At 46.8% G+C, this 240739-nt stretch overlaps 26 protein-coding genes and 3 pseudogenes across 32 annotated transcripts in view; 13 read left to right on the top strand and 16 right to left on the bottom strand.

The window, feature by feature from the left end:
* The window catches only part of LOC101773728 (transmembrane emp24 domain-containing protein p24beta2), a 3067-nt gene extending 1321 nt beyond the window's left edge, over positions 1-1746 (top strand). For both annotated transcript variants that reach the window (XM_012843868.2, XM_004957238.3), the window contains exons 3-5: positions 548-734; positions 821-928; positions 1458-1746. In XM_012843868.2, coding sequence (XP_012699322.1) covers positions 548-734; positions 821-928; positions 1458-1591 — 429 coding nt within the window. In that variant the 3' untranslated portion in view covers positions 1592-1746. The remainder of the gene's footprint in view (positions 1-547; positions 735-820; positions 929-1457) is intronic.
* Positions 1747-2074: 328 nt separating this feature from the next.
* Positions 2075-4174, top strand: LOC101753469. The gene is made up of 4 exons (XM_012843371.2): positions 2075-2351; positions 3254-3315; positions 3444-3548; positions 3786-4174. The coding sequence occupies exons 1-4, from the start codon at positions 2159-2161 to the stop codon at positions 3924-3926; spliced, it is 501 nt and encodes a 166-aa protein (XP_012698825.1). The 5' UTR covers positions 2075-2158; the 3' UTR covers positions 3927-4174.
* LOC101773316 (acyl-[acyl-carrier-protein] desaturase 4, chloroplastic) lies at positions 4162-6077 on the bottom strand. Its single transcript, XM_004957237.4, has one exon. The coding sequence runs from the start codon at positions 5635-5637 to the stop codon at positions 4402-4404; it is 1236 nt and encodes a 411-aa protein (XP_004957294.1). The 5' UTR covers positions 5638-6077; the 3' UTR covers positions 4162-4401.
* A 118-nt stretch (positions 6078-6195) lies between these two features.
* On the bottom strand, positions 6196-15835 carry LOC101772901. 2 transcript variants are annotated; one of them, XM_004957236.4, is made up of 24 exons: positions 15438-15835; positions 11279-11505; positions 11057-11162; positions 10879-10980; positions 10730-10789; positions 10554-10632; positions 10303-10450; positions 10106-10229; positions 9844-10024; positions 9502-9530; positions 9212-9360; positions 9028-9130; positions 8850-8945; positions 8659-8714; positions 8427-8550; positions 8176-8238; positions 8023-8082; positions 7687-7848; positions 7520-7593; positions 7176-7269; positions 6954-7090; positions 6788-6868; positions 6588-6693; positions 6196-6495 (listed from the first exon to the last, which is right to left on the bottom strand). In XM_004957236.4, exons 1-24 carry the CDS (start codon positions 15630-15632, stop codon positions 6409-6411), a joined length of 2643 nt encoding a protein of 880 aa, XP_004957293.1. In that variant the 5' UTR covers positions 15633-15835; the 3' UTR covers positions 6196-6408. The 2 variants fall into 2 exon arrangements, with proteins under 2 accessions (XP_004957293.1, XP_022679561.1); XM_022823826.1 differs by lacking the exon at positions 15438-15835 and adding an exon at positions 12393-12804.
* Positions 15836-20658: 4823 nt separating this feature from the next.
* LOC101772496 (peroxidase 73) lies at positions 20659-22783 on the top strand. Its single transcript, XM_004957235.2, has 3 exons — positions 20659-20978; positions 21752-21943; positions 22028-22783. The coding sequence occupies exons 1-3, from the start codon at positions 20754-20756 to the stop codon at positions 22622-22624; spliced, it is 1014 nt and encodes a 337-aa protein (XP_004957292.1). The 5' UTR covers positions 20659-20753; the 3' UTR covers positions 22625-22783.
* Positions 22784-38070: 15287 nt separating this feature from the next.
* On the top strand, positions 38071-41004 carry LOC101772088 (nuclear transport factor 2). The gene is made up of 2 exons (XM_004957234.3): positions 38071-38539; positions 40656-41004. Exons 1-2 carry the CDS (start codon positions 38243-38245, stop codon positions 40728-40730), a joined length of 372 nt encoding a protein of 123 aa, XP_004957291.1. The 5' UTR covers positions 38071-38242; the 3' UTR covers positions 40731-41004.
* A 1050-nt stretch (positions 41005-42054) lies between these two features.
* Positions 42055-44115, bottom strand: LOC101771681. The gene is made up of 2 exons (XM_004957233.4): positions 43572-44115; positions 42055-42319 (listed from the first exon to the last, which is right to left on the bottom strand). The coding sequence occupies exons 1-2, from the start codon at positions 43942-43944 to the stop codon at positions 42282-42284; spliced, it is 411 nt and encodes a 136-aa protein (XP_004957290.1). The 5' UTR covers positions 43945-44115; the 3' UTR covers positions 42055-42281.
* A 5213-nt stretch (positions 44116-49328) lies between these two features.
* On the bottom strand, positions 49329-55359 carry LOC101771024 (MADS-box transcription factor 8). 2 transcript variants are annotated; one of them, XM_004957231.1, is made up of 8 exons: positions 54979-55359; positions 52481-52562; positions 51868-51938; positions 51030-51129; positions 50674-50715; positions 50506-50547; positions 49866-50023; positions 49329-49701 (listed from the first exon to the last, which is right to left on the bottom strand). In XM_004957231.1, the coding sequence occupies exons 1-8, from the start codon at positions 55161-55163 to the stop codon at positions 49653-49655; spliced, it is 729 nt and encodes a 242-aa protein (XP_004957288.1). In that variant the 5' UTR covers positions 55164-55359; the 3' UTR covers positions 49329-49652. The 2 variants fall into 2 exon arrangements, with proteins under 2 accessions (XP_004957288.1, XP_004957289.1); XM_004957232.1 differs by having other exon boundaries at positions 52481-52559; positions 54979-55351.
* A 5440-nt stretch (positions 55360-60799) lies between these two features.
* Positions 60800-66037, bottom strand: LOC101770361 (squamosa promoter-binding-like protein 18). 2 transcript variants are annotated; one of them, XM_004957230.4, is made up of 3 exons: positions 64690-66037; positions 62076-62206; positions 60800-61745 (listed from the first exon to the last, which is right to left on the bottom strand). In XM_004957230.4, the coding sequence occupies exons 1-3, from the start codon at positions 65166-65168 to the stop codon at positions 61021-61023; spliced, it is 1335 nt and encodes a 444-aa protein (XP_004957287.1). In that variant the 5' UTR covers positions 65169-66037; the 3' UTR covers positions 60800-61020. The 2 variants fall into 2 exon arrangements, with proteins under 2 accessions (XP_004957287.1, XP_004957286.1); XM_004957229.4 differs by having other exon boundaries at positions 60800-61763; positions 64690-66030.
* Positions 66038-79910: 13873 nt separating this feature from the next.
* On the bottom strand, positions 79911-97332 carry LOC101769547 (meiosis-specific protein PAIR2). Its single transcript, XM_004957227.2, has 30 exons — positions 97274-97332; positions 97131-97187; positions 95031-95127; positions 94866-94934; positions 94468-94560; positions 94254-94377; positions 93734-93803; positions 93611-93652; positions 93311-93439; positions 93119-93226; positions 92911-92953; positions 92799-92840; positions 92495-92619; positions 92324-92336; positions 92151-92221; positions 91970-92074; positions 91747-91897; positions 91082-91167; positions 90906-90960; positions 90630-90799; positions 90405-90524; positions 90229-90251; positions 84328-84519; positions 83930-84056; positions 83369-83747; positions 83210-83268; positions 82325-82361; positions 81798-82162; positions 81090-81189; positions 79911-80452 (listed from the first exon to the last, which is right to left on the bottom strand). Exons 1-29 carry the CDS (start codon positions 97274-97276, stop codon positions 81139-81141), a joined length of 3006 nt encoding a protein of 1001 aa, XP_004957284.2. The 5' UTR covers positions 97277-97332; the 3' UTR covers positions 79911-80452; positions 81090-81138.
* A 3466-nt stretch (positions 97333-100798) lies between these two features.
* Positions 100799-104614, bottom strand: LOC101752658 (probable inactive purple acid phosphatase 27). The gene is given in 11 exon segments (XM_014804711.1): positions 100799-101451; positions 101454-101494; positions 101601-101809; positions 101891-102023; positions 102115-102176; positions 102506-102525; positions 103341-103473; positions 103809-103928; positions 104032-104119; positions 104199-104290; positions 104399-104614. Coding segments are annotated over 11 exon segments (1767 nt in total).
* Positions 104615-104808: 194 nt separating this feature from the next.
* On the bottom strand, positions 104809-114985 carry LOC101786806 (annotated as a pseudogene).
* A 16372-nt stretch (positions 114986-131357) lies between these two features.
* On the top strand, positions 131358-134345 carry LOC101769139 (proteasome subunit beta type-1). The gene is made up of 7 exons (XM_004957226.3): positions 131358-131518; positions 131609-131716; positions 133028-133109; positions 133260-133389; positions 133474-133616; positions 133753-133839; positions 133930-134345. Exons 1-7 carry the CDS (start codon positions 131478-131480, stop codon positions 134002-134004), a joined length of 666 nt encoding a protein of 221 aa, XP_004957283.1. The 5' UTR covers positions 131358-131477; the 3' UTR covers positions 134005-134345.
* Positions 134346-134595: 250 nt separating this feature from the next.
* LOC101768734 (ribulose-phosphate 3-epimerase, cytoplasmic isoform) lies at positions 134596-138338 on the top strand. Its single transcript, XM_004957225.3, has 8 exons — positions 134596-134890; positions 135483-135487; positions 136530-136592; positions 136678-136784; positions 136858-136955; positions 137593-137685; positions 137788-137829; positions 137927-138338. Exons 1-8 carry the CDS (start codon positions 134777-134779, stop codon positions 138080-138082), a joined length of 678 nt encoding a protein of 225 aa, XP_004957282.1. The 5' UTR covers positions 134596-134776; the 3' UTR covers positions 138083-138338.
* An 837-nt stretch (positions 138339-139175) lies between these two features.
* LOC101768331 (uridine kinase-like protein 1, chloroplastic) lies at positions 139176-144082 on the top strand. Its single transcript, XM_004957224.4, has 14 exons — positions 139176-139720; positions 139831-139922; positions 140269-140338; positions 140444-140562; positions 140771-140867; positions 140980-141059; positions 141169-141363; positions 141457-141540; positions 141633-141693; positions 142254-142314; positions 142821-142914; positions 143009-143081; positions 143514-143596; positions 143686-144082. The coding sequence occupies exons 1-14, from the start codon at positions 139477-139479 to the stop codon at positions 143830-143832; spliced, it is 1500 nt and encodes a 499-aa protein (XP_004957281.2). The 5' UTR covers positions 139176-139476; the 3' UTR covers positions 143833-144082.
* A 528-nt stretch (positions 144083-144610) lies between these two features.
* LOC101786412 (serpin-Z6B) lies at positions 144611-145276 on the bottom strand. Its single transcript, XM_012843709.1, has one exon. It carries the CDS (start codon positions 145274-145276, stop codon positions 144611-144613), a length of 666 nt encoding a protein of 221 aa, XP_012699163.1.
* A 4080-nt stretch (positions 145277-149356) lies between these two features.
* Positions 149357-155300, bottom strand: LOC101786012 (annotated as a pseudogene).
* Positions 155301-155948: 648 nt separating this feature from the next.
* On the top strand, positions 155949-157821 carry LOC101767926 (annotated as a pseudogene).
* A 4401-nt stretch (positions 157822-162222) lies between these two features.
* On the bottom strand, positions 162223-163242 carry LOC101785611 (uncharacterized protein At4g15970). Its single transcript, XM_004959534.1, has one exon. It carries the CDS (start codon positions 163240-163242, stop codon positions 162223-162225), a length of 1020 nt encoding a protein of 339 aa, XP_004959591.1.
* A 2484-nt stretch (positions 163243-165726) lies between these two features.
* LOC101785205 (uncharacterized protein At4g15970) lies at positions 165727-167115 on the bottom strand. Its single transcript, XM_004959533.2, has one exon. It carries the CDS (start codon positions 166985-166987, stop codon positions 165932-165934), a length of 1056 nt encoding a protein of 351 aa, XP_004959590.1. The 5' UTR covers positions 166988-167115; the 3' UTR covers positions 165727-165931.
* Positions 167116-175768: 8653 nt separating this feature from the next.
* On the bottom strand, positions 175769-177166 carry LOC101784805 (uncharacterized protein At4g15970). The gene is made up of 2 exons (XM_012843893.2): positions 176877-177166; positions 175769-176756 (listed from the first exon to the last, which is right to left on the bottom strand). Exons 1-2 carry the CDS (start codon positions 177066-177068, stop codon positions 175893-175895), a joined length of 1056 nt encoding a protein of 351 aa, XP_012699347.1. The 5' UTR covers positions 177069-177166; the 3' UTR covers positions 175769-175892.
* Positions 177167-188127: 10961 nt separating this feature from the next.
* On the top strand, positions 188128-190730 carry LOC101767524 (probable auxin efflux carrier component 5b). Its single transcript, XM_004957223.2, has 5 exons — positions 188128-188914; positions 189778-189863; positions 189963-190120; positions 190235-190311; positions 190399-190730. Exons 1-5 carry the CDS (start codon positions 188220-188222, stop codon positions 190472-190474), a joined length of 1092 nt encoding a protein of 363 aa, XP_004957280.1. The 5' UTR covers positions 188128-188219; the 3' UTR covers positions 190475-190730.
* A 14312-nt stretch (positions 190731-205042) lies between these two features.
* On the top strand, positions 205043-208765 carry LOC101767125 (oleoyl-acyl carrier protein thioesterase 1, chloroplastic). Its single transcript, XM_004957222.2, has 7 exons — positions 205043-205485; positions 206696-206829; positions 206922-207035; positions 207434-207529; positions 207847-207934; positions 208021-208089; positions 208287-208765. The coding sequence occupies exons 1-7, from the start codon at positions 205150-205152 to the stop codon at positions 208539-208541; spliced, it is 1092 nt and encodes a 363-aa protein (XP_004957279.1). The 5' UTR covers positions 205043-205149; the 3' UTR covers positions 208542-208765.
* A 50-nt stretch (positions 208766-208815) lies between these two features.
* On the bottom strand, positions 208816-210981 carry LOC101784401 (FHA domain-containing protein FHA2). The gene is made up of 3 exons (XM_004959531.2): positions 210540-210981; positions 209892-210016; positions 208816-209225 (listed from the first exon to the last, which is right to left on the bottom strand). Exons 1-3 carry the CDS (start codon positions 210979-210981, stop codon positions 209004-209006), a joined length of 789 nt encoding a protein of 262 aa, XP_004959588.1. The 3' UTR covers positions 208816-209003.
* A 4784-nt stretch (positions 210982-215765) lies between these two features.
* LOC101766715 (ubiquitin carboxyl-terminal hydrolase 2) lies at positions 215766-221451 on the top strand. Its single transcript, XM_004957221.2, has 3 exons — positions 215766-216013; positions 216149-219227; positions 220687-221451. The coding sequence occupies exons 2-3, from the start codon at positions 216283-216285 to the stop codon at positions 220925-220927; spliced, it is 3186 nt and encodes a 1061-aa protein (XP_004957278.1). The 5' UTR covers positions 215766-216013; positions 216149-216282; the 3' UTR covers positions 220928-221451.
* Positions 221452-226423: 4972 nt separating this feature from the next.
* On the top strand, positions 226424-230227 carry LOC101765890. Its single transcript, XM_004957219.3, has 8 exons — positions 226424-226667; positions 226780-226892; positions 226993-227068; positions 227197-227225; positions 227386-227479; positions 227609-227698; positions 227861-228047; positions 229554-230227. The coding sequence occupies exons 1-8, from the start codon at positions 226497-226499 to the stop codon at positions 229940-229942; spliced, it is 1149 nt and encodes a 382-aa protein (XP_004957276.1). The 5' UTR covers positions 226424-226496; the 3' UTR covers positions 229943-230227.
* A 125-nt stretch (positions 230228-230352) lies between these two features.
* Positions 230353-232543, bottom strand: LOC101783993. Of its 2 annotated transcripts, none has more exons than XM_022823999.1 (4): positions 232298-232543; positions 232024-232194; positions 231452-231847; positions 230353-230725 (listed from the first exon to the last, which is right to left on the bottom strand). In XM_022823999.1, the coding sequence occupies exons 1-4, from the start codon at positions 232453-232455 to the stop codon at positions 230587-230589; spliced, it is 864 nt and encodes a 287-aa protein (XP_022679734.1). In that variant the 5' UTR covers positions 232456-232543; the 3' UTR covers positions 230353-230586. The 2 variants fall into 2 exon arrangements, with proteins under 2 accessions (XP_022679734.1, XP_004959587.1); XM_004959530.2 differs by having other exon boundaries at positions 232063-232194; positions 232298-232532.
* Positions 232544-232605: 62 nt separating this feature from the next.
* On the top strand, positions 232606-236148 carry LOC101765482 (E3 ubiquitin-protein ligase RNF4). Its single transcript, XM_004957218.3, has 6 exons — positions 232606-232897; positions 233195-233479; positions 233715-233784; positions 234931-234995; positions 235522-235732; positions 235810-236148. The coding sequence occupies exons 2-5, from the start codon at positions 233237-233239 to the stop codon at positions 235729-235731; spliced, it is 588 nt and encodes a 195-aa protein (XP_004957275.1). The 5' UTR covers positions 232606-232897; positions 233195-233236; the 3' UTR covers position 235732; positions 235810-236148.
* Positions 236149-236384: 236 nt separating this feature from the next.
* Positions 236385-240739, bottom strand: part of LOC101764802 (cyclin-C1-1) — a 5079-nt gene continuing 724 nt past the window's right edge. The window contains exons 3-9 of one of the 2 annotated variants that reach the window (XM_004957216.4): positions 239672-239711; positions 239161-239205; positions 238501-238622; positions 238302-238422; positions 238137-238181; positions 236847-236994; positions 236385-236763 (exon numbers count right to left, since the gene is read on the bottom strand). In XM_004957216.4, coding sequence (XP_004957273.1) covers positions 236644-236763; positions 236847-236994; positions 238137-238181; positions 238302-238422; positions 238501-238622; positions 239161-239205; positions 239672-239711 — 641 coding nt within the window. In that variant the 3' untranslated portion in view covers positions 236385-236643. The remainder of the gene's footprint in view (positions 236764-236846; positions 236995-238136; positions 238182-238301; positions 238423-238500; positions 238623-239160; positions 239206-239671; positions 239712-240739) is intronic. The other variant, XM_004957217.4, reaches the window with a different exon arrangement.

Here is a 240739-nt window from a genome sequence, read left to right as displayed (position 1 = left end):
AGCAACCAAAGTAACAGGGGAGCGCGGCTGCCCAACCCTCACTGCCGGTGACCGACATAAATCGCGAGCACGATGCCAGAATGCGATCTGCAGTCTGGTGCTTCTCGTGCTTATCTTATGTCAGCATGCAGGTAGCCCCCACGCATGAACTACGCACTATCCTATACGGCTATACTAGTTCAATGTATCCAATTATCCCAAACCCCGTTCTCTAATTTTTTTTATCAATCCAAAGATCTCTACAATCGTGTTATTCATGTATACCTAAACATTATTGTTAATAAGAAAAAAAAGAGACATAGATGCATCACTCTTTTTACAAGAAAACATTATTCTCAAAACCTTTATATGAAGCAATAGACTTAAAATTAGGAGACTTAATTGAGGTGCAAGTGATTTGATAGTTTAACGTGGTTTATGTTGCCAAGCATGGCAATATACTGTTGATGGCCAAGATCAAGCTCAGTATATAATATGAGGTGTACACTATGTTCCCTGAAAATTTTCTGGTTCCGCCACTGGCTGATTCAGTCTTGATTTATGGCAGGTTAAAGATCCTAGAGGTGATCAAATCCATGATTCTCGTGGCAAGACTAGCGATAAGTTCGAATTCGTAGTTCACAAGCGAGGTGTCCATCGCTTCTGCTTCACTAACAAGTCACCATACCATGAAACTGTTGACTTTGATGTGCACATCGGCCATTTTTCATATTTTGACCAGCATGCTAAAGATGGTACGATTGGGTTTCCATAGTCTCCTTGAAGTAGTCAAACAAGCAACATATTAGGGATTAATTCCTTTTCTTCTCCAAAAATGCAGAGCACTTTGGCCCTTTGTTTGAACAAATTGCGAAGTTGGATGAGGCCCTCTACAACATTCAGTTCGAACAGCACTGGTTAGAGGCCCAAACTGACCGCCAAGCAATATGTAAGTCCTTCCTATCATGCTCTTTTATCTGAATACCGATCCGTTGTAATATGTAAGGATTCCCTGTTATCTTCTCTTCCTTTTCTAAATATCGGTTCAGAGCTTTTAGTCAATACTTCGTAAAAAATGCAATTCCTCAAAAAGATAAAAGTTGCAACTAATACAGGACTGACTTTGTCTTGTTCTCAATCGTCCCTGAATTAAGAGGCTCAGCCTGCTATATGTAAGCATTAGGTGCCAACAGGACCATGTTCAGATAGAGTCACTACAACACAAGAAGTTGGGGAGGTCTTTCTGGCTTTCAATTTTGAGAACTCGTATGCTGTATGCACTCCACTAATAAGCAGCATGAGAATGCTGCCCAATCATACTTTGTGTAAACCTCATATTTGTTCTCATGATTGAGAATGCCGACCCCTAGCATTTTGCATCTACTATTTTCCATTATTTCTTCTGGCACAAATTTGATACCAGCTAAGCATCTATTGTTGCTAAAAGTGCAATGTTTTCGTTCCATGTCATGATGCAGTAAACGAGAACATGAGCAGGAGGGCAGTTCACAAGGCACTCTTTGAATCAGCTGGCCTAGTTGCAGCCAGCGTTGTGCAGGTCTACCTCATGCGCCGCCTCTTCGAGCGCAAGCTGGGGAGTTCTAGGGTCTAATAATTCTGTGGTAGTAGCATCAGCAAAACAGGATCTCCATACTGCATTGTATTGTATCTTTGCAAGATTTGGCACATCCTGTTCATGAATTTTTGTAATTAAGTTGACAAAGTGCACTGAAGCTTTAGAATTCCGCGTCCAGTTCCAAACCAAAATTTGTCCCTACCTTTCTACCTGCGCATTGTGCCTAGATGGTTCCAGGCGAGTGCAATTTTCAAATCCTTTTCAACCCATCAACGTCTAAGAGTACTGATATTAGTGTGACGCAAAAACCGGCGAATATAAGGACAATGCAAGAAAATACAAACATTTATTTTTAGACTAGTATTCGTTTGGTTTGACAAGCATTTAAACTACACTAATCCCATCTCAAATTTCCAATTCGTATGATTTAGCATGGCCTCATCGAAGGTCAAAGTCAAACTAGGCTGGGACGCTCGGTCGGCTCGAGAGTATGTGTCGAGCCGGCCCGTAAGACCATAGGCTCGTTGGAAGCCCATCCAGCCCTATCCCACTTCCACCGCTCGTCCAGCCTCTAGCCACGCTTCCTCTCCCCACGCCGTGGCCATGGCCGTGGCCGCCGCCTGGCTCCCCCCTACCGCCGCCCGCCGGAGCAGCTTATCCTCGCTGCGCTCTCCATTCGTAGCGCCTATCTCCATCCACGTGCCACGGCGGGCGCCGCCTCCTTGTCCCAGTCCCAATCCCATCCCTCGAAGGTCGCGCCTCGTCGTCGCATCCGCGCAGTTCGACTTCGCCAGAGGTACCGTACCTGAAGGCTAAAGTATCCTGCTTCTCTCTTCTCTCCCCTTATTGTTATGAAGAGAACTTGGGAGCCGTTAATTTCTTTCACGAGGTGGAGTATTCTTCGCCGTAACTGCAAAATCGGTATTGTATCGAACTATACTCTGAAACATTTATCCAGCCCACCAGCAATCACTTGCGTGTTGTTTGTCATTAAACATAACCATATTGTGGTCAAATCTACATAGGGAGCACTTACTGATCTAGCGAAGTCACGGTCAAGCATCGATGCATTGTCCGCTCATCACTGCTGATTTAAGGACAACGGGGCTCACCTGATGCATGTTGCCGGTGTCTGTGATTCCATTCCTTATCTCCTTGCACTAAGATGACTATGTTTCTGTAGGGTGACAGGCTAAGGGCCACTGGCAAACGAGATAGTCAACACCTCATGTTGCTGAAAAATTTCTTGGTTTGTTACTTGTTTAAAAAAAAAAGCTTTTCCAGCACAACAAACACACGTGAATCTGATTCTGCTACAATTCCGTCCATGCCCTCTATACCCCTTCTCAGGATGCATTGCAGCTCCTGCAATTGGGTTTCAGGGTTTAGGTCTTTAGGACAAAGCGTTGAATGTGAGCTGCAAACTGTACTGAATGCATATCTAAAATGAAACATTTGCCTGAACTAAATGCTGCTTGCCTGTTGACCACTCATTGGTTTTGTTCCCTGATGAAATTGTCTGCATATCTTTTTACCAACATCCCTGATGTTGGGTCACATGTATTTTTATGAATGCCTTTGTACTACCCTTCTAGTGCTAGGAGTAGCATATGCTGTCCAGTTTTTTTAATCGTACTGAAATATATTAAAAAAAGCTTATTTTGCTATTGTCTTAACACTCTGCATATATGATAGCAGCTGTTCAAACAGCATGGAGGGTTGGTACTGATGCTGTGGAGGCAGGGAGTAATTTTGTCCCAGTATGTATCCCTTCCTAGTTCATTATATTCTTAGCTCTCAAAAAAATATACGGACAACAAGAAACTATAGCTCTGCGATTTGTCAAGCTTTGAAATTGGACTGATTTTCTCTCTCTTACATGTGACAGGGTTCAGTTCCACGGCCAATCGCTAGGATAGGTGTTACTTTTGCTGCTGTGTCGGTTGCCCTTTTCCTTCTCAAATCCGTTGTCTCCACTGCATTATTTGTGCTGGTATGCAATCACAACATTTGTGCTTTGATTCTAGTGCCATTGGTCAGCAACATGCTGTGCACAATATTGAATGACATTTAGTCATGTAAGAACAACAGTCACTTAATTGACAACGCAAATGTGTCCTGCATTTTTAATAACAGACATATTTACTAGAGCTAAAGAATGTCCATTCCCTACTGTGTTTCAGTTTTGATGGTACCTGATACCACCAAATGATTTGTCTTGTGATCGCAGGCTATGATGGGGCTTATATATCTTGGCTTCCTGGCTATGAACCCAAAGGAGGCCTCTGGCTCTAGGATGGATGAAACAGGTGGCAACCCATCGGAAGATCCTGTTGAAGAGGCCCGGCGCATAATGGAGAAATACAAGTAATGAACCTGAGCAAGGGTGTATCCGCAGAGGTATGATTTGTCAGTAGAGTATCATCCTTGAGTGAGGTATGGGTGGGTGGATCATATTTTAGCACACTGCACTCAGTGATTTGATACATGTAAATATATAGTTGTACTGTTGGAATCAGTTCTTGGGCAATAGTGTTGAGAGTGGTTCATCAACTGTGAACTCATGAACTGCAGCAAATCTACGAATGCTAACAGCAATTTCATTATTTGTAGTACTAATTCTTCAAGCTTTATTCAGCACAGGAACTTGGTAGGCTCATATATAGTTGGCCTAACCTACATACTTTGTTTTCGAGAGGTGCACATTTATAGTTGTATGCTTCATATGCAGCCAGGCTTAATTACAATATATATAGGCACAATACAATACCAGGTACTCCAGGAAGGTTCAGTAGGTGGGCCTTTTCAGTTGAGGAGGGGTATGGGCCTCCAACTCAAACTAAGTTTCAGTGCAAACGGACGGGCCTGTCGAACAACCAGCTGAAGCTTACGGACTGGGTCTCCTTTTGGGCTGCGCGGTCGTGGGCCAGCTCCTCCATCCTGCGGATCTTGCGCGGCAGCCCGCAGACGTAGTCTTGCGCGCGCCGCCCCTCGCCGGACAGCCCCGCGAGCTCCGCCACTCCCCACCTGCGCACGAAGTGCTCCACCATGTCGCCGTAGTCCGCCGCCGTGTACACCCCCGCTCGCTGCGCCACCGCTGAGAAGTGTTGGAAGAGGTCGTCGTCGCGGCCGTCGGTCATGAACTGGCCGGGCATGGTGACCTTGGCGCGCATCACTGCCGCGAGCGCCCGCACCAGGGCGTCCGGGTCGGCCTCGAAGCACCTGGCGACGGCCCTCGTGTATGCGGCCTCGTGTCGCCTCTCGTCGGCGGCGACGACCCCGCAGAGCCTGGCGAGGCAGGCGTCGCCGTGGAGCGCGGCGCGCCTCGCGGTGCGGGCGTGGGAGACGAAGGTGGCGCGCTCCTGGAAGGCGCCGTAGATGAAGGCGTGGTAGGGGCAGGAGGGCTCGAGGATGCGCATGCCGCCGCGGAGGAGGTGGTGCACCGTGCGCTCCACCTGGCTCATGTCGACGCGGCCGCACAGGTAGAGGTAGCGGTTGAGGATATCGCCGTGGCGGTTCTCCTCGGCGGTCCAGCCGCGGAGCCAGCGTGCCCAGCCGTGGCCGTCGCAGCCGGTGGCGTCGCTGGCGGCGCCGCCCGTCCGGTTGCCCATGGTCATGTACGTGGGCAGCGCCTCCTCCGTGACCATGTTGCCGACGAGGCAGACCAGGAGCTCGTCGGGCACGCCGGCGGCCCGGGCCTGGAGCTCCGCGACCTGGCTCCGCTGCTCGTCGGCGGCGGCGGCGAAGGTGGGCAGGAGGTCGGCGGGCTGCCACGCCTCCGCCACCGGGGTGAGCAGCGACAGCATGTGCTCCTCCACCCACCTCTCCTTGTCCAGGCGAATCAGCAGCTCTTCTTTCTGCAGGCGCTGCTCGTCACAGGCGGCGGTCGCCGTTGCCGCCGCCGCTGCCAGGGCCCGGCCGCGGCCGAGGAGGTGTGCTGACGAAGAAGAGCGCTTCGTGACCAGCGGCATCGCGCTCGTCGTCGTCGTCTTGCCGCCGCCTCCGCTGCCGAAGCGAAGCTTCACTGACGAGGGTGATGACGATGCCCATGCCAATGCCATCATCGTCATGTGCCCCGGCATGTGTCTACGCGTCTAGCTCGCTCTCTGTTGCTCCTAGCTGACTGCAGATGGATACAAGTATGACTGTATGAGGTGGAGGTGCTGAGTTTATATGGACCGATCGATCGACACCGGGATCGGTGACCAGTGGCAGCCGCTGGCGGCTCAATGAATTTGCATGTGCACGTCGTTGCACTCCTTGTGGTGCACACGAAAGTACGAAACTACTGCACCACCAACTCCATTTACACTGATGCCACGCCCAACGCACGTAAGTTCTTGGGCTCGATCAGTACAGCACACGTCATGATGCATCCAGTGACACTGAATGCTCCCGTCCCCCGTGCCCGCCCCCCAGCCGGCCATGATGCCTGAATTGGATCGATGTTGGACGAACCGAAAGCGAAGGATCAGAGCTGTGGACAGGTTCACAGGACACTCATCCAAATGGGTCGAAGCAATGCGATGATCCCGCTACAGTACAGTCAGTTAGCGGCACACAGTCACGCAGTACTGCGTGATCAATTCGATCGCGAATACAGGGGCTCAAGTTGAGGTGTAGGCTCGGACCGATCCAGCTACCACACCACATATATGTATATATATATATATATAAATATAATTATATATATCCATGGAATCACTGCATTGAATTCGCATACATCCATGTGAGATTGGAATTGAAGAATTAACCGAATGAACAGTGGCGTGCTGCTGCTGAATCAATCGCACACGTACCCCTTCCAAAAAAAAAAAAATCGCGCAGGCATTGTACGTGCCACTGTAGACGATTCATGAGCTATCTTGATTGGCTGCCGGGAAGCTTGCGTAAGGGTCGTTGTCGCCCAGCTTGTCGTTGCCAGGGCGGGAAAACACAATCTGCAAACACATGTTCAGGTCGATGTTATACTCGACTTGTACGTATATGCTGTTAGTAAATCCATGGACTAACGTAGTTTTACTGCACGTACCTGGTAATTCCCAAGTGTCCGCGACTTGAAACCGGCGGCGCAGTATATGAAGTAATACTCCCAGATACGGATGAATTTATCATCAAAGCCCAGGGCCGAAATCGCACTGCAGAGGAACGGAGCAGCATACGCATCACTGGTTAATACAAGCCAATGGTCATGTATTGCATTGTGCAAGTTCGTTCTGTTTGTTCACTTACTCCTTGTTGGCCATGAAGTTGTCCCTCCAGCGTATCAGCGTCGGGTAGTAATGGTACCCGATGTTCTCAAGGTGCTCGATGCTGCGCTCCACCAGATGGGATCGTTATCATAGTTGACAAGCAAGGATTATATCGATCAATGATGACTAAGGACGATGCCGCTTACCAGAGCCTTGATGCTGCGGACATGGCAGACGTGATCCGGGCCAACGAAGGGAGGCAGCCCCCGGGGAAGATGTACTCTTTGATGAAGTCCGAGCTCCGCCTGTACTCCTCGTACCGTTCTTCTGGGATCGAGATGAACTGCATCCGTGCAATTTAGTCATGAATCATGCGGTTGACTCCACGGCAATGTATATAGAGTTCATTGATGTATATATGTTATTACCTGCAGGACAAACAGGCCGTCTTGAGCCAAAAGGGACTCGCAGCAGCCGAAGAAATCGTCCATGTACTCGTGCCCAACACCCTCGATCATTTCACTGATCCATCAGCAGATTTGATTACACGCATCCATCAGGTCCCTCGTTATATATTTCAGTCATGTATATCAGGAAAGTAAATCGAGCTGGTATGCTACTGATGGCTGAAGTCGTCACGTAGCAAGAAATCAACTAAGTCTCTCTCTCTCTCTCTCTCTCTCTCTCTCTCTCTCTCTCTCTCTCTCTCTCTCTCTCTCTCTCTCTCTCTCTCTCTCTCTCTACACACACACACACACACAGTAGTACTCACCAAGATATGATCCTGTCGTATTTGCGGCGAGTTGGTATTTGACGATAGTCACACAGCATGAAGCTTATGTGGTCCTGCAATGCATAATCAATGTCAATTTTTTAAAAAAAAATAAACTCAACTAAGACGGCTTAGCGGAATGAAGGAGAGTATTGATTCACACTAACCTCTAAGCCAGCTTCTTTCACTTTTTTCTGCGCATATTGTAGTTGCTCCACAGATAATGTGATCCCAGTGTATTTGCAGCCAGTTTGCTTCACCAATTGGATCGCTAAGCTGCCCCAGCCGCAACCAATCTCAAGAACATGGTGATCCCGCTCGACTTTAGCCTATGATCAATTAGCATATAATATATTGGTGATCCATCAGATCATAATATACATGCAATTATCACTATATTGGTTATCCAACAGATCATATAATATATATGTGTGCGTTCATATATATCCAATCATTCGCTATCAGACAATATTAACTGAATTGATAGTTTCAGTATGCAGTACCTTGTCTATTAGAAGGCCAATTTTACGTCGCTGGGCTGCCTCTAAGCTTTCATCCTCCGTCTACCAAACAAAAAGGCCACGACCATATCAAGGATCAGCGTGCACGAACAAGTTATTTAAGAGTGGCATTAGCTAGTTTATTGCAAGGCAAACCTTGAAGATGGCACAAGAGTAAGTCATCGATGGATCCAGAAAAAGTGAGAAGAATTCATTACTCTGCATGAGCATTAGAAGAAAAAGAATGAATGCAACAAGGGAGAAAACAAATGTCAGTGAACCTGAGAGAAAAAGCGGGTGAATATGCACTTGTTGTGGAAGGCGTAATGAATGAGGATATTATTTGATAGCTATTGTAAACATAGATGGGAACCTAAACCATAATGAGAAGCGCTAGCGCTACTGACCAAATCATAATGTTGAGAGATGTTTTGACGTGTTTGTGTGACAGAATTCTTCCTTGAAATGTGGCGGAGAAAGTATTTAGCAGAGGCGACCCCAGCTGTCAAAAGCAGGGGTGTCCACCAACCCCTGATGACCATAGAAATTACACATGTACATGATTACTTAGCAGTGACAGGTAGAATTTAGTGCCGTAGTTCATATATACTAAAAGGGAAAATTTGGAGAGACTGTAACCTTTTACTGGTCCCACTGCTAGTACTCTTGTTTGCATCCCTGTTTGCAATGAGAATCTGCAGAGAAATGGTTGAATGATGTAATCCAAATTAAACAGGAAACAACACTATATATATGTACAAGTATCTAGGAGTATAAATCTGCATGTGCCAATTTTTTACTTAAATAGCTAGATTATCAGGTTGACTTACCAGGAAAAGATTCAGAAGACCTTCTCTCTTGTCAACAAAAGAGAAATAACCGTTAATATAGGCATCTGCCAAGCCAAGGTCTGCTTCTGTTGCAACCTGAAGAATGTATTTCACTTGACACGAGGGATCTGAGCGAGGAAAGGTATTGGACCAGAATGGTGAGAAGAGAAAAGAGAACCTTCCAGTAAAACATGGGATCATGGACACGCAGGACAGATTTCGCATGGCATTTTTTGCCTGCTTCACCGAAACTGAACATAGTGCCTCCTTCTTCAAGCAAACTGCAAGCAGAATTGATTAGGTGACAGGAGTCACAATCAGACATTTCTGTGATAAATTTGTCAATCGGTGGAAGAACTCACACCAAGTTACCGACGGATATGTATTGGCCAAGAAATCTTGCTACCAGAAGACGTGCTCCAGCCTCAGTCCACGATGGGATCATCTGTTTTGGGTTCTCCAGAAGGCCCTTCTTATTACCGAGCAAATCTTGAGCTGCAGATTTCCCAGCCTGCACGCACGCATCAGTCTCTATGTTATATCGGAAGACGTATCACATATCCAACATAAATTGTACATGGAAACACAAAAGTAAAATATTTCGTCTGAAAATTTAAGTAGGCAGGTTGTGCTACGCAGGTAAGTACAGTACCTTGAGTCCATCTTCATGGAAACCATAACCTGTTAGTAAAGCAGAAAAGACATACATTTCAGACCTAACCACATTACTCTAATTGCTGATATCCTTAGAAATAGTTGGTAAATTTTGCAAGAGAACACTTCTACTTCGTGCCTTTCGCTGAAAGATGCCAAAAAAATTGATCTCTGTTTGTTGGACACTACAAAAGTGTGTATGTTTTCCGCAAGACACAATCTTCCAATGTCTTTCAGCAAAAGCCACAAGTCAGGATATCTCATGGAAAAATTTGTTAAAGTTATTTCTTCTGATGTGAGTACTGTATGTATTGCTAAATGAATTGATGGGGTAACTTACCTTGGTATGCACCGCAGAACCAAATTCCTCTGTTTCCTTGAATGTGATGAAGCTCAAGAGAAGCCTTTGCGGCAGCCACAGATGGGACAGGGTGGCTAGTGTACCATTTGAGCAAGACATGATCCGGGACATGAGGAGGGTTCAGTGTCACCAGAAAAGGCCTGTCTGTAGATTCTATGTTCTAAAAATATATACAAATATACATTAAGTTGCAACAGTAATTTTCTAGTTACTGCTATCCATGTTAAGGTAAGATACGTACCTGAAGCAGATTTAACCAGTAGGTTACACAAACCCCCTTGCTTGTCGTCCCCAGGAAGTTCCAGGAACTCCAAGCTGACGAACTCCGTGGCATCATACTTTTATCGCAATGGAGGTATATATCACTGCAGTGAAGATGGAGATGGAGATCAGATCCAACCAAACAAACCTAGACCTGTAGCGTATAGCTTGCATTACCTGTAGACATACTGAAAAGCACCTAGGATTCTCAATTCCTCGTGCGTTGCTTCAGCTCCTAGCAGCTTTAGAGCATCAGGCGCATGGACACCAAATATGACTCTGTCATACGTCTCCTCTGAACCATCAACTGTTGTCACCCTGAGACCTGCGCAAACAAGACAACATCGTCACATCGATCGTTTGTTTTGGATTAGTCACCAGATGATAATTAGAAGAAATTATGGATGGAGAGCTTGCATTGGCAATACCTCCATCGGAACTTGAAACAGACTTAATCTCGCAGCTGGTTTTAATTAGGCAACCCAAGCTTTCCAACTCCTCCCTTACCTGCTGATTATGTATTAGTTGCATTGATAAATCATTTTTTTTAATTTGTTCTTTTTTGGGGGAAAGGAGGGAGATAAAACGGACTACAGCACAGCACCTTCTGCACATAGGTATGCGAACGACCCTTGACAGTGAGCCACTGGGGGCGACCAAACAGCTGAATGCACAAATCCAAATGAAAGAAACAAAATTAGCATCCATATAGTCAGCAACTCAGCATTGCTAGTGAATTTGTTCTTTGTTCACCTGAAGAAGGTGGTGGTTGCGGCAGAATGAGAGCACAAAGAAAGCAGAGAATCCCAGAACCCCTTGAGATGGACATGACCATATACACGCACAGATCGGGATCTGCAACAAAGAAAATATGCCGTTTTAATTTGCCACAAACTCAAAACATACAGATAAATAGAGAATAGAGGAGTACGAGGTAAGCCTCTTGGAAGAACTGGGAATATCCATGAGACTGAATAAATTGCCCCAGAGTCTCATTCCGGTCCATGTCAGGGTTGTTTTCACGGTCCTCCAAGTACCTGCAACACATGTATCAGTTCTGGGTTATTATATACTGTTAGTAAGTAGACTACTAAGTATGCAGTGCACCAGCTAATGCTAGTTAGCACGGAATGAGATCAAGATGTATTATCACTTGAGAGCATCGTCCTTGAACTTGAGTATCTCACGGATCATGCACCAGAAACTAGGGCTGATTGCATTGCTTTTCTGCGCCAAGAGGCCTGAGATGCCATTTCGGCTACCCCACTCGCATCTGCTGCCGCCGGTCCCCAATTGTGTGCTCACTGAGAAGGACATGTCGGATATCTCCATCTCCACCCCGAGTCCTTCAAACCATTCGAGCATGTTCGGGTATGTTACCTGCCATTTGGTGCGTTTATGTGTCTCAAGTTCTACGACATAAGAAAACACAATGTTCACAGCAAGTAAATCCAAAATGGTTAAACAAAAACTCATGTCACAAGTGGTGCACCGCAAGTCAAAATTGTAAATCGTGGCGCGCATATCCACAAAACTTCTCACTTATTGGAAAATGTACTTTAAACCCATACTAAGTTATCATTTCACTTGTCTTAAACCAAGTTGATCAAGGGGCTCCATCCCACCACTTTTGATGGATTGTGAGAAGGTTTTCCAACATTTTAGTGCCACAGCAATTGCCACCTGAGCTGGACAAACTCTAATGTGAGGTTGGTTAGGGCTCACGTGGATTATAAACAGAGGCCATCTGAATAATGCGCTCACCTCATATCATGATGTGCATTGCCTTGCATAAGATTTGATCTGGAAACAGAACTACTATATGGTAGTTTCCAGATCAAATCTTATGCAAGCCAGTTGCTCTGACAGGTGGATACATACTTTACGCATGCAATTTCTCTTCTTATTCTAATTCTCTTTGCCAGTGGATGTGCAGTTTTGCAAAATTTTGTTGGCTCGCACTACAGAGGCAATTACTGTGTGTCGCTCATGTGCAGGTGTGGCCTGTCAGTTGCAGTCATGTCCATTGATCAGATTTTGTAGAGTGTGGTTTTGCATAGTAGCTTATCAACATGTAGCCTTTTGCTAAAGTTAACCCACTGAGAACGATACCAACCGTGCATGGTACAAATACGGACTAGGAGGGCAAAGCCAGAGTTTAAGGGACGACCTGAACCTGAATTGCTGGTCGTCAGGCAAACCTTATACCCTCGGTGCAGAAGTTGACACTATATGTGGTTGCGCAGCTCGTTGAGGATAGTACATACCTTGGTACCGTTCGCCAATCCTTGGCTGCGGCGACGTGTATGCGCTAGAGCGCACGGCCATCCACCTTGAGCCACATGGAGAGCACTTCCCGAATTCCTGGATGTCCATGGGGGACTTCCCCGTGAGCGACCTGACGGTTCACTACGCCGCACTTCGGTGATTTTTGTTGGACTTTCCAACCTGCTTATGCTTTTGCAAAAGCTAAAAGCTAACCAAAGGGTCTAAAAGCCATACGTGCTTTTGCCTAAAAGCTGCTTGTGCTCTAATACAAAACCAAAAGCACCTTCTCCCCTGCTTTTAAGTACTTTTGGGGCAAAAAATTACCCATATGCTACTGATTATAAAAGTACCGGTTCGTTTCTCCCTCGTTCTATTTCTCCCACACGCGCAATCCTCCGTCCACCTCCTCCCCCGTATAGTCCCTGTTCGCCTCCTCCCGACGCCCCCGGCAGCCCGCCACCCGGTCGCCCGCCCCACCCGCCACGACTGAACCATCGAAAAATTGAAGCTCCCCACCTGCCAGTTCCGTGCCGCCCCGAGCTCGACCTCGCCGTGGAGCTCTACCATCCCGGCCACCTCTTCTCCAAGGGACGACACAAACCGACTCAAGGTGATGCCCTGATGCTCCCGCGCTCGTTTCCCCGTGCTACCGCCGGCGTAGTCGCCGGAAATCCGGCCAAATGCCGCCGCCGCCCGTCGCCGGCTGTGCTCCGGTCGTCGTCCAGCCCTAACGACTAGGCTCGTGGATGCGCCTCGCCGTATTGGTCGCGTAGACATTGGCCTCCTTGCTAGAGACCTCACCGTCGGCAGGGAATCGCCGGTCACCGGCGACGCTCGGTTTGACCCGTCTAGGGTCAAGTAGACCTCGGGCCCATTTTGTTAGTGATGCGTCTAGGGAGTGGCTGGGGAGGAAGAAGAAGGGGACCCGCTCGTTAGTGAGAGAGGAAGAGAGTGGAGTGGGGTGGATTGTGGATGACATGTAGGGTCCACTTGACTGTTTATTCAAAAGTCACAGCTGCTCTAACCAAACAGTCTTCTACTTTACCACAGCTGCTTTTCTAGCTCACAGCTCATAACAGCTTTTCTAAAAACTACAGGTCAACCAAACAGCCTTAGCGCTATTGATCCCCGCAAAGAGAAAGTAGGCCTTCCCGTCGTATACCTGACGCGCACGGCCGTCGGGCGCGACGAAGTGGCAAACGAGCGCACGGCCGCAGGCCATTTCGCGTGGATCCACCGCATCCACCTGGTCAATTGCCACCTTGTCGTATAGCAACTGCTTGCTCTTTCGTGTAGCCGTGTGGCTTAGCCAAGCGGCTGCTCTGTCCTGACCTCATACAGGAGGAACCGACGAGGAGCTCTGTCCAACTCCTTAGCAGAAGCAGTAGCAGCTCTCGCCAGGCTGCTACACCGAAGCAGCAGGCAGCGGCGGCGGGCCGGCGGCTACGGCAGAGTCGCAATCTATGGTGCAGTGCAGTCGCTAGCGATGGCTTCTGTGTCGTGTGAATATACTGCATGTCAGCCGCTTGTAATCGTGGAAAGTTTTAGGGGTCGTTGTTCCTGCCTTCCTGGACGTAGTTGTAATTGTTCTTTGCGTTTGCAGCGTTCGGCCTACCTGATCCGCGCAAAAGTTTGGGAGGGCACTGGTACGCAAAACGCCGACCGAATTTTCGGGCGAATTTATTCTAAATGAAATTTAGAATTTTAAACTGAATTCTACCGGTACGAGCATTTGTCGGTGGTGATGATGACAGGTAGGACCGAAATTCTGAACCACGTTTCTTTGTCACTACTACTTTTTCCCCCCACCGTCTATGCTTTAAATCTAGATTAGTTTATTTGGATGAGTTCCGAGTCAATCTAATGACTCTTATCATCTTGTGTGCCACCATCGCCAAACTAGTGTACTCCCATGCCCTTCCCTCTAAACTGATAACAGTGATAGCTGTGGGACCGACAACACCACCGGCCCAAGCGTGGCAGGGGATCACAGCACAGTACATGCTTGTCCTTTTACAAGGAAAGGTCATGGTTGGGACCAACCAATGAATAGCATGCCTACAGAGGCCATGTTTAGTTACTCCCAACTTCCAACTTTGACACTATGCAAAAAGAAGATTCCCCATCACATCAAACTTGCGGTACATGCATGGAGTACTAAATGTAGATGAAATTAAAAAGTAATTGCACAGTTTTGTTGTACTTTGCGAGACGAATCTTTTGAGCCTAATTAGTCAATATTTGGACAATAATTCACAAATACAAACGAAACGCTACAGTGTGCTACAGTGCTGTAACAGTAATTTGGCACCTCCCAAATTCGCCAACTAAACAAGGCCAGAGATGCATAGTGTCACTGCATGTAGAAGTAGAACTGATTGTTACTACAATAATGCAGAATCAAGGAACCGAGTGGGGGCAGAGCTATGCGGAGGCTGCTGGGCAGGCCGGGGTACTAGCTGAGGCTGACAGCACGCCTAATGACGCTAGTCTTCTAGAGGCTAGAGCATTAGCCACTGGTCATCGCAAGCAAGGAAGGCGACTAGTCGTAGAATATAGTATGGCACAAATGGGGAACGTCGGATAAAGTTCTAGATAAAGGGAAGCAAAGCCGGGGAATCCATGGCATTTGCCTCTCATGTTTTGCTGGTGGCCACGTGAGTTTGTAAGGTCACCGCCGCCTCCACGTCGCCGCATTGCGCTTGCACTCACTGTCTCACGCCCTACCCCCCGGTTTCCCCTGTTTTTTTTTTCATAATTAATATGTCTATCATGATTCCAGATACCCATTTTATCTGCCATGAACAATAAGGCGAAAACGAAAAATGGACAGGAGGAAAACGGAAATGGAAATCATGTTAGCTAATTTGAAAACAAAGGATTATTGGTTGCTGAAGGGTACATAGCACAGAATGGACAGCTAGCTGCTGAAGCCAGCGGCACAGAATGCCCGTGTGGATACGCCGCGGAGCACGAGAAAGACTAGTGCATGGTGTAGCTACGGCCGTAATGGAATGGGCGAGTGGTTGAGCAATGGTGCGTACCCGGTTGAAGACCATGAAGCCGAGGTCGAGGTGGACGGTACCGGCGGCGGCGTCCTCGACGGCCACAGTACGGGCGTGCCCGCCGAGGCAGTCCTCCTTCTCGTACACCGTCACGCGCGCGCCGGCGCCGCTCCGCGCCAGCTCGTGCGCCGCCGCCAGGCCGCTCACGCCGGCGCCCACCACCGCTACTCTCATCCTGACGCCCTTGTAGTACCAACAACCTAATCTCTATGCCGGTCTCGGATTGGGTTCAATCCCTCGCGCGCCGGCCTTTCCCTCTAGCTTGTTGTGATGGGTTTTGTGGGGTTGTGGCTGGGCATTGGGCAAGCCGGCGTGCAGGACAGGCTTGTATGGCTCTGGCCTCTGGGATCGATGGGGTCACAGTGTCACACGCACAGTTTCCTGCTTCGGTCACAGTACAACAACTAGATGTCTCGATATGATATCGGGCCGATTCGGCAAACATATTCTTCACTCCTTCAGTGGATGCATCTCGTCTGCTGCTACCTACTGCGGACTTTTTCGTTTTCGGAACGGTCAGGAGAGTTGTCAAAGGTGTTGTCAAAGGTGTTTAGCGGAGCAACACACGGCCTCGCTTAGTGCCACGCGTTTTCCATGTATTCTTTATTTTCTTTTACTAAACGTTATATTTCCTCTATTTTTTAGAAATTATTCCATCGAACGTACTCCCCCCGGATCCGGGAATAGCAACATGAACTAAATGTCCTGTCCAAGCCAAAGAACTTACCCCGAAAAGTCCTGACAAATGATGATTGAGACGAGATTCCGCATTTTTGAACCACGAAAGGCTTGGCTTCCATTTGGGTTGTAGATGTAACCAACCCCCTATTAAGGATAGCGTAGAAAGAAATAATAGAAAAAGAGCTCCAGTATAAAGATCTTCATTGGTGCGCAATCCAATTGTATATCACAACTGATAAACCCCAGAATAAGCAATATTCACTGGACCGGCAGCACCTCCTCGAGTAAAAGCTTCCACCGCGGGTTGCCCAAAATGAGGATCCCAAATGGCATGAGCAATAGGTCTTACGTGTAAAGGATCCTGTATCCATGATTCAAAATTTCCTTGCCACAACTAAACAAATATATATGCAAGACCAAGGTCATAAGTATACATTATCACATATCATAATATGAAATGACATTTTATAAAAACTTAATGATGTTTATGGTAATTTTTTTATTTCTTGACCTAAATAAATCAACCCGTGGAGACCTCCCTGAAAATATTGTGTGAGAGATAGAAGGCAACCTCGACTACGGGGCAGAAAACGCTTGAAACCTGACTTTTGCATGTAAGGGTATTCTTTTTTAACTCTGACCCTATAAATTACACTCCTACAAGAATTAGAACCTGGGTCTACTAGATGCTACTCACCCCGTCCCAAATTACTATTTATTTTGACTTTTCTAGATACATTCATACATAGATTTTGCTACGTATCTAGACATCCATACATATAGATCCATATCTAAAGTTTTGTATCTAGAATCCATATCTAAAGTTTTGTATACAGAAAAGACAATACGAATAGTAATTTGGGACGGAGTGATTATTTAACTGCTCTAACCAGTAACCACTATTCTAGAGATCATTTCGCAGATTCCTCAGACTACATTTGCTTGTGCACAAAAATGAGCTTAATGTGAAAGATATGATCCATCGATGGTTTTGTAGGGACTTAAGCATAAATAAGAACTAAATTTTTGCGTTCGGCTCGACTTTCTAATAATAAATAGATATATGCAAAAAGGCCAGAATTGCTGTAGAAAAAATATCATTTAAATAATATGGTTTACATATTAAATTTAGAAGCTAAGATTAAGACATCTTACAATTTTTTAACGAACGGATTGTGTACCACCCTAACATGAACACGTAGTTCCTTTCTTGACAGAAATGGTAAATATATGAAGTGGAAGATTCACCCTCCTATCCTCAATGACTGAAAATGTTAATTTTATCAATTTTTTCTGATATTTTCTTGGTTCTATACGGTTGTTTTAGCCCCAGTCTATGTAGCACATGGTACATGTTCTAGTACATCATTGGGTCCATCCGTTCAGCCTTTTATCTTTCAACTAATTAACTTTATTATTATCTTTCAAAACAACTTCGCACATTCAGTTGAATTTCATGCAAGTTATCTGGAGGCAGTGGATCCTCACAAATGTATATGCTCCCTATACCCGGATGGGAAATTACTTTTTCTAGAGTGGTTTAAACGGATTCAAATGCCAGCTGATGAAAATTGGTTAATAGTGGGAGATTTCAATCTGCTCAGGAGATCGGAGGATAGAAATAAGCCTGGAGGAAATGTTCAGGAAATGCTTCTCTTCAATGAAGCAATTAGCAAGTTGAGATTAACAGAGGTCCAACTAAAAAGGTTGCAAGTACACCTGGACTAACAAACAGATCAACCCTTTACTAGAGAGACTAGATTGGTTCTTCACATCTTCCTCCTGGATTGCAACGTACCCAAATACAATCGCTTCATCCCTTTCCAGAGATTCATCAGACCATAATCCCCGTGCTGTTTCCATCCCCAACAGAATGTTGGTTCCCCAAATTTTTCATTTTGAGAACTATTGGCTAGATCACGATCAATTCCCTTCAGTTCTTCACCAGGGCTGGGCTCCCTCCCTATCAATCCCGGACAAGGCTAAAAAAATAGGTGCCAAATTCAGAAATATGAGAAAGGTCCTAAGATTATGGAAATCCCAATTACCAAGTTTGGCTAAAACAATCCAAAACACCCAAGGATATTCTGCACTTCATAGACATTATTGAAGAAAGCAGGGATCTTACAATGCAGGAATGGAACTTCAGGGAAATCATATCATCTCACCTCAACAGCCTTTTACATCAGCAGAAAGTATATTGGTAGCAACTAAGCTCTATCAACTAGGCAAAAATGGGAGATGAAAGTACAATTTTTTTTCATGTTCGGGCCTCTGTTAGAAACAGGATCAAACACATTTCCTCCTTGACTGACGCCAATGGTCTGATCATGAAGCTAAAGCCCAACTCCTTTGGCAAACCTACAAGGATAGAATGGGAAGATCTGAATTCACCAACATGTACTTTGATCTATTCTCTCTCTTGACCCCAATTCAAGATCTTGAATGGCTGGAGTCTCCTTTCTCAAGAGAAGAGATTGATCAAATCATTAAGGATCTCCCAAGCAACAAGTCTCCTGGCCCGGATGGCTTCAATGGGGAGTTCCTCGAGAGATGTTGGCAGGTAATTACTGAAGATCTCTATGAATTATGTGAGGCTTTTTTCGATAGAGAAGTTTGTGTGCAGAGCATCAACGCATCCTACATCACATTAGTTCCCAAAAAGGATTGTCCTTTGGAGGTGGGATGATATGATTTCTGCTCTGTTCTTCACATTAGTTGAGATGAACAGGGCTAAAGATGAAGGAAACATCCGACTACCAATTCCTCAAAGAGCTGGTCAAGACTTCCCAGTGATCCAGTACACAGATGATACCCTGCTGGTTATGGAAGCTGACTCTGCCTAGCTGCTACATCTCAAGCAACTGCTCAATCTCTTTGCTGATTCAACAGGGCTCAAGGTTAATTACAACAAGTCTGTCATGATCCCACTAAATACCCCCCAAGAGAAACTACAACATCTGGCATCATCTTTTGATTGTCAGGCTGGCTCTCTACCCTTCACATATCTAGGCCTGCCTTTGGGATTGACAAAACCAAACATTGAGGAATTTTTCCCTCTGATTAAGAAAGTCGAAAGAAAGCTAGGGGGCATTTCAAACATGCTATCTCAAGGGGGCAAATTACAACTGGTTAACTTAGTATTCTCATCCACTACAATGTTCCATATGGCTACCCTTAAATTACACAAAGGAGTGATCGACCATCTTGACAAATACAGGAAGCACTGTTTATGGTGAGGATCTGATCTTTCTTCCAGAAAACCGTCCAAAGCAGCCTGGCCAATGGTATGCCTGCCCAAACAACAAGGAGGGTTGGGTGTCATCAATTTAACACCCTAAATGAAGCACTACTGTTAAAATTCCTGCATAAATTCTTCTCTAAGACTGATATCCTATGGGTACACCTAGTCTGGGACAACTATTATCATAATGGGAAACTACCTGGACAACAGAAAAAGGTTCCTTTTGATGGAGAGACATTGTTAAGCTTCTGGAAAAATATAAAGAAATAGCATTAGCATGAATTTTGGATGGTGACACTGTCTTATTCTGGCTAGACACCTGGAACGAACAAGTCCTATCCCTGGAATTCCCGCAACTTTTCTCATTTGCAAGGAACCAAATGATTACATACAAAGAGGCAACCAGCAGACCATCCCTCTCCACATCTTCCATTTACCCCTCTCAGAGGAAGCTCACCACCAACTTCTTGACCTACAGAATAGATTAACAGACATCAACATCCAGCAGGATGGTGATCAGTGGACTTATATCTGGGGCATCCCCATCTTCTCGGTGGCAAGAACCTACAAAGCTCTGACAGGACATAGAAGTGTTCACCCAATATACCATTGGTTATGGAAATCTAAATGTCAAAAGAAACACAAAGTGTTTTTCTAGCTCCTAATCAAAGACAGACTAAGCACCAAGGATATTCTAGGTAGAAAGTCAATGATCCTTGATTCCTACACCTGTGAACTTTGCATTCTACAAAGGGAGACAGTAGCACATCTTTTCCTAAGATGCAACTTTGCTAGAGCTTGCTGGTCCTCCATTGGAGTTTCTTTTGTGGCCACCAGGGAACCATTACTTATCTTCAAACATATCAGAAAAAGCTAAATGTCCCATTCTTTATGGAGGTGATTGTCCTAATGACTTGGAGCATCTGGTCCATCAGAAATGATTGGACCTTCAATAATATTCCTTCATCGGTGCAAGCAGTAAGACGAAAGTTGTTCTCTGAATTGCTTACTGTTTGTCTCCATAGAGCTAAACCCTCTGTGGTCCCAACTATGAAGGAGTGGCTAAATGCCTTGTAATTTATCTATGTACTGTTTTTCTTTTTCTTTTTTTTGTCTTTTCTCATCCCTTTTATTTCTTGTAAACCTTTTTTTAATATATTTCAGTAGGAGCTTGCCCCTCCTGTTTCAAAAAAAAAATCCAAGTAAACCTAAACCCTCTCCTTTTCACTTACCCCAGTGCAGACTGTGTACAAAGGCCCACCCACCCCTTCCTGTCTCCATTTGTAGAGCCTTCCAAGCTAGTCACTTCACTAATCAGTCTTCTTCCCTTCGGAGCAGAATCACACACAGAGCTTGAGCTCCAAAAGGCCATGGAGAGATGGAGAAAACGCGGGAGCTTGCTCGCCGTCGCAGCCGTGGCCCTGGTGGCAGCATTGCTGCCGTCCGGCGAGGCGAAGCTGTCCCCGGACTACTACCGGTCGACGTGCCCGGACGTCGAGGCGATCGTGCGGGAGGCGGTGGCCAAGAAGGTCAACGAGACCTTCGTCACTGTCCCAGCCACGCTCAGGCTCTTCTTCCACGACTGCTTCGTCGAGGTGAGCAACATCCATCGGTGCCTGCAGCTGCGCATTCTTGAAAATCAGAGGCTATCATGATCGAAATCAAGGATCCATTTAGAACAGCGGAATTTCTAGCAAATTCAGCGGGAATCGAACCGATTCCTGGTGAAAATTTTGCGTTTTAAAGATTTAGGTTTTGTCAGTTGAAGTTTCTTGGGTTGCAGTCTCGTAGAAAGAGGTTCAGTTCGATCTGCCATGCTTGTAAGTCTGCAGTTTTCAGCGGCTTTCAGATCGACTTGCAGCCTACTCCTACTGCTGTCATTAGCTTGCCAATCATCTCATACTGAATTTTTAGATCAGAGTGAATTTGGTTCATCTCAGCAATGGGTAGAAATGATAGAAGCAGGACTGAATGACTGATGGGGCCAGTAGATTATTGGTACGAATGACAGCTCGATTGGCTCCTATAATCACACGCTCGTCGGTTCCGCCATGTGACTGCACGACCTTTTCTGTCATCTGGGCTGAATTGTATCAGGCATTCAGATCAGATGTGTCGGGCGTCCCTGCTGGCAGATCAGGCACCCATTTTGTCGTTTCCGACGTGGCCGATGCGGAATTTGGCACTGCCAACGTCATCGTTCCGCACTCTCTCGTGAAAAATTTCGATTCCAATAATTTTCAGCGATGCAAACTACTCCTTGAATGAATAATGAATTTTGAACAAAGAAGTGGAGGATAGATGACTTTCTGCAGTTTGCACCGAGCGAAATTGAAACTGACATGTTTACGGTGAATTTTACTTGGAGGGCTGTGACGCCTCCGTCATCATCGCGTCCCGCGACAACGACGCCGAGAAGGACGCGCCGGGCAACGTGTCCCTCGCCGGCGACGGCTTCGACACCGTGGTGCGCGCCAAGGCCGAGGTCGAGAAGGCGTGCCCTGGCGTGGTCTCCTGCGCCGACATCCTCGCCATCGCCGCCAGGGACGTCGTCACCATGGTAACCGCAAGAGCTCTCGCTTCCTGAGCGTTACGATGGCAATGTCGGTGTCTGATACCGTGGTTGTCCAATGGCACGTGGCAGTCTTCCGGCCCGCACTGGCCCGTCGAGCTCGGCCGGCTGGACGGTCTCGTCTCCAAGGCCGGCAGCGTCGCGGGCAGGCTGCCGGGGCCGGACATGCGCGTCGACGACCTCGCCGCCCTGTTCGCCAAGCACAACCTCACCACGCTCGACATGGTCGCGCTCTCGGGCGCGCACACCGTCGGGTTCGCGCACTGCACCCGCTTCACGGGCCGCCTCTACCGCCACGGCGTCGCTGGCGGCGGCGGCGGTGGCGGCGCGTCGGTGGACCCGTCGTACGACCCCGCGTACGCGCGGCAGCTCATGGAGGCGTGCCCGCCGGACGTCGGCGCGACCATCGCCGTCGACATGGACCCGGTCACCCCGACCGCCTTCGACAACGCCTACTACGGCAACCTCGCCGGCGGGATGGGCCTGTTCACCTCCGACCAGGCGCTGTACAGCGACGGCGCGTCGCGGCCGGCGGTCGGGGACTTCGCCAAGAACCAGACGCGCTTCTTCGAGGCGTTCAAGGACGCCATGGTCAAGCTGGGCAGAGTTGGGGTGAAGACCGGCAGGCATGGGGAGATCAGGAGAGACTGCACCGCGTTCAACAAGTAGATCGAGCGAGGGGGCAGCAGCATACTATGACGCGTGTACGTAATTGAGATCAATATGTCCACACGTTAGGCAAAGTTCGTGCTACAAACAAAAGAATATTTTGCATCCGCAAGATTTGCCAAATATAGTTAAGTTCAACCTTAATAATCTCCTTCCATATATCCAATTGACAGGGATTGGTAGGGAAATTTTCTACTATAAATCTATATTCCACACGTATCGGAAGGAAACGATATTAAGGAAATGGTATTATCCAAAGCTATAACTATCAATATGTCCACATGTTAGGCAAAGTTCGTGTTACGAGACAAAAAAAAGCATCCGCAAACTTTGTCAAATACGTAGTTGAGTTCAACCTCAATAATCTCCTTCCATCCATCCTATTGACAGGGATTGATAAAGAGATTTTTTGTACTCTAACACACATGTATTGGAAAGAAATGATATTATCCAAGCATTCTCTAGCTATAATACTAACACTCGTTTCTAAAAAAAAAGTAATACTAACACTCCTCTTGTCCTTCAATTGCCTGGAATCAATCTACATTGATGTGTGTGAATGCATTGGTGAGTCCACAACATTAGGTTTAGGGCCGTCTCTTGGATTTTAAGGGCTCTCGAGGGAACCGAACGTTATGAGCACTTAGGGTAGTCCCAATGGGATATTGATGATAGTTTCTATCCCTCTTAATTGTCATGCTAACTAAGCAATTTGCTAATGTGGCAGTAGATTTATTATGGAGAGAGAGAAACCATTTCCTGGAGAGGAAACCAAGTCCTCATGCATATTGATGGACCAAGAAACCAACGAATCTGCATTGGGGAGACCCAAGTAGTTTCTTCTTGCTTACCGCCGGATCCTTTGCGCTTGCACCGCTGTTGCCCGTCACTCGAGCTCCTTTACATGATGCATAGAGGATCTGGTACTAGAAAGGAGAATGATTGGTTGGATTTTTGTTTAGACTCTAGATAAAAAAAATTGCATTATGAAGGATGATTTCTTGATACAATATTCTAGACTATGGAAACTACGATGGTTTCTCCCATTGGGAGTGCCCTTATAGGCTATCATTGTCATTGGAATTCAAAGTGTAAAACTGAAGGCCTAACATTTAAATAAATGATTAATGAAACAACAAATAAGTAAATAACTCACACGCAATGATGCATGACGATTCAGCGGTGATGTACTTGATATTCACGACCGAGCCACTAGAGCGTGAGATGCCGGAGCCACACAGGGCCTTGCAGATTCAGCCTCTCGGGGATGGGGATCTCAACGGATGACGCAGTCACGCAGACCGGCAGCGAAAGGGGGGCAAATGGCCTCTCGTCTTGTCTCCTCGAGTTCTCGTTCTTCGACTCCTCATTTGTGGTGTCGATTAATCAATTTGCGTCACATTGCGTGCCTGCGTGCTTAGGTGTTGCGCATGCGAGGGCCTTCACTGCACATGATTGGTTGATGCCTGTTGGTTTGTTGGGCTCCCTCTGGCATGGGCCCTCGACGGTCGCCTCTGTTGCAGGGGCTCAAGCCGGGCCTGATTAGGTTGAATGCTATCAAGCTTAGGAGGGAATGGGAGGCTTGGTGGTCGTTGCGGGGCAGGAGCTAAGCCAAAAACTCTTATTTTTCTTTATTAGAGTGGCAAGTAGTGCTATTTTTAAAAAAAGAATTGAATGTAAATTGTCAAGCCATAAGAGGGCATGCCCCCCTCCGTACCGTCCCTTTACCACTGTTGTAGGGTACAACAAAGCATAGGTAGCGAGAGATAACTAGATGGGTGGTGGTAGCAGGGAGAAATAAAATGAAAATGAATTGATTATTGTTCTCGAAGATGCGTGGTTGCTGCAGATGCATTTGTGGATTTCCTCAAGTATGTCTTTGCCATCTTGTCATGAGATGCACTTCATTAGTACTCCTGATGATACGCCTCGTCTGTAGAGCTTGTTCCCGACTAGAACGTAGTTCTTGCCGTGCCGTGAGACTTGTTCTGCTTCTGTCTTATCTGGAGGTAACTTGTGCTCCTTGATGTAGTCGATGAAAAAGGTTCTTTAGTCCACATCGATCATCATAACCTCTCAGTCTAGCGCCTCGTGGCCTCGATCGGTGGTTTTTGAAGGTGTCGGCTCCGCTGTGGATGGCTTGCGTAGTTTATGGATGAAGACCCCAACTAGAACCTGAGCATGAGTAGATCCAAGCTTTGATAAGACGTCCGCGGCTACGTTGTTGTCACGGACTACGTGGTAGAACTCCATACTAGAGAACTTGTTCTCTAGCTCGCGTACTTCCAGGCAGTACGCATCCATGTTGTCCTTGTGGCGATCCCATTTGTCATTGACTTGATTGATTACCACCAGTGAGTCACCGTAGACCAACAAATGCTTGATTCCCAACGAAACTGCCACGCAAAGCCCGTGCAGAAGCGCTTCGTATTCAGCTTCATTGTTGGATACCTCCTAGAAGATTTGCAAGACATATTTGAGTTGTTCGCCTTTGAGAGAGATTAAGAGTACTCCTGCGCATGCGCCATCGACCTTGAGTGATCCATTGAAGTACATGACCCAATGCTCTAGGCGTTCTGCTGGCATTGGTACTTAATTTTTCCACCACTCTGCTATAAAATCGACTAGTGCCTGCGACTTGATGGCAGTCCTCAACTTGAAATCCAGGGACAGTGCTCAAAGTTCTACCGTCCACATGGAAATTTTTCATGTTGCATCCTGATTGTGGAGGATTTCTCCCAAGGGGAAGTCTGTGATGACGGAGATGTTGTGTTCCTGAAAGTAGTGTTGTAGATTCTGCGAGGTCAGCAGTATTGCGTACAACAGCTTTTGGATTGGCGGGTACATGGATTTGGAGTCTGACAACACCTCACCGACGAAGTAGATGGGCCTCTGTACCTTGGATACATGATCTGGTTCTGATCTTTCGACCACGATCGTCGTGGGCAAGGCTTTCAGAGTAGGATTCTATTGGCCTACGGATCTTGCTGACGTCGAAGAACTAGTCCGCCGATGTCAAGGATGTCAATTCTTCGCCAAGCAACAACATGTCCCTACCTACAAGTTGATCACCATACCACTGTCTTGGCTCTTCGCATGTTGGGGGCTAGATATGATTGGCCCACTACCTACAGCGCCTGTAGGGTTCAACCGCGTGCTCGTGGTGATCGACAAATTCTCCAAGTGGATCAAGGTGAAGCCAGTAACCTGCCCCAAGACAAACAGAGTACTCGATTTCCTCAACGAGATTGTCCATCGCTACGGCTTCCCCAACCGCATTATCACTAACTTGGGTTCCAATTTCAACAACCACAAGTTCTAGGAATACTACGAGAATAGCGGGATCGATGTCTGATATGTCTCTATCGCTCATCCGCGGGCCAATGGCCAGGTTGAGCGCACCAACGGGATATTACTGGAAGCTCTCAAGAAAAGACTACACGACATTGGAAACACCAAAGGGGGCAAGTGGCTCAAGGAGCTACGCAATGTCCTCTGGGGGCTTCGCACTTAGCCTTTCAAGCCTACAAGGTTCTCACCCTACTTTTTGGTTTACAGATCAGAAGTCGTTCTCTCTACCGACATCATGTGAAAATCTCCAGCAGTTGAGCAATATGAGGAGGGCGCAGCTGAAGAAACAACGCGTCTAGACTTAGATAGCCTCGAAGAAGCTCGTTGTGTTGCACTCGTCCAATCAGCAAGGTATCTTAAGGGAATTCGCCGCTATTACTATTGCAACATCAAGGCATGTTCGTTCAGCATAGGTGACATGATCCTCAAGCGTATTCAAGACACCAAAGAGCTGCACAAACTAAATTCGCCATGGGAGGGTCCTTTCATCGTCTCCAAGGTCACTAGACCTGGCTCGTATAGGCTACAAACTTTCTCTGATGAAGAAGTCGGCAACTCGTGGAACATCGAGCACTTGTGTTGATTCTACCCATAGTTTACATATTCATGTAAATTGGTCATCGGCCTCAATTGTATAATTACAATTTAATAAAGCAGAGTTATTTTTCATCGTAAAACAACTAGTCTCTGCCTGATTGCGGCTTGCAAAAGCAGGTTCGCCAAGCTATCTATCTCCCTAGGTACTATCGCCCAACTCGCGGCTTGTAGTCACAAGCCTGCAAAAGATATTTTTGACTTATTCAACTTTTTGGACAAAATTGTCCACATGCTGCTTGTAATACGAAGTCTACGCACACATATTTTTCGAGTTATTCAACTCGTTGGACAAAATTGTCCATACGCGACTTGCAAAGACAAGCTCGCACACAAATTCTTAAGCTAGTCTGCTCCTTGGACAAGTCTGTCCATCAATGGCGCCTTGTAGAAAAGAAGTCGTTGGCAACCCAGGAGTTATCTATACTACCCAAAATTTTTCCTAGATAAGTCTATCTAGTTTCAGCTTGTAATAATAAGTCTGTAATTCTAGGCCTTCGGGAGCACAACATCTGATGAAATCCTGAAGAGTTTACTCGCCTAAAGAGTCTGACTACTCAAATACCCAAGTACTTGCACTCCCTAGAAAGCGGTTGCATCCTAAACGTACTCTACACCGCGTATCTGAAGAGGATAATAGAAGAAGCCTTATGCGCAGACACTCACGACTACCATACGAGCAACGATCAGGGTAATTCGGGAGATGCACTAAAACAAAGAATTCAAACAAGTTGACAATAATGAAATTTGCAACAAGACTTCAAATTATTTACATTCATATCATGTTTATATTATATTAAACTGATATCTACCCCTTTACATACAACTACTCAAGGTCTATTTGACTGGTTACTTCCTTGGTGATAGGAGCCATCTCCTGCAGGTACTGTTGAAATTGCTCATCGGAGCAACCTTGTGCAATCCCCTCCGCAACTGGAGCCAAGTCAGCTTGCGAGTAGAATGATTTTACCATTGCCAACAGTTGCATCGAGACAGACTCTTCCATCTTTTGGACATAGTCGGTGATCTTGGCAGGCACTTCCTTCAGTACTTCCGCCAAAGGGCGAAGCTCCACGCCTTCCACCAGGGGCTCCACCATATCAACGATGGGCTGAGCGGCTTCTGTTAGCTCCTTCAGAGCAAGTTTAGTTGCCTCTAGCTCAGCCTCGCGCTCCCAGATGGACTTCATGGCGTTCACCAGATTGACTTCTCTGTCAGCGCGTATTTTTTGCTCCTTCTCCAAGTGGTGCTCCAGATTCTCGTACAGAGCGGATAACTTGTCGTGTTGCTCCGTCACTCTATAGTAGCCAATCCATGGCTCACCATTGGAGATCGTCTTTAACCTTCTGGAGCTCTGCAAAAACAACACAAGGAGCAATTCAGTATTATCAAAGTGTAATCAATACTCGAAGACCAACGAGAGATAACAAGTTACCTTTCAGTTGATGATTCAACATCTTGTTGCACTTCTGGAGGCGGTCCTTCTTGTCTGCGGCTTGCTGGACAAGATTGCGGTACTTGGCGGCTTGGCCGTTGTACTTCATGAGCAGTTGGGATGAGTACTCTTGCTCCTTGGTTAGATCTCACTCGAGTGCTTGCGCTCGCATCGTGGTGTCTCCGTAGCCTTGGAGCATCTCCGACTTCTTGCGGGAGCATTTGATTACATCCTGCAAAATAGAGCAGCTACACGTGTTAAGATATAGGTACAAATTTTCAATTATGAACAAAGCAGAAGAAGACTTATCGCTACATATTTTCCCACGCGGCATTACATCTCCATTATTGTGGCTTCCATCTCCACATCAAGGAGCAGGTCGTCGAGTAGCTGCATTTCTTAAAGCATAGCCTCCGAAGGTACCCATGGTTCTTCATGTTCTTCGGCAACAGACACACCAAGAGGAACCAGGGCGCGGCTGCTTGAGGGACCCGCCTTAGAAGATGAGATGGAGGTCATGGTGCGGCTAGTAGACGGCCCCACCTCAGAAGGTGGGACGAACGTCAGAACTTGGAGAGTTCCAACAGCTTCAGTCTCTACTACTAGCTCGGGGCCACGACTCCAAGAGTAGTCGCCATAACAGCTTTTGTGCTTTCCTCCAGCTCGAGGGCTACAAATGTAGCCACAACGATAGAAGTAGTCGCTATGATGGGCTCAACTACAGGCAGCTCGGGGGCTAGTACTTAAGTGACGTTTAGTGACGCAATAATATCATCCATAAGCACAACAACAAGGGATACAGCACCTAGAGCTACTTTCAGTGCAGGCTGCTCCACTGGCGACGAAATTGTAGGTGCTGGGATGAGGTCTTGGGCCGAGTGGCTGCCGCCACCGATTGCAGACTTCGGGCTCGGGCCTCCAATGTCCACACTAGCGTATTTCCTGAAAAAGACAAGTGTCAAGACACACTACAAAACAAAGTCAAGTCATAATTAGTATTTGAGTGACACTCTAGCACTAACTTTGTGGACCTCTTTATCTTCAAGGATGGCTCCCCCACCAAGTGCATGGGCTTGAGTGTGAGGGATGGCTTCTTCGGCATGGCTTGTTGGATCGCAGCCTGATCCTCGCCAGCCTTGGCTGCCGTCTCCACTTCTTGGGTAGTTTGTGCGTCGACGGGGTTGGCCCTAGCAACGGGAGGCTCTTCATCATTATTGAGCTCGATGACCTCCTTGATCACTAGCAACTCCTGTTGCACGACTTTTGTAGTCATCTTATCTACCACTGTCTCCACCCCGACTACTTGCAATCCACCAATGTCGTATTGAGCAGACATGGCGGTAAGGAAATTACTTACGAGTACTTGGTACTCAGGATCTGTCCTTCTTCAAATGTGATTACCGAAGGAGGGACATCCTCAGCGGTGATAGACTTCTTCGCCACATGCTTGGCGGCAACGGTGCACCTCTTCTTTGGCGGCGGCACCAGACCAGCCTCTAGGTCATCTTTAGCTTCACGCTTGGATGTCACAGAGGAAGACCTAGCCTTGTCCAACGGTCGAGCTTTGATCACAAATTCCTCAGCAGCCTCTGAATTAGAGTTGCTGAAGGAGGAGAAGCCTTCCTACTCCTCCTCCTTGATTACCCTCTGTACATTGGTAGTCATATTACACATGGAGCGGTGTCAGAGCCATCCGATCCAGGTGGAGGAGGAGTTGAGCAAAACAAGTGAACTTCTTCCTGCATGAGAAGACAAGTCAGAAAAACAACAAGTACAAGAATTGATACTCGGGGGCTGAGGCCACAAGTACTTACACTACTTGGTGGGTTCGTGGCGCAGAACTCCCAAACAATAGTCGGTATCTGTCTCACGTGCTTGAACAGGTGCCTCAACCGCGCCATGACTTCATCTATGAACAAGTCATCTAATGTCTTTCGAGATGGATCATTGGGGTCGGAGTAGTCGTATCCCCAGGTGCACCGCAGCTGCAGTGGTTGGATCCGCCTCCTCATAAAACTAAATGTTACTCTGACTCCGGTCACTCCTTGCTACTTGAGTACAGCAATTTTCTCCAGAAGATTGGGTAGCTGCAGACTATCTCCATGGGTAAGCTTGTCCAACCACCGGTTGTTCCAAACTGAGCGGTGGCCTATCACCTTGTGTAGTCGGGGCTCATGATTTCCAATATAACACCACCTGTCCTTCCAACCAGAATGTGAGTCAATTAGCTTGTAATCCAAGTACAAGCCTTTGACATTCTCCCACAATTGAATGCCTGCCCTCCCCTCCCCCGACTACTTTAGTGTGATCTATCTTAGGTTGGGGCTTGACTCTGAAGAACTCGCAGAAGAGTTGGTAGTGCGGCTAAATTCCGAGAAAACCTTCACAAAGATGCAAGAAAATGGCTATGTGCAAAATGGAGTTGGGATTGAGGTGGATAAGTTCCAACTTGTAATATGACAACAGCCCGTGGAAAAAATCAGAATTGGGCAAGGCCAAGCTGCGCTCGTGAAGTGCGTAAAGATTACCGTCTCATGGGTGTAGTTCTCCATTGATCATGAGTTGCTATAGGCTGCCTCTAGTTGATGAATTCCCAATCTTGGAGAAGATTAGCATCTACCAATGCCTGGATGTCTACCCCTTTCAGCACGGATTTCTTCCAGGCACACATTTGGGTTGGCGGGACCGTCTGGTCAGTCTTCCCATACTTGGGCGCCGGCAACTAGATTTCCTTCTTCGCTACCTTCCTCTTCTTGCTCTCCGCCACCTTGCTTGATATCTCCTTCTTCCCCATTCGTGTTGCCACGAGGGTCTTCTTGCGCATGCGCTCGGGGGCTAAGCGATGGGGGACGGTGGCACTTGAGCTCGAGGATCGCGCAAGTGGCAGCGCTAGGGCTACAGTGAGGAAGATGAAAGAGCAGATGGCTTGGGTGAAATGGAAGGGATGATTGCCTCCGATATTTATAAACGTAGCACAATTAACAACGTGGCGAGATTAATGGGAAGATTCCATTTTTAAACGTCCGAAGTTATTGCTTGACAGTTTCCAATTTTTTTGAAAAGAGATAAGGTTACTGTTGGCGAACGGTCACGTTGACCAGTGGTTGACCCTTGTACCCAAACTAGTCGTGTAACGGCTCGGGGGCTGCGTGCCACGTGCTCATCAGCTAAAAGGTTTTTCTTTGGGTTTTAAGGCAAAAGAGATGTAAAATTATAAGATTGACCCTTAGCCTAATTCTTCGATTCAACCTAAGGCTCGGAGGGCTACTCCATATGGACTGCGATTTTCATCGCACATCCATATAAAATTCAAGATTGAAGATTCAAGACCAAGTTAAATGAGGCTTGAGCACATTCTAGCCGCATGGCAGTACTGGGTTCATTTGAAGACTCAACCCGATGGAGTACTCAAAGAGCACCAAAAACTAGTTAGAGAAGCCAACAAAGGTACTCGGGACTGCTGCATTTTACTAAAACGTACTCGGGAGCTTGTCGTCCATACGTTTATGGGCCCACCAGAAGGTTTAAACAGTCCTAGATATAAGGCTGTACACCGAGACGTATCAGACATGGAGACTACGGTGCAGGATGGCATAGTCTACATGGAGGATAAGAAGTAGTCGAGGATTAGGAAACTACTCGTAGCCATTAGAGTAGGACGCTCTAGTCGAATCCAACTAGTATTCTTATAAACAACCGACCTGTAACCCTACCCCTGGCAATATAAGGTGAGACAGGGATCCCCTCCAAACAAGTTCAATCCAATACAATACAACCAACACACAGGATGTAGAATATTACGTGATCTAAGCTGTCCACACCTGTCTAAATTATGTGTTCGAGTTCACCTTCGAGTTCCTAATCTTAGAAAGCCCTACACATAAAACACTACCCTGGGCACCCCCTCAATAGGTTGCCGGGTCTAAACATAGACATGGAGTGAGCAAAACGTGAGAGTTTTTAGACAGCGAAAAATGTCGACGCCAGGTCTAATGGCCAAAATCAAAAGCGAGGTGGCGGCTTGGGGCCTAGCAGGAACCAAACATCCAGCATCTCTTGTACAATGAGAATAACTCTTTCCGGCTAGCCAGCTCTACACTTCTTCTCTATTGATGAAATAGTCACAATCTCGTGCCCGTTCGTTAAAAAAACTACCCCTCCTTCCCAAGTACACCGATGGGGAACGCTACAGGCCTTGGAGCACCAAGCGGCCTCCGCCCTTGACCCTAGCAATGCAACTGGGGGACCACGCGGTGGTCTTCTTTGAGCGTACCGCCCCCATGCGTCACCATCGTGGCGTCGCACGGCTAGCTGCTGCTGGGCCACAGCCGCACCTAGTACTTTGTCTGCGACCCGACCGCCAACCGCTGGCTCGCGCTCCCGCCGCCCGCCACCATCGCGCCCACCCGCGACACAGCTTGCGGCTTCCACTATGATGTCGACACGGCAACATGTCTCCTTCAGACCTTCACCGTCGTGCTTCTCGCCTGCGCCCACTTCCGTCCTCGTGGAGACCTTCACCTCTGCGGTCGGGAGATAGGCCACGACCACGCTCGGTGCCTAGGGCGTGTGTCACTGCCTCGGCGCTGCCTGCCCCGGGATCCTTGTCGGCACGTGCTTCTATTGGCTGAGCCGGCAGCGCGACCGCGCTATGGTGCTCCACGATCAGCCCATCGTGGAGGGGTCTGTGGAGCGCATGGTGCGGTCTCTCGGGTCCACTGGCGGGCAGCTCCGGCTATGCAGCTTCAACATCCGCGACGAGCAGCCCAACTACTCTCTGCCACTCGACGGCCTCGAGGGAGTGCACGGCGTGTGGGTGATGGACGCTGCCGGGAAGTGGTGGCGCGTGCTCGAGGCGGTGGTGGAGGACATAACGGCCTGGTACTTCAAAAGTCTTCACGGCCACAAGACACCACTAGACTTCACCGGCATGCCCGGTGGCTACATCATCGCGCAACGAGAAGGTGGAGCTCATGAGCCTCTACAGAGACGATGGCAATCTTCATCGCGCTCTACAACCACTTCCATGCGTTCCCCTTCTACAGGTCCGGTTGATCGATCAATTTGCGATGCGTTCCCCTTCTCCAGGTTTGGTCTATCAATAATCGGGTTCTTTGTTATAAATTCTAATGCATCAATTGCGCAACTGTTAGGGCCTGTTTGGAAGCACTCCACTCCAGAAAAAATTGCTCCACTCCAGCAACTCCAAAAATTTCACAGCCAAACGAGCAACTCTGGCTCTAGGAAAAAGGAGCAGGAGGTATGAAGCGTCCCCACATCAGCGGAGACTAAATGTGATGCAAATATCAGTCACAGGAGGCTGATAGCACATTTATTCAACAGATAGTTCAGTTACCGTACAACTCCCGAGGGAGTGGGCGTGAAAGCCACGCCGCGATAAGAAGCAAATAAATAACAGCGGCTAACCAAGCGACTTCCAAAAGACAGCACTCAGGACTACACGGCAGCAGAAGCATCTTGTGAAGGCCAACACCACAGGCAGCATTGGGTGCGGACACAACCTTCTACTCAAAGTCCTCGACGGTGAATTTCGGGTCTTCCTCTGTAGCAACGAAGCAAGGGTGAGTACAAAAGTACTCAACAAGTCCAACCCCATCCACGGAGGGGGATACAATCAAGTAAATGCACATGATATAACAAGGATAGTCTAAGGTTCATTTGCAATAAAGCTAGATTTTCATCACATGCACGGGTTTGTTTTCAAAAGAGTTTTTGGTAAAGCTTTTCCTTTAGTAACCGAAACATTGAGTGGGGTTGATCCTACACAAAGGATCCAAATTTTATTGCTATCAGACTCCCCGTCCGCCATAGCTCACGGCACAACTGCCAAACACTTCCAAAATCCAGCAGACGCGCCATGAAAACCATTCTTTCCCCAAGTGCTAGTTATGTGACCAAGCCGTAACTTGTCCAATGCCATGGACACGGCTACTCGGATAGGTTTTAACTCTGCAGAGGTTGTACACTTTTCCTACAAGTAGAGTACCGCAGCACGATCACCTTAGTGCCGGTGCGGATCCTAACAAAGCTATTACCCACCTTAGCTAAGACTGACTAGTCCACACGGAAGCACCCAAGGGGTTAACGACCTATCCACGAGGTCGTAATCGGGACCTAAGTCACAAAGATCTTACTCCTTTTCCATGGGCTCCCATTGCTCACCAGCACACCTGAAGACTAACAATTTAGCTAGTGGGGTTTATGCTAAGTCGTTGCCCATACAACGGTCGAGTGGTTGCACGATGGTTGAATTAGGCAAGATGACACATCAACTCGGTACTTAATCATGACAAGATGGATATCTCCCATCTTTGCTCAACCACTAAGGTACGAGCCCAACATTCTGGCATTTCACACAAGAAACGACCATCCATCTCATCTACACATTCCTTGCCTTTGAACCCGGAAACCCATTTTCTCATTTGAAAACACTCACGCATTTTTTCTCTAAATAAATCATTGTAATCATGATTGAGGTTGAGTAATGAATTCCTAAGCATTCTAGCAGTAATTATCATCTAAACAAAGCAAGTCATATTTAGAGCTAAATATAGGACAACAAGGAATATTCATAGCAATCAAGGGGTGGCTATCCAACCATGTCTCGCAATAAAACAATATGAATTTTACAAAACAGGCCAATAGGTTGTGTTTGAAAAACTAGGAATAATATGCATCAAAGGGTGAGATTGGACTTGCCGTCCTCAAAGCCTTCCGGGAGTTCCAGCTCGTGCTGCTGGTCCTCGGGCTTGGGCTCGTGGTCAAACTCCTCCTCGTGCTCCTCCTCGGGTGCTCCACGATCTACGGCACACACAAACAGGCACACAAATAAATAAAAGAAAATAAGGTTTTACCCGTTGAGCTCCGAACAAAGAACGTGAACGGAAAATAGGTAGAATGAGTATTTTCAAGAAATTTGGATACGGATCGGTGGAAGCATATTGGAGGATGACGTGGTCGAATTTGGGATTAATTGGAGGAAGTTTGGCGCATGAAATGACGAGTTAAACATGAATTAGGGGCTTAAAAGAGAGTTTAGGACTAAACCGCGAGAAACCAGGGACCTATTTGTAAATATTTCTGGAGGTGGAGGGGCTTATCTGTGAGATTTCTTTAAGAGATGTGGGAGGATTATTTCGCGAATAGAGGATTTTAGGGGGTTAGATCGGAAAGGAGGGGCTTTCTTCCTCCTCTTGTCCTCACCGTACACAGGGAGAGAGGGAGGGGTGCGGCCGGCCTAGGGGCGGCGGCAAGGGGAGGCGGCGGGAGAGGGTAGAGGAGGCCGTGGGGGCTCTGTTTTGCTACTCACCTTGGAGTTTTGAGGATGGGGAAGGGGTGGCCGCAATGGGTAAGGAGCAGCGGCGCACGGGTGGAGGCGGCACTGGTGGCGGCGGGGCTTGGCGGGGCGCGTGCGGGAGGAACAAGGGAGGGGCGGCGAGTGTGGTGGTGGTGAGGAGGGCCGAAGGGCGGTCCTTTTATAGGCCGGCGGGGGCGCGACGGCCGGTGGCCAGGAGGTGCGGGCTGGGCCGGTGGTGGCCGACGCTCGGCTCTCCGACGCGGCGTAGGAGGGGGCCGGGCAGGCGCAGGACGGGGGCCGGCGTGGGCGGCGCGGGTGGCAGGAGGGGCCGGAGGCGGTGGCGGCGTAGAGGCCCGGCACGGGCCGGCCGCCAGGGGGAGGCGCCGACGCGGCCGGCGGTCCTGCGGGGCCAGGCCGGGCGGCGTGGGCCCTGGGCGCGCGGGGGCCGGGGGTTGGCGCCAGGGGAGTTATGGCGCTAGGCGCCAGGAAGAAGAAAGGAGGAGGAAAGAGAAGAAGGAAGGAGGAAGGAAAAGGAAGGAAAAAGAGGAAGAGAGAAATAAAAAGAAAACAGGGGAAATGGGAGGAAAAAGAAAGGGGAGGCCGGCGGCGATTGCGGCACGCGGTCAGAGCATGCGCGGTGGTCTGTCGACCGGCACGCGGCGAAAATTACGGGAGAAGATAACATGATGGTTGTCGGCTTGGGTTCCGGGACGGCGAAATCGCCGGAAAGATTTTAGATCTCCGGGAGCTCAGCGGTAAAAAGATTTTGAAAGCAATTTTTTAACAGGTGATTTAAGGTGGTGATTTTTGCGGATGTTACAAGGTAGATCCACGTTTTTTTGGGGTACCTCAAGAGGTGCTCCAAAAAATGCTTTCTCAGACCTCCTCGTGGAATTGGTGGGTATTTACCCACCATTACCATCGATTACACATACCGCTTCGATTCAAGGAAAAAAAAGAACGAACTGTCACTTGTTTCTCCCTGTCGCCCCTTTCTTCCCGACGGTTCTCTTCCTCCGCCGCCCAGAGGATGCTCACCGGCGCCGCTGGCCAGGGGAACTTGGGCGGCGCGGCCAGGGGCGGCGTTGCCGCGTAGGAAGAAGGCACACCAGGGCTGGACCGTGCGTCCCTAATTGCCGGAAAGGGCCAGCGGCGGGCAAGCTTACCTAGGTGCCCTCCATGGCCGGCGGGGGAGCTCCCCAGGCACCGCAGCCGGTAGCTGGCTGATGGACTCCGGCAACTGTCCAGTGAACCCATTGTAGCCGAGGTCAAGAGCGATGAGGTTGCTCAACTTGGCGATGCGCTCGGGATCGAGCGTGCCTTGAATCTTGTTCGATGGGAGCAGCAGCCGCTGCAGCAGCTTCACATCGAAGATGTCATCGGGGAGCTCGCCGGTGAGGCTGTTGCGGACGACGTTGAGGACGTGCAGCTGCGAACAGTTGGCGAACCCCGGCGGGATGCCTCCGCCGAACGCGTTCACGGAGAGGTCAAGGACGGCGAGCAACGGGTAGCTCACGCAGAAGGATGGGATCGAACCTTCCAGGTTGTTGTTGCTGGCGTTGAGGGAGACGAGGCTCGACGTGTGGCCCCAGAACACCGATGGGAACTGCCCTACCAAGATATTGCTCGACACGTCGAGCACCTGCAATGGAAGCGAACGGCTGGTGGCGCTTGGCAGCGACAGCAAGGCCGACGGGAACACGCCGTCGAGGCTATTGCCGGAGGGGCTGTTGCTGTCGCGATCCTCGGGCTCGCACCGTCACCGCAGGAGATTTGAAAGAAGAAGGGCCATTGCAATCGTATTTGTTATTGTTGACTTGTATAGATACAGGGGACTGTTTTTGTCTGATGATTGGTGTTGAAGCAAATGGAGCAATGTATAGATGAAAGATATGGTTACTGAACACTGAATTTCGATGGCATTACAAGAATCTTGAACTGGAGAAGTTATTTTTCTTTTGCACACGGAGAAATGGTTTTTGATTTAGGAAGCATTGAACAAGATTTACGAGGTCTTTCAAGTTTCAAGTTTCGAGCGCGAGCAGAGGAAGAAAAGGGCAGGAAAGAGAAGAGACAGATATGTGGGCCTGTTCATAAAGGGTAAAATAGACTATTCACAACAAGTGCTCATATTTTTGGAGCTGAAGCACTACTACCAGCTAAACACGTGTAGCAGCTCCATATTTTTCTGGAGTTGGTGGAGTGAAGCTGGGAAAGTGTGGAGCTGGTTTTCCTGGAGTGGAGTGCTCCCAAACAAGTCCTCAGTGTTATCTTTTTTATGCGAGTTTGGATTTCATTTGATGCACTGCTAGGTTTGTTTTGAGATGAAAATAACCATCAATTTTCTCAGTTGAAACCAGTGCCGATCAGTGCTTTGGATTTCCAATGATATATCTTGTTACATATATTTTTGTGAAAAGATCTATCGCGTTACATGTGTACTTATGCTTGTGATATAGTAGTAGATTACAGAAGAAGCTGGTGAAAATGTTGTGCACTTCACTACCGCTTTAACATTCACTGGATTTTTTCTTTCTTTTCGAAAACAAATTCACTACGTTTTTTAGAGGCGTTCCTGATTTCTGAACACCTGGCACTTCTCCACAATCGTACGCCGAACAGAACATGAAAAACGGGCCGAAGGACAACCACTGGGCCCAAACTGAGAAATCCTCCTCACAGCCCATTTGGCCTACCAACAAGGTCCAATCTTCTCGGCCCGTCACTCACTCTCCAGTCTCCTGTCTCCCCACTCCTTCCGAGTTCCGACCCTCCCCCACGCCCGCCGCCACCTTCTCGACTCGACCCTCCCCTCCTTCCATTCAATTCGTCCCATTCGCCTCCGCCGCGTCCTTCCCACGCACAAGCACAAACCCCTTAAACCCTAGGCCAACCGGCGGCGAGCGGCGGAGATCACTAGATGGATCCCGACAGCGTGGCGAAGGCGTTCGTTGACCACTACTACACGACGTTCGACACCAACCGGGCGGCGCTGGTGGGGCTGTACCAGGAGGGCTCCATGCTCACCTTCGAGGGCACCAAGTTCATGGGCGCCGCCGCCATCACCGGGAAGCTCACCTCCCTCCCGTTCACCGCGTGCAAGCACCAGGTCACCACCGTGGACTGCCAGCCATCCGGCCCCGGCGGCGGCATGCTCGTCTTCGTCTCCGGCGCACTGCAGGTCGCCGAGGGCGAGCACCCTCTCAAGTTCTCCCAGGTGATCCCCTTTGGCCTGATTCATAGAATCGTAGGCGTAGCTGGATTTTCTGACACGGTTGGGACTAGATCTCTCTATGTGATGCCACATAGTCGTATTTGGATTTGTTGTACCGATTAGTTGCGCTGTTGCTCTGACCTGTCAGCTCTTATAAATAGTTTATTTGATATTTATGTTAGCTTACTTGCTAGTATTGCGGATCTAGGGCATGTCTGGGTTAGGCTATTGCTAAAGTTTAGAAGTGCTAAAATTTAGCCCATCTAAAGTTTAGCACTTGCATCCATTATCACTCATGTTTGGTAACATGGATAGAGCTAAAGTCCATCAAAAGTCACTTTCGCCCTTTTATCTCCTCACCTCCTCTCTTTCTCTCTCCCCTTTTTGTCTTTTTCACAAGCCATTAGCACCTATTAGCCGTGGATTTGGGGCGGTGTGGGGAGGAGACGAAGGCGCGGCTGGAGGGGAGGACCGGCGGGAGGGGATGGCGTTAGGTGGGGATGGCGTTGGGAGGGGAGGACCAGCGGGAGGGGATGGCGGCGGGAGGGGTTGGCGGTGGGACGGGGAGGATCGGCGGGAGGGATTGGTGGCGGGACGAGGAGGACCGGAGGGGATGGCGCGCGCTGGCTTGAGGGGACTACCGGGGGACACGTCGGTGGGAGGAGAGGATCAGCGGGAGGGGATGACCGGCGGGAGGAGATGGCGGCGGGAGGGGCGGCTGCGGGAGAAACACGCGCTGCGGGAGGGGGAAGAGGGCAACGGGGGAAATTTTGGACAGGGGGACCACTTTTAGCAAGTTTAGCCCCTTTTATCACCCCTTGGAGGTGCTAAAGGAAATGGGGGGGCTAAACTTTAGCACCCTCCCTTTAGCAACCCTGTTTGGGAACCCAGGTGCTAAATGGGGCTAAAAGTGGGGTGCTAAACCCCCTCTCCAAACAGGCCCTAATGTTTAAAGGTGCTAGGGTGCTAAACTTTAGCACTTTCACCCATTAGCCATGGGATCCAAACAGGCCCTTAGTTTAGTGGATCTCTGATCTCTCTGCGCTGGAGATCTGGTCAATGGTCATGACGTATCCAGTTGTTTGGATACGTGATTTCTTTGTTGGTCAGATTACCTCTAGTATTGACAATGTGATATGTACTTGCCAGGATTTTACATTGGTGCTCCTATGTTTGATTCGTTGTTACTTCTGCCACCAGAGCACACCATTTGTTTCTTTCTGAACCTGAAGTTGTATTTTTATTTTTGTTGACCTTCACTGTGTTGTTTCCAGTTATATATTTTTAGCATATGTTCTCTTGTTGCGGTGGAGGGGTTTGAGATATGTGCGATGGTTTGGAGTTTTCTCAATCTAGTCTGTTATTGATTTTATTTTTCTGGAGGTGCATGTCAAGAGGATGCTCTTTTCAATATGTGTTGATTCTTTTGTCATCTGTGAGACAGGCTTTGTAGGGTTCTTTTGATTCTATCTGAGTTATGTGTATTGGAACTACCTTGCATGTAGCTTTCGTATGTGTTTCCATCCTACATTTCCGAGTTCAGGGTCTTTCCCTTATGCTTAATCATGAGCTAGGGAGAAGTATAGTATGTTACGTCCTTGATGACTCTGACAAGTGATAAGTGTGGGTGCCATCGACTGAGTTAATCTGCTTACCACATCTATGTTTGGGGGTGCCAAACATCCTTTTGAGTGGTTTTAGTTTTTAAGTTTTTTTTTCCTTTCTAATTGGCATACTGCAGAATCATGTGAACATGCATATCATTCTCTGTCTTCATATTGTCTGTAATGCATGTTCTTTTGCTTGGATTGCTTAAAACTTAACTCCGTGACTGTGTTTCATCCAGTTGGCTGTGTTGATGTGCTGTGTCGGTGATTCCCTTTTAGGGGGGTATAGTAGGGGGTTGTTTGTGTTTCATGGATACCTCCATTGAATCCACACGGGCTATAGTACCTTCATTTTCTCTATTGTGTTAAGTTCTACCGAATGTTATGCTAATACTGGTTACATCATTATGTTCTATCAGAAATTATGTAGGGGTTTCATTTCGCCTCTATAACTTATTTTGGTTGACGTGCACAAACAGAGTTGGTGACATTGTAGCCTGTTTACTGTGCAGATGTTCCATTTGATGCCAGTTGGACCAGGGAACTTCTACGTGCAGAACGACATGTTCCGACTGAACTATGGTTAAGAGCCTTCGTTCGGGATTCCGCATAGTTTTCCTCCCTACCATGGAAGTCTCGTAGAATGCTTTGCAGAAACAATCTAGTTTTGTTGTTGTGTCGAACGATGTACTGCTTCAGTTTCAGCGACTTTCTGATCCATTGCAAGTAACTTCGGGTTCCAATGCCGATCATTACTTCAGAATGTCATTTTCCTTGTCTGACTTTGTTTACACTCTGGCAGTGGTGCCAGGTTTATGGTGGGCGTTGCCAATAAAGTTTTATCAGATTTATGGAATGCAAGTGGCCTTTTCTCTTCGGTACGGTAGCAGACGTTCCGTTTTGGGATTCTACCTTTGTTCTGAATCTCTAAATCATATATGCCGAGTGCGCCTGATTTTCATATCTGGATCTGGCCGAAGCCGAAGATACGAGACGGATCTGCCAGCCTGACACTGAACTCTTCGCTTCTCGCGGACTTCCTTCCCTTGCCTTGCGTTTCTTGTCTCCTTGACTCGTGCACGGCCAAGCCACACCGTTGCCGGCGGTTCCAGAGTAGCACGACCAACAAGACACGGAGACGGAGCCGGCAGCACGAGTACGGATTTCTTGCGGCGAGGCGTTGCTTCACCAGGTCGCCCTCCTCGTGCTTCCATAGCCATATATCTTTGACCCCCAACCGTTTCTATCGTCTATCGTGGGGTCTTGGCTTTCTAGCAGGTTTGTTTCGGACCTGGGCGCACCAGCGAACTGTTATCGAGCGGGCCCACTCAAACCCAACGACTCCCGTCATGGACGGTTATCTGTTGTAGCAGTCTACGCATCTGATAGACTTTTGGTGCCCTGGAAAGGAAGAAGGGGAAAGTTGGGTGGATAGGGAAGGCAAGAAAGCATTTTCAAGAAGGGTTTGTTGCGCTTGCTGGTTTTGGACAGGAGTTAGGCGATGTTAAAGTAGGAGGGACAACTGATGTGAGCGAAAACTACAGTTCTTGTTCTTTGTGCAACATCAGAAGATAAGCCAGAAAGGTGAAGGCTCACGCATTACCATTTCTGTCAAGACCGATCAGGAAAGGGCCTTTTCTTCTATTTTTTCAGTTCAGGGTTCAGTAAGTAACGGCAAACGAAGTCAATTGTTCGTGGCACTTCAGTTTTACAAGAAATGGAAATCGCAGCCACCCCTCTCAAAGTCAAACATGAGCAAAGTTGGAGCATAACAGCACGATCAGGTGAAAGACCCAGTGGAACAAACAACGTTACTGGTACGACACAAGCTCACCGAAAAGAAAAAATATATATATATATATATATATATATATATATTGAACTTCTTGTTCCGCGAAGGAACAGCATTTCTTAAACAATTATAAGCTCCACGTGATGATTAGCCCAGAGCATTCTTTCCGTATGTACAAAGAAGTATCCTCCTAGTCACAGTATAAAACCATTTCAAACTTGTTGCGGCGTTACATGGTAAAAAAGGTTCCCCAGGAAGGAAAATATAGGCTGGCAACGACAACAGTCTGATCAAACTCCCCTGCTTCTATACACCTCGGTGGGAGCTTTACTTTGTATATTTGTCTTCACATCGGCATGAATGGAGGCTTGGAAAATATATGCCCTGCATGAAGTGGACAACCGAAAGGTTGTGTTACAGCGTTGGAATTGGACAGCTAAACAAGTGAAACAGGTATAAAGTCTTTGTACAATGATAACGACGTAGGATTACCGCTAAAGGAATAAAGACAATGAAATTTCGCTCATGTGGAGTGATTCTAGATGGTAGTACCAGTTAATGAAGATGTGATTAATCTATCTGCTTTGTACAGAATAAAAAAGATACAGTATAGATTTTCACTTGTTTGAATCAAAATGCTTTTCCTAGAGATAATCGAGGTTGGCGATGACATCAAGGCTAAACAACTGTACTGATATGTCGGTCTTGTATCTCTAATATCCTGTCCCTATTGGAAATATAAGGAAGGGCGATAGTGAAATGCTGAAAGGAATAGGAAAAGGTCAAGCCCCACTTGTCTGCTGTTTTTCATCACTTTAAAGAGCCCTGGAAAGCTCTTGTTCCGCAAGATTAAGAATGCTGATGTTGTCTTCATTGCAAGCATTTTTCTTAAGTGGTTCTCCCTGTCTCCGCAATCCCATCAGCATGAATCAATATACAAAGTGGTCTACTAATTAGCAAGCAGCCAGGCAATAAAGTTCCCATTTTACCTTTTTTTTACTTCACCCCTTATTTCTCTCCTTCAATTTCATAAAGTGGGTGACACAACCACATGATGTTCCATTATCATAATTCAAAAGCTATAGTTATCATAGTCTTTCCAGATCTAACACGCAGAGCTAAAAGTCTGAAGCACACTCTGAATGAAGTTCACTAGCTTGCAGCAACAGGCAACAGCTACGACTTCCTTGATCCTTTTGCCCTTTTCTTTTGGATGGGATGGCGGGTGCTTAAATCCTAAGCCAATTTTGTTAGCCAAGCAATAAAACTGCAAAAGAAAGGTGCACTACTTTTCCAACAAACTCCTGCAGGCTGTTCACATTGTCTGGAGATCAATTAGCCATGCCCATCATATACCATCTCGAGCTAAAATCGACAGAATTATCCTATTCTCATGAAGAATCTATATTCTAGTTTCAAGCACGCAAGGAAAATGAGATGCTTCAAACTAGGGCAGAGTCCAAGCGGGGAACGCCCAATTCAGCGCATTTAGCCCTGATCAAAGCCAGCATACTCCACCAATTCCCGTATTCATTCCCAATTATGCCGAATCCTTTGGCCACCTCAATCATAAAAGGGAGGGGGACCTTTCAATCCCCCAAACATGTAAACCTAGAAAACGGGCGAGATCACGTACATGGGGAGGACGACGCCTCCTTGGGCGAGGCGGAGCACGCGGCGGCGGGCCAGAGGAGGATGGCCCTCCAGATCCCGGAGAGGTTGGTGACGAAGCCGACGAAGAGGAAGACGCAGCCGAGCCCAACGACCCAGGGCATGAGGAAGAAGCCGAGCATGAAGGTGACGGAGCCGCAGAGCATCAGCGCCATGGACGCGCCCAGCAGCATGGACGCCACCCCCGCGGGCGTCACCTGCCGCGGCAGCAGCGGCCGCGGCCCCGCCCCCGCCCCGTCCTCCGGCGACGCCCGGAGCACGGTCAGCAGGAGCGCGCAGAGCTCGTAGAGCAGCCGCGACTGGTGCGCGTCCTCCGCCGCCGTGGCCACTGGCCTCATCCCCGCCGTCCCTGGAGTCTCGGAGGGGAGGGAGGGCGAGGGGGGAGGAGGAGATCGGGGCACGCCGAAATGGGTTTGCCTCGCGTCGCGTCGCGTTTCCTTGCGGCTTTTTTTAGTTGGGTGTGCGGTTTCGTGTTGCTCAGAAGAGGAGGGAGAGGGCGAGTTGGGGAAGGCAGGCAGGGGACATGGGCGCTCTTGAAATACTAGGCCATGTTTAGTTACTCCCAACTCCCAACTTTGACACTATGTAAAAAGAAGATTCCCCATCACATCAAACTTGCGGTACATGCATGGAGTACTAAATGTAGATGAAATTAAAAACTAATTGCACAGTTTTGTTGTACTTTGCGAGACGAATCTTTTGAGCCTAATTAGTCAATATTTGGACAATAATTCACAAATACAAACGAAACGCTACAGTGTGCTACAGTGCTGTAACAGTAATTTGACACCTCCCAAATTCCCCAACTAAACAAGGCCCTAGTAGCATAGCAGGCTGGCTAGCACGGGGAATGGGCGTAGCGTCTGCAAGAGGATAATGGTGGACGGAGGATTGAATTCTTTATTGGTTGGTTGATCCCAGGAATACTGGTAGAATTGTGAGAAAACAGTCCATCTCTACATTCTTGTTCTACAAAGGAATCTGGAGTTGGGGAGAAAACAAGACAAGGTTCTGCAAATCCTGCACAAAAATCATAACTAGTGTTCTCAAATTTTGGTTGTTTCTCTTTGCGGTACAGTTCGTTTGTTGTCGACGGAGTCGTGTTTTTTTTTCTATTTGTTCGATTGTAAAATGGTCAAGGATGAATTCGCAAAAAAAAGGGTCAAGGATGCAGACATATGCATAAAGAACGATGGCGTTTACCTTATGACCGGTTTAGAGCACGTTTATAGTTCAATGGCAATATGGCATTTACCTTATGACCGCGTTTAAAGTCACTCATCTAAAATTAGCTCTAGCTGATCAAATATACTACCTAATGAACAAAATTTTATAATTCAACTAGCTAGTCATTCCCTCCGTTCTAAATTACTATTCGTTTTACTTTTTCTAGATGCATGACTTTTGCTATGTATCTAGATATAATATATATTATATCTAGGTGTATAACAAAAGGTATATATTTAGAAAAGCTAAAACGAATAGTAATTTGGGACGGAGGGAGTAGTAACTACTCTGTATCACTAGTCGCAACCATCTAACTATGCTTAGCCAATTGGGTGGAATAGGACCGATACGTACAGGCACGAACGGAAAAATATCCAGCATGCCCCTCCCCTTCTCCTCCCGCATCCCATTTAGTTCTTCGCAAGGGGATTGAAAGAGATTGAGGAGGATTTTAACTTATAGGGGATTTAATCACTCACAGTTCTCTTCGAACCGAACAAGACATTAAGTTGTTATGCGAGACAGTGCGAGGAGAGGCTGATAATAATGAGGAGATAATAGATAATATCTTAAAAAGACAACGATCTAAGCCTTCTATAATCTATAGCTCCAAACACTACCTTAGGCTAATCCCAATGTATCCCAATGCAAGGTGTCGTGTATGTTTAATGAGCGCCACGTAAGATTTCTTTCGCTAAACAGGAGTACTATTAAGAAAATAGAGAGGGGTGAAAAACATAGTTGGGCTCTCTCTTTTTTACAGGAAACTTGGGCTCAATATCTAAATAATCGAAAATCGTGTACGTATTCCAGACCTATTGTTAGATACAATATATGCAGCAATTAATTTACTTGGGTTCCTAAGAATACTGTGCATTGCGTGAGCTGTGTCCTGCTTGTATTTATACTGTATTGCAAACTTTAAGACGGTGATGAGATACGGTGCAACCGTAGGATCAAAGTTAGCGGAGGACATACATCAACCATCATTCGCAATATATATTGATTTAATAGACACGGTTGACATGTTCAATTTTTTTTATCCTTTACAATAAACTAGTAGTAAACGTGTGGCTTGCGAGGAAACCATGTGAGATGCCACCATGCTTGTGAGATGATAGTTCCCCTCCACGTTATAAATACTCGGGGCAGCGTTTTTCCTCCTCCCTCAAAATCAGCCACGAGCCCGCGCATTAATAGGGGTGCGTACACCACATGCAAAATAAAATCAGCGATCAAGATCGCATCCATGTGAAGTACTTGAAGGGAAAAAAAAAACCTTCTTTGCAAAGGGGTCATCGCACCGCACGTCGGGGTTGGGCCCGCCGTGGGGGGTGGCGGCACACGTGTTGGGGTGTGCGCGGTTGCCGGACGGACTTGTTCGCTGCCTGCGGAGACCAGTGACCGTGACTCGGCCAATGAGGCCACCGTGGCGCGCGGACGGGCGGGCGGGCGGGCGGTGCATTTCCGTCGGCCGCCAAGACGACAACAATACGCGGTGATGGTGGTGGAGGGAACGGGCCTGGGTGGAGACAAAATGACCCGGGCGGCCGGGCCAGTTTTTTATTCTTTTTGAGGAACCGGGCCTGTTTCATAATCACTGACCGTTTGTTCAGCAGCGTTGGCAGGTTTGGGCCGGCCCCTTGGGGCGGGGGTGCAGAACCCAACTGCCTGGGCCAGGCCGGCGTGAGCTTCTGGGAACATTTTTTTCGTGAATACGTAGGGAAGCTGCATATCTTTATTAAGAAGAAGGTAAAAGTTTCGTACAACGCGGGCTTTCCGAGCGCACGCACACGGCTAGAGGATGTTAGGTGATTACATGTTGGAATTTACAACCGAAAGACGCGTAAACCTAGGTACTAATACACTAGGTCGTGCGCTGCATTGCCGCTTGTAGCGGCCAACTTACAGAACAAAGGTGCTTTGCCCCTGCAGAGCACCAGTAGGCTGCCTGCTCCTGGACGTCTGTCATGAGCTGTGCTGGTTGCTTGGGGCTGCTTCTTGTGAACACTCGGTCGTTACATTGCTTCCAAACCATCCATGAAACCAACATGGATGTAGAGTCCATCCCTTTCTTCTTCGGCTTGGCGAGCCCCCTGCGCTTCTGAATCCAATCATCCACCATGCTTGTCCCCTAAACTGGCGCTTGATGAGGAATGCGCAGTAGGGAGCAGATAGCATGCCAAATTTGTTGCGTGTATGAACAGTGATTGTTTCTGCTTCCTGATCGCAAAGAGCACACGTGGTACTATCTTGGAGGCCGCGGCGATAGCGCCTAACTACAGTCCAGAGTCTGTCCTTGGTGGCGAGCCACATGAAGAAGCGAACCTTCAATGGCGCCCAGCTTTTCCAGATGAGCTTTCCGGCAGCGGAGTTGGCAGCGCCGATGAAGAACGTCCTGTAGGCGGATTTAGATGAGAAGAGGCCGGATGGTTCCCATCTCCAGCTGACCACATCCTTCGTTCCAGGTGCCAACTGAACTTGCTGCAGTTCATGCCACATCTGGATGTATTGGTGAATTGCTTTGACTGTTAGCGGTCCGATAATAGAGCGTATCCACTGTTTGTTCTGCAATGCCTCCGCTACTGTCATTCTGTTCCTCATCCTTGCTCTGATCAGACTACAAAGATCTGGCGCGATGATGCAAGGTAATGAACCGACGTTCCACCTGTTGATCCAGAATAGTGCAAGGTTGCCGTCGCCTAGCTGCATACATGTATGGATGTCTGAAATGCTTGCTGGAGCATTTTGTCATCGCCAAACTGAATCCGAAGCTGCTTCCATGGCCTGTTGTTGTCAGTTTTGCTGAGCCATAGCCATCTCGGTCGTAAGGCATACGAGGCAATTCTGAGGTCCAGTATGCCAAGCCCTCCCAGCTCAGTTGGTCTGCAGGATGCTATCCGCACCACTGAACATTGGCCTCCATGTGCAGACTGCTTCCCAGCCTAAGGAACCCTCTTCAACATTTATCGATTTCCTGAAAAACCCAGTCAGGCACCTTGAGGGAGATCAGTGTATGTGTGGAAATGGAGCTCATAACCGCTTTAACCATTGTCAATCTTCCTACTTTGTTCATGAGGGAGGCTTTCCAAGTTGGGATCGAGCTTGCCACACGATCAACCAAAGGCTGGAGATAGGATTTCCTTAATCGTCCTACTGTCAGGGGGAGCCCCAAGTACTGAATGGGGAATTCAGCTACTTTGGCCGGCAGAATGTTGGTGATTCCTTGCAGGGTTCATCTGTGCAAGCTATTGGGGCAATAAGACTTTTTTGCAAATTGGTATGCAAGCCTGAAGTGTTGTCAAAGAAATTCAGTATCTCCCTTATGGTTACCAAGTCTTGAACATTGGGTGCAACAAAAAGCATGACGTCGTCAGCATATAGAGAGCACTGCTGCTTGATTGCTGCATCTGCCGGCGTCTGGAGAACTCCGGCCTGGGTGGCTTTCTTGATGAGACGGTGGAGGACCTCCATGACAGTGATGAATAGCATGGGGACAGGGGGTCACCCTGCCGTAGTCCCCTCGCGTTCCGAATCAACTTTCCAGGGTCACCGTTGAGAAGTATCCTGGTTGTGGTTGTATAGAGGAAAGATGATATCCAGTCCCGCCATTTGATGCCAAACCTGAAAGCTTGCAAGACTTGAAGCAAGAAAGGCCAATTGACTGTATCGAATGCTTCAGAGATGTCTAATTTGATCAGTAAAGTTGCCTTCTTCTTGCGGTGCAGCGTTTTTGCGGCCATCTCAACAAACTTAAAGTTGTCGTGTATTGACCGTGCTTGGATGAACGCACTCTGATTGATATCAATTAGGCGCTGAAGTTCTGGTGCGAGCCGGTTAGCGAGCAGCTTGGCAACAAGTTTGGCAAAACTATGGATCAAGCTAATGGGCCGGTAATCCCCTGGTTGGCTGGGCTCTGGAACCTTTGGCAGGAGGGTTAACAAGGCACCATTCAGGCGGCGCAGCTGTATGCAATTGTTTCTGAAGAAGGCATTAAACGCCGCCATCACGTCATGTTTGATGACAGGCCACGCTGCTCGATAGAATTCGGCCGTGTAACCGTTTTCTATCTTCTGTTTGTTTGGGCCGCTGTTGCTTCTTGGGCCATGCAAGGTGTGGAGGAGATTGGAGAGGACACCGACGCAGAGGGAGGAGGATCAGCGGCGTTTACCATCCGATCAAGCACATCCCTGCTGGAGCTGCTATAACACTTTGATCAGAGTTGTCTTAGTTGCTTTGAATTGGATTTGCAGTATCGAGGACGTTTTCTCATATTTTGCTGAATCCCCAACAATACAATGGGAGTTACAGTATAATGCTGATCGAAATTCAGGCGCATGAGGGAATACCGTGCAAGAAAGCTACCGAGCTGCATGCATGATTTCTGTGCAAAATGTATGCTTTCCTTTTTATATGCATGATTAGGAAAGCTCAAGTCCTTGCAATATAATACATATAGCCACACACTCAATAGCACAGCACCACCACAGACAGATAGCTAAACACACATAACCTTGTACTGCAAATAGCGAAATGTACAGCCGTTACACCGTACTTGTGTGTAGGTTGTGACGTACGGCATTTATACCGGATACATTTGGACACCAATAATCAAACAGCTAGTCTTTGCGCGCTAGCTTCAACGTACGCGCGCGCTTACATATCACAAAATCACAGACATTGTTTTCCACACATCGACACACAGACAGACATAGACATATAGTATGTGACTGAAACACATTCACGATCTTGCAGTAGAATGTAACGCGACGGCGGCCGTCGCGTTTTTATTTCCTTAATTACTTCCCCATCCATTTCTTCAGGGTAGCCATGTAGGCATGAAGTTGTTCATATGCTCAGGAGCGAACCTGCAATACATGACAGAAAAACACAACAAAAATACGTACAGGATCAGACGGCAAATTGGCAATGCACAGATCAACTTCACACCTCGTGCACACAGTAGATAAGATCTAGCGAATGATAAGAATTGAAGCAACCTGCACTTCTGCAGGGTGTACATATGGCTTACCCAATCTGCAGGGTTGGCTCAGGGCCAACTTCCAGGGGATGGAAGAATCCGTTGCCAACATGTGATGGCGCCTGCTGTGGGGACTGCCGCTCGTAGCCAAGCAAGTTGGCACTGTGCTCCCACACCTGCCCGTTCACTTGGCTGCTGGTCTCCTCCAGCTGATCATTTCCTCGCAAAACAATCGCAAAAGCACATTAATAACCTTGCAATTCAGTTCACAAATAAGGGATCACGTTGACAGCAGGTGAACGATAATATGATAGTAGGTTATTGTTTTGAAAATAATATCATAGTTTAACTGCAGTGTTCCTCATGCAAAACCTGACCAAGAAACACAATACTAGCAGTGTACATGATAACAGGTTCAGTCAGGAGCAATTTGTGCATTTCTACTGATGGACATTAAACTCATTCGTAGATGACACCTGTATCTGAATAGCATATATATGGGTGTAGCTAGAGGGAGCAGATCGAGTGCTATATATACAGATCAAGTTCTTCATATGTGCCTTTAGCTCAAATCTATGACTTGAAACTTATAAGCAATATAAGATCAGAAGAATTAATGTGTATATGCAACATAAAAGGGCTAGTAATTTTTTTCGAACAATTAAAAGGGTTAGTAATAAGGGGAACATACCTTTCTTCTAAGGCACTTATTTGCTTCGCACAGCATTTGCTCCTGGAAAATGGTTAAGTGACATCATTAGTTGGAACAGTACTGTACACACGTGCTTTCCTGAGCAGAAATGAACTAAGAATATTCCTATGGCTAGTAATCATAGTCAATTGTATGTTAAGAACATACCCTTCTCTGAAGATCAGTGAGTTGATCAAGCATATGCTGTGTCTGCAAGAACAAAACTTTGATCAGCTAGCATTTTATTAGGTATATGATACTGTATCGTTCAGTCTTAAAGCTACATATACATACAAAATTCCAGGATGACATAATTAAGGAACATTAAGTGCAGAAAATATATGAGATCAACGGAAATATTGTGGACTTAAAAATACTATATATAATATGTGCACCAATTACACATCATGGCAAATTATATATGGTCACAGTTATAATCAAAGAGAACCATTTCAAAACATTTAGAATTGCGTTTATCCAAGAATATTTTACTGCTTTAGAAAATGATCTATTCAATCAATTACCCTTGTGGATCTTATGTGCCTCAAGGATGAATCAAGTTGCTTCTCAAGCTGCTCAAGATCCTTGATGCCAAGTGACCCAAGATCTTCACCGAGCAAATTCCTGTAGTTAACCAATAAACAGTTATGTACATTTTCAGCAAAGTAATACACATTAAGCTGCCTTCTTTAAACATCTTCTAGTTCTGCGGATATATGCTTTAGACCCAATGCTTTAGTTATGCAACTTATCTATGTTACGTTTTACATTAGTGAACCAAAATTGGGCAAACCCTATTCATGTACAGATATTTCTACCTAGAAAATGTAACCTATTACCTGCTGCTGACTAATAACATACACTGGAAAATTACAGTACTACCAAGTTATAGCTCTTCTGACAGAAATTATCTGCTGCTGACCAATAACATGCATCGGAAAATTACAGTACTACCATGTTATACACATTAAGCTTCCTTCTTTAGGCATCTTCTAGTTCTGCGGATATATGCTTAAGACCCCAATGCTTTAGTTATGCAACTTATCTATGTTACGTTTTACATTAGTGAACCAAAATTGGGCAAACGCTATTCATGTACAGATATTTCTACCTAGAAAATGTAACCTATTACCTGCTGCTGACTAATAACATACACTGGAAAATTACAGTACTACCAAGTTATAGCTCTTCTGACAGAAATTATCTGCTGCTGACTAATAACATGCATCGGAAAATTACAGTACTACCATGTTATAGCACTTTTTGACAGAGATTGTCCAACCACATATGTAGCAATTAGAGATTAAAGGTCACTTTACCATGGAATGAAAAAAATACCCAAGAACAGATTGATCAACTTGCCTCTGAGTCCTCTGTAAATTTTCCACCCTCGCTTTCAGTTTGAGGTACTCATTGCGACTGCTTTGGACTAACTGAAAAATATGAGGAACTTCAATTCAGTACAAAGATCTCTAAGGAAACAAGTACACATTGAGTGCTTAATTTTGAGAAAATTGTCAAAGTGGGAAGTAGGGATGCAATACATATTTTGCATTAAAAATAAACACTTCACAAGCAATGATACTTAGAAAACAAGTAAGCAGGAGGGAATCCACGACTTTCATCTCTGAAAACAACTCAATGTAATAAACTTATGTTTTCTACATCATTATAGGCATGATTATAACTAATGCTTGGCTAGTGCATGCGGCCAGACAATCAAATGACAATATTCTATGCATGAATTTATCATGATTAAGAATTGTTGTATGATGAGATATTTATTGGAACAAAATGAAGATATAGCTTCTGTAACTGTCGTATGTCTTGAACCAACAGAGCCACTATGTATTAAAGATCAACATAAATTGTTTCAGATGTAAGAGTGTTAGTATATAGCTTTTGACAAGGAAGACTAGAACACGGAGCACACATCAGAAAAACAGGTTGAGATAAATAGGAGTATCAAGCTAACCTCGTTCTCCTTGTTCTGTACTGCAGTATCTGGTCCACCATAACTAGATTTTTGGTACCTCTCAAGTGTTTTCGTGATGCTGCTACAAGTTCCAAATTGACATGGATAGTTAGCAGAGTACATAAAATATGGTGATTTGATTGAGAAGGTAAAAATGCAAATGCGACTAAGATTCTCTCAATTATAGAAGAATTTTGGTTGCACACAAAGAAAAACCAAATTAAAGCATCTAGAAGAATTTGTATTTATCTTAGTATTGATAGTTCAAGTTCATCGCAGTAATGTGCCAGTAATATATAGCACACGAGAGAAAAAAATATTATGGCTTCACCCAATGGACCCTAGAATAATCAATTATCCCTTATACCACGAGAATCTCAGTTGTTCTGCCATGTTGCAGACTTCGAGGGGAAAACTGATGCGCGGGAACAAAATCTACAGAATACGATGAGTATCTGTCAGCATAAAATACTAGAGTACTAGCTAGGCAGCAATTCTATAGTCTCTGAAGGGACATCTGATAAAGCTTTTCCTTGGAGAGTTTTACGGGCATGTCAGCATGGGTTTTCAAAACAATGACATGAAAGGACAATTCGGTGAGAGAGGTGAGGAGACACAACCAATGACAATTGAAAGCTGTCACTGATTGTACTCTTGTTATACTTCCAGGTCAATCCTAGGAATCTTGTGTACCTTTCCTTGTCCTCGAGCAACACAGACCGAGGTCTCAAAGATTGCTGTTCCGTCATACACTTCAATAATGCTAAAATTACAACTTCGAAAATGAATCAATTACCATTTTTCCTCTTAATGAAGTTAGACATGTAGATGGTTTGATGTAAAGCAAAATTATATTTACATTCAAAATTGCAATTTTTCTTTCTACAAAAATTATTAGTGGCAAAATATGATGTGCATATTTGTTGGAAAGTAACACTATCCAGTGTCTGGCACAAGAGATCCCCAGATCCTGACATGCAGCTTACAAAAACAAAACAGGTGTAGAAACTGCATACTCTGGTATCTTCTTTACATTTGCAACAGAAAGAAATTAAGGTTTTTTATTACAGATTTATGTAACTAAAAAACATAATTGCCTGCTGTTTGCTGGATCATGGAAAGTATTTACAAATTTACCAGCACCTCAGCAAAATACTTTTTAGTACCATGAAGTAACAAACCAATATGCATCTAATTGTTATCAAAGCAGCTGGACTTGGGGTAAACCCTTTCCTTTTCTTTCATTTTAACAATCATTTTTATTCTGTAGAGCCATATCAATTACAAGGTGATCCTAGGGATCCAGAGGAGGACAAATTTGGATTTGGAACAGAACGCACATGTGCCCACCAACGAAACTAACCATATTTTTTTGTGTCCATTAGTTAGAAAAAAAGAAATGCTTGTTCTGGAGCCAATGACAGATACAGTTAGCTAAAAGTTATCTAAAATTTGTTACATGCTGAAATTTATTTGTGTGCTGACTTGTTGTGATCTCAAACCATGCTAATTGGTTTTTTATTGTATGTTCGATCATTCAAACAAAGAAGAAACTGACCTACCTGTTTTAGTTGCATAAAGTATGACATGACCATAAAACCACAAAGTAAGAAAATTGCAACTGAAAAGTTTATATACACGCTAGTTTAGAATATGTTCCTTCTTTTGTCACAAAAAGAAAAGTTATCAATAGCCTTCATTTTTTATGGTAAGCTTACTAAACATACATATATATGAGACCCCTTTTTACTTTTTAGTATGAAGTGGAAACAAAAAAAATACTTTTGCAAGAGACTCTACATCAGAACAGCAGCCACTCAGATTCAAGAAACTTTTCTGTTTCCTACCAAGTCCCAAAAGATCTATGCGAATAAACTAGCGGATGCATGCATGCTACGAACCCTCATCTGAGTCCCTGCACGAACACCAGAACACGCTAACTGGCTGATGTGATGCACAAACTAATTAAGCTGTCACCAAGCGATTAAACCTTTGTCAGATGGCACAGCAAAACATGCCAAAATCTGAGCAAAAAATACCTTATTTAACCCGGATTCAAGTATCTAGCTCTCGCCCAAGCAAATATGCAGTTAATTTAACCGGGAATTCGCGCCATCTCTAGACCAATCGATGTGCTATAAACCCGGGTGCAAAACCCACCAGATCTACGAAGATCACCACACCCACAAGCCAGAGAGACACCCAAAACCCTAATTCCGGATCCGCTACAAATCCACCAAGTTTCTACTCCCAGAACCCTCGAAAACGCATCACACATGACCAGTTCAGAACCTACGAGCTTCGCCTCTCACAGATCGGCCCGGTCTCACCCAGATCCCCGCGAAACCACGCCCCTAGTTAGCTCGGGAGCCCCTTCGAAGTCCCCGCCAGCGCCCCGCGCTTCACCGGAGGCCAGATCCAGCGAGATCCAAGGACCCCCGGTACTGCCAACTCGTACACAGATGCCTGCGCGCCGTGCTGCTGGCTCGTGCGTATACCTTTGCCCGCTGCAGAACTCGAAGAGCTTGCCGCGGTTGGAGAAGATGATGAGCGCGACCTCGGCATCGCAGAGCACGGAGAGCTCGTACGCCTTCTTGAGCAGGCCGTTGCGGCGCTTGGCGAAGGTGACCTGGCGGTTGATCTTGTTCTCGATCCGCTTCAGCTCCACCCGCCCCCTCCCCATGGCTCCCAACCCTGCTTCCAGCTAGCTAGCCCCCAGCTGGCAGCTACCTCCTCCGCAGCACCCTTCCACACCACCGGAGCCGAGAGGAGCTGCTGCCGCTGCTAGCTGCTCTCCTCCAGCTCGATCGCCCCTCGCTCCACCACCGATGGAATGGAACCAAGCAAAAGCGAAAGCGGAGTAGGGGAAAGGTGAGGAGGGCGCAGGGCGAGATGGGAGGGGAGGGGGTGGGGTTAAAAGGGCGAGGCGAAAGGCGTGGTGAGTGATTAGGGCGCGGCCCCCATTGCCATTTCCGGCAAGGTGGTGGGCGACCCGGAACCCTAGAGGCAAAAGGCCAACCCCCTCCCGTCTCGTGATCGTAGTACGCCCGCACACGCCACCCTCGCATTAATCAAATTCAATTCCGCACCTCAATATCCGGCCATGTGTCAGCCACCCCCCTCTCTCTCTCTCCTCATCGCTGAGCTGCTGAATGGACCAGTGAGGAATCGACAGGTCGAGGCAGGCGAGAGAGAAAGAAAGGGAGAGAAAGGCCGTGAACTTTTCCGGATGGAACCTCGGCGTGTCGTGGTTTTGGGCAAAGGCCCCGTAGCCTAGCAGCGCACCACCACCGCTTTCCTCTTCGCCCGGGTTCCCCATGGCTCGTTTCCGGCTTCTTCCAACGAGCGTGCAGCGGCGACCGAGCCTGCGCCTATGCCGGGTTCGTTTGTGTCTCGCTCGTTGCCATAGTTCGTGTAGACAGGACGGGAGCTCTCCAGTTTGGAACTCTGGATGGGGTGAGGGGCTGCATGCTACCTCCGATCCGTTTCGCTTTTCCCTGAAAGGAGAGGAGTGTGTTGCTCCGTTTTGCTCTCGCGCCTAGGGATCTGGCGCTGTTGTTTCGGTATGCTGCGTACGCTTGCGCGTAAGATCGTGTGGAGTCCTGGACTTTATCACTTCCATATCTGTTTGGACTCTGAAAGGGTGGATCTACTTGTGCCATCTGAAGAAGCTGATCTGCTTCGGATGGGAAGCCGGGGCAGGAATCATCACTGATGTAGTAATACTAACTTGCCTAGGTTTGATCTCTCTTGCAAGATTAGTAACCACGCAGAAAATAATTATATTGGTAGGTAGCTAAAATATTGTGAGCCGACATTTTGCCCAAGGTGGCTACTAATAAGCTATGGTTCGGAGCTTTGCATGTGCTATTATTACATGGCAACCGGATAGATGAAGAGATTCTGCTACAAGTTTTCTTATTATAGTGTGTAGTTCGTGTTTTTTAAACTTACTAACTAAGGCCCTGTTTGGGAAGGGCGTGTTAAAATTTAACAGGGTGTTAAACTTTAACACCCTCAAATAAAGGTGTTAAACTTTAGTATCTTGAGGTGTTTGGATGATCTGTTAAAATTTAACATCTTAGGTTGTAATTGACAACTTTACCCCTCATCACTCCTCTCAATGGCAGCCAAATACCCCTTCTTCCTTCTTCTCCTTCCTCCTCCTTCCTTCTTCCTCCTTTCCTGCGCCTGGCGCCTCCGGCCCCACCCCTGCTCGGTCCACGCCGTGCCCGGCGCCAGCGTCGGCGTCGGCGCTGCCGGCCGCCCCGTCGGCCCCTCCCCTGCGCCTGCCGCCTCCGGCCCCGCCCCGCCGCCGGCGTCCCCTACCGCGGCGCTAGCGGCCGCGCCCGCCCGAGCCCCCAACGCCACCACCGCGCCCGCCCAAGCCCCCACCGCCACCACCTGCGCCGCCCGCCGCCCGCGCGAGGCCGCCCGCGCTGGCCGCCGCCCGCCGCCCGCGCGAGGCTGCCCGCGCGAGCCCGCCGCGTGCTGCCCAGCGCGGCATCCCGGCGCAGGAGCGGCGCGGACCGGCGGTGGCGCGCGATGGGCGGACCAGCGGCGGCGCGACGGGCGGACTGGCGGCGGTGCGCGACGTGCGGATCGGGGAAGGAAGATGAGGGCAGTGGAGGAGAGAGAAGAGGAGAGAGAGGGGGGCAACCAGGGAATAAGTGGGGAGGGGGACCACTTTTAACACCTTTAGCACATTTTAACACCCCCTCCATGTGTTTATGAAAAGAGGGGTGTTAAATTTTAACACTTCATCTTTAACACTTGTGTTTGGCAACCAAAAGTGTTAAAATCTGTTAAAAAGGGGGTGTTAAACTTTAACACCCCCTTCCCAAACAGGCCCTAAATAAGCATGTAGTAGTATCCTTTTGGAGATTAATTATGCCGCAAAGGAAACTGAAAATCACACCACATTATTATGGACATTTCTCACTTAAAATGGTGGTTCCTTTCCTGTGGAACTTCAATTATTGAATCAAATCACATTATCAGTGAAATGTTGAAAATTATTAGTGGTTATAACAGAAAGGCGTTGCGATTGATCATCCTGTTTAGTGTACTACTGCGAACATTTTTCCCCTCTAGTTTCCTTTCGGAACAACCTCAAGAAGATTACATGTGGCAACGCAAGTAGCTTACATGTGGCACGATGTATGTATACGTTATTGTTGTACCAGTACAGTAGTACACCAAACCATCATTAGCTGGTACGGTGGCCACACGGTCTGGAGCACCGAGCACGCCTAAGAACAGGAATTACAGGATCAAGTGGCCGGCCCTAACGTAACCCTGCGCAATACCGGCATACCCAGAGGGGCTAACCGGCAAACTACCGGCACCTTTCCCTGACCAAACTCATGATCAACCCGTACCGCCCGGCGCGAGGAGAACCCTGCAGTCTGCACAGTGCAGGCACCACCGGACACGCCGTCGTCCGCCGTCCGAAACCAACGGTCCGAGAGCGGGCACCCCGCCCCGCTTGGCAGGCGAGGCGATCGCCCAACGGATCGCGCGGGGTGCCGCCCGATGACGACCCCTGACGCGGGCCCCGTCCCGTCGTCCCCGATCCGAGGGATATTTCGCTGAGCTAGACGAGCGCGCCGGGCGTGGTGGCGGTGGCTGGCTGGTGTGCGCGACGTGACCGGCGGTGGGGCGCGCGTCGTGCGGGCCGAGCGGCACTACGGGGGTGCCCGGCCCTGGTGCCGTGCCCCCGTCCGATGCACCACGTGTCGACCGCCGGGCCGGCTGCCGGCGATGCCTATCGAACGGGACGCCGGCCGCGGCTATGACCTTTCCTCGGACGACTCCGCCGGGCACCGTATAGCAGCAGGGCCGCGTCCGGCTTGCTCCTTCCCCAGGTGGCCAGTCGGCCAGACCCCATGCCCATGCGCGGCGCCGATGCGCGAGACGGCGGGAGCCGGTAGGCCTTGGACAGACCGGAGGGCAAAGAGGGTGCCCGGCCCGCAAGCTTTATCGCCAAGTCCCGTCGTCCGCCCGCCGAGATCGCGGTGGTGGTGGTGGCGGTCTGGTGGAGATGGGATGGGGCCGCTTGACCGCTTGCGTGCGTGCGTGTCCCTTTCGACGCTAGCTCTTCCGTTGGTTTGTTGCCTCGCAATCAATCAATGACCAATCAATCGGTCATCCTGACCTGCCGTGCCGTGGCCGTGGCGTGCCGGCGCAGCACACAACCCCGGCGCGCGGGGGCACCGTGCCGTGCGGGAGAGCGTGGAGCCCCCGGAACCCGGACGTGCCCATGGAGCCAAAGGTTGGAGAGACTTTTCGCGAGCGCGTCGTGGTGCCGGCTGGCAGCGCACGCGAGCTCGGGTGGGCTGCTTGCTCCGATCCGACGGCCAGCGGTGGGATGTTTGGCAGCATTTCACTTTAGAAAAAAATAACTTCACTCTACTGACTCCACAAAATTACAAGTCCACTTCATCAACTCCAGAAAAATATGAAGTTGTTATACATGTTTGACTGACTGCAGTTCTCCATCTCCAGAAATATAAGTACTTATTGTGAATAGTCTATTTTACCCTTCTAGAAATGGACTCACGTGTCAGTCTCTTCTCTTTTCGCCACTCCTCTCTTCATCCCCTTCTCTTTTCTCCCCTTCTCTTCAACGATGACCACGAATTGGAACAGCAAAGGATCGGAGAACCTCAGGCAATGGAATTCAAAACTAGGCACGGAACACTCTTTCGGTAATCATCATACGTTAATAGAAAATTCAAAGCCTCGGGCAAACGAACCAGTAGTAAACTAACTAAAATCACACATAGGCATTAGGCAACAACACAGAATCAACTAGCCAGCACATGCGCGGGAACCGAAACAACAGCACGGGACGGCGAAGGAAGGCGGAACTCAAGGCGGCGCGAAGTTGTAGCTGTTGCTGTCGTTGCAGCGGCGTGGTAGCGGCCGCAACAGCGCCGAGGCGCCCTTGTGCTGTGCAGGCCCCACCCCGCCGGCCGCCATCTACTCGCCCTGTACCTCTCATCCCCCTCCCTCAGGAACCAGCACCCTTGAAGCCTCCTCCGGCCCTGAGCCCTCGAGTCCACCACCAGGTCACCGAGCTCCAATCGCCATCACGGCAAGCAAGCAAGCCCTGGAGACCAATCCCGTGAATGTAGCCTTAGATCAAAATTGGAACAACTGCAGGGTTCTTCTGGCTACATTGTACCAGCAGATCAGGAAGGCTTACCTTGCCAAACTGCGTTGTACTATAACCGATCGCATCTCTCAATTGGACTTGAGGAATCGTTATCGTTAGTTCGTCCTCACCTCTTCTAGTATACGTTTGTTCAGAGGCAGAACGTCTCGCCAGGCGCCAGCTACCCGCCTACCTGGCATGCGTCGACCGATCGACGACCTAAACCCTTTTCGATTCTTTAGACGAGCGAGCACATTGTGTAGTAGACGTGCCAAAGCCAAAACGACGCCGCCACCATTGACATTGCCGTCGTCCGCGGTGTTGCGAGTCGCCATCCTCCAGAGTTCCGTCGATGATACCGGTCAGACCTGATGATTGCAGCCTCCGAGAGATTGCAATGCAGCGTCGTTGCTGGCTTTCGCTGCAAGCCTGCAACAGCATGTGAACGAAGGCGCCGTTGACGCAGCACAAGTCACCGCTTGAGGGTCGACTTGACGGCTGACGCGCAGCTTTGATTGTTCTCCGGGGCTCCGGTACGGCGGTACCAACAGAGTGTGCACCTGTACCAGGCGCTGACGAGAAGGCGACGTGCGCTTCTTGCGGGTTTCTGATCTGACAGGTGCGGACAGGTGGTACACCGAATCTCTTCCTATCTTTTTTTTTTGAGAGACTGGATGGAATCTCTTCTTATCTGGGCCAACTCATTGCAACATGTCCAGCTTCCTCCTTTGCCCACACTGGCCCAAAAAAGCCCAGCTTTCTCGGCCTGAGAAAAACGTTGGTACGCCGACTGAATTATAAAGGCCCAGTATTGCCCCATCCTGGCCCAAGCGTTCATTTGTGCCCCCACTGAACTAGAAACATGCAAGATTTCGGGCAAATTTGGCGCCTAGAAGACGCTGAACGTATCCAACCTCCGGTATTTCACATGAACGTTTGCCATTTTAAACCAAACTTGTATTGGTTCGGCTGCTATTTTACACCAATCTTATCTGATTCGGTTGATGGACAACGCGAGTTACATAGGAAGGGCAACGGATCAAGTACTTCTAACTACAAATTTGTAGAATTCACTGTTTGATTTCACGAAGATCGACACTGCTGAGTCTGTCGATGATGCTTAGGAAAACAAGAAACGTGTGCTTCCCTGAATCAGCGAGATATCGAAACGATTCCAGAAAATTTAGCACTGATTTTATGCGAGTTTTCCCCAGGTTGAACCATGAAGGCAAAACGAAGGAACGAACAAATGACTGGAGAAATAGAACGGGGGGAGCAGAGAATAAACACGGAAAGAACAGGGGGAACTGATGATCGCTACAGCTGAACAACTACACAACGCGAGAACTCGAGGTCACACTACTGGCCACCGAGAGAGGAGCTACTGCCACGAGAAGGGGAGCGACGGGGACGTCCCGTCGGAGGAGCCCTCGCCGCCGACGTGGAAGATGCCGTGGTAGTTCATCTCGTGGCCGTCGGAGCTCGGGACCAGGATGGTGTTCAGCGGCTCGCCCTCCACGCCGCCGGGGCAGGCGGCGAACCCGCCGGCGCCCGCGGCGGCGGTGACGCCGCTGGAGCCGGCCTGCGAGCAGGCGAACCAGCCGGGGGAGCCGCCGAACTGGTGGTGGTGGTGCTGCTGCTGGTGCTGGTGCAGGTTGGGGACGAGGGGCTGCGCCACGGGGATGTGCTCCGTCGGCTGGACCATGCGGCTGACGTCGACGCTGGAGGAGTTGGCGGGGGATGACAGAAGAGAGAGAGCACAATCCGAGTCGAGCACGGGGGTGAGCCCGTCGGAGAAGATCTTGTTGCTGCTGCTGCTCTCGGGCGGCGGCGGCGGGGGTGCCACCGTCTTGAGGAGGGGCTGGCACGCCGTGGAGGCCTCGAGCGCCGCCGCCGCCGCGCCAGCGCCGAAGCTGACCTGGTCGCCGTCCTGGAGGAACGGGAAGCGCCGCCCTTCCTTGGAGTAGGCCGCCGCCGCCGAGCCGGCGAAGTGCGGCCTGGCGCTGAGGACCTGGTGGTGCGTGTAGTATGAGCTGTCCTCGGACTTGATGACCCCAGACCAGCTCGCCTCCGGCCTTGGAGCCGGGAATGACGAGAACCTTGTCCCTGCACTCGAAAATAAGCCTGAACGGCCGTCATGAAACAACCACGAAAATGCTACTCAAACTTTTCACGATGCATACACAGACTGCAGCATTCTGCATTGCTCCATTTTTAGTTAGTTTGATTGTACATGACTACATGCTGAGGGTGACAATGCACGGTCTCTGCTAAAGCTATATTGCTAAAGTTCAGTTTTACAGGCCAAATCAGATTTTTAGTAGTAGTATAGCTTTTATGGATGGAGTAGGCGAGTAGCTAACTATATTACAGTAGCAACTAGCACCTGAGTGACTAACATAAAAAAGGTACTCGCTGAACAAAAACGCAAAATACCTTGTTGACTCGTCATAAAGCTCCCAGAGTTCATGGTATCTGGCTGTGGCTTCCTGCGACGCCGGTTGTGCCCATCAAGCCTCTTTCTACAGCTACGCTTAGCGTCATCAAACTCTGCGAGTAAGTGAAACCTAAAGAAACAAAATTCATGATAAGAAGTCATGATAATGAAGCCAAGGCACGCATGTAAGGAGGAGTTGCATATCCTCTAAGCATTATTATTTCAGGTTTACTAGAACTTATAATTGCTACTGGCCTACTGTAACACTGTTATGTGAAAAGGAATAGCACAAAACTGTTATATCAGGAAGTGGAAAGAAAACCAGAACTTGAATGGAGCAACATAATGGTATGATACTGACAAGTTATAGAACAGATGCATACAGCAATCTGGATTCAATGAAAGCGAGTGTTTTTATGAATAAAAATATCATGGGAATTTCAAGAAGAAACTAAAGTGATTAATATATCTCTCAGGAGTCGGGACCATCACCACAGATGTTGATGTGCACAATTTTCTGAACAAAGGCTAAGCTACAGGCTAATGCACATAAATATTTCAAAGTGGGGCTGAAATGCTACTCGTAGCCAGAGAAGCAAGATGCGCATGTTTTATTGACTCAATATTTAAAAATAGTACTCGCCTGCCTTCAAAAATAAAAGTACACTGCTGGACCACTGAGATTTCAGAATGTCAGTTAACAAATTGGTTGCATGGGACTTCATCCTTCAGCTTAGATAAAAGTTTGGCGTCCAGGACCTCTCGAGCATAGAAAAGTTGTACAACTCCTGGTGGGCAACTGGACCACGGTATAATGGTTCCAACAGATATTTGCCAGTACGGCACCCTACCAACTTGTTGGGACACTGAGGAGCACTTGATAAAGTCTGCCAAGCAGTATGGTGATCTCACTTTGCTCTACTAGGCAAGGTAATCAATCATTGGAAAAGCGGCTAGCGGCCCCACTAAATATAAAATTTTCAGAAGAAATAAGAAAAATTAACCCAAGCATTATATTTTTATTGTTTAAACGTTGCAGATGCAGAGGTAGTTGTTCAACATATCTCAAGACGTATAAAAGGTGGCACAACAACAACTAAATACATCAGCGTCCTGAGGGGCTGAGACAAGGTTTTAGCTAGTACAGTACTGCTAAGATGTCAAATTTAGGGCATGGCATTTGTCTCAGATGATGGGAATTCATCATTAGTTGCATCTCTATATATTGCTTATCTAACTGTGAGCAAATCTGCAGCGCAGGCTAAACACAAGTTCAATTTCATGGCTAAGATCAGTTAAAATTTCAGAAATAGCTCACACTAAGGCAACAAAACTACCAGAATATGCATAGAACATCCGTGGTGGATGGAAGCTGATAATGCAACATGGTTGATTTCCAGGCGAGTTGGTTGGTTGATAAGACAAAATGGCTCCACCAACATTATACAGAAAGGATCTGCTAATTATGTAGGCCTCTCGACATGTGTATTGCCTTTCTGCATATAAAGAGCATGCTCGTTTATGGCCAGAAGATGTGGTAGGCCAGTTTCTGCCAGAAATTACATAAAGAGGTTTTATGTTCAGCGTCTTTAACCATAAAAGAGCCCCACACAACTTATGCTGCTGCGCAAAAGAATCCACGAGAAAAATGCAAGAAACATACGGATCTCATTACTAATTCAGCAAGGAAAGGTCTTCATAAAAAGTTCACATGCAACAATGGCACAGCTGGGCCTTAAAAGATTTGATAGTAGTTCTTCTCAAAGCAAAAACTGCATAGATCCTAAAGCGTGCGCCTATGCATGGTAAAGAATTTGGTCAGAAAGATCATCTACTGTGCTCCATGCTTGCTTCAAAATCTGTTCTCTTTGTTTTGTATACTAAAGAATAGAAGTGTTTCCACTCAACGATTCGATATTCGAAGTTCTCTTTCAATCTGATCCAAAATACAAATTCCAGTCCATCGCTCAATCCAAGGGGCAGGTGAAGAAGCATCAACTGCCACAAGAAAAAGGTGACTCCAGCTGATATCTTCAGCACATGAAGTGCTTCCTGGCTTTTGCCGGATAATGATTATCACCGATGGGTTAGAAAGTTGGTATGCAGAAGTAGAAAAAAGAGTAGGTGATGATTCAGGTAATACATGTTGCCAAGCTAAAGGGAAGCAGGGAAAAGACTGGGGTACGTTCATATGAAAAGGCTGAAAAGGTGGAGCCGGGAAAGGTAAAGCTGTGCATCCTTGAAACAAGACAGGCAGATATATGCTCACCTCACGTTCATCATATCTGTGATTGGGGTGACAAATTGGCAAGAATTGAAGCAAAGAAAGGGAAAGCCAGGGCCAAGGAAAGAACTGATTTGGCATTTTCACTTTTAACAAAGGGAATAATCAGCAGTAAAAAGGAAAAGCTGTGGGAAAAAAAATGACTGACGGCAATCAGTCGGTTCTTCGATTGCCTCTACCAATTTCCATGGCGACAATTCAAGCAACTGACCTTTTGTTGTTCGCCACAATCAGAATCAGGTTTGTGCAATGGGTGTTCGTGAACTTTTGCAAACTCAAGTGAATTGAGAAGGGTTGGAGTTGCTATGGGCTGGAATTGTTGTACATACCTGCTGCACTGCTGGCAGAAGCGCATCTCGCGGCCGGAGACGACGACGACGGGCGTCTTGGAGTGCGCCTCGCAGACCTTGTGGCGGCGGTGGTAGTCGCGGCACTTGCTGAGGTCGGCCTTGCACCCGTCCACCGCGCACGACGGGCACTGCGCCCCGCCTGCGCCGCCGGCGCCCGAACGCGGGCGCTTCATCGGGCTCGCGGACGGAACCACCGCCGCCGCGGCCGCCGACACAGGCGCCGCCGGCTCCTTCATCCGGTCTGCGGCGCCGAACTCGCCCAGCCCGCCGAGCTTGAGGTCGACGGAGCACTCCGCCCGGCTCGGCGCCCCGCGCGCCGATGCCGCTGCCGCCGCCACGGTCGCAATGCCCGACGCCGCCGCGGCGGGAGGCGCGGCGGCGGCGGCGATGGCCGGCACGGCGTCGTGCTCCAGCTCGGCCAGGTCCCACGAGACCGGCATCTTGAGATCCCAATCCATGGACGGAGCGCCGCGCGCGGGGGCCAGGCGAGCTCTCTCTCCACCGTCTGTTTCCTCCCGGCCACTGAGCAACAAGCAGCAGAGAGAGAGAGGCAGCCACCGCCCGTGCCCGTGGAGCTGGAGCTGGAGAGCACCCTGTGGTGTGTCGTTCACGGTCAGGACACTGGCGCGGCCGGTCTGCTGGGCTCCCCCTCCTCCCCCGTCCCACTCATCCTATAGGCCGCTCTGCCGCGGGGAGGGTGGCAGCCAACCAAGGGGAGTTATTGCCCCCGGGGGGGCACCACCACCGCAGCTCAGAAGCCAACAAATCAAGCACGGGAACAGGGCAAATGCCACAGATCGGCAGGGACCTACCGCAGAGGGAGCTTATCCTGATAGGGAGGAGAGAGAAACCCTCGAGCCGAGCTGAGCTGTGCTGTGTGCAGGGAGAACGAGACGACGAGGTGGAGAAGCGAGCGAAACGGACGATGCCGCAGAGCTTATAGCGAGGAGAGGAAGAGAGCACACACCACCACGCCGCTCCGCAGAGGGAGACAGCAGCGAGACCACCACCACCACCGAGGACGAGGCAGGCGGCCAGTGGCCACAGGCCAGAGGAACTGGGGGGGGCAGTCAGTACTTGCTCGCAGAGGCAAGTGCAGCGCAGGCGTATCAGTGTATGTGGAGGGAGGGAGAGCTATATCACCTCAGCTCAGGCGCTCAGCTATGGAGGGGACTCCCAACTCGACTCGAGTCAGCCCAGGGCAGCTGGGGGGAGATCAGCCTCGCTTGGCGGTGTGGAGTGGACACACTCCCACACCCCCATATCATACCACCAATTTTATAACACTACTTTTTCGCATGGATTTTGCTTGCTGCATAGCCTGCATAGGAGTATTTGCTTTGCAGTCGCAGCCCAGCCATTGATCAGGCCATCATCAACCCCTGACAGGGATTCTAAAGGCGTGGCTCGGGGTGGGGCAATCAATATAATGGCGGGGCCCGCGCGCGGGGGGGCCCGGGGGCGGCACCAGGGCCATGTTCATCTTTTAACAACAGCATGGAACCCTTGCGCTTCGCCTCGCAATTATTGGGGTGAGCGAGCGAGGGGTTGGTTTGGTTTGGTTGCTTTGCTTTGCCTTTTGTTCTGGCCCGGATGCATGGAGGAGAGGAGAGGGCATTACTTTTTCTTGGCTTCTTGTTAGCGAGGTTTGGTGAGTGGGGGAGCGGGGTTTATCGGTGCTTTTTTTTTTCCCCTTGCACAACAGTGGGGTTTTCACTGTGCTTCCACTGGGGATTCTGATGAGCGAGGTGTCTACGAAATATTTTGCTGGAAGCTCCTGTTGAGCATGACGGCTCTGGGGCTACTGTGCTAAAATAGTGGGTTTCTGGGGGTTGGATTGTTTGGAAAGTAAGAGCCTGTTTTCTTCCACTTGCTAAACTTTAGCACCCGTCACATCGAATGTTAAGATACTAATTAGAAGTATTAAACGTAGACTATTTACAAAACCCATTACATAAGACGAATCTAAACGGCGAGACGAATCTATTAAGCCTAATTAGTCCATGATTTGACAATGTGTTGCTACAGTAAATATTTGCTAATGATGGATTAATTAGGCTTAATTAGACTTAATAGATTCGTCTCGCCGTTTAGATTCCACTTATGTAATTGGTTTTGTAAATAGTCTACGTTTACTACTCCTAATTAGTATCTAAACATTCGATGTGACACGTGCTAAAAATAAGACACGGGAAGAAAACGCTCCCTAACGCTGGTTTCCCCGGAGGAAATGGCTACACTTCTTTTCTGTTGGATGGTCTGTTAAACATGATTGCTAAAATAGTTCACGAGGGTGGGTTTGATTGTTTGGAAAGTAATGCTAGCTAGATATTTCCTTCTTGTTTGTAAGATAGTCAAGCATTTTGTTGGCTGATTGCGACTAACGTAGATTTTCTAATCGTATAGTGTTGTGAATAGCTAGTGAATAATTGAACATGCTTTTGTGCAGTGGCACATAGAAAGTCCGAAATGCAGATGACTTGTTTTACTAGGTTATTTCAGTTTCAAATGCAACATTGTCACATTGTTTATCAATCCATTTTCCTTGTAGAACCTGGAAACAACCCCAATTCTAATTGAACTTAATGCATTTCTTTAAAAGATCACCGTGGAAATATGACTTTAATGCGCATCTCGTTTAAAACAAGTTTTATAGTATTACTTATTTACTATAAGGATGTAAAGCTGCATGCAAGAACCGTTTTAGGTTGTATACGTTTTAGGTTGTATACTGTATACATATTTGTTCGGCTAATTTTTTTTAACATGCTAAGCATGTTTTTCATTAAGAAGAAGAGAGTTTGTTTACAAGAAGAAAAAAGAAGTGTACAGTCCGAAAGAAGCAAAATGAACAACAAGAACAACCACACTCAACTCCTGACCTCTAACAGCCCGGCTAACCCTACAAAGCCCGCCAAAGCCCAAAGCCTTGCCTCCTCCAGAATGGCGGGAGCCAACGCCGCTCGCTATAGAGCGGATCGGTCATGCACCCGACAGTTCCATTCCCACCACAACAACCAAGCGACCAACCAAACCAGGGTATCAAACCCTTTCCGACATGGTTTAGGCACCCTCTTTCGAGATTGTAGCCACCATGAAGCGACCGCACCTTCCTCTTGGAGCACTAATGTTTGGAGGTTTACATAACAAAGAGTGCGAAACCACATTTCCCTACTATGTACACAACCGGTGAGCAAATGATCTATAGTTTCCACCTCTTATGCACACGAGCACAATCATCTCTATCATAGAGCCATGGCGACGGAGACGGTTAGAAGTCCAACAATGACCATGTAGAACGAGCCATCCGAAGAACTTGCATTTACCCAGGGCCTGAACTTTTCAAAGTTGTTGCACCCCCAGGAGATGCGAGCTGCCCAGGAAAAGTGCTTTATAAGCAAAAGCGGAAGAGAACTCCCTAGATGGCGACCACCTCCATACGAACTTGTCTGGCGACCAGTTTAAAGTCCAACCTTGAAGCAAATCCCATATCCTCAAGTATTGCAGAACGACCTGTATCGTGAGAACATATGAGATGTTGTTGATCCAACGTTGATCGGCCAGCCCCTCATGCACCGTGCGCTTATTCCTTATGCATGGTGGTACGGTTGCCCAAAGTTTTGGCGCCAGAGATTGGATACAACAACCGTTGATCCAACGGTCTGACTAAAACAAGGCTCTATCGTTGTTACCCACCACGACTATGACAGAGGCATCGAATAAGGCTTTTGATAGTCAGCAGGTTGGGAGTCGATAGCCTCTCCACGTCCTCGTATCATCCGTTTGCACAAGCCACATCCAGCGCATTCTAAGCGCCAAGCCCATCAGCTGTAAGTTTGGGATGCTAAGACCTCCGTAGACAGTAGGGCATGAGGCGTTAACCGAGGCGACCACACATTTCCCACCAGAAGCGACCTCAGTATCGCACCACATGAATCCCCTGATCAAGGTTTCAATAGTCTTAACTGCCCAAGGGGAAATAGCTGTGGCTATAGAAATGTGCACTGGGATCGCACATAGAGTAGACTTCACTAGAGTCAGACGCCCGCTTTTATTAACCAGCCTCCCTTTCCAGGCGGGTAGGCGCTTAGTGACCTTATCGACCAGCGGTTGTAGCGAGGACTTAGGCAACATGCGAATCGATAGCGGAACGCCCAAGTATGTACAAGGGAATTCCGAGGTTTGGCACCACAAGGTTTCCTTGGCCAGGTTAATATGTTCGTCAGAGCAGTTGATGGGGAACATTTGACTTTTTGAGTAGTTAGTAGATAAGCCGGTAGCCTTTTCAAAGCAAGTCAAGATCTCCATGACGACCGCGAGGTCTTGTTCTGCCGGTGTGAGAAACAAAACCACATCATCCGCATAGAGTGAAGTCCTATGTCTGATGTTAGTGCCTAGCGTGTCGAGAAGACCCCTTTCCTCCACTAAGTTGATCATGGAATTGAAGCATTCCATCATAAGTACAAAGAGCATCGGGGAAAGGAGGTCCCCCTGCCTCAGCCCGCGACCATGGCAAATCCTCCTCCTAGGGACACCATTGAGAAGAACCTTGGTGCTTGCCGTGGAAAGCAACATGGAGATCCAGTTAGTCCAAGTTCTTGGGCATCCTACTGCCTTCAGTAGTTCCAAAAGGAAGACCCAAGAGACCAAGTCATAAGCCTTTGCCAGATCAATCTTAAAAATTATCTTGGGCATCTTTTTTGAAGCTAAAGTCTTCACTGTACCCTGGACGTATTGGAAGTTATCTTGAATTTGACGACCTTTGATAAAAAGCACTTTGGTTAGGTGATATTAAGCGACCTAAATTCGTAGCAAAACGATTAGCCAAAACTTTGGAGAAAATTTTGCCAAAGCTATGGATGAGACTTATGGGACGGTAGTCGCCCAGGGAGGATGGGTCATTTTTCTTAGGCAACAATGTTAGTAGTGCGTCATTCAATTGGTAGAAGCTTTGGCAGTCCATTGATGAGAGGGCATCAAAAGCCTTGATAATGTCCCCCTTGATGATCGGCCAAGCTGTAGTATAGAAGTGACCAGTAAATCCATTCGGGCCGGGGGCCTTATCCGGAGGCATTTCTCTAATGACATCCCATATTTCAGCTTCCGTGAACGGGCTACCTAAGTTAGAAAGATCTAGCGGGGGGAGGCCAAGGGTCCTGAAGTTGAGAGTGCATGTCCTGTTGTAAGAGGTGCATAGAATCCCCTCAAAGTAGTTGAAGGCTGCCTCTGCCTTCTCTTCCTCCCCCATAAGAATGACCCCATCCACCTCCAACGAAGTAATGTGATTTTTCTGTTGACGATGATTTGCATTGAGATGAAAGAACTTGGTATTAGCATCACCCTCATGTAGCCACCGCATGGGGGATCGTTGGTGAGCGATGGTGCGTTCCAGGGAGGTGAGCCCAAGAAATCTAAGCTTGAGGAAGCGGCGAAGAGCTTGCTCAGCCGAGGATAGCGACCTAAGGTCTTAGCTGCTTCAATGCAGAAAATAACCTCCTTAGCAACCTGAATCTGAGTGCGGATGCTGCTGACCTTTTTGGAGCTCCATCGCTTCAACTCCTTCGCCGTCTCACGCAGAAAGTTATCAATGTTGCGCAAGGGATCAACACAAGGCCTCAGCCGCCCCCATGCCATGGACACCGCCTCCGCGAACCCCTCGAACTGTGGCCAGAAGGATTCAAACCGGAACCGTCGCTTGGGGTGAACGGCATCATCAAACTATAGAAGCAAGGGGGCGTGGTCAGAGCATCAGGTCGCAAGTGCTTGAAGAGAGCACTTGAGGAAGCAACATTCCCAGTCGACAGACACGAAGACACGGTCAATACGCTCAAGTGTCGGATACGATCTTTCGTTACTTCAAGTGAAGAGATGACCATGTAAGAAGAGTTTCTTAAGGTCCAAATCATTAAGGAATCTCCAAAAATGACCCATTATGTGTCTTGAGAGGCGACCATTGTTTTTGTCAGCCGCCTGGTATATTAAATTAAAGTCCCCGCAAAGGACCTACGGGCCATCTAAAGTTGCCCTAAGGGATCATAGCTCGTTAAGGTGAGCTATCTTCCCTTCATCATCCTGAGGTCCGTAGATAGACGTAAGCCACCAAGATTGCATCAAGCTGGAGCAAAGGGCGACCCTTGCCATTACTGAGTTAGCGCCTAGGGATGTGTTGGTGATCGACCAAACGTTAACATTCCAGGCAATTAAAATACCCCCATGGATGTGGGTGGCGTTAAGTGCGACATAGTCGAAATCAAGACCAAGCATATCTAAAATAAGTGTATCAGTTACAGAGTTAAGTTTAGTTTCTTGAAGACAAAGAAGGGAGATCTTCTCCAACCTAAAAGGCACATGGACCGCCATGCACCCAACTCGACGATTCAAGCCGTGCACATTCCAAACCACCATATGTTCATTCATAGTTATAGATACAACGACCAACCTAAACAAAGGACTACGCTGGGCGCCACCCACTGACCACCGGGTCCTACAAGAAGATCTCTCTAGTAGCCGCCTACAGGTCCTTATCCTCTAAGATGCAATAGTATGCAGGACCCTCAAACTTGCCACCAAACAACTCCTGTATTGCTCTACAATGATCGTTCGAAAGCCCGACCGCAAACAACCTCAAGTACTCCTAAAAGGAGGAAGTGTCAGGTCCCTCATCGTTCCCAAGGATGCTGAGACGCCTTATGATTACGTTCTATGCCGCTGTGGTTGGGTTGGACCCACGTCCCCTGGAGAGAGCCACAATGCAGCTGCTGCGGCGGGCGATGAAGCCGATGGGTGGCGCCTTAGCACGGCGCACGTGCGGCTTGATCAGGACGACCGACCGAGGAGGCGACCGCTGTAGGGAGGAGCAGAAGTGAGCGACCAGCTCCCGCAAACTCCCCGACGAAGCCCTCCTGGTGGTGTTGATGTTAGTCAGGTCGACCAGAAGGGGCGGGGATACGGGGCTGGCCACCACGTCATCTGTCCGCAAGTAGGGGGCCGGTTCCGCCACGATACGATTTGAGGAGGGGGAGGCAGCTAGAACCGATTGGGAGGGAACCTCCACCTCGAGGAAGCGTACTGCCTCCAGAGCTAGGTCAGCAGTAGAAAGGCGCTCTTGGCCATTGGGAGATGTCATGAAGAGCGAGAAGAGGTGACCAAAAATGACATATACTGGAACAGTTGCAGCAACGACCATGGTAGTGCAGTTAGTGAGGTTGGCCTCGCATGTCATCGGGTCAAAGTGCCTTACGGGAGGCGCATCCCGCGACGTAGCAAACTCTGGTTCCCGGAACGGTGGCAAGTTGGGGACAGGTCTCCGCTGCCTCAACTGCCACACCAGGATGGACATCTTCGATACCCGTGTCCTCGCTGGGTCGCGACTGACGCGCTAAGCTGCGCCTGTGGTGTTGCCACAGACCGTGAAGACCTGGAACTCCCGCCCATGGTGCTGGGCGGGACGAACGGTGCCGCGGAAGCAGAGAGATCCACCGCAGTGGTTCGGCATGGCCCAACAAGTGTGTGAATTCCCTACAAACTCCATGCTGGGAAGGAACATGGCCATCGAGGAGGCAGCAGCATAGCGACCTGTGCACCAAAAGCCAGGCAGTCGAGAAGTCGCGCCCCACTACCACCTCCCTGAGATCCACCAAGGGTACCGGGGAGGGCACCGGATGCTCTAGATGGGGCACCACCAGCATGGCCATTGCTACCGGCGAAACTCGCGCCAGGAACAGCAACCCGGCACGGCGCACCACCATCCCTGCCAGCGACCAAATTTCCAGCCGACCGCAAGTCCTCCAGTTCAAGGATGTTGATGATGGCCTTGTAATGAAGACAAGGCTGGTCATTGGGCCTGGTGGCTGGGATCGGAGTCACCATGACCTTCTCTAGGGGCAATAGATCCGGGTGGATACAGCCCACGGTGACCTTGAACTCCTTAAGCGTAGCCTTGGATTCAGTTTCCGGAGCCATAGCGATGATGTTACAGGAGGAGCCGAGGATCTCCTGCGTTGTGCTCTGTAACCACAAGTGAGTAGGAACATCGACCAAAGCGACCTGCAGCCTGAAATCCATGGAAGCCGCACTAGCCCAAACCTCATGTCGCCATCGCTTGAAGACGAGCCTAAGCCCATCTTGAGGGACCGGGGCACGTAGCACCTGAAACATAGTGATGGATTCTATGAAGATGACCAGAAAATCCTCCGAATAGTGCGGATATACCAAGAACAACCCAGGCTCGACTCCAAAGCGTGACTCCAAATAGACTTTCACATTAGGTGAAGAGGTGCAAGGCTGAGAACCAACGACCACGGCGACCAAGGCCCTCCCAAGCGCCACCTCATTAGCCTTGATCTCCATGGTGCGGGGAATCACCCAAAGCTCCACCCTGGGTTGCCTGCTTGGATGACTTGGTGGAGGAGGTGGTGTAGATGCGACCGTAGCGGGGGCAGCGCCGGGATGAGAGAATGTCGGGGCAGCCGGTGAAGGAGGTGGCGAGGAAGTGGGGCACTCAGCGTCGGAACCTGTGGTCATGGACCCCGACAGCGAGGAACCAGGATTGAAAGTCCCTTTGTGCCTCGCCTGGCACCAATGTGGGGGTTGGCTGCGGGGATCCACCTCCTGCGTCGGCAGATGGAGGAGCGGCAGTGACCCTCGATGTTCCCTCGGTGCATCCCGAAGTGGAGCTAGTCCCCTTCCACTACCTAGAGCCGCAACGACCTGGTCCTCCCCCCGCCACGGAGGAGCGGCCCAACGACCACCATGCTGGAACCGGGGTAGTGGGCAATCCTCCGCCATGTGGCCGACCACATGACATCTGAAATAGCGAGTCGTACTGGGGCAATGGGTCGCCACATGGTCCCCCGTGAAGCAGTTGAAGCACTTACCAACAAGGTCCGCCGACACCGAGCGGCGAGGTCGTGGTGGCGAGCGCGATGGCCTCCTCTTCCGTGGCCCCGCGACCTTTCACCCATCCTCTGCCAAGGTAGCGATAGCGTGTGCAGGGGCTCCACGCCGGGCGTCCGCCATGAACCCCGTAGGTGCCGGAGGAGCGGCTGGCGAAGGGGAGCAAGGCCGACTCAACCGGAAAGGTGCCGCCTTGGAGGACCCCGCTCCCAACTGGAAAGGTGCTGCCTTGGAGGTCCCCGCTCCCACCCAGCACACCGGCGAAGGCGGCGGGGAGGGGGCAGGGGTGTAGCGAGCGGTAGAGGTAGGGAAGACGGTGGCTGCTCGCACGCCAGAGGAGGAGGAGATGTCGACCGTCGCCGCGTCGAGGTAGGGGGAGCGACCAGGAGTCCCCACCGGAGGAGGGCCGGCGCGCCGTAGGAGGATGGGGGACGAGGATGGTGTCCGCTCGAGGACGGGGACTCCAAATCCGCGGAGGACCTCACTGAAGGTTGGCGAGGGAGAGCAGCCCGCCATCGATAGAGAGGCGGAGGCCGGCGACCCGGAGGCGGAGAAGGCCCAAAGGTCCCTCGCGGAGGGTATGGAAGGCCCCACCTCCGACGACCCTGGCCCCGGCGACATCCTCGCCCTGTCAGCGCTGGGGGAGGAGAAGGTGGGAGGGAGGAGGTGAACTCCGCCAGCTCCAGATCTTGGTCGAGCTCACTCAGATCCAGCATGGGGCAGCGCGAGAGGGGGGAGGGGCGGGTTGGTGGCCGCCGGTGGGAGGCTTTGGGCGCCGGGATCGGAGTGGTCACCGGCGAGGGAGTGGAGACTTGCACTCACACCTGACTTTTCATTTGTTGAGCTTCTTTAACAAGCTCCTTCTCGTTCGGCTAATCAGGTGGCCGCCTTAATAGGCCTCTCTTTTTTTAGAACTCTTAATATGCCTCTTCACGTCCCTAATAGCTGTTTCATGCCTAGTTCATGCGTTTGATCTCCAAACAATATTGTATGAAAAATATTCGATCTCTGCATCGACAAAGAGATATATTCAATTGCCTTTACGCTTTTCGCGGACAAGTACAGTTAGCAATATCTTATCCACAAAGTCCAAAAAATTAACAAGACCACACAATCTGACGCCATAAAAAAAATCCCCGCGCAAACTTGCACTTGAACACTTGTTTAATAGTATACTTCAGCCTCCTCAAATCCAAGATTCCAGCATGTTCGAACTGCATCTCCAGATATCCCTGGTCCATTTTTTCTGCTGGGCCTCCTCTAATAGTACGAGCCTATAGCTCTAAGCACTCTAAGAGACAACATTTCCAATAATCTACTTTTTACATATAACTCATAATATGAATGACTTCACGTATCATCCCCACGTAATCTTGATCAAGAGATAGCTCTTCTCTCTCCTGTTAAAATATGATAAAATATTTTATGAGCTAGAAAAGGAGAGTTGGTCCACGCATGGTCCATTTCCCATGACAAGCACATTTTTCTTTTATCAATTATAAACAAACCATAGGATTGTTTCTTGTACATTGTCGCCCCATGTGGCACCACCCCTTCCTGAGAATGCGGTGGTTTTGTGTATGCACTGGAGGAAAGAAAAGGGGTTTTGGGAGTACATGTGGCAGATCTGTTCAGAAGGGAATCTGTATGTGGCAGCCTGATTTGTGGCCTCAGGATATCAGGATATGGCGCTGGTTGGTTTGTTTGTTTGTTCCTTTTGGGTGTTGGGGACTTCTCGTGTGCATAGGATCTAATGGCTCTATAAAAAGGAAAGAATGTAAGGATGATAGGTGAAAGATTGCACTACCATGATAGGGCACCTTGTGGCCTTCGTTACTTTCGCGAAACATAGGTGGGAGCTGCAGGGAATGATTGGTCGTATGATGCTCCCTTCTTTGCCCCTCTGTTGCTTTTTGTTCTAGTTTGCCTTGTGCATAACTAGTATTAAAACAGCATTATGCCACAAAAGCATGCTACTCTAAAAAAAGGCATTGAGTGTTTCCAAAGTGTTGTGGCTTAGTACCAACAGTACCTTAGGATACGTGTGGCTTTGGACACCATCAATTATTTGTGATCCCTAGAATGGATTCCTATGCCATTTCCACATTATCTTGAACACATTATCACATCCACCTGCAGCGTTTGAGGAGTGCCCCAACCCCTTGCCTTTTCCGTTGAGCAATGGTTGCAATTCTGAGCGAAACCGATGTGATGTTCCTGATGACAGCTGGGCAAATGAGCCAGCAAGGTGTAGGGGCAGAGAGAGTACAGAAACAGTAAGGCATGGGAGGAGGAGGATGAAGAAAGGGGTATGATGGTCATTTCGTCCTTAGAAATTAACTTCAAGATGTTCTTGCAACTCATACTGTAAAAATCATTGTAAGGTTTTTTTATAATTTTTTTTGTAATTGTAGCATACATTGAGTAGGTACGCAAACTCTTCGAATATAACTCACCTAATGTGTTCTCGAAACCAGGCTCCAAATAGGAGGCTTGAAACACGAGTTCCTACCATGGCAACCATGTGAAAAATCATCGATCGGTTTCCTGCCAACCAAACAAGAGGCCGTGCGTGTTTCACGCAAGTCTTCCACCCTTGACAAATGCCTGCCTCTTCCAGATGACCTTTCATGCTTTTTTGACATTGAAACCCTTGGGATTTTGACGCACATTCTTGATGTGACCATAGGTTGCAAATATATCTTTGCACGTCTTTATTTGACCTGAGAAAACACAAGTACAGTAGCGTGATGGTAAAACATGGCCTGTAACAGGCTCGCGTATAGTGGTTTGATCGTCAGGTCACCTGATTGTGAACAAGCTCAGGGAAGTCGATCGCGTCCACAAACGCGAGCAGGGCTAGCACAAGGAGCTGATTGCCATGCATGCGTGTGAAGCTAATGCAGCTGATGATGCTGACCGTCAAGGCATGAATGTGCTCGTCTGTCAACTGTTAGACCGTCAGTGTCCTATTGTTGTTGGAGCTTGGAGGTGTGTTGTGATTGTAAGCATCATGGATTACTGGGCAGGCAGTGCAAGCAACTTGATTATTAGCAGCCAGAATTAACGCAGCTATACGGGGAAAAAAAAGGGACGTTGAACTATTAATTAGCACGGAACGGAGATCGTCTCCATTTATACGCACGTACCGTACGTGCTCTGCGGCTGGTGCCTGTTCAGAGCCGCGGGCAACATTCAGAACAGTACGCGAGCAAATCAAAGCGCCAAGCCTCGCGTTACAAGTAATTTGCCCCCTTTTCGACTGAGAGGTCAGTGCCACCTCGTTCTTGTTTTGTAACTGTCTGATCGATGAGCGAGTAGTAACATCTTCATCAAAATCTTAAATCTTACCCACGCCGTCTAAAAATGTGAGAGCCTTTCTTTACAAGTAGCATTTAATCCCATCCTGACTAGTAGCCAGCGTGGAATCGACAAATCCTTCGCGAGCTTCCTGAACAACCTCTCGACATTGTTGGACAGAAATCCTCAGAATTAAAAAGGAAGCTAAGTTACTGTACATGTAAAGAGAGAGAGAGAGAGAGAGGCCCACACAGTGGCGGCAGTAAATTTCAGTTCAGAGCAGTGGTGGATCCTTTTTCTTCTTCCCTGGCGCGAGGGGTAACAGTAATCAGAAAAGCATGGCGCCAGCAGCTACGTCTAGGAGAATAGGAGGCAGTGGCAGAGCAGGAGCTACGGCAATGAGGGCCGTGTTTAGTTTGGCGAATTTGGGGGTGCCAAATTACTGTTACAGCACTGTAGCACACTGTAGCGTTTCGTTTGTATTTGTGAATTATTGTCCAAATATTGACTAATTAGGCTCAAAAGATTCGTCTCGCAAAGTACAACAAAACTGTGCAATTAGTTTTTAATTTCATCTACATTTAGTACTCCATGCATGTACCGCAAGTTTGATGTGATGGGGAATCTTCTTTTTGCATAGTGTCAAAGTTGGGAGTTGGGAGTAACTAAACATGGCCGAGGCCGCGAATGAGCGTGGAACCACATGCACTGCACCGATGGGGGACGAGGGGAGGGAAGGAAGGGAAGCACGGCGAGGCGGGTGTGGGATCCCAAGCCATGAATGGGCAGTTGGATTGCTTCCTCCCACTGTGCAGGAGACAGACGGCTCCTGTTGGCCTTTATTGTGCCCCATCCTGCCATCCATCCATCCATCGGTGATGGTGGAGGAGCGCAGCGCAGCGCAGAGGTGGTGGTGAGTGTGGGTGTGTGAGCAGGACCACACGCCTCAGCTGAACTAGCTGCTGCTGTGTTAGGCCTGTTTAGTTCCCAATTTGAAAGTGGTAAAATTGGCATTTTATCATAAATGTGCAACTGTAGCGTTTTGTTTGTATTTGTGAATTATTGTCCAAATATTGACTAATTAGACTCAAAAGATTCGTCTCGTAAAGTACAACAAAACTATGCAATTAGTTTTTGATTTCGTCTACATTTAGTACTCCATGCATGTACCGTAAGTTTGATGTGATGGGGAATCTTCTTTTTTCATAGTGTCAAAGTTGGAAGTTTGGAGGAAACTAAACATAGCCTTAGATGGACGGCGATGATAGTTGTGCTTGTGGCCTTGTGAGAGAGTGACAGTGAGAGGTTGGGGTGAGAAACTGGAGAAGGATCACGACATGAGTGCCATGTTTTCCTACCCTTCCTCTTCCCTTTCTTTCTTTTTCTCCCAACGCCGGCGCGGATTAGACCGTCACGACAAGCGGCTCTTTTCACACGAGAAAGATAAACCTGTACAGAACCAGACAAACACGACGACATCACCGGCTAAAGGAACTCCAGCCAGCCTCATCGTTCTCCCCGAACCGTCGCCGTCGGGGCCCACGCGCCAGCGACACGGAAGGAAAGCCGAAAACGCCTAGCACACACAGAGCAGGCCACCTTTTTCACCTCTCTGCTCTCGACGGCGACCCGGGAAGAATCGACGGCTCGGTACTTGGCTACTTGCGTTACATCGCGGGGGAGGAGGAGGTATCCTGCGTCGCCGTCGCCCGCCAGTCCCGGCTACAGGGAGCGGATCGGAGCTTCGATCCGATCGGACCCTCTGCCCCCGTGTGTGGCCTCTGGCCGCGGGGTCTCCTCTCGGCGCGGCGTCTTGGCCGAAACAGTGGGCGGGACCGCGACGGCTCGGCCGGGGTCGCTGTCGGGGCACATTGCGCGCCCGGCGGAAGACGACGGCGGCGGCGGCGATGGGCTGTGCCTGACCTTTGTGGATCACCAACTAGTGGGTGGGTGCTCTCCGGCTTCAAGGGCCGGCGAAGAGGCGTGCCGAGAGGGGGCTTCCTCTCCAACTGTACCGGGAGATTACGGTCTGCAAGTACTCCAGCGGTTTTATTAGCGAAAATCTCTGCAAAATTTATGGCGTCGTCAAGTCCTCTGCGTAGCAACGGAAGTCACGCACGCGGCATGATTTTTTTTGTTTTCACGGTTCGGATGCGATCGTGAACCAAATTTCTCCAGTCTTTTTTTTTCCCTCACATGTTCATATTATGAAAAAAAAAGTACTTGGTAATTTCTTCATATCCTGCTTTTCCTGTAGCGCCTTCTAGCCTAGGGCCACATGCGTGTGTGCCAGAGATTGCACGCTGACTCACTGCGCGCGCCTGGCAAGCCAAAACAACACACGCAACAAGACAAGCGGCGGCGATTTACCATACCGTGCCGACAGCCGAGCCTGTCTGCCCCTTTGGGGTGTGCCGTCCTCCCTGATAGCCCTGTAACTATTTTATTTACGGATTTACCCACCTACTCTACCGGCCGTCGGACTTCGGATGCTTGGCAGCATGACGTCATGCAAAAAGGAAAGAAAGCTTTCGCCGTGATGACGTTATCCCTGCAATCTGGATAGCTCGCGGCTGCTTCTCTCGTTGGGTCAAAAAGGCTATGGGTCAATCGCGATCACTAGTAGTCTCGTCAGCCAACCAAAAAAAAAAAACATGTGACAAAGCATGGCAAACGCGCACCGCCACAAGTCATCTGGCAAGCAAACAAAACCAGGGAAATCCACGAATCCCAAGCACAAACAACCTCGATGTCGAGCCTATTTGGATGATACGTCCAACTTTAGGACATGGCACATCGAATATTTAGATACTAATTAGAAGTATTAAATATAATTTAATTATAAAACTAATTGTACAGATGGAGTCTAATTCGCGAGATGAATCTATTAAACCTAATTAGTCTATGATTTGACAATGTGGTGCTACAATAACCATTTGCTAATGATGGATTAATTAGATTTAATAGATTCATCTCGCGAATTAATATCGAGGTTCTGCAGATAGTTTTATAATTAATTCATGTTTAGTCCTTCTAATTAGTGTCCGAACATTCGATGTCACATGTTCTAAAGTTTAGGACATGTCGTCCAAACAGACCCGTAATCGTGCCCAACAGGTGACAAAACAAGCGGCACAGGAGGCGGAGCATCAATCCAAGTCAGACATTTCGCGCCACCACCAAGATGACCCACGTTCCAGGCCGCTTCTGTCAACGAAGCCACGTATGACTGCTCTGATCAGAACTGGCCGGTGCACGGATTCAATGAACGGCCCATCCATCAGCCACATTGTTGGACGCTGACGACCGGACTAGCTAGCAACTAGCATCATGGAAGAATTCAACTCACAATCTCAATCACCGGACGAACTGCTTCGTGCCAATGTCACCTGCGCTGCGTAGCTTGTCAAAACACGCGCATGGTATTCCGCGTATTGGCAGCCCATAAATGACAGCTTCCCAGACACGAGCTGACACGGAAAACCAATCGGGCTGCGCCCTAGGGGCTCTCCTGCAGAGTCACCAGGACACCAGGTGCGACCTCCATCTGCAGGAGCCAAACAGTGAGCAGAGTCAGGAACAGCTGCCCTACATTAACAGTGTCACATCGGATGTTCGGATGCTAATTAGGAGGACTAAACATGAGCTAATTATAAAACTAATTGCAGAACCTTGTGCTAATTCGCGAGACGAATCTATTGAGCCTAATTAATCCATCATTAGCAAATGGTTACTGTAGCACCACATTGTCAAATCATGGACTAATTAGGCTTAATAGATTCGTCTCGCGAATTATACTCCATCTGTGCAATTAGTTTTGTAATTAGCTTATGTTTAGTACTCCTAATTAGCATCCAAACATTCGATGTGATAGGTGTTAAACTTTAACGGGTGTTTCCCAAACACCCCCATATATAGTGCTTCAGCAAAATAAACAGATCCGAGACGGGCGCAATCATTCCACGACTCCTGCAGCTAGTCGGCCTACTAGGGCTCTCCCCAAATATCACATTGATTGCTGGCGACATTGAATTTGTGTGATCAAAAGTTGCTGTGATGTTTCTATTGGAGGAAAGCGTGAGACAGCAGGGTTCGTCTGCTAATAGCAAGTGTAGATTTCTGGAACAGTGCGTGTAATTTCCGAGCCTTAAATGCGCGTGCTAGAGCTGTCGATCGTCTTTTACCAGGTGTAAAGAGATTCATTCCATAAATGTCTGGCGAGGGTACATCCGTTTACTGTTCCATATGACTGCCAAGCTGTTCAGATTTATCAACACCTGCACGCTGCAAGAGGAAAGACAGACTTGTGTACATTACATTCAGCAGCATAATCAAAATTCAGAAATGCAGTAACAAAGTAAACAATTAAACATAGAAATCATGGCATATGCATCATGGAGGCTGGCATGCGTAGGTTCCCAGAAAAAAACACAAAGGGGGTCAGAGTGCTCAAAAGATCCATCTTGATTTAACAGGTAGTGGTTTCCTCATTAACTCAGTATTGAAACAGCTACATGTAGCTGCATATGCATTTGATATAGCCTACTAGCTTATGCCCACATGATCAAACCTCCCTTCAAATTGCCTTAAGCCTAGGTGCAATGGCACATCTAACTAAATAGTTGAGACTGCAGAGCATGATTAAAATATAAGGCAAGTCAGACTTCTTTTGCAACATGCACAAGCCTGAAACCAACATGATGATTACTGTATATATGTTCCTTCCATCAGGAAGGACAACAAAGAAAAATTAATAAAGCAGCTAAAGCGACTTGGGTTATTGTAAAGATTGTAACTTAATACCAAAGAAAGGAAATGACAGTCAGAAAATATTTGCTGACAGCTAGGGTTGAGGTGAAGTTAAATATGGAAAAGTGAGAAATCACATTTACCATCCTTTTGCTGATGTAAGGTTTTATCTCCAAAGATAACTCATGGTTGCTCTTCGTATCATGATGTTTGAGTTTTTTCTCAAAATCTTTCCTCGATTCCTTTCTTGTCCCAGATTGCCAGACACCACCAAAATTAGGTAGCCAACTAGAATCAGATGTTTCTGGAACAATTTCACCTCGCTTCTCCATTTCCATTTCAGCTCTTCTTCTTTCTGCCCATGCAGCACCAACCCGCTTTGGGTTGAGTTTCCTCAATTTTCCTTTTAAAGGAGGACCACAGCTTCTGAGTAAGAAATTCTTTGGATCATGCTCGTTTGCTTTTAACCAGGGAGGAGGAGCACCCGTATGCACATTTGCTTTTGGGCCTATAAACAAATGATGTATCAAATTCTCACATGGACAAAAAAATGACTAAAAAATAAATCACACCCACTAACTAAAGATCCAATTGTTTTCTTTTCAGTACGAGTAGTGAGAGTTTGGAAAAATTTACAGCACAAAAATGTAAAGTAAAAGGCATCCAATACCACTGCTCAGATTTCCTCCTGAGTGACTTTGTTGAACCTGCAAAGGTAAAATCTGTGTATCAAATAAGCACATCAATTATGCATATGGGCCAAATAAACAAAAGAAGAAAAAGAATAGCAGAGAAAATCATATGTAATTTATTTTCTTTGTAGAAGCATACTGTGTTATCATTCTGTTTGAAACTAGAAAACTACAGCCCAGTGCAAGTATTGCTAACATAATTACAGCATTTACAGTGCCCCACAACTATGGATCACATAACTAATTCATGGCCCAGCTGAGATGGTAATCTGTTACTTAGGAGAGTAAAATGGATGTTTTCAGATATGGGGAACAGTGCAAGAAAATAACTGAGGCAACAAGCTCAAACAGAATCGAAAAGCACTTGTGTGCTGTTCTCCAATACTGTAATGTGATTATGTGAGGAAAAAATATATATAAACTACACACCTGCATTCCAATACTGCAATGTGATTATGTGAAGAAAAAATATAAACTATACACTACAAAGGTAACCAACCAACCTAAATGAAACCAAAGCATAAGATAAACAGAAAAATGAGGAAATTCTAGAAGGATGAGAAACTCAAATTCGATGCTAAGTTATTGCCTAAAACCGATTAAAGTTCTGTGACATATTCCCTTTGTTTAGCTTTCCTGCCATTGAGATTCGATATACACCTTAATAGTGCAAGCTCCAGCCGTACAACATTTAGTAAGCACAGATTTCTTTTGTGCAAGTGAAATGCATATTTTCAATTGCTAACAGTATTTTGAATATCTGAGCAAAGAACAGCGGTAATCTAGAAGCATCACGTCATTGTTTGTATTTTTTTTCACTGGATTTTGTGCTACTTGTTGCATGGACAAGTGCGTGTGCTTACATGTGCAGCATAAGAAATCGATGGGCTTGGTCCATTTCCAAGGATAGTAGATTGATGACCTACAAAAGGAAATTTAATTATCCAAGTATGAACAAGCAATATATTCAAAAAAAATAGAAGCAATGGTCGTGGTACAATAATTTTGACACTTGCTCTTACCTTTCATTTCAGGACCCGTACTGTGGAAACAGTTTGTAGACAGCACACCCTGCTGCTCGTGTGTTTCGGACGATCCCCAAGCTGTGATGGGCAGCCCAACAGTTCCATATGGAGCGGAATAAGAAACACTTCCAGAGCTGAAAGCTCCATGACACGCTGCACTAATAGGGTGATATGCCCCATTGGTAGGACTTTGTAAAGGCATAACAACATAAGATGCAGTATTACTAAAAGATGGGATATTGGTTTGTGCAAAACTATCCAAATTGTCACAGGTAGATTCATTTTGGATATCTTTCATCGGCCCCAGAGAAGGTCCAATCAGCCCTTCAGTCCCCGTCTTTGCTCCTTTGCTCAAGGATTCACAGCTTTTCTCCCACTGAAATTACAGAAACATGACAGATCAGCATAGCACATACAGTAACATCTCATTCTGTCAGGTCAATGCACAAACAAATAGAATCAACAACATACTAGATAGACCCTCTCACATAACAAGATTGAAAAATGTTCATCATGTTTCTATTAGCAGAGGGAAAAAATTGAAAGCATATGACACACCTTAGCAACCTCATCCTCTGAAATCCTAAGCGAATCCACCTGATCCATCCCTCCCCCGTGCTTCCGCAGGAAATCCTTCACAGCCTTCAGGTGCTCACCACTTGCCAGATGGTAAATGGCATTGCTACTGCAATAGAAGAGAACGAAAGTTAATCCCCCCCATAGAAATCCTTTGTCTACAGTGCGCACAAAACCTTTGTCAACAGTGCTCAGAAACTTAATTACGATTCCAACGCCCGCCGTACGGAGCCACTGATCCTACTGTACAAGGGCTCAACCTACTAGTGTCCAATTGCATGTTCTATCGGCCAATCCACGCTGCAATAGCAGCCAACTAGCGCTTGTAAATCCAAACCGAAACCCTAGGAGTACGGGGACGAGGAGTAGGCAGCGAGTACCAAGCGGAGCGGTTGTCGAGGTCGACGAGTTCGGTGGAGCAGAAGGGGCACCAGAGGCGGGGTAGCGGCGGCTGGGGAGAAGGGGAGCCGTGGAGGAGGGCGCGGCGGAGGTCGGATAGCTTGGAGCGGAAGGTGGTGAGCGCGGCCTCGAGCTTGGCCCGGTGCTTGCGGCCGTAGCGGTGGCGCCGGCCCAGATCGTGGTGGTGGCGGCACAGCTCGCAGTACTCGAGCTCGGCGGCGGGTGGCTTCTTCCCCGGCTTCGGCGGCATCTCGGAGTCGCGCGCGGCGGCTCTCGCGTTTGTGCGCTGAGAATGTTTGGGTTCTCGACGAAGCGGTCGATCCGTGAAGCCGCCGGGCTCGGACGAGCCGCTTTGGGCCGGCCCTGGGCTTGGCCACACTCGGACGGAACCGGCGCGCAAAAAGCGCATTTTTTCCCCACAGCATCGTTCAAAATTCATGTACTAATCTGACCAAAATCGACCGGAACGAGATTACCAGTATCAGTACTTCAGTAGCACCAACACTGATCCGTGTTTCTTTTTATTTTCTCCCGACGAGAGATACTCTGCATTTCTTCTGTATTTTTATGGTAGAGATGTAAAATACGATTTTTTGTGCCACCTCGATCATCTTAAGCCTGAAGGATAGCTCTGTTACATTGCCGTCCGTACCATGAACGCGCCGCTGCCTGTAAACGTTCGCACGCATGTGAACTATATGAAATGATGTGATAACAATAAGTTCGTGTCCACCTAGAAATGAGGCGGTGTTTGGGAGGGGGAGGCTAAAGTAGCTCCTTGCTTGAGGGCTAAAACATGGGGTGCTAAATTTTACTCCCCTAAATCCTTTAGCCCCTCCAAGGGGTGCTAAAATGGGCTAAAAGAGCTAAAAGTGATCCCATGTCCAAAATTTTCCTGGTTGCCCCTCCCCCCACCCCCATCTCTCCCCTCCCCACCGGCCCGGCCCCGCTGCCTCCACCGGCGACGCCTCCTCCGTCGAAGCTGCCTCCGCCGCCGAGCCCCGCCACCTCCTCCGCCCCAGCCACCTTCGCTCGGCCCCGCCGCCCTCCTCCCGCTTCCACTGATACCAATTCGGCACCGTCGCTGCAGCCCCAGCCACGGCCGCCTGAGCCTACTGCGCCCGAGCCTATGCATCCTTCACTGACGCCGGCGAGGCGGAGGAACGGGCAGAGGTCGAGGAAGTGCTGGCGCGTAGCGGTGAGCTCGGCCACGGTGGGCGCAACGCGAGGCAGGAGCAGCGCCCGGCACAGGCCCAGCCACGCCCAGAGCGCGCGCCGCGCTAGGCCTCCGCCCGCATGCGGATCCGGCAGCCATGTCCAAGCAAAACGACGGCGGCCCCGATCCGTCACTCATCAAGCAACAGGGGGAAGAAGTTGAGGGGCAAAGGAGAGGAGGAAAATAAGGGGTAAATGAGTCTTTTGTCAACACAGGTGCTAAAGTTTAGCCCCCCACCCAAACACCCCAAAGGGATAAAATTTAGCACTCCATTTGAGGGGGCTAAACTGGCTCCCAAACAAGGCCAAAGATGGGCATGGCGCTCTATGAACTCTCTACCAATAGAGTAAGGGGGTGTTTGGGAGGGGGTGCTAAACTTTAGCCCCTCCCCCCTAAAAAAAATCCTTTAGCCCCTCCAAGGAGTGCTAAAATGGACTAAAAGAGCTAAAAGTGGTCCCCGGTTGCTTCTTTCCACCGGTTGCCCTTCCCACAGAATCACGTGCGCCACCATCTTCTCCCCCCCTCCCGTTCCTCATCCCGTCTGGATCTCGCAACCGTACCTCGCCTCCGCACCTCCGCATCCTGCATTGTGCCCCCCCCCGACGCGCCTCCGCCGTCCTTTCCCTTCCCCTAACCGCTGTTGTTCTTTTCTTCCCCACCCCGCCGCCTTCCTTTCATCCCCACCCCACAGCCGTCCATCCCTCCCCACCACGCGCGGCAGCGTCTTCTCCACCCCATACCGCCCCAGATCCAGAGGCCCCCTCCCCCCCGAAGTGTGCCGCCGGGCTACTCGCGCGTGCTCATGGACGGCCACGGCGACGACACCTTCTCACAGTTGGATCTGCCCTTCCCTACCGGCGGCATCGACTTTTTCTTGCAGGCGGAGTCGTACCAAGGTCCACGAGCCAGCATGCAGGCCTTGGATCTGAATTCGCAGGTCGATGAGTTCCCCAACATCACCTCGTACTCCGACTTCCTCCAGGGAGACGGCGGTGGAGTTGCTCGAGGGCGCAGCACTTGTACCCTCAGTCTTCGCGTGCCCCGCAATGGCGGCGGAGGCAGCAGAGGAGGTGGCGGCGCCGGGGGAAGCAGAGGTGGCGGCACCGGGGGGAGCAGAGGTGGCGGGGCAAGCCGTGGAGGCGGCAGTAGCTCCAGCAGAGGTGGTGGTCACGCGACTAGGTCCCTGTTCATTGGACCCGCGTTTGATGGTGGTGCCGGTTGCGGAGGATGCGGCGGAGTACGTGTTGGTGGGCGTCGTCGAGGTGGAGCCATTGCTGATGAAGAAGGTTTCTTCGATCTTGAGGATGGTATGCAATGTTTCAGCAGTAGTATGCAATGTTTATGTGCTTATGCTTGTAAGAGTAGCCAAGATGTCTTGTATGACTTTTTTATATCCTTGTGTGTATGCACTAGATTAAAGGTGACAAGGCATCTTGGTCAGAACCAGATACACTTTTGTTCTATAATTTGTGTGTTGAGCAAATTAGAGAAGGAAATTATCACAAAGATACCATGTCCGCAAGAGGTTACAAGACAATTGCAGAAAAGTACCAGGAAGAGGGTTAGTAGTACTAGCACTAAGTCCACTGCCACAAGTCCTGGAAAGAAGTCCAAGAGCTCTATGGTTCAGGTTATGGACAACCTAGTAAGCAAATGGGCTGATTTTCTGCACAGAGAGTTTTTCTGCAACATACCAAGTCCTGAAGTTAGGCCGATTTTCTTAAAGAGATGGTGCGAGGAACACAAGATGTACTAGTTTAGCTATGTTGATCATTGTTGGAGATGTCATAATGTTAGTTTTATGTTGTACTGAGTTATTTGCTGCTAAGAACTGATTGAATAAAATCAATATTATGCTGCTGTCTTAGTGACTTGTTATGTGCTAACCTTCGTGATGCTCTAACATTACTAATCTTTGCATTGTTTATGGTTTAGGATGCTAATTCTTCAACTGAGTGTTCAAGTGATGATGAGGATAATCATACTATGGAAGATTCCTCTAGTGAAGATGAAACTATGGAGTTGATAATACACTGTCGTAAGAGGAATAGGAAGTTCACCGATTTGCTGTTAATGTTCAGTATGTACTACGAATCTTACATGCACAAAGCTCCAAGGAGGGTTGCAACTGTGACAGGCATTGAATGGGTAAATGAAACACTGTCAAGTATGACCTCTTGCTACAACATGTTTAGGATGAGTTGCCCATTATTTCATCAACTGCATGATTTATTGGTTGACTCATATAGTTCGAGGGTAACTAGAGATATGTCAACAATAGAGGCTTTAGGAATATTCCTGTGGATAATTGGTGCACCGCAATCACTTAGGCAAGTTGAGGATCGATTTGTGAGGTCATTGGAAACAATAAGCTGTACGTTCGACAAAGTGTTATGCAATGTTCTTAAGGTAGCAGTAGATAATATTAGGCCATTGGACCCTGAATTTAAGACGGTGCACCCAAGATTACAAAACCCTTGATTTGCTCCATACTTCAACAACTGTATAGGAGCTATAGATGGCACACATGTACCAGTTGTGGTGCCAAATGATAAGGTGGTTCAGCATACAGGGAGACATGGATATACCACACAGAATGTGTTAGCTATTTGTAACTTCGACATGAGGTTTACATTTGTTGTTAGGGCCATGATATGAGAGTGTTCAATGATGCCATAAAAAATATGGTGATAAGTTTCCACATCCTCCTACATGTACACTAGTTTCTATACGATACTCTCTACATTTGTACATACATGTTGTCTGGTTCATTTACCTAACAAGTTTGTCTTCATTTGTAGGCAAGTTTTACCGAGTTGACTCAGGGTATCCTAACCGTCCCGGTTACCTAGCACCATACAAGGGTACGAAGTACCATCTACTGGAGTTTCGTAATGGTCCAATGCCCAAAGGTATGAAAGAGACCTTTAATTATGCACATTCGTCTCTTAGAAATATTATCGAGAGGTCTTTTGGAGTTTTGAAGATGAAGTGGATGATACTGTTGGGTATACCAAGTTTTCCAATGCACAAGCAAAGCAAAATTATTGTAGCATGCATGGGCAATTCACAATTTCATTCAAGATAATGGTACTGCCGATAGGGAATTTGATTTGTGCGATCGTGATGAAAATTTTATTCCAATGGTCGGAACATCAAACTGTGGAGAACATAGGACGAGTAACCAAGGAGGAGACAAAGATAGAAACATGAATGCATTCCGAGATGAAATAGTCATGCCTTGTACCACAGGTCGTAAACTATTGATTTCAGTGTTGCAAGGATAATGTACTTTTTGTTTCATTTCGTGGTTATTGGACAGCAAGCAGCATGCAAGCAGTGCTGCATGCGAGCGCAAGCAGTGCCTGCATGCGAGCGCAAGCAGTGCACGGAGGGGCCACGGGTGCATGCAGCGGCCAGGGGTGCATGCATGCAATCGCGGGAGGGAGGGGCAGCGCCAGCGGCATAAAAGAAATCGCGGGAGGGAGAGGCTGCGCGCGCTGCAACCAGGCGGGAGGGGTAGCGCGGGAGGAGGGCAAATGAGTCATTTTGCTCATTAGTGCTAAAGTTTAACCCTCCACCTAAATACCTCAGGTGCTAAACTTTATAGCCCTCCACCTAAACACCTCAGGTGCTAAACTTTAGCCTAGGGCTAAATTTTAGCCCCTTGCTCCCAAACAACATCTAAAAGTCTGCGCGCCATAAACGACCGCTACAGAGTACAGGGTGAACTCTCCTCGCTTACACAGTATACTAGCAAAGCATATTCCCCGGTTCAGGAGCTCTTAAGAAACTGCAGTGAAATTCCCCGGTTAATGAAACCATGGCGATTGGCGAGACACAAAAGCCAACCCAGTCCACCACAACCCCAGCAAACCAGGGACCGGCCTACTACATCCCCATTACTCCAGGAGGCGTGACCACCGCGCCGGCAATAACTGGGATACAGCCAACGGAGCCCCCAAACACGATTGAATCAATCATTCACGCACAATCGTAACTCGAGCAGTTAGCACATGGGGCGGAATTAAGGCTTGATCACGATCCATGGAGAAAGGAGAGGGCGCCCAGCCCGGTCCCCTCGGAAAACTTTCACTATACGGCAGGCAAGGCCAACGAGCCGAGACGGCGAGCCCTGTACGCGTGAACAGTGCCCCCGTGGAAAAAGGCTTGTCGAAAAAGGGAAAGTCCAGCTGCGGTGCCAAGTTAAAACAGATCCAACGACAAAAGCGACCTCGACCAACCAAGGAAGATCCAACAACGTGTGACCACATCTCATTATGAATCCCAACGGCGTGTTTGTCGCTGTCAGCCTCATCAGGAACAACAGCATAGCCGGATCACAGTGGAACATAACTCATCATGGGGCACTGAACAGAGTCTACGTAATGATGGGGTGCTCTGTCTATCTGCACAGGTTTAAGCACCTGGAATTGGGGTATGAACTTCTACGGCCTGAACGACGGTGTGGCTGAACTAGAGGAACAAAACTCTCTACCTTGCGAAACGTAGGGAGGACTGGAATCTACATCTGCAGTGAGTGCTGTAGTTGTCTATCTGCACACGGGCCTGAACTCGGGTATGTACTTCGCCTGAACTACGAGGTTAGCTGCTCCTGTTACTTCCACCCCCACCTCACTGAGCCTGAGGCTTTTGGCGCTTGACATGCTGGAGTATCGGCTCCTTCACCTGCAGCATTTTCATGGGAAACTAAAGTTCAGTATTCATGCTGCCATGCAGTAGCAGTGATGTAGGGTTATAAGACGAACATCTTGATAGGAATATAGGATTTGAGTTAATGCGTGAGGTAAGTTCATTTCAGAGAAGAAACGTCAAGTTTACCATGCTAGCCTTCTTGGATCGCTTGTCCTGGGTAGACTGCATCTCACTACCACCAGTTAGGGACCTTTTGATTTTCTGTCCAAGCACTCCACTCTCCAGGGAACAGACAGGCGCAGCCAGCTGCAAGGAAGTTTCAGACAAATACATTTAACTCATTGTTTCAGATCACCAATACTCTAGGTTGTAACAATTCTTGACTACTGGCAGACCAGGTTTTGGATATACCTCACGCGCACTTGTGGGGGTCCTGCTTGGATCCTTATCCATTGCCGAAGCTTCTTGCCCACTCTGCATGGACACATTCTGCTGCAGCGCTGGTAGCTCCCGTGTACGGGTAAGATCAGATCCGATTGAGTGGAGGCAACCCATTGTGGAGCCATCTCTTATTTCAGGGACTGTGAAAAGAAAATTTGGACGCATTTGAACAACATGATGTCACTAGAGCAATGCAAAATCCGCCGTTGATGTAACACGGAGATGCAAATTTCCATTAGCGCTTACCTTTCAGAAGGTCTTTGTGCTCAGACTCAACATGCTCTGCATTGGTGTCAATGGCCTGCATAACGTAACATATTTTGATTAGGTCACTTGACTGTTTGGTAGAACGATGTCGCAGGGAGTAGTTGGAGCTACAAGTGATATGAATATCTTATTAGAGAATATAGATAATACATTACCATCTGTTCGCCTTCATTGCCTTCCAGTATCTTTTTTATCTCAAGGAGCTTTCTGTTACTGGATTCAGAATGAATGACTGCTTTGCCTACAGCACAATCAGGTATTATAAGCACAAATTATACAACTGCACATATTAATGGGTATCACAGTATGATAGCATGGTAGAATCATATCATTTTGCTAACTGCTTTTAGTTAATTAATTTACTTGCAGTACATTGTATTTGAGAGCTGGGACTACAAAGTGACAAGATCAGGCACCCTGAGCCATTAGCTTCTAGCAAATCAGGACGCAACACTAGAATTATGTCAGGTTGACAGGTGATACATAATTCTCAATTAAGTTTCATAAGCAAATATTAGTTCAGACAACATCTTCTCCTGACACAGCACATATCCTACCTCAAGGAAATTCGTTCAGAACAAATGATGCAAGTAACTATTGCCATGCACCATGTGATCATTTGAGTTACAGTTGTCCTTTGGGACAAAAGTAATCATATATATCAATATTAATCCACGAGTTCCAATCTCCTGTAACTCAATTTACTTCCAACGGCCTGTTGGACAATTAATTCAACAACAAACAACATAGTAGACAAACCATCTGGAGATATATGAGAAAGTAATAAGCAGACTTTTTGTGTATAGATTCAATTAATTACCCAATCTTCGGTTGGCTGAATTCTTCACGTATCCATCTTGCACCATTTTGTCAATTAACTTTCTGACCGTATTCTGGCTGGCTTCCCCATCCAGCTTTCCTTGAAGTTTGGCTATTGTCACATAATCCATAGGAAGTGCATGATATAATGCCTGTCAATATAATGTCATATCAGCATTCGGCAGGTGCCATACGTAAGAAAAAGTAGGAAAAAGAATGTTCACCTTCATATATATCAAATCACCATTGTTCTGTTTGGTTCCTTCAGTAGGTGATACATTTTGCATGATGACCTCCTTCTTTATATGTGGTGTTTTGGGATCAACAGTCTGAAAACTTTCATATATCTTGTTAGTAAATAAATAGTAGTACTTGCAAAGGCAAGAAATAAAGTATTAGGTTGACCTGGTTGACAGTATAACCATCTTTGCTTGCCCTGGATAGTACACCATCTTTAAGTAGCCTCTCCATAATATCTGAAAAGCCAAGCATCAGTCTAGTAATTCAAGACTTAACTGGGAGTGAAGAAGGAAAGTCTGATTTTATTTCCTGCAAACAGAACCCTTTTCCCACATTACCTTCAACCAGTTCCTGCAAATATTCAACAAGAAGTTGTCAAAAACAAGCCATACAACTCGTGTAGTGTGTATCAAGACAAGGGTTGATTTTCATGCGCTGCACCATGACAAATCTGTGGCTTGCTTATAAATATAGTACAGAAAACTAGCAATATATAGAACAGAAATTACCAGGGATATGTCAGGGAAGTTAGAAAGGACATCTGAAACATTAATGGTTCCAATTTCTCTTGAGCATATCCATTCTTTTACTTGGGCTGTTAGCTCTTCCTCATGAGCAGCATCTTGAGTGTCATCTGCAAACATAGCAGGTCAGAAGAGTAAATATGCATGGACAACAACTACAATGAAACATATCGAATTCAGTAGTGCCCTAGACATAGATACATTACTAAGTTAACAAAATTTGGCTTTCTAAGTAGTAAGGAAGAATAAATCTATGCGCTGGCAAAGGAAGCTGCTAAACCAAATATACCTTCTGAAATAGTACCAGTACTCTGACCTTTGCATTTTCCATCTGTTAGAAAATTTGTATTAATTCCAGAAACAGCAAATGCAAAAGAAACACTGTTAGAGGAAATACTTACCATTAGGAGCTACAACATAACGATCTGCCTCAGATGGACGAACCTAATAGAGGACCAATGATTATGTCAAGCAACACTTGAGATAAAAAGGAACAGAAATTATAGAGATTTAGGTACTTGAGTCCTTATGTTAGTAAAACACTAGATTGCCAATTAGGGCCATGGTAAAAAAAATATATCATCATCACATGATTTGTTTGATATTCACCTCAGTGTCAGAAAAGTCATCATCTTGATATGTCCCATTATCCACACTCATGCCATCATCTCCACTGTTAATATTGTTGTCATCACATGGATCAAGGACACTCTTAACCTGCACAAAAGGACAAAATGTGAGAAACGTCATCTTTAATCCAAAAATAAAGTGTCAAGGACCTTCTGTCTCATTTTCCTTTACCTTCAAAGCTAACACAAGGTGCTTGCTATTGACATTCCCCACTTCCATCTTCAAGGGGTTCTTATTCCATATATTAATAGCTTCATTGTCAGCACAACCCTTGAAGAAAGGAGGCTCATAATCCTCAGGCTGCCAACATGGAGGAAAGAAAAACATGTTGACTTCTACCAACAAATTCAATAAGAACAACAGAATTTATTTCCTTATTTATTGAGAGAAAAACCACAAGGTTATCTGCCGTGGTAGCTCCCAAGAATCGATATATTCAAATGAATAAGCGGAACAAAAGGTTACACTCACTGTGACATCATCATAGTACAGCAGCTTCATTAGAATAGTTCGCTGAATAAGAACAGACCACAGTTTCAGATGAGCACAATATATTGCAAGTTCATAAACAAATTAAAGAATGTGAGAAGGTACCTCCTCTGGCATTGGGTCCAAGGTTCTCATAAGTGAAACCAGCGTTCTGATCATCTTACAAGCAGAGCTCCTGAATGAAAACCATGGCAACTGATTACAGTACCGATTTCCCACCCAACAGGCACACTGATTATACAACCAGAATACCATGAATCGATCTACATGAAGTATTAAAGCACTTTTCTACAAGGATGATTACCTCAAACCTTCACTGCTAGAATTCTGTAAGGCAAGTCAAGAATACCGAACAATCTATGGCCCCAGTGCCACATAAAATTGAACTGAATAGGTATAATCTATTCAAGTTTTGAAAGAACTGTGCACTTCCATCATAGCCAACAGATAGGGTTCTTCCACAATGAAATGAAATCATAATGCCAAATTGTTTCAAATCATAACAAATTAACAATCTGAATGCAACACTACTTTTTTACAAGACTGCAACTTCATGCCAAAAAAAAATCAGTATCCAAGGTAAGAAAGTATCTTGTTTGAGGAAAAAAAAAAGGTAAGAAAGTACCTCATCTGATCAGGAGTTACTTCTGAAGAATTTGAAGTAAATGTAGTGCTACCCTTTTTGCTCCCTGTACGACTCATGTTCATCGCAACTTCCTCAGTACTGGTGTTGGGGTAGCTAAAGGAGACTGTAAGAGAACATCAACACGCAATAAGTAAAGGTGTGACACATGATCCCCAATCAAACCTGATATGTGATTCCACAGGATGAAACTTACAGGCATACTCCTCAATCATTGGGCCTTCCTCCTTCTCACAGATACAAAAGAGAAGGGTCTTGAGATATTTCTTTTGCAAAGCATCATAGACACCTAAAGTTTGATTCCAAAAGTGTTGATCACATAAACAAATTAGGACAACATTGTCACACATACAAGTTCTGTTCCAAAACAAAATGTTCAGAATACATCAGTGAATTTTCCTCAAATGTACTTTGCTGTTATTAAATTGTTAATATAATTTGCCCATTTAAGTTAGAAAAATAATGGTCACAGATGTGTGTACCATGTTGATTCCCACAACAATTAAAAATACAATGGAAACTTTTCTAGAAGTAAACAAGATAGACAGCAATCATTAAATAATGGTTGCTGAATGAGCTCAGCACATGTTTCACCTTTCTCCATCCAATCGATCAGCCTCCTTGACTCAGCATCCATCGGCATCAGCTTCTTAATCTTCATCTCTGCAGCAATAAAAGGGTGTTTGAGGGGAAAAAAATTAACATCAGCTGTTGATTTTGTATATAGAAACTGGTTTGAAGTTATTGCCCAATTCTGACCTAGTGCTGGAACCGACTTATCACTGAAGTACTTTTCATGGAATAGGCCTCTGATGTAGCTGATGTTGTATATGGCAATCCGAAGCAAATTCCTTGTCTGTTGGATAGAAGTAACATGACTGTTATCAGAAATATCCATACAAAAAGGGCTAGGTTATGATTTCTCACACCAGATGTGTGTTCAAAGAAATAATTGAAGACCCATCAACTCATAAAACAATTAAGGGCAATGAAAAAGAAAACACTGGATGGACAATGTTCACCAAAAGAAAACATCAATGGGCAATGTTCACCAAAAGAAAACATTAGGAACGAATTGTGTCTTTCAGCAGTGAAACACAGATTGAGCAACAAACAACAGACTAATTTTTTTCAAACAGACATGTAAACTATTAAATCATTTTCAAGAACATACAAAGTGATTTAATGCACTGATTCCTGTAATATAAATGGTGTTTCGATGATTCAGAGCATTATGCAACAGCAGCTAATGCCTACTAGCATCACACATCCAGAATGCTGTTCAAAATGAGATCCAGCAATATAAAGGAAAAAAACTCTAGGCAAAATGTAACAGAGTGCATATACACGAAAAAAAAAGTATAGGACACAAACAAGAGTATTCTAATTCGAAATAAGCCACACAGTATTTTCAAGTAAATAAGGCTGCAAAACTTATATAACAAACCAAGCCTCATCAAACTAGGAATTACTAGTACTGCAGTTGTTCTGCATATCAGTACAATGAAGAAATTAATATTACTAGAGCAAGCTAGGAAAGGCTTAAGAAGTTCATGTGATTCCCACAAGTAGACTGTATAGTATATAATTTCAACTCTGTAGAATGGCACAATGCAGCAACCAAGTATAAACTGTAGAAGACTTTAATCATCCCCAAAAATCAATGCAGAAATATGTAATGCTTGGTTTGAACCCAAAGTAGAAATTAAAATCTGTACTGCTAGAAATGTGGGCACAGGTACTGCCGAACTCAAGTTCAAACAAAAGCTATGTTGCTGTTCAAGGTATATTGGAGTTTTGGGCATAAATGCATGGCCATTGGCCATTCCACGTGCAAGCAGCAGTAAGAAGGGGAAAAGGCTACTAGCCAAACCTGCTCCTTAAAACCACAGAAAGTAAGCACGACGGAAAGCTAAATCAACACAACCTGAGTGTGTATTCAATTGACTTACAATTTTTAGAGGCTCCTAATGGATTATTTTCAGCCATCACAAGTACTAATATATCCAAAGAAAATAAACAACGAGAAACCATGTATGCAAAATGCAAATCAACCTGACAGGAATGTACGTATATGCATTGCGGCCTGATGAAATATAAACGCAAATCAACAGGTCAGTACTTCCCAACAACCGAGTCTGAGACGATTTACTGGCTCCCAATGTTGTGAATCGCCGAACTCAACCAGGTAAGTAGAAAAACAACACCACCATGTATCAGTTCAGGAGCTAGCAATGTTCAAAACTGCAGAAATCAGACCACAAACAAGGAGTTCCGCGCTAACTTTAGACCAAATCGAGCGGGAACGTAGTAGAGAACCCTCCCCGGAGCGATGCTTCCAAATCAGTAAAGGAATTCGAACAAGCAAGCAGCGGGGAAAACACTACCGAATCCATGCATACAGTGTACTAACCAAGCAATCTATCTGAACAGCGAAACCTATCAGCAATTAGAGAGTATTTCCCGGAGAACAAGGGATCAAACGCAATTTGAGCGATCTAGAAGCTACTGACGCGCGCTTCGAACCGACTGAATTAGAACTACTGGAAACAAAAACTAGCGGAGACCAGAGAGACCCCAAAAGCCTCAAGCACCAAGTGCGCTAGAATCCGCACACGAAACGGGTAAAAGTGAGAAAAATCCCCAGCACCCTCGGAAAAGCAAACCAATACGCGGGCACGGCGATGCTCGAATCGACCCCAATTTGAACCCAAAAAGCCCACGATGAAACCCTCGTGCAAACGCCTTCAGAAATCTCAGGAGAACATCTCGAGCCAACAACAACGATTCGATCGGCGGGAGCCGCCCAAAACCACTCGAATCGCACAGAATTGAAGCGGAGAAGGGGAGGAGACTTACTAGAAGCAGCGAATCCTGCTCCGTGATCTCCGCCTCCTTCGTCTTCTGAGCCATCACCTGCATCGGAGAGGCACAACCACGGTCAGGGCACGCACAAGCCTACAAGCGCAGGATGCGAAGCACGGAGTGGATTCAGAGCTCACCATCTCGCCGGGTCTGCGTTGCGTGCGCGGCGCGCGTGGGCGCAGTGCGCTGGGGGAGAAAGGAGTGGGGGAAGGAACGGTGGTGATGGAGCGGGATTTGGGGGTACTTATAGAAGAGCCCTGCTAATGGGCTGGTGGCCGGCGGGCCGCAAAGCGTGGTGCCGTGTACGAGATGCCAAGCCACGGGGGTGTCTTTTTCGTTTATTAATTTGAAATTTGAATTCTCATGGTTAGAAAGTTTTAGCATGTGGCGGGATTTTCCTAATTTGCGTTTGATTCCACTGCAGCACTCCCCCCATCGAAAGGCTTTTGACTACGTCAATGTATAGCGGGATTATAAAACGTTGGATTAGCCCATTTATCCACCAATTGAAGATTTATAGCTACTTATACGGCTATACTTTCTAGAACTCATGTAGTTAAAATTGGAGGAAATTTGGGTATTAGAGCAGGCCCAACGCTCCACCGTGTCTAGCCCCAACCTCCACGTATTCACACAGCCTCCACATCACACTGGTTGGTGGTTTCGCAGGGTGTCAGAGTAACTTGCAGAGGTAGCGTTCGCTTCGTCTCACAAAAAGCTCAGGCACTCGCTAGAGCGCGCGTTGTGGCGGGAGAAAGGCTTGGCCACGCGCTTTCTGGAGGAGGACCACGACACTTGCCGGCCTGCCGCTTTCGCTGTGACAGAGTACTTCACCTCAACTTCCAACTTTAGCACTATGCAAAAAGAATGGTTCCCCATCACATCAAACTTACGGTACATGCATAGAGTACTAAATGTAGATGGAATTAGAAACTAATTGCACAGTTTTGTTGTACTTTGCGAGACGAATCTTTTGAGCCTAATTAGTCAATGTTTAGACAATAATTCACAAATACAAACGAAACGCTACAGTGTGCTACAGTGCCAGCACAGTAATTTTGGTACTCCCAATTTTGACAACTAAACAAGGCACACACCAGAGTACCAGACTAGTGGCTTGCGTTGGGGCAATTGGCCCTTGTTTAGTTCACCCCCAACTTCCAACTTTGACACTATGCAAAAAGAAGATTCCCATCACATCAAACTTGCAGTATATGCATGGAGTACTAAATGTAGACGAAATTAAAAACTAATTGCACAGTTTTGTTGTACTTTGCGAGACGAATCTTTTGAGCCTAATTAGTCAATGTTTGGACAATAATTCACAATACAAACGAAACGCTACAGTGTGCTACAGTGCTGCACAATAATTTTGGCACTCCAAATTTTGGCAACTATTGGTAGTTTTTCCTATCGACGTGGTCTCCTACTTTTGTGTTCGGATACCGCAGGGTCACATCGGATGTTCGGATGCTAATTAGGAGGATTAAATATGAACTAATTACAAAACTAATTGCGCGAGTTTAATTCGCGAGACGAATCTATTAAGCCTAATTAATCCATCATTAGCAAATGGTTACTGTAGCACCACATTATCAAATCATGGACTAATTAGCCTTAATAGATTCGTCTCGCGAATCAGATTCCATCTGTATAATTAGTTATGTAATTAGCATATGTTTAATACTTCTCATTAGTATCCAAATATCCGATGTGACAGGTGCTAAATTTTAACGGGTGGTATCCAAACACCCCCTGAGGCTAATGCTGAGTGCTACCTGCGTTGGGCCTGCCCTTAGGTTTAACATTTCTTCGAGAAAAGATAATAGATTTTCACCCCAATCATAGATAGCGGAAGACTACCGGTGAACAATGTTAACGATAACGGCAGGAGAGGGGCAAAGTTGGATTGGTCCACACGGCGGAAGATGGCGAATGGTGCGCCATTGTCGGAACCCTGGGTATGCAAATACCCAAGTTCCAGTTGTGCTTACTGTACTTATCCCATGATCAATCTGCAAGCACGCACAACAGTACCGGTGTCACAACTGCACACAAAATTTGTTGGCAAAATTAAGATTTGATTAGAGCTAAAATATAATCTACAGCGAAAGTAAATAGAAATATAGGACTTCCATCCCTCACCGTCCCACAGGCAATTGACTAGGAGTTAGTCATAGAAAGAACCTTGCAACCCGCATCCTTCGGCAAGGAACTAAACAGAGACGATTCTTTTTCGAACTCTAAATTTTTAATTTAAGCAACAAGGGTGAGTACAATTTTGTACTTGCAAGACTTCGAGTGTATAGAAAAATTCTATTATACATGTAAGGTAATCAAGGAGGGCTGACAGGTTCACTAGCACTAGGCTGCATTTTAATTAAATTCATCATTTTATGCATATTTTATAAATTAGTTTGATACGTTGAAAATAGACTGACATTAAAAAAGATGGGCCGTAACTGGTATTGTCCAGAATGAGATTTAGTTTAGAAAAAAGATTTCGTATTTGATTTGGATTTCAGAAGTTCAAACGTAATTCCATTTAAACCTTCTCCAAAAATTCCAAGAAACTCACCAGAAATTACTTTCACGACTTAGAACTTTTGTAGCAAAGTTTGAAGATTTATTGTATTACTTATTTCTGAACAACATTTTAAACATGCTCAAGGAGGGTTGTTAATGCATAAAATATGAGAAAAAACAATAAAAACCAAGAATGACTTTTATTATTTATTTTAGCTTGTTTTTATTTGCATTTGAATTTTAGGCTGTTACAGACATTGTCTTCAATGGCTTCAAGGAAGGTGGACTGGTAGGGAAGGCGATATCCAATTCTATCATACGACCGCCGCGATGTTTTGTTGTCGGGCAGTTGAAGAGATGGCTTCAACCTTAGATCCCAACTAACATACGCGATTTGTCATATGGAGCAAAGGAATAAGATAGAGCGGACTAGAATAATATTATACTTTGGATTAAGATTTTCTTTCTCGCGATAGCAAACTTGAAAATGTCTTGATGTAATATGGTGTACTCAATGTAATTCCTTTCCTTGGCGTCAACTTCGCATATGTAGTTTCTCTTTGCTGCCCTTTTTGTAAAATAAGGTTGGGGTGATATAGTTGGGTAATCTAAAATACATTTCAAGCTCAGTTTGGTCTTTGACGTCGTTCAAATAAATGTTCAAGCTCTCTTTTGTTTTGAAGCCCCTGTGAGCCAACAGAAAGATTTTTTTTCCTCACTTTTTTCCACAGTATCGTTTTGAACAATGGGCAAAATGAGAATTTCCTACCTTGATGTTGATTCATCGTTCCAATTTCCAATCAACTCAGGGACAATTTTGAACCTAATTAAGGGAAAAAAGAGGTTTACATGAACAATTTGAAGATTTTACTAGCCTTCTATGAAACTCAAATTAGGTATTCTCTCGTAGAGGTTAATCGATAATCGTGATGTAGAGTCTGAAGATGTCAAAGTTTGCACCACTGATTGTGACACTCACAAATAAAAAATGCTACTAAGACTATATTTGGAACGCAGAATTTATAGAGAACAATATAATCCCTGAAGAATCACGTGACCGCGTTCCAGCAGCAGGCTATGACTTGCATCAACTGTTCTCAAGAGAGTATGATCTGTTCCTAATTTCCTAATATCGATCAGTTGCCCATGGTGTGGGGCGCGCAGCTGTCGACTGTGCACGCCAGGACATCCTTATAGTCCCTGGTGATGTTGAACGCGTCGTGCGCGGCGCCGTCGTTGCTGTGGATGAACTCCACCCGCAGCGACGAGTGGTCGCTGGCCATGAGCTTCACGTACCGAAGCTCTTGTCCCGGACCACGCTCCTCGGGCCGCGGCCCGGCCGAGCAGTCCCGGAGCTTGGCGCCACCGGTGCCGGCCACGACGTGGATCGTCCCGCCCATCGTGCCGGAGTAGCTGCCATTATCCTTCTCCCCGTCCATGCACGTGTTCTCGTACACCAGGCAGGTGCGCTCGTAGTTGTGGACGTGGCCGTAGATAGCGAGGTCGACGCGGTGCTTCTGCCACAGGCCCTGCAGGGCGTGCCCCATGGGCTCCGAGAAGGAGCCCTCCGTGGCGTAGTAGCCGTTGGAGGAGTAGCCCAGCGGGTGGTGCGCCGCGAACACCAGCCACGGCTGGTGCTTCCGGTTGGCCGACGCGAAGCACCGGTCCAGGACGCAGAACCGGAACATGCCGTAGTCCGCCGCGTACCATAACTTGTCGCGGTTCTCGGCGGGGACGTAGAAGTAGGTCTCCGCCGGCACCCCGCACTCGCCGCGGGAGTCGTTGCCGTGTAGAATCCCCCGGTGTCGTGGTAAGTCCTCTCATGCTTGCCACTGCATCGGTGCAACAATGATACTACACACTTAGCTTCAGAGATTCAGAGAATGGTCGACCAATGAAGTGGCTGGAAATTTTGTAGTAGGACCCAACCCAACGAACCTTGCCACCATGTACGGCACCTTGGAGGCGATGTGCTCGATCCGCGCGGTGAACTGGTCCCACTGCGCGAGGAAACCGTTGGCGTAGGAGAGGTCACCGATGTGGAACACGGCGTCGTATAGTTGGGCAGCTCCTTGATCAGCCGGTCCGTGGGTCACCTGCGCTCCGGGCTGGAAGCCGGCGAGCTCGTTTGTTCCATCTCGTTGCCCCTGCCAAGGGAAAATGCATTGTCATCTACACCCTGTAATCACGGGAGGCAAAGTCTGCACAAGTTTGGTCAAAATTCTTACGAGACCCATGTCGCCGAAGACCACAACCCGCTGGAGCGAGTCCTGGCCAGGGAAAGGCGATGCACGGAAGGTCGATGACTTGCCCCGCACCACGGTTCCGTCTGGCAGCTCGTGCCCAATTTGGTAGAAATACCTGAAGAACAATAGTAGTATGGTTACAACGAGCAGAGGGTGATGCACTGCCAAGTGAACGCATGCATATATTCTGTTAGTGTTCCTCGTACTCTCTGTTGGGCCACAAGTCTTTCAAGATGGCTGTGTGGATGAAACCGGGGTCTCTGTATCACTGTTAGGGAAAGCCCCTTTAGTACCGATTCCTAATCCCCTTTAGTACCGGTTGTACAACCGATATTGCTACTTCAGTACTAAAGGAGACGTACCGGGTCAAATAACCGGCACTAAAGGGGTATTAAAAAATAAAAAAATAAAATCACCCCGACCGAGCTCGAGCCCCGCCGGCCTAAGCCCAAGCCCCGAGCCCCGCCCCACCCAAGCCGCACCCCGCCGGTCCGAGCCCGAGCCCTCCCGCCGCCGTTCGCTCGCCCTACGGTCGCCGCCTTTAGCCCCACCGCCGCTCTTACCCCCGTCGCTACCCTTGGGCCCCTTGCCGAAGACGCGCCCCGCCGCCGCCATCCCTGCCGGGCGCCCCAGCCTTGTGCCACCACACACACCTAGAGAGTGTGAGAGGGGCTCACCGTTGCCATCGCCACCGCATCCACCCGCCGCTGCCCCATCCACACGCGCGCCACAGCCACCCGCACGCCGCCGCAGCCCCATCCGCTGCCGTTGCTCCTCTCCTCGCCGCCCTGCCGCCGCTCCTCACTGCCACGAGTGAGGGGTGAGCGAAGGGGGGGGGGGAGGGGAGGGGCAGCGGGAAAGGGAGGTCCGGTGGGAGAGGGAGAGAGGGAGCTTCGGGGAGGGAGGGACCGGTCACCGTCGTCGAGGGGAGAGGGAGAGGGCGGAGAGGAGATGGATGGCGGCGCGGGAGCAGCGGTGAGAGAGAGGACTGGGAAGATAAGTTGGAGGACCGTGAGACCACGAGAGATGGGAATAGATAAGGCGGAGGGGGCCGGGCGGAAGATAAAGATGGGCCGGTGAGGCCACCAGGTGGAGGAGATAGGGCCAACCCTTTTAGTACTGGTTGGAGTCCTCAACCGGTACTAAAGTGTGTCACGGGGACTCCTGGGGAGCTATCCGTTAGACCCGGTACTAGACCTAATTGCAACCGGCACTAATGCAGTGGACGAAAGATCCATTCTTCAGTAGTGTATCCTTCAGCATTTGCCGGTTTACATGCGGTTATTTACAGTCAAATATCATCAAACCTAGCTCTTGATCAGTTTGAATCCGAATGTGTGTGCCTACTGCTACAAGTGTCTACTTACTTTCAGGTTGCACAACAACGAAAACTTGAATGATTTCTCAAAAGGAAGTTGTGTTGAACCATTACCGCACAGATGCCTCCGCGTGCAGGTGAGGGTGCCGGCTGGTGTTCGTTTGGAGCTCTCCTCTCCCTTCATTCTCCACTCCACAAAGGGATATGCTTCATTGATGTTGTACCCACTCGTCCAAGTTACAGCCATCTGCATTGCAAAAACAGATAAATTTACGTGCACAAAAGTCGTGCTACATTTCTTATAAAAAGGAAAAGAAGATTTTGTGCTACAGTCAGTAGCATAAAGCTCACCTCGTTCCATTCTTTCCCTTGGGATAGGCGTGGGAAAACAGGAGCTTTCGGGTTCGCGAAGGAGATCTTGCTTGAGACCGCGATAAGTTTAGGCTGCAAATCACAGTAAAATTAGCTTTTAGCAGCAGCATTGCAAAAAGGATCATCATCCTAATTCCCGATTATCCTAGTTCCCATTCCAGTGACCAGGGTTCAAATTTACTGTACTCTAAAAACTAAAACTGAACTCACATTGTCCTTGCCACCGGAAAACAGCCCGAAGGCGTAGTCGGACCGCTGGTTGATCACCAGGAAGCTCATGTTGCCGCTGCCGGAGCTCATGAAATTCGGCGAGATATTGGCAAACATGTACTACAACAAAAACGAAATCAACCAAGGTCAGTGCGACACCTATTCACGATGAATTAGACTACACCAGGTTATGTGAAACCTTTCTCAGCCTTTGGGTACTGACCTTAATGGGCGCCGTGGGTAACCCTGCCGCTGGCCCATCTTGCCCTGCTGCTGCATTGGTGCTTGCGCCGCCGCCTCCGACGCTCAAACTGAACCAGACCGGACGTGAACAGCGTGATCAGATTGCATGAACATTGAACAGTGATCGATGCTGAGATGAGTGTGTACCCGAAATCGGCAGGCGAGAAGAGCGCGACCCAGTGGCCCGCGGACGGCGCCGGCGCTGTGAAGTTGACGGTCACCCATGCGGAATCCTCCCCCTGCGCCGGCCGTCGAGGAACAGAAAACGATTAGGTTTTCAGGCGTCAACGCGCACGTTCAGAGCAGGTAACAATCACGTTGCGCGCGCGTGCGCGGCGTGTACTCACGTTCTGGCCGAGCACGTCGGGCGAGGCGTGGATGGCGGCGCCGGAGTCCATCGCGACCCGCGCGGCCTGCATCTTCAGCGTCGACAGCGGCTGGATGTTGTCCGTCGCCGCGTCCTCCACGGCGACGGCCGCCGCGGCGGCCACCGTCATCATCAGCGTGGCCACGGCGAACGCCGCCGCCACGAGCAGTGACGACGGCAGCTCGCGTGCCCCCATTGCGCTTCGATCCTCTCCGCCGAGGACGCTGCACGAGGCACGTACGTAGCTCGTAGCTGAGGGAGATCGCACTTACACGACGACAGCCGGGGGAAGGTCGTCGCGACTCGCGTGAATCTAGGGAGTTCGGTTGACTCGTGAGTTGTTGGCACGGGAAACTGTTTACTACGCTGAGCGCTAACGGGCGGATTATCTTACGAGGCAAGAACAAGGTAATATGCGATTAGTACAGGCAGCGATACCAGCTTCCCGATTATAATCCTGCATAATTCCAAAAGGATTTCACCTATGATTATCCCGAAAATATAGACGCGACGGGTAAATAGACGGACGAAAGGTTGCTTACGCAGTGCTGAGTACGTCAGCATGCAGATCATACTCCCTCGCAAAATTAAAATGTCGCGACAGATTGGGGCAGCGCCGCCTGCGGGCCAACAAAGAAAAAGAACGGAGTCAGAGAGCGAATCATTTTGGTTCGTTCAACAAGTAGAGCTTCGGAATATTCAGGGACATTGGTGAGACCTCGTCATCGTCACGTTACCTGCCGATCGCGAAGCGCACAAGGTCGCCGCGGAGCCCCAGGACGGAGGCTCCGGCGGCCGGTCCGGCGACGAACCTTAGCACCAAGCTGAGCGCCGTGAAGCTAAGCCCGCGCCGCACTTGATGAACTTCTCCTGCAGCGCGATCAACAAACCTGCATGCATGCTCTGTAATAAGCTCTTGTATTGCAGATCATATTCTGACTTAATTAAGCTCCAGTTGAGTTGTCCTAAAAAAAAGGCTCCAGTTGAGTTGATTACCCATGCTAAACATGCCCAGTCCAATCCCGGTCTTTAATTGACATGATCGTCACGGAGCCCTCGACGATGCTCGGAAGCTCCAAATGCCACCTACATGTATGTATCAGTGTTAGCAACCACCCATCACCAAGTTGCACAGTTTTAGCATTACCTGTTGGCAATCGAAGACCACGCCAACCCAAGAAGGCTCGCGTAGGCATTCGGGTTGAAGGCGAGCTTGAGCGCAACAGTCCTTAGCAGCGGCGCCCAGAACGACCTCCATCCTGCCGCCACCGTCGCCTTCCGGCCGTCTCCCGACTCCTCGCCGTCGCCATCCAGATCCGCGGCCGTGGCGTGGCCGCCTTCCTCCTCCTCGACCGCGCCGCCGCCGTCGGCCGGCGCCACCACGGCCGGGACAGGGAGCGGCATCTCCAGCCACGCCTGTCTGGCCTCGAACACGACCAGCATCAGCGGGAACCACACCACGATCTGCATCATCGACATCTGCACGGCGATGTCGTGCGCCCACGCCCCGTACATGGCGTCCAGCAGCGGGAAGCCCATGAGGAGCGCGTTGTTGAGCGCCGCGAGCGAGAAGCCGGTGATGCACCACAAGTAGGAGCACGACCCGCCGCCGCGCTTCCCGGACGACCAGCGGCTCGCGGCCGCCCAGCCGGCGAGCGCCAGCACGACGAGGGCCTTGCAGGCGACGTCGGCGGCCAGGACGCGGTAGCTCGCGGCGAACGAGCCGGGGCGGCCCGTGAGGTCGAAGCCGAAGAAGGGGAACGAGAAGTAGATCACGAGGCGACCTCACGAGCCGGGGCGGCCGGTGCTGATCAAGCCATGTCTGTACTCACTCACATAAGGACAGCGAACCTTTCCTGCAGCAAGGTCGAAGTTAGATTTTCATATATATTTATTATTCGATCTGTCTCTTATATTAGCAGTATTGCACTATATTAAATCAGTTGGTACACAGTGACCGCTGAGGCAACTATTTTCCATATTTTTACCGGAGTAGTAAGCATGTGTGCCCGTCAAAGTACTCATCAACTGCATATATGTCACGCATTAGCATTTTCGTCATCTCGTGACATAAGCTCACATCAAGGAATCCGAGCACCGTGCGCCAAACAGGCGGCTCGGTCCGGCCTGGCCCGAGCACGATTTGACCCGGTCCGTTTAGGCTCGGCATAGTGTGGCCAACCTAGGTCCTACACTAAGGGCTATTAGTCGTGCCGGGTCCGGTGGCCTGTCGGGCCATGAAGGCTCATCGTGCCCATTCTAGCCCGGCTCAGATGTCATCAAATTAAATTTTTGAAGGCAAAAATTTAGAGGCATTGTACATATATATTCAGAGGTAATGCACATCCACAACTAAACGTGCTTTTTAGGCATGTGCCTCCATCATGCCTGGGCGAGCCGACCGTTAATCGTGACAGACTGGGCCGGCCCACGAGTTGACGAGCAGCTTGGACCCGGCACTAAGGACGGGCCGGGCCAGCCCGAGCATGACTAAGATCGTGTCATGTCGGGCCATACCGGGCCCAATTTTCGGACCGTGGGCAGACCCACGAGCCTCGTGCCTTATGGCTATCTATAATCGTGACAAACTGGTTAGTCGCATTATCTGGAGCAAACCCACTGCTGTACGTCAGTACGTGTAACTTTGCGAATGGAAAGTTCACGAGACTAGTGCATACATTCTACAATAGCATTTTACGAAATAAAAAAATTCTGCAATAACTGTCGTCCATGTATCTATGGGCCCATCAGAAGGTCTGGACAGTCCTAGATACGGGCTGTACATCGAGACGTATCAGACATGCAGACTACGGTGCAGGACGGCATGATCTATGTGGAGGACAAGAAGTAGTCGAGAATTAGAAAACTACTCATAGCAATTAGAGTAGGACTCGCTAGTCGAATCCGACTAGTATTCTTGTAAACAACCGACTTGTAACCCTACCCCTGGCAATATAAGGCGAGGCAGAGATCCCCTCCAAATAAGTTCAATTAATACAAATACAACCAACACACAGGACGTAGGGTATTACGCGATCTAAGCGGTCCGAACCTGTCTAAATCGTGTGTTCGAGTTTGCCTTCGAGTTCCTGATCTTGACGAGCCCCACACATAAAACACTACCTTGGGCACCCCCTTAGTAGGCTGTCGGGTATAAACACCCAACAGATGGCGCGCCAGGTAGGGGCTCTTGCTGAGAATCCACTGGTGAACTCGATAGCTCAAGTCATCATCAAGCCCACCGTTGCGTTTGAAGCGGGCGTGACATTCATCTTCAGCTCCTGGGTTTGCGTCGCAGACGGTGCTGGAAACTTCCACCGCCACATTGTGTCAGCCTTGGAGAAGAGGTAGTATGACATCAACCTTCACCGCCAAGCTTTGGAAGATTTCGTTAAGAAATTTGGTGAAATTTTTGACCTAGTCAGAGGCTTGGGAGACGAGTCCGAGTATAGCTTGACTTCTCCCACTAGTTAGATTGGTTCCCACGAGCTGGCGCTTAAGCCATGGTGTAAATGGTCTACAATACAAGTCGATTCCTGTTCAGACTCTAAAACTCGGGTGCTGCATACCAAGCTACCCCGTCCAGATCACAATTCAACTTAGATTTGATCAATGACCTCGACTACTACTCGGATCCGGACGAGGAGATTTCATCATCAGGTCCACAACAGGGCCTGGTCATTCATCCACTCCACAAGGCAGATTCGTCTACTGGCCCAACATGAATCCACAAGGCAGATTCGTCTACTGGCCCAACATGAAGCTACTTGCTCACGCCAAGGACGACGAGTCTTGCCTTGTTGCCTACCTTGACACTCTCCCGTACTAGGAGGGAACCCCTCTATCACCCATCTACGAAGAAGACGGCTGCACAAAGGTCATCACGTCATGTTCAGGTAGTTTTTCTCTGAAACGGGAACTCTTTGCCTTGTTGATCGCACAAGAAGGCGACGGTGAAGAACCACCAGAAAGGAATCCACGACACGAACGTCACCCAGATGATGTGTCGCAGGATGAGCTCACCGCCAACATAGAAGGAGAAGAAACTGAAGCTCAAAGGAATCGACGGCAAGCAAGAAACGCTGCAAGGGTAGAGTGTCGCCGTCACCTTGCAGCTGACCTACCCATCATGAACTTGGATCGCGTGTTTGAAGCATTTCAATCACATCAACACCATACCCCCCTCATCACCATTGCATCCATTGACCTGATTACTCCGGCAATGCCACAAATCAAGTACACCAGACAACTGGCTTAGTTGGCGGAACGTGCGTACAAGCAACTCGATCAACAAAGCCTAATACACTCGGTTCGACGCACCTCATCCCAGCATGGTAGTAGCCATAGACGGCAAGGTCGAAACGAGGGTGCCAGAAATGAGGACTCCAGAATTGAGGGCGCCAGACCGAGTCAAGCCGGAGCAGAGGGTAGTTGGGTGGAACCCTCGGGAGGCCTTAGCCACCATGGGCCCCACCTAGAGCTTGAACCCCCAGTACGTGACATTCGTCAGAACCCAGTACGTGACATTCGTCAGAAGATCAACAACAGCCGCGACGCCTGTACAATCATTGAAGGACGCCGCCGCGAGCGCGAACAAGAAGTCAAGTACCTGGGAGAGGATTCTGACGGGTTCCCCTCCTAATCAAAATGAGTACGAAAGACGATTCTACACGACAAATTCAAACCTCCAGGTATCACCAAATACGATGGCAAGCAGGACCCAGTCCAATGGCTGTGGTGCTACTCGTTGTTAGCTCAGGTGGCGGGAGGAAACAACGACACTAAGGTCATCTACTTCCCATTTGCATGGAGGCAAGGCCACTCACATGGCTTGAGTCCCTTGAGAAGAACTCCATCGACACGTGGACACACCTCAAGGCGGCGTTCACAAACAACTTTGCAGGAGCGATGCAACGTCCTGGCAATAGGATCGACTTGTCTCAAGTCAAGCAGCAACAAGGCGAGACCCTGCGTAGTTATCTACGTCCCTTCTTCAACAAGAAGGTCACTAATGGTCTCTATGACCACCAGATGTTCATGGATTTTGGCAGGGGACGCCCCAAAGATATTTAATCTCTAAAGATCATGATACAAGCTTGGGCGGATGAAGAAGACAAAGGGATCAAAAGGTTTGAGTCTAGTTGTAACAGAGGCTAGAACAACAACAACTAGAGTAATGGCCAACGCAATAACAAGAACCGTAATGATCGACCCAATAATGACAACCGAGGCAACTACTTGGGTGGTCAAAATCGCAAGAGGAAGCCAGACAATACTATCACGGTGATGTCCCAGTCTTGCAAGAAAAGCGGTAGGAATCAAGAAAGAACTCCGTTCAGTGAGCTCCTGAAAAAGCAGTGCCCGTGGCACCCACATAGTAAGCACTCTGCGATAGATTGCTACAGTCTACGCAGAGTCATGAAAGATCTGCCAGAACCTTTTGGAGCAAAGTAGAAGGGCAAAGACAAAGAAGACGAAGACGATGGTGACAACGGCAAATTCCAGAACCCGTCCAACACCGTCAATGTCATCTTCGGCTGCACACCGGGTACTGCTACGAAGCGGTCCCAGAAACTAGCCCTCCGAGAGATTATGTCCATTGAACTAGCAACACCTACGTTCCTCAAGTGGTCCGATGTGCCCATCACCTTCTTCGAGAAGGATTAGTGGAGTAGTTTCTTAGAACCAGGACGCTATCCTCTCGTTCTGGATCCAGTGGTCGCGGGCTCTCGACTCACCAAAGTACTCATCGATGGCGGCAGTGGTCTTAACGTACTCTTCGCCAAGACTTTGAGGAAGATGTGCCTCGACATTACAGATATGCTCACCCTGACAAACTCTCCGTTCTATGGGATTGTCCCAGGCAACGCGGCTGTACTCCTTGTTGAGGTGGTTTTGCCAGTTACCTTCGGGACCAAAGAACACTACCGGACAGAGTACATCCGGTTCGAGATAGCTGATTTCAAAACTTCATACCACGCTATCCTCGAAAGACCTGCATTGGCCAAATTCATGGCCATCTCGCATTACGTGTACCTAGTACTCAAGATGCTGGGACCTAAGGGAGTACTCTCCTTGCGGAGACTTGACGAGATCATATGACTGCCACACAGAAGCTGTGGAGCTAGCAGCGACTACTTAAGTTCCAAATTTGATGATGCAAGTCTTCGCCGCTTTTAAGAAACTGTCCCCGATAGAACTCGAGATCCTAGAGAAAAAGTCGGGGGCAACCAAGGTGAAGCCAGCAAGTGAAGTCGATATCAAAGCCATTGATCTTGAGACTGGTGATAGCTCCAAGACAGTCCTGATTGGCTTAGGACTGAACCCTAAATAGGAAGATACGCTCGTCAACTTCCTCCGGACCAACCGAGACATCTTTGCATGGAAACCATCAGATATGCCGGGGGTGCCCAAGGAGTTGATCGAGTACTTACTAAATGTGGATCCCAAAGCTATGCCAAAACGACAACGACTACGCCGATTCGTCCAGGAGATAAGAGAAGCAATCAAAAAAGAGTTGGCCAAACTACTCGCGGCTGGCTTTATAAAAGAAGTTTATCATCCAGAGTAGCTGGCCAGTCCCGTCTTGGTGTAGGGATACGAGGTAGGGTACGCTAGCGCAAAATAAAATTTTTCTACCGCGCAAACCAGGAAAACTGTCGTATATGGATCACGGGATTATCACTCGACGCACAGGTACAGAAGATGTAGAAATGCGTCGGGGGCAGCAAAGTCGATCATGCGTCAACGCAGTGTAGTCGAACATGTCGACGTCGAGCAACGGCTCAGCAGCTCGTCCATGTGCAGTGACTCCCTCCTCGTGCCGCGGCTCGTCAGGCTCGTCGTCGGCTCGTCAAGTTCCTCGTTGGAGCTCTCGTGTGGCAGCTCGTCCAAATGCTGCAAATGCAACACCTCCAAGGTATCCACATGTGCGGGAAGGAAGCTTTGCAAGTCGGATTGCTAGGTCCGCGAGTTGCAACAAGGTGAGGGCGTGGGAGGCGCGGCTGCTGCTGGTGCAAAAAGGGGTTAAACCGTAGGGCGCCCCCACCCTCAATATATAGGGGTTCCTAACGGGCCTTTGGGTCCGAGACCCATTAGTACTCCTAAACTTGGTCCAATTCAGATCACATTTGAATTGGGCTTCCAGCCCTTTAAGTGTGTGACCCTATAGGTTCATATACGTATAGACATGGCTCGAGTACTCCTACTCGACCAATAGTTAGTAGCGGCCTCTAGCAAGACATACTAACTTCTATACGCACATGAAGATCATATCATACGAACCATCACAACATCTCGTACATGCTATTCCCTTTGCCTCACGATATTCGATCTAGCTCCAAGCCGACCACTCTTTCTCGATGATGTGATTCGGAATCCCTTTCTAGGTTAACTCTTAACCTCACGTAGCATGGCCATACATTTCCGGATCCGATCACTCGAGGGGCCCAGAGATATCTCTCTCTAATAGAGAGGGGCAAATTCCATCTTGACTGACCATGCCTCACAACATGCTTCTTGACAAACCCGAAAGCTACCTTTATAACTACCCAGTTACGGTTTAGCATTTGATAGCCCCTAAATATGTCGATCCACATCTTGAGTACATGCAACAGTCTCAGGTCTAAGAACAAAGCGTACACATTGTGTAAAGAGAGAACTATGTAACTCGTGTTGGGTCAATCCTAGCACATGTCTCTACACGTGCCCACATTATTAGTTTGACATCTCCATGTCCATGACTTGTGAAACATAGTCATCAACTAATACATGTGCTAGTCTAAGATTCATGTGTGTCCTCACATGAACTCCGACTAGGGACAACTTTTAGAATAACCATACAAGTAAAGAGTTTCACACACAATTCACATAATTGCAAATCAATTCAAGTAGCCTTTAATGGATATTCAAGGAACACAATATAAAACATGGATACAATGGAATATCATCATCGTTATGATTGCCTGTAGGGCATACGTTGGTTTAAGGTGACTCACTAGTAATCTTCAATCAAGTCAACAACGAGTGGGATCACCATAAGGACAACATGGATTGTGTACTATTTGGAAGTACACAAGTTAGAGAACAAGTTCTACGGTCTGGAGTTCCACCACGTCATCTGCAACAACAACGTAGCCACGGATGTCTTATCAAAGGTTGGATCTACTCGTGCTCAAGTTCCAGCTGGGGTCTTCGACACAAGCCATCCATAGCGGAGCCAACACCGTCAAAAACCACCGATTGAGGTCATGATGCACCAGATCGGGAGGTTATGATGATCGATTTAGACTGGGGAACCCTCTTCATCGACTACATCAAGGAACACAAGTTACCTCCAGAGAAAATAGAAGCAGAGCAAGTCTCACAACGTGGCAAGAACTACGTTCTAGTCGGGGACAAGCTCTACAGACAAGGCACATCATCAGAAGTACTAATGAAGTGCGTCTCACGGCAAGATGTCAAGGACATACTAAAGGAAATCCACAAAGACATCTGCGGCAACCAAGCATCATCAAGAATGATTGTGGGCAAGGCTTTCAGAGTAGGATTTTATTGGCGTACAGCTCTCGTTGACGTCGAAGAATTAGTCTGCTGATGCCAAGGGTGTCAATTCTTTGCCAAGTAACAACACATCCCTACCTACAAGTTGATTACCATACCACCTTCCTAGCCTTTTGCATGTGGGGGCTAGACATGATTGACCCTCTACCTACGGCACCTGGAGGCTTCGATCGAGTACTCATGGTGATCGACAAGTTCACCAAATGGATCGAGGTGAAGCCAATAACCTTTCCCAAGCCTAACAGAGTACTCAACTTCCTCGATGAAATTGTCCATCGCTACGGCTTCCCCAATCGCATCATCACAGACCTGGGCTCAAATTTCAAAAATCACAAGTTCTGGGAGTACTATGAGAATACCGAGATTGACGTTCGGTACATCTCTGTCGCTCATCTGCGGGCCAACGGCCAAGTTGAGAGAGCCAACGAGATAGTACTGGAGGTTCTTAAGAAAAGACTACATGACATTGGAAACACCAAAGGAGGCAAGTGGCTCAAGGAGCTACCCAATATTCTCTGGTGGCTCCGCACACAGCTGTGCAAGCCTACAGGGTACTCACCCTACTTTCTGATCTACGAATCAGAAGTCGTCCTTCCCGCTGATGTCATGTGAAAATCTCCAGTAGTCGAGCAGTACGAGGAGGGCACGATAGAAGAAACAAGACGTTTAGACTTAAACAGTCTCGAAAAAGCTCGTTGTGCAATACTCATCTAGTTTGCAAGGTACCTTGAAGTAATCCACCGCTATCATGATGGCAACGTTAAAGAGCATTCGTTCAACACACGCGATATGGTCCTCAAGCGTATTCAAGACACCAAGGGGCTGCACAAGATGAATTCGCCATGGGAGGGTCCTTTCATCATCTCCAAGGTCACTAGACCTAGGTCGTATATGCTACAAACTCTCTCTAGCGAGGAAGTCGACAACTCGTGGAACATCGAGCACCTGTGTCAATTCTACCCATTGTTTATATATCCATGTAAAATAGCCATCAGCCTTAGTCGTACAATTACAATTTAATAACACAGATTTGTTTTTGTCACAAAACGACTACCTATTTCTGCCTATTTGCAACTTGCAAAAGCAAGTTCGTAGAGCTACTCAGTTTCCCGGGTACTATCGCTCGAGTTTGCGGCTTGTAGTCACAGGCCTGCAAAAGATATTTTCGAATTATTCAAACTCATTGGACAAAATTGTCCACATGTGGCTTGTAATAACAAGTCTGCACATATATTTTTCGAGTTATCCAACTCGTTAGACAGCAGTGACTTGCAAACATAAGCCCGTGCACACAAGTTTATGAGGTAGTCAACTCCCTGGATAGGTCTGTCCATCGACGGCCTCAAAAAAAAAAGAGAGCAGCCATCTGTAACTTGGGAGTTATCTATACTACCCGAGTTCTAAACTAGACAAGTTTGTGTTGTCGTAGCTTGTAATAACAAGTCTGTAGTTCTAGGTCTTCGGGAGCACAAATATCTGAACAACCCAGAGAGGTTGTAAAGATAGGCTCCAGCTAACGAAGTGCTGAAGAGTCTACTCACCTAAAGAGCACGATTACCCAGATACTCGAGTACCTGCACTCCACAAAAAGGGGTCGCATCCTAGAAGTACTCTACACCGTGTATTTGAAGAGGCTCACAACAGTAGCCTTGTGCGCAGACACTCACGACTACCGTACGAGCTAATATCAGGGTAGTTCGAGAGAGGCACTAAAACAAAGAACACACAAGTTGACAACAATGAAATTTGCAACAAGACTTCCAATAATTTACATTTTCATTCATATCATACTTATATTACAATGACTTCATGTCTTTACATGTAGCTACTCAAGGTCTATCTGACTGGCTACCACCTTGGCAATAGGAGCCACCTTTTGCTGGTACTGGTGGAACTGCTCATCAGAGCAGTCTTGTGCAGTTCCCTCCGCAAGTGGAGCCAAGTCAGCTTGCGGGTAGAAAAACTTCACCATTGCTAACAGCTGCTTCGAGATGGACTCTGCCATCTTCTGGATGTAGCTGGTGATCTTCGCAGGCACCTCCTTGAGTACTTCTACCAGAGGGTGGGCTCCACGCCTTCCGTCGAGGGCTCCACTATATCAACGATGGGCTGAGCGGCTTCTGTTAGCTCCTTCAAAGCAAGCTTAGTCGCCTCTAGCTCAGCCTCGTGATCTCGGAGGGTCATCATGGCATTCACCAGATTGACTTCTCCATTGGTGCGTATCTTCCGCTCCTTCTCCAGGCACTGCTCCAGAGTCTTGTACAGAGCGGACAACTTGCCATGTTGCTCCGTAACTCTGTAATACGAGTTCTTCCAATTCATGACTCGGCCTTGGAGATCTTCTTTGACTTTATCGACCTCTGCAAGAACAACACAAGGGGCAGTTTAGAATCATCAAGTGCAATTGGTACTTAAGGACCAGCAAAAGAGGACAAGTTACCTTTCAGCTGATGCTTCAACATCTTGTTGTGCTTCCGGAGGCGTCCTTCTCCTCCGCAGCTTGCAGGACGAGGTTGCGGTACTCGACGACTTGGTCGTCGTAGTTCATGAGTAGATAGGAGGAGTACTGCTTCTCCTTGGTAAGCTCGCGTTGAAGCGCTTCAGCCCGCATTATTGTGTCTCCATAGCCTTGGAGCATTTCTGACTTCCGGCGAGAGCGCTTGATCAAATCCTGTAGAGACAAAGCAAGTACTTGTATAAGGAACAAGTACTCATTTGAAGTTGAAACCAAAACGCAGAGGAGGAACTTACCACTGTGTATTTAGCTACACAGTGGTGCATCTCCTGAATCGTGGCCTCCATCTCTATGATGGCAAAAGGGTCAACGAGGAGTTGGATATCCTCCAGGTTCACCCCCCAAGCTACCCAAGGTTCCTCGTGCTCTTCAGCGATTGGTGCACCAAGAAGAACCAACGCATGGCTAGTTGACGGACCCGCCTCAGAAGGCGGGATGGACACCAAAACTTGGAGGGCCCTAGGGGCTTGAATCTCTACTTCTGGGTCAGGGGCTGGGGCTACGAACGTAGCCACGACATCGGAAGTAGTCGTTCCGACGGGCTCGGCTACTGGCAGCTTAGGGGCTGGCAACTCAGCGACATTCAGTGATGCGATAACATCATGCATAAGCGCAGCAACAAGGGATACAACACCTGGAGCTAGTTCTAGCGCAGGCTGCTCCTCTAGCGGGGAATTGTGGGTGCTGGGTGAGGTCTTGGGCTGAGCGGCTTCCGCCATCGGTTGCAGACTTCGGGCTCGAGCCTTCAATGTCCACGTTGGCGAATTTCCTGAAAACGGCAACTGTCAAAACACACTGCAAGACAATATCGAGACACAATAAGTACTCGAATAATATTTTAGTACTTGCTTGGTGGACCTCTTTATTTTCAAAGAGGGCTCTCCCACCAGGTGCATGGGCTTGATAGTGCACAACGGCTTCTTCGGCGCGACTTGTTGGATCGCAGCTGGATCCTCGCCAGCCTTGGTCGCCGTCTCCACCACTTGAGTAGTCTGCGCATCGACGGCATTGGTCCTAGCGACGGGAGGCTCTTTATCATCATCAAGCTCGATGACCTCCTTGATCGCTAGCAGCTCCTGCTACATGACTTTTGTATTCGTCTTCTCCACCCGTCTCTTCCCTGACTACCTGCAATCCTCCAAAGTCATACTGAGCAGACATGGAGGTACAGAAACAACTTATGAGTACTTGATCCTCAGGATCTTGTCCTTCTTCGTAGGTGATTACCGGAGGAGGGACATGGAGGTACAGAAACTACTTATGAGTACTTGGTCCTCAGTATCTTGTCCTTCTTCGTAGGTGATTACCGGAGGAGGAGCGTCTTCGGCGGTGAGCGAGTTCTTCACCACACGCTTGACGGCGATAGTGTACCTCTTCTTTGGTGGTGGTGCTAGTCCGGCTTCAAGGTCATCTTCAGTAGAGAGCTTCGATGTCCCGGAGGAAGATCCAGCCTTGTCCGACAGCCAGGCCTTGATGACAAATTCTTCAACACAGAGCTATTGAAGGAAGAAAAACCATCCGACTCCTCCTCCTCCTCGACTATTTTCTGTACATCGGCAGTCGTGTGTACTCACGGAGCGGCGTTAGAGCCATTCGATCCGGGTGGAGGAGGGGTGGACCAGAACAAGTGAACTTCTTCTTGTAAAAGGAGACAAGTCAGAAAAGCAACAAGTACACAAATTAGTACTCAAGGGCTGAGGCCACGAGTACTTACACTAATTGGTGGGTTCGCGGCGCAGAACTCCCGAATAATAGTCGGGATCACTCTCACATGCTTGAACAGGTGCCTCAATCGTGACATATCTTCATCCACGGACAAGTCATCTGATGTCATCCAGGATGGATCATTGGGGCCCGAGTAGTCATATCCCCAAGTGCACCGCAGTTGCAGTGGTTGAATCCGCCTCCTCATAAAATTGATGGCTACCCTGACTCCGGTCAGCCCTTGCTATTTGAGTACGGCGATCTTCTCCAGAAGCTTGGGTAGTTGAAGGCTATCTCCATGGGTAGGCTCGTTCAACCACCGGTTGTTCCAAATTGGGCGGTTGCCTATCACCTTGGGTAGTTGGGGCTCATGATTCCCGATTGAAAGGATCTTGTGATGCCTAGGGGGGGTGAATAGTCTCACTTTAAAATTTTCCAAACAAACTTCGCAGCGGTATTAGATACGTCAGAACTTCCGACAGGGTCGGAACTTCCGATACAGGGGCAGAACTTCCGACGATAGGAAATGAGCTGAACGAAATTCAAAATAAAACTTAAAACTGCCAATTCTATTTGAATCAAAAGATTAGAAGTGATGAATAGAGACTACTGCAGGTGATATATATAAGAGAAACTTCACAAATATATAGATCAGCACAAAACAAGCTTCTAGGTCAATAAGAACTAGAGGAACACAACAAGCACATGAGATAAAGGATTTCTTTACTGAATTTCACTTCCACAAAGGAAGCTACGTCTCCGTTGAGAAGCTGACAAATAGCCAGGTCCTCACTAACTCTTTACCTCTCTCAATAAACCACAAAGACGGATTGAGTCACTTACTATGAATCCTCAAAAAGAGGATGGGTGATACAAACTTCCCGGGCGCTCCACACAAAGAGGGTGCTCAAACGGGCGATGCCAAACTATCTAGAAGCAAGCTTCAAGAGTAACAAACGTGAATCAAAGGTCGAAGATGCTTCAAGTGCTCTTGAGATAAACTTGTTGAACCTCCCACTCAAAACCCTAAGTCTCACACCTCCAATCCTTCTCTCACCCAAGCCCTACCTCAAAACTCTCAAAGATTTAGCACAAGGAGGGAGTGGGGAGGAGTATTGAATGCTCAAGAGGGTGTTTGTCTCAGGTTACGTCGGCAGCCAATGAAGGGGGGGCTGAGCGGGTATAAATACCCGAGCCCCCAAAACTAGCCATTCCAGAGCTGTTAAGTGCTTGTCGGAACTTCCAATACTGCGTCGGAACTTCCAACACAGTTCAAATAAAACGGCTGGGAATCCCTTACTGGAAGTTACTAGAAACTTCCGATGCCTTTTATCGGAACTTCTGACACACGATCGTAACTTCCGACTCTGTTAAATTAAATCCGCTAAGCACCCCCTGTTGGAAGTTTTAGAAAACTTCCGGCAGGTGTCGGATCTTCCGACCCCATGTAGGAACTTCCGACACTCACAGAAACTGTGAGAAATTAAATGTGCAAGTGAGTGAGTGGGGTTCTTTCTTACACCTTTGCACTTCTTAGGATTTTAAACCTGCCAATTACTTGATAAAATCATTAGTCCCCTAATTATACATGTCATCAACACCAAAACCCACTTAGGAGGCCAAATGCACTTTTAATCTTCCCCTTTTTGGTGATTGATGACAACACAATTAAGGCTCACATGAGAAATATATAATCATTTTGAATCCAATCATATAGGTGAGCTCCCCCTTAACATGTGCATCTTTCAAGATAGAGATAAGATGGCCTCAAATGCTATTTGCACATGTTAAGTGAGCTCCCCCTATATCCTTGCATTCGTGGGGTGCAAAGGTGTGACATGAACATCATCATGATGCATATGACAAGATATAACACTTCAACAAAGTGGAAAATAAACGATACACCAAGCCATGATCATCACATATGAATAAAGTTCTAGATCCACACTAACATAGCAAATCCCAAATAAGTCTTACAAACTTAAAAGTTCACTTGGCACACCATGCATTACACCACATAAAAATTCTTACATGGCCACAAGCCCATAAAGTAGAAAGCTCATAAAAAAGGTAGCAACCACCATATGGTCCATGGTGAGTCACTCCCCCTTTGGCATCAAGCTCCAAAAGGGGAGGCCTTTCCATAGCCATCACTCATCATCCTTCTCCTCATCATCATCTTCATCTTCATCTTTCGGAGTATGAGCAGTGGAAATATCTTTTTCTTCTTCCTCGGACTCCTCTCACCCACCCAAATCTTCCGCTTCTTCTTGGGGAGCTCCAAAGAACATGGAGGGCTGCCCAATTTCCTCCCAAGGGTGGTAGAAAACTGCTGGAGGGGGGAAATTCATAGGAGCACGGACGGGAGAGTGTGGGATATCATTCTTAGCCATGAGCTCCTTTTGCCTCTTTTCTATCTTTAGGAGCTGCTCATCCATATGCTTCTTGTGGGCATACATTTCCTCCGTATTGCGGTGACCCGCATTGAAGCAAGCAAAGAGACCCTAGGATAGGAAGTAGAAGATCCCTTTCTTCTTAGGAGCACTGGAGGGTGGAGGACATCTAGAGCTAGAGGGCCTATGAGAGGATGATGGCCCATGAGAAGGTGAAGCTCCAATTGATGGTCCTTGAGAAGATGAAGGTCCATGAGAAGGTTCTTGTGGTGGAGGATGAATACATGTGAACCAATCTTGCAAAGCCTCTCAATGTGATCCTTCTTTGGCTTATAGACGGGAAGAACCTTGTTTGTTAAAATCTCCAACTTTGTCACTTCCTTGATCATAGCAAAAATATAAGAAGCATAGTGACAACTCTTCTTGGGTGAGTAAGAGCAAATAATAATCTCCTCCCAAATAAAGTCAAAGACGCTAAACTCATCCTTGTCACGATGCATCCTTGCAAGTAGTTTCTTTGACATGTTGGAGATGTTGTCCGCATCACCACCTTTAGGACAAAGCATATAGCGGAAGAGCTGATTTAGCAACTTATATAAAGGAATCATACTCTTGGTGGTGCCATGCTCAATTGGCCCATATGCACTGTCATACATGAAAGCCATCTCACTATTTTCAATGACATTTTCCATCTCATGTATCTTATATCTAGCGAGATCAAATTCGCCATAACCAAGAATGCTTGCAAATTCCGCATATGTCACTGAGAGGGGCTTTCCTTAAAGAGTCCAATGCATCACCTTATTGACCCAGTCAATATAAAGATTGACATAAAATTGAGCTACTATTTGCTCATTCCAATCACAATTGAATTCCATAAGATAGAGAAGGTTTTTATTGTTGCACGCTTCCCAAACTTGATCAATGACAGGCATCTCAATTGCTTTAAAATATGACCAATCAATGGACTTCATTTCAGTGGTAGGATGATATTTGCAAATAATCGCCGACTCATACCAATCGGCGTAAAAGTGCAGCAAAAAATGAACATCCCCATAAAATTCCTTTTGATACTTGGATGGCCTGTCATACCGAAGAGCTCGTATATCATGCTTACCCTTTTTATAATCCACCAACCGAACTCCCATATAACCCGGCCTCTCTTCCCGAATGGGTTTTGACATCTGAAGGATCACTTGTTCAAGAAAATCCAAAGTGATCATTTCATTCTCATCCATATGAGCACCCAGAGCGGATGCATTCTTCATGCGAGGTCGACCACCTTGACTAGGTCCCCCAGCTGGAGTAGGCTTCCCCCTGCCTCTAGCATGTCAAGGAACTTTGGGGACGACCTTGCTCTTCCCCTTCCTTTGAGAAATAGGCATATCATCTGACTCGGTGGAGGAGTTGGATTCAATTTCTGAGGTCTCCTCTTGCTATTTGCTTCTCCTTTAACGACCCATCTAACTGGATTTGCAAAGGAATTAGAATGGATCAAAGAGATGATACACATAAATTAGCACAGAAGCTTCAGGCACTTTTCGGAACTTCCGACCAAGGGTTGGAACTTCCGATCGTCGGATGTTCCGACCCGGGGTTGGAAGTTCCGACGGAACCCGAGCTCCTCTAAAATCCATGGAACTTGAGATTGCGCCCACCAATTTGAATAAGATCATAGGCATGAGTTCTAAGGCATATCTAGAGACTATCCCCCAAAGGAAATCGATTCACTCCTACTACATTGAGAGATCATGTGATGGGATTTTTGAATGAAATACCTAGAAGATTTTCCGCGCGGATCGGATGAATTCCAATGTGGATTGGAGCTTCCGAGGAGTGGGGAATCCAAAGATAGCAAGAGCTTCAAAATGCCACGGCTAAAACTCGAGATCCCCTTGAGAGATTGAGTGGAGAGAGAGGAGGCGCTGGTGGTGTTTGAAAGAAAGGTGTTAGGGTTTGAGGGGTGTCCAATGGGTATATATACCCCCAGGCAGACTATCGGAAGTTCCGACGGGGCGTTAAAAGTTTCGATGAAAAATAAAATCAACTCCTGAGCACCCCCTGTCGGAGAAAACCTGAAAGTTCTGATGGTTATAGGAAGTTCCTACGGTGCGTCGGAAGTTCCGATGATAAATAAAATTTCTCCTGGGAACCCTCGGTCAACACTTTGTTGAAACTTCCGGTGGCTATCGGAAGTTCCGGTGGTGTGCTGGAAGTTCCGATAAAGTTGAGATAGCTCCAAAAAGACTGATTTTGGGATGGATAAAGATTGAGATTTCGAGATAGGTGGCTTATGGACATATAAAAAAACTTGACACTTAGTGATCAGCTAACAAGCAACATTACATAATAATGATCACTTGAGTCAAGTTTTGATCCAAAGATCAAAATCCAAGTTTTAAAAGAAACTCAACACAAAGAAATACATTTTTTCCTATTTAGGCAACAATCAAGTATGTGCAATAAGTCAAGCCAAGTTATGAGAATCCAAGATATTTAGCTCATTCCTCAAAGCACAAAACCTTTGCTCATCTAAAGGCTAGTGAAGATATCAGTAAGTTGTCTTTCGGTGCTCACATGATGTAAAGCAATATCTCCCTTAGCCTCATGATCTCTTAAGAAGTGATGTCTAATATCTATGTGCTTTGTTTGAGAGTGTTGCACCGGATTGTTAGCTAGCTTGATGGCACTCCCATTGTCACACAAGAGTAGAATTTTGCTAAACTCACAACTGAAATCACTCAACGTTTGTTTCATCCACAAGAGTTGGGCACAACAAGCACTGGCTACCACATATTCGGCTTCGGCGGTGGATAAAACAACCAAATTTTGCTTCTTAGATCTCCAAGACACCTAGGATCTACCAAGAAATTAGCAAGTCCTGGTTGTACTTTTTTGATCTACTTTGCAACCAGCATAATCTAAATCGAAATAGCCAAGTAGATCAAAAGTGGAGCCCTTAGGGTACCATAAGCCTAGGTTATGAGTATATACTAAATATCTCAAAATTCTCTTAACAGCCATCAAATGATATTCCTTAGGATTAGCTTGAAATCTTGCACACATACACACACTAAGCATAATATCCGGCCTAAATGCATAAAGATAAAGTAGAGAGCCAATCATGGAGCGATATACCTTTTGATCAACCGATTTTCCTTCTTCATTAAGATTCAGATGCCCATTCAATACCATGGGTGTCTTGATGGGTTTAGCATCGGCCATGTCAAACTTCTTGAGCATATCTTTTATGTACTTGGTTTGACATATGAAAGTCCCTTCCCTCATTTGCTTGACTTGAAATCCAAGAAAGAACTTCAATTCACCCATCATGGACATTTTAAACCTTTTGGTCATGATCCTACTAAATTCCTCACTAACTTTTGATTAGTAGAACCAAATATAATGTCATCAACATATATTTGGCAAATAAATATATCCTTATTAACTTTATGAGTAAAAAGAGTGGAATCGATTTTGCCCATGACAAAGTCATTCTTGAGAAGAAAATCTTTAAGCCATTCATACCATGCTCTAGGAGCTTACTTAAGCCCATAGACTGCCTTGTGGAGCTTGTACACATGGTTGGAAAATTTTAGATTTTCAAAGACCAGCGGTTGTTCCACATACACCAACTCGGATAGGGGGGCATTCAAGAATGCACTTTTCATATCCATTTAATAAAGCTTGAAATCATGATGAGTAGTATAGGCTAATAAAATATGAATTGACTCAAACCTAGCTACGGGTGCATATGTCTCACCGAAAGCCAAACCTTCAATTTGAGTGAAACCTTGTGCAATTAACCTTACCTTGTTTCTTGTGACCACACCATATCCATCTTTTTGTTGTAGAAAATCCACTTGGTGCCAATCACATTTTGCTTTGGTCTCTTAACCAACTCTCATACCTCATTTCTTATGAAGTTGTTTAATTCTTCTTGCATGGCAATCACCCAATCCAGATTATCAAGTGCTTAATCTACCTTGAGAGGTTTCAAAAAATAAACAAACGAGTAACATCCATAAAAGGTTGTAAACGTGAACGAGTAGTTACCCCTCTTTGGATACTTCCAATTGTGTTGTCAACGGGATGATCCTGTTGGATGCTTTGATGAACTCTTGGATAAGGCACTTGTGATTGATGTTGAATTGGTCCATCATCATCATTTTCAACTTGTGGATGATCTTCTTGAGCTTCACTTCCTTGTTCTCCTCCTTGATCAATGCCATGAGCTTGGTCATCACCATGAACTTGACTTTGATCTTAGTTTTGTTGAGAACTTGGTGGTTCAACTCTTGTCGATGATGATGGATCATTATTGTCATTTTCTTCTAGTGTTTGAGCCTCAACTTCACGCGGTCTTACTTCACCCAAGCCCATTCACATGATTGATTGACTTGGTGGCTCCTCATCATCTACAAGGTTTTTATCAACTTGCTCTACTTGAGAGCCATCGGATTCATCAAAAGTCACATCTACCGTGATCTCAACATAATCGGTGGTTTTGTTGGAGACACAATACGTGTGTTCGTTAGTACTATAACCAAGTAGAAAGCCTTCATCAACCTTTGGTGCAAACTTGGAGCTTGTGGGTTCCTTGTTTAGAATAAAACATTTACTCCCAAAAACTCTAAAGTAGTGCACCTTGGGTTTGTTACCGGTGATTATCTTATAGGATGTCTTGCCCAAATATTTGTGGAGGTAGAGATGGCTGATGGCATGGCAAACCGTGTTAATTGCTTCCACCAAAAAAAATATTCAGGGTCTTATACTCGTCAAGCATGTTTCTTCCGGCTTCAATCAAGGTTCGATTCTTTCTCTCCACAATGCCATTTTGTTGAGAAGTGTATGGAGTGGAGAACTCATGCTTGATCCCTTCTTCATAAAGAAATTCTTCAATATTAGTGTTTCGAAACTCCGAGCCATTGTCACTCCTTATCCTCATGATCTTCAACTAATATTCATTTTGAGCTCTTCTAATGAATTTCTTGACTATCCCTTGAGCTTCACTTTTATCATGCAAAAAGAATACACAAGTGAAACGGGAAAAATCACAAATAATAACAAGACTGTATTTATTACCGCCAATGCTAACGTAAGCAATGGGTCCAAATAAATCCATGTGTAGAAGCTTCAATGATCTTGACGTAGTCATGATGTTCTTGGTGGGGTGTGGAGCACCAATTTGCTTTCCGGCTTGACATGCGCTATATATCCTATCTTTCTCAAAGACAACATTTGTTAGTACTAGGATGTGATCACCCTTTTGAAGTTGGCCAAGTTTCTCATCCCAACATGGGCTAGTTGATGATGCCAAAACCAACCCAAGTTAGTTTTTACCACTAAATAAGTCTTGAGCTCAACTTTATCCATTGTGAAATCAACTAGATAGAGCTTGCCCTTCAAGTGACCCGTAAAAGCAATAGAGAAATCCTCCCATTTAAAGACGGTCACACCCTCATTAGTAAAGAAACAATTGTAATCCTTCTCACAAAATTGTGAAACGGATAACAAATTGTATCCCAAAGATTCAACCAAATAAACATTAGAGAGAGAGTTGTCATTTGAGATAGCAATGTTACCCATTCCGATTACATCCCCTTTGCTATTGTCTCCATATACAATACTTTCTTTAGGTGTGTCATAGTGCTCTAGGGATGAAAACATATCCTTCTCCCCGGTCATATGATTTGAGCATCCACTATCAAGCAATCATGCGGTGCTACTGGAGGAGTAGGCGTACAAAACAAGTTAAGCTCGAAATTTAGGTACCCAAAAAGATTTGGGTCCTTGTTGGTTAGATGGATATATCTTTGGAACCCACACACTTCTAAAGATAGCCTTTTTCGTGTAGGCACCAAAATACTTGACCACTATTTTATCTCGTAACCATGTAGTCGGTGGTGTAGTTTGGTGAGGGCACATGTGCAACCACCTTGTCCTTTGACTTTGTCATGGATTTTTCCATAATGTTTACCTTGGTAGTTGCTTTGACCATTGGCTTGACTTGAGGTGTATTGGTCTTTGCCCCACCATGTGCCATGTCCATCAAGTCACCAAGGTTTGCACCTTTGTTGAACATGAGGACCTCCTTACCATTCACCAACTTCCGATCATTTACCTTGCTTCCCTTGTAGTGTCCAAGCCCATCCATATGGCTAGGATGCCTCCCGGCCTTATACTTGATATTAGGCTCGGGCTTGACATTGCCTTCATAACCTTGTGCCACTAGCATGTTCAATCTTTTGATTTGAACATCCCTTGCTTGGATTGACTCTTCTAACTTAGCAATGTTAGCAACACAAGCATTTACATTAATTTTATAACATATTGAGCAACTTTCACTTGTGGAGATATTGGAGTCAAGATTTTCCTTGGAATTAGTTTTGGTGCTTTCCCAAAGAACACTATACTTAACTTCAAGGTCTTTGAATTTGACCATTAAGCATGAGAAGCTTTCTTGAAGTTCACTATAAGTGGCCTTTAGAGAAGCTAGAGATTCATTTGTCAAAGTATGCACCTTTGACATCCTCTCATTTGAATCATTAGCTAGAGACAAGTCAATAGCCAATTTTTCACCCTTAACCTTTTCTTTAGCAAGAACCTTCTCTCAAGCAAGGTTTCTCTCCTTTTCAAGGATGAGTAAGTCTTCTTGCCTATTGAGAGACTCCTTCTTTTTCTCCAATTTCTCCAAAAGCTTTTTAATCTCTTTATAACCTTTCTTCCGAATTCTTTTATCATGTTGGCTTTATGTTTTTCTTCCTCGTCCTCTAACTTATTTTGCACATTACTAAATATGGAGGAGAAGAGGGAGGAGGAGGTTGTTGTATCTAGTAGCTTGGTCCCATTTGCCATGAGACAAAAAGGAGTGTCATCATCATTATCGGAGGTGTTGTTGAAGAGTCTTGTTGGTGTAGGAGGCTTCAGTATGGCTAGAGTTGACATACATTATTTGTTGGAGTCTTCATCACTAGAATCCTTGCCATACATGAGCTTGACCTCGATATTTCTTCTTGTAGTCCTTACTCTTCTTGTTGTATCTCTTCTCCTCCATATCCTTGTTTTTCTTGTGTGGACAATCGGCAATGAAATGACCAACTTCCTTGCACTCATAGCATCTTTTTTGTAATGTCTTCTTTCTATCATCACCATTCTTCTTGAAAAGCCTTCTTCTTCAAAAACTTCCTGTAGTTTTTTATGGAAAATGCGGTTTCTTCATCGGTGCTTCCTTCATCACTTGAGTCTTCCTTCTTTGACTTGAGAGTTTTGTGGACTTGACTCAACCATGACACTTGAGCTAGTATTGAGAGCCACACTCTTGTTCATCCTCAAGCTAAGAGATTTGGCTACATCTCTCTCAACCAACTCTTGCTGTAATATTTCACTAAGAAGTTGATTGGGTGTATTTGTCTTGAAACTTAGATCTCTTCTAATCATGGTGGCAAGAGTAGGGTTTCTTTCAGTGAAAGCTCTAAGCATCTTCTTGGTGACTTTGGGATCATCCCAATCCGTGCTTCCAAGAGATCTAGTGTCCGACACAAGGAGCATTAGTCTATCAAACATTTGCCTCACGGTTTCTTCCTCAAGCATGATGAAGTGCTCTAGCTCTTCATGAATTAAATCCATCTTGCCTTCTCTAACTTGATCAGTCCCCTCATGTGCCTCCTTTAGTGTATCCCAAATCATCTTGGCAACCTCAATGGAGCGGACCTTGTTGAACTCTTGAGCACATAGAGAGCCGGTGATGACCCTTACGGCTTGTGCATTGCGGAAGTAATCTTGAGCTTGCTCGACCGTCGGTATACCATTCTTGGGTGGAGTCACACCTACAACCACAACTTCCCAAATAGAAGGGTGAAGCCCGTAGAGATGTATTTTCATATCATATGACCACTTGGGATAATTCGTCCCATCAAAGTAATGAGGTTTTTCCAGGTGGACGGATTGAAATTGTGAAGAAGGATATTGAGATGATGCATTTGTGTAGTTAGGAGGAACTTGATGAAACTCGAAGAAAGGATGCTTGTTTCTTTCTTCCTTGATCCTCTTCTTCATCAACTTATTCGCCTTCTTCTCAATCTTGGCTTTCATCTTCTCTTTTCTTCTTTTCTTGGCCTCTAAGTCCTTACCCTCAAGTTCATCCCTTGAGCTCGAATCATCACTTGAGCTCGCTACATGTACGGAGGGTGGTCGACTCCCTGGGAGCTAACCAAAGGGGTCCACGGGACCTCCTCCAAGTCTTGGAGTAGCACCAACAATGGCAGCGGCTCGAGCGGTGGCTTTTTCGGTGGCGGCAAGTCCATCCCCACCTTAAGACATCTTGAATTCCTTAGCGGTTAAGCCTTAATTAAGAGATTAGGCTCTGATACTAATTGAAAGGATCTTGTGATGCCTAGAAGAGGGTGAATAGGTTCACTTTAAAATTTTCCTTAGAAACTTCGTAGCGGTGTTAGACACGTCAGAATTTCCGATACTGTGCCAGAACTTTCGACAGGGTCGAAATTTCTGGTACACGGGTGGACCTTCCGACGACAGGAAATGAGCTGAACGAAATTTAAAATAAAACTTGAGCTAATTCTATTTGAATCAAAAGATTAGAACTGATGAATAGAGACTATTGCAAGTGATATGTATAAGAGGAACTTCACAAATACATAGATCTGTACAAAACAAGCTTCTTGGTCAATAAGAACTAGAGGAACACAATAAGCACATGAGACAAAGGATTTGTTTACCGAAGTACCGAAGTTCAATTCCACAAAGGAAGCTATGTCTCCGTTGAGGAGCTCACAAAGAGTCGGGTCCTCACTAACCCTTTACCTCTCCTAATCAACCACAAAAAAAGGACTGGGTCACTTACTATGAATCCTCACGAAGAGAATGGGTAATATAAACTTCCCGGGCACACCACACAAAGAGGGCGCTCAAACGGACGATGCCAAACCATCTAGAAGTAAGCTTCAAGAGTAACAAACACGAATCAAAGGTCGAAGATGCTTCAAGTGCTCTTGAGATGAACTTGTTGGACCTCACAGTTAAAGTCACAAGTCTCACACCTCCAACCCTTCTCCCACTCAAGCCCTAACTCAAAACTCTCAAAAATTTAGCTCAAGGAGAGAGTGGGGAGGAGTATTGAATGCTCAAGAAGGTGTTTGTCTCGGGTTAGGTCAGCAGTCAATGAAGGGGTGATGTGGCGGTATAAATACATGAACCCCAAAAACTAGCCGTTGCAGAGCTATTAAGTGTTTGTCGGAACTTTCGACACGGTTCAAATAAAACGGCTGGGAACCCCTTGCCGTAAGTTACTAGAAACTTCTAGTGCCTTCTATCAGAACTTCCAGCTCTGTTAAATTAAATCCGCTGAGCACCCTCTGTCGGAAGTTTTTAAAAACTTCCGGCAGGTGTCAGATCTTCCGATCCCATGTCGGAACTTCCAACACTCATAGAAATTGTGAGAAATTAAATGTGTAAATGTGTGAGTGGTATCTCTCATGGGTGGTTAACATCTCAAACAAGCACTTTGACATCTTCAAGCTATCCATCCGCGTCCCCCTTTATAGTACGGTGTTCGTATACTCAATTTCAAAAATCGAAAGTATAAAAAGGTACTCTTTTATGCTCCAACATCGTTCTTCAATTAAATTGGGGTTCTTTCTTACACCTTTGCACTTCTTAGGATTTTAAACATGTTAATTATTTGCAAAAATCATTAGTCCCCTAATTATACATGTCATCAACACCAAAACCCACTTAGGGGGCCAAATGCACTTTCACCGATGTAACACCACCTCTCCTTCCAGCTAGAATGGGAGTCAATCAGCTCGTAATCCAAGTACAAGCCCTTGACCTTCTCCCACAATTGAGTGCCTGCCCCTCACTACTTCGGGATGGTCCATCCTGGGCCGGGGCTTGACTCTGAAGAACTTACGGAAGAGTTGGAAATGCGGCTGGATTCCGAGAAATGCTTCGCAAAGATGCATGAAAATCGCTATATGCAGAATCGAGTTGGGGTTGAGGTGGAATAACTCCAACTTGTAGTAATTCAGCAACCCGCAGAAGAAGTCCGATGTGGGCAAAGCCAAACCACGCTTAATAAAATACGTGAAGATTACCGTCTCATGAGTGTAGTTCTCCATTGGCTAGGGGTTGCCGCAGGCTTTTCTCCAGTTGATGAACTCTTGGTCTTGGAGAAGATTGGCATCCACCAAGGCCTGGATGTCCGTCTCCTTTAGTACGGACTTCTTCTAGGCGCACGCTTGGGTTGGCGGGGCCGTCCGGTTAGTCTTCCCATACTTGGGTGCCGACAGCTGGATTTCCTTCTTCGCTGCCTTCGTCTTCTTGCTTTCCGCCGCCTTGCTAGAAGTCGCATTTGTCCCATTCGTGCTGCCACGAGGGTTTTCTTGCGCATGCGCTCGAGGGCTAAGCAGTGGGGGACAATGGCGCTCGAGCTCAAGGATTGGGCAAGCGGCGGCGCTAGGGTTATAGTGTGGAAGGTGAAAGGATAGATGGCTCGTGTGAAACGGAAGGGATGATTTCCTCCGTTATTTATAACTGCGACACAGTTAAAACAGCAAGATTAATGGGAATATTCTATTTTTAAACGTCCGTAGTTATCGCTTGATAGTTTCCAATTTTTTCGGAAAGAGATAAGGTTACTGGTGGCGAACAGTCACGTTGACCAGCGGTTGACCCTTGTACCCAAACTAGTCGTGTAATAGCTCGGGGACTGTGTGCCACGTGCCCATCGGGTAAAAAGTTTTTCCTTTGCATTTTAAGGAAAAGAGATGTGCAGTTACGAGATCGACCTTCAGCCTGATTCTTCGATTCAACCTAAGCCTCGGGGACTACTCCATATGGAGTGCGATTTTCATCGCATTTCCATATAAAATTCAATATTGAAGATTCAAGACCAAGTTATATGAGGCTTGAGCATATTTTAGCCGCATGGCAGTACTCGAGTACGTTTGAAGGCTCAATCCGATGGAGTACTCGAAGAGCACCACAAACTAGTCGGAAATGCCTACACAAGTATCGGGACTGCTACATTTGACTAAAAAGTACTCGTGGGCTTGTCATCCATACATCTATGGGCCCACCAGAAGGTCTAAACAGTCCTAGATACGGGTCTGTACATGAGACGTGCTAGACATGGAGACTACGGTGCAGGACGGCGTGGTCTACGTGGAGGACAAGAACTAGTCAATGATTAGGAAATTACTCATAGCAATTAGAGTAGGACTCGTTAGTCGAATCCGACTAATATTCTTGTAAACAACTGACCTGTAACCCTGCCCCCGGCAATATAAGGTGAGGTAGGAACCCGCACCAAACAAGTTCAATCAATACAATACAACCAACATACAGAACGTAGGGTATTACGCGATCTAAGCAGCCCGAACCTGTCTAAATCGTGTGTTCGAGTTCACCTTTGAGTTCCTGATCTCGGCCAGCCCCACACATAAAATACTACCTCAGGCACCCTCTCGGTAGGTTGCCGGTCTAAATACCGACAATAACCCATATAACTGATTTCACGTGAATAAAAAATTCAAATGGTTTCATCCTTCTTTGGCAGAAAAAATGGTTTCCATCTTTTGCAAACACGTAGAGTATTATAATTTTTTTTATCACTCAAAAGGATAAAAAACCGAGTTTTTCTTTGGGGTTTCCGGAAAAAAATACGTTGGGCTGGAACTGTATGCAGACCAAAATCCAATCCGTCTCGGCCCACAGCCCACAAAAGGTCCTCAACGAATTCGGGTTAAGGGGAAGAAACCAAGCGCAAGGCGGCGTCCACTGCTCCCCTTCGTGTTCCGTGTTCCAACTCCGGCGACTCCACCACCACCCGTCGTCCGAGCAGCCAGTCCACTCCGGCCACCGCGATGTCGAGGCGCGGCGATTGGGTCTACGAGAACAACGGCGGGTAGGCTCCCTGCGGCCTTCCTCCCCCTTACCCCGCTCGTCTGCTGGCCGTATCCTCTGCTCTCCAACGAGGGTCTTTTTGGTTATGCAGGACCTGCGTGGCCATCGCCGGCGCTGATTACTGCGTCGTCGCAGCCGACACCCGCCTCTCCGTCGGATACAGCATCCTCACGCGCGACCACTCCAAGATCTGCGACCTGTGAGTCCCCTAACCCAGCCGCTTGCCTCGATCTGCCCGCCTGGGCTTTAGGGTTTGTGGATTGGGAGACTTGAGTAGTGTGAAGTCGGATTGTTGAGAGGGGATACGTGATCCGTAACAGGATTTGGTGCTGCCGCTGATTGATGTAGCTAGGGTTTGGTCTTTGGAGGATTGGGGCGGAAATTGGGGGAAAATACCTTACTTTACGTTAGGTCTTTTCTTCTGCCTTGTCATTTTTTCGTTAATTGCTAGCTAATTCAGTGCGTTACTCTCTGTATCATATAGTGTTTGATGGGCTTGCGACTGTGATACGTTCTGTAGCCCATCAATTTACTTACCTTAAATAATGCTGATCACACTGGGTTATGTGGTTAATTCTTCCTAGTGTAAGCTTACATGTTCTTGTGTTTGCTCTTGCATTAGGATAAATAGGTTGTATATAACAGTGTACTAAATGCTGGTTACTGAATCAGAAGGGGAACATGCCTTGCTAAAAGGAAAGGAACTCTTGGTTCTGGCAGACTGACAATTCATTAAGATATCATGTAGGGAAGGGCATGTAGGTTTACTCTCATATTGGCTGCGCTGCTGGGATCTTGCTGTTTTCCTCCATCAAGATTTACATTGAGCTTCGACTTTGTCACCACTTAAACCATGGAGTTTTTTCTTCCTGTTGGGTTGTCTCGGGGGTCTTTCTGTTAACATATGTTTTTAACATGCAAGAGGCAAGACAATGTTCGGTTGAGTTTGTTTTGAACATTTTAGCAGGCTTTGATAGCTGTGTTTTTGTTTGATATATCAAACTTATGTTGTCTGTGTTGGTGTATAATAATTTGCACCTGCATACTGGTTTCTCTTGAGCTGCTTTTGTATTGCTACTTATGTACAGATATCTTACAAATAATCATTAAAGATGGCTGGCACTTCTTTTGCTCAGTTCTGATGTGAATTTGTTACGCTACAACTTTATTTGTGCAGAATAGCCTTCCGATGGCTAGTTGTTGATTATTTTGCCCTAAAATTTTGAATTTGAGGCTTTGTTCTATAAAATTATTCTATTTTTTGAATGAATACCATAGATACACAACTAAAGCCTTAATTAAGGATACTCAGTGTCACTAGTATATCATTCTGTTTTGTTTACCTGTGTTGCTGTTATTGGTTGAGGTTCCTCAGTGTCCTTTGTGTGTGCTGTATCAAAAAGATGGTTATGGGAGCACTTATTTATGTAATATTTATTTAAGGTTGAGCATGCTGCATTGCTGCTCACTCTTAGTGCCCAAAATTCAACATTTTCTCTTATGTGTGTAGGGCTGACAAATGTGTACTAGCATCTTCTGGCTTTCAAGGTGATATTAAGGCTCTGCACAAGAACCTAGCTGCCAGAGAATTGGTAAAGTTTACAACTGGAAACTTTATTAACTTCTGAATTCTTTTATATGTTCATTCCATCTTTTGTTTTGTTGATGTCAAGCAGTTTTCTCATATCAAGCACTAACTACAGCAGCACTGATGTGAGATTGTCTTTCATTTGTCTGTATAGCTATACCAACACCAGCACAATAAAAGGATGAGCTGTCCTGCCATGGCACAGCTGCTCTCCAATACCCTGTACTACAAGCGGTTCTTCCCGTATTATGCCTTCAATGTGCTTGGTGGGCTTGACAGTGAGGGTGAGATTTGTTGATTTGCTGTCTTTGACTTCTTGTTGATGTGTTGTTAAAGCACTCCAATAAGCATGTCCTGTACTTGCACAGGGAAAGGATGCGTGTTCACCTATGATGCTGTTGGTTCCTATGAGAGGACTGGTTACAGTGCTCAGGGAACAGGATCTTCTTTGATCATGCCAGTCTTGGACAATCAACTTAAATCACCTAGCCCTTTATTACTCCCTGCCAGAGTAAGCCCTGAACGTTTGTATAGCGTCCTTGTTTTCCTTGCAGATGTAGACTGGTTCTGCCAACATACTTAAGTAAACGGTGACTAGAAAATAACAATAGCTCTAGAGAGCCTAAGAGTCTTCTCAATGTGTGCAGGATGCTGTCACGCCTTTGTCGGAATCAGAGGCCATTGATCTAGTCAAGGATGTATTTGCATCTGCAACTGAGAGAGACATCTACACTGTAAGTTGCATTCGCTCATTGCAAAAATTGCGTGTTTGTTTCTCTTTGATGTATACCATTGTGCTGATCCAAAACATGCAAAATATGCAGGGAGACAAGTTGGAAATCGTAGTCATTAACAAAGCTGGGACCAAGCGTGAGTACATTGAGCTGAGGAAGGACTAAAGCTGTTACTTGTGCTGCAGCTGCCATTTGCTTCCAACGTGTTCCCTGGACGTGGGATGTATTGCCTAAAGCTGTCGCTTCATAGAAACACTCGTGTTTGCTTGCATCTGTGCTGTACCAGGATTCAGTGAGCTTTTTTTTTTTGTTTGTTGAAACAAATTGCTTTGATGCTGAAGTGATATTTATTGGCAGAAAGGCTACGATGTTTGGGAGCACCACATGAATAGCTTGATCCGAAATGTAAGATGTCTTCTTCTCGATAGAGAAAAGGACAGAAATGCCTAGAAAATTCTTGTAGCAAGAGTTGATGGTAGACTCCACAAAGATCAAGTTAACCTGCAGGAAGTTTTCTTAGTTGAAGTTTTCAATATCATATTACACATCATAGGTGCATAAACTTGCAGGTTTTTCAGTAGAGCTTACACGCACTCAAAAGGGAATGTACACAATGAATACCATAAGCCATAGCGTTTATAAGAAAATCTCGATAAACTTTTAAATTGAACTGATATAGGAGTAGTACTTCATACTAAAAAAATTAGAAATCCTCATCCAAAATTCAGAATTTAGAACACACAAGGGCAAAGCTGCAAGGGGTCAGGTCCACCTACTCCCGTACTCCGCGAAGCGTGAATCAAGCCGCCGGGCAGCCGCCGACCCGAACGAAACATCGTCTTCTCTTCAGTGTTCCCACCCCATCTCAGACCTCAACTACTACTCCAATCAGGGGAGGAAGCAACCACCACCAGTCGGGGGAGGAAGCGAACCGGACATGGCGTCGGCGAAGATAGCGCCGTCGATGCTCTCATCGGACTTCGCCAACCTCGCCTCGGAGGCCGAGCGCATGGTCCGCCTCGGCGCCGACTGGCTCCACATGGACATCATGGTACGATCCACCTCCGGCCAATCCCGTCCCATCACCAGTCTTGTCCCTCGAGGGCGCAGCCGCGCTCGTACGAAAACGATACTGGCCTCTGATCCGAACAATAGATTCTTGGGTAGGGTTGAGTACGCTACGGTAGCAGTTCTGGGTATATAGTTGTGTCCTGTGGCGAGAGGCCAGGATCGAGCTATTGTTGACTAACTTCCTGTTGGATGAATTACCATGCGAATTCGATTCCATGCAGTGCTATGGCATTTAGAGTGACGCCTATTCTGTAGGATTTATTCAGAATTGGCCTTTTGTGTCTTTGATCCTACCCTTAGTGTATTACTATGTATGTCTGCATGAAAAGTTAGCTGAATTTTGACCTTGCTTTGCATCAGTTTCAGTTTCCTGCTCATGCTGTCCTCAAGCATTTGTTTCATGGTAGCCTTGCAGTTGTGCGCTTGTGTATTCAGTTTTGCTGAACTCCGCTGCCTCTGTTATTCAGCAGGATATTTTTGTACATGTTTGTATGAATTGATGATAATTTTTATTCGAAATTTAAAGGTTATCTTATGCTGACCTCTGTTTTATTTTTCATATTTTCTTACAGGATGGGTGAGTCGGTCTCTACTTTCCAATGCGGATATGTTGCATCTGTTTTGGTTTGCTACTGAAGTGTCTAATGGTGATGAGGACCTAGTTTGTTCTCAAGTATCTTTTCCCCCTTTAAGTTGCTCAAATGATTGTAAGATCTCTTATTCTGGTTTACAGGAATTACCTTAGAATGTAGGCATGCCTGAAATCAACATCTCCTACCAGATTGTCACTGTCCTTACCACCCGTTCAGATCCTTCTTGTTCAGTTTTTGCCTGCCTCTCGATTACCCTATATGTGTTTCCTATCATAATATTCTATACATATACATATATCTAGAATTTTGGGGAGCTTATTATGTAACTTATCTAGAGTCTAGAATTAAAATGGAGACCTGCACATTCAAAAGTACATGGAAACAATAAACCTGAATGTTATCTGAACCAACCTATGAAAGGAAACAGTAGATATTTAGTTTTGCTTTTGGCATACCTTTTGGAATGTAATCCTGCCACTGATAAAAGCATTAAAAGATTGCAAGTTGCAAAAAATGAAAAAATAAAGTTTCAATAAGCATCAAGTGGTCATCTGCCAACCGTTATGCTGTTCACTCTATTCTGTTGGATTGGGATCAACAATCCAACATGCTGCTCACTCTGTTTTTTTGCACCGAGATCAACAATCCAGCATTGTCTCAGCACAAAATAGAGAAAATAAGCATTGTTTTCAAGATGGTGAAGAATGCTCGTGTCATGTTTGTTATATGAATGGGATTACACCAGAGCAATTTATTATGAACAAGTGTCACTTTTCATTATGTAATCACTTAATTCACCAGGGAACAATTTTTTTTTAAAAAATAATGTCTGAAATATTATTTCAATGTTATAAGCTATGTTGATGTCTGTCAAAAAGGATTAATTCTTATTATAAAGTTACCAAGTTTGAATGAAGAATTCCAATTTGTAATTGAAAAATTGAGGATAAATTAGTTCTAACAGTTAAAAAATAACTTATCCTGTAAGTACTTTATTTTAACTATGCTGGCTATTTGCAAATGCAGGCACTTCGTTCCTAATCTGACTATTGGGGCTCCAGTGATTCAGAGCTTGAGGAAACACACCAAGTATGGTGATCTTTCTTTCCTTTGCTTATTGATGACTTTTGTTTCTATGGGCACCAAGTGATGCTGACCCCTTGTTGATTTCTAGAGCATATTTGGACTGCCATCTTATGGTCACAAATCCTTCAGATTATGTAGAACCATTGGGAAAGGCCGGCGCCTCAGGATTCACATTCCATATTGAAGTAACCAGAGGTAAACTCACTTCTGTTGGCAGATGGTGTATTCTTTTTCAGTTTTTCTCATCTCATGGAAATTCTTGATGCAGAAAACTGGCAAGAGCTCATCCAAAGCATTAAATCGAAGGGTATGAGGCCTGGTGTATCATTGAGGCCAGGAACTCCAGTGGAGGAAGTTTTTCCCCTGGTAACTTCATGCACTCAATACAACTTCTGAAGTATCATGTATACATAGAACATAAACCTTTTATACCAAGTCCATTAGTATGACTTCTGATTTTTATGCATCCTTATTGATAACTGTTCACAGCGGAAGTAAGCTTATATTCATCTACTCTAAGATTGTACGGTTTCTGAATTTCGTGTTGCCATCTGGGTTTCAATGTTTCGTAAATGTCAGTCTGGGTGTATGTTCTCTGATAGTTCTGAAGTTATAAACCCTTGGAAGTTGTTTGTGTAATGGTGTTTGTTGATGTATGTACTGTGCCATTCCAGCAATTGTGCCCTTTGTCGACATCTAAACCCTGTTTATCAATTTGACAAATGCCTTCTATTGTTTTTGTTCAGATGTTCAATAATCATTTACTATAACCAGCAGCATTTCCGCACCAAAAGTATTTGTACTGTGTAGTGAATCCCTAATCCAGCCTGTGATGCTCAAGCCTTTTTGATGGGACTTATTTTACCGTTGGTGTTATTGACTATTAATCGCAGAACTTATTTCAGCTATCTTCTCCAATCTTTTCTGAATGTGTAACATATGGACATTTCTTGTTGTGAGCTTTTGTGAAGCCATGAAGTGTTTATTTATGAGAAAATTACAGGTCGAAGCAGCAAATCCGGTGGAATTGGTTCTTGTGATGACAGTTGAACCTGGCTTTGGTGGTCAGAAGTTCATGCCAGAAATGATGGACAAGGTATTGTTGTTTGTTAGAATGCCATTTAGCTCCCCAGTTTCTTCATTCTATATTTATGATAGAGTTCAATTCTGCTCACTTTCTGAAATCTGGTTAAATTAGGTTCGTACACTGAGAAGGAAGTACCCTACCCTTGACATAGAGGTAAAACACCATCCCTGTCCACATATTCTGCAACGGCCATGGCAATTTTTATGGCCATCTTCAATTCGCTGAAATTAGTTTGTGATTTTGCTTTTAGGTCGATGGTGGTCTAGGTCCTTCAACCATCGATGTAGCAGCATCTGCTGGGGCCAACTGCATTGTCGCTGGAAGCTCCATATTTGGCGCTGCTGACCCAGGAGAGGTCATATCGGTGCTTAGGAAGAGCGTCGAGGGCCCTCAGAACAAAAGCTGATTTTTGTAATATGCTATTTCTGCTGTAAACTAGATCCACTCTGCACGTTGATCATATAAACAGATCCTCAGATTGCAATAAAAACTGTCAAGCGAGAATAAAATTCAGTGTTGGCCCTGATGCCACGGTGTGAGTGTCATGTAACCACATTTTCTTTTTTAAAGAACAACCTGAGTGTGTGTTTCCTTATATCTTTCTTGTAAATCTTACTGTGCTGTCAAGAAAGGATGAAAGATCTTGCTTGTGCTTTCGTCAAGCGGCATGGCTGTTTACAAATAACCAAGGCTCCCTCTGATCACGAATGTAAGTCGTTTCAGGATTCCTACTGGTAAAGTTTTTTTTTAACTGACAATCAATGCAAGAAAAAGCAAATTCACTACTCCCTTCGTTTCGGCTAACTATATTTCCAAAGTGACATATTCATGACCGGATAAGAGCTCATGCCTTTTCTCATTCGGTAATGCTGTAGAATTGACGTCCGGAATCTTAAAAAAATCGGACGGCTTGACCTATGTTGCAAACGGCTTGACCTATGTTGCAATAGTTAAGTATCGATGTTGCAACTATTGTTTATGCATGTTTCATAGTAAATGTTGCATGAAATATAATATTCATGTTGTGGTGGAAATTTTCTATCCCAGAATCGAATGATGTAGTCATTTTTTCGTATATTTTTTAATATTGCAACCATAGATTTTCGATATTGCAAAATGTTTTGTTTTGATGTTGTAACGGACCATTTGATGGCAAAATTCCCATCGAATGTCCGGACGCTAGCAGTGCCGTTTCTCATTTAGCACAAGACTTGTGCATTGCTCCTTCCTCACTAGCAAACACGAGGACATTAAGAAATAAGAAATATAAGAAGCACGCGCACATTGTGCTTCAGGAACAAGTCAAAATCAACGTTAGTTTAGGATGTTGATAGGCTACCGGCCATCTGATCAATTCGCTTGAGCATGTATACGGTACAGAAAGTCTGAACCACTTTTCCTCAAGAAAAAGAAGAAAGTCTGAACCACTGAATGCTGATAGTCATTTGATCCAGGCGCCCAAGACAATGCATGGTGACAGTGCTCGTCCTGATCCAGTTTGCAACTAGCCAAAGGGAACAGAGCAGGAGCACCTGCCGTAGCAGACAGGCGAAACCGAACGCATCTGGCCCTGTGCCGGCGGTGTGCGGACGTGCGGTGTGCCTCCCCTGCGCATCATGTTCCTCGTCCACTGAACAACGTGCACTTCCCAAATTCCCAGCCTCCCTGCACCGTTGCCCTCATCCGGCAGCGCGGCCCGCATTCATTCCAAGCCCACCAGGAAAAAAGAGCCCCACCGACCGACTGAAACCCGCGAACACCCATCCCGAATCCCGATCGGCCGGCGGCGCGGGGGGCGAGATGCCGGAGAAGGCGGTCGACGACGTCATGGAGGCGGCGGTGGGGGCGCACTTCAGCGGCCTCCGCCTCGAGGCGCTCCGCCTCTCCTCCCCCTCCGCCCCATCCTCCCCTTCCTCCGCCAGGGCCTCCGCCGGCGCCGCAGCCGCCGCCCATTCCAACGGCACCGTCTACGCCAACGGCACTGCGGCCGCCGCGGCGGTGGAGCTCGCCTCCCCTCCCGCCGCTCGGCAGCCCTTCGTCATCGGTAGGTCGCTCTTCCGGTCCCCAACCCCCTTTCCCGTGCTTTACGAGTGGCCGCTCCTCATTCTGGTGGTCCTGTTTGTGAATTTCCGCTTGATTTTTTTTTCTCTCAAGGGGTTTCGGGAGGAACGGCGTCGGGGAAGACGACGGTGTGCGACATGATCATCCAGCAGCTGCACGACCACCGCGTCGTGCTCGTGAACCAGGTCAGTGTTGTCACTGCTGCTTCTGCGGCTGGATTCATTTTGGTCGAGAGCTTCACCGGCTGCTACTGCTTTGTCTTGTTATACATTTTGCTCTGTAGTTTATTGGTTTTGTATAGTGTGTCCAAGCTATGCAGTTTATCCAGTTTGGAGATCAGGGATAGTAGCGTAGTCATTTACTTAGATATGAAAGCTGAGATTTCTGTGAATCTGTATGCCAATGCTTAGCAAGTTCGTGCACTCTTCCATATTAACTACCTTGTGGAATCACATTGGTCAGAATAGCTACTGTGAACTAGGTTTGACTTCTGAAGAAGCTTGATCTCATTTTGGGCTTGTAATTTTGCAGGATTCGTTCTATCGTGGCCTAACTGCTGAAGAATCTGCACATGCCCAAGACTACAATTTTGATCACCCTGGTACTTCATTTGCCATTTGGAATATCCTACCTGTGGTAGTGATCAGAGCGCTAATTGACTATTCTTTTGTTGAAATGTGAGATAAACTGTATTCTTTTCTTGCAGATGCATTTGATACAGAACAACTTCTGGAATGCATGGGACAGCTGAAACGTGCTCAGCCTGTAAATGTTCCTATATATGATTTCAAGAAGCACCGACGGTGCTCTGAAACCTTTAGGAAGGTAGCAATTACTTGTAAACCTGCCAGCATGATAAAGTTGCCTTTCCTTTGTGAGTTCGAGTTCATGACATTGGCCTTTTGAATAACTTGAGAGATCTTTTGTTTCCTTTTATTTCCTATTTCTGTGTTGAAAAGTGCCAAACTCGTGTAACCTGATATGCTTCACAACGTTTTTCCTAACTATTGGTGGTCTAATTTCATTTTGTCAGGTCAATGCATCAGATGTCATCATTTTGGAGGGAATTTTAGTCTTTCATGATCAGAGAGTTCGCAACCTGATGGACATGAAAATTTTTGTGGACACAGGTTTCTCCTCTTTGCTACTGTTATTTTGGTTTGCTGTAGCATTTATTAGGTTCTTCTAGTATTAGCTGAAATTTTGTTTGTTTCTTTTTTGGTTCCATGATGCACCCATCAGATGCTGATATTAGGCTCGCTCGAAGAATCAGGCGTGATACAGTTGAAAGAGGTAGAGATATTAGCTCGGTGCTTGACCAGGTGATTCACATATTTTATAACCTTGTGGTTTATCTTTATGCCCACTCCATGTTTCCTTTTTTAATGTATAAATTACTGTATTATAACACAAAATTCTTCTGGCATGTAGTATGGAAGATTTGTGAAGCCAGCATTCGATGATTTTGTTCTTCCTTCAAAGAAGTATGCTGACGTGATTATTCCACGAGGAGGTGATAACCATGTAGCAGTTGATCTAATTGTTCAACATATCTGTACAAAGCTTGGTCAGCATGACTTGTGCAAAATCTATCCTAATGTTCATGTAGTTCAATCAACTTTTCAGGTAAAGCTACTAATCCTTACAAATCTTTTAAATTAACACTGTTATTTTTCTGATTTCATAATTCCCTTTTCCTTTTATAATCAATTTTGACAGATCCGAGGAATGCACACTCTTATTCGTGATAGGGACATCACTACACCTGACTTTGTTTTTTATTCAGATCGGTTGATTCGTTTGGTACTACTATATTTTCATAGCCTTTATTTCCCTTCTTTAGTTTCATGGCTGAGTTAATTCATTTAACTCATGTATGAAATTTGCCATGTCAGGTAGTAGAGCATGGCCTGGGGCATTTGCCATTTACAGAAAAGCAGGTTATTACTCCAACAGGTATTTTGCAAGTGGCACCATATATCTTGCTTCCACTTAGTTGTCACCTTATTTATTTATGTTCCCATCTTGTCCCATCCAGAATTTTTGACTTTCAGATTTGGGTTCTCCACAAACATCTTATGTAACTATTTAGAATACTTTGATACTGTATGACATCTTAGTTGCTAAAACAGTCTACCATTAGTTTCGAAAGACTCAGCCACCTTAACAAGATATTACCAGATTAATTACCCATTGTTAATACGGTAACTAATTTGTGTAAGTGTGACTGATGTGCCACATTGTTACATAGCTAGCTGACTTTTCGTACTGCTGATGATATTATTATGCTTTGAAGTGGCAATTTGTGGTTGGCTATAAAATTGGTTCAGAAAAGATTTGATTTTGTATGTCTGAAGTTTCTTTGGGAACCAAACTAAAAAGATTGTTGATGGTCCTTTTCATATCAGACAACTTTGTCTTTTCGTCAAAATTTTGCTAGGTGTATATTTACTTTGGGTAATAAAAATACATTTTCTTGACTGAACATCATCTCATGCCACATCTGTTTGGTTCAGGATCTGTTTATATGGGAGTCGATTTCTGCAAGAAGCTCTGTGGAGTGTCTATTGTGCGAAGGTAAGCAAAAAAGCTACTGTCAACCCCAATAAACAAGTACAAACATTTTCAGAAGCGGGGAACTTAGTGATAGGCAGTTGGACACATACCCTACCATGGCACATAATATATGTTAAACAATCATGCGCAGCAGTAATTGTTATGCATAGAGCTTTGTATTGTCGTGGCATGTAGAACCTTTTGCTTTCAGTATTCGCCATGCTGTTGAAACATACTATTGTTAACCAGACTCCTTAAGTACTTATGTACGCATTATCCTCTTGTTTACTCCTTTCCTTGTAGGTTTCATACTTTACCATCATGAATCTTTATGACCGCATGGTGCTTAATACGTTCACATTTGTGTGCAATCAACCTGTAATGTCATGACATTGTCCGTTGCATGTATCAGTTCCCTAATTTACCCTTTGGATGTATGCATTTTTGCAGTTGATCTTGTGCACATTTTTAATGTATTAATAGAGTTATAGAGTAATGAGTTCTGTTTATACGTCATTTCATTGTAGTGGTGAGAGCATGGAGAATGCATTGCGTGCTTGCTGTAAAGGAATAAAAATTGGAAAAATTCTAATACATCGTGTTGGAGACAACGGACAGCAGGTAAGCATTCAGATTCCATGATATGATTTCTAAAAATAACTTTGGATTGATCAAATTTGTCCCCATGAATAACTGCAACACTTTCTGCATCTAGCTTGTATATCACAAACTTCCAATGGATATTGCTGAACGGCATGTTCTACTTTTGGATCCAGTGCTTGGTACAGGTCAGTTCTGCCTGCTATTCTGTTTCTGCTCATTGTCTGTTCAAACTGAAGGAATCTGATTTAGGTTGTAACAGTAAAAATGAAAATTCCTTGAAATTTCGCATGTGCATCTAAAAATCATTTGCACTGTGAGTTATCATGATACAATATCATTCAAGGATAATTAATCTTGCAGTCACAGATGTACAATCAATGAACCGAGAATCTTGTTTATTAGCATATCTGTTAGGAAATGCTCTCAACTTTGTAAAATCGGATGCCGTGGTGAATAAACTGGTCATTCTTTGTACTGTGTCCTGAATAAATAAAGTGTGGCCCTACCTTAAGAAATGTGCTTGATAATGAGTTCGTTGTATATATCGGGCTATCAGCAAATAGCAGAAGTTCATCTCACTTTACCCACTATTGATGAGCTACTTTGTTGTTTTGTAGGCAATTCGGCAAATCAAGCTATTGACCTTCTTATAAGAAAAGGTGTTCCTGAGGACCGAATCATTTTCCTAAATCTCATCTCGGTATATCTCTTTGCACAGCGAACAGCTCTTGATGTCTCTTTCTTCAAGTTGCATAACGCCTGCCACATCTTTTTTTTTTTTGGATGCAGGCTCCTGAAGGGATTCAATGCGTTTGCAAGCGATTCCCGTTGCTGAAGATCGTAACATCGGAGATCGATTATGGTCTGAACGAGGAATTCAGGGTCATCCCTGGACTGGGAGAGTATGGGGATCGCTACTTTGGCACAGACAATTGATGCCTCATGCCACCATCGAAATCTCCCTTGATCCCCGGAGAGGGATGATACATTGGTCGTAATGTTTACTGTGGAAGGCTGTAGTTGTGTTTAGTAGTGGTACAACCTCCTGCATAAGTTGGACAGAGGGGAAATCCGAGAGAATCGTTTGTAAACTCTATGGTGTACATGTGTAGCCTTGTGCGGGTGTGCATTAGATGCTTTAATCAATACCTGATGTTTTAAATAAGCGTTCTTCCGATTCGATGTTCTTGCTCTTGTGAATATTTTTTTTTTTTGAGGCCTTGTTGCTGTGAGTGGATCAAAATGTACAAAGCGCATTAAAACTCCAATGTTCGCTGTCGATTGTCGCAAACCTCCGAGTCTGGGTCCAATACGTTGGCGTCCAATACGTGCTGGGCGAGTTATAATGGAGCAAACAGAGAGGCACAAGCACAATACAACGTCACACGGAGGTAGGAGACATTCTGTTATGTTTGTATCCAGCCCGGACAACAGGGAATAAAAAAAAGCAAAGCAAGTGACCGAGGCTTATGTTTGATCTTCATGTCCCTGCGCTCGTTCATAAGCAAGTGTTCCGTGAAGGAGGTAGGAACAATGGGATATATGACCATGAATATGAAGGCATTGTTCAAAAGCCGTGCAGTTTTTCATTAAAAAGACCATCGGAGCAAAACTCTACTCATATAGCCAAACCGATCAAAATATGGTAGCGTGAAGCAGAGATTATTCAACAAATCGGCAGTGTTGTTCGCACAAATCATTATAAACTTACCCCTCAAATTACTTGTGTAGGATCAAGTACGTGCCCTGCGAGAAGGATCGCACCAGTCACTTCTTCCACCACAAAGAACGCAAACGGATGATCCGCAACGAAGTCCACCGGCTGACGCTCCAGCCGAAGGCACCCACCGCGAGCAGCAGAATCCGTCGTCGTCACCTCGCTACTCTGATCTCCCTCATCCACCCGGAAGATGGCTTTGTGCACTACGTCATTCACAAAAAAGGGCTCGCCTGTTCCGCCATGCTCCAGCATGTTCGTCATGTCAGCTTCTTCCGAGAAGAGAGCTCTGATCCCAAGACCCTGGAGGACAGGCTTTATACTGGTGCCATCGGACATGCACATCTTGAGCTTGGGTACCTGGAACCTGCCGACCCGAACGCGATTCCTGGGGAGAAGGAGATGCTCGTGGATGGAGCCCATCTCGGACAGGACCTTGTCCTCGAGGCTCCAGAGGCCGTCGCGCGCATCCGGGAGGAAGATGCACAGGGAGAACTGAGGGTACGGGAGCGGGGTCACATCCCATGACTCCGCCTCGGTGTGAACGATTTGGGCTCTTACGCTGGACAGGATGCCGTGGTACGGGTCCGGCACCGTGTACGGCATCCTGAGCACCTTGAACCCGTCGTGCTCGGCGACGTACTGGTCCTGGGAGCTGCGCATGAACTCGGCGTCCACGGCGGCGCTGCCGTCGAGGCGGGTGGAACTTGGACACCTCGTTCATCGAGCTGCTGAACGGCGTGCGCCAGTCGCCTCCGAAGTGGATGAGGCTGGTGTGCACGAGGCGCGTGCCCTCGCTCACCGATCCTCGGGTCATGAACGATCCTGGCAAGGTGCACGCCTTGATCGACACCTTCATGCGCGAGTTGATATGCCACCATGCTTCTTCCGGCTGCACGATGGAAACGAAACCGGAAGCACTCATGAAAATCACTACGGCTGGACAGACGCACAGATCTGATCGTATTGCAAACTGACCCTGTTGAGGAAGTCGAGGGCGCCAATCTCAGTGTCGAGGCAACCCCAGGCGGCGTCGCGGCAGGCCGGCTTCAGGGTCCGCGTGGCGTCGTGCCACAGGCCGAACGCGTGCGTCAGCTGCGGCTGCTGGCCGCCATGCCACGGGCCGCCGGGAGGACGCGCAGCGCCATGGCGCGGGCGTCCCGCGCGAGGCACTCGCGGCAGCTCGCGCCGACGACGCCGAGGATCTCGCTGAGGGTGCTGCCCCGGGCGCCGTAGGCCAGCAGGGAGAGCGCGGAGTGGATGCACAGAGGCGAGACGACGACGTTACTCGCACGGTTGGTGGCCGAGAGTTGCTTCATGAGGCGGTGGGACAGCGCTGTCAGGCCGGAAGTGTCGCACCGCCGTGCTGCCACCGCCGCCGCCGCGCCCATGGCGTTTGCTACCGCGAGCTGCAGGCTGTACAGAGTAAGTTACGTCCCCTGCCTCTATTGAAGATTTAATTTCTTGTATAAATTATGGAATGGACGATGGATGATGGACGGCAAGTAGGGATTGTATTTCCCCCGGCAGTCTCTCGGGAAAAGATTTGGATTTGAGCGCTCAAGATGCACGGGATCAGAAACAAATCCATCGAAGCGAGCGAGGATTATTACTTACCAACAAAAAAAATGATGGGTAGTGTATGGCTACGTAACATCCAAACGATTGTGCGATCCGTTCCCACCCACATTTCCAAGCAATCATTTTTTAGAACTTGCATTTTCCCGTTAAAAGGAGTAAGAATATTACAACACACATTCGACCTCACACCCAACTGAAATGGAAAATTAAAAAATAACAAAGAAAACAGGCTTGGATTAAGAACAAAGAAAAACTAGCCATCTGACAAACGAAGCGTTCGGCTGCACAGCGCTGCAGCTTCTGCTGCAGCAACAAGCATTCAGGCTATATAGCAGCTGCTGCATGCCAGTGCTGTTCCATTACCCTGCTTGCGCTGCAATCCAACACAGCCAAGCGACTTGTGCAGCCAACCGAAAGTAGCGCAGCCGAGCAAGTCCAAAATAAAAAACGTAAGTCTACCAAGCTCCTCGTGATCCAACGTCTTGCCTCCTCGTCACTCCCTTGATCACACCTGCTACTGCTGTCATGCACCTTACCTCTAAACACTGATCTATCGTTCCTTTGCAGCCATAGCTTCCAAACGATAAGCATGACTAAAGTGTCAAAAGATTTTCGAATTTTTTTAGTGACCAACTTCTGACCTTGCAACTACCAGTCTAGAAGCTCTACCCCACGAGCTAGCAGGCATGAGCTTCTGCCACCTGGTGTCCTTGTTCTGATGAGTCCAACTTAGCACAGGTTCTGCTTGCTGCTTGTTGGGGCAGAACTAAGCGAGGTTTCACTAACCTGATCGCCTGAGATGGTAATGGTGGTATCCTTGGGCTTACAAGAAGGGGACTGTAATTAAATCTTGATGAAGCTGAGCATATTTCTCCTACAGTAAAGATATTCCATGAAGGAACTGCCTTTGATACAGATGGAAAATTTGTAGCGGCTTTAGGACACGTGCTTGGAGTCACTGCAAAGGGCAAGAACACTGAGGAAGCAAGGGCCAAAGTCTATGATGCGCTCGACGTTGTTGACAGGCCAGAAGGATTGTAAAGGCATGGCATGGTTGGAGGGCTCTGAAACTTCGGCACATGGCTGCACACTGATAAGAAAAGCCCCCCTGAATCTATGTAATTCTGTCAAGGTTGATGACTAGTTCTGTTTTTGGTAGTTCTGAGTACCATTTCTAGTATTCATCATTCTCATATACATTATTACATACTGCAATCTCATATACAACACAATATTTTTTATTTTATTGTACTGCAACTTTATTTGAATTCAAACATAAAAATACTTTGATGGCATCACTTACTATTATTATGATGATAAGAAAAGCATTGATTAATCGCTATTATAATAGGGGGTAAAAATAGAAATTGCATATGCAGGGAGTAAAAGTAGATGTATGATGTATCAGACAATGACATCATACAACTGTGTAAAATTCTCATAATTTCGTTGGTACTTTGTCTGATTCCCCATTGTGGTGATCATTATATCGATCACATGACTCCCAGCGTAATTGACTTTCATAATCTCAACAAATCCTATTACCTCAATATTCTACCAAGCAGTTTTTAGATAAGGAAGTATTATAGTAAGATAATAGTACCAAATACAAACAAGAGAACAATCTGGATATAGGTGAGCATGGGGCATATGCCCCTCCTCACCATGCAGTCCGGACCAACTATTACCTCTTTGTTAATACGACTCACCATACAATAGACCCGACAAAACAAAACATGATTTACATTCAATCTAGACTCGTAATGTACCATCCTAACATTTAAACTATAAATAATATATAGTAGATATTATATTATTGTGAGTAATAATAGATCCTTGGCCTTTATAAAGTTTTTGTTAAACAAAATTCTAACCGATAAACATATTAATATTATAGTGAACCCGCTTGGCACCTACTCCCTCCGTTTCTCTGACATACTAATGTAGAATTGAGAAAAGATGCATATATTAATTAAAGGTGTGTGATACTTGAACCTTTTCATTTCCCATGAACAATTAATAAGTATCAAGCATCTCTGAAAATGATAGCGGCTAGTAAAACTAGTGCATGGCACCTAGGAGAGTGCAATGAAATAAATAGATGACCTCGTAAAGGACGTGTATGGGTACTCTCTCCGTCCCAAAATAAGTGTCATTTTAGCATTTCTCCGACATAATGACCCATATACCCTAATTAAAGGTATTTGATACTTGAACCTTTGCATTTTTCATGAACAATTAGTAAGTATCAAACATATTGAAAAATGATTAGCGGCCAATAAAACTAGCATGGCATCTAGAAGGGTGCAATGAATTAAATGGATGACCTCGCAAACGGCCTGTATGCGTACATATAAACCTAACTAAATGGTCTGAAATCTAAATGGATACTTTTTGTGGGATACAATTTAAATCCTAAACGTACTCTTATTTTAGGACGGAGGAAGTAGGATTTTGGTAGTTTTTCAAGATTTTATTTCTAAATTTTTTTTGGAAGGCCCCCACCGTCTCACACTTTGGGGGTCCTGTACGGGTGCACGGGTTGCACACGGGCAGGGACGACCCTGCCATTCACAAGCATCATGGAGCACGATAGCATCCGGACATAATCTCCCGACTTGTGAAAATGTGAACCTAGCGGGATGCAGAACTCTTCGACAATGGTGGAAGCAAATGCTACAGGCAAGCGACCCAACATCAGACAGTCAGCAACAAGCAATCATCTATACCGCCTGGAATTTGTGGAAGCAGCGATGTCAACGAGTATTTGACAACAAATCGTTATCGAACGAACAGTTAGCGGCGATTGTCTCCTGCAACACTGCACCATATGTAAGGCGGTTTTACATCCACCATGCTGTTGTTCCTTTTTCTTGTAATTATTCCAATTACAGATAATACTTGTCCGTTATATGCCAATCTTGTAAATATTTATACTGCTTCCACTATGAATGAATAGGGCCAATAGGCAGAGCACCTGCCGTGTCTCCAAAAAAGTATTGGGCCGGATTGGCTCATGATCGTACGGAAGGGAGTAAATTAAAAATTATCAAGTGATGAGCCAAATAAAACGCTAGCCGAAATCCCCAAGTTGCATCTCACAAAAAACACACAGCAGGAGCAGGTCACAGCGTGGACCCTGACAAATCACGCAGTTGCTCATCAGTCCGTGAGTGCGGTGGTGTTGCTGCCCAGCAGCGCGGCCTTCTCCCTGAACTGCTTCCACTCGTCGAACACCTCCGTGAGCTTCTGGAGCTTCGTCTCCAGCCCGACGAGGCAGTTGGCGTGCACCGTGCACACCTTGTAGAAGTCCTTGTGGAGGTCGCAGAAACCGGAGAGTTAGGCCGTGTCCACGAGCTGCACCCGGACGCCGTGCCGTGCCGCGCCGCCAGCGCGTGCTTCACCTGGTCGAACACGTACTGCTCGTGCGCGCCCGGGTACGCCGCCCGCGACGCGTACCAGCCCCGCCCCGTAGAACGCCACCATCCGGGGGCTCGCCCTGGCGTACACGAACCCGCCGTTGGCCCTCTTGTTGAGGTCGTAAGGGTTGTCGCCGTAGAACAGGTTCTCCTAACCTGCGGCGTATCTACCCAACCTCATCCGTTGCCGTTCGCTATGTCCCGAAGATTCGTGCGAGCAGCTGACGTGGAACCAATTCGCCATGTCCGCGCCTAACGGGATGCGCAGCAGCGGGTTCCGCAGCCAGATGATGTCCACGTCCGTGAAGACAAAGCTGTAGCCGAGCCCCAGGACCAGGCCGGCCCTGGAACCGGTTCCGGCGCCACATCATGTCGAGGTAGTCCTTCTGCATGAAGGACCGCTCCGAGGCGTAGTCGACGCCCTCGACGCGGAGGTGGTAGCAGAGCCGGTGCACGTGCTGGCACCGCTCGTACGCCTTGACGTCGACGGCGACGACGACGAGGTGCTTGAGCAGGGGCGCCGTCCTCACGCCCAGACGGAAGCTCTGCAGGAAGAGGTCCTGGAGCGAGCCGGGAGCCGTCCACGCCTCGTTCGTGAAGGTCATTATGATGGTCTTGTCATCCATGGCGGCTCTTCTCAGCAGCTCTCCCAAATTGTCGTCGTCAGGTGAAGTGCCGGCCTGCGAACAGTGCACACGCGCAGAATTCATAAAAACCAAATAAAAGCAACTTCGAATCAACGTAATTTGTAGGAGATCAACGTAGTAGTTAACGCAGCCATGCACGCAATGTCAGCTTGGGTTCCGTTACCCAAGGCGGATTCTTGAACTGCCGGCAGGATGGCGGCACAGGGCCACGGAGCAGCCGGCAGTAGCAGCACGAAGCAGGCCGCCGCGGCGGCTGCTCCGACGAGGAAACACAAGAGATTATTTCTCGCGCCGTGGCTGTATACATCTCGATCGAAGAAGAAGAGAGAGGTCGGGTTGCAGGCAGACGAACAGAAAGCTTCGACGCACCCCAAGAGGCAGCAAGCTGCTTGCAATGGAGTGGTATGCTATACTACGAGTAGACGGTAAACACACTCGTTGGCTGGAACTTCTGCCAGTTGCTGCTGTTAATGCCCAGATGTACTGAAGTTCCATGGTTAATCGCGCCGTTAAAAAGGTGCCATTGATGGCATTGATTAAGCAATTTGTGGTATTGCACTCCTAACGACATTCAGTTGTCATGCACTGATTTGCCCTATTCGGAAATGGTCGACGCCAGACAAAAAACAAAAACAAAAGGCGCCATTAATCCGCTCCTGAACCGATGCGGGGGTGTTTGTTTCTTTAGTAGTTACTAAAATTCTTGTCACATCGAATATTTAGATACTAACTAGGAGTATTAAATATCTAGTTACAAAACTAATTGCACAGATGGAGACTAATTTGCGAGACGAATCTGTTAAGCTTAATTAGTCCATGATTTGATAATGTGATGCTACAGTAAACATGTGCTAATGATGGATTAATTAGTCTTAATAGATTTGTCTCGTGAATTAGCCTCCATTTGTATAATTAGTTTTATAATTAGCTTATATTTAGTCCTCCTAATTAGCCTTCAAATATTCGATACGACATAAATTTTAGTCGGGACTAAAGATCCAAACACCTCCAAAATATCGTTCTTTTTCTGACACGCAACACCTTCCACAAGTGTTGTTTACTCTTAAAGGGAGGCCACAAGTAGCCACAGCCACAAGTAGTAACTAGTTGGCCTCGTAAGCGCGCCACAGGCCGTTGAAATCTCGGTCCTCGTTTGATTATCCCGATCGTTTGAGATGCACGATTAATTCATTCATTTACTATATATATATATATACATAAGTAGAAAACAGTCCACAATTAGCCTCAAGGTAAAGTCAAAAAATCACACACCAGCATCCTCTACTAATCTTCTTCTAGTTTTGGAAGGTCACTACGTAAGAAAACATTTCCGTTACGGTCAAAACCAATTTCTGCTAGCGGGTTTCACACTCACCAGCAACTCATTGTAAGCACAAATGATCTTTGTGTTGACAAGATCCGATTTACACTTGTGGGTGCTTAGATAGCCCGCTAGCAAAGATATTTTTAGGAATTAACAAAAAAAGCTGGCCGTAGTGGTGGGTATTTAGATAGCCCGCTAGCAAAGATAATTTTAGGAATTAAAAAAGAAAGCTGGCCGTAGCTGCCCGTGATGCCGCAACCGCGGCCGCGCCGCGGCCTTGTTTCGCCTCGCGCCGCCGTCCCGCACCTCCCCACCGCTTTTCCGTCGTCGCCCGCGCCAGCTGCAGCTCCGGGCGCCGATGCTTGCGCCGCTTGCCCGCGGCTCCGGCCGTCGGTGCTCGCACCCAGCCGCCGGAGCTCCCACCGCCTGCCCGCAGCTCCGGCCATCAGTGCTCGCGTTGCCTCAGCTACCCTGTCGGGTCCTGCAGGTGCCGGCCGAACGCACCACTGGCGACGGCCGCCCCACCGAGCCCTGCCCTGCCGTCGAGGTCGCCCGCAGCTACCCCGCGGCAGGCTGCCCCCGCCACCCAGCAGCGATGCTCGCATCCACCCTGTAGTGGACCAACCCCGGTCGGTAGCGACGCCCGCGCCGGACCTTCCCTGGCGCTCGCCATCACCCAACCGCGCCGGCCGCCGCTCCCGCCAACGCCCTCAGACCGGTCGCTGCGGCCCTAGCTCCCGCGAGCCCGCCGCTCTCGCCGGCCACTGCCCGATCACGGCCCCGTCGATGCGGCTCCTGGAGAGATGATAAGAGAGAGATGTGAGGTTGGGAATGAGATAAGGAGGAGCAAAGAGATCAGAGGGAGAGAGAAAATAAGGGAGAGGTCAAGCGCGCCACTTTTTTTTTGGCTGTTCAAATAATTTTTTTGATCTTTGCGCTCGCGGGTGATATGTCTTTGCTGACGGGTGATATCATCGTCTGTCAGTACAAATCTATATACTTTTTTCTTTTAATTGCTTGATGCAAGTAAATCAATTTGAAAGTTATTAGGACTTCTAAAAAATGTAGTCTCGTGCATATAAAAATTATATTGGAATACATATGATAATTGTTTTCTAAGTTAGTTCACAAGCTTAAAGCTTGACTTAAGTTATATGAAATATTGTTAGTGAAGTATACATTTGTAAACAATGTATTATCCAATTTTTGAAAACATATTGAAACTTTTATGTTAAAGTCGTGGACTCACAAAAGAACTCTCAACCAATTTATATAATTTTTGGACCATGTTTAGGTATTATTAGATTTTTTTTCACCAAAAGTTTTAATAGAAGTGATGGATATACCTAATAAAGTTATGAATTTTTCATGTCCTTAATGGAACATGTGTCTTTTAACATCATTTTTCTGAAACTTTTTTATCTTATTTGTGAAAAATTTAGTTCAAATATCAATTAGTTTCAATAAACTTGCTTATAATCATTTAAACCTTAAAAAATAGTAAATCACTTCTAAAAATTTTGGAACTCATACACAACAACACATACGCGGTCTAATGCATATTAAAAATATATTATGATATGTAGGATAGAGTACGTGACTAGTTAAGTAATTTTGACCATTCTCATTCATGTAAATTGGAAAAAACAGTTGTGGTGACAGGTGATGTAAGCGCCCGCCAGCACAAATGATCTCTATTTATGCTGGCGGGCTCTTATGTCACCCGCTAGCACAAATGCATTTCTGATGATGGATTTTAAAACATGCTGGCCCTGGAGTCCTTTGTGCTAGCGGGTGGTAATTAGGCCCACCAGCAATCAAAAAATCATGTGCCAATACAAATTGGTTTTAGCGTAGCGGGTCTCTAAATTTTCCCCCCTCCACCCTCCATTCCTAGAGGGTTTCTAGGGAGTCCTCTATCCATGGGGCTATTGCTGGAGTTGGAGATATTATTATAGCCCTTAAAAAAATATAGAGAGAGCCTCCATTTGACCTTTTGGGGGCTTTAGTTTAAGTGCTATTGCTGGAGTTGCTCAGCTCTTCCAAACTAATCCATCAACCTGTGTGGGGTTAATAATTTTAAAAGATATAAATATTATAAATTTATTTCCAAATTTAGAGCTTGTTGTAATAGTCAATTCTGTTTATATTGTGTTCTTTCTCTCAATTTTTAAATATTCAAACATGATACGTGTAAAGAACATAATTATCTTCATCATATTTTGATACACTTTAATTAGTAATTACTCTATACACATTTTACATCCATATTTATAATGCTTCTCACTTAGCATCACGCCTATTGTTTGATATGTGTTAAGTTTAACTAAATTCTTAGTTTGAACTGTGTCTAATATGAAAATCGGTATTTTCATCTCCTCCTCCGTAGCAGTGTTGTTCTTGGGTGCCTCTGTCCCGGATCTGTTTCTGACGGTGCATGGTGTCTTTATCTGATTCTGATTAGCATGATGATGAAAGAGCCCCGACAACATTTTTTTAGGACGTGAGAAGAGACAACCTGCTGTCCTGAAACTAGCTTCACCTGTTCCACATCGAGAATTTGGTCTTGGCTGTCACTTAAAATAATGGACTCTGTTGTCTGGAAAGCGCTTTCAGGAAATGAAAGTGGTATGTTTTAAGTTTTAGTTACCACAGAGCTGTCCAATTTTACACTGAAAGCCTCACATCCTGAGCTGCAACACTGATCTTCCCTAGTGTTTCCTGCAATGGATGCGGCGACTCGAGCTTTGTTTTCTACTGATCATCAGTGAATCTCCGAATCAGACTGCAACCGTGTGTTAATTGATGCAGGTACAAAATTGACACCAGCTTATAAACAGAAAATCAGTGCACCTGCTCTTGGAAGAGCCCTGACAAGTCGAGATCAGTGAAAATTGCGATCAGTTGGAACGCATTGATGAACAGCTTGGGTTCTGGATTCAGTTCTGCTGCTTCCCTTACCTGTACACAAGGGCAATTTTAGCCATGTGACGAGGAAATGAGTGATACATATGCGAGGGAGACATAGTAGTGTAGTGGATACCTCTGACGTGTGACTGCTGTCAATGTCTGTGCTAACCTCTTCAAGATCAGAAGAAGTATCATCCTTAATTCCTGATGGATTGTAGTCCCTTTGGAACCACTTATCGTTGAAAATATTGCTTATCTTTGCTCTCTGTGCCATATTTAAAGATGCTGAACTTTTTTTTTTGAAACGAACTAAAGATGCTGAACTTAGGTTCGTTTGGCAGGGCTGCGGCTTTGACTTTTTCGATGAAGCGGTTTTTGGTTAGCTTGGGCTTGTTGGTTAGAAAAATATTTAGTAAAATGGCTTCTTCTGGCTGCGTAACAAGGATAAAAAGGATGAAATGCCTATAACGCTCCTATCCTTTTTATTTTTCTTTTTCGTTTTCCTATATTCTTCTCTCTTTTTTCTCAACTCTTTATTTTCCCTTCTCTCTTCTTTTCTTTTCTTATTTCTCCTTTTCTCTTCTCCTATCCTTTCCCTATCCTCCTTTCCTTTCTTTTTCTTATCCATTCACCCGTCACCTTCCTGCCTACCAACCCCGACGCCGTCCTCCGCCTCCTGCCAGCGCCGCCGCCGTCCTCGCCCCCCACGCACCCGCCCCGCCGCCATCCTCCGACCCCAACGCCTGCACCGTCGCCGCCTTCCAGCTCCCCCACGTCCGCGCCGCCGCCGCCATCCGGCCTCCCATGGTCGCACCGTTGCCGCCTTCTAGCCCACCGCGCCCTCACCGCTCCAGCCCCGCGTCCGTGCCGCCACCGCCGCCGTCCGGCCTCCCCGTGCCTGCACCGACGGCATCTCTGGTCTCCTCGCGCAAGATGGGAACTTTGGCGACGGCAGCAGGAGCAAGCTTGGACTTTGGCCCCCACGGTGCAGATGAAGCCGCAGGGAGCTGGAATTTTGAGCTTCTCCTCCCTCCCCTGGCGGCCTAGCTCCTCTCAGCGGGGATCGCGGGGCTTCTCCCGTGAAGCCATTTCGTGAGCGCCTGTTGGCAAGAAGCCCTGCCGGGCCTAAATAACTTACGGCACTGGGTTTTGCCACCCTGAAAAGAATACAGTTAGAACTTCCGAGATCATGTGTGAAAGTAGCATCTGCATTTTCATCTTGAGTTGTTGCTAGAGAGTTAGAACCAACAACCATTTCAGTTAAAGGCATGGCTCGATCATATGTGTCAAAATGGTTAAAAACAAAAGAGATTTACGGTTGAAAAGGGGGAAAAATCATATATCGAGTTTTCGAAAATCTACAAAGGTTTCCGACCATTCAAACTCCTTTATATCAGTGCCACCCGGACCGCACCCGGCCCGGCCCGTTCCTGCAGATTCTTCAGAAGACTGCCAAAAAGCAGAGGATGATGAAGGTGTGGCAGTGCGTCTTCAGTAACCGGTACCATACGCGGTCACAGAGCTTGCGAACAACATTGTCACCGTCGCTGAGTACGTACGAAGGCCGGCAGGCGCCAAATGTAATTGCAGCACGAAACGGTTACCGCTAATCCGGGTGACTGGGTTTCATGGTCTCCACGGCATAGTTCGCATGGAGTACCATCCCACAATCGACCTCTTCACGATTTTTTTTTCCCTGAAAGACCACTTCAATTCTTCACGAGATTGCTTTTACAGTTTTACTCTGGAATCTGGATGCGCTAGCAGCTAGCTCTTCAACTAGAAGCCAGCAGAAGAGCCGGGAGCATGGCGGCGCCCCGTTGCTCCAAGAGAGATCTCCTGGGCTTCTTCCTCGGAGCCGCCGTCACGGCGGCCTGCGTCGTGCTGCTCCAGCCGGCTGCTCCGTGCCCGTGCGGCCTCGTCCCGCTGGCGGAGACAGAGCTCGCAGCCTTCGGTAATGAAACGGCTTATCATGCCCCTCCGCGCCCGTGCAGCCTCGTCGGCGTCGCGCCGGCGGATCGTCAGGAGCTTGTAGCCTTGGGTAACGGAACAGCTGCTCATGCGGATCCCTGCACGACGAAGCCTGGTGACATGGTACGTGGCTGAGTTAGTACATGTATGGCCCCTTACTTAATAAAACTTATTAATTCGTTATTTTTTTTATTGTGCAATTGGTTAGCAGGATGCTACCTCACCCGACGACAATCTTCCGGAGCTGCTGAGGCGAGCGGCCATGGAGGACAACACCGTCATCATGACCTTCACGAACGGAGCGTTCGCTTCTCCCAACTCGCTCCTCGACCTCTTCCTGCACAGCTTCCGTGTCGGCGTGAGGACGGCGCCCCTGCTCCGGCACCTTATCATCGTCGCCGTCGACGACAAGGCGTACGGGCGTTGCCGGCACGTGCACCCGCACTGCTACGCGCTCGCCATGGGCGCCACCAACTTCACGGGGGGAGCAGCGTTTCATGGCCAGGGACTACCTGGATATGATGTGGCGCCGTAACCGGTTCCAGGCCCGCGTCCTGCGGCTCGGCTACAGCTTCGTCTTCACGGACGTGGACATCGTCTGGTTCCGAAACCCGCTGCTGCGCATCCCCGTCGGCGCCGACCTCGCCATGTCCTGCGACAAGTTCTACGGCGACAACCCCTACGACCTCGACAAGTGGGCCAACGGCGGGTTCGTGTACGCCAGGGCCAGCGCCAGGACGGTGGCGTTCTACGAGAGCTGGTACCAGGCGCGGGGGGCGCACCCGGGCAAGAACGAGCAGGACCTGTTCGACATGCTCAAGCGCGAGCTCTCGGCGCGGCACGGCGTGGCGGCGCAGTTCGTGGACACGGCGTACCTCGGCGGGTTCTGCGACCGCCGGAAGGGGAGGGACTTCAACAAGCTGTGCACCTACCACGCCAACTGCCTCGTCGGGATGAAGCTGAAGCTCAGGAGGCTCACTCAAGTGTTCGCCGAGTGGAACAAGTTCAGGGCCAGCGCCGCGCTGACGGACTGAATAGCATCCACCGCGCTCCACTCCACATGGCCACGCCGCAAGTTCCATAGTCTTTACAAGTAGGAGCACACCTTAATAACACAGAGACATCAGACAACACATCATCCTATGGCATTTACAGTGGTCCATGCATGTCAGCCACTTAATAATAGGTTTCCTCGTGTATTAGCACCTAGAACTTTAGGTAATGTAAAGGAGAAAGATGAATGAAAGAGAAAAAGAACAATTCTTATGAAGCAACATCTCAGATGCTGTAGCTATAAGATGACACACACCCCGTTGTAATCCACGTTACTGCGATAGTCATGTTTTATTTTCCTTCCGTCATACCACAAATAATGACACAATATTGTCAGTTGAAAATAAGGCAGAGAATGGATTATTCTGTTTTTTTCAAGTAAATAAAGGAAATGGAATGTCACGCCTACTTATCTAATGTTGTCGCCATGCTTTCTAGGTTGTGGAACCTGAGTTGCTCCAGCGTCCAAGTGACCCAACACATGTAGAGCTAAAATGCTGAATGCACAAGTAGAGCTATGAATTTCGCCATGCTTTCTAGGATGTGGAACCTGAGTCTGAGTTGCTTCAGCGTCCAAGTGAGCCAACACATATATGATACAAAAAAGCTGAATGATCAGGTAGAGCTAAGAAGGCCCCTGTGAAGTGGTGTAACCTTGCTGATGCTTATGAACAAAAGCCCACAACATTCCATTTTCAAACGGTATGGCCCATCTTTCTTAAGATATGTAACTGGAGTCAGGTATAGAAGGGCCACTAGAACAGATAATATGTCAACATCATAGCCTCCATCCCAGCATTCCCATATGACCATATCCATACAGGAGTAAGTTGGAAAAGGCATATGACGGTTAAGCAAAGGGAACCAGATTGGGCACAAACAAATCCAATGTTAGGGGGTGTTTGGGAGGCATGTGCTAAATTTTAGCACCTGTCACATCGGATGTTTGGACACTAATTAGGAGTATTAAACATAGCCTAATTACAAAACTAATTGCACAACCCCTAGGCTAAATCCAGACGAATCTATTAAGCGAGCGATCCCCAATTCCAATCAATGTGGTGCTACAGTAATCATTCGCTAATGATGGATTAATTAGGCTTAATAGATTCGTCTCGCGATTTAGCCTAGCGGTTGTGCAATTAGTTTTGTAATTAGACTATGTTTAATACTCCTAATTAGTATCCATACATCCGATGTGACAGGTGCTAAAATTTAGCACCTGCTATCCAAACACCCCCTAAGCTTCAATAGACTGAACCTGACATTGATAAGATAGTATAATCCATGATCATCTCGAATTCTTCCATGCTTACGAAGGAATACACAAGCCCATGAAACAAGATATCACCTACCATACGAAGAGAAATAACCTTGCCAATCTAATTAGTGCCAATCGAAGTACCTAACAACTAACAACTAGTCCCTCCGTTTCAAATTATAAGCAATTTCAACTTTTTTATAAAGGCAAATTATTTTTTGTCTAAAATTATAGAGAGGATCATAAAAGTTTATAGCACCGAATAGATATATTATGAAAATATATTTAATGAAGAAACTAATGATACTTATATGATATCGTGATGTTAATATTTTATTGTATAAATAGATTCGATCAAACTTAAGATTCTTTGACCTGAATAACTTATAATTTAAGATTCTTTGACCTGAATAACTTATAATTTGGAACGGAGGGAGTAACAACCTAACATCAATACTACTATGCTACTAATACATGGGCATCATAACAGAGCAATCACATAGACTAACCAACTGAATTGGCCAAGAAACCAGCCCCGATCCTAGCTAGAGCAGCAGTGTGGATGCTGCTCGGCACCATGGCACAATCTTCTCGTCCTCCTCCGGCAGGACAGCACCATCCAGCCGCGCCTCCCGCGCAGTCCCCTCGACGATGTCGAGTGCTACCACCCTCTCGCCCATGCGCAGCAGAACCTCGTAGTTGTCACTCTCGAAGCGAAGTGGCCGCAGATCCACACCGTCGACGGCGAGGCCGCAGATCCCGTGGAGCAGCTTCCACGTGGGTCCTGGGCCCAGGCCGTGCAGCTCGACGCCGCCGCCTGCTCGCACGGCGGCGCAGAGGTGGCCGGCCGCGACTCCGAGCTGCCAGAGCGCCGCGGGGTCGGAGCAGCGCGGGGGAGGCTCGATCTCGCGGGTGGTGCCCATGGCGACGTCGAGCGCGAGGACGCCCGGGGACGCGGCGAGCTTCCAGAACACGCAGCCGGCGAAGGACGCCGCGGAGCCGGGAACGACACCGGCGGCCGCCGCGGAGGGCATCTCGCGCCACTTCCCGGTCGACGAGGCGTAGATCTCGAAGCAGCCCCTGAAGGCGCACACCACCCAGCACCCCCCGCGGGCGTCGGAGGCGATCGCAGCGTCGTGGGGGCTAGAGCGCCTGGGGGGAGGCAGGGCGTGGCGCTCGCCGGAGGAGGGGTCGAGCACGTAGTAGCGCGACCACGGGCCGGAGAGCAGCACGCGTCCGCGGGAGGCCGCGACTGCGTCGCCGGGCCCCGCGATGGAGATGGGTGGCGCGGGCGCCACGGCGTCGTCCCCAGTGACGCCGCTGGGGAGGAGCACGCGTCCGCAGCGGCGCGCGGTAGCGGCGGCGTCGGCGGGAGCGAAGGTGGGGATAGGCGGGGCAACGCCGGCGCCGATGATGGCGGCGGCGCGGCCGAAAAAGAAGACGGCTGACATGGAGCCCTCGTCGCCGACGAGGACGACCCATTCCTCCGGGCCGCAGAACTCCTCCGCGACGTCGACCCAATCGTCGTCGGCGGTGGCCATCGCTGAAGAACTCATGCTCATGGGAGTCAGATCAGATTGGCGAGGAAAGGAATCGAAACAAAAAGAAGGCGAGGAAAATATGAGTAGGATTTTGGGTGCGAGGCAGGGGATAGGATATTCCTCAGGGAATCTTGCGTGGGGCACATTTGATTTGGGATCTTTGCTCCGCGGATGCGGGAACAACAAACTCACGAGTCACACCAGCCGATTGGTAGTTTTTACGTGAAATGCCACAGCTTGCGTATGGGACATGGGTATAAAATCCCTAACGTGACTAATCGATAAAGAAAAATACGTCTCCATTATACGGTAATCTGTCTTGTTGTATGTAAGTCGCCACGCCCGTATATATCGCCGTCAATAGACGTTCTGTTTACATCTCCACCTGACCGTCTCTCTAGCGTCCTCCCCACTCTTCCTACTTGCCCTTTTTGGCGCCTTTGGTTCCTGCCACGAGGCGTGCGGAAAACGTTCTCCTGCAGGGGCAAGCAAAATCTTGCCTGCGCAGATTTCGAGGAGGAATGGCTAAAAAATCAAGCACTATCTTTCTTGCCCAGCCAAGCAAAGCAAGTACCCTTTTGTTTTCTCGTCTTGACATGGTGCTTCCATTCCTTCATCTCGTTTCTTCTTTGGATCCGTATATAGCCACCACGTACGCTTGCAAGCTACCGATTGCTCATGCGTGTACCTGGGATGGCTTTGCACCTTTTGACCACGTACTGTGCGGGCCAAAGAAATGTTGCACGCCAAGTTTCACGTGTTGGCATGCTTTCTGTGTGCTGCCTGTTCATTTGCTAACCTCGGCGCCCTCTGTTTATTTGCTTCTCTTGCTCCTCTTCGCGTCCCCGGCAACGCTGACATGCCTGACCAAGTTGCTGTGGCGCCCCCTAGAGAAAGAGTGGACTTTCTTCAAGTTAATGGCGTAAATATAGAACTGAGGGAACCTAGAGAAAGAGTGGAGATGACAGGTGACAACGACGACCCTTTTGATGGGGTAATCTTGAAGCTTAGGGTCCTTTACTTGGAGTACTCCGACTCCCTCCATCCCTTTTCTTTTGCAGTTCTAGCTAAACTCGACTCCATCCGTTATCTTAAGTTTATCAAGTTTATAAAGAATAGTATCAATATTTATGAAACAGTCAGATTTAAGATAATTTTACTTAAGACAAACCTACAATTGCACTTGTTTTGATACACACAGAGAGAGAGAGTATGTTAAGCTTTGAGAATTGCTTGGCATATGTCGTCAGAAATTTGGAGTCAAAATGTGTGAAGATTTGTCAAATCTTCATCTCCAGCGAACTGTTCTTATTCTGATGAAGTTAGGCTTCTAGTTTATGGGGGTAGATTTTGTGATCTCTGACTGTAGAAGATCGATGTCCGAGGAGGTTGCCAGCAAGGCGGTGGCGGTGATCGTAAGGGCAAGATAGGGGTGTCACCGCCGGCTTTGGGATGGCAGTGACAACGTCTTGGCTAGAATGGTTAGCGTGGAGGCAAACTGGGGTGGCGGATCCGTGAGCTACCGGAGACAGAGGAGAGCAGTGCGCGAGGTGGGAGCTTCTCGCTAAAGATGACGATGATGAAGAAGAAGGCTTGGTGAAGAGTGAAGTCCTTTAGTGATAGGAGAAGATTTGTGAGTGGATCTTTGCTAAAGATAGCGACAGAGAGGTGTAGGTGGGTTGGTGGGTCCGATAGCTGAAAAAATGTACAAAATTTAAGAATTAATATGTCAACAGTTAACTACCCATTCCCTTTATTAAGCTTTATATGGTGGGAAAAGGATATGAAATTCAAACTTTCAAAGAGGCTAGAACCATGTTGTTTAATTTAGCAAAAATGAATCTGTTCAACAGATTAGAAAGCATGAACGGCACATGCATCAATCATTCCGCGCACCATCGATCAGTCTGTAAGAGCGGTGCCGTTGGGGCCTGCCTTGGCCTTGAACCGCTGCCACTCGTCGAGGACGCCGCGGAGCTTCTCCAGCTTGGCCTTGAGCCCGATGACGCAATTGGCGTGGAACGTGCACAGCTTGTGCCAGTCCTTCCTCTTCCCGCGGTCGCAGAACGTGCCCAGGTAGGCCGTGTCCACGAACTGCACCGTCACGCCGTGCCGCGCCGACAGCTCGCGCTTCACCTTGTCGAACACGAACTGCTCGTGCTGCCCCGGGTACGCCGCCCTCGACTCGTACCACCCCCCGTAGAGCGCGGCCGTCCTGGCGCTCGCCCTCACGTACAGGAACCCGCCGTTGGCCCGCTTGTTGAGGTCGTAGGGGTTGCTGCCGGAGTACCAGTCGCAGGAGAAGGCCATGTCCGCGGCCACCGGGATGCGCAGCAGCGGGTTCCGGAACCAGACGATGTCCACGTCCGTGAAGACGAAACTGTAGCCGAGCTCCAGGACGCGGGCCTGGAACCGGTTCCGGCGCCACAACATGTCCAGGTAGTCCCTGGCCATGTAGCGCTGCTCCGAGGCGTAGTTGACGGCGGCGGCACTCTGGTTGACGGGGAGCGCGTAGCAGAGCGGGTGCACGTGCTGGCACCGCTCGAAGGCCTTGGCGTCGATGGCGACGATGACCAGGTGCCTGAGCAGGGGCGCCGTCCGCACGCCCGTGCGGAAGCTCTCCAGGAAGAGGTCCGTGAGCGAGCCCGGCGCCGTCCACGCCTCGTTCGTGAAGGTCATTATGATGGTCTTGTCCTCCATGGCCGCTCTCCTCAGAACCTCCGGAAGCTTGTCGCCGTCGTCCTCCGTGGTGGGGTCGTCGTCAGCTCGAGTTCCGTTATTGCGCGAGGTGGTGGCCGCCGGCGGCACGTCGACGTGCCCGCCGCACGGGAACGGAGAACGCTGCTGTAGCAGCACGACACAGGCTACGGTGCCGATGGCTGCCACGAGAAGGAAACGCAAGAGATTTGCCACGGTGTTCATCTTGAAAGAGAACACCGATTGGATGGATCGTAGGCAGGCAGAGGACGCATAAAATGGCAGGTTCAGGTTCTCAGCAGTTACCGGTCAGCACACTGAGTAGTGGTCGAACCAGTGGAGAGTGCTAGTACATGCGGATGGCAAACTGAACAACATATATGGTTGCTCGCGTTGCTTTGCTACTGCTACGGGCTATCTGGGACTACTGGGAGGGTAGAGGACTGTAGGAGTCCTACTGTTGGAGGGTCCCTGCCTGACTTCATGAACACACACATTTTATATATTACGATCGATGCCATCAACATCAAAATAGAGTTGAAAACTGGCATAGTAACCAGGGGCACCAGTTATGATTGGATTGCTTCCAAATTTGGAAGGCGCTTTGCTTTCTCCAAACCACGGCTCTGTACACATCTCGACTACACGTCGTTTCCGTTGTACGCTGCGTACTAGTACTTGTTTTTCTGAACACGTGTTTTGCGGTGTGTTTTCTTGGTCAAACAACATGTTCTATATATACATATAGACGGGTGACCCAGGCGTTACGCCAACGTATTTAGAGCGATGTACGTGACCAGTAGGGGTGGGCATTAGGGTAATTCGATATTTCTAAATTGAGGGTTTCAAAATAGCTACCTGAACTTCACCTAAAAAAAGAATTCGGTACCCAAAAATCGGGTTCAGGTTCGGGTTTTCCCGAATTATCCAATAAATTGCATGCATTTGTTCCTTAACTGTCACCATGCTATGACCACAACTTTGATAGTGCATGGGATGAAACAAAAATGCATTTCAACATATCACATACCAATTACACATCAAATAACAAGCAAATTGATGGATCAAACTAATAAATTTCGCTACATTTACAATCTACTAGTGCATAATCCAATGGCTTTTGGTATAGTTCGGGTAAATCGGAAATTCGGGTACCGGAGTTGAATACCCGAATTTAGGTTTCTCAACTTCGTACCCGAAATAGTGATTAGGAATATCGGTTCGGGTATTTTGGGATTGGGTTCAGGAAATACGGGTTCGGTCTTACAGCCTGTCACACGTTTTAAATTTGCATTGAACGTATAGCAACTGCAGATTGAGAACGGCTTTCGTTTCTAGAGGAAAAAATCAGAAAGGTCGGCGGCGAAGAAGGAAGCTCAGAATCAATCCAGGCTCTCTCAGCTTTGGTGGACTGGATTCCCCTGAACGACAACAAATGTTGGGCCCATAGAATTCGGCCCAGCACTCACTCACTTCTTCCTTGGGCTCCTCACCTCCGGCCGCTACACCCAACCCAAGCCGCGAGGCACGGATACTCGCACGCAGCAGGTCGATCGCCGGCAGCGCTCGCATTTTCCGTTTCAGAGAACATGGATGTTTGTGAGCTCGATATTCTTCTGCCGCCACCGCTGCAAGCAGGTGCCGTGCTGAAAAGGAGGCGAGTGCTAGTGTGCTACACACGCCATGGAGTGCAAGCTTGGCGTGCTCGGCGGCTCTACGCTACGCTGCGCCTCCTGCTCCGGTTTTACCTTGCGCGTGCTGCACGCTCGTCAAGAAAAGTAAGGTCACGGCTCAGTAACCGATGCAGAAAATAGCATTTTAATTTTCTTATATTGCTGTCTTCATCTCAACGATCGGCATCCGGCGAGACATGGGGATGGTGTCAAGTAGACGAGATCATAAATGCTCGGGGTCAGACGGAATGAAGGATATGTTCGCCTCAGCTTGTAAACTAGTTGAAAAGTTGAAACGGCTGATTTATTGTGAGAGAAAAATATTATTTTGTAGCTGATAAGCTGAAACGAAAAGGTCGGAAACAGGAAACATATATGCTGCCGACCACCCCTTTTAGCAGCAAGTATAGGACTTGACTAACTTACGGCCGGCCGTAAATTTGGTTGGGGCTTCCTGAGGCGGTGCCGTGGTGGTGCGAGGAGCTTGGGCTGCCGCCTGCCGTGCTCTCCTCCCAGCTAGCGAGCGATAGAGAGAGAAGACAGAGCGTAGGGAGAGAAAGGGATCTGGAGAAGAGAAATGAATCGGTGGGCTGTGGCATCCGGCCTGTGGGCATCCTGATATTTTGGTTGGATAGCTCTAGATACAGCGCACGGGGCGACAGATGGAGGCCGTCGTTCCGAGCAACAAAAATACGGCCGGCCATACCATAGTCATTACCATTATTTTTTGCCATAAGTCTGGCACGGACATAATAAAATTATTTATTTTCCCATTGACAAATAACAGCTGGCCCGGCCCGAGCCTGAGCCAAGCTTGAATTAGGCCCAACAGAGGTAACGAGTGCGATTGGACACAAATTTAAGGCCCGAAAGAAACCGGTCTTGTGCCATTTTTGGCCCGCGATATGCTCACTCAGGTCCAATTTGGCATAGGTGCCATTTTTGGCCCATTAGTTTACACGCTCGGTCCCTCCATCCATGTAGCATGATTGGCAGCACAATTAGACCTTTCTTTCTTTTTATTTCTCTACCAGTTTCTTATTTCTCTATTTTTCTTTAACATTTTTTGTATCTAAGTTTTTATGATTTTCTCTTTATGAAAATATCTACAACATTTGTTTTTCTCTTTCATTTCAATTTTGCATCTTCTTGTATTTGCTCACTCAAACTAGTGGAAGAATGGTAAAGTATTTGCTATTGGAGGGAACAGAAGCGATGGGTAACTGACATGGATTTTGAATTCAGTCCGTAAGAGCGGTGATGTTGCTGCCCGGCTTCCCGGCCTTGTCCTTGAACCGCTTCCACTCGTCGAGCACGCCACGGAGCTTCTGCAGCTTGGTCTTGAGCCCGACGAGGCAGTTGGCGTGGTACGTGCACAGCTTGTTGAAGTCCCTCCTCTTCCCTCGCTCGCAGAAGCCGCCGAGGTAGTCCGTGTCCACGAACTGCGCCGCCACGCCGCTCCGCGCGACCAGCTCGTGCTTCACCCTGTCGAACACGAATTGCTCGTGCTGGCCCCGGTACCTGTTCCTGGACTCGTACCAGTCCCCGTAGAACGCCAGCGTCCTGGCGCTGGGCCTGGCGTACACGAACCCGCCGTTGGCCCTCTTGTTGAGGTCGTAGGGGTTGTCGCCGTAGAAGGAGTCGCAGGACATGGCGAAGTCGACGCCGACGGGGACGCGCAGCAGCGGGTTCCGGAACCAGACTATGTCCACGTCCGTGAAGACGAAGCCGTAGCCGAGCCCCAGGACGCGGGCCTGGAACCGGTTCCGGCGCCACAGCATGTCGACGTAGTCCCTGGCCATGTACGACTGCTCCGACTCGAAGTTGACGCCGCCGCCGACGGGGAGCGCGTAGCAGAGCGGGTGCAGCTCCTGGCACCGCTCGAAGGCCTTCTGGTCGATGGCGACGATGATCAGGTGCTTCAGCAGGGGCTCCGTCCTCACGCCGATGCGGAAGCTCTCCAGGAAGAGGTCCAGGAGCGAGCCCGGCGCCGTCCACGCCTCGTTGGTGAAGGTCATTATGATGGTCCTGTCCTCCATGGCTGCCCTCCTCAGCAACTCTGGAAGCTTGTCGTCCTTGTCTTCAGCTGCTGAACTGCCGGCCTTCTGCTTGCCATGGTTTTTCATACTGGGATCAGCTTCTTGAGTTGCATTACCCAATGTGGCCACTTCTACATGCGGCGCCGGCACCACGCGGTCGCACGGCCACGGAGAACGCTGCAGCAGCAGCACGACGCAGGCTACGGTGCCGATGGCTGCCACAAGAAGGAAATGGAGGAGATTTCTCGCCGTCTTCATCTTGAAAAAGAGCCACCGTACGTACCGGTCGTGATCTCAGCACAATGTGTAGAGGAATATTGGTAGGCAATAATGCATCATCACGGACTTACACGGCAATTTTGAACCGCAACATGGTTGCTCTAAGCTTAGCTACTGTTCCTACTAGGATGAACACACGCTCCCACACACACATATATACTACTACTAGTCCACTACGATGTCAAAAGCAGAGTTGAAAACTGGACAAAACCAGGTCGCTCCCACCCCAAGTTACCCTTTGATTGCTTCGTTCCAAACCAAAAGACCTTTGACTTCCCCTAAATCACGGCTTCGTACACATCCGCATCCTCTCGAGCCTCGAATGCTAGTACTTAGTACGTTTTCTTTGCTGTAATCTGGTCCGTTCGATGTATTCCTGAATAAAGAAGCGAATAATAATATTTCTATCTGCCAGGAAACGAAAATTACAAAGCCTTGAGTTATACACGTCGACCTATTTTAGGACCAGCTAACATTAGGACTTCTCGAGTGGGCCAGTGCATGAGCCACCGTGGAGCTGATGAATAAAATCATCATTATTGGAGGAGGATGATTCATAGAAGAGAGAGAAAGAATCGACTCATGTCTTTGAGCCGATTCATCCTGAATAAAGAAAGAAAGAAAGAACGGCTTGTGAGGAGAAACGATGTGCAAAAGTAAGAAGGGAAGTAATTTTTTTTTAACTCTTTTTATTTTGGAGTGGGTCCATTGATAATGACTCGAACTGGAGAGAGAAAAAAGAAACTGCTACTCTGCTTGCATGGAGTTTATGAGTCGATTCACTACTGCTGATGCCCTAAGGAGCCGAGCCTAGAAAAAATGCGTTTCTTGGACGGGTCTGGCAACCAGTGCTGCAAATGGTTTATTTCCAGAACCGATCGCGTAGGTCCGGTTGTAATGTTCGATCCTGGAAATGCTTTTTGACCAGTCCTGTTTATGTAGTAGTGTATGAAAACCATACATACTATAAAAAAACAGTTTTCAGAGGCGGTTGAAACGACATTTGTAAGGGTGAGCGTGCTATCCGCTCCTAGCTTTCACAACTACACATAGCTGTTTGCAGGAAGGCGTAACTGGCCCACCCCTGTAAAGCCTTTTCCAGAGCGGGTGATGGCAGCACTCACCCCAGGAAATGTTATCTACAGGGGTGGGTGACGCTATGACCTGCACCTGGAAACTGTTTTCCAAGGGCGGGTGATGTCACCCGTCCTTGGAAATGTTATTCTCGCTAAAATTTTGTACCATTTTCGTGCCAAATTTTTAAAATGTAGTTCTCAACCAACCCATTCAGATCCAACACTCAAAGGACATTGTATATGCAATAATATATAACCAGTTCCTACATCAATAAGAAAAGAGTAGGAGTATATCCATGCCACAATACAATATAACCAGTTCTGATAATAATGTAAGTTTGTACATCAATACTTAAGGTCTTAAAGATAACAAGTTCAAATCCATAAGAAAAGTGTAGGGGTACATCCATGCATGTTACATATTTCATACTACTCCGCTTCGCTTCCTTAGATATGGAACATAGTTAAGGTTTTCAATCATAAAGCTTAGAATTTCATCAAAATAAGTTAGAGCACTCTCTGTCGCTTCACATGGACGGTCAAATACACCACCATAAATCTTGAACAATGGAGAGGTAAACTGATGTGGCCTATAGAAAGTGAGATGAGCCTAGAACTTGAAATCTCTGGTGCGTATCGAGTTTCCACTATGTAACTCAAATTCAACCGATCCAAGACTTGCCAGAATCACATGAAATCTCATTGACGCAATGGTAGTATCAAAGAGATCCTAAAACATGATGAAAGTTAAAAGATGTAACATAACTAAAGAATGATAAAAGAATGTTCCATACCATATCATGTTGATTTAGCTGACAAAGCCTCTCAGTAGTCACAATCACATTGCTTTCTCCCTCCTCGAGCTGCTTTATTTGAAAATATGACAAGTATTGCACAAAGTACCCATGATCCTTAAGCTATTGTAGGTAGGCCTCCATAGCGGTTCTATCACATTACACTAAAGGAGAAGTACCACCTATAGCTTCAACAACATCTTTGAGCCATCTAATAGGGTCCATAAGCTACATGGTATGTAAGTACATTTAGAAACTATTCATGTATAGTAAAAAAACTAATTACAAGAAGAAAAGAATATTACTATGTTGGGAACTGCTCCTTTCCTTTGATCGCCTTCTGGTAAGTCAATGATGCGATTATGGAAAAAGTGAATTCCTCGAGGACGAGCCAACGGTGGCTCCTTGAACATGTAGTTTCTGTTGACGCTCGTTATTGACATACTTTTAGAACTATTTAAGTGATGCTTTCATACATATTCTTATACTAACCCGTCACTTGGCACCTAAAATAACCCCATTTTTGCATATGCATTATATTTTGGAGGACATTCTGTTTTTGTAGAAAATTGTACCTAAAATCATATTTTTGGATAAAGCCTTGAATAAGCAACAAACTTGTCAAAGATAAAGGCCAGCGGGTTCAGAAAGATCCCAGGCTGATCGGCCTGGTGAAGCCCAAGCCGATCGGCGAGCCAATGCTCATTTTTGGCAAACACTCCTCTAAGATTACTCAAGGGCTAAGATTGTGAAGATATGACAAATCACTTCGGGATCAAAGAGGAATCAAAGAAGATCAAACGGAGATTTGGAAAGTTATCAAAGATCAATCTCATCCTAAAGCTATCGATGTGCTAGGTCCACATGCATACAAAAATAAGCTTTCAGAATATTAGAGGAGACTTGGCAACGAAGTTGGATGTGAGGGGATAAACCAGGCCGATCGGCCTAGGGCTTCCCTTGCTCCCCTTGCCTTCCTATTTCAGCAACGCATCTTTCAGACTTTAAGTATGCCCAAAATTCATTGGCACACAAGATCCATCCACTAGAACTCGACGAATAGAGGGACACACACTGGAGGGAGCTGAGGGCCACTGCAAGTCTTCGAGGTTGTCTAGGAGATGGCTTAGGCTAGACCCTAGCCGCTATGGTTGTCCCTGCGCGATGAAGCCATGGTGGAGTTCTGGAGCCGAGTCTTGTGATCATCAAAGCTTATATACACATGATGGTGATATTAATCTAACCTTGTGCTTAATTTGATCTACTATGATGCATGCTTATTCTCATATGTCTAGCCAGCATATCTTCTTAGTAGGAATAGATGTAATTGTCACACCCGATTTTAAGGACAAAATCGAGTGCATTAAATACATGTGCGCCAGGATCAAATTACACACATGTACGACAATAGTGAATAACAAAGACAGTGCTAAATCGAATAAAGAGAGTATTAACCATTATTACATGATCGAAAGTCTCAATAAAGCATAAGCCTAATTTATTACGCAGCGGAACTCCGAAGACGACGACGACTCCACAGGCAGCTGACTGAAGAAACGTACGCCTAGAACTCCTCAAAGTCGTGTAGATACTCCTCTTCCCAATTAGCTTGGTCTGAACAGCGGTTTTGCAAGGGTGAGTACACTTATGGTTGGTACTCAACAAGTCGTGGGGAATAGTGTAGTGTAAGGCAAATTCAAGGTACGGCTAAGGCATAAATAGCATTCGGTTTTAATTAAGTTGGTCAAGTTTTATTAGCAATTAACTAAGTATAAGTTCATACCACCCGAAATTAAACATGATCATAAACAAAGTAAGCAACATATGCATGAAATGATAACAAGTTAAATCCATCTTCCGATAATATTATCATGTGAGGGTCCAGGCCGTCTTAACCGTGAGCACGGCTGATCGATCAGTTTTACACTCTGCAGAGGTGGCACATCTTTACCCACAAGTCGCGTAAAAGTTCAAAAGAACTTTGGACCCAACCATGCGGTGTTTGCAAGGCACCATACCACACTTCCGAGGTGTGATTGCATAGGGACGCTACGAGGCCTTTACAAAGATTCATTAGTCAGTGGTAACCTGCTAAGGTTTCGGTGTCTGGCGTGCACAACCCATCCCAGGCAAAAATGCAACGACTCAGTCCCCCCTCTTGCCTCATCACGAGTAAGGTCACCCAGACTAAGGTTTCTAATTAATCAGCCAAGACCAAAGCCATTTAGTCTTGTGGTAGCACTGTTTTCCTGGGTGGTCGCTCCATGTTCCGATTAATAAAACATGATCTTGTATTAATGAAAGGTATAACAGAAGTAAAGCAAGATTAAACATTATGTTTAGTTAAACCACCATGTACCAAGTAAGCACTAAGCATGAGCTACCCAACATAAAGTAAACCGGTTGGTCAAGGCAAAGGTAAATAAATCTAGGCGAACCTTAATTGGGACCCATCAATTTAATCGTAACATGTGCATAGCATAAATGTTGAGAACGAGAAAGTAAAGGTGTATAGGACGAAAAGGTAGTGATCAAGGACACGACTTGCCTTCTTGGCCTTGCTCCTGCTGTTCGTACTCCTCGAAGGCTTGGTCTTCAACTCCCTCGAACTGCGGGACGTCTACACGCGTCACACGAGCACATACAAGCAAACATGGGCAAAAAGTAAGAAAACAGTACACCAATCATAGTTAAACAGAGAAATTAAGCTTGAAAAGTTGATCTACGCTTTAAAACGAATACGTGGATATAAAGAACATGAAAAACGGAGTTAAGATGCAAAAGATATGATTAAAACAAGATCCAGGGGCTTTTCTGTGAGAAAAACAAAACTTTTAGGACCAAACCGCGAAAACCGAGGGCTTATACGTAATTATGCGTATAAACCGAAGGTCTAACGCGCAAAAACTCAAATCCGGACGGCGGGTTGATTTCTGGAAAGTTCAAGGGTTAAACCGAAAAGTGCGAGGGCAGATCTGTAAATATTTTTCAACGCGATCTGGACCGCGGGTTGATTTGCGGAAAAGACGGGGGCTTAAGAGCAAAAGCGGCGCGGCGCGGCTCGGTTGACCGGTACACGGCCGGATTGACCATGATTGACCGTCGGATCGAGATCGGACGGTCGCGGTCATCGATGACTCGCGGCGGCGGCGATAAACAGACGATCGGCGGCGGCGAGCGGCGGCGCGTGACGGCGAGCGGCGGTGGGTCGCCGGAGTTGGCCGAAACGGCGCTCCGGGGCACGGTTTGGCGCGCGTATTGCACCAGAAGAGAGAGGAGGGCGCGGCGAACTCGTTTTGGGAGTTCTTGGCGACCGGAGCTCACCGGAGGCGGCGCTTGACGGCGGGGAGGAGGCGGCGGCGCTGAAGCTCGAGCTCTAGGGTTCGGGTATTGCGGGCGCGGGTGACGGAGACCAGGAGAGGCGGCGGTTTATATAGGGACGGAAGCTTGGAGATAGAGCGGCCTCGAGTTTAAACTCCCCGAAGGAGTCGGAGCGGGGGCCGACGGGATTCCGGAGATGGCGGCGCGGCGGTTGTGGGACGGAGGAGAGTCCGGTCGGAGGAAGGAGATGATGGGCGGTAGGCGGGCTACCGTGATGGGTCGGCGCGCGTTCGCGGGCCGCGGTGGGAAAAGGGGCGAGCGGCGGACTTCGCAGGCCGGCCAGAGGCGGAGCAGTGGGCCGCTCAGGCGGGGAAGCTGGGCCGGCAAAGAGGAAAAAGGGAGGGGCCGGCGAGGCAGCTGCGGCTGGGCCACGCGGAAAGGTGAAGCAAAGGGCTGGGCCGAAAGTAAGAAGAAGAAGGAAAAAGAAGGAGAGATGCGGCCCAGGAGGAGAAGAAGAAAAAGAAAAAGAAAGAGGAAAAAGAAAAGGTTTTGGAAATTGAATTTAAATTTGGAAATTCAAAATCTGATTCAAACTCAAGCAATCAAAATAAATGCACCAGCATGAATGCACAATTAACTCCTATGATGAATTTAATTAAATTAAAGAAAATGAATTTAAATGCCTAGAATTTAAATGACACCCTAATTTGAGCAAAATTTTAATGAATTTAAATTATTCAAAATTTTGGGTGTTACAGTAATCATGGTGATTAGTTTATGTCTTGCGGATACATCTTAGTAGTGCATAGGAAGTCGGTGTGATTAACTTCGTGTGGTGACAGCATGTGGGAGGGAAAAGGTCGAATGATTCCTTAATGTTGAGTAGGATCGATGTCTAGTATTGTGGGAGTCGTTTGAGGTAAAACTTTGAGAAACTAGAGGTGTTAACACACTCCTCGCAGTGGTGACCACAAGAAAGTATGCCGCTTGTGAGCCACCTTTCTGAGAGATGACTCTTTATCAAGGTGCTACATAGATTGGTTACTACTTTTGTTGGAACTACAACAAGAAGACAATAGGCTCATACTACCTTTGGTTGTGTTACCTCATATATATGGATGTGATCTGTTTACCCTGTCTATAATACTTATCTCACGATTGGGTTTACTGTTATATGCAATTCATGCTTCGTGATAGGATTGGATCCATTTAGTTAGATAGAGAACCCTAGTTAGTTTGTTGCCGATCGACGGATTGATAAACCTTAGATAGAATACTCTAAGGGAAAAGCTACGATGATCCGTGCTTTTGCGGTTCACAACTTGACGCACTAACTGTCGTCAACAGTTTCCCCTTCCACCTCCACGATCGCCACCATCATGGTGAAAAGAACTTCTACTTGCCATAGTTAGCCCAAACTATCCAAATAAATTTTTATAAGATAGATTATGATTATTCCACAAACATCAACTTCAATGATAATTACGTCGTAGAACATCATAATTCATGAAATGCTAAGAATAAAAGATTGTCCAAAATAATGGAAACAATTGTCGGTTTAGATCTCATGTACATTGTGATAACTAATTATAACATATTTATTATCCTATTGCAATTGCATGGAATAAAAATGAAAAAGGCAACAATTTCAAATTTGTACCACAACCCCTGTCCTATAACATTTATATCCTTGAGCACAGAATGATATGTATGATAATAGAGAAGCATCAAATTTAATAATCCAATACATATTTAAGGTTTGTCTAGTCAATGCTTATCATTTTCCTTAATGAATTTATTTGAAAAAAGGAAAAAAAGGAAAAAAACCACTGGGGAGCTCGGGTGGAGGCGGCGTCGGCGGCGGGGAGGAGGTGTCCCGACGACACGTCGGGAGGACGGAAGCGGTGGGGAGGAGGTGGATGGCCCGACGGCGCATCGGGAGGACGAAGGCGTCCATTCTTCGTGCTTGGTACATCCATGTCCTATCCATCTATCTGAACATCAAAAAAAATTACACAAAATGAAAATATCATCCATGTCAAGAACTTATTTTATCCTAATAAAAATACTATATATATAATTACACACATGTACCACTTCCTAATGAAAATATCATCCATGTCAACTTGATTAAAACTATCATAAATGTTAAACAAACAAGTACCAAATATATAATTACACATGTAGTATTTCCTATTAAATAGATGAAAATATAGTAATCTTGGAAAAAAATGAAAAACAATTATTCCTCATCCATGCCAACTTGTTTTGTCCCACAAAATCTTGACAAAAATGAAAATTATATCATGCATGCATCAATATAGAAAAAAATCAAATCTTCTTCTCTCTCCTCCATGGATCTAGGAAATTCATCATTTATGAACAAGGCTAAAACATCAAAGTTGAGTCCAAATGGTTAGATAATCTTGTTCTCCTACCAAAATAACCTAACTTCATACAAAAGATCGAGGTAAATGGAGCTCCAAATGGCTAATCCACACCTTGAAGATCTAGATCTATATGGAACTCCATTTGAGTCTAAAACCTATGCAATAAGCTTAAAAAAGATAAGGAATTCACATCAATTTACCTCCTATAAGCTCCAACTCCAAGGAAACCAAGTTGAAAATCTTTCCCCACCTTCTGAGCTTCTTTCGATTTTTGGTCAGCACCTCTCTCGAGTAGTGACTGTGCTGTCGGTAGGAGGAAGAAGTCCAGCTGGCTGTTTTTGTCGTCCATTTCGGTGACCCACCCTTGGAGAACAATTTGTAGGGGGTGGACCACGGGACGACCCGCCCCTGAAAATGGGGGCCATTTCAAGGGGCGGGTGGTGCTGTCATCCGCGTCACCCGCCCCCTGAAAAGAGCATTTTCAACGATGGGTGACGGCGTCACCCGCCCCTGAAAATCGCCCCATTTTCAGGGGTGGGTCACCCTATGGCCCACCCCTGCAAATGGTTCTCCAGGAGCGGGGCGGATGCTACAATAACCGCATCCATTTTGTAGGTACGGGTGGCAATTTCACCCGACTCTAGAAAAAAATGAAGTGCCCCAACAAATCGTTTTTAGTAGTGGGATTAACCATACCACTACACAATTCAACAGGCTGCCTATAAGAGGCTTCATGCGTGGAGCAGCTGACCTGGAAGACACGCAGAGCCCACCTGCCGCGCGCCCGTTCTCTGCATCAGAGACGACCATGCATGTGGTTGTAAACCTGATGTTTCTTTGTCGCCATTGTTGAATTGCAATTTGCAAGCAGCTGCCAAGCCTACTAACTGCCTATGCGTGGTTGTGTGGTTCGGATCCGTTGACCACTTTAAACATGCCAGAGAGAGAGAGAGAGAGAGAGAGAGAGAGAGAGAGAGAGAGAGAGAGAGAGAGAGAGAGAGAGAGAGAGAGAGAGAGAGAGAGAGAACGCCAATGCAAGCTTGGCGTGCTCGGCGAGTTGCTTCTCGACGGTGCCTGTCCGTTTACCTTTGCGCATGCCGCACGCTCTCGCTGAGCAAGCTCGCTCCTCAACGTCGTGGCCTCGATCATCCAAGCATGGAGAAGTATGTTTCAAACGAAGGTGGTAGAATTGTTGTGTGCTAGTGGTTTATTAAAAAAACCCCGCTATATGGCAATGCAAAAATCTCATACGACCACGTCGATCGTCGTGCAATTTGTCCGGTATAAAGCTGAAGACAATCAATCAGTCCGTTAGAGCGGTGACGTTGCTGCCCGGCTTCCCGGCCTTGGCCTTGAACTCCTTCCACTCGTCGAGCACGCCGCGGAGCCTCTGGAGCTTGGCCCCGAGCCCGACGAGGCAGTTGCCGTGGTACGTGCACAGCTTGTTGAAGTCCCTCCTCTTACCGCTCTCGCAGAACCCGCCGAGGTAGTCCGTGTCCACGAACTGCGCCGCCACGCCGCTCCGCGCCGAGAGCTCGCGCTTGAGCTTGTCGAACAGGTCCTGCTCGTTCTTGTCCGGGTGCGCCTCCCGGGCCTCGTACCAGGCGTCGTAGAACGCCACCGTCCTGGCGCTGGCCCTGGCGTACACGAACCCGCCGTTGGCCCTCTTGTTGAGGTCGTAGGGGTTGTCGCCGTAGAACATGTCGCAGGACATGGCGAAGTCGACGGCGACGGGGATGCGCAGCAGCGGGTTGCGGAACCAGACGATGTCCACGTCCGTGAAGACGAAGCTGTAGCCGAGACCCAGGACGCGGGCCTGGAACCGGTTCCGGCGCCACATCATGTCCAGGTAGTCCCCGGCCATGAACCGCTGCTCCCCCGTGAAGTTGGTGGCGCCCATGGCGAGCGCGTAGCAGTGCGGGTGCACCTGCCGGCACCGCGCGAACGCCTTGGCGTCGGCGGCCACGATGACCAGGTGCTTCAGCAGTTGCTCCGTCTTCAAGCCTACCCGGAAGCTCTCCAGGAAGAGGTCCATGAGCGAGCCCGGAGCCGCGAACGCCTCGTTCGTGAAGGTCATTATGATGGTGTTGTCCTCCATGGCCGCTCGCCGCAGCACCTGCGCCAGCTCGCCGTCGTCCTTGTCTCTAGGTGAAGCAGCCGCCGCCTGCTGCTCAGATCGATCGATTACAGACACAGGAACGCCAACATGTATTGAGTTTCGCAAGACGACGATTCATGGAAGAGAAATAATATAATGAAGGCAGATCAAGGTCGATTATTATATTACCATGCCGCTGGGATGAGCTTGTTGGGTTCTTCCATTACCACCCGCGACGGCCAGGTCTCCACGCGCCGCCGGCGCGACGACGGCGCCGCTGTCGCACGGGCACGGCGAGCGCTGCAGCAGCAGCACGACGCAGGCTACGGTGCTGATGGCCGCGACGAGAAGGAAACGCACGAGATTTCTCACCGTGTTCATCTCGTTCGAGAGAGAATACGAGCGCGCGCGCTGATCGAAGAACGGATGGCAGGCGAATAAATAATCCTAAAATTCGCCTGTAGGCTGCTGCAGGTCTTAGGTCTATGTGGTCTTGCTAGGACGGAGCCCTAGCATATACGATGGAAACGCGCATATATTTCGTTGCCACCAAGTTGAAAACGGGGGCGATCTGATTGCTTCCAAGTTGTCAAAGTGCTTACTTTCTTCAAATCAAGGCTCCCTTCATTATTCCTTCTCCTATGGCAAACGTAGCTTCCGAAGAACTGTAATGGTACTAGAACATGGTTGTTGACTTGAGTGGCTCTTCCCGGCATTTGGAAGGAACTCGGTTGACTTCATCTACCACTTGCGTGCTTCGGTCGACTGTGTGAAAAAAAGAACAAAGACAAAAGGTGTTTATGTAGAAGTACACGGACAGGACACGGCGACCGGGGAGGGAACCGTTGGCAGAGGAGCGAGTTCGTGTATGGAACCGGATCGCCGACGCCGTTGGCGGTCTGCAGCAGGTTGCCGTACGTGGCGGTCGCCGTCCTCCATTATTCGGTCTGCGTCTGGGCAGACGCTCTCGCTCTCCTGGGTTCATGATGACTCGTGGCGGACGGGGCCGGACGCCCTGTGCCCCTGACAAGGTCGGAAACTCGCAACGACGCCGCGGCCGCGCCGGCGCGCTACAAGTGCTCGATCTACGTTTCGTTCGGTCGCGTTGCCATCGTTTCAGCGTCACGCGAGTGTCTCCTTCGCCTCCCCTGCTGCTGCAGTGCTGCTCCAGTGCTCTGACACACCGACTCACCCACAGGCCACATCGCCGTTTCATCTGTTTCTGGAGTTGTGGTGATCTCAGGGCGCTGCCTGCCGGTTTGCTTGACGCGGCGTTTCGTCGAACCGGCAGCTGGTGCTCCAGCCGCAGGAGTGCGGGAGCTTAAGCTATCGTTGATTGATGAGATGGTTTTGGCACGAAACAGGTTATTATTAATCCGGCCGTGACAACCTACGTACGATGAGTTTGGCGTAAGTCACTCATAGTACCATCTGTGTTTTGAGTTGGGGTCACCGGATAATCCCGATAGCTAGTGAAATGGAATGTTGTTACTTTTTAGTAGGTGTAAGCTAATGAGTGTGCGTGGTTGCACTGCTTACGCAGGAAAATGAAAAAGAAATGGACAAAAACTTTTTTCTGTATAAAAAATTGAAAGTTCGGTATAAAAAAATTACAAAGACTTTTTCCAATTGAAAAGGAAACACACAACGCGCACCCATAAACGATACCCTGAAGGCTGAAGCCCCACAATCGCATATATACATGCAACCAACAGCCCACATAAACAGCCTTACAAACATTCAGTAAAAATAGGAAAACCATAGCTCCCAAGATAAAGTATCATTTCAAAGCCCTTATTTACTTCACCCCCAACTCCCAACTTTGGCACTATGCAAAAAGAAGATTCCCCATCACATCAAACTTGCGGTGCATGCATGGAGTACTAAATGTAGACGAAATTAAAAACTAATTGCACAGTTTTATTGTACTTTGCGAGACGAATCTTTTGAGCCTAATTAGTCAATGTTTGGACAATAATTCACAAATACAAACGAAACGCTACAATGTGCTACAGTGCTGTAACAGTAATTTGGCACCTCCCAACTTCAGCAACTAAACAAGGCCAAAGTATTTTTAGTTATTTGAATGGAAGCTCCGTGGCCTACGATCTGACCTGTTGCTTGCGAACCAGTTAACAGGGTTTAGGGACATTGAGAATGATCCTAGCAAAATCCGAGTATCATTCTCAGCTTCTAATGCAAGGATACCGAGGGGAGAATGATCAAATGTATTACCCGTTAGAGCTGCCACCAGATTGAGTGCATCAGATCCCAAAATTACCCCCATCCTCCTACCTGATTATAGGAGAGAAGGAGCCGTCAATGTTGACTTTAAGAAAAATCTCTCTTGGTGAAGCCTGCTGCCATCTTGGTCTGCGCCTTTCAGTAGTATATCTGCTTGTTTTTTCTTCAACTGTGTTTAAAAGCCTGACAACGAGCATGCCATGGTGACTGATTGCATCATTGTTAGTTCCTGCTGCTTTCTACTGAATTAACCTTGTTCCTTGACCACCACATCCACAGCAACACACAGGTGTTGGTTTGCAGCTCTGATTCCATTGTGCTGACCGGTCTGAACATTTCATTTGCTGATGGAGTTGCTCCTGTACTCCTTTTTCTAAAAAGTCTCACGTATCTCAAAGCACCTGTGATTAATTAAATCAGTCTATTAATTATTTCAATGCCACGGCCCAGCCCTGCTCGCATTTACCCAGACCAGCCCATGCCCATGATTGGATCCAGAAAGCCGCCGTCTCGTATCCTTCGTGGCGGCGCAGAAGCAGCGGCGAGCCGCTGACATCTGCTGGCTGCAGCAGGGGCAGCGGGCAGCGGCCACATCTCCTAGCCGAGCAAGCATCTTGATTCTTGAATTACGGCACCCTGAACTGAGATATCATTCTTTTAGGCCCTGTTTAGCACGGCTCCACTCCTAAACTCCAGCAACTCCATCAAAAAATTCAGCCAAACACCCCAACTCCAAAACTCTATGGAGTTGCTAACTCCATGGAGCTGTAGTGCAAATGGAGGTGGAGTTTTGGAGCACCTCTTTTGCTGCTCCAGAAACCTCTCTTTCGAAACTTCTCGTGGAGTTGGTGGGTAATTACCCACCAATGCCATTGGTTACAAAAAAAACGTTTCACTCCCTTCTATTCTCCCGAGCCCTACTCGCCGCCAGAGCCCTGCCCGTCGCCCGTCGCCGCCCGCCGCCGCGCCCGTCGCCGCCCACCGCCGCGCCCATCGCCGCCCGCCGCCCGTCGCCGCCCGCCGCCCGTCGCCACGCCCGCCGCCCGTCGCCACCCACCCCGCCGCCTGTCGTCGCCGCTCGCCGCCCGTCGTCGCCCGTCGCCACCCGCCGCCCCGTCACTACCCACCCCGTCGCCCGTCGCCACCCGCCGCCCCGTCACTACCCACCCCGCCGCCCGTGGAGGGTCTCCCGTGTGCGGCACAGTGCAGTGGAAAAAGGGGAAGAAGAAGATGGGATAGAGAGGATGACAAGTGGGGCCTTAATTGGGGGGCAACAATGGCAATCCACACTGAAATCGATCTTTTTTGGAGCTGAGAGCACCCATCTAGCCAAACACCTCATTTTTGTTTTGGAGTTTTGGAGCGGAGCTGGCTCCATGTGGAGTTCTGGAATGGAGCAGCTCCACCCGGAGTTGGAGCCATGCCAAACAGGACCTTAGTATAGTGCTTGCTTTGTCAATTGATTCCTCCCCTGTTAACTTCACCATATTCACAAGAAGAAACATCAGGCAAATTCAATCCGAAGCACAGCTCTGCCACCGAGGGCTGTGCAACTCGCATAAGATCGAGAGGAATTTCGACAGCCGGAGGGAATCGCCGCCGGCAACTCCGTGCCGTCGTTCCCTGCAACGAAAGCAGAGGACGGATCCAGGCATGGTTTGGGCTGGACAGGACCGGGCCTAGGCAGAACCCAATATAATAAAAATTAACTTAATTATTTCTTATTGCTTTGAGATGCGTGTAATTTTTTTAAAAAAAGAGGAGTACCGGAGCAGTTCTCTGGACAATATAGCAGTTTCAGGCGTGTACCTTCCATGCTTTCTTTCTCAAGGTACAGATGACTCCCATCCTCATCTAATCCACTACCACACATTGGGCATTTTGCGTCTCTCAAAACGCCTTCTCGGGCTTATGCTAGCGCATACGGGCAACCTGTTATGGCTACAACGCCAGAGGAACATTTTTAGTTTGTTGGGCACCAGGCCACCAGCAACTTCCAGATTTGTCCCAGATTGGCTGCATGCATATGTTTTATTCAACGCCCAGCTTGTATGCTGATTTAACTGAGAAGCATCAAACACACGTCCTCCCATTGGTGCTTATCCCATTGATGAACTAAAGGTCAAACAGACGTTGTTTCAAACCTAACCTAACCTATAGATGACAATCTTTTCAAATTTTTGAAACCTTCTATGTGGTTTTAAAGAAACTTTGCAAAGAACCAACACTTCAATACAGCATGCACCGTCCAGTGAACTCATACATATTTTGCATATACATTCAAATGATCCACACACAAGTTCACAATTACACATTCAGCATCCATTTGCATCCATAAAGAATAACTTACAGTATCTAGCAGTTGGCATTAATACAAAATATAGTCAAGTCCCATAGAAGCAAATTATAAATATTGTCGTAACATCCGATCCCGTTCGTGCAACAAATTCATAGTTAGATGATAAAATATAAGTTAGAGGCAATCGTGCGCTTAGCAACTGCACACAGTACTCAGCAAAGTTGATGGGCATTGAAGCATGCAGCCCATGAGCTGACCAAACCCACCACATCAAGCAGTTGGTTCACCCTGTACAATGAAAATGCATATGAAGTTTGCCTCAAAACTAGGGAAGTAATTATAGGGAAATGATTCCGTTTGTATTTATATACTTTTTTGTACAAAATATTGCAGATAAACCAAAAGGAGTTCACCATTTTTTACATGTAGAGAGCAAAAGTCTAATTTCACAGTAGTCTATTACACATTGCTTGCATAAATAGGCAACTGGCCATCCTTTTTTTTAATGTGCAGCTTACCAATACTTCAATTTGCTTGACAACCTTTATAGGATCAACAAACCCCTATCATGATATCACTCAATCTACGACAAATGAAGCTATGAGGTGAGCACTTAACTGAAAAACTCAGAAGTAAAAAGACAACAGCAGCTTTTCAAAAAAGCTCAAAAGCTGCAGCTCAAACAAACAGACTCTTAGTCGGTGCTACAATGTCGCTTGAGGAAAAGACTACGTAATAATAGTTTACGATACAATTAATAAAATAACAAAAGAACTACTGCATACATATTTAGTTGCCGTCACCATCTGTATTGAATGGAAAACCAGAGTCCACATTACCCTCTTCATATCCACCATTTGCAGGGTGTCTAAGCTTGATACCAACATTGGATCATCCAAAGCAATGACCTATTGTTTAGACATTGCAGATATTCGATTAGATAGAAGCTTATAACTAGTAAAAAGCAAGTCACTTATCTTTTTTATAGTCGAATAAAATGGATATAGACTCATCTAAGGTTCATAGCTCACAAGCCCTTATCAGAAAAAATAAGCCACAAGTCACGGAATCAAATAATGGATGCCGTAGTGAAAGGTCCACGAAACGAATTCACTGCCCAAGATATACTCACTCCAATTCCAACTGCAACCATTAAAAAAAGTTGCTATCACATACCATTGACGGTAATCTGTAGTGGGCAGCAAAAATAATGCTTTCCCTTCTTCGTCGATTTCACTTTAGCAAAAAAAAAAAAGACTTGCATTCCCAACGCCTTTCAGAAGGCATTTTTATCTTCATAGTCAAATTGTAGGGCATTGCTAAGGTACTCCTACCTCCTAGGAGGTAAGATATTAAATAAATCTGGACCCTCATATTTTATAGAAGAGAAAGTAAAGAAAAAAGAACTCACCAGCTATTCGGGACTCGGGTTACCATGCATGCGGCAGATGGAATGTATCTGTTACTATGCATGTGGGCACCTCCCCTATCTTCCTCCAAAGTTGTTTAATCTAGGCACAAGTTTCTTTTATTTGTGTTGATGTCAGAATTTTTGAAAAGAAACGAATATATGTATCGGCATTATTTAATTTTATTTCGTAATCAATCTGCATAGCTGCTGCTTGTTTTTCAGTACATGGCAGTTGGTAGATTGATTGTGGTGATTGGTGACCGTGGCTATCTAGCTACTAGTATGCAGGCGAACAATATCACATGGTCACATGAGGGAGAAAATAGATGTCATGTTAGCAAATAAATATTACAACCTACCTATGTGATGTTGGAAAAAATATTACAACTCGTGCATGTCACGTTACGAAAAAAATTTACAACTCACCCATAACATGTCTGGCCAACTATGTCCAAAATATAATTATAGACATGATTCATACATTCCAAACGAACATATTTATTTGAACAAATGTCACGTTATTTTTTTAGCAGATCCATGTCACATTCCTCTCTAGAGGTTAGAGCTAATGTGATTTAAAACGTTATAGAAGAAAAAAAAAAGAAATGTCATGTTAAAGGGGATAAAAATAAATGTCCATGTCACGTTCAAATAACAGCTAAACATAATCATGTTTGAGAGAGAAAAAAGAAATGTTAGATCTGATTGCATAGAAGTTACTCCCTCCATTCCTGTTTATAAGCACACGCATATCAAGATTCAAAGTTTACAATATTTAACCAGTAATTTAGCCAACATTTTTTTATTTTTGTAATGCAAATTTGACATGGTTGGATTTGTAATCAAATGTACTCTCCAATGATTATAAGTTTATAATCATAAACAATATAATATAAGATAAATGAATGGTCAAATCTTATTTGGGAGACCGTGCTATGTCATACCACACGTTATAAACAGGAACTGAGGGAGTAGGTCTAATAGAAGATATTTACTTATTTTCTGATTTTAAAATACGTATGATAAAAATTAAATCTATTACCTCGTAGAAGGTAATATGTCATTAGATCTATGGTCCACAGTGATTTGGGAGTACTTTAGCAAAACCCAAAATTGTAATCATGGTAAGCTTTTGGATATATAAGGCACTGGTGTTTGAGCTTTTGAAACTCATACTTAACATTTTGCAACATAATTGATAGTTAGAAGTCATGTGGCCAAAATTGTGGTTAGAACTATCATAAAATTAACTTATAATTGAGTTAAAGGGTGAAAAAAGATATGCACTTTTGTTTCAAGTGATGATAATAGATCTTGAATGCTTTAGTAACCTCATTTTGCATCATCTCATTCCATTCCTTTCTCCTTCTTCTTCTGTTTCCATCCTATTAAACATTGCAATTGCTTCCAAGACAACATGATCTAATATTTCCGTTTCGAATTATGTATAGAAGAATCTATATCCCTGCAACACCATAGTACAGTCAGCATTGCAGAACCATATTTGCACCACTGATACAATATTATTAATTACAAAACATATCCATAGAAGATTTATATTGGTGTATTCATATTTTAGGATCTTCTGAATTCATAAAGGATAGAAAATTAAGGAATACAACAGATAAAGCAACCCAAATTTATTTAGAAAAGGGGTAGGACTAAACAAAACTAACCTAATAATAGGATTTTTTTTTGAAAAGTTAATATTGGCACCTTATCTATGTTTTAAACACATGTCAAACTATGTTTATCTATTATAAGTAACGAAATCTATTATCTAAAAAAAATTGACCCATTTACTTCGCTGAATTGCTAAATAAATAGTTTGCAATATGAAATACAGAGAATGACTTAGTTCATGTATATGTAGCAAACCTTATGCTTAAATGTGTTGTGATAGAACTAGGCTATATGAAAGACAAGACTTACATAAACTTAGTCATTCTGCATATCTTCTCTCCCCCCTCCTCCACATAGTCAAATGACAGTGGCTTTAGAGAATTCTGGTGCTTTCGAATGGCATTGGTTGCATCATCTAGCCCCCCAAAAGAACCACCAAGATCATCAGTATGTATTTGAAAGAGCATATTCTCTAGAGTGAAATAATACCCCTTTGGCCTACATGTAACACCAACATCACATCATCAAGATACAACAATAGATAGCCAGTTATTCACATCTTTGGTAAGGTAGAAGGAAGCAAGACGATATTACAATGGTGGGACCTGAGGAGATTGGACATTGTCAGGCTGTATGGCATCCATAGCATCGCTTAGGGTTTCGAAAGGTCTGTCATGATCAATGGGATGTACATGGACCATCCCACTCTCTATAGTAATATACTGCCTAGGCCTAAATGAGAGTAATAAAATGAGTAAGTATAGCAGGTCATTACATATTTATTACAAACATGTCTACACTTGGTGCATTGCTAATTACTTTCAATTGGTCCTAATGGATATTATAGAGGAGCATATTAAATTGATCATGGTTGCTCAACTAGAAGAATGAGGTGTAGACGATACTTAATAGCGAAGGTGGATTTTCATGACAAATAGTAAAACTATCTTTTCCCCTAAAAAAATTGCAGGAGCTCACTACTTATATTTCATTAATAGAGAAGGGCTAAAGGAAATACTATACCATAAGAATGACATAAGCTAGGAGGGGCCAACAATCAAAGAGAACCACAAATGCATCATATTGGAAACATAAAGGTCTTCAGAGAGATGAGACACAAAGGTCTAAAATTGCTGGTGGTACCGTGGTGGTCTTGGAAAACCTTCAAAGAACATGTTTTTGCTACACAAAGCTATACATATTACATATAGGGGTTATGGGATGTGTTTGTGCATGATGGCAGCGGTAGGCCGGTAGCCTAGACAAGGCTCCGGAACGTTCCACCGAGCAATTGGGGCGAGGGTGGAAAACCTTGCCCCCCTTGATGATAATGTCATAGATCCAAAATTGAGGCTAGGGTGAGGGTGAGTGCTCTCGCAGCCATCATCTCCAGCAGCCCCAGCCTCTACTTTCTCCATTGTGAGACTGGGAGCTGGGAGAGGACCAGCTAGTGCGGCTCCCGACAGAGTGGGCAATGTGCACAAAAGGAAAGAAAGGAGAGAGTGTGCAGGTGGGGGCAGAGTAAGCCGACCAGTTTGATGAGTTAGAGGTTCAGAGCTGCTTTATGTTGTGTTGACAAGACCGCAACGGCCATCCTTCGTTCTTTTTACAGTCCAACTCAGCACTTGATCGTTTTTAGATAAAAACATATAAAGTTTTACACTGTTACTCCACCATTTATAGATTTATAAGGTGTATTTCATTTTCTTAGAATAAGGTTTATATTAAAAATTATCTACTAATATATTGTGTTATTGTGATATAAAAGTGTGCTCTTAAAAAAGTAAGTTTGATTTACGGATCTTGTTAAGCTTTCTATCAATAAAAAAGTAGATATTCATAGAGATTGGTCCAAGGCTTGTCCTAACAAAACGAAATGAGTCTTATCATCCCAAAGGGACGAACTATTGAACCAATTCGGTGTGAGAGACATGATTAGCAAGTAGAGAAACAGACAAAAGGGGATAAGAGGGTGTGCAAGTAACTAAGGGCCTGTTTGTTTTAGCTTCCTGGCAGTTCCGTCTCAACGTAAAAAGCCAGAAGCTGAAACAAACAGCAAAACTCTCGTGCAGCTGGAAGCCCATAAAAGCTGAGTTTATATGGAAAGCTGGAAAGCTCAGTTTTGTGAGCTTTTCGTAACTTTTGAGTTCATAAAGCTAAACACATCATGTAGAAGTTAGTGTTGGCTTTTCAGAACTAAAAAGCTAGCAGCAGTCTTTTAGAAAAATTCAAAAGCTGCAGCATAATAAACAAGTCCTAAGCATCACCGAGAACTTACAATTTCAAATCCTCCATGCTCTCTAGTTTCAATCAAATACGACGGCGTAGCCTTTTTCAGCCACGCGCGCGCAGCTACTATTTCGACGAACCTGCGTACGTCTGATGTGCACGTACGAGAAACAAAAGCAATGGAGCAGAGGACAAAGGGCGTATACGGCCGCAGCACAAGATTCATATCCCAGTTTTTTAGGGATAGATCGAGCTGCATGAACTGCGACATAGAATAATCGATGTTGCACTCCCGTTCCTGCACGTCGAACCCACCCGTGTCATGATCTGACTGGTCATGGCATGGAAACCGCAATGTTTGGAAAAGCTCCTCGAGATATAGCACCATCCCTGTATAAATTGGCATGGAGAAAGAATAGGACAATCACGGAGGATATGGCTGATCATAATTGGATTAGAGGACTATGAAGAATGCAGACTATGGTTGAAATGGCAGAATCCATAACCCTTTGGGATTTGGTGCAGGATGTGCAATTCACTGAAGATGAGGATCAGATCAAGTGGAAGTGGGCAGCAACTGGCGTTTACACGTCAAAATCTGCATATGAGGCACAGTTCAGAGGATCGTTTACTACTTTTGAACCAAGCAACATTTAGAGGGCATACACTGAAGCTAAACACAAGTTCTTTGCATGGCTCTTGATTCAGAACAAGATCACGACAGCTGACAACTTGATGGCTAGAAACTGGGACTCTCACAAGATTTGTCTCCTATGTGACCAGGAAAATGAAACAGCAGTTCATCTCTGCCTAAACTGCTGTTATGCCAAAGAAGTTTGGGTCCTAGTAACAAACTGGACAGGAGGAGTCATCTGTATGCCTGCATCTGATGAGGAAATGATGGAGACATGGTGGAGCCAATCCTTGCAGCCATTCAGCAAGAAGCAGAGAAGGTTAGTGGCGGCCTACTTGATCTTGACGGCGTGGAACTTATGCAAAGAACGCAATCGTAGAGTGTTTGAAGGAAGATCACTGAGGCCAATCCAAGTGTTCGATTTGTTTCAGGAGGAGGTTATGATGCGTCAGAGGGCGTGTGGCATCCCACAGATAGGGTAGCGTATCTTTAATTTGCTATGAGTTTTCTTAGAGACATTGATTATGTAATATCGAACTACATGTAACTAACTGAAGTAGCAGTGCTCCTGCTTTGTTTAAAAAAACACAATGTTCTTATTTTACGTTCTTTTGTTGTCTTTTTCACTATGATCCAATTCCATATACTACTTCTTCTATTTCAAATTATAGGTCGTCCTAAATGACCTACACTAAGAAACCTCCTCTCGTGGCATGTAACTCCACCGCTGAGTAGTGTCATGCATGGAAATTTGAAGCATCTTCAATTCTCATGTGCTTGCGTAAGCTACCACGGAATTCTGTACGTGCATTATTGACATTTCCGTATGATTCGTTCTTAATTTCTGGCTTTACTTTGGACTTGATTCGCTTTCTAGGTTGATTCCGGCCAATCTATGCTTGTCGCCTTTGCATTTCCTCCATCTCATGTCACCTTTTTCTCTCCTCTATATAAGGACTGAACGGCGGCACCTGACACGCACGATCAAGCAGCAGTGTGTACCTCTCACTTGTGTGAGCTGTGACGTCAAAGAAAAAAAAAAGAGGCACCAGCGAAGGGAGGCCCGAGCAGTGGGAGGAGAACATATAGGAGATGATAGGGTGGGGCGACGTGTACAAGGTGGTGGCGGCCATGGCGCCGCTCTACTTCGCGCTGGGTCTCGGCTACGGCTCGGTGCGGTGGTGGAAGCTGTTCACGCCGGACCAGTGCGACGCCGTGAACCGCCTCGTGGCCTACTTCTCCGTGCCCTTCTTCGCCTTCGACTTCGCCGCGCGCATCGACCCCTTCGCGCTCAGCTACCGCGTCCTGGCCGCCGACGCGCTGGCCAAGCTCGCCGTCGTGGTCTCCCTCGCCGCCTGGGCCGCCGCGTGCGCGTCCGCTCGCCGCGGCGGCGGCGACGGCAAGGGCAACAAGGACCGAGCCTTCTCGTGGTGCATCACGGGGTTCTCGCTGGCCGCGCTCAACAACACGCTCGTCGTGGGCGTGCCGCTGCTGGACGCCATGTACGGCAAGTGGGCACGCGACCTCATCGTGCAGATCTCCGTGGTGCAGATCATCGTGTACTTCCCGCTCCTGCTGCTGACGTTCGAGGCCAGGCGCGCGTGGGGCGCCGGGAAGCGGCCGGCCGCGGAGGAGGAAGGTGCAGGCGGCGACGTGGAGGAAAGCGGCGGCGAGACGGCGGCGCGGTCGTTCTGGCCGCTGGTTAGGGCCGTCTGGATGAAGGTGGCGAAGAACCCGAACGTCTACGCGGGCGTCCTCGGCGTCGCGTGGGCGTGCGTCACCAACAGGTTCGCGTCACTAACGCATGCAGGAACACCAGCCGTGATCTAACGTGTGAGCTAGACTGATAAAAAAAATTAGCAATTAATTATCTACATGACTAACTTCTTTTCTTGAGCAAATTTATGCAAGTAACGCACTATATGGAAAGACACTATAGCACAGTAACAATAAAGTTGTCTTGTAAAATAATTTTTTATAATGTAAAAGTCGAATTTGCATGGACGAATAATGGTCATAAGATAACTACTACTATAGTCAAACAGGGGTAAAATATAGCGAATGCTATTCTCTGAGGTGATGTCACACCAAAATTAAATCGGAACAAGAACAAATACCCTCTTGTTAGTGGAACAACAAAAGGTAATTAATTTTGAGCTAAAGCGTACAATGATCTGGCTTAGAATCTGCTTCATTTTAATCTGCACGTACATCCATTGCAAACACTAAAGCGTAATAGAACAATTACCACAAATGGTAATCTAGTCATGCGTATTAGAAATAATACCACTTTGGCATAAAGTTAGCCGGTCCTGAGGGGATGTCTGGCGCAAATCAGTAGTCGCCGAGAAAAAGGTTCGAGCTAGGGTAACCCCTGCCGTTCTTTTCGTCTCCATTCTCTTCATGAACTAATGTTCCACTAGTCTGTGTTTCTCTGTGTCTGACTGTCTGCTAGACTGTAAATTCTAATGCTCTGCTACTGCTACACGCCACTAGAGGTTCAACGCAATGTCCACGCACTAGTGGAATTGTTTGCAATGATGTTACTGCCACTTGTGAAAAAAGTTTTGCACTCTTCAAGGTTTTTTCCCATGAGCAGAAGCAATGGTTCCGTTTCACTAATTGCGTGCTTGATTTGTGCGCGACGCAGGTGGCACATCGAGACGCCGAGCATCATCGAGGGCTCCGTGCTCGTCATGTCAAAGACCGGCGTTGGCCTCGCCATGTTTAGCATGGGTGATGAAACGACGCCTAGCTTTGTTGATTGATCTTAGGATCAGGAAAATGTCCTGTGAGTGTTGAACTAGTGTGTATTTTGTGGTGTCCTCGTGGCAGGACTGTTCATGGCGCTGCAGGAGAAGATCATCGTCTGCGGCGCCGGGCCGACTTTCCTCGGCATGGCGCTGCGGTTCGTGGCCGGGCCGGCGGCCACCGCGGCCGGAGCCCTCGCCATGGGCCTCCGCGGCGACGTCCTGCGTCTCGCTATCATACAGGTAGGTAGCGTACTCTCTGTGCGGCAGCAATGTCCATGTCGATCTCTGGGTTATTGTCGCATGGACGATTTGTCCACACTGATCTGTTCTTGTTTCGTCGGGTGATCACAACAGGCTGCGCTTCCCCAGGCCATCACCACGTTCGTGTTCGCCAAGGAGTACAGCCTGCACGCGGACGTGCTCAGCACTGCGTAAGTGGCTTATGCTTAGGCTAGTTACCTGAACGTCTCGGCTCATCAGGGCACAGTGACTGACGAAACTGCGGCGCAATCTTGCAGGGTCATCTTCGGGACGCTGGCGTCGTTGCCCGTGTTGATCGTGTACTACATTGTTCTAGGTCTGATACGGTGCTAGTCCTCAGGCAGCTAGAGTTACCTTTTTCAGTGGATGTACCTACTAGCAGAGTCGCCACTTGTACCCTTGATCTTCAGTAGGCATCTAGATTAGCTGCTTATTAAGCTTGTGGCATTGCTCTTATGTACCTGTAACCACTGTGGCTTATCTGATGAGGACATCAGCAATAGTGACCATCTCACAACTGCAGGTGCAGCATAGTTAAATAATTAATTTCTGAGCACTGCAGAACGTTCTCCTTTTTCTGAACAATAAAGTGCCAATTAGTCAATAATCAGGCGGGTGCGAGTGGAAACAGAACAATTTAAAAAAAATGAAAAAGAGAGTGGAAGCAGAACCACATGCCTGATTTGCCTGAATCCTGATGGACAGGTTACATTACAGGTAGCATCTGAAGACTCTTGGCATCTCAAAAAGCTCACCCCCTACTCCCTAGATGATCGAAACTCAGTGCAAAAATTCTACTGCCGTGTTCCTCAAAAGAAATCTATTGACGGAACAACAGTGCAAAAGCTTCATGGATCGATCATGAAGCTTCATATTCTCGCTGACAGAGAACAACTTGCAGCTTTGCGGCACCATGAAGAAACCGGAAAGGAACCGACCAGGCAATGGGATATCCTTCAGTCCACGTTCATGTACGTTCATGGGAGGGGAGCATGAAGCAGCTCCGACTCCGACAAGGGGTGGCCGGTGAATCAACGGTGGGCAATGGGCATGGCATGCAGTGTTGTGAGCATCCACTATCTTTTGTGGTGGGGAATGGAAACAGGGCACGGTATTTGTCTGGTCATAGGCCACAACTGCTTGCAACTTTGTTTCTTTTCCACCGAAAAAGATCCCGAATAATCCTCGAGGCCATGTTGAGCCATGCCTGTCCGGGAACCGATCTCTGTCACAAGTCACAACCCTCATCGGGTACCTGAATATATTCAGGTTCAAGATGGAGTGGATGGCCGCGGATTCCGTGGCGATCGATGGACAGGGAACCCAGTACTTCGAACCTGACCATCCCACTACCGCAGGATGTAATGTTCTTCGGATTTTATGTTCGTACAACTGTGGTCTGTCAACATACATCGTCGCCGCAGCCATCTTATGCAAGCTCGACAAGCAAGGCCCAGTAGCCAGCACGTTGATGGAGTATATGTAAATGCTCGTCGCAAATCTGAAAGCCCATCCTAGCTAGGTGATGGAGGGAGACAGGCCACAGGTAGCATCTGAAAAATGCTTGCTACAGAAGAAAAAACAGAGCAGACGTACGAGTAAAATGCATAGGCGGTCCTCGAACTTAGCTCAGGGTGCCATCTAGATCTCTAAACTCTCAAAATGCATATTCAAATTCCTAAACTCGCTAATTGGCTCAAGTAAAGTCCAAATCACTGCTACTTACGTTAAATGGGCCACGTGTATGCTGACATGGGCTAGGGTGGGACCCTCTCTTTCTTTCTCCCTCGTATCTTCCTCCTCTCCCTCTCACGCAGCATGGCGTCGGCCCGACGGGCGGCGGGCGAAGGAGAGCGCCACAACATGCTTTCGGCGACGAGCAACTGAGGGAGGAGAGGGCAGTGATGTGGGTTCTCACCGAGGGAGGAGGTGGCCGCTAGAGTTAGGGAAGGAGGTTTCCCAGGCGGGCGCCTCTGCCCCGTCGCCGTTGAGCCCCCACACCCTCAGCTCCCCCGCGGCGGAGCTCACCCAGAGGTAGCTGCACGGCACTCGCCCCCACCCTCTCCCACCGTTGCGACCTGCTAGCTCCCTCGGCCGCGTCGATTTGCCGGCACCGCTCGCATCGTCCCTGCTCAAGCTCGGCTGTCGGTCCCGATTCACGTCTTGCTCTCGTTGAAATCAGCCCGTCGTCGCTCGATTCGCTCGCCTACCACCCCAAATCATGGCACTGCCACTGCACGGGAAGATGACGGCGGTGGCGGCCGTAGCCTGGCAGGAGCAGACGGCGGCGGCTGCCGCGGCTCAGCTCGGCGGGCGCGGGCAGGGCACAACGGCCGTGTGTGGGCAGCCCCACACGGACGAAGGGCACGGCGACGGGCGGTGTGGCGGACGAGGTGAGGTTGGGGCGATCGGACCGTGCACAGCGGCCACGGGGTGGATGGGCCGCGCGGTGGACGGTGCGTCGGGCACAGCCGTCGCGCCTGGGCACCGCAGCCATGGGCCCGCGCCAGCCTGTAGCCCCGGCCGTCGACCGCACGCACACGGCCGCGGCGGCCACGGCCGCCGTCGTTGTTGTCCGCGCGCGCTACACTGCGGTCCCTGCGGCTGTCCGCTGCGACCTGGCTGCACCCACAGGGCCGCCGCTGCCGACGTGCAGGGCTGCGGCTGCAGTGGATAGCTCGCCCTGCGCTGTGGCCTCGGCGGCCGTCCGCTCTAGCCTTAGCTGCCCCCGCAGGGCCACCGCTGCTGGCGTTGCCATCCGCCCGCGCTGTACTGTGGCACCCAGGCGCCGTCCGCTCCGTGCAAGGCTGCCACTGCCACCGGTCGCGTCGACGGCGAGCTCCATGCTGCTGCTGCGTGGGATGGAGCCAGGCATGGAGAGGAGCCAGGTCCACGTCAACGTTCAGTAAGACTGCCGCGTAGGCTAATTTGGATGTGAACGTATTAGTAAGTTTAGGGATCTGAATGTATGTTTTAGAAATTTGTGACTAGAGAACACGATGAGCCAAGTTCGAGGAACATTTTACTCGACGTACCCATGGAACGGGATCCTGAATTCCTGATGGACAGGTGCTGCAGCACTGAAACTGAAAATGCTCATTGACACTTGACAGCATCTGAAAAAGGTTCAGACTTCATAGGCCCATATCATATAGACACAGTGTCCGAGACCACTCTGGAGCAGCCAAGCTCACAGCATGGCAGGTCATCTTTGACGCCTCCAATGCAGAAGAGGTGGAAGCCCGGACCTGCAAAGAAGGCATCGAACTGGCGGTAGAATGGATTCGATCTCCGGTTATCCTTGAGTCTGATTGTGCGATGGTCATCCGGTACCTAAAAGAGGAGAACATGAAGCCAGCATGCTTCTCCACCATCCACTAAAATGCTCCATGCGTGTTTAATCAAGCATAAGCGGTGACGGATTGATCCATCACTCACTCAATCTTTAAAGAATCTTGTCAATAAATAGCCCAACTGATGGACTGAAACTTAATGAAATTGTCTTATCTCGTACTGTGGAAGGACATAATTTTCAGTTTAAAGGTGCAACAACCCTTCCTTATCTCCTCATTTGAACATCATGGGTGAAAGTTCAATGCCCGTGTTTTTATTTTAAAAAAACATTACAGATGTAAAAATTCACAATCACGGATACACACTTACTGCTTACTGCTATAAATATATGCACATAAACTCTATTCCTACAAGCATCTTTAAGAGATGGAAGGCGGCAGATTTTAAGATTGATGAAATTACCACATGCACCTTGTTGTCAACGAACATGTCGTCTACCATAAAAAAAATATCATTGTTTAACTCTTAGAATAAATTTAATAAAACAAGAGCGCTTTACCAAGTTAAGAATTCAAATCATAGCTAAGGCAAAATCCCCTTGTACACCCACCCTCATTGTCGCGGCGGCCTTCGAGCGGGGACTCAGATTCAACCTGCGCCGCACGGTGGCAGTCATCTCCATCTTCTCAAGCTCCAAACGGAGAAGCATGGATTCAAGTAGCGCTCAAGCTAGCACGCCCGCGCGATGGAGCTTACTTCTAGGACCGAGAAAGTGGAACTGCTTGGCGTGCTCGCAGCACGCGCAGGGGGTGCGCATTACATGGGCCAGTGGCAGACCTAGACATTGCATGGAGCCGGTATGCAGACGTGTAGTGGTGCCTGCCATCGTTGTGTGCTGTGCTAAAGAATTTTTTTTCTAGGCTCAACTGCATGCAAGCAATTGTAAAGCACTCCTGGTCACCGGAGCCCGGGCAGGTGCGCTACAACTGCCCGGGCAGGTGCTTTACCACGGAAGGGCGGACGGTCCACCTATGCTGCAACGGTTAGCTCTGACACGTATTTATTGTTCTTCTAGATGTTGGGATGAACGGCGGACAGTTTGCGCTTGTAAAGGCGGACGGTCCGCGAATCCCCTGTTTTCTGCGTATTTTGAACATAACAGCTAGTGTCCCGATGGCTCTAGAAATACCCCATGCCTAACCGTGGGTGAGGTCTCTTGGCACTTTGGAAAGCATTCTTGCCATACTTGAGCCTTCTTCCTCCTCTTTCTCACTCACTTTGCTTAGGTGTTGCATTCTTGTGAGATTGAGAATATCCTAGTGCACTGCATCAAAAGTTTGAGCTTTGAGGCATTAGGGAGTCTTCAAGTAAGTATCATTGGCTTGTTACTCTTGGAGGTTGCTGCCTCCTAGACGGATTGGAGGCTATGGAGTCGTTGAGCCTTTCAAGAAGATTATGAAGCCCCGTGTCACACCCTAAAATTTTTGGATTTCAGGATGTGATTAAAAAGAACAATTAAGCAATGATTTTCTATAATTTTAAAAATTTTCCCAACATTTTTTTGTTTGACATGTAATTTAGTATAGGAAAAATTATTGGCTGTTTTTCTAAATTAAATAAAATGGTTGTGTATTGCATTCATACTGGTGCATTCTGGTGTTTCTTGAGTGCAAAAATTTTTAAAATCTGTTTATGCATCTTTTAGATTTTTCTGAGAATTTATTCTCATGTTCTTAGAGCTTAATTTAATTTTTTAATAGTTCTACAAGTCTTTCCAGGATCTCTAAGTATTTTTATTTGGATCCGTCGTGTTCTAAACTATCTCTAGGAATTTTTCTGAAAATTTTAGGATTTTCAGAGTATTTTTCGTGGTTTAAATGATTTATCTAGATTTATCTTTACACGGGAAATTATTCCTGAAAAAAATAGAAAACCTAACCTAACGGAACGGGCTGAGCCCATGGCCCAACCCACTCCGACCCAGCCCGCAGCCGCAGCTGCTCATCCTCCTGGCGCGTCACGCCGGCGCCGCCGCTAGGCTTTGCCTTCTTGAGCGCGCCACGGCCGGCTTCGTGCCCCATGCCTATTTAAGGCCTGGCCAAGCCTGGCCAAGCCCCCGCAGGCCTTCTTGCTGACGCCGCCACTCCACCACGCACCCTCACCTCGCCGTCGCCGGGACCGGAGCCGAGCACCGCCGGAGTTCGCTCGCCCGATTCGTCGCCCCCGACGTTCCTGGAGCAAGCGGCCACTACTAGGAGCTTTGCCTGGCCGACCCGCATCTTCTCCGCTTCCACCATCGCCGGTTCGACAGTCAGGCGAGCGAACACCGAACACCGAGCGGAGCCCGATCAACCTGGCCTAACCGCATCCCGCGGCTGCTCTCCTGCAGCAGCACGATGGCGCCACCGCCACCGCCTTGTTGGCGTGCGTGCCAAACCGCCGTCTAGAAGTCCTCCGCCATGGCCGAAGTTCTTTGAGCTTTTGCAAATTCGAGGAATTTTGCAAAATCGAGAAATCCTGTAACTTCCACGAATTTCCTTGAGTCTGTGTTCCTTTACTGAAAACCCCTATAACTTATAAGATCTCAGCGATGCAGCCCTGGCCCTGTCCTTCTGCAGATATTATCCCAGCTGTGATCCAATTTGCGAGCACAAATCCATGTGTCTCGTCGCAAAGCAGGCCGTGGCCCAGTAGCTTCTTTCCAGCTAAGGTGCCCCTGGAGCGACTCCGTCAGTCTCTGCGCAGATTTTGAAACAGATTCAGCTGCCGAATCCCAGCTGGACTAAAGACCCGTCTCCATGTAAATATGTGTCATGCACGCCAATATTTCCCTGCACATATAAATAGCAAGTCTCTACCCTTGTCCTCTCTTTTTTTTCGCATCCAATTGCACCGCCGACTTGAGCCCTAGCAGAACTCGCCGTGCCGCCATGACAAACTCTGTACCCAAATCCTCCATGCCCTGATGCCTGAGCTCCAAACCGCCGCTGCAAGAAGGCCGTCACGAAGGCCATCCCGAGGTCACCGTCACCGAGTTGCTGCTGGAGGAACATGTACGTCCACGCCGAAGGTCGAACAGCAACCGTCCTCGTCGAGATTGGTCTCAAGCCGTCGCGTTCGTCGCCGTCGTTCATCGTTTGCCTTAGGTGAGAACACCTGCACGTTGCCAATCTCCTCGTTTCGTTTTGCGTCTTACCCTCATCCCTCATGATCTAGCATTACCGGTCATTCTACCATAACCCATCTAGTTCCTGTTTTACAAGTCATGCGAATTATTTTTTTATATTGCTGTTTCCTCCAGCTGCTTTCCATCGTGGTGAGCTATCTCTGCTCGCCGCTGCAAGCCACTCCGTGCTCACCCACCACCTGCCTGCCGAGCCACAACCCTGTTATCGCCTGCTGCCGACCAGTTTAGCTGCAATGCAAGAGTCGCAGCTGCTGTCGTCCATGGCCTCAGAGCTGCTGTCGTCCATGGCCATGAAGTTTTGCTGAAAGCCATCGCCGTCGGCCATGAACATCACCATGCTGGACTGCTGGAGTCTTGCACGTATTCCACAATCTATGTTCTTTAATCTATCTATGCCTTATCTCTTGCAAGTTCTACAATGTAACCCCTGCCGACGCTATTCCATCGCACGATCCGCTCCTGTCGGTCACCGCCAACGTCGACGAATGTACCCACACTGCTGTGTGCCGTCCGCGGCTGCCGCCCTTTTGCTGCTGCTGTCTGCGCATCGAGCTGCTGCCTCCCGCTGTCCTCTGCTAGCTAAACCGAGCAAACGAGCTGCTCGCCAGACCTTCTTCCAAAGCTATCCAGCATCCAAGCAAGCCTACACGTAAAGCATGGTGAGCAATGTTCTTAATAGCTTTCCCTCCATTGTTTGCCCTGGATGAGTACGTGTAGCCATGCAATGCATACTTTTGTGTGCAGCACAACACAAGGCCATCACTAGTTGCTCTGCCGCTAATCAACCAAGTGCAATTTCTATGTACTTGACTTCGTACAAACTTAACATGTACACGTGTTGATGCAATGCGTAATTATGCAATAGACATTGACCTTTCCTTTAACAAAATAATTGTGCTGTTCACTGTGTATATTTCTAGTATGATCAAACCTATGAAATCTTGCGATATTCATCATCCTTATCTACAGAATAATCTGGCTTTCCAAGTAATACAATCCTTGCTGATGTCACCATTACCTTTTAATTAATTCCTTCCTTGCTTGTTGCGTCATGTTTGACATCTCTCTTGTACAATGATTTCTGATTTTTTTTTACTCTCATGTTTATGAAATATGTTTATTTCCTTCCCAACTTTGTTTATCTCATATTTTTCTCGTTTCAAATCTGATTTTATCAATCCATACGATCGTAGCAACATGTAGAATAATTTAGACTGCTTTCCTTGTTCAGTATTGATGATTGGTGTACTGTTTTTAATTTATTTTATTTGTTTGCTTGTATGTTTGTTGTGGATGCTTGTGGTTGATTGTTGCGAGTAGAAGGAATGTCGTTCGAGTGTTTTGAAGATTAAGAGCTGAAGACAGTAAGAGCAACTATGTTTTGAAGAAAGGCAAGTGTGTTCTTGTACTTTTATCCTAATAACCTTATTTAATCACTATTGCATATGCTTGCATTTAATTTGATGGGTCCTATTAAGGTTTGCCTAGTTTCCATGATCATTCCTTGTCAACTTGGGTTTATCTTTCTGTTGGGTAGCTTTGCTTAGCTGCTATACTTGGGTTATGGTGGTTTTAATGAACTCAATGATTAAACTTGTTTTATTTATACTATACATTTCATTAATACAAGATCATCATGCTTAATTGGAACATGGAGCGACCACCTAGGAAAACAGTACAACCACAAGGCTATATGGCTCTGGCTTGGTTAATAATTAATTAGAAACTCTAGTTTGGGGTAATCTTACCGAAAGGGCAAGAGGGGGGACTGAGTCGTTGTACAACCCGGTCCTCTTGGGAAGTGAGCTTGGCTAAGACACTGTACCCATTAGGGAGGTTTATGCACACCAAACAATGAAACCTTAGCAGGTTACCACTAATTAGAGACACGACTTGTGGGTAAAGACGTACAACCTCTGCAGAGTGTCTAAAACTGATCGATCAGCCGTGCTCACAGTTAAGAGCGGCCTGAACCCTCACATGATAATTGAACTTGAAGATGGACTTAAATCGTGTTTTATGCTATGGTTATGTTTCTGCCATATGCTTATAGCTTATGTTTATGTTAATGTGGGTTGGTATATACTTATACCTTAGTAATCGGGTGCTAATAAAATTTGACCACTAAATGTGCTTAATGCAGTCAACCAGTCAGTCTTTCCTTGTTTAAGTCTTGCATTCATATTTTCCTCACACTTGCTAAGTACGACATGCGCTCACACTTGCTATAATCAACGTTGCTCAGAAGAAGCTGATATGAAGTTGTTGTGAAGATGGTCCTGAGTTCTAGGCGTACTCAACCCCCGGTCGATTGCCTGGAGCCTCCGTTTCCAGGATTAAGCGTATATCTTTGATAGACTCTTTATCTTTTTTTCGTGATACTGTTGCTGTTATTCACTTATGATATCAATATATGTACCTGGCATACATATAGGTAGCACTTGGGTTTATTTTTAAAATCGGGTGTGACACCCCGACTATTCTTGTGAGAAGTTCTTGTTCTCACCTTGCCGGAGCAATGAAGAGCAACTCTAGTGAAATTGAGGTTTGGAGAGGTTCTTTGATTCAAGCCGGCTTAAGATCAAGTGAAGTCTTGATAGAGGAACGGTTGGAACATTGAATCCACCTCAACGTGGATTAGGGTGATCGGCAAGTCATCGACACCACGGAAAAAATTCGTCTCTTGTTATCGGTTGTTTCTTTGCTCAATTTCATTATTGCAATTTACTTTGAGAAATTACATTCCTAGAGATTGAACTGTATCTTGTCACTCTAGGTTGCAAACCCTCACCTAGCTCTAGAAAGAGTAGAAATAAAATTTCTCGTGTTACTAATTAAATTTATTTTTAATTATTTTTATTTAGTATTGTGATTTTAGTTGGAACCACCTATCCACCCTCGGGAACCCTCCTCCAGTCCCTAGATCCTACCCTAGGCCGAGCCACCTCACAGCTCCACAGCTGCAGTGTTCCCAGTGGAATGTGATGGGAAAGTAGGCATCAATTTCGACACCCTAATCAATGTCAAATTAAGTAACAAAAGAAAACAAATTCAGCTTTAGTATTTCGAGATGCAGACGACGGTAGCATAAATTTAGTGTACGGTACTCCGCTGATAAAGCAAGTTTGATTCACAGCGAGGCCTCGTCGCATACACACACCAGACAGCTTGTTTGGAAGCAACAAATGAAAAGGAAAAAAAAGATCAGATACATAGTCTGGTTATAGCACTTTCTGGAACATAGAAAGCCTTCATCCTCTCTTGTCCATCTGTTCAGCACATGTCTGTTGCAATGATGCTTTTGCGTGTAAGGTACCCTGTCCCAATACGCACAAACAAAGAAAAGTTAGCGCAATGTCAAATGTCTCAAATTCTAATCTTTCTAATACACTAACCTTTCTCCAATAAGCTTAAAAAATCCAAACCACCGTTAGTCTTCTGCTCCTGAAAAGAAATGCATGTCATTATAGAATTAATTTCTCACAGAAAAACGTAAAAAGAGATGTCGGTGTCTTTACATTTCCAGTGTGTTCTACCTTAGGTTGCTTACCCATGTCGTCACGCTTTTTCTCCAGCCTGTTCTTTTCAAATTCCCCAGTTAAACCACTGAATCGGTATAACTATAATATTAGTTATCAACAGGAATCAAAAGTCAAAACCACGCATCTGGATCAAAAGTAGCGTAATAACCATCACATGCAGTTCAAGAGCGTACCATGAGGATATTTGGTTCCCTTTGCTTATTTTTAGCACGTGTCATATCGAATGTTTAGATACTAATTAGGAGTATCAAACGTAGACTATTTGCAAAATCCATTACATAAGAGGAGGCTAAACTGCGAGACGAATTAAGCCTAATTAATCCATCATTAGCAAATGTTTACTGTAGCAACACATTGTCCAATCATGGACTAATTAGGCTTAATAGACTCGTCTCACCGTTTAGTCTCCACTTATATAATGGATTATTTATCTACGTTTAATACTTCTAATTAGTATCTAAACATTCGATGTGACGGGTGCTAAAAATAAGCAAGATTAACCAAACCAGGCCAGTTGATTTACTTCACCATCAACATCAGAGGTCATTTCATCGCTCTCCTCAATTTCATTAAATTTGTAGCACAGAAATTCTATTCATCAAATTTGTAGCACAGAAATTCTATGGCGAACCTTCGGATCTTATTGGAGGTGCTACGGCATCCAAATTACCACACCTCATGTACTCAAGTATTAACTCAGCCTCCTTTATGATCCCCTGATAGTTGAATTGATGCACAGAGAAATTGATTAAAAATCATGTTACACTCAAATAAGTTTGATAAAGGCATGCAAGCACGTACCAGAAGGACAGCAGCAATGTCAGGAGACCATTTTCCCTGGAACATCGCAACTTTGAAGGCCCACCTCCGAATACCTTGGCTCAGGGTGTATTGGGAATAGGGAACTTTGCACCCCTTCAGCCTCAGTAACTTCATTATCAAGTCTCTTTAGCAATGCACTTGAAAACATCCTTTTTTTTTGCAAATACCTCTCTGAATTATGAAAAAAATAATATGCTTATTTGGAATGGTAAGAGAAAGGTGCATACTGCGGCAGCATCAATAACAAATGGAGCTTGTGACTCGCCTCTATTCTGGACGAGTTGTAACATGCAGTCAAATATATCGTTGCTCAGCAAAGCATCAGAAGGGATGACAATAGCCTTGAAAGGCAGCCAGGACAGCCTCAGATTGTTCTCCTTCAAACACTTCAAAAGAAAACAATTGTTGCTTTGCAATTCATTCAAATTAAGAATTTCAAAACTTGCTCAAGTAAAAGACTAATACCTCAAAGGGATAGTGCAAAATTTGATTGGGCTATTATGTGGTTTCATTTCTGGACTTGCCATTGGATCTAAACATCAATAATGAAACATACCATGAAAATCTTCATTGTCAGTTTCGGGTTCTTCAGATGGTACAGTTCCATGACAGCTAGCAGAGAAAACTTGTTTACCCAGTAATCATTCAGGGACCAAAATTGGGTCCTTCTTCCCCCGTACTTAGTGTTCTATTATGACAGTCCAATTACTAAATCAAATATTCGGTCCCTATTTATATTCATTCATGCTGTGGCACCGATTGGAGTAAAATTTGATGATTTTTTTTTCTACAAAGTCACAAGCAAGTTTAACATTGGACAAATCTGAACATGGAAGAGAGCTGTTCCCTTTGCTACTAGTTTCCTAGAAACGTAAACCCACGTGAATGTACATGTGGTTTTGCATTTTCTGAAGCAGGCAGGAACTTGAGTAGTTACCTTGAAGGCAGCATCAGTAATAGAAACATCGGCAGGATTTTTATGACGGTGGTAAAAGTTCTCAAGGTACGTCTGGTACAGAGGAAAGCCATCTGAATCCTCAAAGTTGAAAGGAAGTAGCCTGCCCTCCATTCTCATCGACCGGTAAGTACCTGGTTTCGAAGAAAAAAAGATTAATTAGCGTGCGTGTACAATTAATTAAATAACCAGGACAAAGGGTTCTGAGGTAGACAGAAACAGCTAAAAGTACTAGGGTAATTGGAAATATCCACGGGCCAGACATCGTTGCGCTGCGATGAAGAGCCGCGGCCTGTTCGCTTCAGCTTATTCAGCCGGCTTATCAACCATTGTTTTCCTCTCACAACAAATCAGCCGTTTCAGCTTTTCAACCGACTTATAAGCTGAAGCGAACAGGTGCCTAGACTGATTTTCGGATCCTCGAGGCGCTTGGACGGCTTTGGCCATCGCCTCGAGACTGTTCTCGTCGGCGACGTCGAGCCGATCGCTTGATGCGTCTTATGGGGACGCGGATGGGCGACACAAACCTTCTCTCCATCGACGCAGATTCAAACTCCTCTAGGGTTAGGCTACCAGCGTATTAAATCTCTCTTTATATATGATTAAATCTCTAGGGATGGGATTTTGGCGAAAGGCGTCGCTGCCACGTGGTTCCTTTCGTGTCACGCCGGGTCTCAAGGGTAGCGCCGCCACGTGGGCCTACGTCGCGTCTCATGACTAGCGCCGGCAGGTGGGTCCGCGACGGCAGGAGCGACCGAGCGAGCGATCGTGCGAAGGAAACCAACGATCAGAGGAGGAAACGTCCCGCTAATCTTGCCGATCGCCCTTTCCCTATCGAGATGCAGGACCAGCCTAACACGCAGGAACAGAGGGATGTGTCGCCTTCATCTCTCATGTTCATCACGCCACCTTCATGTCAGTCGGCAGGAAGACTCTCGAAAAGCTATTGACGGGTTCCTCAAAAGAAATCTATTGACGGATCAACACTGCAAAAGCTTCATGGATCGATCATGCCGGTTGCCGGACCGGGACAACTGATCTACAGCAGCACGCGTCACAGCTCATAGCTGACTGCTGACTAAGACGGCACTCACTCTCCCATTTCCTTCAGATTCTCGCTGACAGAGAACAACTGTTCAAGGCACCATGAAAAAACCGGAAAGGAACCAACCAGGCAATGGCATATCCTCTTTTTTTTTTGAACATTATGGCATATCCTTCAGTACAAGTGTTCGTTCATGGGAGCATCAACCAGCTCCGACTCCGACAAGGGGTGCCCGGTGAATCAACGGTGACGGTGAGCATGGCAAAGCTCCGAGCACCCACTGTCTTCGTGTTGGGGAATGGAAACAGGGCACAATTTTTTGTCTGATCATCATCGAATCGCAACTGCTTTGCAACTTTGATTATTTTTTTCTGTAACAGCCGAATAATCCTCGAGGCCATGCTGAGCCGTGCCGGTCCGGGAACCGATCTCTGTCACAACTCACAACCCTCACCGGGTACCTGAATATATTCAGGTTCAAGATGGAGCGGATTCCGTGGCGATCGTGGACACGGAACTGAACCTGATCATCTCAGGATGTAATCTTCTTCGGATTTCATGTTCGTGTAGCTGTGTTCTGTTAACGTTATCGTCGCCGCCGCCGCCGCCGTCGTCATATGCAAGCTCGACAAGCAAGGCCGGCACGTTGAGAATAAGAAGGGTGCGGAGTATATGCAAATGCTCGTCGCCAATCTGAGAGCCCATCCTAGCTAGGTAATGGAGGGAGACAGGTCTAATGCTCCAATTGCATCGTCGTCAAGTCGTTATCAGAGTGCGGAGTCGTCGTAGATCATGATCCATATGCACGTACCTTCCATTCCCGTCTTCTCTTTTCACGACTTGATGAATCAGCAGCGGCAGAGGTTGCTATTGAAAAAAAAAATGTTACCAGTGTTAGCCAAATGTGCATGTACAACGAGGTATGGCGGCATATCATCGCTGTTTATTCGAAGTTGAGCCTACGGTACCTACTGAAATAACAGTTATCATTTGGCTAACTTTGCACTTATTTCCTTTTGCACTTATTACCTAGTACTCTCTTCGCCCCAAATTACTATTCGTTTTGATTTTTCTAGATGTATAGACTTTGCTATACATCTAGATATATACTATGTCTAGATATGTAGCAAAAGTTATGTACCTTTCTAGTCAAAAACGAATAATAATTTGGGACGGAGGGAGTATGTTTATATTATTTGTGTACCAAAAGATCATTTTAAATTGCAATTTTAATCACTTATTAAATGCATATGCTGTGCAGCTGACCTACACTTAATTAAAGTGTGTCGACCTTCCCCTTATCTTATCTTATTCACTTTTTAATAATATAGAGGTGGGTAAACAGAGAGGCGTGTATAATTGTATTTTGGCTTAATTTTTAATGGCAATAATGGGTATTTATAAATAGGTATGGTGTATTTTAAGGTTATTTTTTAACAACGATGATATGGAGTAGTTTATAAATATGCATGTGTTATTTCTTTTGTAGTAGTCACTAATTTTGGCGGTCCAACGCCTAGGGTTATATGGTTATATGATTTGGATTTCTTGATGGGTTGAGTCGTTTGTATACATACGTGACTCTAAATTTGCACACGGAATTCTCAAACATTCCTTCATTGCGAGGCTCACGGATCACCCGCGGGTGAGAAGATAGACCCGTGCCGGGTGATCGCATCGGCAGGTCCAACTGCCATCCCTATGCGTACGTGTGTACATGTGGGCCTCTGCCATATCTACCTAGACTACGCAAGTACACATGCTGCCACTGACACTGGCACGCCGCACGCACAATCCAACCGGCGCGACATCTTCACCGCTTGGCGTACGAGTGCTCCAAGCATTCCAATTCAATCGCCGCCGTAGAGCCGTGGACCACCACCGGCGCATGCGCCGGGTCCAGCGAGCTGTCCCCCTCCCATCTCCTGCCCCTCCGTCGCCAGCGCGCCGTCCAGCCGTCCTCGTTCCTATCGCCCCGTGCGCCCGGTCCACGTCCACCGTCCGCCCCTTTCCCCCTGGCCCCCGGCGTCTTTATATCCACTTGTGCAGTGCCCGTCGCGCCACCACCCCCACCCCACGCCGCCCGTGGAAACCCCACCCCACCCCGCATCGGCGGCGGCAGCTCCGGCCCACGAGCCTCCTCGAAGCGCCCCACCCGGCCCCATGCTGCGCTGCCACACGCCGCCGCAATGCGGCCGCACGCCGCTCCGCCACCACGGGAGGCGGGAGTCCGCGGCGGCGCCCGGGGTGGTGGTGCGGTGCGCGCGTGGGGCGCCGCAGGTGTCCGGGCTCGAGGCGGCGGCGGCGCCGGGCCACGTGGCCGCCACGAAGGCGGCCAAGGCGGAAGGGGGCGGCGCGCGGCCGAGCCTCGCCGAGCGGCTGCGGCTGGGGAGCCTCCTGGAGGACGGGCTCTCGTACAAGGAGAGCTTCATCGTGCGCTGCTACGAGGTGGGCATCAACAAGACGGCCACCGTCGAGACCATCGCCAACCTCCTCCAGGTACGCTCGCGCCGGGGTGAGACTCTGCTTCCTTAGGTCCGGATTCGTGCTCTCCAGGTGCCCGATTTGTGGCGCGTTCTTCTTAATTGGATTCGGGATATGCTTGGATTCAAGGGTTGGAAGGCCTGGATCTGACTTTAGGACGCTCCAAACATGCGGTAGAATCGGAGCTGCTCTTCTGTGCTATGATTGGATTCTGAAAGAGGAATCTGGTTACTGTTACTCCACGAATGTATGCATGCCCTTTGTCCAAGTCAGAGCTAGGGTGTAGCTGGTAGGGCGTGGGCTGTTGCGTAGGAAGTAGCGATGGGAGACAGGGGGCCTCGGCTTGAAGCAGGGGCGACGGGGAGGCGCCGTGCTGTTCGCACGGCGTCAGCTGGGAGGCGAGAGGGAGATGAGGAAAGCTGGGCAACAATACCCTTTTGATATTATTGCTTGATTATAATCCCCTAGTACAATTGGGTTTATATAACACTCCTAAAGGAGAATCCTAACTGATTACTCCTTGCCCAAACAAAGGCCTAAACCAACTCTATCTTATCTATATCAGACTCTAACTAACTGGACTAATCCCCCTGTGGCGCCTGGGGCTGCTGCCTGTGCCTCCTGTATGGGATGCCGACCATAACAGTAGCTTAGTTTGTTTAAAATGCTAACTGTCCTGGTCTTGTTCAGTGTTGCGAAGTGACAAGTCCCACATAGAATTTTGCCCCAAATGTGCATGCAACAAACTGGCCATTGCAATGCTAAAACCTAGTGCGTCTTTTCTCTGTCTGCCAGTCCTGGGTTAGAAGAGATGATAGCTCTTGAATTTGTGTGCTGAAATATCTCATAGGCACTGCCTATAAGCAACTACTACAAATTAAGCCATGTGCTCAGAAGGAATGAAGAATATAGGGGTGTTGTCGCTGCTGTCAATTTCTGGATGCGCTTGCCTTGGCATCCACAAATGAAATTCACATAGGTAAAGCTCCCTGGAGTTAACATTGGGGGAATTCGGTGGATCCATTGCATTTGCTGTTTTGTAATCTAAGCTTAGAAATTAAATTCACACCAAATGGGACAAGTAACTCCACATGTTCCCATTTTATCAACTGGTTCTGACGTATAAATATTGCTGCCATTTATATCAGGCATACTATAAAGAAGTGTATCATTATTTTTGTTTCCTGTATCGTTTATTTAATGGTAGGCATTCTCTTAACTACAGGAGGTAGGATGTAACCATGCACAAAGTGTTGGGTTCTCCACTGATGGTTTTGCCACGACCACTACAATGAGAAAACTTGGACTCATTTGGGTGACAAACCGAATGCACATTGAGATCTACAAGTATCCAGCTTGGTAAATTTTCAACCTTCCATTGAAGCTTTATTTCTACCCCTTTTTCCTTTTTGGTAAGATTTAATCCTGACGTTTAACTCTGTTACTTGCAGGGGTGATGTTGTTGAGATTGAAACGTGGTGCCAAGAAGATGGAAGAATTGGTACTCGTCGTGATTGGATCCTCAAGGACTTGGCTAATGGTGAAGTTATTGGCAGAGCTACTAGGTATTACAATGCACGGCCTAAAAATGGTTCATCAGTGTTTCATTCTTTTTTTAGGCTGATACCATGCTTGCAATAACATTCCATGCCACATTTGTATGTCTTAGTGAAATGAAACAGGGAAAAGGTCAATTTCATACCTGTTTGAGCTAAATTTCTCTCGCTCTCTAAAAAACTTCGTTCTACCTCTTTTTTAAGGAAGTGGTGTAGACCTTTAGTTGATTGGTGTGAATTGTAAACTTGTGTGGGTTTATCCTGCCTGTTCCTCTCGGTGGCATTTACTGTTCACTTGAATAAGCAGGGCATATCTATTCTTGTTGTCTTTACTGAAGGCAACCTTCATAGTATTTAGGATATCAGTGTACAGTACAAGTAACAGGGTCATATGACTTATTGTCCAGCAAGTGGGTCATGATGAGCCAAAATACGCGGAGACTTCAGCGAGTCAGTGATGATGTGAGGGATGAGGTGTTTATACATTGTCCAAAGACTCCAAGGTAAGGCAACTCACTTTTGTTCCGCATATGCATGCGCTCTTCTTATTTTCATACAGTTCATGATTCATAAAAGTGTTAACTGCCCAAGTAACTCATTCCTTTTGGACCCTAGCTGAAGTCTGTTTGATGTTTTCTCTCATCAAATAGCTAGGGTCCTTTCTGTAGTTCATCGGATTAATGTGTCCTAATCACATGAAAATAGCTTGAACTTTTTTTTTTGCATGTAATCAATCTCATGCAATTGTTGACTTGTGATGCCTGTCACTATGATCTCAGACTATAGTTATAAGAGTTCTAAACAAGATATTGTTTTGCAGATTAGCATTCCCAGAGGAAAATAATGGCAGTTTGAAGAAGATTCCAATTCTTTCAGATCCTGCACAATACTCAAGACTAGGATTAGTGGTCAGTTCTCCTTCCCTGCGCCTATAATCCAGTTCTTAGCTCTGCACAACTTCCAATGCTGACAGACATTGATTTCTGAACTGCAGCCAAGAAGAGCTGATCTGGACATGAACCAACATGTCAATAATGTTACTTACATTGGTTGGGTACTTGAAGTAAGTGTTCCACTAGTCTTTTCCTTATTTTTAATCCTGCTTTTAAATTTTGGTTTATGTGGGGGATATCTACTCAGAGTATAGTTGGAAATGACACATTCCTTAGTAATACTATTTTCCTTCTAAATGGAGATTACCATATTTATTGATTTTGTGATGGTTTCTGATAGTTCTTTTTCCTATCTTTCAAATGGCAGAGCATACCTCAAGATATAATTGATACGCACGAGTTGCAAACAATCACTCTTGACTACAGAAGAGAGTGTCAACACGATGACATAGTTGATTCGCTTACTTACATAGAGGAAGGGGAGGAGAAAAGCATGAACGGTTCTGCTTCGGCGGCGCAACACAAAGAAGAGCAGCAGCAGTTCCTGCACTGCTTGAGATTTGCCAGGAACGGTGATGAGATCAACCGTGGGCGCACCGTCTGGAGGAAGCTAGCTAGATAAAAATGGTTTTTGGTTCTGTGTATTTTGCCCTACATATTGCTTCGCGGCTGGCCTAGCGTCCTTTGAGAACCGATTGTACCACAATTTTGTGATGGGTTTGTTACCCTTTGGAACGTATCATGTAACGCTGCCAATTTGTGACATTTGTTGGAGCTGTAACTGTCTGTCCGTTTTGTACCAGTGGACAATGTTTTGTGATGCAATAACCAGCGTTTCTCCAGCAACTCCCACTCTCCGTCAACCTGAGATGCTACACCCTGTACAGGTCACTTCCTGACTATTTGAACCAAATTTTAGATAATTTCATGGATACTGTCCGATGTTACAAACATACAATGAGCCTCAGGTGCAATAAACGATGCCCCAGTTTCTTTAGAACAAAGGCTGATGGTAACCTGAGCAGCATCAGCATGCAGAGAATGGTTCTAACTTTTTTTCTCGCACTCTCATACCAGTTTTTCTTCATGGTTCATTCCCCATGGATACCAGGGATACCAACGCAGCATACTCTGATGTTACTTCCCCTCTGGTCACTGTGCTCATGACGAAATACTCTGGGTGCTTCCTGAGTAGTGGCAACAGGCTGCGCCATGGCCTGCCTTCTGTTTCAGTTGATGAGACTGAGGCGTCCTCTCGTGTCAAATACCTCCTGACCAAAGCATTCTCACCAAAGCGTTCAAGAATCTGCAGATAATCAAGAGTTAGTCTGCACGCCAAACAACTTTGCAGCACATGCCTAAGCCATAAGCGTGTTAGACACTATAGCAATGCACTGGAAAAGAATCATATGATCGTAGTACTGTAGCCAACGTTCTCAAGACCAGATGGCAGGTTAATAATCGGCTGGCTTTTGAGGTAGTGGTTGTCAGGCAGCTCTGGAAGTGGTGGATGCCATATTAAATACCCAGATCTTAAAATGTATCCAAGACTTCAAAAGTTGGTAATGTATACAGACAGCCTTTCTAGAATCTAGATGAATAATAGATATCACCTATCAATTTAGTAACATCGCAACTATATATAAAGAATAGATATCACCTATGAATAATTTTGCACATACGACTTTGCAACAATGCAACAGCCACTGTAGTCACCACAACATTGCAAACCATACGTAATGCTTGGAAATGAATGGATACTACAACACAAAGCAGTCTAGAATTTGAATTTAGTTCACCATTTATCGAACAATGATCAATAATACAGCACCAAGACCTAAGCCAACTTTTCGTAGTTAAATGGTTAAATAAAAGCTTTTGCTAGTTAAGATGACAGCATATGTCCATATTGTTTTGTTTCTTTTAGAATTGCAGAATCCGTACAGAAATGGATTTTTCTTCCATGACAAACCTCTAAATGTAGGTTCTCCATATTCACCCATTCTCCAGGACTACATATGTCAGACATCAGGACTACAAGAGCTGACACAGCATTTCTCTCTTCTTCTAGGAGCTGTTGATCCTCTGTATCATTGTCTGCAATTCGTATTTCTAATAGTTAGGGATGCACAAATAAAAAGTTTGTATATGAGCAGAATAATGCTCTTTTGATGAGAATATAAATAGTACAGGAAAAGCCCAATGGCTCTGTAACATTACAGTTAGTTCAGAAACTGGTAATTCAATATATTCATATTTTGAAGCCGAAAGAAAGGACGACTTGCCCACTGTTAATCCATTCTTAGTAATTGAACAGGTTCTGTCATTCTATATTTAAAAGTTATGTACTGATGCACTGGCAAATTTATTTGCAGAGAATCACAAACAAAAGCAATTGTCTGCCAACAATGCATACAGTTGGCCAGGTATACAAGATACAGCAACTAAATATCAGGGATATGCAGGTAGAGCAATTAGGAATGATCTTGGCCGTAAAGCATATGAACGAAGCCACAGCGTGAATCCTCTAATACATTCTGTTAGTATGCAAGAATGCAGGAAAACAGGAGGGAAATGGATCTATCATAAGTATGTAGCAGAGATAACATTCCACACTCACCATGTGTTCCAGGGTGACCAGGGAGAATCAAGGTTGGTGTTTGGGGTAGCAAAGCATGAGCACCCGGAGCAGGAGTGGTAGAGAAAGAGCGAGTTGCTAGGAGAAAGTAGAATTGTTTGCCAGCAATCTCGATGAGGTCCTGGGAATTCAGTTTAACTGGATCGCTACCTGGGAGATAAGAGACACCCTGAATGCTGCATCCATTTTTGCCAAGAACTTCAAGGGCAAAATGGCGTTTTTCAAAATCATAGAATATGCGTGCATGATGACGGGAGACACGTGGGCCTCTGCCCCCACCAAGTTCAGAAAGATCCAAATCTACTTTGGATGTTTCAGTATTGCGTCCCAAGGTGATTGAATATTTTCGCATAAAGTACACGGAATTTTCACCATGAAGCTTGGCAAAAGCAGGCAATACCACCGAAGAATTTGGGGCTGCCATCTTCGGTATTCCTGGTAGTAAAAGAAAACGAGATACATCAGTCTTTCAGTTTCTTCCACGCATCACATGGGGGATTTGTTAAAATATGGTGTAGACGTGTAGTTGTATTGTATTAGCAGGATTGCAAATATAGATTATGCAATATCATGCTAGACAGTAGAGGCCATGATACAGGAAAAAAAATACTGTTATTAAAAAAAAAAAGAGCAGAGTTCAAAAGGACAAATATCTTCTAGTAGAGAAGATAATGAGTGCTGCATAAGTATATCTTCTACTTTCTTCAAATCATTCCACAAAAGACATATGGATTAAAATTTGTGTTTCTTAATCACATATGCAGACCACAAATAAAAACCAAAGTCCATTATTCCATTAGTTCAGTAATATTGATGATGGTAGATACAATTTTGGGGGAATATAACTTCCAATATCTATAGACTATAGCTATTGATGAACATATATAAGATTACGAGCACAATTGGTCAGTGCCTCTTCAGCCAGACACTGTCACTTGTAGCTCCAGGTATCTGACCACATGTTGGCACATTGCGTTTTGAAGAGTAATAACACTACTTTTCCCAATCACAATGGTGTGCATAAACCTCTAAAATGCCAAATGATGAATGTGTTTGAAATCAAAATCATATGTTCATAGCAACTATCTATCAAGAAAAAGAAAAAAAAGAGAAACAGAACTTTTGAAAAAAGGAAATGCCAGTATCAATGAGGGGCACCAGTTAGCTGTGTTTAGAAGATGGCCAATGAATTCATGGAACAGAAGAATATATTCATGGACACCTTTTTCTTTCAAAAAAAAAAGGACACTTTTAACTCATATATTCGGCATGATATCATATCAGGACGGTAAAGCTCTCGCTAGGTCATGGCACGGCATCAGTCTGAGTAGCTCTAAAGCTGCTTGGATGCATGGCCAATTAACATTGTGCTTATAGCGGTCCAAAACTCACCATGAGCAAATTTGGTGTGTGACAGCTTTGTCAACATGCAGACTAACTTCCATCGAGCATTAAGAAAAGTACAACCTATCAGAGGTCGATTTTGCACAAATTGGACATTTTTTCAGTTTGCTTTCCAGATTTCAACCAATGGGACAACTATTTTTGAGAAAAAGATTTGGAACATACACTTTCAATCAAGCTGTGGAACCCAACCTGATATTAGGTCATTCACAAGGTAGCTAAAGCATGCGTGTATGCATAGATTTGAGTATCATGCTTCATGCGTGCAGCCATGAGATCGCCCATCGCGTAAATGAAGCTTGTGAGTGTGCATTACAATCGATACCTACAAAGTTCACATCCAGTGGATCTGGGTTCAGTACCTACAAGGCTCACTGCAGGTGAATTTGGTGCACACCATCTGCAGGTCACTCTGCATCCAGGCTGTTCAGTGATGAGTGGGCAATGGTTGTTTCTCACATTCTAGCACAAGCTGATGTATCCTCAGGTCAGCCAGATATGCCAGTGAGGGATAAGTACCCACGGGTCCCACCAACTAGGATACTAGATACTGGACGGTCATAACAGGTGGACCCACCCGACCACGCCGTGTGGTCCAAGGCATGAAGATATGTGGAGCATAAGCCAGGAGGCGTGCGAATCAATTCAGCCCGAATATCACGGGATACTTGTTGTAAACCGATTCAGATTGTTTTCCATGTAACAACCTACTATGATTAAATCATATCCGATTGTAACCCTAAGTCGTCAACCTATATAAGGCAGCCAGGGATGCCTCCCGAGGGCATCTAACACACCTCAACTCATCCCACCTCACGTTAACTCTTCGCATCTGCGATCAGCAATAAAATTCACCAGAACATAGGACGTAGGGTACTACTCTTTGGAGGCCCGAACCTGTCTAAACTCTGCACCCCTATGTTACCATTGGAGTTCTTGGTCTTACGATCTCCCCCGCCTACAAATCTACCACCTGGGTAACCCCTGGTGGATTGTCGGTCACCAAATCCGACAGTTGGTGCGCCAAGTAAGGGTGATCGTGAGATCCTCCCCAGCGAGGTCGATGGCATCCCGCCCTGGTGTCACCTTCCCCGAGAGCATGAAGGACTTCCTTGCTAATCCGATCCAACTTCACTTTGGGAGCATGCCGGTAGACTCCAACTCCACCGCCTCCGTCGCCGACTCGGCGCCCACCGCCAACTCGGCATCCGTCGGACTTGCATCGATGGAGCAAGATCTTCACTCGAGAATCATCACGCCGCTTGCCCAGTAGGTCGGTGATCTCTCTCTCTCTCTCTCTCTCTCTCTCTCAGAGAGGGTCCCGTGCATCCTCGTGGCAACCTGCCCACCCACACCCTCCGATCTAATTGCGGGGCTAGATCGCATCAGCAACAGAATTGCTGAGTGCATCAATCTCTCCGAGGTGGCACTACGCCCCAGAAGGTCGATGCCGGGCCTTTCCCGCACCATTTGAGTTCTTGATCTTATGATCTCCCCCGCCTACAAATCTACCATCCGGGTAACCCCCTGGTGGACTACCGGTCACTAAATCCGACAACCAACTTTGAGTTGGCATGAAAATGATGCACTTATGTAAATAGAACCCAACCTAGAGAAAAAACACTAGCAGGAACATTGATGCTCTCTTAAAAAAGAAGTCTGTAATCAAAGAACATCGCGTAAATGTGCCCTTAGTCTACTATCTCACTAATTCCCCTTCTGAGTAAAGAGGAAGCCCCTAACAACTGGTCTACCAAAATAGGAGAATTATTCTCATCCGAAACACAAAATCGCGCGCCATACCTGGACTACTAACACATTAACGTCAGAGAACTTATAACAAAGCAGGAAATGCACAATGAATACAAAACAATTGCGAGGGAGCACAGCCTTATTGTCCACCTTTTCATGAAAGGGTTAATTGGATCCATGCCATTACAATTTGCCAGTTTTGAAATATGCCACTACACAGGTCAAAATCATAGACATGCTATCAAAATTAGCTTTTTATTTGAGATGTGCAATTATTTAAATTGTTTAGACCAAATTACCCTCATCTTCCTTTTTTAGCCCTCTCTCACGGTGCCCACCTCCTTCCCATCCTCCGTGTCTCAATATTCCCCTGCCGCCACAAGCCTCAACGCACAACCCTAGGCCCTCTTTACTCTGCCAGCAGGATCTGTGCAGCAACAGCGGCCTACCCCACCCCTGGCGCCCTCCTGGGGCGCGCTCTTCCATCCCCGGTGATGAACATGAAAAGATCCACCCAGGGTTGAGTTTGCCACTTCTGGCATATCTCAAATAAAAAGAAAATCACGATGACATGTCTAAAATTTCAACCTTTGTAGTGGAATGTTTCAAATCCAGCAAAATTGTAATGGCATGTATCTAATAAAACCTTTTACGAAACCATTAAGTTAGCTCCTGTAGATAGTCTACCTACTGCCCTATCAGCCCAGCTACCTTAATCATCAAGCCTTTTGACCACAACTCACATGAAGATATGGTGTCTCCTTTTGTATTACTTTTTTTCTTCTCAAACATCCTTTTGTATTACTTATCACACGATATCGACCTCTCTAATACACAAAACCCTCAGCATATATGCAGATTCACCACAAACCCATTTCAGATTGATGGATTATGAAACAAAACAAACAATGCAAGGGGGAGAGAAGAACAACCTTCAATAGGTAGCAGAAGCAGCCGAGCTCGCAATCCCACCGAAGAACTCCACGATCACGGAGAAGGCTACGAATCCCTGGCTGGGATGGGCCGCCGACGGCGGCGGCAGCGGCGGCAAGGAGGTTTGATGAGGAAAGGAGGCCACCTTTCCCCAGATCTATTTCACAATGTAGGACAATTCCCCAATCCTCCACACCCTCTCATCCTGCGTGTTAAATCAAATTTTTCTTGCCTTTTCCGTTTCTTCTTGGCTACTTTCTTTAATGCCGAATTCTGCTTTTGCCCTAAATGCCAAAACCAGCAGCTGAAAACCGCTTCTCCTCTCTCTCTTTCCAAATGAAGCGTGCCACGCGTGATCATAGCATACAAGAGCAGTGGTGAAGCGAGGTGGACCTGAGTTAGCGCCTCTCTTCCCGCTAACCCTCCTCGTTTCCTCCGCCAAGGCTACTTTTTGAGACACGATTCCTATCCCCATGAGCTCTTGAAGCAGGCACGGCAAATAGCCCAACTGCGAGTGTGAAGCAAAGCTAAGCAAGTTGATGATGCAGGCAAAGACAGTGCAAGGCGAGGGCGCGGCAGTGTAGAGTAAGAGCTATGGCCAGTGGGCTGTACAATCCAGCAGCTCAAACCCGCACGACCATTAGATTGCTGTCACGCCAACCCACCCCTTCAAAATCCATCCATCCCCATTGCCCCTTCCCGGTCGATCCCAATCGCCATCGCCCGCTCCCAAGCCGCCACCGCCGCCTCCTATCCCGCGCTGCGCACCCGCCGCGAACAGCTAGCCGGCGCCACCTTCCCTCCACCATTGCCATTGACCTCCACCACTACCGCAGGGCCGGTTTAACTGCCTCATCCATTTCACTCCCCTTCGCCTCTCTTCGATTCGTTGCCGACCTGCACTACCAGGCCACATCCTCCCCCTCGCCCTAGCCACGTCACCCTCCTCCTTGCTGTAGTCGCTGTCGTCACCAGCCACCGCACCTGCTCCGGCGACACACGCGGTGATAAGAGTGAGAGCTCCGACCCAACCCCTAGTTGGAACTCGAAGAGCAATCCGTTTGAAGAGAACAGGGCCCGGTTTCGATTAATACACCAAAACCCTATCCGAGGGTAAAACGGGAAAGCTGCAAAATTTAGGAGCTCTCCTTTCGTCCCTTGCTCCCTCGTCAGTTCCTATTCTACCGCCGCCTATTTGCTGTGCCTCACCGGCGGCGTCCTCACCGCCGGCGACGGGACGCAACCAGCGAGGCTCTCCTCCTCCGAAGCCTTATCAAGTCGAGGGGCGTCGCCGGCGTCCTCTACTGGTGCTGGACTGTAGTGGAGAGCAGATCCATCCGGGCTTGATTCGATTTCTTCTTTCGTTGGTAAGGAACCCTAGTTGTTTTAGATGGCTTGTTCTTGCAGCTCATCTAGGGATCTCTTCTTTTCTGTGACAGAGCAACCATATCCTTCTCTCTTCATCAATTTGTTGCTAATCCGTCAATCTTTGGTTTGGTTAGGTTCTTCTTCTTGGGGGCAAGATCAACTGCACAACTTGTGGTTGCAGTTTGTTTTGCAGAGGGACTGAGGGAGAGATTTGGGGGGTTTTGAAACCCCGCACGCCCCTAGCTGATTCCACACCTGTTCAGTATTGATGGGGAAGAAGGTGAAGGCTAAGCCCAAGAACCTGCGGAAAGCGCAGGAACGGGGTCCTTCAGCCTCATCCTCAGATGTTGGACCCAGCGATGCAGCATCGCAGGACACAAGCCACGCAGCAGAAGAAGCAACTGCGTCAGCCAGTGGCAGGGAGCATTGCGGCCACTACAGCCGTGACACTGCCCACTTGGACAGGGTCCTCCTGGAGATCTTGTCTTCCAAGCATGCTGCATCGTGTGAGCATTGCCGGGAGGATGCCCCCAGAAAGAAAGGCGGGGCTGGAAACAAGGAGAAAGGTGGGAAGAAGAAGAAAGGAGGCGCCTCCAAAGGTGCTGCTGCCAAGGCGCAGGCAAAGGCTGAGAAAAGTGATATGTGGGTTTGCTTGGACTGTGGTCGGCATTTCTGTGGTGGTGCAGTAGAGGATACAAAGCCCTATGGCCATGCCAGGCGGCATGCTAAGCAGGATCGGCATTGGTGGGCTGCAAGGTATGATGACCCAACAGTTGCTTATTGTTTGTCATGTGAAAAGGAGTTGCCAATTGAGATGCCCAAATTAGAGACAGTTGTGGCAGCAGCAGTGGATGAAAAGGTGGTTAGTGTTGAGGATACTGATGCATTGTATTCGGTTAACCCCCATGTTAATGTGATCAAAGGGCTGCCGAATCTTGGAAACACATGCTTCTTCAATGCAGTGCTGCAGAACCTCCTTGCGCTTGATAGCTTGCGCAGGAAGATGTTAGGACCAGATGTTCCTACAGGGGCCCTTGCTATGTCATTGAAGAAGCTCTTTGCAGAGACAAGTGCTTCAAATCATGCAGGAGGCGCGCTTAGCCCTAAGAACCTCTTCTCAAGCATTTGCTCAAAATATCCGCAGTTTAGAGGCTACCAGATGCAGGATAGCCATGAATTACTCCGCTGTTTTCTTGATGGTTTACGTACAGAGGAAACTGAAGCACGGAAGCTAGCAGAAGAAGCTTCAGATGCAGGGGTTCCCACAATTGTCGACTCCATCTTTGGGGGTCTGCTGTCTAGTACTGTGTCCAGCACAGAATGCTCACACAGTTCTGTTAAACATGATCAATTCCTTGATCTCTCACTCCCAGTTCCATCAAGGAGGCCTCCTACCAAGAGTGTTTCATCCCCACCCGCAAAGAGGACCAAACAGTCCATACGAGATAGGAACAAAAGTCGCAGATATGGGAAGATTCCTGCTCGAGCATCTCCATCAGTGGAGAGTAACAAAGAAAAGATTCAAACAATTGCTGAGCGCAACAATTCCCAAATTCCTGGTTCAGAACTCGAACAGGTAGTCAGCGAGAAAGAACTTGAGCCCTCTGTCTGCAGTGAGTCATGTGCTTCTGTGTCTAATCAAGAACCAAAGGTCACTTCGAATGTGGAGGATAGTGTATGCTGGTTGGATTACCTTGACAATGCGGATGAAACAAAATCTGAGGTTCTTGATTCTGCAGATTCTACTGAAGTGGGACAGATTTGGGAAAGTCAGGATGTTGCACAGGGTCCTTTACACCCTCAGGATGATGCCCTACCTAAAGAGCAAATTTTGGGTTCTGAGCACTCAGGTGAGAACACTGTTGATGATACTGCCTCTTTGCAGCCTGTTATCTTACTTCCTTACAAAGGATTCAGTACTTCTGCCAAGGAAATGAATGAAACCATAGAAAATTCACAGAATTCAGAATGTGCAATTCCTCCTCCAGTTGTTTCTCTGGTAACGGAAAATAATGCACAACCTGCATTTGGTGGAGACGTAGAACAAGATGACTATGTTGGTTTTGGTGATATGTTCAATGAACCAGAAGTTACTTCTGAAGTCAAGAAAGAAACTAGTAAAGCTGAAGATATTGATGTGATGGCTTGGAGTAGTAATAGTGCTGATGATGAAGTAGATGATAGTAATGCTCCTGTATCAGTTGAGGGCTGCTTGGCTTTATATACTGAACCAGAGCTGCTATCTGAACCATGGTTGTGTGAGCACTGTACTAATGCTGCACGTCTAAAGGCTGATAAAGCAAAGAATGACATGGAGATGGGGGATGGTGCTAATGAAATAAAGGATGGTGAGGAGACGATGGAAGGTGGTGATGGAAGACAAGATGGTGAGAAGTTGATCATGAGCTGCAACAAGGAGGACATTGATCAGATTATGACAACTGGTGGTTGCAAAAAGGACATTGATCAGATTATGGCAAGTGATGATTGCTCGGACAATGTACATTCTGATGTAAACTGCAAGGAAGGTGGATGTGCAAATCCTTCTTTGGCTGACCCTGAACAAAACTGCAATGGTAATTTTCGAGACTCAGAAAATACTACTATGCAGAGAACTGGTGCTGTGTTCACTACTGACAACACTGAACCGTCAAACAGTAATACTGACCATAAGGAACAGTGTGTGGATTTGAAAAGATTAGAACTGGAGTCCTCATCTTTGAATAAGCAACAACATGTTTCAGATATCCAGTACAATGATGGACATAATGTGGATATAACTGCTGAAGCAACAGGTGCGCCAGTGAGTTGTGATAGTGATTCTGTCTCTTGCAATGCAACCAACAACGTAGAAGCTGAACGTGTTGGTGGTGCTGAAGAAGTTGTGTCTAGTAGCCTTCCATCCGATGCACAAAAAACCTTGCAGAGTGCCAAAGATAATGAAGAAGTCAACACAAGGAACCAGGGCAGGAGGAAGCGAATGAAGATGGTTGGTAAGGCACAGCAAGTGCAAGATAACCAAAATAAAAAGAAAGAGGATGCGACAAAGGTTTTCAGAGCTGCAATGAGAAGAATTCTTATAAGCAAGGCTCCACCTGTATTGACGATTAACTTGAACAGATTCAGCCAGGATTCACATGGTCGATATAAGAAATTGAAAGGGCACGTGCGCTTTAAGGAGATGCTTGACATACAACCATTCATGGACCCAAGGTACTGTTTACTTCTGAAACTATCTATTTTTTCCTTTAACCTGTCAATTGTTTTCTGGTTTGCTGCAACTCGTTACAACTTTATTCCTACTGGCCACATGGAGAAGGCGTCATTTGTGTATTCCTTACTTGCTGATCATGTGAACATTTGTCCTATGGTCACCTTAGTTTGGCAGTGTCTAATCAATTAATAGTACTCTTGCGAGTAAAATGTCATAGACACATCCTGAGAAAAATGAAATGTCATGCTTTCGCTTGTATATTCCAGGTAGTGTTGGTTCCTCATACACAATACCTTACCCTTGCCATCCGAATAAACCACTTTATTGATCTGATTGAATTGATTGCAGGGTGTTTCTTTTTGTCATAGATTTTCTTTTTGTGAAGAAATTAGACTAGCTTTTCTTATTGGCTATCGCCAGAGAAGTAGATGCTAGCCATGCCATAAATTTCATATCATGTCCCTAAGTTTATGTGTTGTAATGTTCTAACATAGAAAGATAATTGCTGATCAGTTGCAGTCTTATTGTCTGATTCAAGCTTTAATGTTCCTATCCATGAAAGAAAGAGTTAAAACATCAATCCTTTTCATGAGGGTTTCTCTATTGCAACTCATAGAGTAATTTGATTTTGATTTTAAGTATTCTATCTTATTTATTTATTTGCAAAATCATGTTAATGATACAAAGGGGCTGCTTCTTTCAGGCTTTTAAGTGATATATTACCCCCTAAATGGTCAAATAGCATATCACCGCCAAATTGGCAACCAGTAAACATGCGTTGCACAGTACAATAGTAGATAAAATCCAATTTTTTGTGATCTTTTAGCTAATAGAATGGGATTTACCATTGATGTGCCGTTCTTTTTTTTGTGTGTACAGCAGTTTGTTCGTTTTGTGTGTGTGCGCGCGTGCGTAAGAACGAGGAAAAAAATAGTCATGTTCTAGCATCCGATCTTTGTTAACCAAACAAGTGCGCTCACATGCATATTCTTTCGATTTAGCGTAAAATTTTGAGCAGAATTCTATACTTACAACCCACACAATTCGAATTTGAATATGAACTGTGGTTAAGCTATGCAGTCATGTTTGAGGGCATATAGTGGTGAATATAATTTGTTAAGAGTCCTAATCAATGTACACATTATAATTTTCTTGTGCTTTGGTCCTTATTAACTTGTCATTACCTAACTTTGCTACATTTAGGACTGATGAGGGATATGTTCTGTATTGTTAATTAGCTAGATTTATAGTATTGGATCCCGTATGATTTATAAATATTTAGGTATTTGGGTTTTAATGTCCATAACCTTCGGCCAAGGCCTTTTTGATGATGTCATGCCTTCTTCTATAATCTTGTGATTCTATATGATAGGAGTTTGCCGTGCTTGTGATCTATGGGCAGCAATAGTTCTTTGCATTGCGATTGACCTGTTCATCACTATTTTCTGTTACCTGCAGATGTAAGGAGACCAACAATACCATTTACCATCTAGTTGGCGTTGTTGAGCACTTGGGAACCATGACAGGAGGTCATTATATTGCGTACGTGAGAGCTGCCAAGATTGGAGGCCGGCAGCAGCAGAGCAGTGGCTTGAAGTCTTGGTTTTATGCAAGCGATGGACAAGTCAGAGAAGCCTCTCTGGAGGAAGTTCTGAACTGCGAGGCTTACATTCTCTTTTATGAGAGGGTGGGCGACTAAGATAAGATCTCTGTCAGCCCATTCATCAATCGTTAAGGGTAAACTGGGAGGTGGGAAACAACATTTTTTGGTGGGCATGGCCCAATGAGTCTGCATACTAATGTAGCTATCGACCAAGTCCATTCTGTTCCTTCGGTTGAGTCGCTCCATGGCCCCAGGTGGCTTCAGTGCCATCCGTTTGCTCGGTCGGCCGAAGAGATTTTCACAAGTGGACTTGAACAGCAAAAACTGTTCATACTCCCCTACAGCCATTTCTTTTCTTTTGGTCTTTGGAGAACATAGGTGGTGGTGTGGAGATTGGTCAAAGTTGGCAGGGTTTTGTCAAATGGTTCAACTCAATACATTCCTTTGTTGTGTTGTTGCCCCTAAATTTTGAGCGATGGGGGCCATACATACTGTAACGTGTTTAGCCTCTATCCTGTAGCTGCAATTGTCACAGAGCTGTTTTCACCCTTATCACCCGGAGAGAATTTGTATCCGAGAGATCCTTTCTGTTCTATATATTCAGATTCGTTTGTTATGAATTCCGCGCTTGAAATTTTGGTTTCGGAGTTTGCGTCCCTTATGATTTCAGCCTCGCAGCTTGTCCAAAAGCTCTAGTGGACTAGTGGTGCTGGTAAGTTGGGTTGCAGGGCAACGAACAGGCTCTGCACGACTACGGCGTCCAGCCTTTGATTGGCTTGCAACTGCGCCAAAGCAAGGTGGACCGCCGCTGGTGGCGTAAAGCGCAGCGAGTTTACTGCTGGCGTGCCTGAACCTGTGTCGCTCAGCTCGCTGTCACTCGAATCACGTCTCCCTGCTGCCGGCCAGCGTTGATCCGTCGAAACTACGGCAGAAGCTGGCGTTGGCGCAATTTGCCAGGAATCCGGCGTGAGGAACGCGATCAGCAACCGCGGCTTTGCAGTTCCGTTCCAGGTGAGGAAGAGGAAGCCATCCGCATCCGGTGCTGGACTATGACCTGAACGACCGCCACCACTCGCCGCCCCGGTGGACGCACCAACCTGAAACGGCCCGACCCCCCGTGCCAAACGGCCAGAAAAGTAGACAGTTCCTGCGTCTGCCTGCCGCGCGCGGCGCCTGCCCATCCGCGATCCGTGTCCCATCACGAGGCAACGGCGGTCAGGTCAGCCAGCCGGGGCAGCTCCCGTCGGACTCGGACCCCGCAAAAGTCCGCGCCGCGCGGTGGAAAACGGGCGCCAACCCGTCACCCTTGACCCTCCCGCTCGGGCGCGGCTTGCGCGACGCGGCCGGCCGAGCCTAGCGCGCGCGGCCGCCAAGTGGCGCCCGAGACCGCGCGGGCGCGCACGACGCCTCGAAAACAAGAGTCCGAGCGGGCCAAGCAAAACTGGAACCGGTCGCGACACACGACAGTATAAACAGGATAGCGGGTGGCAGCGCCAGCAGTGCAGGCGGATCAGCAGTTCCTCCAGTCAGCCATCGCCTCGTTGGTGGTGTGCGCTCGAGGGATGGAGGTGCGGGTGCCGCCGCCGGGCTCGCGGCAGGCGCGGCCGCGGCGCGGCGTCACGCTGGCGGAGCAGCTCGCCGCGTCGTCCAACCTACGCGACCTCCTCAAGCTCCGCGACAGCGACGGCGAAGGCGAGCGCGCGGCAGCGGGCAGGCGACGCACGCTCCTCGACGCCATTCGCGACGCCGACGAGGACCGCGGCCCTCCTCACGCCGTCGCCTCCGCCCGCCACGGCGCCTGCCCCGCGACGGGAGGCACGGCGGCCGCGGCGCCAGCGCCGGAGCCGGACGCGCGTGGGGAGCGGGTGTCCCTGATGGCGCTGCTGGAGCGGACGGAGCAGCAGTGGACGACCCGCGCGGCCGGCGGGCAGTGGAAGCGCGTGGACGCGGAGGATGAGGCGCCGCCGGAGGAGAAGGAGAATGACAAGGGCGGCGGCGGCGGCGTGGGCGGGCGGTGCTGCGTGTGCGTGGCGCGGGGCAAGGGCGCGGCGTTCATCCCCTGCGGCCACACCTTCTGTCGCGCCTGCGCCTGCGAGCTCCGCGCCGGCCGCGGCCGATGCCCGCTCTGCAACGCTACCATCCGCGAGGTCCTCAACCTCTTCTGACCCGCCGCCGGCGACGGCTGTTCTCTCCGCAAGAACAGATCTTTCCATCGTTTTCGAATCAGTTGGTGTATGGTGACGGATTCATGCTCCAAGCTGGAATCCAACCATTCCATTGATCAGAGAAAGCATTCGGTGTAGATAAATTTTTTCCATTTTCTTCCTGCTTTCTTTCTAATTTCTCCTTTTTCGAACCCAAGATAGATTCAACAGAACACTTGTACTACCACCATCACTGCCGTAATGGATGCAGCATTCATGGATCAAATCCAACCCAGCAATCTCCATCTCCAGGACGTAGCATTTTTTTTTTTGAAACTCAGGACGTAGCATTTTGGTAGTAAAGGATCCTTCGCCCTTGGCGCACATGAAGGACGAGTACCATGGCGGCAGAATATTCCGGCGTTACTGCTCGGAGATTGCGTGATGGTACCAGTACGCCACAGCATACGCGTATCATCTGAGTCGAGGGCTCGCGCGCCGCCCCATCCACCATCACTACCAGGGCGCCAGTGCATGGGTTCATCGAAACTCCACCGGTTCCCCGCGTTCAACGCACCGGAACGTTCAATTCAAACTGCAGGGATTGCTAGAATTGTTGAAGAGCAGGAGAAGATAAGCCATGATCGATGACTTTTCTCTTTGATGGTAAAAGAGATGTGATGACTAGAATTGTTGAAGAGCAGGCCATCTGCCTGCCCAACCTGAACATGTTAGGCCGATGTGTTTGACTCGGCCGAACGGCTCTGTCAAGTCGCCGTAGGGTTGGTCCGAATCCTAGCTCCGGGCGAACAGTCCGGATCAAGCATCCAAGTCGGATCTCACTAGACTGCCTGCACGTGATGGACCAGCCCCGATCGCCAGCGGACTGCGCAGGCGCAAACTTTAAAACCGTTGAGATGCTGCGTGGAGCACAGAGATTTCACACGAAACAATGTGATCCCCGCTGTAATTTAAACTAAAAGGACTCAGGCTGGCGTAGGACACATGTCTGTTCATCACTGAACCCATCTGCAGCTAAACATGACAACATCGACCCCATAATTGTGCAGCCATTGTCACCGATCATCAGAGCCGGTGATCGAGCCATTCAGGCGCTGGCACGGCAGCGCCATCCGCGGGCCAAACTATACGCGGCACGGCGCGCAGCTTCGATTACATCTTGCTGGGTAAGCTAGCAAAGCTACCTTTACCATGATGCCATCCACTCCTCCTCGCCGCCCTATCCGATGGTCAAAACCATTTACCGCAATCATCAACCCGGCGGTGGACACTTGGCGAAGCTGTTGAGGCCCGATGCGGCGCAGCCACGACCCCGGCCGGACACGCAGGCGCGCTCATCCCGGCGCCGTTTTGTCTTTGCGAGCGGCGACAGCGCGCATGATTGCGACGGGCCTGCCGCGGCGGCGACGAGCCACCGGTAGGCAGCAGGGATCGGCAGGGCAGCGAGGAGCTGGGGTCCGGGCGGGGCGGGCGCGGACAAGCGCATAGCTGGGAGGGTTTGCCGTGTAGCTCGCAAGATTACAGGGCTGGTCCGTGGACTGTAGCGCGCGCGGCGGCCGGCGCGATGCCCCCATTTTCTGCAAATTATTGTATTGGCTCGTCGGGGAGAATGATTGTACGCGGAGATGTCCTTTGTTTAAGAGGCCTGCAGCAACGAGTCTTCTGTAGTTATTAGGATCCCATTCCCGTGCATAAAATAGAATTAGAAAGCCTCTCCGATCCACATCTGTCAAGTCCCTCCTGGCTTTGTGACATGGCCCAAATCGGTTATGTTCTTTCTACTGAAGAACATTGGCAGTAGATATGGGCGTATGGCACACATGAATCTTAGTTCGGGAAGCTACATTATGGCTCTAGCTAGATCGGTGGTTGGGGCGTTGAGCTGCTTGTCCATCCATCTACTGCATGGGGCTCCAAAGATCCCGTGGCCCATCACTCTTATCATTCACAGCGTTCAGATGGAGATCGCCTCCGTGTGCAGGGGAAGAAAACGACGTCCTCTGCAGATACAGTTCGATCCTATCCACGACCACGAGACCACAACGAACGCTTCCCCACCATGTCTCCCTCTACGTATCCGGTCGATCTCGGCCTGCATTGCTTCCGTGTGTTCTACCGATGAGAACCCATCCATCAGGCCATTACCATGTGCTCTAGCACCTAATTACTATACTAGTATACTTGGAATCTTGGATGTGGGTTGCTAGACTCATAAACAATTCAATGGGATTCAGTTTGGACCACGAAATCAAGTGTTATTCCCTCTTCTTTTTTATTAGCTATAATTCATTTCCTTTTAACTTTTGGATTATTTTTTACATGATTTGTCATTATTATTCAACACGTAAAAAAAAAATCCGACAAATTCCTTCGTCCTCTTTGAAAATTACTAGTGTTTACACTACAAATCCTTTTCTTATGAATGCACTAAACAAGTTCCAGAAGCTACGTACGTACTCGTACTACTTCAACCAAAAAAAGATTGCGATAGCCGGCAGGACCTGGCTTTGTGGCCTGTAGTCGTTGTCACCGTGCAGTTCCACAGAAGACTGAAAACTCCCGGTTTGCGATACAAGGAAAGGCCTTCCATTCAGAGCAATGCTCATGACAAACACAGACAGGCATAGACAGTTGGAATATTTCATCAAAGATGCCATCATGCTAATGGGTGGCTATCCACGTATTCGGACTATGGTCCAAACACATTTCAGAAAGATGTCGCCTCCAAATTTTCCATACGCGGTAAAGAATAATGGAGATGTTACTCTTGCTTTTCCCTTGATGCTGTGAACCCTCCCCATTTGGATGGCACTGTTTGCACATCTCGGAGCTCGACTTGGCGCCAAGATCTGTTCGGCGTAAATTCTAAATTCCAAAAGATCTGTTCTGCAGGGAACACGAAAGAAGGCTTTCGGCTTTCTGCTTGCGTACCTCGCTGTCAAAGAAAGCACTAGTGCCAGGCCTGAGTGCAGAGCTGCTACTCCAAGTAAAATCACCACTGGACATCAGCTTTCGAGCTCGAGCATACAGTTATGGTCATCGCACGTTACTCCAAGCTTTAGGCAGAATGCCGCGAAGGATACAAGTTTACAACCGTGTATGATTGTGTAAGTTGGTAACTTGCAAAGACAGCAAGTCGCATGCTACAAATATCTGCAGGATACTCGGTCACGAGCTAGGCTACTCATGTCCCATTTAAAACGCAAGAATTTTTGTACGAATTATTCTTATACACAAATTTCTCAAGTCAGATTTTTTTTTTGAAAGTATCTCAAGTCAGAAATGAGGAACCTTTTCCATCCATCTGTTTTTTTAGAAACCCATCCACTGTGTTCTAAAACTCTAGCTGGATCGGACTCACGGCCCATCTGGCCCACAAACACTTACGCGCCGCCGAGCCTCCTCCCCCGCCCAGGCCCAAATCGGTCAAGAGAGAGAGCCAGACAGGAACAACACCGGACGGACAGCCGCCGCCACCGCGTTCTCACACGCCGTCGGCCATGTCGCAGCGGCCGGAGGCGGGTTCTCCGCCTACGGCGGGGGACGACGAGGAGCAGCGGCTGCGGGCGGCGCTGCGTCACCTGCAGGCGGAGGCGGGGGTGCTCGAGCGCCTGGTGTACAAGCACCGGAACCAGCACCGCGGCGCCGCCTACTTCCAGTACCTCCTCAAGGTGAGCGCCGCGTCTCCACATCCTCCTAAGGATACCAGGACAACCCCCACCCCGAGGTTGGCGAGTGGCTCGCGCTGACCGGTGATGTGTCCCCGTGTGTCTGCGCGTGCAGGTGAGGAGGGACCTGAAGTTGCTATTTGGCGCCGGTCTCGCCGAGGTCCTCAACGCCGTGTTCCCCGTCCTCGCATCCCGCAAGCCGGCCAACACGATCCTCATCCCGACGAAGTCAGTCTGCTATTGCTTTTGCGCTGCTTTCAAATTTCACTTGCTATTGTCGGAATAGTTGATCTGTTCTTACTTTGCTTTCTTCTGGATTCTGATATAGGCAGACTAAGAAGAAACCTGGTGCGAACCGCAGCCATCATGAGAGGCTTTTGGGTGTTGCCCGCTTGTTATCCCAGGTGTGTTTTGTGTTTGTGCAGCATTGATGCTCTTGTGATCATGACTTATCTGTAGCCTGGAAGAGAGATTTCATACTCTGCCCAACTTTGTATCATATCAAATCTCAGTGAAAAACTTCTCTGTCCAGATGGCTGAACCTGTCATGAAGGCAGCAATGTATCCTTTGTTTTCTGTTCTCATGTCCACTTGTTCTAGGCTTACCGATAAGTGAGTCATGCCTTACCATTGGCTTAGCCTCATAAAACAAAGCAGATATAAATTTCTACCCTACCTCTATGGTTGAAACATATCCAAAGTTCCTTAACCTACACTACAGTCAGATAACATTTTTACTTGCTAGATCATTCTTCATCGATCTTTGTACCGCAGTGTTTTCTTTGCTTGCACGAATAAGGGTCCTGATCCAACAGGTGAGAGTTACAGTTTCTTTCTCTTGAATTTCACCTTGGAACCACACGCTGACTGATATTGTTACTCTTTCTCTTTTCCTTACAAAAGCTTTTGCCATAGCCTCTGAACCTCTGGTACTTGCTTCACAGATGTTACTTGATGTTGTTTCATTATACAATAAGGTTACATATCTTACTGATAGGAAGCAGGCTGTTAAGATTAGCATCGGTGGAGTGCAGGTCTGTTTCGCTTCCATACTAGCAATTATGTAATTTTGTATACCATGGAGAAATTCTACTGTCTAAGCCTGTGTTTTCACTCTCACACAAGCTGATCTTTCTGGAAGATATAATGATTTCACTGAATAACTTTGCCTCATTTCCCTTCGGTTATTCCCACAGGCTTTTAGAGAATATTACCCCTCTATGAATGATGCTTGTACAATTCTGGAGTGTGTATGGGTGAAAGATAAATTTGTTTTGCATGAAAAGATGAAAAATAGCTGTCAGGAAACACAAGTTGAGGATCAGAAGCCCTGTGGTCCTGAATCTTCAATCCAGTATGAGACGCTTCCACTCATTAGTGAAGGTTCAAATGCTTTATTTTCTATTATTCATGATAAATATATGAAGATCCTGAATTCTTAGTTGCATTGTTTGATGCTTGCTTGCTGAATGGGCACTGAGTTTGAATGGACATCAAGCACCTTAGTAACATCATTGCATTGTGAAAAACATAGCTGAAATCAAATGTATAAAATTGAATTATTTAAGGATAATTTATCATGCTGCTTGTTCCCATGCTAGCTACCAAGACACTTGAAACTAGCCCTGTTCATGGTTCGGTTTCCCAGGTTTCTGGTTTGTTTCCAAACCAAACCAGGAGGGAGCTTGCTGGTCTGGGTGGGGCTGGTTTTGTACGGGTTGCTAGCTGGTGGAAAGTACCTCCGGTGCGGGCTGGGCTGGCTGGTTTGAATGGGTTTATGTTGGTTTAGTTCTGGAGACGTGGAGTGACCACACAATGCTGGTATTGCTAACTCTGCACGTGCCGAATTAATCAAGCGCGTACTATTGGCTACACACAAGGAATGTACAAAATTGAAGCTATGTAAATATGTAATATATCAGGTGTTTTTGACAAATATAATTTATGAAGAAATTCCAAGTTATGAACATGGCTTTGAGCTCTCCAAAAACATCTGGAATTCCATTGCCTAAAATGGTACAAATTCTGTAGAAATTCTCTAAAATACATATGCCTGTGCAGGAAGACTAGGGCAGCTGCCTTACAACTGCAGCTATACACTAACATGAATAAAGAAAAAGCAAAAAAGAAATGCATTGGCTGAGCAGCTTGTGATTAACATTAAAATGAGATCCAAGAAAACGTCAAACTGATAGACCGAGCCAGATGTTGCAGCCTTTGGTTTGGCAACACCATGAATTTTTGACATACTTGAATGAAAATATTATGCTTCCAAGTCAGTCAAATCTGAGGAAAACATGGAAAAGAAATTTAGATAGCATAATTACTCAAAACTATTAAAGATGACAACAGGAAAGGCACAGAACAAAAAAATGCTGACATACATTCTAACCTTCATCTACTGAGTTAGCAGCCGGTTTTTTCAAACCGATGAACAGGGCTACTTGAAACTGGCATTTTGGGTTATCCATCAATCTTTGGAAGTATGCCACATTATAACTTTTTGTTGGTGAACAGTTACCATTGAACATGTTGGCATGATTTATAGCGATATGGCTGATAGCATGGCGACATGTCTGCAATACTAAGATCAGCTAGCCTAGCTGAATGATAGCTAATAAGGTGCTGGTTTTCAGGTTACCAGGTTGTCCGTATTACAGCTATGATGCAACGCTTGATTAGTCCTTTAGATAATTGTAAGACACCTTTCAGGTTACCACTAGTAGTCAATTGTTATTTAGGGAACCAAACACAAGTATAATTTTCAGTATTGAACTGTTTGTTACGCATTCAACTGAACAGGCTCGGTTCTTTTTTATCACTGCATGGTGTCTAACTTCAAAAGCATTCTTGTTAACTCCATTGCCCTATTTGTGGCCATTTTTTCAGATACACTAAACCTTGAAGAAACGAACCTGTCAGCCAAACAGGCAGACGCTGCTCTGGCTGAGCAACCGGACAAAATGAACCATTGCAGTGGTGCTGGAGGTTCTCAGAGTGGGAGGCAACTGGAAAATGAAAGTGGTGCTTGTTCAGTTCCTGAGACCCTTAATACTTGCATGCATTCAGTTCCACACCGGAACCTCAAGCATGAGACTAGGAAGAGAGTAGCATTCATTGCTGTTGGAAGTCCAAAGGTCCCGAGTGCAGCCTCAGAAACAAAATCATCAGAAGTAAACAAGAAGCAAAGACTAGACATGATCTCACACACCTCTGTAGAATCTGGACTCTACAACAAATTGCTGGATTCTGAGAACGTTGAAAAATCCATACTTTAACATCTTCGGAAATTCCCTCTTCTTTGTCAAGGGAAGAGCAACAGCTAAGAAAGTGCTATTGCAGCTTTTAGATAACCAGAACCTGAAACGATTTGTACTGTAGCAGGACGAAGGTCACTATTAGCTTAGAGCTTCTGAACCAGACCTTTTCTATTGTTTCTAACCAAATTTCACAATGAGCTGCAAGATTGTTTTTGTAGGGATTGTGTATTACGGAGATATCCATGCTTGTTTCAATGTTCAGTACCACAGTTCATATAATTGAAAGTTTTGTTCGCACTAGCAGATTTTGGCTTACATATTTATATTTATTATGTGCTTTACTTGTGAGGTCTCAATTTGAAAACCTCATGTTAATTTGGGCTTCGGTTGGCGTTGTGATGACCTGTGCATGAAAATTCTGGTTTACATAGAATCCATAAAATATATAAATCAGTGTCTCAACATGACCCATTCAGCTCAAGATGGAACATCTCATGTACTATCAGGTAGCCAGTAACCTATACTATAAAAATGAAACTAACCGTGCTTCAAACAAGAATAATTGCTGAGGCAAATATATCTTAGAAGATCTCGCTATTTCAATGTATGTTATTACAAGATCAGTGACAACAAGGAGCGCTAACAAATGTGCCTGCTACCCATCAGGGCAAGCTTGGAAGAGCAACTTTGTCGAAGGAAAGAAAGCTAACACGCCCATTATCCACATGGCAATATTTAAGAGGAATACCTCCAAAATTGTTTTCCACCATTTCCAATTCAACCCTTGTGGGGGGCTTATTCCTGCACCGAAATGAAAAATAACGTCAATATCTTTCTTTAGGACTTTATGTCAAAGTTGTGATACTCCGATACAAACATGGATCAACAGGGTATATGAGAGCAACCCTATTATGTTATAAATTTTATTCATATGCTATCACCAAAGTTGTCTTGAACTCTTTTTTCCTTACTTTCATGAACAGTGTATCTGCACTTCATAAATTTACAGACTCAGCCTACTACATGCCTACGGCTATTTGTCTATCTTCAGGATAAAAGTTAGTGATAATGGAAAGAAAATGTGATACGTTGCAATAAAACAGTCACAATGAGGATTAACTGAGAGTCCACTTAGACATCACAAATATTCAATCAGCTTTGAGACTGAGCTATTCATTTCTTTGGTCCATATAGCTAACAGATGGGTAACAATTGAGAGTAAATCTACTAGAGCAATAAATCAATTAATGTGCATGCCAGAGCCTCCCTTGGTCTCCATGAAACCTGGTCCATGTGTGGCAGGCTGCCAGGGGCACTCACATGCATTTCAAACAAGAAGGTATTGCTAAAATCATATCAAATGCACCACAGGGGGGAAAATCCTTTCATGTTTACAGAAAAATAGCTCAGTAATTCAAGTAGTCTAAATGATGATGGACCCTATATCTACACGAAAATACAGGGAGACCAACAGAAGATGAACTTTGGAAGATGAAATTGTAATTGACTGGATAAAAGGAACATTACCTTAACAGACATAAGAGGAAACTAGGGGTTCCTGGGGATGATTTTTTAAACTTGCTGTTAGGCAAATACACTTCAAAGGATGGAGATATCCCATCAATGTGCATTTCCTTCAGGGTTATATCACTGCAGGTACCATCGACTCTATTGAAGCTCTGATCAGTGTGAACCACACTCGTGGGAGGAACAGTAGTGTCACAAGTACCACTACTCTTCATTGTCCAGGGAACACCATATCTTCCAACAATATAACCAAGCGATTTCAAGTGCTTATAAGCTTGGAAGGCATCCCAAGAGCACCCATATTTTCCTCCAACGATCTTTTCATAGATGCCTTCTATTCCTATCGTTTCATCCTTGTCATTGAGAAGAATCAAGGCGCCTCTTTCAACCAAGAACCTGCATGGTTTCAACAAGCCAGAAATCAATGACACGCAATTCATTATTCATGCATAATCGATTAACAAATGGCTCAGAGGTTCAAGCAGCGATGAGTTTATGCTGGCCTACTGGATGCAAAGCACACCATGGCTAAAGGGCCAGTACAATAATATACCACGAGGAACCTGACATACAATGCACAGCTACGGCATTCAATCGAACAGGTGGCGCACCCGATCTCCTCGACGTTGTAGCACAGCTTGCCGCCCCGGGTGACGCCGGTGGTCAGCCACAGCTTGCCCTTGCTCTCCACCACCTCCGCGGCACCGGCCTCCTCCACCCACCGCGCGCGCGACGCCACATTCCTGCGCCCACCGCCGCAGAACCCATCGAGCGGGCGGGTCACACTTACACAGGACCAGCCAGCACAAACTGCTCATGCAGAGCAACCGCAAGCAAAGCACTCACCTGAACTGGACCCTCGAGGAGGCGGACGGAGCTACGTCGAGGAAGGGGTTGACGTGCTGCTCCTCGCCATCATCGTTTCCCGCGGCGGCGGCGGCGCCACCCCCTGGAGCGCGGCTCCTTCGGCGGCGGTCGCCCGCAGTCGCTGTCGCCGCTGCCATGATTACTTTTCACTTTACCCCAGCGAAATTTTACTTCGTTGAACTTAGAGTTAAGTCTCACTGAACCCTAGGCCCCACATGGATCACGAGTGACCCAGCCTGTCAGGACTGAACGGCATGAGACAATGACGAGGGGGCCCAGAAGAAGAAAGCAGCGCCCCCTTTTGTTCTTCCCTTCTAAAACAGGGGGAGAGAAAATAATCTCCGGTTCTGTCGCGCCGTCGCGGACTCGCGGTTTCCCCCCTCCTCACCAACTCCTCCGTTTGATTCGGTTCGGCGACTACGTGCGGATTTCTTGACCCTCCCGATGCGTACGATTCCGTATCTGATCGGGGTCGTGTGGATTTATATTGGTTGTCGGTCTTGATTCGGCGAGGCAATCGCAGCGATGGAGGGTGGGACTATTGATTCGATCGCCGCGCAGCCGACTCCCGCACTCTAGGTCGAATTTGCTCATTTCTAGCAAAGTCTCCTCACCGTTGAGCTTGGTTGATTTGGTAGATCTTTGCTGGGGATCGTGATTTCGGGCTGTAGTCTTGTTCGTCAATTTTTTTTCCCAATCATCCCGCGTACAATTATCTGGATTTTTCCAGCTTACCATCGTTAGTGCTTTATTATTTGCTATTTCTTCGGGATTCGGTTGTTAGGTTTGGTTAAATGCCTAGGTTTGTTAAGAATTTTAGAGCACTTGCGCTACTAGATAAGGGATTGTACTAAACCATATGTCCATGAATTTCAGGTTCACTGTGGAGTTGAGGTGAGTATCTTCATCTAAGATAGCATGAGCACTGTCAGCAGCACAAGGCGTGCCCCGAGGAGACTGTCGCAAGATGGGTCTGCTGATAAAGTAGTGGTGAACTTGGAAGCAAGCTCCCCAGTGGTGGGAAGTTCACCGAGCTTCCCAGTGGCGGGAAGCCGTCAGGGAGTATCAGCCACTGTTGCTGGCGCACAAAACTCACCTATTGATGTGGAAGCCATTGAAGATGAAGTGCAGGCAATATCGCCATCACGAGTACCCCCTCCAGTATGATTCTCTTGAATTGAAAGAACTACTACACTTTTCAATAAGGTCATGTGTACTACTAGTGTAGTAATGCTATGTCAGTGGTTCATTAGTTTGTTTTTTAGGAGCATGTGGCATGCCTTTACTAGGCCTTATTGAACTCTTTATGTATTGTGGTTCTTTCTAATGCTTGTTTTTCCTGTTAAATAATACATCATTGGCTAGCACTGATATTGAACCATCTTGTATTCTGCAGAGGAGAAACAGGAGAACCAGGAGGCAACCTGTAACAGTGGTTGACTTGGAGGTTGAGGGTAGCCAGCAAGGTTAGTTTACTAATTATTGTGCCTTTTAGAATGAATCTGCCCATTAAATATTTAGAATTACAGGAGGAATTGTATTTGTTCATCAGTCTAATATCAATTCTTCATTCAGAAACTGTATATTTATCAACAACACAAACAATTTGAGCTTAATGACTACTACAATGTGCTACTAAGGGCTTGTTTGGGAGCACTCCACTTCAGAAAAACCAGCTCCACTTCACCAGCTCCACATTTTCCTAGCTCCACTCCACCAACTCCAAAAAACATGGAGCTGCTGCACGTGTTTGGCTAATGGCAGTGCTCCAGCTCCAAAAACATGAGCACTTGTTGTGAATGGTCTATTTTACCCTTTGTGAACGGACCCACATGTCATACTCTTCTATTTTCTCCTCTCTTCTTCCTCTCTCTCCTCTCCTCTTCTCTTCTCAGTTTTTGGAGGTAGGACATGCAGACGAGGCGCAGCGCTCTCCGGTGGGCACCTGGCCCGAGGAGTTCGCCCCCGGCCGGCCCGTGCCCCGGCCGCGCCGCCGCGGGGGAGCTCGCCCCCGGCCGGCCTGCGCCCCGTGGGAGAAGAAACGGAGACGACGGAGGAGATAGAAAAATCGAACCGGTAACTTGTGTAACCAGTGGCAATGGTGGGTAAATAACCCCAACTCCATGAGGAGGTCTGAAAAGGAGGTTTTTGGAGCACCTCTTGAGGTACTCCATAAAAAACGTGGATCTACCCCCTGCTCCACCTTTTTCCTGGAGCCGGAGTTGCTGGAGCTAGACGCGTTTGGCTGCAAAATTTTTGGAGTTGGTGGAGTGAAGTAATTTTTCCTGGAGTGGAGTGCTCCCAAACACCCCCTAAGATGACTGTATCTATGATTATACATTAGGACTAACTATTTCAGTAGTGTCACACATCAATATGCTATTCCAGAAGTTACTCATATTTTTCATATTTCTAATTTCTTAATTGAGTGACTTGTAGATATTGCATATATTTCCATGTTTATTCTGGAACACCTACATGGCTACATGATAAATATCTGACTTCACAATGTCCCTTGTGATTTAACACTCCTGTCCGTAATCATGCAATTATTTATTCAGTCATGGGTGTTTCATATGACGATGCATCTGTGTCTTCTGATCTTCCTACAGGGAACAAGCGCCAGAGGGTTGTACATTGCCTCTCTCAAAATAGGGGAGAAGGGTCCAGCTTTCAGGTATTTAATCTTATCTGATGGGAGTAATCTTTTTCAGCTCTAAAATCAGCCAGATTTATAACTGAGTACTTTCCAGCTATTTAAAATGGCAATTGGTTTCTGGTTTATGCGCGATCCTAACTTGCACTTTCAGCAGTCTTAGAGTTGTGGATCATGTATGTTGTCCTTTGAGTGGACTAAGAGAGTAACAGTTACCTGTTTTAAATTTCTATATAATATTCTCCTTGGCCAATCAAGTATTGAAACATAGTTACATATCTACTATGGCATGATATAGGTCTATTCAGAATTTCATATTGTTCTTGACAGGTGCTGGCATTTAATATTTTTTGAAAATCCAGAGTTTGTTACTGTTATATTTCTAGTGTCACTTTATGTTCTGTAACTCACTGGCTTGCTTATTACATACACTCGAGTATATTTCAAGAATTTCAGTTGAACGGCTGAGCTTTGTTTGAATTTTGCATACTAATTGTTTCTACATTATGCTTTGCATTGAACTCTGACTATGAATTTCTGCTGACAGGCAAATAAGGAGGTCCCCAAGGAACCAACTTTTACCTGCCCGATATGTTGGAATAAGATGGAGGAGCCCGCCACAACACCTTGTGGCCATATCTTCTGCAACACGTGCATTAAGCAAGCCATCAAGGTTCAGAAGAGATGTCCTACGTGCAGGAAGGGCCTGAGAGCAACTAGCGTCCATCGTATTTATCTTCCAAGCACCGCTAGTTAAGGTGAACCCTTTTATCTATCTGATGGCTTATAGTAATTTTGAGGGCAATCAGCTGAACTCCATCGTCGTCCAATACAGGTCAATTGGCTGTATCAGAAACTTCTGATACAATAAGGATGTGCAATTAGGATCAGAAGTTCTCTCTCAGTGTGAACAATAGATGGATATTTCACCCAGTCTGTATCATGTAACTGCGTCACCAGGAGCTCATCGGCTCATTGCGACAACTTCCTGAGAAGGGAAGTGGATAGCTTCAGTTTTACTCATCACTTGTTGCACCTACAACTTCAGAATATTATTGTGTTGTATGTATTAGGTAATTGGCTTAGTTGATTAGTGTAACTGGTATTTGCTTCAATCTGAAATGATAATAGTGAGTTGCAAAATTTAGCATTTATGGATGTTCTTTTTTTGGCATGTTTGTTCAAAGTGCATTATCTGGCAATGTTTTTGACTGTAATCAACACATATGGTGTGCCGCTGCGAATCAACGGCTCAACTATAATGGGCTCCCTGCGTACAGCACCCCCCGTGCTGGAGATGTAGAATTTAATTGCCGAAGTATGGGCGTATTGCTCTAGAAAATGTCTGGGCATCAATGCGAACAGAGGGTGGTCTGGTTTCGACCTGTAAAATGGTTAGAAAGACGTAGATACTACTGAACCGGTGTAAAATTCCATCGCAGTTGTCTATGATATCGAAGTCATGAAAGCAACAAGAGACGATTACAAGCACCGACAGAGCATCCCCTACCATGGGATATCAAATTAGGGCTTTGAGTCTAAGAGGTAGTTCGCCAATACATGTTACACACAAAACACGCGCGCACACGCACACTCCCGTCATGGAATTGTGAGCTTGTTAGTCGCTCATGCTTAGTTTGAAATAGACCATAAATAGCGAAACTGGAGCTTAAGACTTTGCCGGTAACTTGTTCAGCACAGGGCTAATCTTATCCTCTGGGAGGCCCCTTTGAGGATCGATCTTGTAAGTGTCATAGAAATCCAGAATTTCCATTGAGATATTCTTAACCTGATATTCACCAATAAAAAATAATGGGTGAAGATAGTGAGATAGAAACAGAATCAATCCAAATGATCAATGGAAAAGCTTACAATGTTCATGTCGACGCGGAGTTCTTCAAACCATGAAGTGGTGTCCTTATCTTTAAGAACACTTGCAATGTATATGCAGGCAAGTGCAATCATATAGGGTGCATATATGAGAATAAGATCCATCTTGTAAGTATCATTAACGAGGCCCCTGCACATAGCAATAGTCTGGCTGAAGACTGAGCATACAATACGTACCCATAACAAGATCATACTGAAATTAATGCTACCAATTCTAGATAAATCAATTTATATCCCTGTGTTGTGTCACTAAAATTAGAAAGGAAAAGAAAGAAAACTCTGATGAGACGTATATTTATTTCCATAGCAAAGTTTCACTCTTACTTAAACTAACATATACGCCAAAAAAATCCTGCAAGGAAAAAAGGGTATTTCTCTTGGTCTCAGACTAATACTACCTCCAGTCACCTTTATTTGATGTTTCAGGGAACAATTTTGGCTTGCATATAGGTTTCGTTTTGCTTGTCTGAAAAATCAACTGAAACTGACCAGAGGGAGTACTACTCATGAGATAAAATGATTTAAGAAAGTCCAAACTTCCACCACAAAAAAAAAAAGAGAAAAGAACAGGACATTGATTGAAATCATAAAGGATGGAAAGCCCTAGCAGAATAGATTTAGAGCCAAATGCATATTTGCATCGTTTGAACAGTTATGGTGAATTTGCCAATGAGAAGCATAATTGCATGTTCGCTACCGGAAGCTATGGTCAACGACCAATCCTGCCATTGGACTGCAGGATTCCATTAACGCTGTTCTTCGGAAGAAGATGCCCTCCTCCTCCTCCTCCTCACTCCTCACCTTCGTTGCCTCAAAGAAGATTGGAGGGGGGGCCTGAATGCAAAGCCAATTGGATGTCGAGATGGTGGGCCAGGTGACAAGTCTTAGACCAGTGGGGAGCTCAATTGGGTGGGAGAGCAGGTGGCAGCAGCCATGGCCCATGGAGGAAAGGGTGGAGTGGAGGAGCTGATTGGCCTGGGGAGAAGATAAGGTTGGCAAAGGGCATTTTCATCCTTTTTGTTTCACTTATATTTACCTTTTTATTTCATAAATTAATTTTGCTCTCAAAACAAAAGGGTTCTGGTCAAAGAGACTGAGAAGTAGCAAATGGAAGACGCTGAGGCCAGTTTTGGTGGCAACTTTGCAACATGTTGTTTTATATAGCAAATTCAAGCTAGAGGGTTCGAGTAGTGGCAAATATGCAATTTGACCAAACATTTATTCCTTAATTGTTGACCCAGAATCATGTCATTCATGAAAAGCAGTGCTCACCAGGCAAATTGTGTCAGATCAGTTATGCCAGCATCCTGCAATAACCTGCACAAAAGGACATACATCTACTTGAAGTTCCGCCAGAACAAAGAGCTGAAAGCTAGGGAGATGGAGAAGGCAAGTTGCATGAAAACACCAGCAATGTCATTGGAAATAGAATCTTACTGTAAGAGAGGACGATATGGATGGAAAACAACCAAATAATAATCAAGTGCTTCCAGGAGCTTCATTTCCATTTCAAGAATATCCTTAATTTCAAACCGGTACTTATCATCGGAACCTGTACCTTGAAGAGAAACAGAAACAGTTGTTTGGTGCAGTTTTTCCAAGTAAATATGTCCACAAGTATAGTAATACGACATACCACACATCTTTTTTATGTAGAAGACAAGAAGCCGTGCTTGCACTGTGCTCTCCTCCACCTTTGACGCCAAATACAAACAAGTAGGTGCGACCAAACGAGGATCATACTCTGACATGCTCTTTCTGGTAACATATTCCGTGTTAGACCAAAGCTTTCACTACAACATGAACACATCCACAAAACTCAAGGCCAGTAGAGCAAAACACCGCTTTCATACTTTTCGAGTTTTAAGAGGCAAGCACTACCATACTAGAATATTATTCAGAAGAACATGTAGAAAACAAGTGACAAAATTTGAGCCCTTGTATCCAGCTATAGATGGCAGAAGGTTAGTTCCAAAACATGTTTTTCTCGTACTTTTAAGTACATATAAGTATAGAATTGAAATGTAAGAGGTGAGCACTACCAAGTACCAAACTAGACGATTATGAAAACCTTGCAATTATAAGATTCTACTATACTAACTAATTCCAGTAAGTTGGCCATCTCACAATCTCAAGAATTTGCTATCTTGTTTCCTGGAAGTACATAAATTCTCGAGAATAAACTGTGTTTCCTTCCTCTGACTAGATAAATCAGCAGCCACTCAAAATAGCTACATCTCCAACGCATAGAAACAAAAATGCATGTGGTCTATCTTTCTTAAATAGAGACACATACCTTGTATACACACGCCTGAAGTAAGTGACTGCCGTAGCTATAACTCTGAAACAATAACAACTTAAGATCATAAGAACCATGTGTTACCAGAAAGGTCCAGAGACAGCATATCATAAGCCATGTGATAAATTCCTTTGTAGAAATGTACTGAATGCCATTTTTACAGTCCATTCTAATTCGCTATGTTTGTCCATGGCATTGAGGGAATAAGTTTCACAATGTTTTTCTATTGAGGATATCAAAAGTGTAGTTATCGGCTTATCGCAATGGTTCCACTCTCTAGTCCTAATTAAACGCTTTGAAAGAAGACAAGTGGTTTTATTATATTATTTAATAGAACAATAATTTTGATGTGTTTTTTAGCATCTAAACTACCGATTATAGAAGGAAAGCCTGGCAAGTACAAGCTATGTAAGAAATCAATACATACAAATATTTTCCTTTCCCCAGTAAAGATATAATCCGTAGTTACAAAATAAGTGAACAGGGGCTAATGCAAATAATGACTAACCTTTGCCTAACTTTCACCTGCTGCGCCAGCCGCCAGATATCTGAAATTATGAAATGTTTTACTTTGTAAGACACCTAAAAATACACAAGTGACCTTAACAGAAAATGCACATTAATCAACCTGTGGTGAAATTGTAAAAATACACTGCTGTAGATGGCAAGAAATAAACTGAGCATTTGATTTCTGATTTATCTAATATACTTAAGTCCAATTCAGCACCTACGCCAATAATATCAACTATGATTGTAACAATTTTGCAGCTACACAGCCTACACTAATAAAATGAATTGCAATTGTGCAAATTTAGAACCTATGTTAATAATAGGACTGCCAAACTTATCATCAGTTCATCACCAAAAACTTATACATCATAAAAAGGACATGAAGCTGTATGCTCGAAAATAAGTAAAGTGAAACAAGAGCAAAACACCACTTTTACTTCCTTGAGTAGGCAAACAGTCAACCACTGCGTTACAGATAATTGTATGATACGACGTGGATCACTGGTACAGTTACATATACACCAATCAATTTATAACGGTTGCAGAAAACATCTGAGCGTTTGAGTATCAAATTGGCCAATGCATTGACACAACTAAGCCATCAAAACTTCCCACTTTTTAACATTAATTAGTGCACGCCGAGCTTGGTGCAGCTTTTGTGCTTCTTAAGAGACACTTGCTCGTTTTGTGATAGCTGCAACAAATTCCCCAGTCGCAACAAACTATCCCAGATGCAGTAAAGTCAGGGCGCATCGCGCTAGGCAGCCAAAACCTAATCCGCACGGGGGTCTGGAAAAGCGCCGGGAGAGGGGGTGGGGGGTGGGGGGGGGGGGGGGGGATGAGCAACATCTATAAGTAACCAAGTATGGTGACTAGGCTAATCATAAAAAATGGTAATATTAACATGCACATCTATACGCGGATACGCCTAAACTGATGATGTACATATTAAAAGGAACTAGGTGACTAAAAAGACAGTTCTCATTTCTAGATTCATCAGCTATCAAATACTTCAGCAGATTCAAGTTTGGAGGAACAAATTCTATTAAAGCAAGTAGCAGGCAAA

This window comes from Setaria italica, chromosome II (assembly GCF_000263155.2).
Source record: "Setaria italica strain Yugu1 chromosome II, Setaria_italica_v2.0, whole genome shotgun sequence".
Classification (NCBI taxonomy): domain Eukaryota; kingdom Viridiplantae; phylum Streptophyta; class Magnoliopsida; order Poales; family Poaceae; genus Setaria; species Setaria italica.
Note: the sequence above shows the minus strand (reverse complement) of the source record. Positions and strands in the feature narration are given on the sequence as shown.

Coding starts and splice junctions, on each gene's coding strand:
- LOC101770361 (XM_004957229.4), bottom strand. CDS start 65,168: ATGGATTGGGATCTCAAGATGCCGGTCTCGTGGGACCTGGCCGAGCTG. Junction 62,207..64,689: donor TTCTGCCAGCAGTGCAGCAG/GTATGTACAACA, acceptor TTGTTTCTTTAG/GTTTCACTTACTCGCAGAGT. Junction 61,764..62,075: donor CTTTATGACGAGTCAACAAG/GTATTTTGCGTT, acceptor ACGGCCGTTCAG/GCTTATTTTCGAGTGCAGGG.
- LOC101772901 (XM_004957236.4), bottom strand. CDS start 15,632: ATGAGAGTAGCGGTGGTGGGCGCCGGCGTGAGCGGCCTGGCGGCGGCG. Junction 10,451..10,553: donor TGTTTCAAGTTCCGATGGAG/GTATTGCCAATG, acceptor TTGTTTGCGCAG/GTCTCAGGGTGACAACAGTT. Junction 6,869..6,953: donor TCCGCAGCATCAAGGCTCTG/GTAAGCGGCATC, acceptor GGTGGAGCGCAG/CATCGAGCACCTTGAGAACA.
- LOC101767125 (XM_004957222.2), top strand. CDS start 205,150: ATGCTGCGCTGCCACACGCCGCCGCAATGCGGCCGCACGCCGCTCCGC. Junction 207,036..207,433: donor GTTATTGGCAGAGCTACTAG/GTATTACAATGC, acceptor CTTATTGTCCAG/CAAGTGGGTCATGATGAGCC. Junction 207,935..208,020: donor ACTCAAGACTAGGATTAGTG/GTCAGTTCTCCT, acceptor TCTGAACTGCAG/CCAAGAAGAGCTGATCTGGA.
- LOC101784805 (XM_012843893.2), bottom strand. CDS start 177,068: ATGAACACGGTGAGAAATCTCGTGCGTTTCCTTCTCGTCGCGGCCATC. Junction 176,757..176,876: donor AAGCTCATCCCAGCGGCATG/GTAATATAATAA, acceptor CGATCTGAGCAG/CAGGCGGCGGCTGCTTCACC.
- LOC101773316 (XM_004957237.4), bottom strand. CDS start 5,637: ATGCCGGGGCACATGACGATGATGGCATTGGCATGGGCATCGTCATCA.
- LOC101784401 (XM_004959531.2), bottom strand. CDS start 210,981: ATGGCAGCCCCAAATTCTTCGGTGGTATTGCCTGCTTTTGCCAAGCTT. Junction 210,017..210,539: donor TGGTCACCCTGGAACACATG/GTGAGTGTGGAA, acceptor TACGAATTGCAG/ACAATGATACAGAGGATCAA. Junction 209,226..209,891: donor TGGAGAACCTACATTTAGAG/GTTTGTCATGGA, acceptor GATTATCTGCAG/ATTCTTGAACGCTTTGGTGA.
- LOC101772088 (XM_004957234.3), top strand. CDS start 38,243: ATGGATCCCGACAGCGTGGCGAAGGCGTTCGTTGACCACTACTACACG. Junction 38,540..40,655: donor ACCCTCTCAAGTTCTCCCAG/GTGATCCCCTTT, acceptor TTTACTGTGCAG/ATGTTCCATTTGATGCCAGT.
- LOC101768734 (XM_004957225.3), top strand. CDS start 134,777: ATGGCGTCGGCGAAGATAGCGCCGTCGATGCTCTCATCGGACTTCGCC. Junction 136,956..137,592: donor TGGAGGAAGTTTTTCCCCTG/GTAACTTCATGC, acceptor AGAAAATTACAG/GTCGAAGCAGCAAATCCGGT. Junction 137,686..137,787: donor TGCCAGAAATGATGGACAAG/GTATTGTTGTTT, acceptor TGGTTAAATTAG/GTTCGTACACTGAGAAGGAA.
- LOC101766715 (XM_004957221.2), top strand. CDS start 216,283: ATGGGGAAGAAGGTGAAGGCTAAGCCCAAGAACCTGCGGAAAGCGCAG. Junction 219,228..220,686: donor CAACCATTCATGGACCCAAG/GTACTGTTTACT, acceptor TGTTACCTGCAG/ATGTAAGGAGACCAACAATA.
- LOC101769547 (XM_004957227.2), bottom strand. Junction 82,362..83,209: donor CGATTTCTTATGCTGCACAT/GTAAGCACACGC, acceptor TTACCTTTGCAG/GTTCAACAAAGTCACTCAGG. Junction 81,190..81,797: donor CTTACATCAGCAAAAGGATG/GTAAATGTGATT, acceptor TTCCTCTTGCAG/CGTGCAGGTGTTGATAAATC.
- LOC101786412 (XM_012843709.1), bottom strand. CDS start 145,276: ATGCGCAGCTCCCAGGACCAGTACGTCGCCGAGCACGACGGGTTCAAG.
- LOC101765890 (XM_004957219.3), top strand. CDS start 226,497: ATGTCGCAGCGGCCGGAGGCGGGTTCTCCGCCTACGGCGGGGGACGAC. Junction 227,069..227,196: donor TTGCCCGCTTGTTATCCCAG/GTGTGTTTTGTG, acceptor TTCTCTGTCCAG/ATGGCTGAACCTGTCATGAA. Junction 227,480..227,608: donor TAAGGGTCCTGATCCAACAG/GTGAGAGTTACA, acceptor CTTGCTTCACAG/ATGTTACTTGATGTTGTTTC.
- LOC101753469 (XM_012843371.2), top strand. CDS start 2,159: ATGGCCGTGGCCGCCGCCTGGCTCCCCCCTACCGCCGCCCGCCGGAGC. Junction 2,352..3,253: donor GCAGTTCGACTTCGCCAGAG/GTACCGTACCTG, acceptor ATATGATAGCAG/CTGTTCAAACAGCATGGAGG. Junction 3,549..3,785: donor CCACTGCATTATTTGTGCTG/GTATGCAATCAC, acceptor TTGTGATCGCAG/GCTATGATGGGGCTTATATA.
- LOC101772496 (XM_004957235.2), top strand. CDS start 20,754: ATGGAGAGATGGAGAAAACGCGGGAGCTTGCTCGCCGTCGCAGCCGTG. Junction 20,979..21,751: donor TCCACGACTGCTTCGTCGAG/GTGAGCAACATC, acceptor TTTTACTTGGAG/GGCTGTGACGCCTCCGTCAT. Junction 21,944..22,027: donor CCAGGGACGTCGTCACCATG/GTAACCGCAAGA, acceptor GGCACGTGGCAG/TCTTCCGGCCCGCACTGGCC.
- LOC101771681 (XM_004957233.4), bottom strand. CDS start 43,944: ATGAGGCCAGTGGCCACGGCGGCGGAGGACGCGCACCAGTCGCGGCTG. Junction 42,320..43,571: donor GGAGGCGTCGTCCTCCCCAT/GTACGTGATCTC, acceptor CACTTCATGCAG/GGCATATATTTTCCAAGCCT.
- LOC101769139 (XM_004957226.3), top strand. CDS start 131,478: ATGTCGAGGCGCGGCGATTGGGTCTACGAGAACAACGGCGG. Junction 133,110..133,259: donor ACCTAGCTGCCAGAGAATTG/GTAAAGTTTACA, acceptor TTGTCTGTATAG/CTATACCAACACCAGCACAA. Junction 133,617..133,752: donor CTTTATTACTCCCTGCCAGA/GTAAGCCCTGAA, acceptor CAATGTGTGCAG/GATGCTGTCACGCCTTTGTC.
- LOC101771024 (XM_004957231.1), bottom strand. CDS start 55,163: ATGGGGAGGGGGCGGGTGGAGCTGAAGCGGATCGAGAACAAGATCAAC. Junction 52,563..54,978: donor GAGTTCTGCAGCGGGCAAAG/GTATACGCACGA, acceptor TGGAACTTGTAG/CAGCATCACGAAAACACTTG. Junction 51,130..51,867: donor AATTTACAGAGGACTCAGAG/GCAAGTTGATCA, acceptor GGTTAACTACAG/GAATTTGCTCGGTGAAGATC.
- LOC101783993 (XM_022823999.1), bottom strand. CDS start 232,455: ATGGCAGCGGCGACAGCGACTGCGGGCGACCGCCGCCGAAGGAGCCGC. Junction 231,848..232,023: donor GAATGCCGTAGCTGTGCATT/GTATGTCAGGTT, acceptor GAAACCATGCAG/GTTCTTGGTTGAAAGAGGCG. Junction 230,726..231,451: donor TTCCTCTTATGTCTGTTAAG/GTAATGTTCCTT, acceptor ATTTCGGTGCAG/GAATAAGCCCCCCACAAGGG.
- LOC101765482 (XM_004957218.3), top strand. CDS start 233,237: ATGAGCACTGTCAGCAGCACAAGGCGTGCCCCGAGGAGACTGTCGCAA. Junction 233,785..234,930: donor GGTTGAGGGTAGCCAGCAAG/GTTAGTTTACTA, acceptor ATCTTCCTACAG/GGAACAAGCGCCAGAGGGTT. Junction 234,996..235,521: donor GAGAAGGGTCCAGCTTTCAG/GTATTTAATCTT, acceptor TTCTGCTGACAG/GCAAATAAGGAGGTCCCCAA.
- LOC101785205 (XM_004959533.2), bottom strand. CDS start 166,987: ATGAAGACGGCGAGAAATCTCCTCCATTTCCTTCTTGTGGCAGCCATC.
- LOC101768331 (XM_004957224.4), top strand. CDS start 139,477: ATGCCGGAGAAGGCGGTCGACGACGTCATGGAGGCGGCGGTGGGGGCG. Junction 139,923..140,268: donor GCGTCGTGCTCGTGAACCAG/GTCAGTGTTGTC, acceptor GTAATTTTGCAG/GATTCGTTCTATCGTGGCCT. Junction 143,597..143,685: donor TTTTCCTAAATCTCATCTCG/GTATATCTCTTT, acceptor TTTTGGATGCAG/GCTCCTGAAGGGATTCAATG.
- LOC101785611 (XM_004959534.1), bottom strand. CDS start 163,242: ATGAACACCGTGGCAAATCTCTTGCGTTTCCTTCTCGTGGCAGCCATC.
- LOC101767524 (XM_004957223.2), top strand. CDS start 188,220: ATGATAGGGTGGGGCGACGTGTACAAGGTGGTGGCGGCCATGGCGCCG. Junction 188,915..189,777: donor TGGGCGTGCGTCACCAACAG/GTTCGCGTCACT, acceptor TGCGCGACGCAG/GTGGCACATCGAGACGCCGA. Junction 190,312..190,398: donor GCGGACGTGCTCAGCACTGC/GTAAGTGGCTTA, acceptor GCAATCTTGCAG/GGTCATCTTCGGGACGCTGG.